The 281274-nt window shown below is 51.3% G+C and overlaps 5 protein-coding genes and 1 long non-coding RNA gene across 14 annotated transcripts; 4 read left to right on the forward strand and 2 right to left on the reverse strand.

The window, feature by feature from the left end:
* Positions 1-9080: 9080 nt before the first annotated feature.
* On the forward strand, positions 9081-119186 carry ATP8B2 (ATPase phospholipid transporting 8B2). 5 transcript variants are annotated; one of them, XM_077321725.1, is made up of 32 exons: positions 9081-9224; positions 14157-14283; positions 18270-18407; positions 27628-27746; positions 30415-30632; positions 56720-56787; positions 59001-59059; positions 61159-61272; positions 62618-62716; positions 63235-63296; positions 63855-63927; positions 66137-66207; positions 67455-67534; positions 69142-69300; positions 70960-71048; positions 76305-76501; positions 82608-82816; positions 84770-84813; positions 85773-85938; positions 87545-87733; positions 89525-89640; positions 91296-91460; positions 102800-102911; positions 104506-104611; positions 106191-106332; positions 108868-109051; positions 111360-111583; positions 113395-113478; positions 115115-115345; positions 116020-116158; positions 116803-116933; positions 117871-119186. In XM_077321725.1, the coding sequence occupies exons 1-32, from the start codon at positions 9120-9122 to the stop codon at positions 118165-118167; spliced, it is 4317 nt and encodes a 1438-aa protein (XP_077177840.1). In that variant the 5' UTR covers positions 9081-9119; the 3' UTR covers positions 118168-119186. The 5 variants fall into 5 exon arrangements, with proteins under 5 accessions (XP_077177840.1, XP_077177829.1, XP_077177819.1 ...); XM_077321704.1 differs by lacking the exons at positions 9081-9224; positions 14157-14283; positions 18270-18407; positions 27628-27746; positions 30415-30632 and adding an exon at positions 48586-48834; XM_077321697.1 differs by lacking the exons at positions 9081-9224; positions 14157-14283; positions 18270-18407; positions 27628-27746; positions 30415-30632 and adding an exon at positions 50168-50186.
* Positions 119187-124684: 5498 nt separating this feature from the next.
* IL6R (interleukin 6 receptor) lies at positions 124685-154327 on the forward strand. Its single transcript, XM_077321739.1, has 10 exons — positions 124685-124951; positions 136004-136252; positions 136912-137035; positions 138293-138474; positions 142912-143072; positions 145153-145300; positions 147223-147263; positions 148130-148211; positions 150295-150382; positions 151314-154327. Exons 1-10 carry the CDS (start codon positions 124864-124866, stop codon positions 151534-151536), a joined length of 1386 nt encoding a protein of 461 aa, XP_077177854.1. The 5' UTR covers positions 124685-124863; the 3' UTR covers positions 151537-154327.
* A 20025-nt stretch (positions 154328-174352) lies between these two features.
* Positions 174353-194756, reverse strand: SHE (Src homology 2 domain containing E). Its single transcript, XM_077321754.1, has 6 exons — positions 193240-194756; positions 190906-191032; positions 186665-186928; positions 186185-186362; positions 181984-182103; positions 174353-177595 (listed from the first exon to the last, which is right to left on the reverse strand). The coding sequence occupies exons 1-6, from the start codon at positions 193723-193725 to the stop codon at positions 177403-177405; spliced, it is 1368 nt and encodes a 455-aa protein (XP_077177869.1). The 5' UTR covers positions 193726-194756; the 3' UTR covers positions 174353-177402.
* Positions 194757-196920: 2164 nt separating this feature from the next.
* Positions 196921-232399, forward strand: TDRD10 (tudor domain containing 10). 5 transcript variants are annotated; one of them, XM_077324629.1, is made up of 13 exons: positions 196921-197015; positions 200975-201004; positions 203619-203695; positions 215784-215845; positions 216894-216967; positions 218508-218655; positions 219849-219891; positions 222212-222290; positions 223161-223308; positions 225992-226137; positions 227345-227499; positions 230585-230655; positions 232073-232399. In XM_077324629.1, coding segments are annotated over exons 2-13 (1041 nt in total). In that variant the 5' UTR covers positions 196921-197015; positions 200975-201002; the 3' UTR covers positions 232109-232399. The 5 variants fall into 5 exon arrangements, with proteins under 5 accessions (XP_077180744.1, XP_077180913.1, XP_077181003.1 ...); XM_077324798.1 differs by lacking the exon at positions 196921-197015 and adding an exon at positions 197135-197152; XM_077324888.1 differs by lacking the exon at positions 196921-197015 and adding an exon at positions 199090-199110.
* A 4146-nt stretch (positions 232400-236545) lies between these two features.
* Positions 236546-258571, reverse strand: UBE2Q1 (ubiquitin conjugating enzyme E2 Q1). The gene is made up of 13 exons (XM_077321767.1): positions 258236-258571; positions 257420-257524; positions 256556-256660; positions 250521-250571; positions 248692-248832; positions 246524-246608; positions 246267-246327; positions 244090-244180; positions 243922-243980; positions 243541-243589; positions 242463-242558; positions 239052-239118; positions 236546-237076 (listed from the first exon to the last, which is right to left on the reverse strand). Exons 1-13 carry the CDS (start codon positions 258554-258556, stop codon positions 237045-237047), a joined length of 1263 nt encoding a protein of 420 aa, XP_077177882.1. The 5' UTR covers positions 258557-258571; the 3' UTR covers positions 236546-237044.
* A 3192-nt stretch (positions 258572-261763) lies between these two features.
* Positions 261764-275226, forward strand: LOC143830011 (uncharacterized). Its single transcript, XR_013228317.1, has 3 exons — positions 261764-261900; positions 271500-271670; positions 274572-275226. It is a non-coding gene; the product is annotated as an uncharacterized LOC143830011 (long non-coding RNA).
* The last annotated feature ends 6048 nt before the right edge of the window (positions 275227-281274 follow it).

Here is a 281274-nt window from a genome sequence, read left to right on the forward strand (position 1 = left end):
TAATACAAAGTGCCAGCTAGTCAACGCCATTGTCTTCCCCATAACAACCTACGGATGCAAAAGCTGGACCCTGAAGAAAGAAGACAGGAGGAGAATAGATCCTTTCGAGTTAGGGTGTTGGAGACGAAGGCTGCAAATACCCTGGACAGCCCAAGTTACCAACAAGATAGTTTAAGACAGGAGCAAACCAACTATTAGAAGGCAAGATATTGAAGCTAAAGCTCACTTATTTTGGACACATCATGCAATCAAGCTCGTTAGAAAAGTCATTAATGCTCGGCATGGTCAGCGGCAAAAGGAAACGTGGTCGCCAAAGGATCTGCTGGCTCGACACGATCAAAGCCGATACAGGGAGGACCATGAACCAACTACAAGAAGCAGCAAGAGACAAGGACGCATGGCAGAAACTTTCCTATAGAATCCCTGAGGGTCGGACAGGACTGAACGGATAACAACAACGACAACTTTCCAGCTGGCTCAGGGCAGGTAACAAGAAGAAATATACAAGTCATTATTCACCTGGAGAAACAGTTTAAAAAAAAATGTTTTAAATTAACCCATAATAGTTAAATTATACATTTTAAATTAGGGCTGAGCATGAAGAAACGGAAGTGGTTTGAGGTTTTGTATTCCTTGATGTCATCACCAACCAAATGGAAGACCACCACCAAGCAATCAAAAGGAGATGGAGACGGGGAAGGAAAGCCAGGAAGGAACGAGGAAAGATCCTTTATTATTAGGTAAAGGTATCCCCTGTGCAAGCACCGAGTCATGTCTGACCCTTGGGGTGGCGCCCTCCAGCGTTTTCATGGCAGACTCAATACGGGGTGGTTTGCCAGTGCCTTCCCCAGTCATTACCGTTTACCCCCCAGCAAGCTGGGTACTCATTTTACCAACCTCGGAAGGATGGAAGGCTGAGTCAACCTTGAGCTGGCTGCTGGAATTGAACTCCCAGCCTCATGGGCACAGCTTTCAGACTGCATGTCTGCTGCCTTACCACTCTGCAACACAAGAGTCTCATCATCATCATCATCATCATTATTATTATTATTATTATTTATTCAATTTCTATTCTGCCCTCTCGAGAGCGTTGTCGGGATGCGTTTGCAGGTGATGAAGATTGAGTTAATTTGTGCTACGGAGTTCCCCGTTGCTATGTTGGGGTCCACAAGTTGGGCAGTGAAGAATGCTGACAGGAAGAAACTCATTTCCTTTGAAATGTGGCATTGGAGGAGAATTTTACAGATCTGTGGAGTGCTGAAAAAACAAACCAGCAGGTACTGGTCCAAGCCTGAACTCTGGAGAAACCAAAATGACTCAGCTGAGGCTATTGTACTTTGGTCACATTCTGAGAAGAGAAGAATAACTGGGAAAGACAATAATTCTAGGAAAAATAGAAGGCAACAGGAAAATAGGAAGCACGAGAGGGGTTGACTCAACCAAGGGCGACACGGCCCTCGGTTTGCGAGACCTGTTCATGAGAGGAGGTTTTGGAGGTCATTCATCCGCAGGGTCGCCCTGAACTGGAAGCACCTCGATGGCTGGAAACTCAACTTTTCCTGTAATGGGACTGATTCATCTGCTCTTTGGGGTTATTTCCCCTCCTATTAAGTCTGTGGGTTTGGCAAGCAACAACAGCACTTTATTAACAAAACTCCAACCTGAAACACCTAACAAGGATAGAATCATAGAATCATAGAGTTGGAAGGGGCCATACAGGCTATCTAGTCCAACCCCCTGCTCAACGCAGGATCATAGAATCATAGAGTTGGAAGGGGCCAAACAGGCCATCTAGTCCAACCCCCTGCTCAACGCAGGATCATAGAATCATAGAGTTGGAAGGGGCCAAACAGGCCATCTAGTCCAACCCCCTGCTCAACGCAGGATCATAGAATCATAGAGTTGGAAGGGGCCATACAGGCTATCTAGTCCAACCCCCTGCTCAACGCAGGATCATAGAATCATAGAGTTGGAAGGGGCCAAACAGGCCATCTAGTCCAACCCCCTGCTCAATGCAGGATCAGCCCTAAGCATCCTAAAGCATCCAAGAAAAGTGTGTATCCAACCTTTGCTTGAAGACTGCCAGTGAGGGGGAGCTCACCACCTCCTTAGGCAGCCTATTCCACTGCTGAACTACTCTGACTGTGAAATTTTTTTCCTGATATCTAGCCTATATCGTTGTACTTGAAGTTTAAACCCCTTACTGCGTGTCCTCTCCTCTGCAGCCAACAGAAACAGCATCCTGCCCTCCTCCAAGTGACAACCTTTCAAATACTTAAAGAGGGCTATCATGTCCCCTCTCAACCTCCTTTTCTCCAGGCTGAACATTCCCAAGTCCCTCAACCTATCTCCATAGGGCTTGGTCCCTTGGCCCCAGATCATCCTCATCGCTCTCCTCTGTATCCTTTCAAATTTATCTGCGTCCTTCTTGAACATAATTTCTTGAACATAAGAACAGGGCGCCTTATATAGCGTTCGGGTTGCCCACCAAGTAACCCGATTGGGACCCTTTGATTGGTTCATAAGCAAGTGATTGGTCGTGGCAGACAAACAACATCAGCCTTTCTCGATTTTTTTACCGTTGAGAAACCCCTGAATAATTCTTCGGGCTTTGAGAAACCCCAAAAGTGGCACGATCATGCAGAATATGGTTGGGAAGCAGAGCTGTGGACACGCCCACCTGGGGCCCCTCCCCTCCCCACGCCCTCCAGGCCCATCATTGGCCATTTGAGGGGCAGGTCGACATAACCATATATAGTCATATGACTTGATAAATGTTTAACAGATTTTAACAAATTGATTAACTCCCACTCATTCAGGAAACCCTCATAGGGCCCTCAAGAAAGCCTGGTCTACATAAACAACACCTCCTATGTTATTTCTGTTTTTTCTTTCCCCTTTTTGGTGCAAAAACATCTTATGCGGCAGCCATAGGGAAAATCTTTAAGATACGCAATGAAAAATGCAATGGAAATCCATTACGGAAGTAATCGTCCACTGGCAACATTGAAAGGACAGAGAGCCAACTTGGTGTATTGATTAGGAGCGCTGACTTTTAATCTGGCGAACCAGGTTTGATTCCGTGCTCCCCCACATGCAGCCAGCTGGGTGACCTTGGGCTCGCCACGGCACTGAGAAAACTGTTCTGACTGAGCAGGAATATCAGGGCTCTCTCAGCCTCACCCACCTCACAGGGTGTCTGTTGTGGGGAGAGGAATGGGAAGGCGAATGTAAGCCGCTTTGAGACTCCTTCGGGAAGGGAAAAGCGGCATATAAGAACCAACTATTCTTCTTTTTCTTCTTCTGCAGGAAACAAATAGATTGTACAAGACTGAGTTACAGGTTTGCCAGCCTCCGAGTGGGGCTGGGGGTTGTCCTGGAATGACAGCTAGTGACAGGATAAAACTCCTCTGGAGAAAATGGCACCTGCAGAAGGTGGAGTCTATAGCATCATTCCCTGGCACTGCTTCCAAATCTCCAGAAATGTCCCAAGCTGAAGTCGGCGACCCCAAACCAAACTCTCCCCAGCCTTGATCTAGCTCAGCATCCCATTTCAAAGAGCAGCCAGTCAGCGGCTTCTCCTCCTGGTGGAGACCCCTCTGCTCCGACAAGCAGCTTTCAGAGATAGATTGCCTTTAAATGTGGAGGTTCAATTGAGTTATGGCCACCAATAGCTCTTGCTTGGTCATTCCCCCATAGATTTGTCTCGTCCTTCCATCTGGGCAGATTTGTGTCATGTCTGCTGGTTGATTTATTAGGCTAAAAGGTTCCAGATAGACAGGGAGGTGCTTCTTGAGTTCTCTTTAAAACAAATTGTTCCTTCCCGCTTAAGCCCTTGTGGACGACAGCCCACTTTGCATCGCTCCTGTTTGAGTGAGAAGCGGGATATAAATACGTAAATGCAAATGCGTGCCTGGACGAATAAAACGTGCTCTGGGCCGGCCTGCCCTGGGTGCCCTAGGCTAGCCTGATCTCATCACGGTAGGGAAGCTAAGGTTCAATCCGGGTCTGTGTTTGGATGGGAGATTTCCCGAGAAAGCCCAGGGGTTCTAGGCAGATGAACGCAAACCACTTCTGCATGCCTCTTGCTTGGAAACTCTATGGCGGGGGTGGCCAAACTGTAGCTTTCCAGATGTCCATGGACTGCAATTCCCAAGAACCACTGCTCAATGCAGGATCAACCCGAGTCAGTACTTAGAATCATAGAAACATAGAGTTGGAAGGGACCACATGGGTCATCTAGTCCAACCCCCTGCACTATGCAGGACACTCACAACCCTCTCGCTCACGCACTGTTAGCTGCCACTCCCTTGAGCCTTCACAGAATCAGCCTCTCCGTCAGATGGCTCTCCAGCCTCTGTTTAGAAATCTCCTAAGATGGAGAACCCACCACCTCCCGAGGAAGCCTGTTCCACTGAGAAACCGCTCTGACTGTCAGGAACTTCTTCCGGAGGTTTAGATGGAATTTCTTTTGCATTAATTTCATCCCATTCATTCTGGTCTGTCCCTCAGGAGCAAGAGAGAACAACTCTGCTCCATCCTCTACCTGGCAGCCTTTTAAATACTTGTAGATGGTTATCAGATCCCCTCTCAGTCGCCTCCTCTCCAGGCTAAACAGACAAAGCTCCCCCAACCTTTCCTCCTACGTCTTGGTCTCCAAACCCCTCACCATCTTTGTTGCCCTCCTCTGGGCACCCTCCAGTTTGTCTACATCCCTCTTCAACTGGGGTGCTCAAAACTGAACACAGGACTCCAAGTGAGGCCGAACCAGAGCAGCGTAAAGAGTACTTGGATGGGAGACCCCAAGGAAATCTGGGCTTGCTATGTAGAAGCAGGCAAGGAGCAACCACCTTCTTGCCTTGAAAACCCTGTTAAGTCGGCTGTGACTTAACACCGAAACAAAACAAAACCGCACAAAAATCCTAGAATCGTAGAATTGGAAGAGGCCCTACAGGCCATCGAGTCCAACCCCCCCTGCTCAAGGCAGGATCCGCCTGAGGCTTCCAGGATAAGGATCTGTCCAGCCAGTGATAGCAGGAAAAGGTTGGTCTGACAGGGGCTCTTGGACTCATATTTGGTTGAGCAGGAAAAGGTGATTGAGGAGCTATGAGACTGTTTTTCCCGTAACGGGCTCGCCCAGGGCCTTCCCGCCCCCTTCCCACCCCTTGAATCCTTGGCTGATGTTTGATGAACGGAAGCTAATGGTTAAGAGAGGGTTTCCTGCTCGGCCTTCTCAGTTGTCCAACGGTGCTCAGAGAAGGTAAACCCTGCCCCTCGCTGGGTCACAGTGCGCCTGCAAAGACCGGTTTGAGCCTGAGAGATTCCGGCAAGATCTGTTGTATTCATGCTTCAGTAGCACAAGAAGAATATCTACAAGGGGCATCGCAGGAGAGGTGTCCTTCGCATAGTCAGATCGGGAGCTTCCTGATATTTTTTCCAAATTATCTCCTCCTGGGCCCTGATTGGCTTGATTGGAGACTTCCTCCCTTCTGGCCTCCGGAACAGGCGGAATGATTGCAGGACAGAACAGAGACAGTTAGGTATCTCTCTCTTTCCTCTCTGTTTGTTACATAGCAGTTTCTCTTCTGAATTAAACTATTCTGCAAGCAGCCAGTGCCTCAGAGCGCTGTGGGTGGCCAAAAGCAATGAACCTCCTTTCAGGGCAAGTCCCCCTCCTCCCAGGGGCAGAGTGGCCAGATTTTCCTTGAGAAATTTGTGGATATTTGGTGGTAGAGTCTAGCGAGGGCAGGATCTTGGGACAGGAGGAAAGTTGCCAGCTCTGGGTTGCTCAAGGGGGAAAAAAAGACTAAATAAACAATATAAGACCCATTTTTTAGGGATGCCACCTCTGGGTTTAGAAATACTTGGTGATTTTAGGGGTGGAGCCTGAGGGGGGGGGTTGTGGAGGGCAGGGATTCCAGGGAGGTATAATGCCACAGAGTCAGCATGGTGTAGTGGTTAAGAGCAGTGGCTTCTAATCTGGCGAACTGGGTTTGATTCCCTATGCCTCCACACTCAGGGGTGACCTTGGGCTAGTCCCAGTCCTATTGGAGCAGTTCTCGCAGAGCTCTCTCAGCCCCACTGACCTCTCCGTGGGTTTGTTGCGGGGAGAGGAAGGGAAGGCGATTGTGAGCTGCTTTGAGACTCTTTTGTGCAGTGAAAAGTGGGATATAAAAACCAACTCTTCTTCTTCCCAAGCAGCCATGTTCTCCATTAGATTCAGTATATGATCGCCTGCCAGAGAGGAAACAGTGGGGAAATGCACTGTTCAACCCGTTCACGTTCTGGTAAGATTTTTGTGTACTATTTGAACAAAGGGATAGACTTCATTTGTTTTTGGGTTTTTTTGTTTACTTATTTTCGTATTTGTATCCTGCCACTCCCACACAAGTGGCTCAGGACGGGTAACATTCGTGCCCCAAATAAAATATAATAAAACAGTTAAAACCACCCATTAAAATATGCCAGGTGACAATACAACCTCCCCTACTCAGCAGCCTCCTTACAGTGCCTTGGGGAGGGAGGGGGGACCCAGGGTCACCAGATGGACAAGCTGATTTGGGGAGGGGACTAGATCTTCCCTGCTCTGGCCTCAACCAAATACCTGGTGGAAGAGCTCTGTCTTACAGGCCCTGCATAACTGGGCTAGTTCTGTTAAGGCCCTCAGCTCACTGGGGGGCTCATTCCACCAGGTTGTGGCCAGGACCAGAAAGGCCCTGGCCATGGTTGAGGCCAGGTGAACCTCCCTCAGGCTAGGGGCCTCCAGCAGATCAGCACTCACAGACAGAAGCCCTCTGCAGCGGGGTGTAAGGAGATAGGAGGTCCTGCAGATAGGAGGGCCCAGACCATGAATGGCCTTCAAGGTTAACACCAAAACCTTGAATTGATCCGGGCTGCAACTGGCAAGCAGTGCAGCTTCCTCAGCACCGGCTGGATGGGGGCCCTCCAAGCTGTTCCTCTGAGGATCCCAGCAGCTGCATTTTGCACCAGCTGCCATTTCTGGGTCAAGGACAAGGGCAGGCCAGCATAGACTGAGCTACAAAAGCCCAGTCTGGAGGTGACTGTTGCGTGGATCACTGTGGCTAGGCAACCCAGGGACAGGTAGGGCACTCGTAGGTGGAAACAGGCCAAGCGGGCTACCCTTGTGACCTGGGCCTCCATTGAGAGGGAGGCATCCAGGATCACGCCCAAATTCCTAGCCGAGGGCGAGGCCTGGAGTTGCACCCCAGCCAGTACGGGCAGGCACGCCTCCTGATCTGCCTCCTTCCTGCCCAGCCACAGGACCTCCGTCTTGGAGGGGGCTGAGTTTCAGGCAGCTCTGCTCTAACTAGCCAGCAACAGCTCCTGAACCTCCGGCAAATGTATCCGGGGGAGAGTTCAGGTATGCTCGCAGGGTTGTTAATCGACCTGGCATTACACAACATCAGTATCGGCTCTGCCCTAGCCTTAACATTAGCTGTGTGTTCAGTTTGTGTTGTTCTCAACCTCTACGTGGGGCCTGGGGATCTCCACACAGCAGAGAGCCGTCTCCCCAGAGAAGATGGCTGCTTCGGAGGGGGGACTCGATGGCCTTCTACTCACCAGTCCCTGCTGCCCCGCTGCTCAGATCTCCAGGGATTTCCCAATCCAGAGCTGGAACCCTAAAGAAATGGGCCTCGTGTTATTTTTGTTGATACTTACTACTTTGTCTTTGACCAAAGGGACTCCATTTTGTTTTGACCAGGGCCAAGCCTGGTGGAGCCAGTTTCCGATGTCAGAAAGGGCCATGTTTTTTTGTTCCTTTGGATATGTTGTGAACACACAAAGAAGACAACATGTGTGCCCAGTACATGTTGCACAACGCACCCAACCCATTCCAAAATATGAAAGGGCACTTCTGGTGAACTTGCCACATGTTTATTCCGAAGATTGATGTCGACAGATCCCACAAGGCACACGGGGAAAGAGCATGGTTGTTCTGCTCCTGGGAAGGGGGGCATTTTTGATGGTTTCTGGAGGAATAGCAGTCGTGATAAATTTGTGTTTGTAGCCTGTCCTTTCAAACGCAAGAAGATACTTCCCTGCAGTGGCATGTGCGCATCTCCAGCAGACCCTCACCAAAGCCAGCATCATGTGAATTGTTGAACTGTGTATGTGTGAAAAGGATCTAGGAGTCTTAGTGGACCATGAGTCAGCAGTGTGACTCAGTGGTTAAAAAGGCAAATGGTATTCTGGGCTGTATCAAATGGAGTATCATGTCCAGATCACAGGAGGTGATGGTATTGCTTTGCTCTGCTCTGGTTCGGCCTCACTTGGAGTCCTGTGTTCAGTTTTGGGCACCCCAGTTGAAGAGGGATGTAGACAAACTGGGGCGTGTCCAGAGGAGGACAACAAAGATGGTGAGGGATTTGGAGACCAAGACATATGAAGAAAGGTTGGGGGAGCTTGGTCTGTTTAGCCTGGAGAGGAGGCGACTGAGAGGGGATCTGATAGCCACCTTCAAGTATGTAAAAGGCTGCCAGGTAGAGGATGGAGCAGAGTTGTTCTCTCTTGCCCCGGAGGGACAAACCAGAACCAATGAGATGAAATGAATTCAAAAGAAATTCCGCCTAAACATCCGGAAGAAGTTCCTGACAGTTAGAGCGGTTCCTCAGTGCAACAGGCTTCCTCAGGAGGTGGTGGGTTCTCCATCTTTGGAGATCTTTAAACACAGGCTGGAGAGCCATCAGACGGAGAGGCTGATTCTGTGAAGGCTCAAGGGGGTGGCAGGTTACACTGGATGAGCGAGAGGATTGTGAGTGTCCTTCACAGTGCAGGGGGTTGGACTAGATGACCCAGGAGGCCCCTTCCAACTCTATGCCTCTATGAAGCAGGGACTGCTGCTGTCTGCAGAGCTCAGCATTCCACCCCAGGAGGAGCTGGGCGTCAGGACCTTGGCCAGAGCTTCTGCCATCTGATCTCCGGGGTCCGTGTCCTTTTGCTCTCTCCTTACGCAATCTGCCTGGCCAATCAATCAGTGCGTGTCAAGGGGTATAATTAGTAATTATCACCGGCAACAATCGAGAGGCGTTGATATAAAAGACACATTCCGGGCCCTTCGCTCGACAGTGTTGTCGGCTCCCTCCCCGTACAGCCTGGCAATGATTTACGCCCGCCTCTTAGCCAAGGCCCGAGGCTGCCTTCGTCTTCACAACCTCCTCATTCGCCAGTGCCTGGCCGAAGTCCTGGGGGTCTTCGTGCTGATTGTGAGTCTCAGAAATGATCTGTTCCTTTGTTTTTTTTCTTGATCACCCACCTTTCTCCTCCGTGGGATCCCCGAACGGCTTATGGCCTTCTGCACTCCTTCGGTTTAGCCTCACAACAACCCAGTAGGGATACCGGCCTCTAGACAGGCAGCCCCTGCAAGGACAGCTTCTCTGCAGACTGCAGAGATCAAGGCCCCTGGAGGACATGGCTGCTTGGGAGGGTGGTCTTCATGTTAAGAGCAGCGACCTTTTAATGCGGAAAGACGGGTTTGATTTCCCACTCCTCCACATGCAGCCAGCTGGGTGATCTTGGGCTTTTTCAGAGTTCTGTTAGAGCTGTGAGTAGTTTTCTCAGAACTCTCTCAGCCCCACTGATCTCACAGGGTGTCTATTGTGGGGTGGGGAAGAGGGCCCTCCAAGCTGTTGTGGGGTGTGGAAGGGGAAGGTGTTTGTAAGGGACTCCTTCAGGTAGTGAAAAGTGGGGTGCAAAAATACCACCTCTTCTTCTTCGTGTCTGGAACTCCCTGCCATTGTCTCGCAGTGCCCCTTACAAGAACCATTGTGGTGTCGTGGTTAAGAGCAGCAGACTCTAATCTGGAGAACTAGGGACGATTCCCCACGCCTCTTCGGAGCCAGCTGGGTGACCTTGGGCTAGTTGCAGTCCTGTTAAGAGCTGTTCTCACAGAGCCGTTCTGTCAAAGTTCTCTCAGTCCCACCTCCCTTACAGGGTGTCAGGTGTGGGGGAGAAAAGGAAAAGTTTTTGTAAGCTCTGGGACTCCTTCGGGGAGAGAAAAGCGGGATATTAAAAACAACAGTCCTTGTGACCCCAGCACCGGTCACCAAAAAAAGTCCTGAAGGAGTAGATAGGCTGGTGGTTTGAGCTGACAGCAGGCTACTTCTGGTGTGGTTAGAGAGACCCTCGCTCAGGCTGGGTCCCTTGCAGCCTGTCCAATTGCCCAGGAAAAGTGAGACAGCAGATTTGGTGTGTGTGTGTGGGGGGGGGGGGGTTGGAGCCTGGGGAGGAGAGAGTTTAGGGAGGACAGGGACCTCATTGGGGTCCAGTGCCATGGCATTCACCCTCCAAAGCAGCCCTTTTCTCCAGGGGAAATTCTTAGTTGTTGGAAGATCAGCTGTAATACCGGAGGATCTCCAGGCACCACCTGGAGGTTGGCAACCCTAGCTGTTGCCCTGCACATGCCAACACCTTCCATGTGCCTAACAGGAACCAGAGCTTTGGCGTTCATTGCACCTGACCCAAAGTAGCAAAGTTCAGGCTCCGAAAACGTTTTCCTACTAAGGAGCCCCAGGCCCTTATTCGGAAAGTGCTCCGAAAGGGAGCCTTATTCCGGGAGGTGATTGCTGCCCCCTCTGCCGCCTTCTTGAAATGCTGCCCCGTCTTATTGCAAAACAAACCGTGCCTAGATTTCCGTAGGGCCTGTTTCCAGCCAGACAGCTTGGATGACATTCGAAACTCCTGCGCCAAGGACCTTTGAACTGGAAACCCCTTATAGATTTTTTTTGCACGCAAAGGAGAAAGAAATGAACTGATTATCTGCGGTCCTGCCGATTAAGGAGGAAAAAAGATTAGATAATAGAAAAAAAGAGCTTTTTTTCCTTCTGTGGTTGCAAAGTCAGCGCATTTGTCACAGAGAAAATCGGAAACCTTTTCTTTATAGATCAGTAGATCGTTCCTTTTTCTCTCTCCTGCATTTTCCCTTTTGCTTCTATTATAGCTTACAAAAACTTTTCCTTCTCTCCCCCGCATCTGGCACCCTGAAAGGGAGGTGGGACTGAGAGAAATCTGAAAGAACTGCTCTGTGGGAACAGCTCTAGCAGGACTGTGACAGAGGCTGGAGAGCCATCTGACGGAGAGGCTGATTCTGTGAAGGCAAAGGGATGGCAGGTTACAGTACGTGAGCTATTGGGATGTGAGTGTCCTGCATAGTGCAGGTGGTTGGACTAGATGACCCATGAGGTCCCTTCCAACTCTATGATTCTAGCCCAAGTTCACCCAGCTGGCTCCATGTGAAAGAGGACTGGGCAAACATCTTTCTTCTTTTACTTTACCTTTTATTGTCTAAAAGAGCATTCTAAAAATTATTGCAAGATAAATAAATGAAAGCTCCTCCTCATAGGAACTCAGGGAAATTCTCCCCACATCTTGTGGGGTTACCGGGGGGGGGGGGGGCGATGTCCTGTCCCTTTAATACAAGTGTCAGGTGTGTAAACAGGATTCTTTCCCCTGGCATGGAGATGAATAACATTGCCTAGCAAATAACACCCATTAAGTCTCTGTTCAAGGAACAAGGGCTTTTGTTCCAATCCTGCCTGGTCCTGTTGATTATCCCGGACTGACCTAAGACCAAGGGAGGAGAAAGAAAGCCACAATGACCCCCTGGCCTTGATGGGGCTGCCCCGTATCCAGAGCCACGGTGGACATACTGTGCCTCTCCAGATGTCCACAAACTACATTTAGCATGAGCCCTGCCAGCTGGGCATCTCATGGGAACCATACTCTGTAGACATCTGGAGAACCACAGGTGAGCCACCCCTGTGACCAGAGGAAGTTTTCAGTGACTTGAAGGTTAATAACATCACCCGGTGGGGTTCCCAGCTCTGGGTTGGGAAGTACCTGGAGACTTTGGGGATGGAGCAGGGAGTGGGCGAGATTTGGGATCAGTGGAGGCTAATGCTATGCCATCCACCCTCCAAAGCAGCCCTTTTCTCCAGGGGAACGGATCTCTGTCTCCCGGAGATGAATTCCAGTGGATTCCCAGGTCCCACCTGGATAAGGTGACCAGATTGTCCCACTTTTGGAGGGACATTTGGGGGCACCTGGCAAACTGTACTTGTTGAAATTTTAAAAATATATATTACAATACTATTTTTGCGTTCTATGAAACTTTTTGTTGCTCCATATAGACCAAATTTTTAATCAAGAACCCCCCACCCAGTCAATGGTGTCCCGCTTTACCAATGTTAAAATCTGGTCAACCTTACACCTGGAGGTTTCTGCCACACCCGCTAGATGGCATGACATTTTCCCCCTCTAAGCATAGGGTGCTTTGGAGGGTGAATATTAGGCCACTGTCGTAGGGTGGCCAGCCTGGAGGTGGTCAAACAAACTGCAAAGGGAACACGGACCACACACTAAGCAAACAAAACCCCAAAGGTCTGTGTGAACCCGGCTACCTAACGAAATAAAGTCGAACACAGAGTGTATTTTTCAACAGGAATAAATTAACAATGCAGTTAGACCAATAGGAACCGACAGCAGGGCTCTAACAAGCCAATAAAAATGTACAGAGGAGGTTTGTTGTTGTTATGTGCGAAGTCGTGTCCGACCCATCGCGACCCCATGGACAATGATCCTCCAGGCCTTCCTGTCCTCTACCATTCCCCGGAGTCCATTTAAGTTTGCACCGACTGCTTCAGTGACTCCATCCAGCCACCTCATTCTCTGTCGTCCCCTTCTTCTTTTACCCTCGATCGCTCCCAGCATTAGGCTCTTCTCCAGGGACTCCTTCCTTCTCATGAGGTGGCCAAAGTATTTGAGTCTCATCTTCAGGATCTGGCCTTCCAAGGAGCAGTCCGGGCTGATCTCCTCTAGGACTGACCGGTTTGTTCGCCTTGCAGTCCAAGGGACTCGCAAGAGTCTTCTCCAGCACCAGAGTTCAAAAGCCTCAGTTCTTTGATGCTCGGCAGAATGCTAACAGAGCTAACAGGACTGTGACTGGCCCAAGGTCACCCAGCTGGCTACATGCAGAGGAGGAGTGGGGAATTAAACCTGGGTCTCTGGATCAGAAGCTGCTGCTCTCCACCACGACACCATTTGGCTTTCATCCCGAGCGCGAGTAACGTTTTTGCTTACTGGATTTGTTCTGAGGTGAGACTGGCAGGCCTCATAATGTACAATATTCCTAATCAGAATAGTAGGAAACAAAAATAAAACAGCTACAAGTGCATGTTGCCAAGATTCCCTGTTGAACTACACTGCAGGATGCAAACTCTGCATTGCTGTCTTTCACCCCAGACATGAAATAGACCCCCCAGTGTGGTTGCCAGCCTCCAGGTGGGGCCTGGAGAGCTCCTGGAATTACAGCTGCCCTCCAGAATGACAGCGATCAGTTCCCCTGCAGAAAACGGTTGATTTGGACTCCTTACTCTACAAACTCCTTACTCCACAGGCTCCAACCCCAAATCTCCAGGAATTTCTCAACCCAGGGTTGGCAACTCAGCCCGTCCCTCCAAGCAGCAGGGGAAAATTAAGGTAGCCAGCTCTGATTTGTGAAATAGCTTCAACAGGGTATAATGCCATAGAATCTGCCTCCCGAAATAGCCAATTTATCCAGGGGAACTGATTTCCATAGATCAGGTCTTGCTCTGAGAGATTTCCAGCCACCTCCTGGAGGTTGGCAACCACAGGGGGAAAGTGACACACGCTCCTCGTTTGCTCCCCGGTCCATCTCCCCGTCTTGCACCTGCCCTGCACTAACCTGCAGGAATCCAGGTGTGCAAGTGAGCAAGGGAAGTGATCTTGAGAATACACAAGTAGGATCCTCCAAAAGAAAGCTGGTGGTGTGGTTATGATCAGCGACCACGAATCTGGAGAACCAGGTCTGCGTCTTCCCTTCTCCTCTGCATGCAGCCAGCCGGGTGACCTTGGGCTAGTTACAGTCCTCTTAGGGCAGTTCTCTCAGAGCTCTCTCAGCCCCACATTATGGTGTCTTTTGTGGGGAGAGGAAGGCTTTTAAGACGCTTTGAGACGCCTTTGCGTTGTCAAAAACTGGATTAAAAAAACAGCTCTTCTCTTCAAGCCTCACCTGCCAACTCTGCAGGCAGTCCCCCACCACAAACTAGCAATCCCAGGTGTCAGGGTGGCTACAGGTGAGATTCAGGTGGTGTTCCATGATTCCCCTTTCCCTCTCTCAGGTGATCACGTGCAGCGCTTCGGCCCAGTCCATCACCAGCGAGGGGACAAAGGGCGGCTACATGAGCTCAGCCCTGGCCAGCGGCATCGGTGTGATGATCGCTATTCACGCTTCGGGCGGCGTCTCAGGTAAGCTTGGAGCGGGAGCCCTTATCTCTTGGGGAGAGAGATCTGGATTCATTCTCTGCTATCTGCGGCCCTTAATCGCTTTGCACATTCTTATCTCCTGCAGCCTCAGCTCCTGGTGTTCCGTGGGCCGTGACTCAGCCACCTGTCATGACCTGTTGATGCCAAGCACTCAGGGGAGGGTTGCCAGCTCTGGTTTGGGATTCACCTGGAGATTTTGGAGGCAGAGCCTAAGGAGAGCTGGTTTGCGGAGGGGAGGAGCTTCAGTGGTGTGGCAGGGGTGGCCGAATGGGGGCTCTCCAGATGTCCATGGACTACAATTCCCATGAGCCCCTGCCAGCTGGGAATTGTAGTCCATGGACATCTGGAGAGCCACCGTTCGGCCACCCCTGTTGCAAGGTGGCCATTTTCCCCAGGGAAACAGATACCAGGAGATCTCCAGCCGCCACTTGGGGGTGGGTAACCCTAGGTAAGAGCCTCTTGTGGCGCAGAGTGGTAAGGCAGCAGACATGCAGTCTGAAAGCTCTGCCCATGAGGCTGGGAGTTTGATCCCAGCAGCCGGCTCAAGGTTGACTCAGCCTTCCATCCTTCCGAGGTCGGTAAAATGAGTACCCAGCTTGCTGGGGGGGTAAACGGTAATGACTGGGGAAGGCACTGGCAAACCACCCTGTGCCAGGAAAACGCTAGAGGGCGTCACCCCAAGGGTCAGACATGACCCAGTGCTTGCACAGGGGAGACCTTTACCTTTACCTTTAACCCTAGGTCTCGCCTGGAAAATTCCTGCAGAGACTGTGAGGGGGGTTTGTGTAGAGGTTTCACCTTCTGGGGAAGCCATTTTCTTAAGGGAAACTGATCTTGGGAGATCAGTTATAATTCCAGGAGAGCTGCCGACCCCACCCTGTCTTATACTCTGCAGAGGTCCTTTTCCAGCCAAAACTGCACCCTCTGGTCCCTGCCCCCAACTCCCCTGGGATTTCTCAGGAGGAGGGCAATTGAGCCTTCTGGAGACATTTGAATGGGGAAAGCAGTTCAACCATGAGTCCAGTTAGCCTAGGGTTGGGGTGACCAAACTGTCGCTCTCCGGATGTCCATGGACTACAATTCCCACGAGCCCCTGCTGGCAAAGAGTCAAGGGAATTGTAATCCATGACTGCAAATGGGATGTGTGTTTTCAGGATAGTTTGAAGAAGAGAGCTGATTCAGTGAAGGCTCAAGGGGGTGGCAGGTGACAGTGGAGGAGCGAGAGGGTTGGGAGTGTCCTGCATAGTTCAGGGGGTTGGACTAGATGACCCAGGAGGTCCCTTCCGACTCTACGATTCTAAGAAGGCACTTAGCCAAAAAGAAGCTCTAACCGGTGTCTTTTTCAATCATAATTACTTATAACTTTAATGGATGCATTCTTTAGCCATCGTGAGTTACTGTTTCTCAAACTATTTGACAACAGTGTTGTTTGGATAAGTTTGACCTTTGCTCTGTCTTACTTGAAGGAATTTTGCCATACACAGATCCTGCTGGGCTGTTTGATTCTACAGTATCTGTGCACTATGACTCTTTCTCTTCTGCACCAACATCGACAAGGGACATCGAGTAGAGTTAGCTCACTCTTAGCTTAGGCCTTTTTGAACCTCGCTCAGCGGCTGAGCGGCCAGCCTATTGCAGGGGGACCCGGAGCCTGAGAACAGCACCTATAAGTGCCATGGACAAAGAAAGGTTGAGAAGGGCTGCTCTAGATCAGGGGTAGTCAACCTGTGGTCCTCCAGATGTCCATGGACTACAATTCCCAAATGCCAGCATTTGCTGGCAGGGGCTCCTGGGAATTGTAGTCCATGGACATCTGGAGGACCACAGGTTGACTACCCCTGCTCTAGATGACAAGCAAATATTTGGGAGTAGAATTGTATGTGGTTTAAGTCGCTCCCACAGCAATTGAGGAAGGGGGGCTGGAGATGGTATGTTCAAGAACCTCGTCAAGAACCAGCCTCATCCATAGACACGAGACACAAGACACTGGTGGTCTTCAAGCAGCAGCTGGACAGGTGCTCATCCTGGATGCTTTAGGCCAGGTATTCTCAACCAGGGGTCTGTGGACCCCCGGGGTCAACAGAAACTCTGGAGGGGGTCCGCAGCACTTCTCCTCCCATCTTAATGGACTTAAACCGTGTTTCTCCCCCCTTCAATCCTCCTCAAGAATTCCTGTTAACGCAGGTGGTGAAGTCACATCCAGTGACATGTAACAAATGGGAGCATAGCAGGGGTTGTGACCAGCTGACATCACTTCTGGGGCTCTTCAAAGCCCGAAAAATTATTTCAGGCTCCGTGGTCAAAACGTTGAAAAGGCTGGTTTAGGCTGATCCTGCATCGAGCAGGGGGTTGGACTAGATGGCTTGCGGGGTCCCTTCCAACTCTACGTTTCTAACCTTTGTTTTGACGGCCTTTTCTGATTTCTGTCATTCCAGCTTTCTTCCTTTGTTTCTCAGTCTGACTGATCTTTCTTGTAACCTGCCTTGTGTCTCTGTGAGGGAGGCGGACCAGAACTAACTCACTAAATGTCTAACTAAGTAACTTCAGCCGGGCCGCCCTGTTGATCTGGAGCAGCGGAACAAAGTTCGATTGAGGGGCACCTTTAAGACCAACCTTCGACCAGTCCTCCAGCAGCTGCACTGGTTGCTGGTGAAGTTCCAGGTCAGGTTTAAGGTGCAGGTTTTGACCTTTAAGGCTGTACGCGGTCTGGGACCTGTGTATCTGAGGGACTACGTCCCCCAAGGAGCTCTCCGCTCAGCCAGTACCAGCCTGCTAGTGGTCCCCCATCCCAAAGAAGTGCGGCTGGCCTTGACCAGAGTAGAATTGGCCTTGACCAGCACTGATATAGGCCCTTTTCAGGGCTGTCAAAGTTTCTAAAGGCCTGCAAAATGTCACTCTTCCACCAGGAGCACGTACAGTTGGGGCCAATGCCAGCACTTGGTCGCATCATTAAATGCACTTCTTAGCTGCCGTACTCTGACAGAGCGGTTTCTCAGTGGAACAGGCTTCCTCAAGAGGTGGTGGGTTCTCCATCTTTGGAGATTTTTAAACAGAGGCTGGAGAGCCATCTGACGGAGAGGTTGATTCTGTGAAGGCTCAAGGGGGTGGCTGGATATAGAGGGTGAGTGATAGGGCTGTGAGTGTCCTGCATAGTGCAGGGGGTTGGACTAGATGACCCTGGAGTTCCCTTCCAACTCTATGATTCTATGATTCTACTTTGCTCTTCCCATCTGAATCTTGTGATTTATCATTTTAATTTGGACCTAATTGATGCCAGGCTGATAGGTAGTTTCTGTGATAGGGAGGCCTGCCTCACCTTTTCAAGGATTTTAAAAGTAATCCATAACTGGTTTTATGCCATTTAGGAAAACATATTTGATTTTAATGAGCCACCCCAAGACCATTATTGAAGAGGTGTGGCCTTAAAAACTAATGAATGAATGAATGAATGAATGAATGAATGAATGAATGAATGAATGAATGAATGAATGAATGAATGAATGAATGAATGTTTCATTCTGGGGATAAACATTCATGCGCACATGTTCTTCAAGCTCATGAAGGCTTATCCCCAGAATGAAACTTTCTTGGTCCTCAAGGTTCCCCTGGACTTAAATTTTGTTCCAATGCTTCGGACCAACATGGCTCCCCTTGCAAATCTAAACTAGAAGCTGTGATCCCCACTGTATTGAGAAAAGGCATGTATAGATGCTGTCTGAGTTGGGTTTTATACTCCACTTTTCACTACCCTAAGGAGTTCCAAAGCGGCTTACAATTGCCTTCCCTTCCTATCCCCCCAACAGACACCCTATGAGGTAGGTGGGGTTGAGAGAGCTCTGACCGGGCTGCTTTGTGAGGGTTGTGACTAGCCCAGGAGCTTGAGGGACAGGGTTAGGCCAGACTCCACGGCAGGCTAGCAGCTTCCTGTCTTAACGTTTTGCCTCCTCCTGTCTGTATCTCTCCTGCAGGCGGACACCTGAACCCCGCTTTCTCCCTAGCCATGTGTCTGCTAAGCAGGTTCCCGTGGTGGAAGCTTCCCATATTCTCTGCTTTTCAACTCCTGGGGGCTTTCCTGGGCTCCGCCACCGTCTACGCCTTATACTACGGTAACCAAGGCCCACCAAGAAGTTCACGAAGGTCGCCAGCTCTGATTGGGAAAGACCTGGAGATTGGGGATGGGGGTGGACCCCGAAGAGAGTGGGGCTTGGAGATGGGTGGGGTTTCAATGGGGTACAAAACCATAATACAATTGTGATGCATAAGTGTAATACCTGGCTTGTAAGCAGGACATTCCAGCGGGCAGGAAGTTGACTATGAGCCAACGGCGTGATGTGGCAGCTAAGAAGGCGAAGGCAATCTTAGGCTGCAGTGGGAGGAGCATAGAATCTGGAGCCAGGGAAGTTAGGATTCCTCTCTATTCCGCACTGGTTAGACCTCACTTGGAATCTTGTGGCCAGTTCTGGGCACCGCAGTTCAAGAAAGGGATGGACAAGTTGGCACGTGTCCAGAGAAGGACGACTAGATGGTCAAGGGTGGGTGGGAGCCACACCTTACGAAGAGGGTGTTGTGTATGTGGATCTGCCAAGGACTGAGCTTGAGGTCTGAGACAGGATCCCAGGAGACATGTAACCGATCAAGCCGTGCTAATCTAGCCAGTCAGTTTAAACCAATCAGGGCTAATCTAGCCAGTGAGTTTAGACGAATCTGTGCTAATCTAGCCAGTGAGTTTAAACCAATCAGGGCTAATCTAGCCAGTGAGTTTAAACCAATCAGGGCTAATCTAGCCAGTCAGTTTAAACCAATCAGGGCTAATCTAGCCAGTGAGTTTAAACTAATCAGGGTTAATCTAGCCAGTGAGTTTAAACGAATCTGTGCTAATCTAGCCAGTCAGTTTAAACCAATCAGGGCTAATCTAGCCAGTGAGTTTAAACGACTGCGCTAATCTAGCCAGTCAATTTAAACAAATCAGGGCTAATCTAGCCTGTGAGTTTAAATGAATCTGTGCTAATCTAGCCAGTCAGTTTAAATGAATCTGTGCTAATCTAGCCAGTGCGTTTAAACGAATCTGTGCTAATCTAGCCAGTCAGTTTAAACCAATTAGGGCTAATCTAGCCAGTGAGTTTAAACGACTGCGCTAATCTAGCCAGTCAATTTAAACAAATCAGGGCTAATCTAGCCTGTGAGTTTAAATGAATCTGTGCTAATCTAGCCAGTCAGTTTAAATGAATCTGTGCTAATCTAGCCAGTCAGTTTAAACCAATCAGGGCTAATCTAGCCAGTCAGTTTAAACCAATCAGGGCTAATCTAGCCAGTCAGTTTAAACCAATCAGGGCTAATCTAGCCAGTAAATTTAAACGAATCAGGGCTAATCTAGCCAGTGAGTTTAAACCAATCAGGGCTAATCTAGCCAGTCAGTTTAAACGAATCTGTGCTAATCTAGCCAGTCAGTTTAAACCAATCAGGGCTAATCTAGCCAGTGAGTTTAAACCAATCAGGGCTAATCTAGCCAGTGAGTTTAAACCAATCAGGGCTAATCTAGCCAGTCAGTTTAAACGAATCAGGGCTAATCTAGCCAGTCCATTTAAACCAATCCGTGCTAATCTAGCCAGTCAGTTTAAACGAATCTGTGCTGATCTAGCCAGTTGTTTAAAACCAATCAGGGCTAATCTAACCAGTCAGTTTAAACCAATCAGGGCTAATCTAGCCAATGGCACCTGGCCACACCCAAGTCCATTGTGTCAATTATCTATATAAGTGGGGTTGTTGGTTTTAGTGCGGTCTTGGTACAGCTTGTCTCATTTTCCAGCACCAGTGATGAGCTGTAATGACTCCAGAGTCTGTGAGCCCCTGACCCACACGATCCACCCCGGATCTAACATTGGCGACAAAGAATTGGGCATGCCTTGCTTGGAGAAGTGGAGGGAAAGGGGTGATAGTTTATTTGCGCTTAACTACATAAAAGGCAGACATGTTGTTTCCTGCAGCTTGAGAGACCAGAAGGACTCAGAGCCACGGGTTCAAATGACGGGAAAGTTGGTCCCACTTAAATACCAGAAAGTGTTTTCTGACAGGGAGGCCTGTCCGTCGATGGAGTATGCTACCTCAGAACATGGTGTTCACCTTCGTTGGAGGTTTTTAGGAGATGGGAGAGCCCCTGTCAGGAGTGAGGGATTTTTAGTTCTCGAGAAGATGGGGGGCTGGACTGGATGGCCCTTTGGGGTCTCTTCCAGCTCTATGGGATTCCGATTCTGAATCCTCCTTCCAAAGCATCCTTTTTCTCCAGGTAAACTGATCTCTTTTTCCTGGAGAGCCACTGTCGTCCTGGGAGGCCTCAAGCCACCCCTTGGAGGCTGGTGTCCCTAAACCCTCACCTTTAGGAGGTCTAGAGCAGGGGTAGTCAAACTGCGGCCCTCCAGATGTCCATGGACTATAATTCCCAAGAGCCTCCTGCCAGCGAATGCTGGCAGGGGCTCATGGGACTTGTAGTCCATGGACATCTGGAGGGCCGCAGTTTGACTACCCCTGGTCTAGAGGGATGAGTCTACCCCTCCCTCTGTTGTGTCATCACAACCACAAAGGCAAACGATTGATTTAGAAAACGTTATAACCCACGTTTCCGTAGCAGATGGGGGAGCCGTGTCCTGCTGTCGTGGCAAAAGGGAACAGGAGAGCCGTGGCACTTGAGAGGCGAATGACATTTATTCTAGCAGAGGGTTTGGTGACTCAGCACACACTTCAGCAGACATATTGAGCGAACGCACAGCCGCACGAAGCTGCCTCCTGCTGAGTCAGGCAACTGATCCAGCAAGGTCAGCATTGCTGGCCTAGGCCGGCAGCCGCTCTCCGGAGTCTCAGGTTCTTTCCTTCATCTGCTACTTGATCTTTTCCTTTGGAAATGTCAGGACTGAACCGGGGGCCTTCTGCATTTTAAGCAGAAGTGCTAATGCCTGAGCCCAAGCTAAGGGGGCCAACCTCCAGGTGGGGCCTGGAGATGTAGAATTCTGGCTTTCTTGAGGAGGGGGCATCATCTGGGCATGGAATTGGGGTCCCTGTGTGTGGGCAGGTAGTTGTGAGTGTTAGATCCTTGGGTTCATGGAAGAAAACCAGGGCTACTGGGCATACGAACAGCTCTTTATTGTGATCTCAGCATGAGCACAAGTTGTAGAAGGCGACATCAAGACCGAGAAACCCCCCAGAAAACCCCAACATATATACACATAGCAGACAGTCGATCTTCCCGCCAGTGCATGTGACTGGCTAGATCAGATTAGATTGATCGTTGGAGACTTCCTGCTCCCTTGAGCACACTTCCCCCCTGCTTGCCTCCAAAACAACGTAGAAGAGTTGGGCTTTTATACCCCACTTTTCACCGTCCGAAGGAGCCTCAAAGCGGCTTACAATTGCCTTCCCTTCCTCTCCCCACAACAGACACCCTGTGAGGTACGTGAGGCTGAGAGAGGGCTGCTCTGTGAGAACAGCACTGCCAGGACTGTGACTAGCCCATGGTGACCCAGCTGGCTGCACGCAGAGGAGCGGGGAATAAAACCCAGCTCACCAAGATTAGAAGCTGCTGCTCTTAACCCCTACACCATGCTGGCTCGTTCCACCATGTTTGTTTCTCTCCACAGTTTCTAAATATTTTATTCTTCTAAGCAGCCTGATGCTCAATCCTCTTTGCATATTTAAGCTCTGCCAGCCTTTTGGAGGGTGGACTCTAGGACAGGGGTCCTCCAGATGTTCACGGTCCTCCAGATGTTCATGGTCATCCATGATGTTCATGGACTACAATTCTCCAGATGTTCATGGTCCTCCAGATGTTCACGGACTACAGTTCCCATGAGCCCCTGGGGCATTTATAGCACACCAGAGTCCTTCCCCTATCCAAACTGTGCCCTCTTCTGGCTCCAACTCCCAAACCTTCAGCTATTTTCCAACTCAGAGCTGGCAACTCTAAGATGGTTCCAGTTTTCATGCTTAGCTTTTTCAGATTAAAAGATCGCAGCGGGTCAGGGGAACTGGGCAAGGCTTTCATTGGTCTGAGAGAGAAGAACGCTTCTCCGTCTGAGCCGACAAGCGCAGGGTTGGATTCAGTACGAGGCAATTTCCTATCTTAATTCTCGAGACGAGAAACCGCCGTTCAAAAGGAGCTCCCTATAAAATCCATAAAGCGAGCCCTCAGGAAGATCACGAGGGGCGGAAACGACGCCACAGCCAAGGAGCAAATTAAAAGGAAAGGGCTTCAGCGTCCTTCTCTAAACAAACAGGCCTTTATAATAGGGTTTAACGGGCCGAGATCTTGCGTCTGAGACGTTCTTATCCCCTCCGCTGCGTATGTGTGGTCTGACCTACGCAGGCAGATGGAGAAGAGGGGAGAGCAGACTGGGCTGGTTCAGGCAGCGGGTGGCAAAGGCTGCCAGCTCAGGGTCTGGAAATACCTGGAGACTTTGGGGGTGGAGTCGGGAGTGGGAGGGGTTTGGGACGGGGAGGGACCTCAGTGGAGTATAATGCTAAGGAGTCTACCCTTCCCCACCGTTCCTCCAGGGGAACTGATCTTTTCAGTCTAGAGACAAGGTGTAATTCCAGTTGGTCCCCAGGTCCCACCTGGAGGCTGGCAGTCCTAATTCCACCCTCCCAAGCAGCCCTTTTCTCCAGGGGGACTGATCTCTGTCGCCTGGAGATAAGCTGCAATTCCAGGGGATCCCTGTGTTATTGGAACTGTTGTTATTTTGGCTTTTGCCATTTGCACGAAGATTTTAGGCTTAATACCCAGGTCCCACCTGGAGGCTGGCAGTCCTAAGTCCACCCTCCCAAGCAGCCCTTTTCTCCAGGGGGACTGATCTCTGTCGCCTGGAGATAAGCTGCAATTCCAGGGGATCCCTTTGTTATTGGAACTGTTGTTATTTTGGCTTTTGCCATTTGCACGCAGATTTTAGGCTTAATACCCAGGTCCCACCTGGAGGCTGGCATCCCTAAGCCCACCCTCCCAAGCAGCCATTTCCTCCAGGGGGACTGATCTCCATTGCCTGGAGATGAGCTGTAATTCCAGGGGTCCCCAGGACCAACGTGGAGGCTGGCATCCCTAATTCCACCCTGCAACTCCAGGGGCTCCCCCGGTTATTTTCAAATGCTCCCTGCTAGTAGAGAACAAGCCCGAGCTAGTTTTCTGTTTGCAGGGATTTCCCCTGTAATATCTTAAAAAATGGCATCTATCACCCATAGTCCAAAGTGGTATAACGTAGTCTATTCTCTTGTATCATCGAATCTCGTGTGGCCCTTCCTTGCAAACTCAGGGAATTGCTGATCGTCACTGTGGGATGGGAGATAAATTTCTTCCAGCCAGGCTGGATTCTGGAGAATAAGTTGGGCATGAAATTGGGGTCACCGTGGGTGGGCAGGTAGTTGTGGGTTCCTGCACTGTGCAGGGGGTTGGACTAGATGATCCTGGAGGTCCCTTCCAACTCTATGATTCTGTGATTCCTAGAGGTGTAGAATCGTAGAGGCCATCTAATCCAGCCTCCTGCTCCATGCCCATCCACCCAAAGCACAAGTGTTCATCCAGCTGGGGGAGCTCACCACCTCCATAGTGTTGGCAGAGTTTCAATATGCAAAGAGTTGCAGAGCGCCAGGCTGCTTAAAGAATAAAATGGTTTTGTTTAAAAGAGAAACAGACTGTATACAAAGGGGAGAGAGAAAGAGAGAGGGTCCTGTCTAATCGTTTCTGTTTTCTTCACTCAGCCTGTTCGTTCTAGATCAGTGGTTCTCCACCTTCCTAATGCCGCGACCCTTTAACGTTTCTCCTGTTGTGATGACCCCCAACCATCAAATTATGCAAGTGTTCTTTCACAGAAATTAAGCCAAAACTGACCCATGGCGTGAAGATCCATTGTTCATGATTTTATATAAATTGGTTTTTCTCCGGGGTTTCTCAGTTAAGTTCTGCCTCTTGTTGCACCATGCCCATCTCGCTCTTTTCCACCACTCCAGACAGACGAACGCTCTACCTTGATCTACCCTGCAAAGCTGTTGTGTGGATGGTGCTCCCTCCCTGGCCAAGCTGCTTGCCCTGCCACAACCCCTGAGAAAGGGTCGTTCGACCCCCAAAGGGGTCCCGACCCCCAGGTTGAGAACCACTGTTCTAGAGGTGAGCAGGGCGGAATTGCACTTAAAGGAGCTGGAAGTCTCCTTATTGAGCCAATCAGGACATAGGAGAGCGTTTGCAAAATTAAAGGGAGTACATCATCTGTTGTTGTTATGTGCGAAGTCATGTCCGACCCATCGCGACCCCATGGACGATGATCCTCCAAGCCTTCCTGTCCTCTACCATTCCCCGGAGTCCATTTAAGTTTGCACCTACTGCTTCAGTGACTCCATCCAGCCACCTCATTCTCTGTCGTCCCCTTCTTCTTTTGCCCTCGATCGCTCCCATCATCTAACAATGCTAAAAACACTTCTCCTCTGATGCCCCCTGCAGGACATTCTTCTTATGCTCTTGAATCATGCACACTACAGATCTCACTTATTTCAACACCGTGGCATTGCATTCCACAACTGATTACTTAATTTTTTTCTCCCTAATATCCAGCTGGTACCTTTTTGCCTCTAGTTTAAACCCATCACTGCAGGTCCTTTCCTGGCCACAGGAACCACTCCCTGCCCTCCTCCAAGTGACCACCTTTCAGATGCTTCAAGTGAGCCACCATGTCCCCTCTCACCCTCCTCTTCTCCAGGCTGAACATTCCCAAGTCCCTCAGCCTTTCCTCCTTGGGCTTGGTCCCCAGACCCCACGTCATCCTTGTCGCTCTCCTCAGCCAGCACCTTTTCAGTTTTGTCCACATCCGGATCGCACCACCTGATTCTGTCTCTGCTTTTGGTCTGAGTTCTGGTGGGAGTGGAGCTTTGCCCTTGGTTAGAAGGACTGGAGGGGAGTCGGGAGGTTATGCATGACGACAGAGATTAAATTTGCAAAGAGGTGCCCAGGACCAGGCTACTTAAAAGAATAAAATAGTTTTATTATGTAGTGAAACAACTTGGTTGAGAAAGGAGAGGGTGGAACCTAACTGTTCTAACAGTTGTCTGCAGTCTTTCCGTCTTTTTGGGAGGCAGAATTCAGGGTTGGCCAAATGGTGGCTCTGCAGATGTTCAGGAACTACAATTCCCAGGAGCCCCTACCAGCAGATGCCAGCATGGGCTCATGGGAGCTGGAGTCCATGGACATCTGGAGAGTCACAGTTTGGCCTCCCCTCATATTCCCACTGGTCTATTGGTTTTCACAGATCAGTTTTCACAGAACAGAATTCAGTATTGTCAGTTTCATAAGAAACTTCATCAGCTGTCAACTTGCCATGGACAGTTCTCACAGCTAAAACAACCCAGAGCGTCAAATTGGTTTTACGCCAGGACTTAACTGCGGTTACAAAAGGCAAGCAGCCATCAATCATTCCAAAGTTTGTCAGCCCAACCAATTTGAGACCGTGACAGTTGTTATAGCTGTGAGAGCTCATGATGACAAGTCGTATTGTAACGATAGCTGATGAAGTTTTTAATGAAACTGACCATACCAGATGTCTGTTCTGCGAAAACTAATCTGTCAACCCATTGACCTTTCACAGTCTTTTTTATAAAGTCATCTGACATTAAAGGATCCCACATAGACCCTGGGCTTCTAAAGAACCTTGGCTTTTTGTACTATACACACCGACTGGGTTATCCCAACAAACTGGTTCTGTTCAGGAGCCAAGTAGGGAGGAAGGATGCTCAAAGGAGCCGGAAACTGAGCCAATCAGGAGATAATCTGAAACATACCTGCAAGTTCCTGATCTAACTATGCTAAATACACATCTCCTGCAATGCCCCCTGCAGGACACTCTTCATATGGAACACTCTTCTCAGTGGAACAGGCTTCCTCGGGAGGTGGTGGGTTCTCCATCGTTGGAAATTTTTTAACAGAAGCTATTATTATTATTATTAGTAGTAGTAGTACTAGTAGTAGTAGTAGTAGTAGTATTAGCATTAGCATTAGCATTTGCATTAGTATTATTAGTATTATTAGTATTATTAGTATTATTTGATTTATTTCCCGCCACTCCCTGGGTAGGCATGTGGCGGGTAACAGTTAAAAACCTCAGTTAAAACCCCATTAAAAGACATTAAATATCATAACATAACATGCCATGACATCACAGATTATTCCTACCTACCAAGGCGATAGAGAATGGAGGGAGATGATATATACTTCAGACCCCCCCCCCGGGGGAGGCAACGCTCTACTTTTCAGACCCCAGCCTCAATCATAAACCTGGCGGAAGAGCTCCAATTTACAGGACCTGCGGAAAGCTGACAATTCCCGCAGGCCCCGCAGCTCACCCCAGGTGGGGGCCAGGACCGAAGAAACCCTGGCCCAGGCTGAGGCTAGGCGTGCTTCTCTAAAGCCGGGGACGACCAATAGATTTCCCCCCGCAGAGTGTAGCGCCCTGCAGGGAACATAGGGTGATAGGCAGGCCCTCAGGTATGTGGGTCCCAAGTCGCATAAAGCCTTAAATGTTAATACCAAAACCTTGAACCGGATCCGGGCAGCAATTGGCAACCAGTGCAGCTGCCTCAGCACAGGCTGGATGTGGGCCCTCCAAGGTGTACCAGTGAGGACCCTAGCAGCTGCATTTTGCACTGGCTGAAGTTTCCGGATCAAGGACAAGGGTAGGCCGGCGTAGAGTGAGTTACAGAAATCTAGTTTGGAGGTGACCGTCACACGGATCACTGTGGCTAAGTGATCAGAGGACAGGTAGGGCGCTAGTAGCTGGGCTTGGCGAAGACGGAGAGGCTGATTCTGCGAAGGCTCAAGGGGGGTGGCAGGTGATAGTAGAGGAGCTTGGGATGTGAGTGTCCTGCATAGTGCAGGGTGTTGGACTAGATGACCCAGGAGGCCTTTCCAACTCTATGATTCTATGATTTTAAATTCCATCTAAACATCCGGAAGAAGTTCCTGACAGTCAGAGCGATTCCTCAGTGGAACAGGCTTCCTCGGGAGGTGGTGGGTTCTCCATCTTTGGAAATTTTTACACACAGGCTGGATAGTCATCTGACGGAGAGGCTGATTCTGTGAAGGTTCAAGGGGGTGGCAGGTGACAGTGGGTGAGTGATAGGGTTGTGAGTGTCCTGCATAGTGCAGGGGGTTGGACTAGATGACCCTGGAGGTCCCTTCCCACTCTATGATTCTGTGATTCTGTATTCTGTTCAGTCATGCACATTGCAGATCTTACATATTCCAACAATTTGTCCTTTGCTTTCTGCATCACTCGTCCTCACGATCACCTGGTCCTCCTCCCACAGATGCCATCCACCACTACAGCAACGGGACCTTGACTGTCAGCGGCCCACGGGAGACGGCGTCCATCTTTGCCACTTACCCATCTCCTTACCTTTCCCTGCGCAACGGCTTCTTGGACCAGGTATGGCTAGTTGTCCAGAGACATCCTGGCTCCAACAGGAGTGAATTCCGTTCCTCTATCTTGTGTTAAAGAGCCTCTTGTGGCGCAGGGTGGTAAGGCAGCAGACATGCAGTCTGAAAGCTCTGACCATGAGGCTGGGAGTTGAATCCCAGCAGCCGGCTCAAGGTCGACTCAGCCTTCCATCCTTCCGAGGTCGGTGAAATGAGTACCCAGCTTGCTGCTGGGGGGTAAACGGTGATGACTGGGGAAGGCACTGGCAAACCACCCCGTATTGAGTCGGCCATGAAAACGCTAGAGGGCGTCACCCCAAGGGTCAGACATGACCCGGTGCTTGCACAGGGGGTACCTTTACCTTTACTTTTATGTTGTGTTAAATTATGAAAGGCCTAAAACCCAACAAGACAGACCTAAAGCCATGTCCTTGGCTTCTACAGCCCGCTCCCTTTCCATCAATTTGTCCAACTCAGGAATCCACAACAAGGTGGTTAGAAGCACTGTTCCTCATGCCCACCAAGTCTTTTTAGAAAATGTGTCCTGCTTTTGCCCAAGAACGCTTCTGATTGGCCACTGGAGGTTTGATTGGCTGCGCCCAATGTTACACCGGCGGTTGTGAAAGAAGAATAGTTGGTTGCTAAATCTCGCGTTTCACTACCTGAAGGAGTCTCAAAGCGGCTCACAATCGCCTTCCCTTCCTCTCCCCACAACAAAAATAGAGTCCAGTAGCACCTTTAAGACCAACAAAGATTTATTCAAGGCGTGAGCTTTCGAGTGCAGGCCCTCTTCCTCAGACTAAATGAACAACCATCATAACTGTGGAGGTGGAAGGCAAAAGCAAACTATGGCAAATTAGTAAACTGCGTCCTTTGCATTTAGGAAGAAAGGAAATATCAGTCTGTACCTGTGCAAATTTCTTTGTAAGGTTGATGGAGGTTTCGCTCCAAGTGGCTAAATGTGGTGTCTTCCATGAGGATATATTTAGTCTGAGGAAGAGTGCCTGCACTTGAAAGCTCACGCCTTGAATAAATCTTTGTTGACCTTAAAGATGCTACTGGACTCTATTTTTGTCATGCTACTTCAGACCAAGACGGCTACCCACTTGAATCTCCTCACAACAGATACCCTTAAGGCAGGGGTAGTCAACCTGTGGTCCTCCAGATGTTCATGGACTACAATTCCCATGAGCCCCTGCCAGCAAATGCTGTAATTAGGCTGTAATTAGTTATTAGGCTGTAATTAGTTATTAAAGTGCACCAATATTAGGTTTAAAAAACAAAGTAAAAACGGTATTAAAAAACTATACAGATCTAACCGCACACAAATAGACCAAACACATTTCGACCCTACTGGGTCTTCCTCAGTGGTCAATATTATTGAATAATGCATACTTATCTAAAACCAATTATGAAGGATAGCTGGGTGGCCAAGGGAAATCTGTTAGGTGTAGCCCCAACAAACACTGGTCTAATATTTCTTTTTGGAGCACCAGCTTCTAAGATATGTGATATCTAGGAACACCACTCTCAGCTCCTGTTTTACTCTGCAAAGAGAAGCTGGCGCTCCAAAAAGAAATATTAGACCAGTGTTTGTTGGGGCTACACCTAACAGATTTCAAAAGTCTTGCCAGGCGAGAGCCCACCCACTTCGTGTTAAAAAAAAAAAAAACAGAAAAGGTTAGGGCAGGTGCTTTTGGTGCCCACAGGCACTGGGTTGGGGACCCTTTTCCAAGAGAAGGACTGTGGGTATGCGAGATGCTTTCATGCCAGGGACCATACTGCTTTCTGCAGGGCCTGCAAAACGGAGCTCTTCCGCCAGGTCTCCAGTTAAGGCCAGGGTAGTGCAGGAAGAGCACTTGGGGTCCCCCTGTTTGCCAACAACGGACACCATATGATGTGTCTCTCCTCTCTAATAGATGAATGGGGGGGGGGGTTTTGAAGGTACCGCCATCTTACCTGTGGCTGATGACAGTTGTTGTTGTTGTTATAGTCCTTTTAATGGGGTTTTGACGGGTTTTAATGGGGTTTTAATGGGGTTTCAGTAGGGCATATGTGAACCGCCACGAGCCTTTGGGAGTGGCGGTCAATAAATTGAAGTAGATAGATAGATAGATAGATAGATAGATAGATAGATAGATAGATAGATAGATAGATAGATAGATAGATAGATAGATAGATAGATAGATAGGGAGGGAGGGAGGGAGGGAGGGAGGGAGGGAGGGATGGATGGATGGATGGATGGATGGATGGATGGATGGATGGATGGAGAGAGAGAGAGATGGTTGAATGGATGGATGGATGGATGGATGGAGGGAGAGAGAGAGAGAGAGAGAGAGGGATGGATGGATGGATGGATAGATGGATAGGTAGATAGGTAGATAGATAGATAGATAGATAGATAGATAGATAGATAGATAGATAGATAGATAGATAGATAGATAGATAGATAGATAGATAGATAGATAGAGAGGGATGGGTGGGTGGGTAGGTAGGTAGGTAGATAGATAGATAGATAGATAGATAGATAGATAGATAGATAGATAGATAGATAGATAGATAGATAGATAGATAGATAGATAGATAGATAGATAGATAGATAGATAGATAGATAGATAGATAGATAGATAGATAGATAGATAGATAGATTTGACGACCCGCCTGTTTTGCCTCGACAGGTACTGGGCACCGGCATGCTGCTGCTGGGGATCCTAGCCCTCATCGACCCCCGAAACAAGAACATCCCGAAGGGTCTGGAGCCGCTGGGCGTGGCCCTGCTGGTGCTCTCCCTCAGCCTGGCCATGGGGGCCAACTGCGGCTGTGCCATCAACCCCGCCAGGGACTTGGGCCCCCGCCTCTTTACCTACGTGGCCGGGTGGGGCCCCCAGGTTTTCAGGTGGGTGCACGACTGGGGGGTGCGGGGAGAGCATTTGTGCCCGGAAGCTTTCTGTCCTCTCTACTTTTCAACCTCTTGAACATTTTAACCTCCGGGGACCCAGTAGGCCAGTGGTTCTCAACCTTCCTAATGCCACGACCCTTTAATACAGTTCCTTATGTTGGGACGACCCCCAACCATAAAATTATGCAAGGGTTCTTTCACAGAAATTGAACCAAAGCTGACCAATGGTGTGAAGATCCATTGTTCATGATTGTATATAAATTGGTTTTTTCCTGGGTTTTCTCAATTCAGTTTTGCCTCTTGTCCCACTATGCTGATCCCACTCTTTTCCGCTGCTCCAGACAGATGAACACTCTATCTCGATCTACCTCGCAAGGCTGTTGTGGGGCGCCTGCAGGAGGAGCGGCAACAAAGGTGACCCCCTGGCCAAGCTGCTCGCCCTGCCGCAACCCCTGTGACAGGGTTGTTCGACCCCCAAAGGTGTCCCGACCCCCAGGTTGAGAACCACTACCTTAGGGTGAAGAGGGACTTTGGACTTTTATCTTGCTATAATTATCTCACTATAACCAGATTTGAATCCAGGAGCATCTAGAGACCGACAGGTTTTCTGGGTAAATGAAAGGACTGGAGCAGGCTTTCATAGCTGGCTTTAACAGGCCGAGAGCTTACGTCTGAGATATTATTATCCCCGCCGCAATGTATGTGTTGTCTGATCTACGCAGGCAGCTGATGAGATGGGAGAGCAGACTGTGCCGGTTCAGGCAGCAGGAGGCAGGGTTGCCAGCTCTGGGTTGGAAAACGCCTGGAGACTTTGGCAGTTTTTATCTTGGAACTCTGCATCCTGAGTTCCTACTTTGTAACCCCGTTCCCATCTTCCGATTGAGGTATAAGGACCCAGGGATCTCCATCCTGACTTGCATCTGACGAAGGGAGCTGTGACCCTGGACATCTTGTTGATCTTTAAAGGCATTCCTGGGCTCAAATCTAGCAGTTCTACTGCAGGACAAGAAGAAGAGTTGGTTCTTATATGCTGCTTTTCTCTACCAGAAGGAGTCTCAAAGTGGCTTACATTTGCCTTCCCTTTCCTCTCCCCACAACAGACACCCCATGAGGGAGGGGAGGCTGAGAGAGCCCTGAGATTACTGAAGAAGGAGAGTAGATTCTTATATGCCACTTTTCTCTACCCTAAGGAGTCTCAAAGCAGTTTACAGTCGCCTTCCCTTTCCTCTCCCCACAACAGACACCCTGTGTGGTAGGTGGGGCTGAGAGAGCTCTGGAGAACTGCTCAGTGAGAACAGCTCTAGGAGAGAACAGTCACAATCCCAAGGTCACCTACCCGTTTGCATGTGGGGGAGCAAGGAATCAAACCCAGCTCGCCAGTTTAGAAGTCCGCACTCCTAACCACAACACCAAGCTGGCTCTCTCTCTCACAACATGGCTCCTCTCCAAAATTATTTAAGCTACTTGTTAAAAGTTACCAGGAAAGTACTTGAAACAAATTACGGGTTAGTCTGCCCTGTTTCTAGTGATGACTGCAGCGGTTCAGGTTTCCCTAGAAATCCTATCCACTGAAATCCAGTCTCCTGACACCAGAGTCTGGTCCCAGCTGGAAAATGCTTGAGAGCAGTGGACTCTGCCCATGCTCAGGGGCCCTCTCTTCACTATAATTTTTGCACTGATTATTCTCGAACTCTGTGCCAAGACCGATAGATTCCTGCAATCCCAAAGTATGCGCTTGCGCAGGAAGCTGGCCGCTGTGCCTCTGGATCAGTCCCTGCCCAGAACTCGTCCCCTTTGAATCAGCCTCCGCTGGGAACAGCTAGTTCCGAGGCATTTCTGTGTCTGCCATGATTGGAACATCCTGTCATTGCGGACAAAGAGATGCAGCAGGAGTGCCTGAATCAGCCTCCATGGGAGTTGGGTGAGTCAGTTCCATCACTCCTGATGCAGAAATGCCACAGAATCCTAGGAGGAGGCTGCCTGTTGTGCCTCAGAATGAGTCACAGCTCTTGGACGTCCACTTTTTCAATCAGGAGGCAGTACAAAGACAGAAACAGGTAATCCTTATTCTGATAAATGGTATAGAAATAGATCCAGGGGGGTTGCCATGTTGGTCTGAAGCAGCAGAACATTAGATTACTGCAACTTGCTCAACGCAGGCCTACCCTTGTTCCAGAAACTTGAGCTGGTCCAGAATGCAGCAGCTAGGCTCCTTACAGGGACCGGATGGAGAGAGCACATTTGACCAGTGCTCTCCAAGCTGCAATAGCTCCCTGGATTAGGTTCAAGGTGCCGGCTCTTACTTTTAAGGCCCCAAACCAGGAGTGGCCAGACCGCGGCTCTCCAGATGCCCATGGACTACAATTCCCAGCTGGCAGGGGCTCATGGGAATTATTCTCCATGGACATCTGGAGAGCCACGGTTTGGACACCCAATCATCTTGGACCTTGGCATCTGTGGGGCCGCCTCCTCATATCCCACAGAGATTATTATGACTGAGCATGCAACCTCTCTTACATCCCTCGGAGAGACTGACAGTCAAGCATGCAGAAGCTGCTCAAGATCCTCTGCTCCAGAGAAATTAAACGGGCCGCAACCAGAGCCAGGGCCTTCTCAGCCTGGTGGAATGATCGCCCAAGTGAAGTCAGGTCCCTGCAGGACCTAAAGCCGTTCCGCAGGGCCCGAAAGACAGAGCTATATTCCAATGGGCCTGTGGTTATGGCCTACGGAATTCCCCCCAGCACCAGCTCAGTGTAGTGGAAGGTGACCAGATTGTCCCACTTTTGGAGGGACATCTGGGGGCACCTGGCAAATTGTAATATTGAAATTAAAAATATATATATTACAATACTATTTTTGCGTTCTATGCGTTTTATGAAACTTTTTTGTTGCTCCATATAGACCAAATTTTTAATCAAGAACCCCCCCCCCAGTCAATGGTGTCCTGCTTTACCTATGTTGAAATCTGGACACCTTAGTGTAGTGGTTGGGAGTGCGGACTTCTAATCTGTCGAGCTGGGTTTGATTTCCTGCTCCTCCTCCACATGCAGCCAGCTGGGTGACCTTGGCCTCGCCACCACAATGATAAAGCTGTTCTGACCAAGCAGTGATATCAGGGCTCTCACAGGGTGCCTGTTGTGGGGAGAGGAAAGGGAAGGCGAATGTAAGCTGCTCTGAGACTCTTTTGGGTAGAGAAAAGTGGCATATAAGAACCAGCTCTTCTTGTGTTCTGATTGAGCAGTAATATCAGGGGTGTCTGTTGCATGGAGAGGAAAGGAAAGGGGATTGTAAGCTGCTTCGAGGCTCCTTCAGGTAGAGAAAAGTGGCATATAAGAACCAACTCTTCTTCTTCTTCAGTAATCTCAGGGCTCTCTCAGCCTCACCTCCCTCCCAGGGTGTCTGTTGTGGGGAGAGGAATGGGAAGGCGACTGTAAGCCGCTTTGAGACTCCTTCGGGTAGAGAAAAGCGGCATAGAAGAACCAACTCTTCTTCTTCAGTAATGTCAGGGCTCTCTCAGCCTCACCTCCCTCACAGGGTGTCTGTTGTGGGGAAAGGGAAGGCGATTGGAAGCCACTTTGAGCCTCCTTCGGGTAGAGAAAAGCAGCATAGGAGAACCAACTCCTCCTCCTCCTTCCATAGCTGGTCTTCTTACAAACGTTACGAACCATACTGAAAACACTATATCCTTATCCATGGTTCCTATATATATTTGTGAAACAGCCTGGGGAGTGGAATGTTTCTGTCTGTCCAAGCTGGAATAGGGCCAATAGGTCCTGCCCCTGCAGCTCCTGCCCTCCATTCCTGGACTCTGGCCTCTTAGCTCTCTGATACACTTCAGTGCCTGGAGCCAGCAGCAGGTGAGAGGGCCCTGGGCAAAGGGTCATGGTGGAGGGCCTGCTAATGAGGGCCTCCCAGCCTTCTGACGAAGGAGCTCTGTCCCGGGCCTGCTAACGAGCTGGCCAGCCCCCGCCCGCCCCACTTGATCCGGCTGTGAGCTGTGGCCCAAAGCCACCTTAAGCTTCCTGGCCATGGGCCAGCGGTGAGTGAGAGTTAATTAATTTTTAATATATTTTTTTAATTTGTTAAACATTTATTGGGTGATATGACCATAAATGGTTGCGTCAACCTGTTCCCCCCCTCCCCAAATGGCCAATTGATGGGCCTGGAGGGGGTGGGAAGGGGAAGGGCCCCGGGTGGGCATGGACACAGCTACGCTCCCCACCCATATTCTACATCTTTGCACCACTTCTGTGGGTTCCCAAAGCCCGAATTGTTACAGGGGTTTCTCAGGCTGAATTTAAGATGTTAAGAATGTTAAGAAAGGCTGAATTAGATATTATAAATAAAGATTGAGACCAGTGGCACCTTTGAAACCAGCAAAGTTTAATTTTGGGTATCTGCTTTAGTGTGCTTTCAGATATCCGAAGAAGGGTGCCTGCACACGAAAGTGGTTACCCAGAATTAAACTTTGCTGGTCTTGAACGTTGTTCAGATGCTCTGAAAGTCAACTTTTCAAGCTTTTAGACAAACTGTTCGTATCAGCTGTCAAGAATCTGGGAATTGCTGGCTTTGCATATTCCAGAGCTCAGTCAAATTAATTGCAACCAATCCAGCTTCTAAAGCACTTCTAAGATCCTAGAATCATAGAGTCGGAAGGGGCCTCCAGGGTCATCTAGTCCAACCCCCTGCACCTTGCTTGCCTTCATCCTAATTCCATTCTCTCTTTGCCAGTGCTGGAAACTTTTGGTGGTGGGTTCCGATCGTGGCACCGATGGTGGGTTCGGCCGCGGGCACTACCGTCTACCAGCTCTGCGTGGAGTTCCACCACCCTCCGGATGAGGAGGAGGAGGAGGCAGCGTTCCCCAGGCCTGCCGCAGAGAAGGCCCACCCGGGGACTGAAAAAGACGTGGACCTTCCGATTTATGTGGTCAACAAGTATGTGGACACGTGGATGGAAGGGAACTCCGTGGTCAACCCCGCCACGGAGGACGGCAAAAGGGAAGCGGCACCTTCACCCTAAAGCCAAAGAAATTGTGGGACTTTTCACCCTTCGGTCTCCTGTCTTGGGTCGGATCCTTTCTACCGCCCCTGTTTGCCGTGGATTTTGTACATGCAGTTCTCATGGGCTCAGTGTACTGCAGAGAAGATGCCGCTTTCCCTTTTCACCCGCTGAAAGATTGGCTGGACCTGTGATGGCAAGAAACTGCAAGGAAACGTCGACAGGAGCAGAACAGGACGCAGTCCAAATGGTCAGAGTTTGAAGGCCTCTGCATGCCAGGGAGGCATCCCCGACTGAGTATCTGCCTGGTGCAAACAGCACAAGGAGCCTGGCCTGTAAGAAAGGGGGAAAAAAAACCCAAAACCCACAGGTGTTAACCCTTGTTTCTGGGCTGGACCCATCACATTCCAGCAGGTCGGAGTAAAAAAAAAACAAACAACCCCTGAATGCAGGGCCCTTTCCCAGAGCCTGTAATTCTGCAGGCCGCATGATGTGGCCTGGATTTTTGTGGAAGCCACACCCAACCGGACTGAAACTTTAAGCATCGCCTGCGAGAGATGCCAGAAATCAAGGTGTCCTTGTTTTGTTCACTGGCCTTTGGAACCTGCCCCACAGGTGCTGTGTTGGATTTGCAATGCAGGGAACAGCAACCTTTTCATAATGAAAGAGCCAAACGCCATCGAGATGGAGAGAAAGGGGTCGGCAAAGAGCCAGTGTATAAGTTACGAAGCAGAAGAGTCGGGTTTTAGACCCCATCTGTCGCTCCCCGAAGGAATCTCAAAGCATCTTGTAATCGCCTCTTCTTCTTCTCCTCGTGACAGACACCCTGTGAAGCAGGTGGAGCTGAGAGAGCCCTGAGAGAACTGCTGTGAGAATGGCACTATCAGGACTTTGACTAGCCCAAGGTCTCACCCAGCTGGCTGCACGTGGAGGCGCGGGGAATCAAATCTCAACCACGACACCAAGTTGCCTGTTGGCCTGACTGAGACTGTACAACTGAACCAAAACAGATATGTCGATTAATATTTCACCAAGTTTCCATAGTCCAAATGCTGGTGATTGTGATGGCTTTCATTACGAAATGACACACACAGGGTCTCACGATAAGTTATATATACCGGAGCACCCTGAACAACTGCTTAATTGTGCCAGCATAGATCTGTGCCTGGCTCACCAAGGGATGGCTGGGAACCATTCAGCTGTCTTGTTTCCCTTCTGTCCCCCAAAGTCTTTGCCTGCCATTCCCTTCACTAAATGGGTATTCTGGTATCCCACATATACCAGTTTAATTTAGATTAAGATGGGCGGCCACGTTAGTCTGCCTGCAACAGCAGCAAAGAGCCGGCATCCAGGAGCCCCTTCAAGACTAATATGTGTCAAAAGGGGTCAAGCTACAAGAAATTAAAAAAATAATAAAATATGTATTATAGAATCATAGAATCATAGAGTTGGAAGGGGCCATACAGGCCATCTAGTCCAACCCCCTGCTCTACGCAGGATCATAGAATCATAGAATCATAGAGTTGGAAGGGGCCATGCAGGCCATCTAGTCCAACCCCCTGCTCTACGCAGGATCATAGAATCATAGAATCATAGAGTTGGAAGGGGCCATGCAGGCCATCTAGTCCAACCCCCTGCTCAACGCAGGATCATAGAATCATAGAATCATAGAGTTGGAAGGGGCCATGCAGGCCATCTAGTCCAACCCCCTGCTCTACGCAGGATCATAGAATCATAGAGTTGGAAGGGGCCATACAGGCCATCTAGTCCAACCCCCTGCTCTACGCAGGATCATAGAATCATAGAATCATAGAGTTGGAAGGGGCCATACAGGCCATCTAGTCCAACCCCCTGCTCTACGCAGGATCATAGAATCATAGAATCATAGAGTTGGAAGGGGCCATACAGGCCATCTAGTCCAACCCCCTGCTCTACGCAGGATCATAGAATCATAGAATCATAGAGTTGGAAGGGGCCATGCAGGCCATCTAGTCCAACCCCCTGCTCAACGCAGGATCATAGAATCATAGAATCATAGAGTTGGAAGGGGCCATACAGGCCATCTAGTCCAACCACCTGCTCAACGCAGGATCAGCCCCTCCTGGCCTGCTCAGCAAGGCCTACTAATGAGGGCTTCCTGGTCTTCTGACTAAGGAGCTCTGTCCCGGGCCTGCTAATTATAGTGCACACATATGAAATTAAAAACCTTAGGGGTCTAAATAGCAAACTGCACAGTTTATAGACAGTGGAGGAATATAGCCCCTGAACCACATAAAACTGGATGCATTTTGGCATAGGGATGGACTCAGCCAGTCAAATCAGATACCCAGGCGCTTCCTTGCTTGCTGAATTGTAATTCTCTTCTGTCTAATCTGCCTCTTTCTGATTCACTCTTGCCAAGTCTGCAGCCGCAGGGAAACCCGAGTTGGGTCCAGAGATCCCCACGCGACCGTTTTAGTGCGCCAGGATAAATCTGCACACGGTTTGTATGCAGATTCTCTTATTTCCCTGTCTCAAAAGACCGTAGACTCCATCGATGAAGCCTCTGCCCACCAGTCCCTCAGCTCTCCGGCTCTTCTAGGATTCCTTCCAGCATATCTTGGCGGAAAGAGAGCCTGTTCTTTTTTCAAAACAGCCGTATTTGCAGTTCTATCCTAAGTAGAGCCATACCCTTTGACGGCTGGGGGAGCCAGGGGACTCAGAATGGGGTGACGTTGTGAAGGGTAGAGCCAGACCTCAGGTTTGACCCACGTTCGGAAACTTATTCGTTGCCCTTTGACCTCTGCTCCCATCACCCTCTCCCTCCCTTCTTCCAACCCCTTCCTGCTTCCAACCCCTACGCTGTTGTCTTTTTTTAGACTGTCAACTGAAGCGGGTTTCTTGTTCTCGCTACAAATGCTGTGTGTCTTTTAAGGCATTTTTTTTTGGCATCGCCTCCCTCGTTGTTAAAGCAGGAATGCGAGGAATTTGGGTCTGCTCAGGATCAAACCGCTTTATCACCCAAGGAGCGCTAAGAGATTGAGGCGGACAAGGCCTTTCCCGTATTTAGTGGGCCCGGCGGTGACGTTCGGGCAGTTTTAAGAATAACCTGTCTGTCATTTTCGATTCACGTTCGAGAACAGCTGGCCAAGTTTGAGCGTTCTGTCCCAAGAAGGCCGGGCTTCTCTTGTCTTGGGCTCCGGTGTTTAAACGTAACATGGACCTTTTTTTCCCTTTGCTCTTTGCATTGTTCCTTTCGACCTGTGTCTAGTTGTAAATCAATAAATTGTTTTTTGAGAAAGTGGTGGTAAAGTTTCCTACCGATAGAAACGCAATCACGGAACAAAATCACGGAACAAGCAAAGGACTCCAATGTAAAGAGCCTCTAGCTGATAAAAAAAAATAAGACGGTGTATTCTTAAATTTAGTTTATTTCAAAACCCCATTTAGAATCAGAACCACAGTAGGAAGGGACCACAGAGGCCATCCAGTCCAACCCCCTGCTCAATGCTGGATCAGACTGAAGCATCCAGGATCAGGATCTGTCCAGCCGCTGCTTGAAGACCGCAAGTGAGGGGGAACTCATCATCTAGTTCACGTTTGTTTTACCCTTCACAACAGCCCTGTGATGAAGGTGAGGCAGAGAAAGAAAAAGAGAGAAATTAAGTGACTAGATCACCTGGTAAATTTGAGTGACTAGTTGTTATGTGCGAAGTCGTGTCCGACCCATCGCGACCCCATGGACAATGATCCTCCAGGCCTTCCTGTGCTCTACCATTCCCCAGAGTCCATTTAAGTTTGCACCGACTGCTTCACGGACTCCATCCATCCACCTCATTCTCTGTCGTCCCCTTCTTCTTTTGCCCTCGATCACTCCCAGCATTAGGCTCTTCTAGATCACCTGGTAAATTATTAGTGATTATTCTAGATCACCTGGTAAATTATAAATGATTAGTGACTAGATCACCTGGTAAATTAAGATCACCTGGTAAATTTGATGGTTGGGTAAGGATTTGAACCCAAATCCTAGTATAATCACTATCTTATTTAGAATAATTGTTTTTTATACCCCACTGTTCATGACTTGAAGGAGTCTCAAAATGGCTTACATTCTCCTTCCCTTCCTCTCCCCACGTGTGAGCAAGGTGGGGTGGAGAGCACTGAAAGAACTATTCTGAGAACAGTTCCAACAGGACTGTGACTAGCCTAAGGTCACCCAGCTGGCTGCACATGAAGGAGTGGGGAATCAAACCCGGCCTTTCCAGGACAGAGGCCACCACTCTTAATCACACCACGCTGTCTTTACTGCATGCATGCTCTGCCTTTCTTCCCAAAAGCGGTTTATATCATTCTCATATCCTTCATTTCATCCTCACAACAGCCCTGTGGGGTCGTTTCGGCAGACTGGCTATAGCCTGATGTTCTTCCCTCGCAAAGTGTTCTGTAGTCTGGAGTTCCGCTGCGATTCCGGGAGCTCTCCCTCCCTCCCCGGGGGGCTGGCAACCCTAGCCCCCAGGCGCTTCATCACAGCCGAGCATGGCCAGGTTTCACGGGATTCCCCAGCCCAGATCCGCTTGCAGCCGCCTGCCGGGCCCGGAGCAAGCCAAGCGACGCGGGGACGCCGAGAGGCGGCGCTGCCAGCCCGGGCCGGGGAGGCGAGAGGGCTGCCAGCTGTGCCCGCCTCCGACCGAGCGCAGTGCGCGTGCCTGCCGCCAGGGGGCGCCTTGAGGGCGACGGCCGGGCTTGTGGGCACATGCCAGCTGCTGCGCAGGGCAGGAATGCGGGCGGGCCAGCCGCGGGCAAGGCCCGGCTTGCCTGGGATCCGCCAAGGAGAGCCCGCCGGCTTGCCTCTCCTGCAGGGCCCGGAAGGTGCTGCTGGTCTGGGGGGGGGGGAGGCACAAAGTGCGGCTCTCCAAGTGCTCTTGGACTACAGTGACCATGCGCCCCTGCCGGCACAGCCAATTGGCAGGGGCTCCTGGGAGCTGTAGTCCACAAACATTTGGATAGCAGCAATTTGGCCGGGTAGTCAAACTGCGGCCCTCCAGATGTCCATGGACTACAATTCCCATGAGCCCCTGCCAGCGTTTGCTGGCAGGGGCTCATGGGATTTGTAGTCCATGGACATCTGGAAAGCTGCAGTTTGACTACCCGTGCTGGAGGGTGAACTATAGTCCCCTGGCTAAACCCAGGCGTCCACTTCAAATCTCCAGGGATTTTCCAGTCTGGAGTTGGCAGCCCTAAGGCAGCGGGAAGTCACTTTGCTCCTGCCCAGGGGCCGAATGTTTTAATCCTGCTGTCAGCTGCCCTGAGCCTGCTAGGGAAGGGCAGGCTGGGAAAATACGGGCCTTATTGTTAGTGTCCTTTTTCATGTCGAAGGAAGAAGCAACAGAGATCAGTTCCCCCGGAGGAAACCGCCCAGAGCCGTAGGGAAGGGCGGTATAAAAAGCTAAATAAATAAAATAAATAAAAGAAGAGATCAGTTCCCGTGGATGAAAGGGCTGCTTGGGAGGGGGGGGCTTAGGGATGCCAGCCTCCAGGTGGGGCCTGGGGATCCCCTGGAATTACAGCTCCTCTTCAGATTACAGAGATCAGTTCCCCTGGAGGAAAGGGCTGCTTGGGAGGGGGGACTCCCTAACATTTCACTCCACTGAGATCCCTTCCTGCCCCAAATCCCATCCGCTCCTGGCTCCAGATACTTCCAAACCCAGAGCTGATAACCCTGCAGTTTAGGATTGCTAATCACTTAATCAAGTGTGGTCCAAAATAAAGCTGAATCAGCTGGAGGGGGGTGTAGAGCGCCTCCCCCAAGCCTGCCACACTGCACCCACACTGCCCTGATGACTCCCCAGGAGAAATCTGTGATGACCCACGGCTTAGGACACACCTTTCGCATCCCAAACCATCACTCCCGACCCCTGCAGGCCCCCTGGGACTCCACCCCCCCAAAGGCCAGTGTGGTGTTGTGGAAGCCTCTAATCTGGAGAACTGCTCCCCACCGCTCCCTCACATGCAGCCAGGTGGGGGACGTTAAGCTAGTCGCAGTTTTCTGAGCTGTTCATGCAGAGCAGTTCTATCAGAGCTCTCTCAGCCCCACCTACCTCGCAGGGTGCCCGTTGCGGAAATACTGTTTCATGTATTGTTGATTAGTTTAATGTAAACCGCCCTGAGCCTTCGGGGAGGGCGGTATATAAATCTAAAAAATAAATAAATAATAAATAAATAAAGAGGAAGGGAAGGCAATTGTAAGCCGCTTTGAGATTCCTTCGAGTAGTGAAAAGTGGGGTATAAAAACCCAATTCTTCTTCTTGGGAAAGTGTGACGCTTGGAGCTGGTGCATGGTTGCCAGCCTCCAGGTGAGGCCTGGAGATCTGCTAGCATGCCACTAATTTCTTGACGGCGGAGATCAGTTCCCCTGGAGATGGGTTGTTTTAGCGTGTGGATTGGCGACGTTCTGTCCCTGGCAGTCTTCAAGCAAAGGTTGGATGCACACTTTTCTTGGATGCTTTAGGATGCTCTGGGCTGATCCTGAGTTGAGCAGGGGGTTGGACTAGATGCCCTTGATGGCCCCTTCCAACTCTATGATTCTATGATTCTATGTCCCACGGAGATTTCTCTTCTCCAGATTCTGTCCTCTGCAGGATCCAACCAGAAATCTCCCAGAATTTCCCACCCTAGTCAAAGCCCCCCCATCATCTTCCCTTCAGGACGGTTCTGGGAGCTTGTCAGAGCGGGCCACCCTGACCTTAACAGACCAGCCGTCTGCTTGGATAGAAGCCCACTTTGTGTGAAACCCAAGGGACGGTTATGCAACAAAAATCAATGGAATGGTTCGGCAGAAATCCCAACAGCTGGAGGAGAGGGGGAGGGTGGCCTGTGATCTTCCACCTGCATTTTATCTCTCGTTAAGGACAGATCTCTGCCCTGAGGAGCCTGCAATCTAAAACTGGAATCAAGGGGGTGGAACAGGGGAAGAATACGTGTCACCTTAATTTCAGTGGTGGGGGAGCTTGCCAGTTCGGGATTGTGAAATTGTTAGAGATGGGGGGGGAGGAGTGAAGATTGGGGAGATGAGAGATCTCAGTGGGGTACAATGCCTTAGATTCCCCCTTCCAGGGAGTCTGATCTTTTTAGCCTGGAGACCGGTTGTAATTCCAGGAGATCTCCTGTCACCGCAATGTGTGAAAGCCCTCCTGTTCCCCAAAACATCCGACCTTCCGGCCCTTTTAACTTGGCTCGATTCATGATGTGATCCGGCTGTTCGACGATCCCCTCTCAAGCACGGTCTGCAGAACCTGGCTGAAGGTCTGGCTCTGAACGGGATAAGCTCTCTGGTGCCGGGACGGCCTCTGCTCTGCCCTGGTTTTGCTGGCCCTGCAGAGAGGTCACGCTGCCCTGGAATGCCCGTCACGTGAATGGCAGAGGGCTTTAGGTAAAGAACAAGGAGCCAGAGAGCGGTTTAGGTGGGTGGCCACGTTGGTCTGAAACAACAGGATGAAGTCGGAGGCCAGGGGCACCTTTAAGACCAGCAAGGTCTGGGAATTTAGGCAGATTGTGAGTGGGTGGTCTGAAGGGGATGTATCTGAGCTTGGCTCTTGTGGCCCTTCCTTGCAGGTCCAGGGAAATGCCGATCAGCACTTCAGGGATTCTGGTTTTTTGGGAGGGCATCATGTGGGCAGGGAACTGGGGTCCCTGTGGATGGGCAGGCAGGCAGTTGTGAATTTCCTTCATTCTGCAGGGGGTTGGACTAGATGACCCTGGAGGTCCCTTCCAATTCTATGATTCTATGGAAGTTTATTTCTGGGTAGAAGGGGAAGCAGGCATGTTTACACATGGAAACTTATATCCAGAATTAAACTTGTTGGCCTTAAAAGTGCAGCTGGGCCTCGGAAACAAAACTTCAGTAACACCCACAGTAGCGGATGCGTTGTTTGAAGATGTTGGGATCTGCTGAGATGGCGAAACTCAATTATTTTATTAGCGATATAGGAATAAGATATTAGTCATTGTTACCTGGAAACTGCTTGTTTATTTTTTTGCACAAAAGGGGGGGGGGATGAACATAACCACCCTGAATCTCAGGGGAGGGTGGTATATAAATATAGTAAATATAATAGATAAATAAATAAACAAACAAATAAACAAATAAATAAACATGCAGCTTTGAGGATTAAGGGTGAAAATAAAAGTTAGATTTGGAGTAGATGATCTGATATTATTATTATTATTATTATTATTATTATTATTATTATTATTATTATTATTATTATTATCCCATCCCTCAACAGTATCTCAGGGCGGCTAATAACATAATTAAAATACGACACTGCGTTACATTAAAATGCAATATAAATATCTTAAAATAGTAAAATACATCCAATTACATATTAGACACAATATATATATTTTTTTGGGGGGGGGGTGTCACAATTTCAGAGTAAGTCGTTTTGGTATAAGATTGGATCAAATATTAATTTGGTGAATATATAGGTCTTTGTGGTCAAGAAACGTAGATGCTTTACTGTTCTGTTTCTTTTATTTTTTCTCATTTCTTTTCCTTTCCTACTTTTATTCAAAAAACCTTCAATAAAAAGATTGATGATTTTAGATGTTAGATTCTTTTGTGATGTAATAATTTTAAAGTAATTTTGTTATAAACTTGGATCAGATATTAATTTATCAAATATTAATAGGTCTTTGGAGTCAAGAAACACAGAAGTTTCTTGATCCTCACAACAGCCTTGCGAGGTAGGTTAGGTTAAGAGGGTGGTACTGGTTCAAAGAAGCCTGGAGAGTTTCCAAGGCAGAGTGGGGATTTGAACCTGGGTCTCCCAGATCTTAGTCTGGCACTCAAACCACGACTCCACACCGAATTCATGAACTCATGTTAGTGGAAGTGAGATGATGCCAGCCATGCCTTTATATTTATTCCTTGTGTCTGTTATTCTGGGGTATACTGCCTCTGGCCCTGGAAGCTTCACAAGGGATCAAGGGGATGACTCCTCGTCAAGATACCATTGCCTGCCCATGAATCAACTTCTTAAAAAACATTAATCAAAAATCTGTCTGAAAATACAAATCAAACAGGAGCTTCCATGTACGGAGGCAGTATACCGTAGCTGGCCAGCTCCTAAGCATGTAAATTAGGTCCTCCTGAGTGGGGCAGGATCAGGTGGAGCATCTGCTGCACAGCAAGGCTTCTGACTGGCCAGGGGAGAACTGATGGGCTGTGCAGCTCTTTAAAAGGATCTTCACAATGTGGTGGAAAGTAAGCTGTGGCAGCCATTTTGTGGCAGCCATTTTGTAGCCATATGGCTGTGAGAAAAGGAGAGAGTCAGTGAGGTATAGCGGTTAAGAGTGGCGGCCTCTAGTCTGGAAAACCGGGTTTGATCCCCCATTCCTCCACATGCAGCCAGCTGGGTGACCTCGGGCTAGTCACAGTCCTGATAATGCTGTTATCACAGAGCTCTCGGAGCTCTCCCAGTCCCATCTTTCTCAAAGGGTGCCTGCTGTGAGGAGAGAAAGGGAAAGCTGACGTAAGCCGCCTTGAGACCCCTTCAGGTAGTGAAAAGCGGGGTCTTGCCAGGTGGAAATATTGTTTGGCCTTTTATTGTGCGTGAAGCCCTGGGCGGAACTTGTACTACGCTTTAATGACAATTTGGCTCCGGTGGATGAAAAGGCTGTTCTGATTATCGTGGAGGATGGAGGCTCAGCTCACAGCCTTGGAAGGGAAACGGGAGGCATGGGGACTTGCATTTCCTGGCCAAGTGTCACGCCCGCCTGCCTGCCTCTTTTATTTGACTTATGCCTTTTAATTTTGTTTTCAGTGGTCGGGGGGGTGGGGTGACTTAAGCAGTGAGGCAAGGTATAAATATTGCAGGCAAATAAACGCAGCGATGGGATGCCGACTCGTCCCAGCACGTCTTTGTACAGGAAGGGGGAAGAATGGGAGATACGATGCCAACCTCCAGGCGGGCCCTGGAGCTCTCCCATCATTCCAACTGATCTCCAGCTCCCCTGGAGCAGGGGCGGCCAAACCCTGCAGGGGCTCATGGTAACGGTAGTCCACGGGCATCTGGAGAGCCACCATCCGGCCACCCCCGGCTTAGAGATTCATTCATGGATTTATCGTCTGGAGCTTGTGTAGCGTGGCCAGGTGCCCCAAGGATTGTTCAGCAGCCAGGCAAGGGCTGTTCAGAGGGGATCTGCTATGGCCTACCTCTGTGGCATGACCCCAGCATTCCTTGGGGGAGTTACACCCAAATCTTTAGAAGTCTCCCATCACAATACTTGCGAGGGTTGGCCTTGTTTACCTTCTGAGATCAGACGGGATCGAACTTGCCTGTTCACACACACACACACATTCACACACCCCATCCATTGTATCAGCAAGACTACTTTGCCCTGGAGAAAATGTCCACTTTGGAAGATATACTATGTAGGAACAGATTGTATACCCTGCTTTTCACTGCCTGAAGGAATCTTAAAGCGGCTTACAATTGCCTTCCCTTCCTCTCCCTACCGCAGACGCCCTGTGAGGTAGGTGGGGCAGAGAGAGCTCTGCCAGAACTGTTCTGTGAAAACAGCTCTATCAGGACTGGGATGAGCCCAAGGTCACCCAGCTGGCCGCAGGTGGAGAAGCAGGGAATCAAACCTAGCTCTCTGCTCTTAACCAATGTTATTAAATTTATAGACTGCCCCTCTTATTGGCAATATTATTACATTACTAGGGGCCAAGCCTGTTGCATTCAGGAATACAAAGGCCCCAAGATTGGGGGTGAGGTGGGGTGGAAGAACTGTGCAGAGGGCCTCCCCCTCCCCAGGACCTGGAAAGTCTGCAGGCTGGCAGGGGCAGCTCTCAGGCGGCAGGGATCTGCAGCCTCCGAGCCTCAGAGGGGGTGGTCAGGGGTGGGGTCTGGAAGGTGATTGGCTGGCTGCTGGACAGACAGGCAAGCCATTTGGAAGAGGAGGCTCTTGGGCGGGACATCTGCCCTGAGTGGGTGTTAAGTGCTGAGTGGCACTTAAGCCGTGAGACCAGCTCCTCCTCCAAGCCCTTACCAGAAATATTTTATGTGGAACAGACTGTATTATTATTTTATCCTCAGCTGATTTATGGTGGCCACCATAAGGTTTTCATTCAGAGATGGTTACCCCCTGCCTGAGTAGCACCTCTAGGCCTCCTTGGTGGTCTCTCTTCCAAATACCAACCAGGGCTGACCCTGCTTAGCTTCTGAGATCTGCCAAGATCAAGCTAGCCTGGCTTCTCCAGGTCGGGGCCTGTTGTGTTATACTCCCTTCCAAACTCTGGTCCCTCCAGGGTCGATCCCAAAATCTCCAGGAATTTCCCAACCCAGAGCTGGCAACCCTAGAACTTGGGGTCTGAAGGCGGTGGGTTTGGGTAGGTGACAGAGCGGGACAGCATTTTGAGAACCACAAAGGTTGTGGACCTGGCTAGAGGAGGAGACGGGTTCACCATATCTGACGTCTGAGCCAGCCATGGTGGGGCTGGACAAGGCTCTTGGAGAACTGGGTTCAGATCCCCCATCTGGCCACAAAGCTCACAGAGGAAACATGAGGCAGTTGGAAAGCCAGTGGCATCATGGTTAAGAGTGGCCGCCTGTAATCTGGAGAACTGGGTTCGATTTCCTGCTCCTCCTTCACATGCAGCCAGGTGGGTTACCTTGGGCTAGTCACTGTTCTCTCAGAACTCTCTCAGCCTCTGTGGTGGGGAGAGAAGGGGAAGACTGCAAGCCACTTTAAGAGTCCTTCGGGCAGTAAAAGACAGGATACAAAAAACCAGCTCTTCTTTTGAGAGTCACGGTTAAAACAGCTGCCTCTGGAGAACTGGGTGTAATTCCCCTCTCCTCCTCCATGCGCAGCCGGCTGGGGGCCCTTGGGCTGGTCCCAGTTCTCTCAGAGCTCTCCCAGCCTCACCCGTGAGAGCTGGCACAATGACACGGTCAACAGTGGTTTCCTCTAATTTGGAGAGCCAGGTTGGATTCCCAACTCCTTCAACACAGGCAGCCAGTGGGGGACCCTGGGCCAGTCTCAGTTCCCCTTCATAGCCCCCTCGGCCGCACCTCCCTCACAGGGTGCCTGTTGCCGGGCGACTGCAAGCCGCTTTGAGCCTCTCTACCTGAAGAGACAAGTGGCATATAAGAACCAACTCTTCTTCTTCTCTCTCAGCCCCACCTCCCTCACAGGGTGTCTGTTGTGGGGAGAGGAAAGGGAAGGCGACTGTAAGCCGCTTTGAGCCTCCTTCGGGTAGGGAAAAGCGGCCTATAAGAACCAACTCTTCTCCTTCAGTAATCTCAGGGCTCTCTCAGCCTCCCCTCCCTCACAGGGTGTCTGTTGAGGGGAGAGGAAAGGGAAGGCGACTGTAAGCCACTTTGAGCCTCCTTTGGGTAGAGAAAAGCGGCATAGAAGAACCAGCTCTTCTTCTTCTTCTTCTCCTTCTTCTTCTTCTTCAGGAATCTCAGGGCTCTCTCAGCCTGACCTCCCTCACAGGGTGCCTGTTGTGGGGAGAGGAAGGGAAGGCGACTGCAAGCCGCTTGGAGACTCCTTCGGGTAGAGAAAAGCGGCATAGAAGAACCAACTCTTCTTCTTCTTCTTCTTCTTCTCCTTCTTCTTCTTCTTCAGGAATCTCAGGGCTCTCTCAGCCTGACCTCCCTCACAGGGTGCCTGTTGTGGGGAGAGGAAAGGGAAGGCGACTGGAGACTCCTTCGGGCAGCGAAAAGCGGCGTCCCAAACGCCACCTCTCCTTTCCCTCCCTCGCAGGGGCGTTGCGCGGGGCCCTGCGCGCTCTTTCGGCTGCCGGGGAGCGCGCCCGGGGGTCTGGGCTGGGGCGGGGGGCGGGGGCTCGTGCGCTCCCCCCAGCTCGGCGGCGGCGGCGGCCCTTTTCATCACTTCCGCCCTCCGCCCCCGCCTCGCCATCCCCGCCCGGGCGCGCCAGCCCAGCAGCGCCAGCAGTCAGCAGCCAGCCAGCCGGCCAGACGCGCACAGCGGCGGCGGCGGCGAGAGCGAGCGCAGCCTAGCCCAGCCCAGCCCAGCTCAGCGCAGCCCGGCGCAGCCCTTGGGTCCGGCGGCATGGGCCGGAGCCGGGGCCGGAGCGGGGGCGCGGGGCGGGCCGGGCGCAGGGGCGGCGGCGGCATCCCGGGCGCAGCGGCCCCGGCCGGGGGATGGAGCGCGGCGGCGGCTTGGAGCGCCCGGGGGCGGCTCGTTAAGGTGAGCGCGGCCGGAGGGGGGCGAGGGGAGCGGATCGGGGCCCACCTTCCCCCTCCCCAAAAGGCTGCCGCTCTTCCCGGCAGCCTGCAGACCCCCCGGAGCCCCCTCGAGGTCTCCTTCGCAAGCCCCCCCCCCTAATGGAGGTGCCATTTCCTGGGCTGCCCCTAGCAGAGGACCCCCCCCCCCAAGTCTGGACCCCCCACTTTTGAAATCTCAGTCCCCACGTTGCAAGTCTCAGCCCCCCTTCACTTCCTGGACCCCCCCCCCCGTTTAAGGTCTCAGCCTCCCTTTTGAAATCACCACCCCCCACTTTTTAAGCCTCGACCCCCCCACTTTTGAAATCTCAATCCCCACGTTGCAAGTCTCAGCCCCCCCACTTTTCACTTCCCGGACCCCCAAGTCAAGTCCCAGCCACCAAGTTTGAAGTCTCAGCCCTCAATTTTGAAATCGCCACCCCCCACCACCTTTAAAGTCTTGACCCCCACTTTTGGAATCTCGCTTTTAAAGTCTGAATCCCCGCTTTTAAAAGTGCAACCCCCTTTTAATGTCTCGACCCCCCCACTTTAGAAGTTCAGTGTTTGGATCCTGCATCCCCTCTTCCACGGTTCTTGGGGGGGGGGGGCTGTTGATACTTGGAAGACCTTCCTCTCCCCAAAAGATCTGGGACATCCCCCCTTCCCCAAATGTTATTGACTGGGGCTGTTCTCATGGGCACAGATGTTTTAATCACTCTGTAGGTTTTTTAGGAAATTCAACCATGCATTTAACCACCCTGTGCTATTTAGGAAGTGCAGGATAGGAAAAGAAAGTTGTTCGGTTTTTATTATTATTAATAATAATTATTATTATAATAATTCTCCCCCCACCCACTCCTGAGTTCTTATTCTCTTCCTCCCTTCCGTGGCTGCCCCCAGTTGCTTTTCCCCAGGCCCGGTTGCCCCCCCCCCCCCAAAAAAAAATCCTGATGCCCGGCAGTCTTCTCCCCACTCCTTGGCCACCCTAGTAGATCTCCCACCCCCCTTCCGATCCCCTCCCCTCTCCGTGTTCTGGATCCTGCTCCGGTAATCTCTTCCCCCGGCCCTCCCCCTCGCTTTCCCCCTTGGCACGGTGCCCCCCTGCCAGATGCTGCTGGTCGGGAAGGAAACTTGCTTTCGTGTCATCTGAGGAGCGGCCCGGCCTTCCGGAGCGCGGATCCCCCTTGCCGGGCTTCTCCCCGGGCCGGACCCCAGCTGAGCCGGGTGCCTGAGCAGCCAGCTTGGCATCTCCTTGGTGGGATGGGCGTCCTGGGCTGCCCCAAAGCTCGGAAGAAAGGCCTGCTTATGCGGAGGCGAAAGGCAAACATTCCCTTTCCAGTAAGTCCCTCGCCGGGCCCCCCTTGCCTTTTGCTCCTGTTGACTTTGCCTCCCTCGGGGCTGCCCCAGGTGAGGGTCTGGCCCCCAAAGTTTGGAAGAGAGCCATGCTGGATAAACCCCTTGGTCAATCCTCTTTCTCGCTTTCTTTCTCTCCGTCTGTCCTCCTTCCCCGCTCAAAGTTTACCTTCCCATCCTCCTCTGTGACTTGGCTTCAGAATTTAGCCCCTGGAGTCTGTTTTTCACCGGCCTTCCCTGGGATCTGTGCTGGGAATGGGTTGGAAAAAGTGCTCCTGAGCCCGCGCAGAGTGTTTTTTCGACTGCACTGGCCATCCTGCTTCCCATACACGCGAAGCTGCCGTATGCTGGATGGGACCCTCAGTCCACCGAGGTCAGGATTGTCTGCTCAGACTGGCAGCGGCTCTCCAGGGTCTGGTGGAGAAGTCTCTCAATGCCTGGTCCTTTTGAACTGGCGATGGCGGGGATTGAACCTGGGGCCTTCTGCGTGCAAAGTAGGAGTTCCACTACTGAGCTGCAAGCTGTACTCTGATTGGCAGCAGCTCTCCATGGTCTTCACAATACCTCCTCGGGAGGTGGTGGGTTCTCCATCTTTGGAGATATTTAAACAGAGGCTGGATAGCCATCTGACGGAGAGGCTAATTCTGGGAAGGCTCAAGGGGGTGGCAGGTGACAGTGGGTGAGCGAGAGGGTTGTGAGTGTCCTGCATAGTGCAGGGGGTTGGACTAGATAGCCTATGAGGTCCTTCCAACTCTGTTATTCTATGATTCTATGACCTACTGCCTGCTCTTTTAAACTGGAGATGCCAGGAATTGAACCTGAGACCTGCATGCCAAGCAGAGACACCTCTCAAAAATAATCTCCCAATTAGAGGAACGGACAAAAGCTTTAGGCTGGTCCTTCACTGAGCCTGTATGGCCCCTTCCAACTCTATCTTTCTGTGATTCATCCTTTGCATTAGCGTGGGTAATGAAATGGAACCTCCATGCTCAGAGGCAGTGCACCTCAGAACACCAAGCAGCTGGGCAAGGCTACTGTCTTTACGGCCTGCTTGGGATCTTTTTAGGGTGTCTGGCCAGGCACCGTTTGAAACGGGATGTGGGGACCTTCAGCCGGATCCCGCAGGGCTGCTCTTTTGTTCCTCTGCAAGCCACCGAGAATGCTGGTGTCTGCCTCTCTGGAGACATTTTTGTGGTCCGTCAGAGAGGCAAACATCCACTGGGGAAATTCTGGCGGTGTCTGCAAAGGGGGAGGAGGATGAGGAGAGAGCACGAAACGCTAATTCGCCCGGTCTCCACCCATCCCAGAATGGTAAAAACCAGAACCTTGGCTGTTGTCGAGGTTGTAAACAGGGCCTATTTCGGTGTGTTGTTTCGATGCAACTTTATTTGCGATTGTGGTGTCAGTGGCAGTGGTAACTTCCTGCCCACGGGGCAGAGACAGATAAGGTGTCCTCATTTCCCTTCCCCTCCTGGCCGCTTTCTTTTTCTTGTGCCCGAGGACCTGGTTATTCAGCAGCGGCTCGCCTGGGGTGAGCGGAGTCCTCCCGCAGGCGACCGGCGGGAGAAGAGGTTGGAAGCTGCAGAAAGAGCTGCTGATTCTTATTTCCTTAGGGGACAAACTTTTTTGTCTTAACCTTCAGAGGAGTCTGTTGCCCGCCGCAGGATCCTTGAGCATTGCAAGTGTGGGTTTTAGGGTGTGTGCTTAATTCTTGAGGGGTGCTGGCCAAGCGGGGTCCTCTTCATCGAGACCACGCCCCAAGGAAAGCAGTGGGAAAGACTGCCAGGGGGCAGAACTAGAACTCGGGAGACCTGGGTCTAGTCTGCGCACAATAGGTAATGCACTTTCAAGGCACTTTCGTAGTAGATTTTCCTGTTCCGCACAGGAAAATCCAGCCGCCAAAGCACATTGAAAGTGCATTATCCGATGTGTGCAGACTAGGCCCTGGTTTCAAATCTCCGCTCGGGTACGATGCTGATGGGGTGGCTTCTGAACAGTTATTCTATTTGTCATGGTGCATGTGTCACGTAGTGAGGAAATCCGATGGTGGCCAGGCTGCAGCGCAAGAGATATTCGGAGGTGGTTGGCCACGAGGCCTGACCCCACATCACACCTCTGGTATTGCAGAAGTCATCGTCCTCCTCCCCCAGCCCCACCTTTCGCAATCTCTGTCCCCAAATCCCCAGGGATTTCCTAGGAGCTTTCAGATTTTCGCAGGGCCTATAAAATGGAGCTCTTCCACCAGGTGTATGGTTGAGGTCAGGACGATCTATGCCCCCCCCCCCCCAAAAAAAAGGTGAGTAAGGAAGGTAGCCAGCTATTGTCCCTGGCCCTCAGCGGGAGTAGGGTTGGTCTGTCATAGTGTTCTTGCTGGGTTTGAATTTTATTAATTGTTCTTTTTTAGAGGGGGTTTAGGGGATTTGTATTTTACTTATTTTGTCTTGTAACCTGCCATGAGCCGGCTTTGCTGAGAGTGGCAGGCAATAAATTCAAATAATAATAATAATAATAATAATAATAATAGGGGGAGGGGGAGCTGGGGGGCATTTGTGAGATTTAGTTCAACACCTGGAAAAACATCCAAATGGGGAAAGTGTTTAGGGTTTGACCAGGGGTCCAGGCATCCTAGGGGGTGGGCAGGCTCCCGTTGCTACAGCAGGAGCTTAGAAAAGGTGTGGGCAGGAGGCTACTTTGGCCGGAAAATTATCTAGGTTGCCCCCCCCCCTCCTTTATCGCATTTCGGTGTTGGCTTCTCCTCCCCCGCGGGGATGGTGGTGGCTGCAAACCCGCAGGCAGCACAGGAAACCTCCGGAGAGGAGAGGTGTCTGGATAATCACAGGGCAAAACCTCCGCCTGCTCTGGTCCGGTGGAGTGGGGCCTCGCCTCCCCCTCCTTCCTCCCCAGAGGTTTCGACTAACAGCAGTTTGGCTGTCTGGCTGGTGGGTGGCTGACGTGGACGGTGGCCTGGTGGTTGGAAGCAGCGCCTGCGACTGCTGGAGAGAGAGAGAGAGAGAGAGAGAGAGAGAGAGAATATATCTGGAAAGTTCTCTAGCATTCTAGTCCTCAGTGTGGTTTTGGGGTTGCCTTTGCTAGCCGTTTTTTTTTGGAAGAGGAAGTCATCAGCGGGTTGTAAGGTGTGGAAATGACTGAGGAGGATGGAGGTTTCAGTGGGTTTCGTTGGCTGCCGCCTAGACGTGTTTCCTGTTTGCTGCAATGACGCTGCCTCTTCTTCCTCACAGCACATGGAACTCCCTGCCATGCTCCCTCACTGCCCCCATGCCTGGAACTCCCTGGTATGCTCCCTCACTGCCCCCATGCCTGGAACTCCCTGCTATGTTCCCTCACTGCCCCCATGCCTGGAACTCCCTGCTATGCTCCCTCACTGCCCACATGCCTGGACCTCCCTGCTATCCTCCCTCACTGCCCCATGCCTGGAACTCCCTGCCATGCTCTCTCACTGCCCCCATGTCTGGGATTCCCTGCCATGCTCCCTCACTGCCCCCATGCCTGGAACTCCCTGCCATGCTCTCTCACTGCCCCCATGTCTGGGATTCCCTGCCATGCTCCTTCACTGCCCCCATGTCTGGGATTCCCTGCCATGCTCCCTCATTGCCCCCATGCCTGGAACTCCCTGCCATGCTCCCTCACTGCCCCCATGTCTGGGATTCCCTGCCATGCTCCCTCACTGCCCCCATGCCTGGACCTCCCTGCTATCCTCCCTCACAGCCCCCATACCTGGACCTCCCTGCCATGCTCTCTCACTGCCCCCATGCCTGGAACTCCCTGCTATGCTCCCTCATTGCCCCCATGCCTGGAACTCCCTGCTATCCTCCCTCGCTGCCGCCATGCCTGGAACTCCCTGCCATGCTCCCTCACTGCCCCCATGCCTGGACCTCCCTGCTATCCTCCCTCACTGCCCCCATGCCTGGAACTCCCTGCCATGCTCCCTCACTGCCCCCATGCCTGGACCTCCCTGCTATCCTCCCTCACTGCCCCCATGCCTGGACCTCCCTGCCATGCTCCCTCACTGCCCCCATGCCTGGACCTCCCTGTTATCCTCCCTCACTGCCCCTCAGGCCCCGAACTTCCTGTGGTTCTCACTCTCTGCCCCTTATGCCTGGAATTCCCTGCAGTTCTCCCTCACTGTCCATCATTCCTGGAACTTGCTGTCGGCCTCCCTCATTGTTCTTGTGTCTAGAACTCCCTGATGCTCCTTCACTGCCCTCATACCTAGAACCCCTGCCATTCACCCTCACTACCCCTCATGCCTGGAATTCCCTGTGGTTCTCCCTCACTGGCCCTCATGCCTCAAACCCTTTCCCAGGATACAAATGGCCCGGCCCTTTTGTCTCTTTTCCCTCCACAGCTCCCAGCTTTGGGTTTATCCTTTTGCTCTGCTCTCCCAGGGGAAGGAAAACCTTCCTCCACCTACAAGCAAGGGCATATATCCCTCCCCTGCCCCCCCTTCTTCCTCCTCTCCCAGCTTTGTATTCATTGATTTAAGTAGTTTTCTGACAAGAGTAAAGGGGGGAGAACCTGAAACAGCAAATCCAGAGATTAAAAAAACACAGTAAAACAATCTAACCTGCCAGTTAAATTCTTTAATTTTAAACAATTCCATCCAGGGTGCATCAGACTGTAGAGGGGCAATATAAAGGGGATAAGAAGGGGCCTGAACATCAGAGCTGTGGGTGGGGGCGGGATGACCAACCGGTAATGCTGCCGGTGCCATTTTCCAGATGTTGTTGTTGTTATGTGCGAAGTCGTGTCCGACCAATCGCGACCCCATGGACAATGATCCTCCAGGCCTTCCTGTCCTCTACCATTCCCTGGAGTCCATTTAAGTTTGCACCGACTGCTTCAGTGACTCCATCCAGCCACCTCATTCTCTGTCGTCCCCTTCTTCTTCTGCCCTCGATCGCTCCCAGCATTAGGCTCTTCTCCAGGGAGTCCTTCCTTCTCATGAGGTGGCCAAAATATTTGAGTTTCATCTTCAGGATCTGGCCTTCTAAAGAGCAGTCAGGGCTGATCTCCTCTAGGACTGACCGGTTTGTTCGCCTTGCAGTCCAAGGGACTCGCAAGAGTCTTCTCCAGCACCAGAGTTCATAAGCCTCAATTCTTTGATGCTCGGCCTTCCCTATGGTCCAACTTTCGCAGCCTACATTGCAACTGGGAAGACCATAGCCTTGACTAAACGCACTTTTGTTGGCAGGGTGATGTCTCTGCTTTCTAGGATGCTGTCTAGATTTGCCATAGCTTTCCTCCCCAGGAGCAAGCGTCTTTTAATTTCTTTGCTGCAGTCTCCATCTGCAGTGATCTTGGAGCCCAGGGAAATAAAATCTGTCACTATCTCCATTTCTTCCCCTTCTCCTTCTATTTGCCAGGAATTGAGAGGGCCGGATGCCATGATCTTTGTTTTCTTGATGTTGAGTTTCAAGCCAACTTTTGCACTCTCCTCCTTCACCCGCATCAACAGGCTCTTTAGTTCCTCTTCACTTTCTGCCATTTTCTGCTATTTTCCAGATAGAAAGGGAAAAGTTGAGCACCCCAAGAAGTCTGCGGTGGGAGCCCAAGGCCCTGAGAGTAGAAGGGTTACGGTGACCCTGTAAGTTTTTTCAGGGGAAGAGACATTCAGGCAGGGTCACTCTGGATCAATCATGCCGGTTGCAGAGGAAAAATTTAAAGCACCCAAAATTCAAAGTGGAAATAGAATTCAGTGTAGACGGCATGGATTTATTTGGACTGGGAGTGGGTAAAAAGCCCTGTGCAGACTACACCCTGGTCAGATAAACACCCTGCCTGCACATGGAAATTTAAATCTTGAGCAAAACATTGTTGGTCTTAAAGGTGTCACTGGACTCCGACTTGCTCCTGCTGCTTTGGACCGACACGGCGACCCCCTGAACCTAGCTTATACCCAAAATTAAGCTTCATTGCTCTTAAACGTGCCAATTTAGCTTATACCTGGAATTAAACTTGGTTGGTGTTCAATTTGTCTGTTGTGGGCAAAGGAAGAGAACGCGATTGTAAGCCGCTTTGAGACCAGGTAGTGAAAAGCGGGGTAGAAGAAGAAGAGTTAGTTCTTATATACCGCTTTTCACTACCCAAAGGAGTCTCAGAGTGGCTTACCAGCACTTTTCCCTTCCTCTCCCCACAACAGATTCACTGTGAAGTAGGTAGAGTTGAGAGAGCTCTGAGAGAACTGCGACTAGCCCAACGTCACCCAGCTTGACTGCACTTGGAGGAGCAAGGACTCAAAATCTGTCTTTCCAGATTAGGGATTGCTGCTCTTAACCACGGTGCCAACTCTTCTTCTCCTTCCTCTTCCTCATCTTCACCGAGCTTTGTCCTGCTGCTTCAGACCAATGTGGTTACCAACCACAGGGTCGTTGTGAAGGTGAAAGGAGCAGAGGCAGAGATCTGGGTGGTGGCTTGTGAGCTTTGAGGGATTGCAGGGGATGGGGACGTGGTTTTCTTTGTGCCCCCCCCCCTCATTTTCCTTCCCCCCTTCCATGCAGCGTCTCCCATGGGCCTGATCAACTGCCAGGACACGCCATGGAACTGTGCACCAAGAAGCACCCCCCAGGTAAGGGCCCCCAAGGGCTGGCGTGGGGTGAGGGGTCGGGGAAGAGAGGGGGATGAACGTGGTGACAGGGAGAAAGGGAAGGATCCCCCTACGAGGGGGACATCCGATCGCTCACTGTTTCACTGATTGTGTAAGGTTGCCAACTTATTTGTACCGACCCCGGCTCCTGTGCCTTTTGCATGGGTCAGTGATCAGAGTCAGGCCTCCTTCCACACCGCAAAGGGCGTTGCCTGGCCCTTTAAGCTGTAAGTTGAGGGGCGAGCCAGGCTGGGCTGTAGGGATGCCATTTTCCAGGTGAGGCCTGGGGGATCCCCTGGAATGACAGCGCATCTCCTGACGACAGAGATCAGCTCCCCTGGAGAAAAGGGGTGCACTGGAGGGGGGACTCTTTGCCATTGCAGCCTATGGAGGTCTCTGCCCTTCCCAGATCCCGAACTCTTTCAGGGGTTTTCCCAATTCTGGATCTGGCCTTCCAACCCCCCAGGGATGCCGGCCTGCTGGAGATCCCCTGGAATGACAGCTCCCTCCCAGACTCCAGAGCTCAGTTCCCCTGGAGAAAATGGACTCTTGGGAGGGTGGGCCGTGTGGCGTTTTACCCCACAGATGTTCCTGTCCTCCCCGGGCGCCAGCCCCCAAAGCTGCAGGAGTTTCCTGACCTGGAGTTGTCAACGCTACCCCCCACCCCACCCCCGCCAGGGGAGGACCTGCTAGGCGGTAAATCTGATGTTTCCCTAACAATTAGGCAGACTTGCGGTCCACCTCGCAGGGGTGTCCTGTGGACGGAATCCGCAGGAGGGCAGGGAAGCCCCATCCTTGGAGGAGGAGCGAGACCAGGAAATAAGGGATAGAAATAGGGACGCTTGGGAGGATGTCCGGGAGGGGATACTGGAGAGCAAAACACAGCAAGCGTGTATGTGGTGGGGGGGGTGCTAGACGGCGTCTCTCCCCCTCCCCTCGGCTGCCCCCCATCCCACGGTTTCCTAGGTGACGCCATCCCGGCCCCTCATTGGCCAAGGCCTGGCAGTGGGCGGTCCCAGCCGTTCAATGTCAGCCTGAAGTTTCCCCCTGCAGCCAGTGGGGAGGGGGACCCGGAGCAGGATGGGGGGCACGGACCAGGGGGCCGCTGTCTAGGCGCCCGGAGGGGGGGCTTTCCTGGACGCCCCCCCCCTCTGCCTGTCCACACCGGCCGGGCCTGCGGTAACCATGACGATCCCCAAGGAGATGCCGGAGAAATGGCCCTGGGTCGCCGTGGCGACGGCCGGCCGGGGCCAGATGCTTGGGGGGACAGGTAATTTGGGGGGGGGAGCGCTGTGGAAGTTTTTGGGGAGGGGGATCCGAGAGTGGGGGCTGGGATCGGACAGAGCCCCCCTCCCCGGCTTTGTCCCGAATTGCTCTGCTCGGAGACTGGCAGGCGATGCAGAGGTTGCTCTCCACACATTACCTCATTCTCTGCCTCCCCCCCCCCCCCCAGCCGTCCTCCCCTTTGCCTTCTGACTCGGTGGGGTTTTTTGGGGGGGAAAGGGTGGGGGGCTGTCCCCTGGACTGAAGGGACAGCCCCCTCCCCTCCATCCCTGCCAGTGACCTTCAAGTCTTGATTGGGGAGGGGGGTCCGAGAGGTAAGCAAGAAGGTCATCCTTACGGGACGGCGGGGAGAGAATCCCTAACCCGCAGGAGCGCTCCCTTTCTGGCCCCTTCCCCTATTTGGGGCCGGTAAATAAAGCTTGAGGTGTAGATGGGGAGGGGGTTAAAGTTTTTATGGGGGGGTGGTCTCACTAGACGTTGGGGAGAGAGTCCCAAACCCGCAGGAGTGTTCCCTTTCTGGCCCCTTCCCCTATTTGGGGCCGGTAAATAAAGCTTGAGGTGTAGGTAGGGAGGGGGTTAAAGTTTTTATGGGGGGGTGGTCTCACTAGACGTCGGGGAGAGGATCCCAAACCCGCAGGAGCGTTCCCTTTCTGGCCCCTTCCCCTATTTGGGGCCGGTAAATAAAGCTTGAGGTGTAGGTAGGGAGGGGGTTAAAGTTTTTATGGGAGGGGGTCTCACTAGGTTTTCAAAGCGACCGTTCCAGGGTGGGACAAGGTCAGGATGTTGAAGGGTGGGAGGTGTTGTGGGACGGGGGGGGGGGGCAGCAGACTAGGGTCCCTGTGGTTGTGATATCGTTGCTGGGGGGGGGGGATGAAATGCCCCCCACTGACTCGCCTCTCCGTCTGTTTCAGAGGAGGAAAGGAGGGTGAAAGCCAATGCACGGGAGTATAACGAAAAGTTCCAGTATGCGGTGAGTGGGGGGTCTCGGCGAGGAGGGGGGGGGTCGTCCCTGGTGGGTGTTACGGCCCACTTTTAGTGAGGTGGGGAAGGGAACGTCTTGATCCATACTGAGGTGCCTAACAGGAGCTGCTTTTAGGAACGGAATCGGGGATGTAGTCCCTGCTGCTGTGTGTGGGACTTGTTATTTGGTTGTTTAATGTGTGTTTTGCCTTCCACTGTTTTCTACTTCCGTAGTTCCCTTTGGGGGCGTTGTAGGTATTAAAGGAGGGGGGATTATAGATTCTGTGCATTCTACACACGCACCCCTCTTAGGAAACAGGAAGGGTGATACTGTGGCGGGTAGTATTTAAATCCAGACCTAGTTCGGAATGCTTTTTTGTGTGTGAAGAGTGGCAGCGTGCTGAGGAAGATCCTTCTCTGCAACAGACTCTTCCGGCAGCCGCCAGCCGGAGAAAACATTGCTGAGCTGGAGGGATCAGTGGTCCGATCCGGGTAGGGGGACGATCTTTGGGCTTGGAAATTCTGGGAGATTTCGGGGTGGCTCTTAGGGAGGATGGGGTTTGAGAAGGGGAGAGACCCCAGCAGGGGATGAGGCTGTGCTGCCAGCCTGCCAAACAGGGTTGCCAGTCTCCAGGCGAGGGCTGGAGGTCTCCTGAACTTACAACTTGAGTTCCAGCCAGCAGAGATCAGGAAACTGGCTGCTTTGGGGGGGACGGGACTCCATGGCCCTGCACCCCACAGAGGTCCTTCTGCTCCCTAAACCCTGCCCTTCCCAGGATCTACCCCCAAAATCTCCAGGTATTTCCCAACCCAGGGGTCCTAATTCTGCCTTCAACGCAGCTGTCTGAAGAGCAATCCAGGAGATCTCCACTGGGCAGCTAGCAACTCTAGACCCAGGATCAGGCATCTTTGTGTGTGAACAGTTGGGCTGGGAATAGGACGGGGTCAGGGGAGCATCACCTATCAAGTCAGGGCGAGCTTCTTTTTCAAAAGGTTTTTTATTTGTGGGGGGGTTGTCTTTAGGAGGAGCCCCTCCTCCCCCCAAGGCCCACCCTTCCTTTGGGTGAGTCCATGGATCATTTCCCCTCCAGAGATAAAAGCCAGCCTGCTGCTATAAATAGGTCTGGGGGGGTGAGGCTGCATAAACAAGGGAGGGGGACGGTTGTCAAAGGAAGGAGACCCATTTCCTTCCCAGGATGTTTCATTCTTACTGCCCCCCTTCCCCTGGGGGACTGGAGGGTCGCTCTGAAACCATGAAGTGGAAGAATGGCCTCTGAAGAAGTGTGGTGAGCACATGGAAGCTTATACCCAGATTTAACCCAGGCCCCTGGACTCCCAAGTCTGTCCTTCGACTGCAGACCGATGCAGCAACCCACCTGCATCTAGATATTTTTTAAATTTCTGTTCTTTTTTAAAATTTTAGCAGCCTGGAAAAGGAGGTCCTGGGTGGGGTAGGGGGTTAGGAAATACCTGTAGGCTTTGGGGGAGGGGGTGTTACCCAAATTGCTGGGGAGTCCTGAATATAGCAAGCAGCTGGGTAACGTAGGATCTTTACTACCAGTTTTTACGGGGTCCATTCCCTGGAAGAAACCCTTCTTAAATGAAGACAACCATGAAGGCCGGGGTTTGGAAGGGACCTCAGCAGAGCATAATGACCCCCGCTCTGTAAGGTTTTTAAGGCGGTGGCTTTAAATGGTAGAAACTTAAAATTTCTATATTAATTGTTTCATTTATGTATCATATGTCATTTTGTATATTTTATTCTGTAGTCACTCACCCTGAGCAAACTGGGAAGGGCAGGCTATAAAAATATGTTGTTGTTGTTGTTGTTGTTGTTGTTGTTGTTGTTGTTCTTCTTCTTCTTCTTCTTCTTCTTCTTCTTCTTCTTCTTCTTCTTCTTCTTCCATGGAGCTCACCCTCTAAAGTCCCGTTTTCTTTGGGGAAGTGATCTTGTTTGTCTGGGGGGGCCCGTTGTGATAGCGGGAGATTTCCTGGCGCCACCTGGAAGTTGGCCACTGTCCATGTGGTCATGGGAAGCCGGGTCATTCTCACTTGGGTCATTCTCACTACTCACTTGGCTGCCCTTCTTCTCCCCCCTTTCTCCTCCAGAGTAACTGCATCAAGACGTCCAAGTACAACATGGTCACCTTCCTTCCCATCAACCTCTTTGAGCAGTTCCAGGAAGTGGCCAACACTTACTTCCTCTTCCTCCTCATCCTCCAGGTGAGGCTTCCGCGGGGCCCCCAGCTTCGGGGTTGGGGCAGGGGAGGGCTTACCCCACGGCCAGGACTGGTTCTCTGTGGTTGCTTGGGGTGACACGTTGAGATGGGTGCTCCTTCAGCCGCATGGAAGGTGACTGGTGCCCTGTGCTGCAGGGGTAGTCAACCTGTGGTCCTCCAGATGTTCATGGACTACGATTCCCATGAGCCCCTGCCAGTGTTTGCTGGCAGGGGCTCATAGGAATCGTAGTCCATGAACATCTGGAGGACCACAGGTTGACTACCCCTGCTGTGCTGGACCCACGCCTCAGCCAGCGTGGGGTAAGGCACGGAGCACAGATGGCCAAACTGTGGCTCTCCAGATGTCCATGGACTACAATTACTAATCAGGCTTAGGGTCAAGGCCCAAACTAACAACCAGCAGTAAATGCTGGGCTCACCGCTGGGGGGAGAGGGGGAAAGACCAGCTCCTGGTGCCAAACCCCCCTCCCCGATCTGGAAATATTAGTTGGGGGCATTCAGATTAAGATCAGTAATTTTTAAAACCTATTTTGTACGATGTTTTATAATGTTGTCTGCCCTGAGCAACAATGGAGGGGTGGGGTAAAGTTGTTGTTGTTGTTGTTAATGTTATATTTTCTTAGATTTTTACACCACCCTCCCATACGGCCCAAGAGCCTCTTGTGGCACAGAGTGGTAAGGCAGCAGACATGCTATCTGAAGCTCTGCCCATGAGGCTGGGAGTTCAATCCCAGTAGCTGGCTCAAGGTTGACTCAGCCTTCCATCCTTCCGAGGTCGGTAAAATGAGTACCCAGCTTGCTGGGGGGTAAATGGTAATGACTGGGGAAGGGAATGGCAAACCACCCCGTATTGAGTCTGCCATGAAAACACTAGAGAGCGTCACCCCAAGGGTCAGACATGACCTGGTGCTTGCACAGGGGATACCTTTACCTTTACCTTTACCCATACGGCCCAGGGCAGTTTACATGGGAACATTGTGGGATACATAGAATGTTATACATTAATAACAGTAACAACAATATATCAATAACAATTCCAACAGTGAATATACGTTTAACAGGTTACCGTAATTAACTCATTGAACAATTTCAATAGAACAACTTTAACAAAACCCGTAGCGAAGTCATATTATTATTATTATTGTGACCAGCAGCAGCCGGTTTGGGGAGAAAGCTGAAGTGAAGGGAAAGAAAGAAAGAAGGGAGGGAGGGAGGCAGAAAATCAGGAAGGAAGGAAGACAAACAGGCAGACAGACAGAAAAGGAGGGAAGGGAGAGGGGGGACACTCTGCTGTTCCTGACCCCGCTTTCTCTCTTCCCTCGTCGCAGCTGATCCCGCAGATCTCCTCCCTCTCCTGGTTCACCACCATTGTGCCTTTGGTTCTCGTGCTCACCATCACGGCGGTCAAGGATGCCACCGACGACTACGTAAGCAGCGTAGGACAGGGGTAGTCAAACTGCGGCCCTCCTGATGTCCATGGACTACAATTCCCAGGAGCCCCCTGCCAGCGAATGCTGGCAGGGGGCTCCTGGGAATTGTAGTTCATGGACATCTGGAGGGCCGCAGTTTGACTACCCCTGCTGTAGGGGATGGACGGGGCTTGGGATGGGGCTGCTGTTTGGGGCCAGGACGGGTGTATCTGCCCCGCGGCAGTGATTCGGGCTGCGTATTGGCTGTGCTCCCCCCCTCAGCGCATGCACAGGATGCGATCTTCAGCGCATGTGCCTCCGAAAGCGTTCATTATACAAGCCCTTGGCGGAGTGGGGAGAAAAAGTCACGGGACGGTTTGGGGGGATGTGTTTTAGGGAGTGCCCTGATGACATCTTTCTTTGAAGAGGGTCTTGTGTCCAATTTATTGAGCTTCCCAGAAAACAGATTTTGGGGCAGGGGGGGTCAGGGTTTGCACGCACCCCGCCCCCATTCTGATCCTGTTCTGTCTCCACAGTTTCGCCACAAGAGTGACAACCAGGTGAACAACCGCCAGTCTCAAGTGTTGATCAGTGGAATGTGAGCATCACTTCAGCAGCTGTGGATCGTGGCCGGGGGAAAGGGGGGAGAAAGATGGGGGGGGGCGGTGAAATCATGGACTCACTTAGGAGGTTGTCCTCCGATTGTCAAAGGGTTGGTTAGTGGGGAGAGAAACCACCAAATTCCGACGCCAGGAGGGAAGATCAGGGGAAGGCCTCAGCCTCTCTGCCCTGTTATTGGTTGCTGTGCGGGGCAGGATGCTGAACTAGATGGGCCACTGTTCTCCACGAACCCATGTGGCCTGAGTGAGATTTGAACCCAGGACTTAAAAGCTCACGTTTTGAACTCCTGTTTTTTACACACCTGTTTTACACTTTTCTTGGATGCTTTAGGATGCTTTGGGCTGATCCTGCGTTGAGCAGGGGGTTGGACTAGATGGCCTGTATGGCCCCTTCCGACTCTATGATTCTATGATTCTGGGCTCTTGGGTTAGGCGGGAGAGAGAAAGAAGTGAGGGAGGGGCTTGGCAGCCACCAGATATCCCCACCAGCCCACTGGCTGTTTCTTACCCCTCGCCCTCTGGTTCGATTTCTGCAGCCTCCAGAAGGAGCAGTGGATGAACGTTCGTGTCGGTGACATCATCAAGTTGGAGAACAACCAATTTGTGGCGGTGAGTTTTGTGCTGCTGGGCGATGGGTGGGGTGGGCAGGACTCATAGGAGCAGTGATTATTTATTTATCGCGTGACATGTGTGTACTATAGTCCAAGGATAAAGGAAATGTGGGCTGCCCCCAGCAATCTGCCACATAACAAAAGAGGGGAAAAAACGCCAGGTGAATTAGCCTGGAGAGGAGGCGACTGAGAGGGGATCTCATAACCATCCAAGTATTTAAAAGGCTGCCATGTAGAGGATGGAGCAGAGTTGGTCCCTCTTGCCCCAGAGGGACGGACCAGAACCAATGGGATGAAATTAATTCAAAAGAAATTCCATCTAAACATCCAGAACAAGTTCCTGACAGTTTGAGCGGTTTCACAGTGGAACAGGCTTCCTCGGGAGGTGGTGGGTCCTCCATCTTTGGAAATTTTTAAGCAGAGGCTGGAGAGCCATCTGACAGAGAGGCTGATTCTGTGAAGGCTTAAGGGGGTGGCAGGTTACAGTGGATGAGAGAGAGGGTTGTGAGTGTCCTATGTTCCATCTAAGACCTTGGAGGTCTCCCATCCAAATATTAGCCAGGGTCGGCCCTGCTTGGCTTCCAAGATCGGATAACATCGGGCTTGCCCAAAGTTATCCATGTGAGTTCAGTGCATAGGTCAAAGCCAGAGGAGGAGTATGTGCTCTGCAACCCCGGCTCCCCCACACGAAACAGGCACAGATTCCGCACCAGCATCATTGAGACGAATGTGCAGAACATCTGCAGCTGCAAAAATACAGGAAACACCTGCGTGAACAGGCTGCCCACAATAGAATTCCGACCCTGAAAAGGAGAAGGGCAGAGAGCCGATACGAACAGCAAAGATTGGCAGCTACAGCCTATCAGGGTCATTTTGTTTTATAAATGCAATGACTTTGGTTTTATTATTTTACCGTTATTGAAATGTTGTAAGCCGTCCCGAGAATGCTGCACTGAGAAGGGCGGTGATAGAAATAAAAGTAATTAATTAACTGATTGATTGGTTTTGTGATCCTCAATACAGCCGTGAAAATAAATACAGTTCCGGGTCTTGTAAGGTTTCTTTTTTTCTTGAAGTCCAGATGGTTTTTATGGTGATTATACTTTATCAAGGATTGCGTACAATATATTATCCGTAGCCTTTTCACAAAGATCTTCCCCCCAGTATTTTTGCAAGAGCCTTACCTGTGTCCCTTTGCCTGTAAGGCTTTCAGAGAATCTGCCATTGTCAGGCCATTGATACATGATGACCCACTATCCTCTACGGCAGGGGTAAACAGCCTGTGGCCCTCCAGATGTCCATGGACCACAATTCCCATGAGCCCCTGCCAGCAAACGCTGGCAGGGGCTCATGGGAATTGTAGTCCATGGACATCTGGAGGACCACAGGTTGACTACCCCTGCTCTACGGTGGCTGGCAGTGGGTCTCCACGGGGTGGTGCGCAGGTGATCCACCTACCTGGAACCTTCCAACTGGAGATGCTGCCGACGTTGGCCCAAGAAGAGGCTTGGTGTGGTTACTAGAGAGCAGCCTGAATATAACAATCCAGGGTGTGTTTCTATGTGGCAGGCAGGCCATGGATGGGTTGCAGAGCAGGCGCCGTGCGTGCTCAGGATCCCGATATTTCGGAGAGCCGCTAGCAGTCTCAGGTTGACATTGTTGAACTAAGTGGGCCAGTGGAATGATTTGGCACAGGGCACATGGCGGGCTCTATGTTCTCCCACCCATGGAATTTGGGTCAGCGTAAATTTGTCTCCACTGCATTATCCTTACACCAACCCTGCAAGGTAGGAAGGCTGAGAGACGGGGACTGGTTTATGCCCAGCAATGTCAACAATGGAGGATTTGCCTGTCGGCTCTCTCCGACGACTGTGCCGCACGCCCTGGGAGCCGATCCTTCTGACCTCAGCCCCAGTCTTCCCCGAGAACCAGGACGATGCCATGGCAAAGAGCGTCTGGCTCTAATCTGGAGAACCGGGCTTGCTTCCCGACTCCTCCACATGCGGCCAGCCGGGTGACGTTGGGCTGGTCCCAGTCCCGATAGAGCTGTTCTCGCAGAGCAGTTCTCTCGGAGCTCTCTCAGCCCCACCTACCTCCCAGGGTGTCTGTGGCAGGGAGATGAAAGGGAAGGGGTTCGTCAGCTGCTTTGGGGCTCCTTTGCACAGTCAAAAGAAGGGTGTTTAAAAACCGGCTTCCTTCTTCTCTAGGCTGACCTGCTCCTTCTGTCCAGCAGCGAACCGCACGGCCTTTGCTATATCGAGACGGCGGAGCTAGACGGGTGAGTAATAGGCCTTCCCACAGGCCCAGCTTTTGGCAACTGGGGACGGCTCCACTGTGCCGCCGCGTGGCGCCTGGGGAGCAATAAGGAACCAGGATATTGAGTCAGCGTCGTGCACTGAGATAAATGTCTTAGGAGACTTCGGGCAAGGGATCAAACCACGCCTGTGTGAGAGAGAGTTCCTCGGCCGGTTGGAAGGATCTGCCTTCGGCTTGGCTACCACCCACCACCGTTCCAGCTGCGCCGTTGTGTTGCTCAGACTGAATTAACGGTTATCTCATTTCATTTTAATGGCTTGTTTTGGTCCGCTGAGAGTCGCGCTCTGGATTCCCTAGACGGCAGGCTCCCTGAGCCCGCGTGGTAAAGTGGTTAAGGGGGGGGGCTCCTCCTCCACAGGAGGGCCTTGGGCCAGTCCCTGTTCTCCCAGAGCTCTCTCAGGTCCACCTGTCTCAGAAAGTGGGGAGAGGAAGGCAAAGAGCTGCTTTTTTGTACCCTTTGGGTGTTGAAAAGCAGGATATTAAAAAAATATATATGAGTTCTTCTTTTTCCTCTTCATCGCCCACTGAGTTTCACAGCAGGGAGGGGAATCTGAACCCAGACCCAACAATCTCACCACTGCACCGGCCTGGCTGCCTTCTTGGCCATCTGTCGATAATCTCATATTTTGACGATCACATCCTCTGTTCATTGTTCCCCTTTCCCCAAGACTTACCCAGAACGTCTCCTGGCCGGGCACTGCTGAGTTTCCACAGCAAAATCTGACCAAGAATATGGAGAACATGGCCATTTGCTGTGTAGCCTCCATGTTTTGGAGCAATCTACCTCTGAGTGCAGGGGACAAACCAAAGGGGAGGACTGTTAACCTTCAGGCCTTTCCTTAGGAGTTTTCCTCAAGGGTCTAGTTGGCCAATCTTGGAAACTAGAAACCCTTTGGTCTAGCAGAGCTCGCCTTCTGTCCTGATCCTGTGCTCCAGAGCAGGGGTAGTCAACCTGTGGTCCTCCAGATGTCCATGGATTACAATTCCCATGAGCCCCTGCCAGCATTTGCTGGCAGGGGCTCATGGGAATTGTAGTCCATGAACATCTGGAGCACCACAGGTTGACTACCCCTGCTCCAGAGCATTCTTTGCAGGGGGTGGATTGATTCTAGCATGCCTCGGTGGGACTGTAGAGCCCCAGCTCACATCTTGGCACCCCATTGCTCTTGGCACCCCATTGCTTACTCCCCACCCAACTTCTATTTTCAGGGAGACCAACATGAAGGTGAGGCAGGCCATACCTGTGACATCGGAGCTGAGCGACACCAGCAAATTGGCACACTTTGATGGTGAGTGGGGGGCAGAGGGCGTGCAAATGGTCCAACCCCCCGTGCAAGCTCGAGGGTCAAGTGGGGATTCCAGCTCTGGTTTACCCACCGGTCTGGTCCACCGTGGCTGAGCCGGATATTCTGATGTTTTGTGTGCGTGAAGCCACCGACCCCGTCCATCCCCCTCTTTGTTCATGGCCACTCTTATATCACGAACACGTGAAGCTGCCTCATACACCCCACAGGGTGTCTGTTGTGGGGAGAGGAAAGGGAAGGCGACTGTAAGCCGCTTTGAGACTCCTTCGGGTAGGGAAAAGCAGCATATAAGAACCAACTCTTCCTCTTCTTCAGTAATCTCAGGGCTCTCTCAGCCTCCCCTCCCTCACAGGGTGTCTGTTGTGGGGAGAGGAAAGGGAAGGCGAATGTAAGCCGCTTTGAGACTCCTTCGGGTAGAGAAAAGCGGCATCTAAGAACCAACTCTTCTTCTTCTTCTTCAGTAATCTCAGGGCTCTCTCGGCCTCTCCCCCCTCACAGGGTGTCTGTTGTGGGGAGAGGAAAGGGAAGGCGAATGTAAGCTACTCTGAGACTCCTTTGGGTAGAGAAAAGCGGCATATAAGAACCAACTCTTCTTCTTCTTCTTCTTCTTTTTATACTCTTGGACTTTCAAGGGCAGTATCGCCTCCTAAGGCTGGCAGCAGCTGTCCAGGATCTCAGGCAAAGACCAGAATTAGATTTTGTTGGTCTTAAAGTAATTCAATATGTCATTTTGAGAAGGCTGTGGCTTCCTTCATTGGGTCCCTCCCTCTCCTCTGGGATCTTCCTCTTCCTGCCTCCATTATTATTATTATTATTATTATTATTATTATTATTATTATTATTATTATTATTATTATTGGATTTATTTCCCGCCCCTCCGGACAGACTTGAGGCGGGTCACAACAACTAACCCCATTAAAATTCCCATTAAAACATCAAACTACTAACTTGACGGCTAAAGATCCCATCCCTCCCGCATTATCAAAGAGGTGAAGAGGAAAGGATGGGGGAAGTAGCGTACACCCCGACTCCTGGGGGGGGGAGCGATGTCCCTGATTCGCTGACCCCAGCCTCAACCATAGGCCTGGCGGAAGAGCTCCGTTTTACAGGCCCTGCGGAAATCTGACAAATCCCGCAGGGCCCGCAGATCACCCGGGAGCTCATTCCACCAGGCAGGGGCCAGGACCGAAAAGGCCCTGGCCCTGGTAGAGGCTAGGCGCGCTTCCTTCGGGCCATCTTTCCCTGGCACGAATTGTGTCTCCTTATGATGCGGCCAAATAACAGTGTGGCCCTCAGCTAAATAACCCTGTTCACTCGCTGGGGGGGGGGGGGGGATATGCCCCATACCTACAGCAGGAGGAGTCAACCTGTGGTCCTCCAGATGTTCATGGACTACAATTCCCACGAGCCCCTGCCAGCAAACGCTGGCAGGGGCTCATGGGAATTGTAGTCCATGAACATCTGGAGGACCACAAGTTGACTACCCCAGACCTACAGCAATCCCTAATTCTCTTCCTGACCTGAGCCTAGCTGACCTCCCCGGCTGGGCATCTGGGTTAACGACCCTTGTCTCGGATGCTCTTTCCCCCCAGGAGAGGTGATCTGTGAGCCCCCCAACAATAAACTGGACAAGTTCAGCGGGACCCTGTCGTGGAAGGAGAACAAGCACCCGCTCAGCAACCAGAACATGCTCCTGCGCGGCTGCGTTCTTCGCAACACGGAATGGTGCTTCGGGCTGGTCATCTTTGCAGGTGCGTCTCGGGGACGTGGGGTCGTGATCTGTCGGGGTGGGCACATCTCAACATAAGGACCTCAGAGAAGCCCCACTGGATCAGGCCACTGGGTCATCCAGTCCAACTCTCGGTAAATCCCCCCTCCTTAACCTCCCATGTCCCCCCCCTCCTCCATCAGTGTCTCAGGGCCCCAGTTCTCAGGGATGCTGATAGTCTTTGGTTGCGGAGAGGCCCCTACGATCTCCTACCCACGGGCCTTAACCAAAGACCTGGCGGAAGAGCTTCGTTTTACAGGCTAGTGATGGGCCTGGAAGGGGCGGGTATGGGAGGAGCCTCGGGTGGACGTGTCCACAGCTATGCTTCCTAACCAGATTATGCATGATTGCGCCACTTCTGGGGTTTCTCGAAGCCTGAAGAACTTTTCGGGGGGGGGGGGTCTCAATGGTAAAGAAATCTGAGAAAGGCTGACATAGACAGAAACATAACCTCAGTTGAAGAGGGATGTAGACAATCTGGAGGGAGTTCAGAGGAGGGCAGCAAAGATGGTGAGGGGTTTGGAGACCAGGACGTAGGAGGAAAGGTTGGGGGAGCTTGGTCTGTTTAGCCTGGAGAGGAGGTGACTGAGAGGGGATCTGATAGCCTTCTTCAAGTATTTAAAAGGCTGCCAGATGGAGCAGAGTTGATCTCTCTTGCCCTGGAGGGACAGACCAGAATTAATTAAAAGAAATTCCATCTAAACATCCGGAAGAAGTTCCTAACAGAGTGGTTTCTCAGTTGGAACAGGCTTCCTCGGGAGGTGGTGGGTTCTCCATCTTTGGAGATTTTGTAAATAGAGGCTGGATAGCCATCTGACGGCGAGGCTGATTCTGTGAAGGCTCAAGGGGGTGGAGGGGGACAGTGGATGAGCAATAGGGTTGTGCGTGTCCTGCATAGTGCAGGGGGTTGGACTAGATGACCCAGGAGGTGCCTTCCAACTCTGTTATTCTATGAGTCTACATAAACCATGAACACCATGTGGGCTGGTAGCCACATATGTGGACCAGCAGGCCAGATAAAATAAACGGAAGCTTCTGAATTCTCAAAAACAGGCTCCCGTTGAGGCAAGCAGCTTGGTTCCGTCGTGTCTCAGCTTGCGCTTTCGGAATCCACTTCCGTGTCCTCCAATCAAGTATCCTAGAATCAGAGTCGGAAGGGACCTCCAGGGTCATCTAGTCCAACCCCCTGCAGAGTGCAGGAAATCCACAACTCCCTGCCCACCCAGAGCGCCCAGATCATGTCCTGCCCCCCAAACCAGACGTAGGGAGCCTAATACCTGGAAATCAGCCGGGGGAAATCGTTTGCTCTCCAGTTCAGCTTCTGAGCACTGTCCCCAGCTGTCCCAAACAGGGAACGGGCTCCTGCCCTTGGTGGTCCCTTGTGTCTATCTCAGGGGTAGTCAAACTGCGGCCCTCCAGATGTCCATGGACTTCAATTCCCAGAAGCCCCTGCCAGCATTTGCTGGCAGGGGCTTCTGGGAATTGTAGTCCATGGACATCTGGAGGGCTGCAGTTTGACTATCCCTGGTCTATCTGGTACAGGCAATATATTTTCTGCTGTTCCTAGATAACTGGAGGGTGGAGGGGGGGCCCTGCTGGAAACTTCTACCTCCCCACTCACATTCCCCCCCCCTTCCCCCAGGTCCAGACACCAAACTGATGCAGAACAGCGGGCGCACGAAATTCAAGAGGACGAGTATTGATCGTTTAATGAACACCTTGGTGCTTTGGGTAAGCAACCTCCCTCCCTCCCTTCCTCCGAGCCCCCGCAGTTTCTATACTTAGCAAAGCAGAACACAGCAGAGTTCAGACGCAAGACCAGGTCCTGGCAGTTTTCAAAGAGCCGCAGTTCCCCTTTCACGCCCCCCCCCCCAATCCATCAGGGCGGTAGCTTCCACTCGCAACCTGCCCAAATGTCCAGATCGGCTTCGGAGGCCCTAACCGAGCGTGCTCGAGCAGAGCGGGTGGCCTTCTCTGCGTTGGCTGTCTGTTTATTTATTTAATATATATATACTAGGCTTCAAAGCCATCTGTAAGGACAGGCTTTGAAGGGGCTGCCCCCCTCCCCACTGACTCCCCTGTGGGCTTTGGAACAGGCCTGACGCATTGTGGACGTGGCGGGCCTGCTCCGAGGGCCGCAGGGAAGCCTCCGCAGGGAAGGCGCTTCGTGCCTCCCGATTGGCCCCTTGGGGTTCTGTATCCCGGACACCGTGCCCCCCTTAACCAATTATTTATACCGCTCCCCAAGCGGTGTACAGATTTGTATGCTGCCCTCCCAGAAACCTCATGGCTGTTCACATAAAACAGAACAGAAACAATACAGATAACTTAGATTAGCAATAATGAATGAAGTGAAACAACAAGCAACATGGAACTGTAGAAAAATGTCAGAAACATTACAGTTTGGTGTAGTGGTTAAGACTGCGGCCTTCTAATTTGACGAGCCGGGTTTGATTCCCCGCTCCTTCACCACATGCAGCCAGCTGGGTGACCTTGGGCTCGCCACGGCACTGATAAAACTGTTCTGACCGAGCAGTGATATCAGGGCTCTCTCAGCCTCACCCACCCCACAGGGTGTCTGTTGTGGGGAGAGGAAAGGGAAGGCGACTAGAAGCCGCTTTGACCCTCCTTCGGGTAGAGAAAAGCGGCATCTAAGAACCAACTCTTCTTCTTCTTCTTCAGTAATCTCAGGGCTCTCTCAGCCTTTCCTCCCTCACAGGGTGTCTGTTGTGGGGAGAGGAAGGGAAGGCGACTGCAAGCCCCCTTGAGACTCCTTCGGGTAGGGAAAAGCGGCATATAAGAACCAACTCTTCTTCTTCTTCTTCTACATTAACTCCTACGGATAGCCCAGTGGGTGGGGGAAGATTTATGGTGGGTGCCGTAGGAGGGAGGCTCAGGAGAAGGGCCCTTGGGAAGTGATGGCTCAGGTCGACTTCAACCAAATTCTGCACGTCACACCTGCCAAATTTATCTGCCTGGGTTTAAAAAAATAATAATTAAATAGCTAATTCACTGTTGTGATTCTCCCTGAGAGAGGCAGGCCCGATAGGGGCAGGTTATAAATTTAATAACTACAACAACAATAATAAATTGCCATCTAGCAGTTTGTTGATGTGTTCTTTGCCTCGTCTCAGCGATTCCCCCCCCCCCCCCCCGTAACAGTTTCAGTACACTGCTGAGAAAGAGTTCTTTTCTTATAACTCTCTTTGGCTGTTTTTCACTGCATTTAACGGCTGATTTCATCGATGCCCCAGGGTTTTATTTGCTGCTGAGCCAGTGGCCTGTTTCATAACTCCCCCCTCCCTCCCCCGCCTACCCACGCCACTGCCATTTTACTGCCTCATTCTCTTAAGTAGCTTTGCTGACAGTCCTGTCGGCTTTACGGCTTTTCTGTCGATTGGAACCTTTTTTCCCCCCCCTTTAAGCAATCTGATCTCTTTTCTTCCTCTCAGAACCAGGACAGTCTAGAGGCACTGCGGGGGTCTCCTATGGGCAACTCTGCGCCTGCCAATGTTTTTTCGGAAGTGGGCCAGACAAGCAGGGCTTTTGACCGGCAAGGTTTCTGGTTAGCTACTGGAGATTAGATTGACCCTGCGGGGTTTTTTTTAAACGGCGCTTCAGCCACCGCTGCTGCTGCAGCGTGAGTGAAGCAAAATGGTGGCAGCCATTTTGTGGCTAGCTCCTGCTCCGCGACTGTCAGTCAAAACTCCAACAGTCAACTAGAAATCTTAGCGAATAGAAGCCCCTCTCCTCCAGTCCTCTCCCTAAAAGCGCTCGGCAGCCATTTTGTGGTGGCCATTTTGTGGCGGCCATTTTGTTGCTACTGTGCCGAATAGAAGCCCCTCTCCTCCAGTCCTCTCCCTAAAAGTGCTCGGCAGCCATTTTGTGGCGGCCATTTTGTTGCTACTGTGCCGTTTCAAAGCTCCAGATATGCCCTTGGGCTCCAGAATGGTTGGGGAACCCTTTGACAGACTGTGTGGCTGATACCCTTTACGTGGGGGTGCAGGTGGGGAGGTCTGCAATCTTTTCCCGTTAAAGACGCAGACTGTGTCCCAAAATCTCAGAGAAAGAGATCAAACTACACTTTATTTAGACCAGAAGAATAAACGGCGGCATATCAAAACAGGGAGGTCAATATTGAGTGCTTTAAAAAGTCAGATTCGTAAAATCGTAACTAAACCATGTAAGTTATATAAACTTGCAAACGTACGACCTTTATAAAAAACGGCCAATGATTTATTTTCCCGTGAAATTCTTGTGCGTCTTAGTGGCGACAGCACAGAATTTAGCGCTATGCAGGGTAGTTTGGGGGTTCTCATTGTACCGAGCAAGAGGTCAACGGAAGAGCCGCTCTAAGAAAGTTTTATTGTAACTGAAAATGTCCTGTATGGATCATGGACAGTTTCCGTAGGTCGCCATGTTGGTCTACAGTAGAAGAACAAGATTCGAGTCCAGTGGCACCTTGGAAGTCAGTAGGATATTGGGGGGGGGGGGGTCTGTGTGTGTGTGAGCTTTCCAGAATCAGAAGTGTCCTTCGTCAGATACAAAATCTCTGACTCTCAAAAGGCTCAGACTCCCAAACCAGCTTGGGTAGTGGTTAGGAGTGCAGACTTCTAATCTGGCAAGCTGGGTTTGATTCCCCACTCCTCTACATGCAGCCAGCTGGGCTCGCCACAGCACCGATAAAGCTGTTCTTACAGGGCAGTAATGTCAAGGCTTTCTCAGCCTCCCCTCCCTCACAGGGTGTCTGTTGTGGGGAGAGGAAAGGGAAGGTGATTATAAGCTGCTTTGAGATTCCTTCGGGTAGAGAAAAGCGGCATATAAGAACCAACTCTTCTTCAGTAATCTCAGGGCTCTCTCAGCCTCCCCTCCCTCACAGGGTGTCTGTTGTGGGGAGAGGAAAGGGAAGGAGACTGTAAGCCACTTTGAGGCTCCTTTGGGTAGAGAAAACCAGCATATAAGAACCAACTCTTCTTTTTCTTCCAAACCGTCCCGGTCTCTAAGGCGCTCTTGGACTCGAATTGCTGGCAGTTGACATGTGGATGAATAATCCATAACGTTCCTGCCACCCAACCCCTGGGTTTTCAAGAGCCTTTTATTAAGCAGTGACACAGAGGAGACCTTACAATAAGTCACAAAGATACCCCATGAGTGATGCATAATCCCATCCTCGGTTGGCCCTTGGATGACTGGCAGCCGTTACCCTCTCTCATTTCCCTGCCCGCCAAGCAGCGAGAGTCGGCATGGTGTAGTAGTGAAAAGGTGGACTTGGATCCTTGAAACCCGAGTTCGAATCCCCCCTCGTGCCACGGAAGCTCGCTGGGCGACTTGGACCAGGGCAGAGTCTGCACTTACTTTCTTTATTCCATTGTCAATCCTGTTGAATTCAGACCGCTTTGAACTCGGGTCTTCTTCTCCCCCCCCCCTCCCCATTGAAACAGGAAAGTCTTCTGCATGTGGTTAGCGTAGTTCAGAAGGGGGGGGGAGGGAGGCAAGCTTCTTTCTTTCTTTTCTTGGAGGGGAGGGGGAGAGGATCGAAAAAGGCAGAGGAGGGAGGAAAAATCCAGGACCGACAGAAGTTGAGAGAAATTAGGGGCTTCTCCTTTAAGGCAAGTGTGTCACATGACCAGGTGTAGCCTATCAGAGGTTCTCTACCACGGAGCTTTCTTTCCCAAATGGTTATTGAGGATTAAAAGCAGTCTGAGATATGGCACAATAAAGGTAGAGTCACTCCGGATCAATCCTTCTTGCTGCAGAAGGAAAATTAAAATCACCCCAAATCCAAACGGAAATCGCATTCTGTGTAGAGGGCAGGGACTGTATCGATCAGGGGTTGGAATAAAAGCTCAGGTGCGCCTGCTCTCCACCTCGCTTCCCTCACAGGGTTGTTGTAGGGTGAAACGGTGGCAGGGAGGTAGACATCAGCAGCTTTGGTGCTTCGTTGGGGTGAAAGGCAGGGTGTGAATAAAGTAAAGTGTTTATTCCTCCCGCCTTCCCCTCTGATCAACCTTAACCAAAAGGGTGGGCGTTGTTTTTTTTTAAACATAGCTATTTGAATAATAGAGTTTGAAAGGGGCCAGGGAGGCTGTCTAGTCCAACCCCCTGCTCAGTCTCAAGCATCCAAGATAAGGATCTGTCCAGCCACTGAGAGTAAGACGGCCACTGAGGGCGGAGCCCCCACCTCCTCAGGCAGCCCATCCCACTGCTGAAATATTCGGGGGCGGGGGGGAGATGCAAGAAATAAATTGGATTGTCGTGTGAGATAACATTTTTGTTTTGTTTTTATACATTTCCAGTTTGTTAAGCACCAGATTATTTTAGAATCAAATGAAAGATCTCGATGAGATGAATCTGTGGATTTTAAAAGTTTTGAAACTGTCCAAAAAATGACAGAGATATCGCAACGCAATGCTGGAGTATTATGCTTCCTACCTACCTTAGGGAGTATGGCTTGTTAATGAAGCATGCCTCTTCTGCCCGGCTCCCGGGAGGTTTACGGCTCGCGTCTCTTGTGTTCTTTCAATTCTCCCGATCAGCTATTACTTCCGTAACGGGTTTCCATTGCAGTTTTCATTGCATATCTGCCTTGCATCTCTGGCTGCTGCATGTTTTCACATCAGACATTTTTCCTGATAACTAGCCAGTACCATTCTCCACGTAGTTTAAACCCATTCCTGCCAGTCCTCTCCTCTGCTGCCAGCAGGAACCTTTCCCTGCCCTCCTCCAAGGGAGAACCTTCCAAATACTGAAAGGCAGCCATCTTGTCTCCACTCAAGACGCAACATCCTGCCTTGGAGGGTGGCAGAGTCTCCTGCATTGGAAGTTTTGAGGATGAGCCCCTGTCAGGAGGGTGTGATTTTTAAGTCCTTGAGAAAGGTGGTGGTGAGGGGGCGGGCCTGGATGCCCCTCTGGGGTCTCCTCTAGCTCTGCGTGTGATTCCGATTCTGATCTGGTCTTCTTTTTCGCTGCTCCCCTCCCTGTGCATAGATCTTCGGCTTCCTCGTGTGCATGGGCGTGATCCTGGCCATCGGCAACTCCATCTGGGAGTATGAGGTGGGGGCTCGCTTCCAGATCTACCTGCCCTGGGACGAGGCGGTCGACAGTGCCTTCTTCTCTGGCTTCCTCTCCTTCTGGTCATACATCATCATCCTCAACACGGTGGTGCCCATCTCTCTTTATGTCAGGTACGGGTTTTATTTTCAAGGGGAGGGGGGCTTTTTTTTGCCTTTCCCTTCTTGATACAAAAAGGGGGTGGCGGCATGGTGTAAGAACAGTATTTAGCCCCGGTTTAACACTTTGCAATGTTCCAAGAGCTCTTGCCCACATTACTGTCGTCATCTTCACAGCAAGCTTGCGAGGCGGGCCAGTTTGATTATTGCAGAGGCCGAGGTGCTGGTCTAAGGCCACCTCATGTGCCTGGGGCAGAGATGAGGTTGGACTTGGGAGCCATGGGGCACTCTTTGCCTCACAGTTCACTCGTTTAAGCAGTTCCGTTCCAGTAACCAGCACAGGCAAGATTTCCTTTCGGGCTTCCCGCTTCGGTAGCTGCTGCACCGTGCCAGCAACCTCCGGTTGTAAATATGGTGAGCATTTGGACCTGAAGCTCCCATTTGCTGAACTTCCTTTCCCAGGGGAACAATGGGAAGGCTGCCATGTTTGCATGAGAGGATTTCTTCGGGGTGGGACGCCCGTGGGCTTTTCCACGCCGTGTTGTCTCGGAAACCAGAGAAATCCTTTTCTAGCCTGAGAAGATGGGGGTGGCGCCAATCTAATAGCTGTCTTTACCGACAGCCTAGTGCTTTGGAGTATTCCAGGTGCTTCACAATGTCCTTGCGAGGTGGGTCAATTTTACTGTCTCCTCCAACATTGCAGATGCAGGAGCAAAACTTGAGTGGCTCGTCCACGGTATCTGTTATGTCCGGGGGAGAGCTGAGATTGGAACCAGGGGTGGGTCTCTTAGCCATTACGTTCCAGCAGGCAGTACAGGCAAGATTTGGATTGGGGCTTCCCATCCGATGAGTTTGCCAGTTCTGGCTGCCTGAGCCTTTGGTTTCAAAGCGTTTAGACATGCAATACCCACTAGACAGCTTGGGGTGGTGGTTAAGAGCAGTGGCTTCTAATCTGATGAGCTGGGCTTGATTGCCCGCTCCTCCCCCACCTGCAGCCAGCTGGGTGACCTTGAGCTAGTCACAGTCCTGATAGTGCTGTTTGGACCAAGCAGTAATATCAGGGCTCCCTCAGCCCCACCCTACCTCACGGGGTTGCCATTGTGGGGAGAGGAAGAGAAGGCAATTGTAAGCCGCTTTGAGACTCCTTTGGGCAGTGAAAAGTGGGGTATAAAATCCAACTCTTCTAGCTGAATTGCCTTCCAGGGGAGGGATTAATTGGGGGCTGTGGTCTTTCCAGGCATGGATTTCTGTTTTTTTGAGGGGGGGAGGCGGCTGTGGATACTTCTGTGTTGTGCTTTCTCTTCTTGGAAACACTAAAATCCTTGTCTAGCCAAGTCCCAAGTTGCCTCTAAAACAAAGCTCTTCTCAGCCCCATATCCTGTTCCGATTGTCCGTGGCGTCTCCCTTTGCCTTGTTCTGCCTTCCTCCTTCCTTCCTCTGTCTGCCCTTTTTTTCTTCTTTATATAATTTCTCTTTCTCTTTTGGCTTCCCCAGCATGCAATTCTCTCTCACTCTTAGCTCCCAGGTAAGAGCACGACTCCTTCTGCTTCAGACGCCCACCTCCAAGTTTGCTCCGGTATAGGGCGGGTAAGGGGCAGGACTTCCAGCCATGCTCCATCCAGTCAGTCGGTCAAGGCAAATTACATTGTTCCCGCTTAAGGAGAGATTCAAGTATTTCAAAGGCTGCCATATAGAGGATGGAGCAAAGTCGTTCTCTTTTGCCCCAAAGGGACAGACTGGAACCAATGGGATGAAGTTAATGCAAAAGAAATTCCGTCTAAACATCCGGAAGAAGTTCCTGACAGTCAGAGCGGTTCCTCAGTGGAACTGGCTTCCTCGGGAGGTGGTGGGTTCTCCATCTTTGGAGATTTTTAAACAGAGGCTGGAGAGCCATCTGACGGAGAGGCTGATTCTGTGAAGGCTCAAGGGGGTGGCAGGTCACACTGAATGAATGAGTGAGAGGGTTGTGAGTGTCCTGCATAGTGCAGGGCGTTGGACTAGATGACCCAGGAGGTCCCTTCCAACTCTATGATTCGAAAATGAGAGGATGCAGTGATGGCCACAGGCACTGAGGGCTTTAGAAGGCTGATTCATGGAGGACACATCTACCAGCGGCAACGAGATCCGTCTCCAGGGCCTTGGGCCGAAAAGGGAAACTTGTGAAGTCTGCAAAGGTGGTGCGGAAACCTTTCACATAAATAAATGGGAAGGGCTCCAGGCACTCAGGTTGGCTCCACTCTCCAGGATGCCTCCTATGGCCTACTTTTTCTCCGCTAAAATCCCCACCATCTGTCTCAGCCTGTTAAATGTACAGTGCAAAGGAGCGTATTCAAGACCTCTTGCAACCTCACGGCAAACAAGGCCAGGTCATGGGAGAGAGCCTGCTCGGCAGGTAGAAAATCTTTCCGTGTTTCTCATAGAAGGCCGACAGAATACCGTGACCCTTTGGGGAAGAAGGTGCTGAGTTTAGCAGGCAGGTCTGACTATATGAGGCAGCTTCATGGATTTCCAGCTGGGAAGCGTGAGAATCACAGACCCAGTGATGGTTCATTTGTAGAGACAGAGGAGTTGGGAGCTGATTGCCCCCCCCCCCACCTAGCATCTCCCGCTGCCTCACTTCTTTTTTGAAGTTTTTTGGGGGGGTTTTGTGGGGGGGTGGAATCAAACTACAGTATTACAACAGAGAACCAACGTGGTGTTGGGATTGAGAGCTGGGTTTCATTCCCCACTCCTCCTTCCCATGCAGCTGGCTGGGTGACCTTGGGCCAGTCACAGTCCTGAGAGTGCTGTTCTCACAGAGCAGTAGTGTCAGGACTCTCTCAGCCACACCTCCCTCACAGGGTGCCTGTTGTGGGGAGAGGAAAGGGGAGGCGACCATAAGCCGCTTTGAGACTCCTTCAGGCAGAGAAAAGCGTCATATAAGAACCAACTCTTCTTCTTCAGTAATCTTAGGGCTCTCTCAGCCTCACCTCCCTCACAGGGTGTCTGTTGTGGGGAGAGGAAAGGGAAGGCGACTGTAAGCCGCTTGGAGACTCCTTCGGGTAGAGAAAAGCGGCATATAAGAACCAACTCTTTCTTCTTCTTCTTCTTCTTCAGTAATCTCAGGGCTCTCTCAGCCTCACCCACCTCACAGGGTGTCTGTTGTGGGGAGAGGAAAGGGAAGGCGAATGTAAGCCGCTTTGAGACTCCTTCAGGCAGAGAAAAGCGGCATATAAGAACCAACTCTTCTTCTTGAGTAATCTCAGGGCTCTCTCAGCCTCCCCTCCCTCACAGGGTGTCTGTTGTGGGGAGAGGAAAGGGAAGGCGAATGTAAGCCGCTTTGAGACTCCTTCAGGCAGAGAAAAGCGGTATATAAGAACCAACTCTTCTCCTTCAGTAATCTCAGGGCTCTCTCAGCCTCCCCTCCCTCACAGGGTGTCTGTTGTGGGCAGAGGAGAGGGAAGGCGAATGTAAGCTGCTTTGAGACTCCCATCGGACAGTGAAAAGCAGCATATAAAAACCTATTCTTCTAAAAGTAAAAAGAAAAGATACATATATATATATTTTTAAAGCCTTCTAATTTTATCTGTGACAAATACAAGTAAGGTTGCAAAATTGTCACTTATTTTGCAATTTATAACAGAAAAATAGCTCTCTCTTTTTTTTTCTTGTTCTCTAAATCTCCGCACACACCCCTTAATCATCAAAATCACAGATCATCCGTTCAGTTTTTTCCCTTTTCATGCAGAAAGCCTACAAGGGGTTTCCTGTTAGCAATCTGTGTAGATATTGTCTTATCGCTAATCAAAGAAGTAAGTGTAGCTCTCTCTGGGAACTCCCTCATCATTACCAACCCACCCTCTATTGCGGTAATGGCGAATTTTCCAGTTTTGAGCCAGCGTGGTGGGTGCTTAAGAGCGGCAGACACTAAACTGGCAAACTGGTTTTGATTCCCTCCTCCTCCTCATGCAGCCAGCTGGGTGACCTTGGACAAGTCCCAGTTCTCTTAAGGCTTGTTCTCATTAAGCAGTTCTCCCAGAGCTGGGCATAAAAAGCAGATCTTCATGTCTTGGTACAGCCTTATTTCTGATATCGGAACTTACCAGAGAGAAAACGCCCGAGTGATGCAATAGACTAGATTTCTGAGCTGTTTAGTTTGCAGGGTTAAAACAAAAAGTTGAAAAATATTTTTTTTTCTGGATCAAAACTGGCTGAATATTGAGGCTGCTAGTACCCTGGCATTCTCCAGCCCACATGGAATTTGCTTCCCCCCCCCCCAAAATGTGGTTACTGAACCGTGTGTTTCTCCTTTTTTTCTAAGGCTACAGTAAGAAAGAGGATGCAGGACTGGATGGTCCTCTGGTCTGATCCAGCAGGGCTCTTCTTAGATTCTTATTAGTGGATGGTCTTGGCCTCCCTGCCCTGTTGCTGGCCCTGCAGAGGGACTGGCTGGCCCCTGGGTGAGGGAGGAGGCTGGACTGGAGGGACCCTCCCTGGTCTGACCCAGCAGGGCTCTCCTGTGTCCTTATGAGGGGAAGGCCTCGGCCTCCCTGCCCTGTTGCTGGCCCTGCAGAGGGACTGGCTGGCCCCTGGGTGAGGCAGGAGGCTGGACTGGAGGGACCCTCCCTGGTCTGACCCAGCAGGGCTCTCCTGTGTCCTTAGGAGGGGAAGGCCTCGGCCTCCCTGCCCTGTTGCTGGCCCTGCAGAGGGACTGGCTGGCCCCTGTGTGAGGCAGGAGGCTGGACTGGAGGGCCCCTCCCTGGTCTGACCCAGCAGGGCTGTTCTGATGTCTCCACTCTTGGGCAGAGAGTAAAATGAGAAGGCCTTGGGAAAAGAAGGAATTCGAAGTCCGTGTTGAAGAAGAAGGCAGGCTAGCTACCATGCCAGGCGGAACCTACTCCTCTTTTTGGACAGTGTAGTGGTGGATCCAATGAGTCACAGGTGGTTGGCTTGCGAATATGTGTCCTTGGATGCCAGTTACTGGCATGCTTTTTTCCCTTAAGGTCTCATAGCACAGATTAGGTAACTCTTTTGCCACCCCTTTTTTACCCCATTGCCGTGCATGGGGGATTTGGAGCCTAGTTCTGAGATGGATCGTAAGTTTGGGGAATACATTTGGGGAATATGCATGTGGAGGGAAAGGCAGTGATCTTGTGGAGATCTTATCCACGGTGGTGTTTTTATCAGCCACAATAAGGTGTGGTACCTCTGAGACCCCAGCCCTGAACTGGACTGCAGAAGACAGACTCTTTCATGCCTGGCTTGTGGTTGGCCGCTTTGAGAGCCAGTGTGGGGCAGTCGTTAAGAGCGGCGGTCTCTAATTTGGGGAGCCGGGTTTGATTCCCCACTCCTCCTCCACCTGCAATCAGCTGGGTGACCTTGAGCCATTTCTCTCAGACGTCCTTAGCTCTAACTCCCTCACCGGGTGTCTGTGGTGGGGAGAGGAAGGGAAGGTGAATGAAAGGTGCTTTGGGACGCATGTGACCTGCTGGGTGACCTTGGGCCTGTCCCAGTTCTCTCAGAGCTTTCTCAGCCCCACTGCTTATTGTGGGGAGAGGAAGGGAAGGTTAACGTAAGATGCTGTGAGTCACATGAGGCCTGCTCGGTGACCGTGGGTCAGTCACAGTTCTCTTAGAGCTCTCTCAGCCTCACCTGCCTCACAGGGTGTCTGTTGCAGGGAGAGGAAGGGAAGGTGAATATAAGGTGCTTTGAGACGTGTGTGACCTGCTGGGTGACCTTGGGCCAGTCCCAGTTCTCTCATAGCTTTCTCAGCCTCACTGCTTATTGTGGGGAGAGGAAGGGAAGGTTAACGTAAGATGCTGTGAGTCACAAAAGGCCTGCTGGGTGACCGTGAGTCAGTCACAGTTCTCTTAGAGCTCTCTCAGCCTCACCTCCCTCATAGGGTGCCTGTTGTGGGGAGAGGAAAGAGAAGGCTTTTATAATCCGCTTTGCGGGTAGTAGTAGTAAAACGGTAGTAAAAAGCAGGGTACAAACCACAGTTCTTTTGCTGCAAAGCCATCCTCAGCTGAGCAATCTCTATGCTCTCCCAGATGCCCCCGGTGCCTTTGGAGGGGCATCAGCGTTGGAGCTCCAATCAGCTTTGATGGCTGATCTCGTGACCTCTCCCTCCTTTTCCGCCCAGTGTGGAGGTGATCCGTCTCGGGCACAGCTATTTCATTAACTGGGACAAGAAGATGTACTGCGCGAGGCGTTGCACGCCGGCCGAGGCCCGGACCACCACCCTGAACGAGGAGCTGGGCCAGGTGGAGTACATCTTCTCGGACAAGACGGGGACCCTCACCCAGAACATCATGGTGTTCAGCAAATGTTCCGTGAACAAACGCAGCTACGGTAAGCCAGGCCGGCGGGAAAGGGAGCGTCGCAGAAGCAGTCTCTGCCAAAGTGTCTCCCAAGCCTGTTTCCCAGCGTCTGAAGGGCCCATGTAGCTCAGTATCACCTGCTCTGGCTGGCAGCTGCACCAGAAGAGAAGCGTCTTCCCCTGACCCCTGAGAGCCTTTCATGGCAGGGATTGAACTGGGGACCTTCTATATGCAAAACAGGGGCCCTGCCACTGAGCTACAGCTCCCCTCCATAGGAAGCTGCTGCGTGTTCTCCTAAAAGGCTGGTCCATCTTGCCCCGTGGTGTCTGCTGCGACTGGCAGAGGCTCTTTGGCTGTTTCCCTGCCTTGCTGCCGGAGACTCTGTTAGATGGAGTACCAAGGAATGAATACGGGGACCCTTTTGTTTTGGCCTGCAAAGCCAGTGTACTGCCCCTTCCCTAAGTTGCCACTGAAATGGTGATGCACACATTTCTCCTCCGTTTTATAATTGCAACAACTCAGCGAGGTAGGCCACAGACCAAATCTCCCTGTCAGCCATGTAATCCCCCGGGTGGTCTGGGGCAAATCACCCTCCATTTCAGGCTCTGGCCAGGAGGTCCAGGTTTGCAGAAATCCCACGGAACTGATATTCAAGCTCCAGGTTTGCTTACAAGAAGGTTTTAATCAGCAGTGATTGAGCTTGCAGAAATAGGAGGCTCCATCACATAGAGGACAGAGCAGAGTTGTTTCCTGTTGCCCCAGAGGGTTGGACCAGAGCCAGTGGGTTGAAATTAATTCAAAAGAGTTTTCAGCTAAACATCCGGAAGAAGTTCCTTACAGTTAGAGTGGTTCCTCAGCGGAACAGGCTTCCTCAGGAGGTAGTTGGTTCTCCTTCTTTGGAAGTTTTTAAGCAGAGGCTGGAGAGCCGTCTGATAGAAATGCTGATTCTGTGAACTTTGGGAGATTGCGAGTGGGTGGGCAGAAGGGGCTGTGTCGGTGCTTGGCCCTTGTGGCCCCTTCCTGCATGCCCAGGGAAATGCCGACGGCCACTTTGGGATCAGAAGGGAAATGTTTTCCAAGCCAGACTGGCCAGTGATTCTGGTTTGGGGGTGGGGAGGCATCCTCTGGGCATGGAACTGGGGTCTGTGTGCGTGGGCAGGCAATTGAACTGGATGACCCCGGAGGTCTCTTCCAACTCTATGATTCGAAGTTCCTTTCTCAAATGCACACATGCCCAGCCAAACTTAGACAGCCCTCGAGAGGAGAAGCATAGCGAGAATTGAACATCTTATACAAGTGCTCTTAAGTGCTGAAGTCAAGACATCCTTACTCCAGCTGTCCCAAACCTTAGGAGTGGCCAGGCCATCTCGCACCTGATGTCTTGCAGTGAGAGGAAACGATTCAGGCTTAGCAGATAAGAGCTGCTAACAGGTTAGAAAGAACAATAGTTTCTTGGGAACGCCCAGATGGCCGTCCCATCACAGGACTCCAGCACCAGCCTGTAACAAGGAAGGAGCTACGAAGGCTGCACACCCTCTCTTGCTGCAGCCCAAGTGCAGTCACCGTCACTCATTGTAGGCTGTTGTGATTATATAAAAGGGAAGAGAGGGGGAAGCTTGTGTTAACCACGCAGCCTCTGACCCCAAGTGCTGGAATTTGAAAATGCTCATCCTGGCCTACCCTACAGGTACCCTACATCAGGGGCAGTCAACCTGTGGTCCTCCAGATGTCCATGGACTACAATTCCCATGAGCCCCTGCCAGCTGTCGCTGGCAGGGGCTCATGGGAATTGTAGTCCATGGACATCTGGAGGACCACAGGTCGACTACCCCTGCCCTGCATGCACCTGTGTAACTCCCCTTTCAAAGTGAACGGTAACTTCTTAGTCTTTGCTCGCTCTCTGATGGGCCAACTTGATATGTGCCCCCCCACACCCACATACACTTGCCACTCACGTGTCCATCTTCATTTTCCACCTCTGCAGGTGACGGTATGGATGTCCTGGGGTACAAAGCGGAGCTTGGAGAGGTAAGACTTTTTAGAGTCTTGGTGGTTGTGTGGGTAGAAATATGGAACAGGTTTCACGGGAGAGGGCAGAAGTCCCCATCTTTGGGGGGTTCGGGAGAGGATGCCAACCTTTCACCTCCCTGCTGCCCCCCTCCAGGTGTGCTGATTGGCCGTCAAAGGGGCAGGCCTCACTAGTAGATCTTAGAAAACAGGATTGCATGTGTGACTTGGTATTTAAAATGTTTGCCTAGGAGCTCAGCTACCCATTTGTTTTGGTTTTTTTCTACTGTGCTTATTATAAATGTCTTTCTCCACCACCACCACCACCACCACCCTTGCAAATGCAGCTTTTTTAGGATTGCTTTATCAAGGAACAGGTTCCAGGACGGGGTGAATTAACCCTTTCCTTCCCTGCCGTTTTCTCACTAGAAAAAGCTACCTCTGAGATGTTTTGGCTCCTGCTGGGGGAAACATACAGGTACCCTTATTCCCTCCCCTCTCCTCCCCCCCTCCCCCGCCCTGGTGGGGTAAAAGTAAATTAGGAATGGCTTTTTTTTTTTTAAAGCAAAACCTATTTCCTTTCCTTTCTCCCGATGCAGTTCTCTTCCTCGATAGATAAATCTCAGAAGGCTGCATTTGCAAACAGAAAAGAAACATTTAAAATGAATGCAGAAGTAACATCCCATGGTTGAAAAGACCTAGATTCAAATCCATACACCCCCATTAAGAAGCACACTGGGGGGTGGGGGCTTGGGAAAAGACACAGTCTCAGCCTAACCACCGTGCCAGGTGGCCGTGGAGCTAAAATCCTCTCTCACTTTCATTTCCCCTTCTTTTTGATCAGATAAAGTTCCCGTGGGTGGGTGCGCAGCTCGGGGAAGGAAGGGACTCCTACACCGGTTACTTGTGCAGTGTGGGGAAGGCAACTGGAATAAAAGTGAATTCAACGCCCTTTCCCCCCCCCTCCAATCTCTCCCCAGAAAACGGAACCTGTGGATTTCTCTTTCAACCCCCTGGCTGACCCCAACTTCATGTTTTGGGACTCCGGTCTCCTGGAGGCGGTCAAGCTGGGAGACACCCACGTCCACGAGTTCTTCCGTCTGCTCTCCCTCTGCCACACGGTCATGTCCGAGGAGAAGAACCCAGGTTGGGATTGGGAATTGCAGGGGGGGGGGAGCTGATGGAGGGTCAGAGACAAGGGTGGGGAGGGATGACAAATCTGGTCAGCGCTACCCAGAGGGTCCAAATTGCATACCTACAGGCTCCTAAAGTTGTTCTCCTTTGCAATTTGGGGCGCCGAATCGCACAACCGGCACGTTGCATTCAGAGAACCAAGAATATGAAGAGCCACAACAATCACGTGTGGGAAAGCAAGGCCCAGGCCAATGGTGCAAGAAGACGTCATTATTTTAGAAGAAGAGCTGGTTCTTATATGCCGCTTTTCCCTACCCGAAGGAGTCTCAAAACGGCTTACAGTCGCCTTCCCTTTATTCTCCCCACAACAGACACCCTGTGAGGGAGGAGAGGCTGAGAGCGCCCTGAGATTACTGAAGAAGAAGAAGAGTTGGCTCTGATATGCCACTTTTCCCTGTCCGAAGGAGTCTCAAAGCGGCCTACAGTTGCTTTCCCTTTCCTCTCCCCACAACAGACACCCTGTGAGGTGGGTGAGGCTGAGAGAGCCCTGATATCACTGCTCGGTCAGAACAGCTTTATCAGTGCCCTGGCGAGCCCAAGGTCACCCAGCTGGCTGCATGTGGGGGAGCGGGGAATCAAACCCGGCTCACCAAATTAGAAGTCCGCACTCCTAACCACTATACCAAGATGGCTCTAAAAAGAATCCCCAGTACATTTCGCCCACAAGACTGGCAAAGTCTAATATGATAATAACATTACGAGTGTCGGCAATTATAATTAATATATATGTCTTTATTATTAGAAGTTTTTAAAAACCACCCTAAAATGCGGCTAGCAAACTGGGTGACGCTGGGGAATGTCACCATCTGAGCCTAACTTGTAAGACTCGGTCAGGGCCTAAAAGAGCATCCCAGGGGGCTTCATTGTTTTGATCTGTTCCTTTTGCGCTATCCGTCCCATGACCCCTTTTGCCTGAGGACACCCGCACTTTGCTCTGCGGGTATGAACCTACTTGTTTTGGTCCCGCAGGAAATCTATGGGCCTCAACCAGGTCCAGGGTCTTTTCAGCCTTCGCCCCAATCTGGTGGAATGAGCTCCCGGGAAAGCTAAGAGCCCCGATGAACCTGTCAAGGTTCCACAGGGCCTGCAAGATGGAGCTCTTCCGGCAGGCCTATGGTTGAGGCCGGGGAAAGGGCGCTTGGAGTTTCAATCTGGGGTCCCACCCGGTGGCTGGTTGCTGTGGAAGATCTATGGGGTTCTTTTGTGCCGTTTCCGCCATCTTGCTGTTGCTGTTGTTTTAATATTAGGCTGTTTTAACTGGGATTGGGGCTGTTTTATTGTTGATATATATTGTTTCTTGTTTTTATTGTTTTACTGTGAGCCGCATTGGGCCGGCAGTTGCTGGCTGGCTGGCTGGCTGGCTGGCTGGCTGGCTGGCTGGCTGGCTGGCTGGCTGAACGAACGAACGAACGAACGAACGAACGAACGAACGAACGAACGAACGAACGAACGAAGGAATATGGTTTCTAGGGGAAAAGTCCCCGAAACCGGCAGGGTTTTGATTTCCCCACTCACCTGACCAGCCTCCCTTTCCCATCTCTCCCCTCTACCCTGACAGGGGAATTGTATTACAAAGCCCAGTCTCCGGACGAAGGTGCCTTGGTGACGGCCGCCCGCAATTTCGGCTTCGTGTTTCGCGCCCGCACCCCCAAGACGATCACCGTGCAGGAGCTGGGGCAGCCCGTGACTTACCAGCTCCTGGCCATCCTGGACTTCAACAACGTCCGAAAGCGCATGTCTGTCATCGGTGAGAAAGGAGAAGAGTCGAGGGTGGGGGGGGGGGGGGGCTCAGCTCAGGAAGTTGCCTGTTACCGAGCCAGAATTTTGGTCCTTCTAAGCTGGCTAGTTGGGCCGGCAGCAGTTCTGAATACATCAAGCCGCCGTATAGAGAACCAGACCAATTTGCCCATCATGGTCGGTATTGTCTACTCAAACTGGCAGCCAGGGTCCCAGGCAGAGGTCTTTCCCGCCACGTTACCTGTGATCTGATCCTAGAATCATAGAATCATAGAGTTGGAAGGGGCCATACAGGCCATCTAGTCCAACCCCCTGCTCAACGCAGGATCAGCCCTAAGCATCCTAAAGCATCCAAGAAAAGGGTTTATCCGACCTTTGCTTGAAGACGGCCAGTGAGGGGGAGCTCACCACCTCCTAAGGCAGCCTATTCCACTGCTGAACTACTCTGACTGTGAAAAACTTTTTCCTGATATCTAGCCTATATCGTTGTACTTGAAGTTTAAACCCATTACTGCGTGTCCTCTCCTCTGCAGCCAACAGAAACAGCATCCTGCCCTCCTCCAAGTGACAACCTTTCAAATACTTAAAGAGGGCTATCAAGTCCCCTCTCAACCTCCTTTTCTCCAGGCTGAACATTCCCAAGTCCCTCAACCTATCTTCATAGGGCTTGGTCCCTTGGCCCCAGATCATCTTCGTCGCTCTCCTCTGTACCCTTTCAATTTTATCTACGTCCTTCTTGAAGTGAGGCCTCCAGAACTGCACACAGTACTCCAAGTGTGGTCTGACCAGTGCCGTATACAATGGGACTATGACATCTTGTGATTTTGATGTGATGCCCCTTTTGATACAGCCCAAAATGGCATTTTCCTTTTTTACCGCTGCATCACACTGCCTGCTCATGTTTAGTTTACAATCCACAAGTACCCCAAGGTCTTGTTCACACACAGTGCTACCTAGAAGCGTATCCCCCATCCTATTAACTGGAGATGCCAGGGACTGAACCAGGAACCTTCTGTATGGGACCTTCTGTCCCCAGAAAAGATTTATGCTCAGCCAACACTCTCCCTGTTGCTTGTGTGTGTGTGCATATGTGTGCAGTGCTGTCATCACAACTGACTTATGGCAATCCCAGTGAGGGGCTTCCGAGGCAAGGGAGAAGCAGAGGGGGTTGGCCGTGGCCTTCCTCTGCAGAGCCTTCCTTGGTGGTCCCTCATCCAAGTACCAACCTTGCTTAGCTTCCAACATATAAAGAACCCAGCAAGGGGCTTTCAAGGGCAATGAAAAGCAGAGGGGGTTGGCCATGGCCTTCCTCTGCAGAGCCTTCCTTGGTGGTCTCCCCTCCAAGTACTGACTCTGCCTGACTTCCAAGATATGACTCCAGTAAGGGGCTTCCGGGGCAAGTGAGAGAGTTGGTCTGCCATTGCTTTCTTCTGCAGAGCCTTCCTTGGTGGTTTCGCTTCCAAATAACAACTCTGGCCTATATTGTCCAGGATCCCGTCCCCCCTAGGGGCCAGGCTGATGCTTCTGGGAAGCCCGCAACCAGGTCCCGAATGCATCAGCTGCCCTCTGCAGATTCCTTCCAGCAGCTGGTCTGCAAGAGGTATACTGCCTCTGAATCTGGAGGTTCTGTAGCGCTATCCTGGCTAACAGCTGCTAATGGATCTCCTCCTCTTTTATCTTCATCCCCGGTTGTTCCACCCTCTCGACACAGCCTTGCCCCCGTCCCACTTGAACTCAACAACGGTTTCTCCTCTTCTCTCCTCTCCGTTTCCCTAACTCCTCCCCTTCCCCCCCCCAAAAGTTCGGAACCACGAGGGGCAGATCCGCCTCTACTGCAAGGGAGCCGACACCATTTTGCTCGAGAGGCTTCACCCCGGCAACCAGGAGCTGTACAACGCGACCACCGACCACCTGAATGTGAGTCGCGGGTGGGGATGCGAGGGGTCCGGAAGTGGGGCAGACCTACCGGCAGGGGGTGGGAAAAGGGGGGCAACATTCCCACGGTCATTTACTTTCATTTATGGATAGTGTTTGATTGAGATTTATATAAATATATAAATCTTTATATGTATGCCTAACCTCAACCAGGGAGGTATGCCTGGCCTCAGTCAGGGCCAGGGCCTTTTCGGTCCTGGACCCTACCTGGTGGAACGAGCTCCCGGATGAGCTACAGGCCCTGTCAGGACTTGTTGTGAACCATCGTGAGCCACCTTGCTGGGAGCAGTGGTCTGTAAATCCCACGACAGACAGACAGACAGACGTCCTTGCCATTGTAGTCCTTCAGATTTTGTTTGTTTATTTATTCCCCAGGGGGTTCTCCTAGGATTTTATGGGAGGAGGCCAATAGATGTTATACCATAAATTGTGTGAGGCAGGGGGCTGGACTGGAGGGACCCTCCCTGGCCTGACCCAGCAGGGCTCTCCTATGTCCTTATGAGGGGAAGGCCTCGGCCTCCCTCCCCTGTGGCTGGCCCTGCAGAGGGACTGGCTGGCCCCTGGGTGAGGCAGGAGGCTGGACTGGAGGGACCCTCCCTGGTCCGACCCAGCAGGGCTCTCCTGTGTCCTTATGAGGGGAAGGCCTCGGCCTCCCTGCCCTGTTGCTGGCCCTGCAGAGGGACTGGCTGGCCCCTGTGTGAGGCAGGAGGCTGGACTGGAGGGACCCTCCCTGGTCTGACCCAGCAGGGCTCTCCTGTGTCCTTATGAGGGGAAGGCCTCGGCCTCCCTGCCCTGTTGCTGGCCCTGCAGAGGGACTGGCTGGCCCCTGGGTGAGGCAGGAGGCTGGACTGGAGGGACCCTCCCGGGTCTGACCCAGCAGGGCTCTCCTGTGTCCTTATGAGGGGAAGGCCTCGGCCTCCCTGCCCTGTTGCTGGCCCTGCAGAGGGACTGGCTGGCCCCTGGGTGAGGCACGAGGCTGGACTGGAGGGACCCTCCCTGGTCTGACCCAGCAGGGCTCTCCTGTGTCCTTATGAGGGGAAGGCCTCGGCCTCCCTGCCCTGTTGCTGGCCCTGCAGAGGGACTGGCTGGCCCCTGGGTGAGGCAGGAGGCTGGACTGGAGGGACCCTCCCTGGTCTGACCCAGCAGGGCTCTCCTGTGTCCTTATGAGGGGAAGGCCTCGGCCTCCCTGCCCTGTTGCTGGCCCTGCAAAGGGACTGGCTGGCCCCTGTGTGAGTCCAGATGCTGGACTGGAGGGACCCTCCCTGGGCGGATCCAAATATTCTTACGACAGAGGAGGCCCTGGAGTGAGGGAAGGTGCCTCAATCACCTCTGACCTTTCCTTTTGGGCCTGGAGGACGGATGGAGCCCGGAGGCCGAGAGTGAGTGTGTACTGAGGAAGGGCGGCCATTTAGGAAGGGGACCCCCTGAGGGCATCTTGCCCACATGCTTTGGCAGAACTTGGACGAAAAGAGAGTTGGCATTTCACGCAATTATTCCCCGAGACAGTTCCGGGCGTGAGAGGCAGCAAGAGGTCACCCCCTCGGAAGGGTGTCGTTAGGAACTCCCGTGATCAGCCAGGATCGGTTTTGGGGGCCCCTCATGAGCCCCCCCCCTCTGTGTGCTGCTCTCGCTTCCAGGAATACGCCAGCGAGGGTCTGCGGACGTTGGTGCTGGCCTATCGCGACCTGGAGGACAGCTACTATGCCAATTGGGTCGAACGCCTGCAGCGTGCCAGAGCAACCTACGAGGGCCGCGAAGAGAGAGTGGCCCGGTTGTACGAAGAATTGGAGAACGACATGGTGGTAAGGCGGGCCGCCGAGAGGAGCCGCATCCTTCACCCTGATTCCCTCCACAGAGGAACGGACGCTGTTGAAGACAATTTGTGAATGTTGCGGAAGAGCCCCTTCAACCAATGCCTCCCCCAACCCTTTTGTGGATAATTTGTCCCTAGATAGCAGGCAGTGCCTTTAACAGAAAGGGTTTGTAATCTGTAAGACTCTACTCCAGGGGGAGTCAAACCGCAGCCCTCCAGATGTCCATGGACTACAATTCCCCTGAGCCCCTGCCAGCGAATGCTGGCAGGGGCTCATGGGAATTGTAGTCCATGGACATCTGGAGGGCCATAGATTTGACTACCCCTGCTCTACTCCTTCTTTCTGATAAGAACACCAGAGCCCTGCTGGATTCAGAGGTACACTGCGTCTGAGGATGGAGGTTCCATTTAGATTAGGATAGCCGCCCATGCTCTTTGGCTACTCTGGGAATGTCTCTTCTTATCAAAGCAAGGGCTAGTCTCTGTCTCGAGTGGCAGGGAGTTCTGTGCAGTTTCCCTTTTCTTCTTTTACTCCTTCTCTGTCTGGTTAAACTTCCACCTCCTCTTTTCACCAGAGATTCTGCTTCCAACTCCCACTGCCAGAATTTCTCAAAGGTTCTTCTTCCCTCCCCTCCCGCCACGACATATTTATTGTATATTTAGTGCATCTTTCTTCCTTCCTTCAAGGAATCCAGGCGGCGTAGCTTATTCCCCTGTCCTCCCTCTTAGTCTCACAGCAACAACCCTGTGAGGTAGGCCAGGCTGAGTGATTGGCCCAAGGTCACCCAGTTGGCTGCATGCGGAGGAGAGCAGGGGATCAAATCCGTCCCTCCTGGTTAGAATCTGCCAGTCCTAACCATTCACCACACTGGCTCTACAACCATGCTCACTGTCTGATGTCATAAGATTTGTTTCTTTGTTTTTGCTTCCTTTGGACTCCCCCTCTCCTCCCAAGGCTTAGGTCCCTCTCCTCCGTTTTATCTGCCCAGGGAAAGGGAAGGTGATTGGAAGCCGCTTTGAGACTCCTTCAGGTAGAGAAAAGCAGCATATAAGAACCAACTCTTCTTCTTCTTCAGTAATCTCAGGGCTCTCTCAGCCTCCCCTCCCTCACAGGACGTCTGTTGTGGGGAGAGGAAAGGGAAGGCGACTGTAAGCCGCTTTGAGACTCCTCCTGGTAGAGAAAAGCAGCATATAAGAACCAAGTCTTCTTCTTCTTCAGTAATCTCAGGGCTCTCTCAGCCTCACCTCCCTCACAGGGTGTCTGTTGTGGGGAGAGGAAAGGGAAGGCGACTGTAAGCCGCTTTGAGACTCCTCCTGGTAGAGAAAAGCAGCATATAAGAACCAAGTCTTCTTCTTCTTCAGTAATCTCAGGGCTCTCTCAGCCTCACCTCCCTCACAGGGTGTCTGTTGTGGGGAGAGGAAAGGGAAGGCGACTGTAAGCCGCTTTGGGACTCCTCCTGGTAGAGAAAAGCAGCATATAAGAACCAAGTCTTCTTCTTCTTCAGTAATCTCAGGGCTCTCTCAGCCTCACCTCCCTCACAGGGTGTCTGTTGTGGGGAGAGGAAAGGGAAGGCGACTGTAAGCCGCTTTGGGACTCCTCCTGGTAGAGAAAAGCAGCATATAAGAACCAAGTCTTCTTCTTCTTCAGTAATCTCAGGGCTCTCTCAGCCTCACCTCCCTCACAGGGTGTCTGTTGTGGGGAGAGGAAAGGGAAGGCGACTGTAAGCCGCTTTGGGACTCCTCCTGGTAGAGAAAAGCAGCATATAAGAACCAAGTCTTCTTCTTCTTCAGTAATCTCAGGGCTCTCTCAGCCTCCCCTCCCTCACAGGGTGTCTGTTGTGGGGAGAGGAAAGGGAAGGCGACTGTAAGCCGCTTTGAGACTCCTCCTGGTAGAGAAAAGCAGCATATAAGAACCAAGTCTTCTTCTTCAGTAATCTCAGGGCTCTCTCAGCCTCACCTCCCTCACAGGGTGTCTGTTGTGGGGAGAGGAAAGGGAAGGCGACTGTAAGCCGCTTTGGGACTCCTCCTGGTAGAGAAAAGCAGCATATAAGAACCAAGTCTTCTTCTTCTTCAGTAATCTCAGGGCTCTCTCAGCCTCACCTCCCTCACAGGGTGTCTGTTGTGGGGAGAGGAAAGGGAAGGCGACTGTAAGCCGCTTTGAGACTCCTCCTGGTAGAGAAAAGCAGCATATAAGAACCAAGTCTTCTTCTTCTTCAGTAATCTCAGGGCTCTCTCAGCCTCACCTCCCTCACAGGGTGTCTGTTGTGGGGAGAGGAAAGGGAAGGCGACTGTAAGCCGCTTTGGGACTCCTCCTGGTAGAGAAAAGCAGCATATAAGAACCAAGTCTTCTTCTTCTTCAGTAATCTCAGGGCTCTCTCAGCCTCACCTCCCTCACAGGGTGTCTGTTGTGGGGAGAGGAAAGGGAAGGCGACTGTAAGCCGCTTTGGGACTCCTCCTGGTAGAGAAAAGCAGCATATAAGAACCAAGTCTTCTTCTTCTTCAGTAATCTCAGGGCTCTCTCAGCCTCCCCTCCCTCACAGGGTGTCTGTTGTGGGGAGAGGAAAGGGAAGGCGACTGTAAGCCGCTTTGAGACTCCTCCTGGTAGAGAAAAGCAGCATATAAGAACCAAGTCTTCTTCTTCAGTAATCTCAGGGCTCTCTCAGCCTCACCTCCCTCACAGGGTGTCTGTTGTGGGGAGAGGAAAGGGAAGGCGACTGTAAGCCGCTTTGGGACTCCTCCTGGTAGAGAAAAGCAGCATATAAGAACCAAGTCTTCTTCTTCTTCAGTAATCTCAGGGCTCTCTCAGCCTCACCTCCCTCACAGGGTGTCTGTTGTGGGGAGAGGAAAGGGAAGGCGACTGTAAGCCGCTTTGAGACTCCTCCTGGTAGAGAAAAGCAGCATATAAGAACCAAGTCTTCTTCTTCTTCAGTAATCTCAGGGCTCTCTCAGCCTCACCTCCCTCACAGGGTGTCTGTTGTGGGGAGAGGAAAGGGAAGGCGACTGTAAGCCGCTTTGGGACTCCTCCTGGTAGAGAAAAGCAGCATATAAGAACCAAGTCTTCTTCTTCTTCAGTAATCTCAGGGCTCTCTCAGCCTCACCTCCCTCACAGGGTGTCTGTTGTGGGGAGAGGAAAGGGAAGGCGACTGTAAGCCGCTTTGAGACTCCTCCTGGTAGAGAAAAACAGCATATAAGAACCAAGTCTTCTTCTTCTTCAGTAATCTCAGGGCTCTCTCAGCCTCACCTCCCTCACAGGGTGTCTGTTGTGGGGAGAGGAAAGGGAAGGCGACTGTAAGCCGCTTTGAGACTCCTCCTGGTAGAGAAAAGCAGCATATAAGAACCAAGTCTTCTTCTTCTTCAGTAATCTCAGGGCTCCCTCAGCCTCACCCACCTCACAGGGTGTCTGTTGTGGGGAGAGGAAAGGGAAGGCGACTGTAAGCCGCTTTGGGACTCCTCCTGGTAGAGAAAAGCAGCATATAAGAACCAACTCTTCTTCTTCAGTAATCTCAGGGCTCTCTCAGCCTCACCCACCTCACAGGGTGTCTGTTGTGGGGAGAGGAAAGGGAAGGCGACTGTAAGCCGCTTTGAGACTCCTCCTGGTAGAGAAAAGCAGCATATAAGAACCAACTCTTCTTCTTCTTCAGTAATCTCAGGGCTCTCTCAGCCTCCCCTCCCTCACAGGGTGTCTGTTGTGGGGAGAGGAAAGGGAAGGCGACTGTAAGCCGCTTTGAGACTCGTCCTGGTAGAGAAAAGCAGCATATAAGAACCAACTCTTCTTCTTCTTCAGTAATCTCAGGGCTCTCTCAGCCTCATCTCCCTCACAGGGTGTCTGTTGTGGGGAGAGGAAAGGGAAGGCGACTGTAAGCCGCTTTGGGACTCCTCCTGGTAGAGAAAAGCAGCATATAAGAACCAACTCTTCTTCTTCTTCAGTAATCTCAGGGCTCTCTCAGCCTCCCCTCCCTCACAGGGTGTCTGTTGTGGGGAGAGGAAAGGGAAGGCGACTGTAAGCCGCTTTGAGACTCCTCCTGGTAGAGAAAAGCAGCATATAAGAACCAACTCTTCTTCTTCTTCTTCAGTAATCTCAGGACTCTCTCAGCCTCATCTCCCTCACAGGGTGTCTGTTGTGGGGAGAGGAAAGGGAAGGCGACTGTAAGCCGCTTTGGGACTCCTCCTGGTAGAGAAAAGCAGCATATAAGAACCAACTCTTCTTCTTCTTCAGTAATCTCAGGACTCTCTCAACCTCACCTCCCTCACAGGGTGTCTGTTGTGGGGAGAGGAAAGGGAAGGCGACTGTAAGCCGCTTTGAGACTCCTCCTGGTAGAGAAAAGCAGCATATAAGAACCAAGTCTTCTACTTCTTCAGTAATCTCAGGGCTCTCTCAGCCTCACCTCCCTCACAGGGTGTCTGTTGTGGGGAGAGGAAAGGGAAGGCGACTGTAAGCCGCTTTGAGACTCCTCCTGGTAGAGAAAAGCAGCATATAAGAACCAACTCTTCTTCTTCTTCAGTAATCTCAGGGCTCTCTCAGCCTCATCTCCCTCACAGGGTGTCTGTTGTGGGGAGAGGAAAGGGAAGGCGACTGTAAGCCGCTTTGGGACTCCTCCTGGTAGAGAAAAGCAGCATATAAGAACCAACTCTTCTTCTTCTTCAGTAATCTCAGGGCTCTCTCAGCCTCCCCTCCCTCACAGGGTGTCTGTTGTGGGGAGAGGAAAGGGAAGGCGACTGTAAGCCGCTTTGAGACTCCTCCTGGTAGAGAAAAGCAGCATATAAGAACCAAGTCTTCTTCTTCAGTAATCTCAGGGCTCTCTCAGCCTCACCTCCCTCACAGGGTGTCTGTTGTGGGGAGAGGAAAGGGAAGGCGACTGTAAGCCGCTTTGGGACTCCTCCTGGTAGAGAAAAGCAGCATATAAGAACCAAGTCTTCTTCTTCTTCAGTAATCTCAGGGCTCTCTCAGCCTCACCTCCCTCACAGGGTGTCTGTTGTGGGGAGAGGAAAGGGAAGGCGACTGTAAGCCGCTTTGAGACTCCTCCTGGTAGAGAAAAGCAGCATATAAGAACCAAGTCTTCTTCTTCTTCAGTAATCTCAGGGCTCTCTCAGCCTCACCTCCCTCACAGGGTGTCTGTTGTGGGGAGAGGAAAGGGAAGGCGACTGTAAGCCGCTTTGGGACTCCTCCTGGTAGAGAAAAGCAGCATATAAGAACCAAGTCTTCTTCTTCTTCAGTAATCTCAGGGCTCTCTCAGCCTCACCTCCCTCACAGGGTGTCTGTTGTGGGGAGAGGAAAGGGAAGGCGACTGTAAGCCGCTTTGAGACTCCTCCTGGTAGAGAAAAACAGCATATAAGAACCAAGTCTTCTTCTTCTTCAGTAATCTCAGGGCTCTCTCAGCCTCACCTCCCTCACAGGGTGTCTGTTGTGGGGAGAGGAAAGGGAAGGCGACTGTAAGCCGCTTTGAGACTCCTCCTGGTAGAGAAAAGCAGCATATAAGAACCAAGTCTTCTTCTTCTTCAGTAATCTCAGGGCTCCCTCAGCCTCACCCACCTCACAGGGTGTCTGTTGTGGGGAGAGGAAAGGGAAGGCGACTGTAAGCCGCTTTGGGACTCCTCCTGGTAGAGAAAAGCAGCATATAAGAACCAACTCTTCTTCTTCAGTAATCTCAGGGCTCTCTCAGCCTCACCCACCTCACAGGGTGTCTGTTGTGGGGAGAGGAAAGGGAAGGCGACTGTAAGCCGCTTTGAGACTCCTCCTGGTAGAGAAAAGCAGCATATAAGAACCAACTCTTCTTCTTCTTCAGTAATCTCAGGGCTCTCTCAGCCTCCCCTCCCTCACAGGGTGTCTGTTGTGGGGAGAGGAAAGGGAAGGCGACTGTAAGCCGCTTTGAGACTCGTCCTGGTAGAGAAAAGCAGCATATAAGAACCAACTCTTCTTCTTCTTCAGTAATCTCAGGGCTCTCTCAGCCTCATCTCCCTCACAGGGTGTCTGTTGTGGGGAGAGGAAAGGGAAGGCGACTGTAAGCCGCTTTGGGACTCCTCCTGGTAGAGAAAAGCAGCATATAAGAACCAACTCTTCTTCTTCTTCAGTAATCTCAGGGCTCTCTCAGCCTCCCCTCCCTCACAGGGTGTCTGTTGTGGGGAGAGGAAAGGGAAGGCGACTGTAAGCCGCTTTGAGACTCCTCCTGGTAGAGAAAAGCAGCATATAAGAACCAACTCTTCTTCTTCTTCTTCAGTAATCTCAGGACTCTCTCAGCCTCATCTCCCTCACAGGGTGTCTGTTGTGGGGAGAGGAAAGGGAAGGCGACTGTAAGCCGCTTTGGGACTCCTCCTGGTAGAGAAAAGCAGCATATAAGAACCAACTCTTCTTCTTCTTCAGTAATCTCAGGACTCTCTCAACCTCACCTCCCTCACAGGGTGTCTGTTGTGGGGAGAGGAAAGGGAAGGCGACTGTAAGCCGCTTTGAGACTCCTCCTGGTAGAGAAAAGCAGCATATAAGAACCAAGTCTTCTACTTCTTCAGTAATCTCAGGGCTCTCTCAGCCTCACCTCCCTCACAGGGTGTCTGTTGTGGGGAGAGGAAAGGGAAGGCGACTGTAAGCCGCTTTGAGACTCCTCCTGGTAGAGAAAAGCAGCATATAAGAACCAACTCTTCTTCTTCTTCAGTAATCTCAGGGCTCTCTCAGCCTCATCTCCCTCACAGGGTGTCTGTTGTGGGGAGAGGAAAGGGAAGGCGACTGTAAGCCGCTTTGGGACTCCTCCTGGTAGAGAAAAGCAGCATATAAGAACCAACTCTTCTTCTTCTTCAGTAATCTCAGGGCTCTCTCAGCCTCCCCTCCCTCACAGGGTGTCTGTTGTGGGGAGAGGAAAGGGAAGGCGACTGTAAGCCGCTTTGAGACTCCTCCTGGTAGAGAAAAGCAGCATATAAGAACCAACTCTTCTTCTTCTTCAGTAATCTCAGGACTCTCTCAGCCTCATCTCCCTCACAGGGTGTCTGTTGTGGGGAGAGGAAAGGGAAGGCGACTGTAAGCCGCTTTGGGACTCCTCCTGGTAGAGAAAAGCAGCATATAAGAACCAACTCTTCTTCTTCTTCAGTAATCTCAGGACTCTCTCAGCCTCCCCTCCCTCACAGGGTGTCTGTTGTGGGGAGAGGAAAGGGAAGGCGACTGTAAGCCGCTTTGAGACTCCTCCTGGTAGAGAAAAGCAGCATATAAGAACCAAGTCTTCTACTTCTTCAGTAATCTCAGGGCTCTCTCAGCCTCACCTCCCTCACAGGGTGTCTGTTGTGGGGAGAGGAAAGGGAAGGCGACTGTAAGCCGCTTTGAGACTCCTCCTGGTAGAGAAAAGCAGCATATAAGAACCAACTCTTTTTCTTCTTCAGTAATCTCAGGGCTCTCTCAGCCTCCCCTCCCTCACAGGGTGTCTGTTGTGGGGAGAGGAAAGGGAAGGCTACTGTAAGCCGCTTTGAGACTCCTCCTGGTAGAGAAAAGCAGCATATAAGAACCAACTCTTCATCTTCTTCAGTAATCTCAGGACTCTCTCAGCCTCATCTCCCTCACAGGGTGTCTGTTGTGGGGAGAGGAAAGGGAAGGCGACTGTAAGCCGCTTTGGGACTCCTCCTGGTAGAGAAAAGCAGCATATAAGAACCAACTCTTCTTCTTCTTCAGTAATCTCAGGGCTCTCTCAGCCTCACCTCCCTCACAGGGTGTCTGTTGTGGGGAGAGGAACGGGAAGGCGACTGTAAGCCGCTTTGAGACTCCTCCTGCTAGAGAAAAGCAGCATATAAGAAACAAGTCTTCTTCTTCTTCAGTAATCTCAGGACTCTCTCAGCCTCATCTCCCTCACAGGGTGTCTGTTATGGGGAGAGGAAAGGGAAGGCGACTGTAAGCCGCTTTGAGACTCCTCCTGGTAGAGAAAAGCAGCATATAAGAACCAACTCTTCTTCTTCTCCTTCAGTAATCTCAGGGCTCTCTCAGCCTCCCCTCCCTCACAGGGTGTCTGTTGTGGGGAGAGGAAAGGGAAGGTGACTGTAAGCCGCTTTGAGACTCCTCCTGGTAGAGAAAAGCAGCATATAAGAACCAAGTCTTCTTCTTCTTCAGTAATCTCAGGACTCTCTCAGCCTCATCTCCCTCACAGGGTGTCTGTTGTGGGGAGAGGAAAGGGAAGGCGACTGTAAGCCGCTTTGAGACTCCTCCTGCTAGAGAAAAGCAGCATATAAGAACCAAGTCTTCTTCTTCTTCAGTAATCTCAGGACTCTCTCAGCCTCATCTCCCTCACAGGGTGTCTGTTATGGGGAGAGGAAAGGGAAGGCGACTGTAAGCCGCTTTGAGACTCCTCCTGGTAGAGAAAAGCAGCATATAAGAACCAACTCTTCTTCTTCTCCTTCAGTAATCTCAGGGCTCTCTCAGCCTCCCCTCCCTCACAGGGTGTCTGTTGTGGGGAGAGGAAAGGGAAGGTGACTGGAAGCCGCTTTGAGACTCCTCCTGGTAGAGAAAAGCAGCATATAAGAACCAAGTCTTCTTCTTCTTCAGTAATCTCAGGACTCTCTCAGCCTCATCTCCCTCACAGGGTGTCTGTTATGGGGAGAGGAAAGGGAAGGCGACTGTAAGCCGCTTTGAGACTCCTCCTGGTAGAGAAAAGCAGCATATAAGAACCAACTCTTCTTCTTCTCCTTCAGTAATCTCAGGGCTCTCTCAGCCTCCCCTCCCTCACAGGGTGTCTGTTGTGGGGAGAGGAAAGGGAAGGTGACTGGAAGCCGCTTTGAGACTCCTCCTGGTAGAGAAAAGCAGCATATAAGAACCAAGTCTTCTTCTCCTTCAGTAATCTCAGGGCTCTCTCAGCCTCCCCTCCCTCACAGGGTGTCTGTTGTGGGGAGAGGAAAGGGAAGGCGACTGTAAGCCGCTTTGAGACTCCTCCTGGTAGAGAAAAGCAGCATATAAGAACCAACTCTTCTTCTTCTTCAGTAATCTCAGGACTCTCTCAGCCTCATCTCCCTCACAGGGTGTCTGTTGTGGGGAGAGGAAAGGGAAGGCGACTGTAAGCCGCTTTGGGACTCCTCCTGGTAGAGAAAAGCAGCATATAAGAACCAACTCTTCTTCTTCTTCAGTAATCTCAGGACTCTCTCAGCCTCCCCTCCCTCACAGGGTGTCTGTTGTGGGGAGAGGAAAGGGAAGGCGACTGTAAGCCGCTTTGAGACTCCTCCTGGTAGAGAAAAGCAGCATATAAGAACCAAGTCTTCTACTTCTTCAGTAATCTCAGGGCTCTCTCAGCCTCACCTCCCTCACAGGGTGTCTGTTGTGGGGAGAGGAAAGGGAAGGCGACTGTAAGCCGCTTTGAGACTCCTCCTGGTAGAGAAAAGCAGCATATAAGAACCAACTCTTCTTCTTCTTCAGTAATCTCAGGGCTCTCTCAGCCTCCCCTCCCTCACAGGGTGTCTGTTGTGGGGAGAGGAAAGGGAAGGCGACTGTAAGCCGCTTTGAGACTCCTCCTGGTAGAGAAAAGCAGCATATAAGAACCAACTCTTCATCTTCTTCAGTAATCTCAGGACTCTCTCAGCCTCATCTCCCTCACAGGGTGTCTGTTGTGGGGAGAGGAAAGGGAAGGCGACTGTAAGCCGCTTTGGGACTCCTCCTGGTAGAGAAAAGCAGCATATAAGAACCAACTCTTCTTCTTCTTCAGTAATCTCAGGGCTCTCTCAGCCTCACCTCCCTCACAGGGTGTCTGTTGTGGGGAGAGGAAAGGGAAGGCGACTGTAAGCCGCTTTGAGACTCCTCCTGCTAGAGAAAAGCAGCATATAAGAAACAAGTCTTCTTCTTCTTCAGTAATCTCAGGACTCTCTCAGCCTCATCTCCCTCACAGGGTGTCTGTTATGGGGAGAGGAAAGGGAAGGCGACTGTAAGCCGCTTTGAGACTCCTCCTGGTAGAGAAAAGCAGCATATAAGAACCAACTCTTCTTCTTCTCCTTCAGTAATCTCAGGGCTCTCTCAGCCTCCCCTCCCTCACAGGGTGTCTGTTGTGGGGAGAGGAAAGGGAAGGTGACTGGAAGCCGCTTTGAGACTCCTCCTGGTAGAGAAAAGCAGCATATAAGAACCAAGTCTTCTTCTTCTTCAGTAATCTCAGGACTCTCTCAGCCTCATCTCCCTCACAGGGTGTCTGTTATGGGGAGAGGAAAGGGAAGGCGACTGTAAGCCGCTTTGAGACTCCTCCTGGTAGAGAAAAGCAGCATATAAGAACCAAGTCTTCTTCTTCTTCAGTAATCTCAGGACTCTCTCAGCCTCATCTCCCTCACAGGGTGTCTGTTGTGGGGAGAGGAAAGGGAAGGCGACTGTAAGCCGCTTTGAGACTCCTCCTGCTAGAGAAAAGCAGCATATAAGAACCAAGTCTTCTTCTTCTTCAGTAATCTCAGGACTCTCTCAGCCTCATCTCCCTCACAGGGTGTCTGTTATGGGGAGAGGAAAGGGAAGGCGACTGTAAGCCGCTTTGAGACTCCTCCTGGTAGAGAAAAGCAGCATATAAGAACCAACTCTTCTTCTTCTCCTTCAGTAATCTCAGGGCTCTCTCAGCCTCCCCTCCCTCACAGGGTGTCTGTTGTGGGGAGAGGAAAGGGAAGGTGACTGGAAGCCGCTTTGAGACTCCTCCTGGTAGAGAAAAGCAGCATATAAGAACCAACTCTTCTTCTCCTTCAGTAATCTCAGGGCTCTCTCAGCCTCCCCTCCCTCACAGGGTGTCTGTTGTGGGGAGAGGAAAGGGAAGGTGACTGGAAGCCGCTTTGAGACTCCTTCGGGTAGAGAAAAATGGAGTATAAGAACCAACTCTTCTCTTCCTCCTTGTTCTTCTCATTGTTCTTCTCGTCCTTCTTCGCTGACTGGCCCACAGTCCCCCAGCAACCTTCCATAGCACAAGTAGGGATTCGAACCCAGATACTAGTCTGACGCTCTTAACCACTACCCCACGCTCATTTATGTCATTTCATACCCTTCCTGACTCCCCGTTAGAGGCCCCAAATGGCTTACATCGTTCCCCCTTCTCCGTTTTGTGTTCACAACAAGCCTGCAAGGCAGGTCTGGCTGAGAGTATGTCCCTGGCCTGAGCGTCATCCAGAACACTCCTGGGGCAGAGTAGGGATTTGAATCTGGCCTTCCCAAAACCTAACCTGACGTTCCAGCTATCACGCCACGCTGGCTTTGCCATATAACGGTCGAGAAGATGTCTCTTCACAAGCAGCTTCCATGAATTCCCCACTCTGTTGAGCTTGAGGCTCTCATTGTGGCACCTTTGGGTGCACTGGACTAAATGTTAAAACAGGCCCTCCCCGTCCAGAGTGACGTCATCTCCTTCTCTTGGCCTTCAGCTCCTGGGGGCCACCGCCATCGAGGACAAGCTGCAGCAGGGAGTTCCGGAGACCATCGCCCTTCTCTCGCTAGCGAACATCAAGATCTGGGTCCTGACCGGAGATAAACAGGGTGAGATAATCAGGGAGATGACGGGCGGTTTGGCGGGACTGGGGCGCTTCTGTGATCACGGAAAGTCCAAGGTGGCCAGCGGCGCAGAGGGGAGGGACTAGATGGCCTTGGAGGCACCTTCCAACTCTTATGATTCTATGAAAGGGGAATCTTGCCAGATTAGAAGCTGCTGCTCTTAACCACGTCAGCAAGCTGGTGCCATCAGGAGGTTCGGCAGTGGGGTCAGAACTCCAGAAGCCCTCCCACTGGGACCCCCCCCCCCTTCAAACACTCAAAAGACAGAGTTTCACTGCCCCAGAGAGAGTGTTCCAGCACTGCCCCTACAAACCCTTGCTGGCAGTCTTCAAGCAGCAGCTGGACAGATCCTTATCCTGGACGCTTCAGGCTAATCTTCATTGGGCAGGGGATGGGACTAGATGGACCTTAGGGTACCCTCCTACTCTAGGATTCTCCGAGTCTAGTTCAGCAGTGGAATGGGCTGCCTAAACACTCAAAAGACAGAGCTTCACTACTTCAGAGAGAGTGTTCCAGCACTGCCCCTACAAACCCTCACTGGCAGTCTTCAAGCAGCAGCTGGACAGATCCTTATCCTGGACGCTTCAGGCTAATCTTCATTGGGCAGGGGATGGGACTAGATGGACTTTAGGGTACCCTCCCACTCTAGGATTCTCCGAGTCTAGTTCAGCAGTGGAATGGGCTGCCTAAACACTCAAAAGACAGAGCTTCACTGCTTCAGAGAGAGTGTTCCAGCACTGCCCCTACAAACCCTCGCTGGCAGTCTTCAAGCAGTGGCTGGGCAGATCCTTCTCCTGGACGCTTGAGGCTGATCCTGCATTGAGCAGGGGGTTGGGCTAGATGGCCTGCAGTGCCCCTTCCCACTCTAGGATTCTATGAATGTTCAGCCTGGAGAAAAGGAGGTTGAGAGGACATGATAGCCCTCTTTAAGTATGCAAAAGGTTGTCATTTGGAAGAGGGCAGGATGCTGTTTCTGTTGGCTGCAGAGGAGAGGACGCAGTAATGGGTTTAAACTACAAGTACAACGATATAGGCTAGATATCAGGAAAAAGATTTTCACAGTCAGAGTAGTTCAGCAGTGGAATAGGCTGCCTAAGGAGGTGGTGAGCCCCCCCTCACTGGCAGTCTTCAAGCAAAGGCTGGATACACACTTTTCTTGGATGCTTTAGGATGCTTAGGGCTGATCCTGCGTTGAGCAGGGGGCTGGACTAGATGGCCTGTATGGCCCCTTCCAACTCTGATTCTATGATTCTGTGATTCCATGACTCTATGCCATGTGTCCACTGATGGGTTTCCTAGTTTCTCCATTCCCCTCTTGAAGTCGTCTGTGCTTACAGCTACCACCACTTCCTGCGGCCAGGAATGCCACAAGTTCATGACTCTTTATAGCACTTCCTTCAATCTTTTCAAATCCTCCTGCTCATTGATTTCATGGTGTGCCCACAAGTTCTTGTATGGTGAGACAGGAAGGAAAGCTCTTCTTTCTCAGCCTTCTCTGTCCCTTTTGCAAGCCTCTCGTCCTGCCTGGGCCTGCCGCTGTAGGCCCGCCCCCTGGCTCAGCTCTCGTTTGTTTCTACAGAAACGGCCGTGAACATCGGCTACTCCTGCAAGATGCTGACGGACGAGATGACCGAGGTGTTTGTCATCACGGGGCACACAGTCCTAGAGGTGCGGCAGGAGTTGCGGTGAGTCGGGGCCCGTGGCCGGGCGGGGCATGGTGCTGGACATAGGCCAGTCTAGATTTATGGTGATGCGAAGCACGCTAAGAGAACGGGGTATCTGCTTCGGACAGATGAAGCTGCTGTATTCTGAGTCAGACCCTCTGTCCTTCAAGGCCAGAATTCCCTACTCAGACTGGCAGCTGCTCTGCAGGGTCTCAGGTGGGGTGGGGGTTCTTCCCCATCACATTACCTACAACTATCTAGGAGATGCCGGGGATTGGACTGATCGGAGGCTGTGTCACTGAACCATGTCCTCTTGGGTTTTGCACCCTGCTTTTCACTACCCAGAGGAGTCTCAAAGCGGCTTACAATCACCTTCCCTTCCTCTCCCTACAACAGACACCCTGTGGGGGGGGGATGCTGAGGGAGCCCTGAGAGAACTGCTCTGTGAGAAGAACTCTTAACAGGACTGTGTGAAGTACTGTGTGCAGTTCTGGAGGCCTCACTTCAAGAAGGACGTAGATAAAATTGAAAGGATACAGAGGAGAGCGATGAGGATGATCTGGGGCCTAGGGACCAAGCCATATGAAGATAGGTTGAGGGACTTGGGAATGTTCAGCCTGGAGAAAAGGAGGTTGAGAGGGGACATGATAGTCCTCTTTAAGTATTTGAAAGGTTGTAGGAGGGCAGGATGCTGTTTCTGTTGGCTGCAGAGGAGAGGACACGCAGTAATGGGTTTAAACTTCAAGTACAACGATACAGGCTAGATATCAGGAAAAATTTTTTCACAGTCAGAGTAGTTCAGCAGTGGAATAGGCTGCCTAAGGAGGTGGTGAGCTCCCCCTCACTGGCAGTCTTCAAGCAAAGGTTGGATACACACTTTTCTTGGATGCTTTAGGATGCTTAGGGCTGATCCTGTGTTGAGCAGGGGGTTGGACTAGATGGCCTGTATGGCCCCTTCCAACTCTGTGATTCTATGAGTCTAATCCCAAAGTCACCCAGCTGGCTACATGTAAAGGAACAGGGAAACAAACCCGGCTCGCTAGTTTAGGTGCTGCTCTTAACCACTGTGCCAAGCTGGCCAAGAGGAGGCCGGCTTCCGAGATCCCCCCCCCCCCAAAAAAAAAGACTTTGCTCACTGTTTTCCAAGCGTGTTTTGTCTCCCTGAAGGTCGGAAACTCACACTGCACCAAAATGGCACATGGGCTGAGATCTGAGGCTGCCTTGGATGTAGCTGGGATGTAGCGGCAGCCTCTGATCTGGAGAACCTGGTTTGATTCCCCGCTCCTCCACGTGCAGCCGGCTGGGTGACCTTGGGGCAGTCCAGTTCTCCCAGAGCTCTCTCAGCCCTTCTTACCTTACAAGGGCATCTGAGGCGGGGAGAGGAAGCAAAGGCAATTGCAAGCCACTTTGTGACTTCTTCGGGTCATCAGAACCGGGGTACAAAAAAAAAAACCCAGCTTTTCTTCTGCCTTGGGGTGAAACCAGGACCTGGTTCGATGTCGGTTTCCCGGGTCTTTTCCTCTGACCTCAGAAGCGCTTTCCCTCCTCCATCCCTCGTCCTTATTCTTCCTTTCTCCTCCCTCCCTCCCTCTGCTGGCAGGAAGGCTCGAGAGAAGATGGTGGACTCGCGGTCCGTGGGCAACGGATTCACCTACCAGGAGAAAGAGGCTGCCTCGAAAGTGACCTCGGTGCTGGAGGCGGTGGCCGGAGAGTATGCCCTGGTCATCAATGGGCACAGCCTGGTAAGGGAGGCCCCAGGAGCGACCATACTGAGAGCAGGTTGTGAGAGAGAGGGCCGGAAGGGGTGAGGCCAGGGTTTAGCTCTCGTGGCCCTCTCTCACGTGCCGGGAGACGTGCCGATCACCAATTTGGGATCAGGAAGGAATCTCCCTCCAGGGCGGAGTCTGCACTTACTTTGTTTATTCCATTGTCAATCCTGTTGAATTCAGATCGCTTTGAATTCGGGTCTTCTTCTCCTCCCCCCCCCCTCCCCATTGAAACAGGAAAATCTTCTGCACGTGGTTAGGGAGGCTCAGAAGGTGGGGGGGGGAGCCAAGCCTCTTTCTTTCTTTTCTTGAAGGGGGTGGGGGGAGAGGAGCCAAGCAGGGAGCCTCTTTCTTTTCTTGGGGGGGGGGGGTGGAGAGGATCGAAAAAGGCAGAGGAGGGAGGAAAAATCCAGGACCGACAGAAGCTGAGAGAAATTAGGGGCTTCTCCTTTAAGGCAAGCATGTCACATGACCAGGTGTAGCCTATCAGAGGTTCTCTTTCCCAATCTGGATATTGAGGATTAACAGCACTCCAAGATATCGCACAATAAAGGTAGGGTCACTCCGGATCAATCCTCCTTGCTGCAGAAGGAAAATCTAAATCACCCCAAATCCAAACGGAAATCGCATTCTGTGTAGAGGGCAGGGACTGAATCGACCTGGGGTTGGAATAAAAGCTCCGTGCAGTTTACACCCAGGATGGATTGGAATCCTGGAAGAGTTTTTTTGCCTTCCTCTGGGCATGGGGCAGGAAGTCCCTGGAAGGAATGGGAAGGAGCTGCCTGTTGCCTGCCGGGTGCAAAAAACAAAATCAGCTTCTAATCTGGGGAGCCGGGTTCGATTCCCCACTCCTCCACATGCAGCCAGCTGGGGGACCTCTGAATGTGGAGGTTCCCCTCACCACCATGGCTAGAAGGCATCGATGGGCTTTCCCCCCACAGATCTTGGCTCTTGTGGCCCTTTCTTGCATGCCCACAAGTGTGGTGTGGACCCCTCTGTCTTTTCCCAGAACCCTACAAGTTCAGAGGAGAGCAACTCGGATGATCCGAGGCCAGGGGATCCAGCCCTGTGAGGGAAGGCTGAGGGACTTGGGCATGTCCAGCCAGGAGAAGAGGAGGCTGAGAGGGGACAGGATGGCTCTCTTGAAGGGTCTGAAAGGTGGTCCCTTAGACGAGGGTAGGGGAAGGTTCCTGTTGGCAGCAGCATGACTACAATAACTGACCTCCCAATGTTGTTGTTATTTATACTACTAATGTTCCTGTAGATTATTAAGATGATTGTTGGAAATACTGGGGTACTGAACTGTTATAATGCTTTGAAAATTGTTGAAAGTTGTTCATATGTTCCGTGTAAAATTAGACAATGTTTCCATGTAAACCGCTCAGAGCTGCAAAGAATGGGCGGTATAAAAATCCAACCAAACAAACAAACTGCAGTAATGGGTTTAAACTACATGTAGAACAATACCAGCTAGATATCGGGGTGGAGGGGATTCATAGAGTAGTTCAGCAGTGGAATGGGCTGCCTAAGGAGGTGGGGAGCTCCCCCTCACTGGCCGTCTCCAAGCAGCAGCAGGACAGATGCATACCCTGGATCATCCTGCATTGAGTAGGGGATGGGACTAGATGCCCTGTATGGCCCCTTCCCACTCTAGGATTCTAGAATTAGTCTTTGTTCAAACGTTGAAAGAATATTAATGGACTGGGATGGACTTTTAGTTTTTCTGTAGGCAGAAGGGTATCTATCTGTGGAGTCTGACTTTCTCACCTCCCCGTGGAGGGGTCGGAAAGTCACGCACCCCAGAGGGATGTCCTTCCACCTGCACAAGTGCTCTGTTAGATCCACAGCATGGCTTCGTTATCGCAAACAAAGAAGTTGTGAATGTCCTGCATTCTGCAGGGGAGTTGGACTAGAGCATAGGATCATAGAATCACAGAGTTGGAAGGGACATCCAGGGTCATCTAGTCCAACAGTCCCCAACCTTCTTGTAGTCGGGGACCGCCTCCGAGGGTGGGAAAGAGCCGGCGGCCCGGCCACAGCAGCTGCACGTAAACGCACACGCGCAGTTGCCGCACATGCGTGTTTTCGCCACTAGGTGGCACTAACGTGCATGCGCAGAACAGCCGCACGTGCGCGTTTTCGCCAGCAGGGGGCGCAAACGCGCATGCGTGGTGGCTCCGCGCGTGTGCGTTTGCGTCGCTGCCGTGCCAGCGGCCGTGCCTGCCTCTTCCCCCCCCTCGCTGCAGGGGGGGAAGGCAGGCGCGACCGCTGGCAGCCCGATACCATGGCCTTAACAGCCCAGCACCAGGCCACAGACCGGGGGTTGAAGACCCCTGATCTAGTCCAATCCCTGCACAGTTCAGATGACCCTAGAGGTCTCTTCCAACTCTGTGATTCTGACGCTGAAGATAGTTGGGTGTGCCTGGCTTCTTCCCTCCCCCTCGTATATGGCTCCTTCCCCTGTCCTCCCCACGCCTCTTTCTGCTTCACCCTGCCTTTCTGTCCCTGCAGGCGCATGCCCTGGAGGCCGACATGGAGCTGGAGTTCCTGGAGACGGCCTGTGCCTGCAAAGCCGTCATCTGCTGCCGCGTCACCCCCCTGCAGAAAGCCCAGGTGGTGGAGCTGGTCAAGAAGTACAAGAAGGCGGTCACCTTGGCCATCGGAGACGGGGCCAACGACATCAGCATGATCAAGAGTGAGTGGCGGGAACAGGGGGCCGCCCGGGGTGGGTGATGGTTCAGGATCAAGTGTTTGGAAAACCGTCCATGGCAGATCCCTCAGGAGATGTGGCCGGGCTGGGAAATGAACAGGGCAAGCAGGACGGTTATGCTTCATCAGGCACAAAGGGGGAAGGCTGGGCCCTGCTTACCTGCAAGGGGACGTGGCTCAGTGGTTGATTGGCTGCTTGGCGTGCAGAAGGTGCCTGGTTCAATCCACGGCGTTTCAAAAAGGGCCAGGCGGGAGGCAATGCGAAGGACCTCCACCCGACATCTTGTAGAGCTTTGGCTAATTTGAGTAGACAGTACTGACTTGGATAAACAATAAAGTTCTGCATCTGGGTCAGAAAAATGAAAAGCATGCCTACTGGATGGGGGATACGCTTCTAGGTAACACTGTGTGTGAACGAGACCTTGGGGTACTTGTGGACTGTAAACTAAACATGAGCAGGCAGTGTGATGCAGCGGTAAAAAAGGCAAATGCCATTTTGGGCTGTATCAACAGGGGCATCACATCAAAATCACACTCAAAAATCACATCAAAATCACATCAAAATCACATCAGACCACACCTGGAGTACTGTGTGCAGTTCTGGAGGCCTCACTTCAAGAAGGACGTAGATAAAATTGAAAGGGTACAGAGGAGAGTGACGAAGATGATCTGGGACCAATGGACCAAGCCCTATGAAAATAGGTTGAGGGACTTGGGAATGTTCAGCCTGGAGAAGAAGAAGAAGAAGAAGAAGAGTTGGTTCTTATATGCCGCTTTTCCCTACCCGAAGGAGGCTCAAAGCGGCTTACAGTCGCCTTCCCATTCCTCTCCCCACAACAGACACCCTGTGGGGTGGGTGAGGCTGAGAGAGCGCTGATATCACTGCTCGGTCAGAACAGTTTTATCAGTGCCGTGGCGAGCCCAAGGTCACCCAGCTGGCTGCATGTGGGGGAGTGCAGAATCGAACCCGGCATGCCAGATTAGAAGTCCGCACTCCTAACCACTACACCAAACTGGCTCTCTGAGCGGTTCCTCAGAAAAGGAGGTTGAGAGGGGACATGATAGCCCTCTTTAAGTATTTGAAAGGTTGTCATTTGGAGGAGGGCAGGATGCTGTTCCCGTTGGCTGCAGAGGAGAGGACATGCAGAAATGGGGTTATACTACAACGATATAGGCTAGATATCAGGGGGAAAAAATTCACAGTCAGAGTAGTTCAGCAGTGGAATAGGCTGCCTAAGGAGGTGGTGAGCTCCCCCTCACTGGCAGTCTTCAAGCAAAGGTTGGATACACACTTTTCTTGGATGCTTTAGGATGCTTAGGGCTGATCCTGCGTTGAGCAGGGGTTGGACTTGATGGCCTGTATGGCCCCTTCCAACTCTATGATTCTATGAAACGAAGGGGCTGATTCAGCATGAGGCAGCTTTGTGAGTATGCTATAAAGGGGGGAGCCGTGGCTCAGTGGAAGAGCTTCTGATTGGTGTGCAGAAGGTCCCAGGTTCAATTCCCGACCTCTTCAGTTAAAAATACCAGGCAGTATAAAAGACAAGGCCTTGTTTCCTGCTTGGTGTGGTGGTTAAGAGCTTCGAATCTGGAGAGCCGGGCTTGGTTCCCTGCTCCTCCTCCACATGCAGCCATCTGGGTGACCTTGGGCTCATCACAGTCCTGCTAGAGCTGTTCTCTTCTCACAGAGCTCTCTCAACCCCAACTACCTCACAGGGTGTCTGTGGTGAGGAGAGGCAGGGAAGACGGTTGCAAGCTGCTTTCGCACTCCTTCAGATAGTGAAAAATAGGGTATAAAAATTTAAAAATATTTCTCCTGGGATGCTGGCCCATCATGACCCACGGATAGAAGCCTGGTGATTTAGATCAGGGGTAGTCAACCTGTGGTCCTCCAGATGTTCGTGGACTACAATTCCCATGAGCCCCTGCCAGCATTCGGTAGATGGTAGATGGGAAAGGACCCATGGAGTAGATCTGAGTGGGCGGGCAGGAAGGGATGCGCCACTGTTAGTCTCTCGTGTTCCTTCCTTGCACACGCAGGGAGCTGCCTGAGCTCCAGTCCAGGCTGCATTCTGGAGATTGGGGGGGGGGGAGGCATCATCTGGTCATGAAATTGGGGTCATTGTGGTTAGGCAGATAGTTGTGAGTTACAGAGGGTTGGACTAGATGACCCTGGAGGTCCCTTCCAACTCTGTGATTTTATTATTCTTATGAGCGTTGGCAGGAGGCAGGAGAAAGGGCTCTTGCATAGCCTTGACATCCCCACTTGCTCTTTCCTCCCCTCCCCCCAACAGCTGCCCACATCGGGGTCGGCATCAGCGGCCAGGAGGGCATCCAAGCGGTCCTGGCCTCCGACTACTCCTTCTCCCAGTTCAAGTTCCTGCAGCGCCTCCTGCTGGTCCACGGGCGCTGGTCCTACCTGCGCATGTGCAAGTTCCTCTGCTACTTCTTCTACAAGAACTTTGCCTTCACCATGGTGCACTTCTGGTTCGGCTTCTTCTGCGGGTTCTCCGCCCAGGTGACGCCCCGGGGAAGGGGGCAGGGGACATGGCGAGGAGGGGAAACTCTGGGGCTGGATCTGGAAATGGCCAGTCAAACGGTGGCTCTCCAGATGTCTGTGGACTACAATTCCCATGAGCCCCTGTCAGCACTGGTGAAGAAGATCCAAGGAAGATTGACAGGTTCAGAGCCAGGAGGCAGCATCAGCAGAAGGCCTCAGAACTGGTTGGCCCCTGTGTGCGGCAGGAGGCTGGACTGGAGGGACCCTCCCTGGTCTGACCCAGCAGGGCTCTCCTGTGTCCTTAGGAGGGGAAGGCCTCGGCCTCCCAGCCCTGTGGCTGGCCCTGCAGAGGGACTGGCTGGCCCCTGGGTGAGGCAGGAGGCTGGACTGGAGGGACCCTCCCTGGCCTGACCCAGCAGGGCTCTCCTGTGTCCTTATGAGGGGAAGGCCTCGGCCTCCCAGCCCTGTGGCTGGCCCTGTAGAGGGACTGGCTGGCCCCTGGGTGAGGCAGGAGGCTGGACTGGAGGGACCCTCCCTGGCCTGACCCAGCAGGGCTCTCCTGTGTCCTTATGAGGGGAAGGCCTCGGCCTCCCTGCCCTGTTGCTGGCCCATGTGTGAGGCAGGAGGCTGGACTGGAGGGACCCTCCCTGGTCTGACCCAGCAGGGCTCTCCTGTGTCCTTATGAGGGGAAGGCCTCGGCCTCCCTGCCCTGTTGCTGGCCCTGCAGAGGGACTGGCTGGCCCCTGGGTGAGGCAGGAGGCTGGACTGGAGGGGACCCTCCCTGGTCTGACCCAGCAGGGCTCTCCTGTGTCCTTATGAGGGGAAGGCCTCGGCCTCCCTGCCCTGTTGCTGGCCCTGCAGAGGGACTGGCTGGCCCCTGGGTGAGGCAGGAGGCTGGACTGGAGGGACCCTCCCTGGTCTGACCCAGCAGGGCTCTCCTGTGTTCTTACCATGGCTCGGAGGCGAAAGGATTTTTAAGGGTGTCTGGAGGGTAGCTGTAGGATGACGTCCCAGCACAGTGTGCCCAATCAGGGTCAGCTTTGTGGGAGCCTCAAAGAGAGCAGGTGGAGTCCAGATCAAGACTTTGGTGGTGGTGGTAGTGAAGCTGGGGACATGCAAGCACAGTTTTTTGGACCTATTGCCCACAAAGGATCTCTGAAAGGGGAGTGTTCCCAAGAACATTTCCCTCCCAATTGGCTTTGCTGTGGGAAGCCAGCCTTCAGGTGGAGCCCAGAGATCTCTCGAAATGACAGCTCATCTCCAGGCCACAGAGTTCAGTTGCCCTGAATGAAAATGGATGAGTCAGATTTGGGGGGGTGGAGTCTACGGCATTGAGCCCAACTGAGCTCCCTCCCCTCCCCGGGCTCCAACCTCCCAAATCTCCCAGAGTTTCCCCACCTGGAGCTGGCATGCAGCCCTCTGCAGATCTACTTGGGTTGTGTAACTTGAGTTGTTGACATGAATGGCATCTAGGGGGCAGCAAAGACTGTGAGCCTGAAGGCTGCAGGGAGGCAGTTCTGTTTCCTCTTCAGCCAGCTTGGTGTAGTGGTTGAGAGCCACGGCTTCTAATCTGGCCAGCCGGGTTTGATTCCGTGTTCTTCCGCATGAGGCCAGCTGGGTGACCCTGGGCTAGTCCCAGTCCTGGTAGTGCTGTTCTCACAGAGCAGTTCTCTTAGAGCACCTCCCTCACAGGGTGTCTGTTGTGGGAGAGGAAGGGGAGGCCATCGTAAGCCACTTTGAGACTCCTGGTAGAGAAACGTGGGGTATAAAAACCAACTCTTTCTTCTTCTTTCTTGACCCGCCATTTTTCTCTCTCTCTCTTCCCAAAGACCGTCTACGATCAGTATTTCATCACACTGTACAACATTGTGTACACCTCGCTGCCTGTGCTCGCCATGGGTGTCTTTGACCAGGTCAGTGGAAGATTATGTTCAGCTTTTGAAAGAAACCCCCCATGGGTGGGAGGGGCGGAGCCTGGCCCACAGGGAAGGGAGGAGCAGACAAACTGGAGCGTGTCCAGAGGAGGGCAGCAAAGATGGTGAGGGGTTTGGAGACCAAGGTGTATGAGGAAAGGCTGGGGGAGCTTGGTCTGTTTAGCCTGGAGAGGAGACGACTGAGAGGGGATCTGATAACCATCTTCAAGTATTTAAAAGGGTGCCATATGGAGGATGGAGCAGAATTGTTCTCTCTTGCCCCAGAGGGACAGACCAGAACGAATGGGATGAAATTAATTCAAAAGAAATTCCATCTAAACCTCAGGAGGAAGTTCCTGACAGTGGTTTCTCAGTGGAACAGGCTTCCTCGGGAGGTGGTGGGTTCTCCATCTTTGGAGATTTTTAACCAGAGGCTGGATAGCCATCTGATGGAGAGGCTGATTCTGTGAAGGTTCAAGGGGGTGGCAGATTACAGTGGTTGAGCAATTGGGATGTGAGTGTCCTGCATAGTGCAGGGGGTTGGACTAGATGACCCATGAGATCCCTTCCAACTCCCCCTCCCAGCCTCAACGAGATGCCTGGCGGAACAGCCCCATCATGCAGGCCCAGCGGAACCTAGATAGCTCTATCATGGCCCTCAGCTCTTCCGGCAGCTCATTTCACCAGGTTTGGGCCAGGGCGGAAAAGGCCCTGGCCCTGGTCGATGGGAAAGACCTCTGCCTGTGACCCTGGAGAGCCACTGCTAGCAGAAGGTCCCCGATTCAATCCCCGTCATCTTCCGTTAAAAAGGACCAGGCAGCGGGTGATGTGGAAGACCCCCGCCTGGCATTCTGAGTAGACAATACTGCTGGTCTGATTCAGTTTGAGGCCCCTTTGTGTGCGGAATTACACCCCGCACCCAGTTTCATACAACTGAGTCCAGAGCAGTGGGATGGGGCCTTACGCTCTGTGGGTGATAATTTACTGGTTGTTCCCAGCCCCAAAGAAGCATGCCCAGCCTCGACCAGGGCCAGGGCCTTTTCGGTCCTGGCCCCGACCTGGTGGAACGAGCTCTCAGGTGAGCTGCGGGCCCTGTGGGATTTGTCAGATTTCCGCAGGGCCTGCAGAACGGGGCTCTTCCGCCAGGTCTACGGTTGAGTCTGAGGCAGTGGGGGAAGATCAATGGGGCCCCCCTGTTGTCAAGCTGCCACTTGTCTCTCCTTCCTCCCTCCTCTAAGGTAGGGGTAGGGGTTGGGGGCGATTTCTCCGCCATGCTGTTGAGTTGTTGGCCTACTGCAGAGGTAGTCAAACTGCGGCCCTCCAGATGTCCATGGACTACAATTCCCAGGAGCCCTTGCCAGCATTCGCTGGCGAATGCTGGCAAGGGCTCCTGGGAATTGTAGTCCATGGACATCTGGAGGGCCGCAGTTTGACTACCCCTGCTCTACTGTATTGGTATTTTTCTGTCCATTTTAATGGGGGGGGGGGGCGTTGAACTGGACCTCTGTAACCCGCCACGAGCCTGCTTGGGAGTGGCGGGTAACAAATTAAATAATAACAACAACCACAACAACCATAGAGGGAAGGAATGGCCAGAAGCAAAGGTCGTGTGCCACTTGGCCCTTCTGCCTTTCAGGACGTGCCTGAACATCGCAGCCTGGAGTACCCCAAGCTGTACGAACCGGGACAGCTGAACCTCCTCTTCAACAAGCGGGAGTTCTTCATCTGCATCGCGCAAGGCATCTACACCTCCGTCTTCATGTTCTTCATCCCCTACGGGGTCTTCAGCGACGACGCCCACCTTGCCGACTACCAGTCCTTCGCTGTCACCGTGGCAACGTCCCTCGTCATCGTCGTCAGCGTGCAGGTACAGCCCCCGCCCGTTGAGTCGGAGCATGAAAGGGGGGGCGGGGCTCGGCCTCACGCCGCAATGAGGAGACCCTTTTAAGGTGCTGGGCCTCGAAAGGGAGAGTTCAGGCCCGACGCCCAGCTTCATGGCGGGGCTAGAGTTGTAAGCCGCTGTGAACTGCCAGATAGAGGGGAATATAAATGTTGTCGTTGGTCCCGGTGTGATCCTGCCCCGTCTTCTCCAGCCTTCATTTATTGGCCCGCCTTGTGTCGATGAGGGTAGGGGCCTTCTTTGCAGTGACGCCCATCCTGTGGAACCGGCTACCCAAACAGGTGCAGGCCTTGCGGGACCTCCCTCGGTTCCACGGCATTCAAGGCTGCTCTTTTTCAGCCGGCCTTTGGGTGCTGGCGTTCCACCAGGCAGCCCGTATGCTTCACCTGTCTCTTCATCATCTACAGCTTGATACAGTGGTTAAGAGCGCGGGCTTCTAATCTGGCGAGCCGGGTTTGATTCCCCGCTCCTCTACCTGCAGCCATTTGGGTGACCTTTGGCTTGTCACAGTCCTGATAGAGCTGTTCTGATCAAGCAGTAATATCAGGCTCACCGGAGAGGGGAGAGGAAAGGGAAGGCTGTGTGTTCCTTCCCCCCTCCCCAGCAAAGCCCTGCTGATCTCCTTCTTTCCTCCTTGGCAGATCGGGCTGGACACAGGATTCTGGACCGCCATCAATCATTTCTTCATTTGGGGCAGCCTGGCCGTTTACTTTGCCATCCTGTTCGCCATGCACAGCGACGGGCTCTTCCAGCTCTTCCCCAACCAGTTCCGTTTCGTCGGTGAGTCCGATCCACCACGCCTCGAGGGGTAAAGCATCTGTTTCGCACGCAGGAGGTCCCCGGTTCAATCCCTGGCAGCTCCAGTTAAAAAGGACCAGGCTGTAGGAGTTGTAAAAGAACTGTGTCTGAGATCCCTGAGAGCCAGAGATCTTGACTAACCAATACTGCAGGGGTAGTCAAACTGCGGCCCCGCAGATGTCCATGGACTACAATTCCCATGAGCCCCTGCCAGCGAATGCTGGCAGGGGCTCATGGGAATTGTAGTCCATGGACATCTGCGGGACCGCCGTTTGACTATCCCTGCATCTTGATGTGGAGGCGTAGCTTAGCGATAGATCATCCGCTGAGCTTCCAGAAGGTCCCAGGTTCAATCCCTGCTATAGCCTTTTAAAGGGACCAGGCAGCAGGTAATGAGAAAACTGAGCAGACAATTCTGACCTTCATGGACTGCTTGCCTGACTCAGCAATAGAGAACTTCATCAGAATCCAAGGAGCTTTTCCACACAGAGCTGATTCTCTGCCCTCTAAGCCATAGGTCAGGGTGTGGCCAAAATGTGGCCCTCCAGATGTCTGCGAAGCCAGAAAGCATCGGCCTTTCTCGATCCTCACACCCCATTGTTTGGTTCTCTCTTTCCTCTGGCCAGGCAACGCCCAGAACACCCTCGCCCAACCTGCCGTGTGGCTGACCATCGCCCTCACAACCGTCATCTGCATCATGCCCGTGGTGGCGTTCCGTTTCCTCAAGCTGGATCTGAAACCGGAGCTGTCGGATACGGTGAGAGACTGGGGTCAGGGGTGGCCGGGGTAGAAACCTCTCCCTGCCCCCTGCTGAATTCGGGACTCGTTTTGGTAAATGGAGGGTGCCTTGTGACACTTCTGACAGGACCTCGCAGTGCTGGACCTTAGGGAATTTAAATGCTCCTCCTTACAAATTACTAAGAGGTAATCTCAGGGCTCTCTCAGCCTCACCTTCCTCACAGGGTGTCTGTTGTGGGGAGAGGAAAGGGAAGGCGATTGTAAGCCACTTTGAGCCTCCTTCGGGTAGAGAAAAGCGGCCTATAAGAACCAACTCTTCTTCTTCTTCAAAGCTACCTTGGCATCTTGCTTGCCTCCAAATCTCCTTGCTTGGGACTCCCTCAGTTGGCTGCACCGTGATGTCACATGTGTATACAATCTGGAGTTTAGAATATGTTTTCTCTTGGCCGTTCCCCTATTGTCTACTGATAGCCAGCTACCAAGATAAGCCCTCAAGCCTGGAGAGAGGAACCAGGAAGTGCACATTAAATGATCAGTGGCAGAGGTGTCAGTTGCTGCAACCTGGGCGCTCTGGAGTTGTTTTGGGAAAAGGGGGGGTCGAAAAGGAGGCTGGACTTTTTGGGGATGAAGGAGAGGAAGAGCTGGTTTTTAATACCCCTCTTTTAACTACTTGAAGGAGTCTCAGAGCGGCTTACAATCGTCTTCCCTTCCTCTCCCCACAACGGAAGCCCTGGGAGATAGGTGGGGCTGAGAGAGCTCTGAGAGAACTGTGCTGTGAGAAGGACTGTGACTAGCCCAAGGTCACCCAGCTGGCTGCATGTGGAAGAGCAGGGAATCAAACCCGGAATCAAGGCCCCCGCTCTTTACCACGACACCAGGCTGGCTGGGGAGCCCCCGGCATCCCTAGAAAGCCTCCTCGCAGCTCCTGACGTGCGTCCCTTCCTCTTCCCTCCCAGGTGCGCTACACCCAGCTGGTGCGGAAAAAGCAGAAGACCCAACACCGCTGCATGGGCCAGGTGGTCCGAGTCGGCTCGCACCGCTCCGGCTACGCCTTTTCCCACCAGGAGGGCTTCGGCGAGCTCATCATGTCCGGGAAGAACATGCGGCTCAGCTCCCTGGCCCTCTCCGGCTTCAGCGGGCGTCCGAGCACCAGCTGGATCGACACCCTGCGGAAGAAGAAGAGCACGGGCGGGGACAGCAGCATCGCCAGCAGCCCGAGCGGCGGAGGGCAGGACAAAACCCTGAAGGTGTGAGGATCCCGGGACGGTCCCAACCGGACAAGCGCAAGCAGGGGGGGACAAGCGGCCTCGGGGGCGGACGGTGGCCCTCCAGGGACAGGCCACCGCTGCCGGTTTCCGTGGAGATGTGGAACCGTCCAGAAGGATCTTTGGTTTGGACCCGAGACCTGCTGGGCCCTCGTCGTAGAACCAAAAAAACCCGTATCCGGCTGCCGGTGCCTGGCAGCACAGCTGATCGACGTGTCAAACCACCCGGCTGTCACTGTCCCCTTCCCCAGACAGCGGGCAAGCGCTCCTGACGGCTGCATAAAGAGGGGTCTTTTTTGCATCCAGTAATATCCACCCTCTCCAGGTGCGTGACTTTCCCCTCCGCAAACCACCTACGAATGTATCCGGCTAGAGGCGCAGGAAAGATGAACCCTCGGCAGCGTGAGGAGAGCTCCTCGCAGCCGGGGAGAACTCCACCCCTCCCGTTCTGCGCACCTCCCTGGCTCCTCACCACGACACCCGTGTCATTTTTTTTAAAAAAAGTATACATATATAGAGAAACTAAAGAACAATCCAAGTTTACATAAAGAAGACTCTTTATTTTGTATTCCCCCATCGGCACCAGGAGTTCCCAGCGGGTGTCCTTGGGCGACGAGCAGGGGCATTTTTCGGAACGAGAAAGAACCGTAACGGCACGCAAGACGGCGGGGCCTGCTCAGCCGGCAGCAGGCCGTCGATCCCCAGCAAGGGAAAATCCGCCGACGCGTGCAAAGATTCGAGACGTGGAGGCCTTCTTTTAGCAGGGGCTTCCTGGGTGATTGTTTGGCTGTCCCCTCTCCACCTCCTCCCCTTCCCCTCCCCATCTCAGACCCTGTAACCCCTTACCGGGGCAGGAGAAGGTTTCAGAGAACTTTATTTTTATATAATGTCGAACTTCGGCAGGCAGGGAGCCGCCTCCTCCTAGTCCTTCCTCCTTTCCCGCACGGTCCCGGCCAACGTCACGAGTCGCCGCCAGCAGCACGGGGCATAAGCCGACCTTTTGAACGCAGCAGAGCAAATGCGATTTGAGCTAACCGTTGACCTTTGAGAGTCCTGGCAAGCAGAGCCCGGGCTACGGCCACTCTGCTGTCCCTCCCTACTTTGTTTCAACAGCCGGCGGTTTCGGGGCCATACCCTACCCCTTGCAGCGTTTTCTGTCCCCCCCCCCCAAATAAAAACCCTTTCTCTGTTGCAGGGGTAGTCAAACTGCGTCCCTCCAGATGTCCATGAACTTCAATTCCCATGAGCCCCTGCCAGCATTCGCTGGCAGGGGCTCATGGGAATTGTAGTTCATGGACATCTGGAGGGATGCAGTTTGACTACCCCTGCTCTATTGTTATCTTAATGAAAGCCGGGTTGGGTTTTCCGCACAAACTCTAAATGTCTCATCGTCCTGCCATCCACCACATTGTCTCCATCCCCCATCTGGGTGGAAATCCCCGCCAGGTAGCCACGTATTGTTTGTTTACAGCGAACCTAAAGAGGATCCCTAATTGACAGGTAGCTGGGAGGGTCCAAGAGGGGTTGTGCCGTTCCGGCTCCCTGTTGCCCTGTAAGGCAGAAGAGAGTTCTGTCATTCGGCGACCCTCTCCGTTCGCCTGTGTTTGGAAGTCAGCATCGCAGCTGACTTTGGCTTCCAGGCCCAGGTTGAGCTTGGCCTAGCCACGCTACTGGCTTCCCCCTTCCTGTCGAACGGCCACATTATCCTCTCTGTCATCGGCCTTGATCTGGGCCTCATTTCTCCTCTTCGTTCTTCCCAGTACGTTCAGGGATCCTTCCAGCTTCTCCACTCAACCAGTAGCACAGAGTTGGCCAAAATGCGGCTTTCCAGATGGCCAAGGACTGCAATCCCCATGATCCCCTGCCAACATGCTGGCAGGGGCTCATGGGAATTGTAGTCCTTGGACACCTGGAGAAGGAGGAGCCTATACAAAGACTCCTCCTCCCGCCCCCCCGTGTTATCCCTCGCAGAGCCTGGGACTTGTGGGGAGGAACTACAGGAGGAAACCCCCACCTTTCCCGATCTTTTCTGGACCTTCTGATTTCACCTAGGGATGTGCTGCAGGAATTCCCCCTCCGGGTCTCTTCCATAGTCGGGCTTCAAGTTCCGGCCCAGGAAGTCTTCCCTCTCTTCCAAGGTTCCGCTCTCCTTCCTCCCGGGGGCAAGACGTCCGCGAAGTTTCATTGGGCCCGTTGGCTTCCTCATGCGCCAGAGCGCAGGACTCGAGGTCTTCCCCGCCGTCGCATACGCAGCATCCCGCATGGGATGCAAGAGCCCATTTCAACCCTCCCCCCTTAAAAAAAAGACACAGTGGTTTTGAAACAGGTTTCTTTCAGGTTTATCCTACCAGCCCACCCCGCAAGTCTCGTAACCGGAGACCTCTGGGGAGCGCACGGCAGGTGAACGCGGTGGCATCTTTGGCACCACCCCGGGCATGAAACAGGCTGGGATGAAAACTATTTCCCAGCCTGCCTCCTGGACTGCATCCTCAGGACCCACATCAACAAGATTTGGCAGCCAAACCGTCGGCAGAAACACTGGATCCCCGGAAGGGGCACAGGCGTCAGTAAAAAAATTGTTTTGAAAAAGTTCTCCCTTTGCTCTGCTGTGCGTTCTCGGGCTGCCCACCCCGCCCCTCCCCTCTCCCGCAGGAGTTTCTCAGCCTCGGGGGTTTGAGGAAGGGGCTGTCGGAAGACCCAGCTCCATACAGGCGGTGGCTGCACCCTCGTTTTGCCCGAGGCCCCTTTCGATACCAAAGAGGAAAACGTTCATGGGGGGAGGGGGGAGGATCCGGTTTGCCGCAGAGCGTCTTGTTTTCGGAGCGGGGCGGGGGGCGTAGCGCGGCAGCCGCGGCCAGGCAGGGACCGAGGAGCATTCCGTTTAATTTATTACACATTTCTATACTTGGCAGAATTGTATCGTTTTATGGGTATAAAGAGAAACTGCATTTTCTAAAAAAGAAAAAACCCACACACGACCGGTTGCTTTCCTAATGTCTTTCTGTCTCTCACCCCTAAAGAAAGGGAAGCGGGTATGGGGTGGTGGTGGTGGGGGGGGGGGGGAGAGGCAGATGCTGCAGTTCTGAAAGACATCCCAGAATTGCAGCAGGTCTGCAGGTCGGGAATTGGTTCCCCCGGAGGTTTGGAAGGTGGGTTTTATGGTGTGACACCCCATGGAATGAGCAACTTGTGGCACAGGGTGGTAAAGCAGCCGACATGCAGTCTGAAGCTCTGCCCATGAGGCTGGGAGTTCGATCCCAGCAGCCGGCTCAAGGTTGACTCAACCTTCCATCCTTCCGAGGTCGGTAAAATGAGCACCCAGCTTGCTGGGGGGTAAAACGGTAATGACTGGGGAAGGCACTGGCAAACCACCCTGTATTGAGTCTGCCATGAAAACGCTAGAGGGCGTCACCCCAAGGGTCAGACGTGACTCCTTTGGGTAACGAAAAGGAAGGGGGGGGTGTATAAAAAATGAGCGCTTCCATTCCTACACTCAGCAAAATTTCCAGGTGTTTCCCCAAGGTAAAGAAGTTCTGGCCCAAAAAGCAAAGATTCTGCAACCATCAAATCCAGAGGTGTTTCCCCAAGGGGGTCAATCACAATAACAGGAAGGATCTCCAAACCCCGCCTGGAGATCGGCAACACTCTTTCACTGACTTGCATTCTACGTTTTCTAGATCCGTCTTTCAGTTCATTAGGAAGGAAGCAATGAGGTCTAGAAACTTGGTGTGTTTTCGACGAATGACAGCCGGGAGACTCCAGGTTTTGCGCCAGATATTGGAGGAATTGTGTGTACTTGAAATGCGCACAGCATGCTCTCTTTGACTTCCAGCCGCTTCTTGAGAAAACGCAAACTCTGCCCGTTTATTTCACATCCTGTAACACCTAGATTGTGGGTTTTTTTAACCTTCAGACCAGCAGTGGCCAAACTGTGGCTCTTCGGATGGCCGTGGACTACAATTCCCATGAGCCCCTGCCCTGCTGGCAGGGGCTCATGGGAATTGCCGTCCATGGACTTCTGGAGATATTGCATATTCCAGCATAAAGAAGATAAAGAGGAGTGCCAAGAAAGAGATTTCGTGATCCATGACATTTAACATTCCACAAAACTAAATGGCCTCAGTCCCTTCAGAACACGCTGGATGAATATCTCACATTTCTCTATGTGGGCTCTCTGTGTGAGTTTCATACTTGTTTACAAGAGCCGGAGCGGTGTAGGGGCTAAAGAACGGTGGCCTCTAATCTGGAGAGCCGGGTTTGATTCCTCGCTCTTTCCACATGCAGCCAGCTGGGTGACCTTGGGCTAGTCACGGCCCTGTTAGAGCTGTTCTCTTTGCAGAGCAGTTCTCTCAGGGTTCTCTCAGCCCTACCTACCTCACAAGGGTGTCTGTTGTGAGAAGAGAAAGGGAAAGGGTGTTCGTAAGCTGCTTTGGGACTCCTTCGAGGAGTGGAAAGAGGGTATTAAAAAACCAGCTTCTGATTAGACAGGCCTCCTGCATTCGGACACACTGTTTAGCAGTGGGGAATTTCTGAGCCTGGGCAGTAAGGCGTGCCAAATATTTTCCATGGGATCCGCCCCCATCCTCCTGTATTGTGCCAGGCACACAGCGCGAAGAGCTGTTGGAGAGGTTCTCTTTGGTCACCACGGCTAGTCGCCCTCAACGGACACCTCCTCTACAAATCGGACCGACTCCTCTCAAAGCCGCCCCTGCCTGTGGCCATCACTGCATCCTCTGGCAGGGAAGCCCACGTTCTCATCTCTTGCTGCACCAAGAAGGCTGGCCTTCGGTCTCTCCTGAATCTATCGTCCATCCATTTTATTGGGTGCCCTCAAGTATTGTTGGGGTGGGTGGGAGGAAAAGTCCCTGTTGCCAAATCCCTCTGCCCAGGGCACATTTTACATCTGTCATGTCCCCTCTTGGCCACTACTCTGCCCTCCCCCCCCCCCCGCTGATGGTCCTGCCCCTTGCTTCAAGGAGATGTGACCAAACGCACATTTCCCCTCCTTTACAGCTTTGCATTTGAGAGCCAGAGTGTTATGGGGTCAGAGCAGGAGCCAGGTTCAAATTCCAACTCTGCCTTGAAGTTTGTTGGGTGACCTCAGGCCAGAGGCTCTCCCTCAGCTTAAACTAACTAGTCATCTTGTAAGGCAAGGGTAGTCAAACTGCAGCCCTCCAGATGTCCATGGACTACAATTCCCAGAAGCCCCGGCCAGCATTCGCTGGCCGGGGCTTCTGGGAATTGTGGTCCATGGACATCTGGAGGGCCGCAGTTTGACTACCCCTGCTGTAAGGACTCAGTGGGTGTGGGGGGTGTGGAGTCATACATGCCACCCTGGTAGGGTTCCCAGGCACTGCCTGTCGGGAGGTGGGGGGTAGGACGGCCAATTGGGAAGCACTGGGAAGCACTGGGAGTTTGGGGGCTGGAGCCTGGGGAGGGCAGGGACGTCAGTGGGGTACAGCGGCATACAGTCCACCCTCCAAATTGTCCATTTTCTCCAGGAGGACTGATCTCCGGAGTCTGGAGGTGAGCTGGAATTCCAGGGGATCTCCAGGTCCTACCTGGAGTCTGGCATCCCTACACCCTGGGTTCCTTGGAAAGAAGGCAGGAAGAAATTGTACAGAGAAGTGGAGTCCATGAACTGAAGAAAGGGCACAGCAAGGATTTGGTGGGGAGATGAAACCAGATTTTACAACCTACAAAAATGTGTTGGGAATGCGCTGCTGAGCATGTGCAGAGTGTCGCCCACAGATACCTCTCCCTTGCAATAAGCAAATTTTAGAAGGAAAAGTTCTCCGGGGCAGTACTTAGTGCAAGCTCTGGCCCCAAGCTGTTAACCTTCAATTCCCCAGCAAGGCAGGATAAGGGACCTTAAGTTGCCAACTCCAGGTTAGGAAATTCCTGGAGGTAAGAGACTGAGAAGGGCGGCATTTGGGGAGGACAGGCACTTCAGCCAACACCTCTGAAGTATTCAGAAATGTTTCTTCGTTCAGGAAACCTGTCTTCAGTCCAACCTAGATGGGTAACAGAGTGTGTCTCTGAGCATGTGCAGGGCTGCCGGTGTGGTGGCTAAGAGCAGCAGCTTCGAATCTGGAGAACTGGGCCTGATTCCCTGCTCCTCCGCATGCAGCCAGCTGGGTTTCCTTGGGCTAGTCACAGTCCTGTTAGAACTCTTTGCACATGGCAGTTCTCTTAGAGCTCTCTCAGCCCCCCACCTCCCTCACAGGGTGTCTGTCGTGGGGAGAGGACAGCGATCGTAAGCCGCTTTGAGACTCCCTTCAGGTAGTGAAAAATGGGGTATTAGGAAAAAAAACAACTCTTTTTTCAGGGGTGGTGTTGAATCCAGACCTTAGACATGGCCAGAGAAACACCCAGGGGGTTTCCGTTCTCTTCTCCCTTCAGAGGAGCTGGGGAGAGGAGAGTTGTGTCTGTTTGTGCGACTCTCTCTGTGTGTTTCCCCGCTGTCACTTCCCTCCTCCCAGGCCCTCTTATGTTTTTTTCCTGCTCCGCCCAGCCGCTGAACCTTTCGCAACCAGCCACGGCCTCTGCCTGCAGCCCTTTGCTCAGAACAGTTCCTCTAATGTTTCTCCGCAGCCCGGAGGGACGGAAGCCGATGCCAAGGGGCACGGGAGGGCGGCAGTGCCCAGCGAACCTGGCTGGAACCCGGGGCCTCTCTCTGGCACTATGCGGCTGGCCGGCACCTCCCTGATCACTTCTCTGATCCTCGCCACAGCCGGCGTGGTCCAGCCAGGACTCCAGTGCCAGCAGCCAGGTGGGTGCCTGTGGGACCTGGCAGGGGAGGGCCAGGGAGGGAAGAGGCAGTGCGGGGTAAGGTGAGCCGCGTGGGGACCAAAGCCCCCCAACTTTGAGTTTAGGCGAATGGGGTCTGAACTCGCTAAGACCGACGGGGGAAAGGATCTTGAGGTTGCAGTAGAGAGCTCAAAGAATACGCGAACCCAGCACGCTGCAGCAGTGAAAAAAGCCAAACTCTTGCATTACTGGTTATTAGGAAAGGGGCCGCTCTTGTCCTGCCCCTGCGCAGATCTCTGGAGTGGCCTCGCTTGGAACACCATGTACAGTTCTGGTCACCGCATCGCAAAAAGGATACTGCGGAGCCGGACAAAGTGCAGACGAAGGAAACCGGGTTGATTGAGGGGGCTGCGGCACCTTCCCTCGGAGGAAAAGCTGAAGAGCCGGAGACTTTTCAGTGGAGAAAAGAGACAGCTACGGGGAGACATGAGGGAGGTCTGGAGAATTCTGCATGGGGTGGAAGGAGTGGAGGTAATTCTGCCTCTCGCCAAAGACGGGAACTCGAGGGTGTCCGATCAGGCTGATGGGCAGTAGGTGAAAGGAAATAGCACTTCACACAGGGAGTGGCTCGAAGGTGGAATGCCCTGCCAGATGATGTAGTGATGGCCACAGGAATGAACAGCTTTCAAAGGAGAAAAGGGAGACTTGAGGAGGATAAATCTACCAGAGGCTAACAGCTGTGGTGACTGAGGGGAGCTTCCCCATTGAGAGGCACTAAGTTTGAATCCTGGAGCCAGGAAACAACATCAGGGGAAGGCCTCGGCCTCCGTGCCCTCTTGTTGGCTCTCCAGAGGGACTGGCTGGCCCATGTGTGAGGCAGGAGGCAGGAGGCTGGACTGGAGGGACCCTCCCTGGTCTGACCCAGCAGGGCTCTCCTGTGTCCTTATGAGGGGAAGGCCTCGGCCTCCCTGCCCTGTTGCTGGCCCTGCAGAGGGACTGGCTGGCCCCTGGGTGAGGCAGGAGGCTGGACTGGAGGGACCCTCCCTGGTCTGACCCAGCAGGGCTCTCCTGTGTCCTTAGGAGGGGAAGGCCTCGGCCTCCCTGCCCTGTTGCTGGCCCTGCAGAGGGACTGGCTGGCCCCTGGGTGAGGCAGGAGGCTGGACTGGAGGGACCCTCCCTGGTCTGACCCAGCAGGGCTCTCCTGTGTCCTTATGAGGGGAAGGCCTCGGCCTCCCTGCCCTGTTGCTGGCCCTGCAGAGGGACTGGCTGGCCCCTGGGTGAGGCAGGAGGCTGGACTGGAGGGACCCTCCCTGGTCTGACCCAGCAGGGCTCTCCTGTGTCCTTAGGAGGGGAAGGCCTCGGCCTCCCTGCCCTGTTGCTGGCCCTGCAGAGGGACTGGCTGGCCCCTGTGTGAAGCAGGACGCTCTCCCTAGATTTCATCCCCTGGGCTCATAACCCTCAGAGAGTTTTGGTGGGTTAGGCTGGGAGATAGAAAGAGTAGTAGTGACAGTATGGTTCTGTTGGTGGAGTGGTTAACAGCGGTGACTTCTAATCTGGAGAGCCAGGTTTGATCCCCCTCTCTTCCACACGCAGCCTGTCACAGTCCTTGCACAGCGGTTCTCTCAGAGCTCTCTCAGCTGGAGAGCCAGTTTGGTGTAGTGGTTAGGAGTGCGGACTTCTAATCCGGCTTGACAGGTTCGATTCTGCGCTCCCCAACATGCAGCCAGCTGGGTGACCTTGGGCTCGCCACGGCACCGATAAAACAGTTCTGACTGAGCAGTGATATGAGGGCTCTCTCAGCCTCACCTCCCTCACAGGGTGTCTGTTGTGGGGAGAGGAAAGGGAAGGCGACTGTAAGCCACTCTGAGACTCCTTCGGGTAGAGAATAGCAGCATATAAGAACCAACTCTTCTTCTTCTTCTTCAGTAATCTCAGGGTTCTCTCAGCCTCCCCTCCCTCACAGGGTGTCTGTTGTGGGGAGAGGAAAGGGAAGGTGACTGTAAGCCGCTTTGAGACTCCTTTGGGTAGGGAAAAGCGGCATATAAGAACCAACCCTTCTTCTTCTTCTGCTCCACCTGCCTCCCTGGGTGTCTGTTGTGGGGAGAGGAAGGGAAGGTGCTTGTAAGCTGCTTGGGGACTCCTTTGCGTAGTGAAAAGCAGGGTACAAAAAACAATTCTTCTGCTTCTGCATTTCACAGCTTGGGGTGGGGGAGACAACAACTGGTGGGTTAGAGAAGGGTAACTGGATCTCGAAGTGATGGTGTTTGCACTTGGACTGGACACCAACTCACCCACCTACCCACTTTGGGCACAGAATCTCAGTTTTATGCAGCCTTTCCGCATAGCACTTTGTCCATCTGTCCATCCATCTGTCCATCCATCTGTCTAAAGAAGAGAGGCATTCTCTAGCTATGTAGCTAAAGAAGAGGCTTTATGTCTGTCTATCGAAGAAAAGGACAAAATACAAGCCCTAAATATCAAAGCGGCTTGCTTTGGCACGCAATCACAAGAAGGAAAATTAGCAATGCCTTGTGGTTGTTGTTACCGCTGACCCAAAGCCACTGGAGTTTTGTTAATTGAGATCCGCTGATGGACTGTTGCCAAGGTGTTATTTTGTGACTGTGTTATATGTTCAGACTGTTCCATGTATTACCCCTGCAATGTTGCATATGAGCCGCCTTGAGCCGAAGGGGAGGGCTAAGAGGGCAAGGGATCTATGCTCCCTCTTCTCACTCCTCTGAGTAGATGTTTTTGGGGGGAGGAGTTGGGGGGCTGCATACCACCGTATCTCTTTAGGAGTCTGATTTTACTGTATCTTTATGTCCGGAGTTTTAACAGGGTTTAATAGGGTTTTATATGGACAAATTGCAACCCGCCATGAGCTGGTTCTGGGAATTGCGGGTAATGTCTAATAAATCAATCAAAATAAATCAAATAAATGTTTTCAAATGCCTCAACAGAGCAAGCTAAAAGACATACACATGCATTTTAACACCCCCTGGTGTTAGACAGCAGTTAGCTTGCATCATCTTGACCCCTCTTTCCGTCCCTCCAGAGGTAGGGATGGGGGATTGGGGAGTTTGGAGGTATGTACTGCCATGTTGTTCTGTTTTTATTGCGATTCTGTTGTCCATTTTAATGGGGTTTTAGCGGGGCTTTTATTGGATGTCTAACACACCACGAGCCGGTCTCAAGAGTGGCAGGAAATAAACTGGATGGATGGATGGATGGATGGATGGATGGATGAGTAGAGGGAGGGAGGGAGGGAGGGAGGGAGGGAGGGAGGGAGGGAGGGAGGGAGAGATGGATGGATGGATAGATGGATGAGTAGAGGGAGGGAGGGAGGGAAGGAGGGAGAGATGGATGGATGGATGAGTAGAGGGAGGGAGGGAGGGAGGGAGGGAGGGAGGGAGGGAGGGAGGGAGGGAGATGGATGGATGGATGGATGGATGGATGGATGGATGGATGGATGGATGGATGGATGGATGGATGGATGGATGGATAGATGGATAGATGGATAGATGGATAGATGGATAGATGGATAGATGGATAGATAGATAGATAGATAGATAGATAGATAGATAGATAGATAGATAGATAGATAGATAGATAGATAGATAGATAGATAGATAGATAGAAAATCCCAGCAGTATTCCAGAGGAAAAGTCCCACTGCATTAGACTGGCGTCAGGTCTAAATACAGGTCTTGAAAGCAGAGTATGGTAGCTTCTGTTTGCAGGCAGCTGGAAACGTCAGCTGACGCAGGGGAAATTTGCACTGATGGTTTCCTTATCAGATGGATTCTGTAAAGGGGGGGTCTGTTGTTTTTCTCCTCCGGAATATTGCTGGGATTCTCTAGAATGCACATGCACGTCTTTTAGCTTCCTCCGTTGAGGCTTTTGTCAACACTGCAAGGAAGGCATTGGACAGCGTATCTACGAAACGAGAATATGCCGGCCTCTTGTTTGCCCGCGGAGCACAACGGCATGAAAAAGGAAGAGCAACGTGACTTATATCGTGGGGAAAACCCAAGAGTTGAATTCGAAGAGAGAGTGCCTTTCGGTTTTCTTCCAAACGACTCTGCCTGATTTTCAAACTATGGGATGCACTGTGCACAGTAAAATATTTCGGGACTCAGGGCTTGAGGATATATTTAGAGAGCCCATGTGTGTGTAATGCGAGGCATTTTGTACTTTGATAAGTTTGTGTTGTTGCGACTGCGTGCCAAATAGTGCCGCTTTGATATATGAAGGTACTTGTTTGTATTTCCAGTACCAATCCACTGTATTTTGCGTTATATCTAAAAAGAGGGGCATTCTCTCTGTCTAAAGAAGCAGGGCATTCTCTTAGCTATAGCTAGCTATCTAAACAAGAGATATTCTGTCTGTCCATCATTTATCAATCGTCTATCTACTGTCTGCCAAGAAGCATTTCTCTAGAATTGAAGGGACCTCCAGGGTCATCAAGTCCAACCCCCTACACAATGCAGGAAATTCACAACGACCCGCCTATCACATTGACCAAAATTCCATTCTTTCTTTCTTTCTTTCTTTCTTTCTTTCTTTCTTTCTTTCTTTCTTTCTTTCTTTCTTTCTTTCTTTCTTTCTTTCTTTCTTTCTTTCTTTCTTTCTTTCTTTCAGTGGCCTAAAATCTGAAATCTGAGTCCAGGGGCTCCTTTAAGACCAACAAAGTTTTATTTAAGGTATCAGTGTTCGTTTGAACACGCATTTTGTCAGATGCATAGAATGCTTTGTCTTCTCATAGTCATTTTCTTCTTGTCTCTGTCTGTCTGTCTGTCTGTCTGTCTGTCAAGAGCCATTTTTCTATTGAGGCATCTTTGCTTTAGGATGCTTTGGGCTGATCCTGCGTTGAGCAGGGGGTTGGACTAGATGGCCTCTATGGGCCCTTCCAACTCTATGATTCTATGATTCTATCCTGTCCTGCATTGAGTAGGGGTGGGACTAGAATTCCTTGTATTGCCTAACTCTCCAAATCTCTCTCTCTCGCTGTTTGGTGTAGTGGTTAGGAGTGTGGACTTCTAATCTGGTGAGCCAGGTTTGATTCCCCGCTCCCCCACATGCAGCCAGCTGGGTGACCTTGGGCTTGCCAGGGCACTGATAAAGCTGTTCTGACCGAGCAGTGATATCAGGGCTCTCTCAGCCTCACCCACCTCACAGGGTGTCCGTTGTGGGGAGAGGAAAGGGAAGGCGACTGTAAGGTGCTTTGAGACTCCTTCGGGTAGAGAAAAGCGGCATATAAGAACCAACTCTTCTTCTTCTTCAGTGATCTCAGGGCTCTCTCAGCCTCACCTCCCTCACAGGGTGTCTGTTGTGGGGAGAGGAAAGGGAAGGCGACTGTAAGCCGCTTTGAGCCTCCTTCGGGTAGAGAAAAGTGGCATATAAGAACCAACTCTTCTTCTTCTTCAGTGATCTCAGGGCAATCTCAGCCTCACCTCCCTCACAGGGTGTCTGTTGTGGGGAGAGGAAAGGGAAGGCGACTGTAAGCCGCTTTGAGACTCCTTCGGGTAGAGAAAAGCGGCATATAAGAACCAGCTCTTCTTCTTCTTAAATAAGAGTTGTCCTGTCTATCAAAGAGGCGATCCCCGGTTCAGTCCCTGGCGTGTCCAGCTGAAAGGATCAAGCAACCGGTGCTGTGAAAGACCCCGTCCGAGACCCAGAGATCTGCTGCCAGCAGAGTGGGCAATCCTGGCTTGGAGAAACAAATAAAGGATTCTGACTCCATCTTAATGCAGTTAAGGCTGCCTTGAATCTTAACTCGCAGACCCAACGCCCAGGCAGGGCCTCCGGGTCGAGCAGCACACAGCGAAAGACGGTTCCTCTGGCAGATTTTTCTCTTTCTTTGGAAGTGAAACTGCTGATTCTCTGCTGGCACCAACTTTCGGCCTGCCGAGATCAACAGGAACCCTGCACCTGCTGCCCTTTTCGGAATGCCGAGGCCGGATTGAGTAAGAACAGCCAGGGTTGCCAGCCTCCAGGTGGGGCCTGGAGATCCTGAATTACCGCTGACCTCCACACCACAGAGAGATCAGCTCCCCTGGATAGAATGGCTGATTTGGAGGGTGATTTCTGTGGCCTTATACACCACCAAAGTCCCTCCCTTCCCCTAAAGAGCCAGCTTAGCATAGTGGTTAGGAGTGCGGACTTCTAATCTGGCGAGCTGGGTTTGATTCCCCGCTCCCCCACATGCAGCCAGCTGGGTGACCTTGGGCTCCCCACAGCACTGATAGAGCTGTTCTCACCGAGCAAAGGATGATGGATGCAGCCTCCCATCATGCTTTGCTCCGTCCGGAAGCAAAGCATGATGGGAGGATGCATCTGTCGGACTCACCGCGGGAAGCAGGTTGAGAATCTCAGCCCTTGATCCTACTGTTCTGGGGCCTCTATCGCTTCCCCTTCTTCCCCCCCCCCAAATGTCCTGAATGTAATAATAAAAATAAAACAACCTGGGTTATTGTGTAACAACGCTCCTCTGGAAGACTGCTTAAAAAACGAACGAAACAGCGAAACAGCGTTGTAACGTGATCGCCCCTTTTCTAAAAAAGAAAAGGCAGATTTTTAGGGAGGGGGGAGGGCGATGAGGAAAGGGACATGCCCAAACCACTCAGAATGGTGAGCGTGGGGGGGAAAACCCCAAATACATGCATTTCCGCATTGGACAGCCCTGAATGAGATTCCGCCTTGACAGATGAAATAGCTGTAACCAGGAACTTCTAAAATGCTTGGCGATTCAGGACTGCCCCTGAATTTTAAAAAAGCGGATTTTAATGCCGAAACGGATGGAAAAGTCGGCCCTTTAAAAATGCAGATCTGAACAACATTGCTAGTGCGGAAACGGTCTTTGTATAGGGCAGGGATGCTCTTTGTGTTTTGGTGGAGGGCACAGTGGGAGGGCTTCTGGAGTTCTGGCCCTGCTGGTGGACCTCCTGACGGCTCCTGGGTTTTGGCCACTGTGTGACATCTACCTCAGGGGTAGTCAACCTGTGGTCCTCCAGATGTCCATGGACTACAATTCCCATGAGCCCCTGCCAGCAGATGCTGGCAGGGGCTCATGGGAATTGTAGTCCATGGACATCTGGAGGACCACAGGTTGACTACCCCTGATCTACCTGATCCTTTTAACTGGCGATTGAGCCCAGGAACTTCTGCCTACAAAGCAGAGGCTCTACCACTGAGCCCTGGCCCCTATCCAGACTGGCAGTGGCTCTCCAAGTTTCCAGGCAGAGGTCTTTCCAGCCGGCACTCTGCCGTTGAGCCACAGCCCCTCCTCCGCTTAAACATGCATGCTGCGGAACATGTGCCATGCGCCTCTCTCCTGCGTCACCAATTAACCTGACACAGCCCCAGTAATTCAGAAGGGCTTCCATCGCACCGGGTGTGACAGCCAGGGAAGCTGACCACCTGCTAGTTCATTTTGCCCCGAAAAGAAGCCGCGTCCCGTCCGTCATTGGGATTAGCAGAGAGCTGTCATTTCTCCTCGCCCAGGGACCCGCTGTTCTTGGCAAGGCACCCAGCACAGGGCCGACGCAGGAGGGATCGGGGTCATGGAATATTTGCTCTGGGCTGTTGACATTTCACAAAACTCCAGTTTTTGGAAGCACAAACCAAGGAGGGGCGTGTTTGGGTTGCTTCAAGAGACAGTCCTTCTAGCCCGCCCCACCCCCGTGATCTTTATATGCTTCCCACTTCCGAAAAGGCAGAATATTTCGATAGAATTGCACATCAAGGAAAAGGAATCCCGGGACCCACGGCATGCAGTGTGGAAGGAGACGTTGTCCTCCCTCTTGCATATTTGGGGTTGCCAACTTGCAGGGAAGGCCTGGAGATTCCCTGGACTCCTGGGATGACGGAGCTCAGTTCCCCTGGAGAAAATGGCTCCTTTGGATGGTTTACTTTATGGACTCCGTTGAGGCCCTTTCCCTCTCCAAATCTCACCCTCTCTGAGGCTCCACCCCCAAATCCCCAGGAATTTCCTAGTTTAGAGTTGGTTACCATATATCTTGAACAAAGCAGCTGGGCAGGAGCCTGAGGAAAGGGATTGTACAGTCAGTGCAATTCAACTCTGGCATTCACTGCCACTAGATGTCGGTTGCCAGTTACCTTCATCACTGGATGTTGGCAGGGCCAGATTAAGATCTGCGGATCCCCTGTGAGCCATAGAATCCTAGAATCATAGAGTTGGAAGCGACCTCAGGGGTCATCTAGTCCAACCCCCTGCACTATGCAGGACACTCACAACCCTCTCGCTCATCCACTGTCACCTGCCAACCCCTTGAGCCTTCACAGAATCAGCCTCTCCGTCAGATGGCTCTCCAGCCTCTGTTTAAAAATCTCCAAAGATGGAGAACCCACCACCTCCTGAGGAAGCCAGTTCCACTGAGAAACCACTCTGACTGTCAGGAACTTCTTCCGGATGTTTAGACGGAATTTCTTTTGAATTCTTTTCATCCCATTGGTTCTGATCCGTCCCTCTGGGGCAATATGTGGTTCTTTAACATGCCACCTCTGGCCCTTCGACATGCCACCTCTGGTGGGGCCTGTGCTTGGCAGGGATTTCTGCACTCAAAAGGCACCTTAGGTTGTCCGCTCTATGATTTAACCATAGAGTTGTTATAAGTCCTAGAATGTCCCATGGCGTCACTTCCTGCTTTTACAGGAAGTGACACCATATGCCAGCACACTAACCCCCACTCCCTAATTACTCTTGGGTGGCTGGTTGTGGACTATATGTTGGAGGCATTTCCCTTTTGGGGGGGGATAAATTCTCCACTTTTGCTCTCTATGGAGCCCACTGGAGCCTTCTCCAACACCAGAATTCAAACAAATCGATTCTTCTCTTGTCCAATTTTTTCCATCGTCCAATTTTCACAGCCATAAGTGACCACTGGAAATATGATCAATCTAACTAATCTACATTTGGGAGTCAGGCTCATATCCTTGCTTTCCCATGTTCGGTTCAATTCTTGAACGCATTTCATCTCTTCACCTTCAACTGTTATTGTGACGTGTCTGTTTTTTTTGCAGTGGTGGTTATTTTTGTCATTTTAGTGTTTAAGAAAAGGCCAGATTTCTTGCTTACTTCATTGACCTTTATAATCAGCTCTCCTTTGCTTCTGACTGGAGGGTGGAGATTATTTTCTATTCCTTCCCCCCAATCTTAATTCCAGTGTTTGATCCTTTGAGTTCAACCTCTCTCATATGATTTTAGCACTCAAGGGGGAAGGGGGAAAGAATCCAAAGTTGGCACACTCCTTTCTCTTTTTGGAACCAGCGATTTTTAAATTTGACTCTCGAAAGCTCTCTTATGTCCTTGGCGCTTGGGGAGGGGGTAACAGTGGGATTTCTGGATTTCTGGCCCTCCTGGTAGACCTCCTGGTGGTCCTTGGGTTTGGGCCACTGTGTGGCCCAGAGTGTGGGTTGGTTGGGCCATTTCCCTGACGCAACATGGCTTCTCTTATGCTCATATGTTTGGGGGCAGGGATGCTCTGTCTTCGGGTGGTTGGGAGGGACACAGTGGAGGCCTTCTGGAGTTCTGGCCTTGCTGGTGGACCTCCTGATGGCCCCTGGGCTTTGGCCACTGTGGGACACAGAGTGTTGGGCTGGATGGTCCATTGGCCTAATCCAACATGTCTTCTCGTGATGTTCTTGGTGCTTGGAGGCCACAGTGGGAGGGCTTCTGGAGTTCTAGTCCCACAGATGGCCCCTGGAGTTTGGCCACTGTGTGACCCAGAGTGTTGGGCTGGATGAGCCATTGGCGTGATCCAAAATGGCTTCCCTTATGCTCATATGAGGATGGAACCAGCCACAAGGCGTTAGGAAGCGAGGTTATGCATCACTCTCACAGCCCCTTTTTCAACATTTCAGACAGAAGCTCTGCCTTAAGACGGTGGCTTTTGCTCTGCACAGGCCACCAGAAGCCCTGAAGGGGACTGTTCTCACCTGACCCTGCCCTTTTCCTAAATACGCTCCACAGAAGGAGCTAGCAGGTGCTACAACACTCCTGAGCAATCCATCGCGGGATCCAGAGCTAGGGAAAAGGTGGCCAGTTGGCCTTTCTACAAGAGGTGCCATCACCTCTGCTCCCCTTCACCCACCTGGCAAATATTGACTAAGTTCACCTTGGCCTTTTGAGGGAGGTATCCTAGCAACGTGGCAGGACTTGGCCGAGGGACATCTGCTGGGTGGAAAGACCTCAGGCCTCTCCAAGGGCGAAAACGTTTTCCTTGACGTTCGTGGTACCCGGGATACCACTGTGCACACATGCCAAGCGTTCCTGTTTACCAGATGCTCATCCCTGCCCGTTCATAATTTCTGCTTTGCTTATTTTTGACTTTGGGGAAATATGATTTCGAGCGTGAGCGTGGGCTGTTGCTCTTTAGGGTCAGAGGTGCCCAACTCCAGAACAGCTACAAGCAGGTGATACTACAAAGGAAGAAGATACACTTCTGTGTAGGAGGGTGTGTGAACGTGACCCTGGGATGCTTGTAGACTGTCAGATCAATATGAGCAGACAGTGTGAAGTGGTGGGAAAGAGGGCACATGCAGTCTTGGGCTGTATGTATCAACAGGGGCATCACGTCAATAATTGCCAGATGTCACAGCCCCGCATTGGTCAGACCTCACCTGGAGTCCTGTGTGCAGTTCTGGAGGATGTGGACAAAAGGACGTGGCCAAAATTTGAGAGGGGGAAGAGGAGAGTGACACGGATGACACGGCTGGGGGACCAAGCCCTGTGAGGAAAGGCTGAGGGACTTGGGAAACGTTCAGCCTTGGAGAAGAAGAGATTGAGAGGGGACAGGATGGCTCTCTTGAAGGATCTGAAAGGTTGTCACTTGGAGGATGGCAGGGAAAGATTCCACCCCCCCCCCCAAGGCAGCCATTTTCTCCAGGGGAACTGATCTCTTTAGTCTGGAGATGAGCTGTAATTCCAGGGGATCCCCAGGTCCCGCCTGGAGCCTGGCATCCCTCACTGGACGTGTGTTGACATGCTAACTCCCCCCAGGTTTCAATGATCCAAATACTGACTTCGATTCTCTCTTTTTTCTCATTGGCAGCAGCTGTCCCACCTGACACAGTGATCTGCCCGCCAGGGACAAACATTACCCTGCCCTGCCTGGAGGGGGAGCTAGAGAACACCACGACGGTGCACTGGGGGTTAAAAGGACAGAATATAATTTCGCCTTCGGGGAGGCTAGTGGTGGATGGCTCCCATCTTCTCCTGCGATCCGTCTACTACAACGATTCCGGCTTGTATAGTTGCCAAGCGGGTGGCCGCGTCCTCCGTTCCGTGCGCCTGCAGGTCGAAGGTGAGAGGGCGTGGGGGTGGCCGGTTTCGTCCAGCCAAATCTCTGCTGGGACCTCTTCCCTTCCTCCTTCGTCATGTCTTCGGCCACGGCTCTCCCCCCCCCCCCCCCCAATCCCTGAAAATGTGGGCAGAGTTTAAGATCCGAAGCACAAAACAGTTTTACTCTGAAGAGGAATAGCTTTGGATAGAAAGGAATGAGAGAGAGAGAAAGATATTCCTAACTGTCTAACTGTGGTCCGCAGCCATTCAGTCTGTTAGTTCTGGAGGCAAGCAGGGAGGAACTGTGCCCAAAGGGTCAGGAAGTCTCCCGTGGAACCAATTAAGGCACTGGAGGACAGTGTTGGAAAATGTCCAGGGAGTTCCTATTCTGTGATGTGATGTTATCCGTTCATTCGTGTCCGACCCTCGGCGATTCTATAGGAAAGTTTTCTCCATTCTAACTATGCTAAATTCAGATCTCCTCCGATGCCCCCTGCAGGACATTCTTTTTACACCGTTGAATCATGTACATTGCAGATCTGGCAGATTCCAACAGAATAAAGTCTACCTTTCGGGATGTGAGATGCATTTATATATAAATGTGAATGAATGAATGAATGAATGAATGAATGAATGAATGAACTTGTCTTTCCCACACGTGACGGTTTCTCCCATTTCCAGAGCCTCCCGAGACACCACATTTCACCTGTTTCCGCCGGAGCTTCACCAAGGATATCCTCTGCGAGTGGAAACCGTCCCGCCAGCTGTCTTCTTGCACCAAAGCCAAGCTCTGGGTGGGAAAGGGGTAAGTGTATCATGGTGAGGAGAAGGGGCACCTTGAAGACCGACAGTTTTATTCAAGGGATAATAAGCTTTTGTGTGAACATACACTGCCATTGTGTCAGAGGTAGCAAGTCTACAAACCAAAGAGACTCCTTTGTCGGGATTCCACTTTCCAGTTGGGATCTCCTGTTTCTACAACTCGTCTCCAGACTGAAGAGACCAGTTCCCCTGGAGAAAAGGGCCGCTTGGGAGGGGGGACTGAGGGATGCCAGCCTCCAGGTGGGGCCTGGGGATCTCCTGGAATTCCAGCTCATCTCCAGACTACAGAGGCTCAGTTCCCCTGGAGGAAAGGGCTGCTTGGGAGGGGGGACTGAGGGATGCCATCCTCCAGGTGGGACCTGGGGATCTCCTGGAATTATAGTTCATCTCCAAATGACAGAGATCAGTTCCCCTGGAGAAAAGGGCTGCTTGGGAGGGGGGACTCCATAACATGAGACTCCACCCCAAATCCCACCCACTCCTGGCTCCACCCCCAAAATCTCCAGCTGTTTCCCAACCCAACCGCCGGCAACCCTAATTATGGCCACTGATGTCCCCCACCTCCCCAACCGCCCCAAAGCCCTGGCCTCGATAGATCTAGGAATTTCCCAACCCAAAACTAGCCACTGTCTTCCTTGAGGACCTTTTTTTGTCACCATGCTCAAACACCCAGAATTATCCAAGAACAGAGAGATGGTGGGGAAGGAGAATTTCATTGATTGATTGATTGATTGATTGATTGATTGATTGATTGATTGATTGATTGATTGATTGATTGATTGATTGATTGATTGATTGCCACTCCTGGACCGAGCTGACTTGTAGTGGTTTACAATAAAAGCCCCCAATAAAACAGTAGATAAAATTACAGAACACAACCCCTTGGCAGCTATAAGCTGCACACTCATAAGGGACTTGCATTTCTGGCCCTGCGGTCAACCAAATACCTGGCAGAAAATCTCCATCTTGCCAACCCTGCAGAGCTGTGACAGCTGCAAAAGGGCCCTTGGCTCTTCCAGGAGCTCGATCCACCATGTCGGGGCCAGAACCAAAAAGGTCCTCGCCCTGGATGAGGCCAGGCACACCTCCCATGAGCTGAGGACCACCAACAGATTTGAACCTACAGAGCGAAGAGTCCTGGGGGGGGGGGGCATAAGGAGAGAGGTGGTCCCTCGGATCTTCCTCCTATAACTCTGGCCTGGGCTAACCGGGCGTCTCCTTCTCCTCCTTCTGCTCTTAGGCTCATGGGAGGGAACCAAACGGAGCAGCAGTGCCGCTATTACAGTAAATCCCAGAAATTCTCTTGTCGCATCGCCCAGAGTCACTTCAACGAAGACACCTCCCTCCGGGTGACTATGTGTGTCGCCAACGCAGCAGGCACTGCTACAAGTGACCCAAAATACTACAGTCCCAGCAGCCTGGGTGCGTGCTTCTATTAATTCGGATGGGAGAGGGAGGGGGGAGGGGGAGGAGGGAGAGGGAGGGAGGGGCAGGGGCAGGGGGAGGGGCAAGGGCAGGGGGGAGGGCGGGAGGGGAGGGGGAGGGGAGGGGAGGGGGAGAGAGGGAGGGAGAGGGAGAGGGAGGAGGGAGGGAGGAGGGAGGAGGGGAGGGGGAGGGCGGGAAGGGGAGAGGGAGAGGGAGAGGGAGAGGGAGAGGGAGAGGGAGAGGGAGAGGGAGAGGGACCGGACGGCCTCCTTCCCTGGGATTATTCTCTGCATCTTTTCATGTTTCATATTCTCAGCTACAATCTGACTGCAACAGGGGCTGATTCAGCACTTGCTTTGTTTTTTCCGTTGTGGATCCTGCTGAATTCAGATTAATTTGAACTCGGTTCTTCCTCTACCCCCCCCCTCCATTGAAACAGAAAGTGTTCCACATTTGATTGGGAAATCTCAGAGTGGGGAGGGGAGCCAAGCACCTCAGGAGCCTCTTTCTTTCTTTTCTTGAAGGGGGTGGGGGATTGGAGACAGCAGAGAAGGGGGGAATAAATCCAAGAGGCAAATCTCTGCCGAGAGAAGTTCAGGCTTCTGAAGTGCAGTCACTTTAAGGGAAGCCTTGTAAACAGGAACCAGGAAGTCTTTGAACTGACACCCTGGCCAATCAGGGAAGTCTGATTTGCTACCAGGCATAAAGAAGGGAGTCAATTCACAAAAAGCAAAAATCTGCACACTTACTGATGGCGATTTTTCAAATATCGAGGGTTATAGCCACTTCTGGATATTGCGGGGGAAAGGTAGGGTCACTCCGGATCAATCACGCATGCTGCTGAGGGAAAATTTTAAGTGCCCAAAATCAAAGTGCAAATCGAATTCGGTACAGATGGCAGGGATTTGTTAGAGCTGGCAGTGGGTAAAAAGCCCTGTGCAGACTATACACAGGAAGCACCCAGAATGCAACCAGGAAGGCTGTAACCAGGAAGCTCCCAGAATGCAGTCCGGACACAAGCAGCCAAAGTAGTAATAGAGATCATAATAACGACATCTATAAAAACAATCAATAACCAGAATCGTCATATCCAAATATTCATTTTAAAATATTCTAAAATCAGATTAAGTTTAAACGGCCTTTAATTTTCCAGTGGTGCCAAGTGCAGTGAAAGCTTGGCTGACGTTTTGGGCAGAATTTCGGTGTCCTTCTTGGCCACAACCGGACGCCTGGCGGAACAGCTGTATTTTACAGGCCCTGCGGAACTGTTCCAAGTCCTGCAGGCCCAGATCTCTCCAAGCGAGAATGTTCCACCAAGCTGGGGCCAGGGCAGAAAAGGCCCTGAACCCAATCAAGCCACTTTGACATCCTTGGGGCCGGGGATAATGAACAGGTGGCCCTGCTGGTATGAAGGTCCCAGCCTGTTTAGGCCTTTCTAGATTATAACCAAAACCCGGTCTGGTCTTCAGCCTGGAACTAGTGAGAGCAAAGGTCAAAAGTGGCCGCTGCATTCTAGAGCAGTCGAAGTTTCCAGAGCAGTTTCAAGGGCAGCCCCACATAGCATGAGTTGCAGTAGTCCAGTAACAGCTGATTGGCTTAAAACGTGGCATCAAATACCTTAGGTGTTTCAAAGCAGCTTACAGTCGCCTTCTCTTCCTCTCCCCGCAACAGACGCCCTGTGAGGGAGGGGAGGCTGAGAGAGCCCTGACATTGCTGCTCAGTGAGAACAGCTCTGTGAGGACTGTGACTGGCCCAAGGTCATCCAGCTGGTTCTAGGAGGAGGAGTAGGGCATCAAACCCAGTTCTCCAGAACAAGATTTGACTCCAGGGGCACCTTTAAGACCAGCAAAGATTAATTCTGCATATACTAGTTATTTATTTATTACATTTGTATACCGCTCTCTCCTGAGGCTCAGGGCGGTTTACATAAAGCAGGCAAACAACACAGATAACTCACTGGTTGAACAACGAAAGCTTCTAGCCAGAATTCAACTTTGATGGTCTTAAAGGTGCCCCAGGACTCTAACTTCGTTCTGTTGCATCAGGCCAACACAGTAACCCACCAGAACCAATTCCCCAGATTAGAGTAAACCAGCATGCCACGCCCGATCCCCGAAACTACCCCTCTACCAACCCCCACCCCCCGCCTGCAGAGGCCCACAACACTGTAGAGATGGTAAGAGCTACACAGGGTGGAATTTCCTCTTCTGTGCAATTTCCTCTTCTGTGCAATTCTTAAAGAAACAGGAACCTCCTCGAGGTCCTCCGGCACGTTCCCCTCGCCAAGCCTTTCTCCCACACCTGTCTCTTTCAGCGTCCCCGTCATCGTCTCTGCTGCTTCCGATGCACGTTTTCCCCAAAGGGCCAACTGCAGTTCTCTTAGAGCTTTTCTCACAACAGTTCTGTCAGGGCTCCCTCAAAGAGTTATAAAGCTGGAAGGGACCTCCAGGGTCATCTAGTCCAACCCCCCTGCACAATGCAGGAAGCCCCACCTACCTCACAGGGTGTCTGCTGTGGGGAGAGGAAAGGAAAGGTGCTTTGGGGCTCCTTCAGGTCATGAAAAGTGGGGTACCCAGAACCACTACCACCACCACCACCTCCTCCTCCTGCTGTTAAAATCTGGGGTAGGTCTAGGCAGGTTCTTTATCCCCACGGGAGTTCTTCTGAGAGGAGGGGTTTGCGGTCTCCCAGTCGCCTTTGGGCCTCTAGCCAGCGGCAACCATCTACCTGTGATTCCCTTTATTTCCGCTGTATCAGGGCCATTCCGTTTCCCCCTGTAGGTTCCTTCTGCTCCTAGGGGACTTCCATCTCTAGCCTGTCCCCTGCATTTCCTCCTGTTTGTGCAGTTTGTGCAGGGTTGTAATCCCTGCAACGACGGATTCCTCCATCTCTCGCAGAAGCTAAATCTTGTCAGCATTCTGCTGCAGACAGCTCCGACCCTTGAGCAGTTGGAATGTTTGTTGGCATTCCTTGGCCCTGTGTCGGCTGAGGCCAGGCAGGGAACAGTGCTGGAAGCGGAATGCAGTGCCTTTAGTCCGATGAGTCACGGTGTCTTCTTAACGTTCGATTACTGAAAATGCTGGAGATTTCCTGGTTGAGATTTTGGCCCTCGTTGAGCAAGCACCACCGAAACACACTCAGGCCTATTTAGAGTTGCCAACCTCCAGGTTTGGCCTGGACATCTTCAGGGATTACAACTAATCTCCCGACTAGACAGATCAGCTTGGCAGGAGGGTGAACTCTATGGCAGTGGGGACCAAACTGTGGCTCTCCAGATGTCCATGGACTACAATTCCCGTGAAAAACGGGTTATAAAACCCAAATCTTCTTCTTGTTGTGGGGAGAGGACGGGTATGTGATTGTAAGCCGTTCTGACACTCCTTCGGGTAGTAAAAAGCATTTCTTCCAGCTCTTAAAATTCCCATTTTCTCTGTATTTGGGAGATGAGCTGTAATTCCAGGGGATCCCAAGGTTCCACCTGGAGGCTGACAAAACTATGCAGAAACTGCACCGGGAGGAGTTATTTCTCTGTTCCTCAGGCACAGAATAGTCCACATCAGGGGTAGTCAAACTGCGGCCCTCCAGATGTCCATGGACTACAATTCCCAGGAGCCCCTGCCAGCGAATGCTGGCAGGGGCTCCTGGGAATTGTAGTCCATGGACATCTGGAGGGCCGCAGTTTGACTACCCCTGGTCCACATGAAGTAGGGAACACGGGGAAATAACTCCCCTTCCAGTGCTGTTTCTGTGGGGCTCTTTGCTAAATACAGCAGTTTGCAAAGTCATAGAAGCATACCGAGTGCCATAAATAAATCTCCCAAGCAGTATATTGCACCAAAAAGAAGAAGTAAATTTGCATTTATTCAAGTATTTCCAGTTCAGAAGAAGAGAGAAATAGCCTAATCCAAAGGGTACGTTCTGCATCACAAGTAACCAGCCTGTCCGGCGACACCTGTGTGGGAGTCTGAGGGCATTCTCTCTATAGAAGAGACCTGCAGAGAGGAAGGCCATGTGGAGGGAGGGAGAGGACAAAGGGAGAAAGGAGGAGGTCAGCAGTCAGCTCCCTGGTCAAGACAACGAGAGGCAGAGGAGAGAGCACCTATGACACACTTGGAGTGGCATAGCGCCCCCCGATGTCCAGGCATGCTGAGTAGTTTTTTTGGGGGGTGGGAGGCTTGAGGAGGGAAGCAGGAATTTTCCTCCCCCCACAGCAGCATTCCTAGTGCATTGGGCCCCCTCTTTTGAAAAAATGAAGTCCTTCTGCCCAGCCGCTAAGAGGCAGAATGGAATCCAGATTGGGTCCCACGAACCAGGATCCAGCTCTTTAAAAACCCAAATTTCCCCCTTGGCCCGAACTAAGCAGCAGTGGTTTCTAACAGCTGATTTCTTTCTACAACTTCCAACGTTTCGTCCTGCTGTTGTCTCCCCTTACAGTGAAGCCGGATCCACCGGAGAATGTCCTGGTGACGCCCGTGGAGAAGGCCCCCCGCAAGCTTCTTGTGACCTGGTGTTACCCCTCCTCGTGGGGCTCCAAGATCTACCACCTCCGGTTCCAGCTCCGCTACCGGGCAGAAGTTTTACAGTCCTACTCGGAGGTCTGAGGCTGTTTTTTCTATCGTGAGGCTGTGGTTCAGAGCTCAAAGTGAGATCAGGTGGGGTGGGACACTCTTTTGGGAAGACCTAACACATAGAATCATAGAATCATAGAATCATAGAATCATAGAGTTGGAAGGGACCATACAGGCCATCTAGTCCAACCCCCTGCTCAACGCAGGATCAGCCCTAAGCATCCTAAAGCATCCAAGAAAAGTGTGTATCCAACCTTTGCTTGAAGACTGCCAGTGAACACCCTCCAAGGTAACTTGAACACCCTCCAAGGTAAGGGTGTTAAAACCATCCAAAGATGTTTTTGGAGAGCCGCCGTGCTGGTCTGCATTAAAACTGTTAGATTTATATCCAAGAGCACCTTGAGAGACTAACAAGATGTCCAGGCTTTTGAGCAGGCAAGCTCCCTTCATCAGACACAAGTAGAAATGGAGATCTGAGTCCCTATCTCAGTTTCAAGGTGGGAGGGAGGGTGTTGTGCAAAGAATGCTTGCAAAGATGCAAATGTACAAAGCATACTTGATTAGAGCAGAGCAGAAGGGCTTGGGAGTATCCCAAGGATTATATAAGAAAACGTTCTGGCTTCTGTCTGTCTAGTTAGGAAGCTAAAGGTTGAGCTGCAAAATTATTTTTGTTTAAAATGCAAATATTTATTTTAATTACGTGTATATATACTGTGTAACACAATCAACAATAACGCATGGGATTGCTGATGAACAGAGACTAGACAGGTTTCAACCCCTAAGGGTCTTCCTCAATGGTCAAGTCAGTTAAAATGCACATACAGTATAAAACAGGGATTACTAACCAGCGGTCCATGGACCCCTGGGATTCTGCAGGAGCTCTGAAGGGGGTCCATAGGAGCTCTGAAATGGTGTGGTATGTGGGTGTCTGGGCTATCTTCTCAGCTCCTCCTCTTGAGGCAGAGCTGCCATAGTAGTAGTAAAGGCAGGGGGCAGGAACAAAAGGAGGGCTAAGGTGATGTCACTTCTGGGGGTGTGGTAGGGGGTGTGGCCAGCTGTCATCACTTTCAGGGACTCCTGCACAGTCAAAAGGTTGAAAAAGGCTGGTATAAAAATGTAACATTAGGGCTTGCTAGGTGGATAAAAAATCTATAAAGAGATGCTCCAATATGTTGTATACATGAATGTGTATACATGAATGTTGTATACATGGAGCCCACATTTTGAACTATTGTTCAAAGACCACCCCTCTTAGTGATTGAACCATAGAGTTGTTGTAAATCCTAGAGCGTCCCATGACATCACTTCCAGTTTTCACCAGAAGTGATATTACCTTGCCAGGGTGATACCAGTGATGGGGAGACAACTCCCTCCCTCTCCTGAAAGTCGTTCAAGTATTATTTGCACAATGAGGATGAGAACAATTTCTTTCTTTAAAAAAGCAGAAGGAAGAAAACTGGTGTTCCTTGGAGACTGTATTCTGCTGGCTTGTTCCTTTACAATTAGGGTTGCTAACATCAAATCTAAGGATTTGGAGCCTGGAGCCTGGAGTGGACAAGATTTGGGGAAGAGTACAATGCCATAGACATAGAGCATGGGTGGCCAGACTGTGGCTTTCCCAATGTCCACAGACTACAATTCCCATGAGACCCTGTCAGCATTCTGGGAGTTGTAGTCCATAGACATCAAAAGACCCACATTGTGGCCACCCCTGCCATTGGGGCCACCCTCCTAAGCTGCCATTTTGGCCAGGAGAACTGTTCTCTGTAGTCTGGATAGTGGGGCAACTGCTATTCAATCCCCAAAGGAAAAATGCTTCTAGTTAAGAGAAGTAATCCCTGCCCAGTGAAAAGAGAGACCGCTCTTAAAAGAGGTATGATACCTGGTCTGTTTATACAAAAGGATTTTGGGGACTTGGTTATATATTCCTGCCTTCTTGCTGTTGCTGTCAGAAAGCTGCAGGTCCCACCTGGAGGTTGGCAACACTACCCAGATCAACTCCTTCTGCCTATATTTGGGGAGGGGGAGGCACACGGGTGTATGAACTGCAGTGTGATGAACGGGAAACGATGGAGAGTTATCCTCAACAGGATTCTTTTGTTTCCAGGTTGATCTTCCATCAGAGGTCACTTCCTACGAGATCTATGATGCCTTGCAAAAAATCCCCCACCGGGTTCAGGTGCGAGCCAGCGAAGAATTCGACTATGGGACCTGGAGTGAGTGGAGCCGCGAAATTACTGGGACACCCTGGACAGGTGCGGAAAGCCCTCTGAATGGCCACGACCTCGCCAGCATTGGCCCTTGAGTTATTTGGTTCAGCAGAAAGGACACACAGACCGGAGGTCTTGGTGTCACGAACCGTAGGCCGGTCCGTTTGACCGGAAGAGGCCCCTTCGTAGAGAACTGCTACAAACACATGTGGTGCTAAGAAGTCAGTCTTTATTGAAGGGTTCCATAAGGTGAAACAGGACAAAGCAGAGCAGGCACAGGAAACATTGACAGAGAGAAGTATAGGTAGCCTCCTTGGGGGTATATACAGGGGGGGGGCAGTTTAGGCGGGACGATGGGTTCACATAGGAAAGACTTTTGATCCAAAAGGCACAAATCTTAGGAGACACTCAGTCTGCCCTGCCTGTTGTTTTCGGCAGTAAATTTCCAACACCTACTAGACAGACCAAGGACATGGGTAGATAAGAGAGAGTTCTCACAGTGGGGGAGAGAGGGTCTCTGCGAGCCATAAGCCTTTGTGAAGGAGGCGAGGAGAAAGGCCCAGAAAGGATGTTAGGAACGTCGCATCCAGGAGGGAGGGGAGGTAGGCAATTCTCAGCTAAACCTCTAACTCAACGCTCCCGAGAAGAACAGGAGGGCGGATATGACACTTGGGTTGCCAACTGACCAGGAACAGAAGCTTGGTTCACGCCTGACCCTTTAGCAGAAGGGTGAGATGTAGAAATATCCAAGGAAAACTGTTTCTGGGCAAGAAGGTAAACAGGAAGTCTAAACAGTCCAAGTAGTTCAGCAGTGGGAATGGGCTGCCTAAGGAGGTGGGGAGCTCCCCCTCACTGGCAATCTTTACGTAGCAGCTGGACAGAGTCTTAGCCTGGATGCTTGAGGCTGATCCTGCACTGAGCTAGATGGCCTGGATGACCCCTTCCAACTCTAGGATTCTAGGATTCATTGTAGCAGGTGATATTCAAATGAGTAGCTGTGTTGGTCTGAAGTACCACAATAAAATCAGAGTCCAGTAGCACCTTTAAGACCAACAAAGATTTATTCAAGGCGTGAGCTTTCGAGTGCAGGCACCCTTAGCAAATATATACACAGATGTAATAGAACTGATTTTTGTTATTTATTCCCTGTCATGTAAGACGATCATAGTCTGACGAAGGGTGCTTGCACTCGAAAGCTCATGCCTTAAATAAATCTTCGTTGGTCTTAAAGGTGCTACTGGACTCTCATTTTATTGTAGCAGGTGAAGCAGGACTTAGAACCATTCAGAAGTTACCAATCCTGAGGGGTGTAGTAGCTGGAGCATCAGACTAGGATTTGGAAACCCCAGGTTCAAATCCCCACTCTGCCATGGAAGCTGGATGGGTGGCCTCGGGCAAAGCACACCCTTTCGGCCTAACCCACCTTACAGGGTTGTTGTGAGAGGGAGGGGAGGGGCCATGGCTCAGTGGCTCTGCTTGGCGAGCAGAAGGTCCCAGGTTCAATCCCTGGCATCTCCAGTTTAAAATACCAGGCAGTGGGTGATGGGAAAAACCTCTAACCTGAGACTGTGGGGAGCTGCTGTCAGTCAGACCTTGATGGACCAAGAGTCTGGCTCTCTATAAGGCAGCTACACGCTGATTAGGGAGGGGCCATGACTCAGTGGAAGAGCCTCTGCTCAGCATGCAGAAGGTCCCCGGTTCGATCCCCGGCATCTCCAGTTAAAAGGACCAGGCAGGAGGTGATGGGAAAGACCTCCACCTGGGAGCAGATAAGACTTGATGGACGGAGGGTCTGATTCAGGATAACGGCACCTTCCTGTGTGGGAGAGGGGGAGATCATGCTAACATACCAGGGGTCACCACTGGGGAGAAAAGAGCACTATGAACCAAGTAAATAAGTTTGCCACCTCTCTTAGGATACTGACAGCTTCCGTTCAACCCTTCCTTTTTTCTGATTGGCCTTTCAGAACCCCCAGAGCCTGACTTGGAGACGATGGGCAGCCCAGAGGTAAGAAGCCATGGGGCAGGTGTGGGCTTCCTTCCAATATCTTCCTGCGAGTGCGGTCTCCCCTCTCTGCTTCCTTTCCCCGGGGAAGTCGACCTACCTCTTTCTGCCCTGGGGTGGGCAGGGGCTTGAACCTGAGGAGGGTGAGCAGCTCTCCTTGTTTCTCTCTGGGGATCTGATCAGCGTCCTCTCTGATTCCCCCTCCCCCTGCTGAGGGGAGCAATTCACATCCTGAACTGCTGGGATCTTTAAGATCTTTAGGATGCTTAGGGCTGATCCTGCGTTGAGCAGGGGGTTGGACTAGATGGCCTGTATGGCCCCTTCCAACTCTATGGTTCTATGATCCTGCGTTGAGCAGGGGGTTGGACTAGATGGCCTGTATGGCCCCTTCCAACTCTATGATTATATGATTCTATGATCTTAAGAAGGGCAACTACAACAGACTCCCCAATAGTCAAAAGATTTCCAGGGAAGAAACCCCACTTGGCCCTGATCTCTTCCTAAAGACATGGGATACCGGGGAGCTTATGGGAGGCTGCAGAGATCAGTTCCCCTGGAGGAAAGGGCTGCTTTGGAGGGTGGACTTAGGGATGCCAGCCTCCAGGAGGGACCTGGGGATCCCTTGGAATTACAGCTCATCCCCAGACAACAGAGATCAGCTCCCCTGGAGGAAAGGGCTGCTTGGGAGGGTGGATTCCCTTTGTAGGGTCCCTGCTCGCTCTGAATCCTGCTCACTCCCAGCTCTGCCCCCAAAGTCTCCTGGTATCCCCAAACCCACTAGTTGGGGGATAACATGTGGATTTTGTACTGCACATGACATGAGAGTGTTTTGCCTCCCAGAGTGTCAACTCAGCCTTTTTGCCTTGAAGGTCCTGGACGATTATAACGTCGTGGTCACCTGGAATTGGTCCACAATTCTTGTATTCCCCACCGACTCAGGGAAGCCGGCTGGTAAGCATCACTCCCGCCCGGGCTTTCCTCGCTTGAAGAGGCAGGGATCCGGCCCCCACTTGACCTATTAAATTTGTGAGGTGACCGTAGGCTGCTCTTTCAGCCTAGCCTACCTGACGGGGTTGTTGTGAAAACGGACAATAAAACGAAGGAGAGGGGAACGACACCTTCAACCCTGAGGTGGGGTCGAAATGGGATAAACGATATTTCTTATTTGTATAGAGTTTTCTCCACGCTTCCCGCACATGACTTTATGGTAAATCTAGCAACATCCCTGTGAGGGAAGCTATTCTTCATATCGCAGATGAGAACCTGAGGGGGACACGGGGATGCTGACAAAGTAATTAACCCAGCATGGTGTCGTGGCGAACAATCAGGGCTTCTAATCCGGCGATCCAGGTTTGATCCCCCAATCCTCCGCGTACCTGTGGAGGAGTTGGGAATCAAACCCACCTTGCCAGATTAGAAGCTGTTGCTCTTTACCGCTGCTCCAAGATTAAAGGTAAAGGTAAAGGTATCCCCTGTGCAAGCACCGGGTCATGTCTGACCCTTGGGGTGACACCCTCTAGCATTTTCCTGGCAGACTCAATACGGGGTGGTTTGCCAGTGCCTTCCCCAGTCATTACCGTTTACCCCCCCCAGCAGCAAGCTGGGTACTCATTTTACCGACCCCGGAAGGATGGAAGGCTGAGTCGACCTTGAGCCGGCTGCTAGGATCGAACTCCCAGCCTCATGGGCAAAGCTTTCAGACGGCTGCCTTACCACTCTGCGCCACAAGAGGCTCTTGCTCCAAGATTAAGATGGAAATTATATCATTGCCCTTAGAATTTTTTTTGGGGGGGGGGCATAGCCCTCACTGAGGGGGTGGGTATAGCCTGGGGGGGGTAAAGGCAGAGAGGTCAGCAGATTCAGGCGCTCGATGTCAGGCCTCAACCTTTGAACTTTATCTTTCTTTACACATTCAGAGAGGGGCTGGTACTCAATATGTACCGTTTGAATTTAGAGACACTCCCTTACTTTGGGCATTATTATTATTATTATTATTATTATTATTATTATTATTATTATTATTATTATTATTATTATTATTATTATTATTACTGGGGTTTGAATTATACACCACTACTCTCCATTCTCTAAAGTCCTTGATTGGGTAGGGGGAGAGTCGTATTTTCCGCCATGTTGGGAATTTTTAAAAGTCTTTTAGTGGGAGTTTTAATGGGGGATTTTAAGACTGCTGCTACCCGTCACGAGCCTATGTAGGGAGTGGCGGGAAATAGATTATTATTATTATTATTATTATAATTATTATTATTATTATTATTATTATTATTATTATAGATTTATTGCCCTCCACTCCCGGACAGGCAGGCTCGTGGTGGGTTACATACAAAGTTCAGAACAATAATACAATCCCCAATTAAATCCCCCATTAAAACCCGCTAAAATTGCAGAAAAATACATTGAAGATAAATTCAAGTGGGTAGCTGTGTTGATCTGAAGTACCAAAACAAAAATTGGGACCAACAGGGCCTTTAATACCAATAAAGATTTATTCAAGGCTCAGTTTTACATTGAAGATAAGAGAAAGAAAAAGAGGGGGAGAGAGAGAGAGAGAGAGAGAGAGAGAGAGAGAGAGCACACTGGGGCTCATCTCTGACTTGCTGCTCAATATCTGGAGTTTCTCTATACAAACCTTGATCAACTTTCTTACCCTTGAGAAACCCCTGAACTTCGAGAAACCCCAGAAGTGGCGCCATCGTGCAGAATAGGGTTCGTAAGCAGAGCTGTGGACACGCCCACACGTGGCCCCTCCCCTTCCCACCCCCTCCAGGCCCATCATTGGCCATTTTGGGACGGCGGGTGCGACATGTCCGTATAGGGTCATCTCACCCAATAAATGTTTAACACATTCTTAAAATATATTAAAAATCGATTAACCCCCACCCGTTTGGGCAACCCTGCCAGGGCCATCAAGAAACCCCAGGGTGGGTTCAGCCCAAGAGGAGGTCCAAGGATTGGCAAAGTTACTTCCCGGAGTTTGATGACCCCTTTGCTAACCGCGCTCCCTCCTTCTTTTCAGTGGACGTGGCTGTGGCTCTTTCTAGGATCCTCCCGGCAGCCATAGTGGCCCTCCTGGTCCTCGCCCTGGTGGTGGGCCTGGTCATCAGGTGAGGAAGGACTCTCGGGCAAGGGAGGGGGAGCACTGGGAACAGCCAGCACCCCTGGTCAGCAAACAAGAGATTCGTGGGGGAGAGGCCTCTCGGGCCAGCTAACCATGGTGCCTCCATGTTCAGAGGCAGTCAACCTCTAAGACCCAGAGCCAGGAGGCAACGTGAAAGCCTCGGCCTCCCTGCCCTGTTGCTGGCCCTGCAGAGGGACTGGCTGGCCCCTGGGTGAGGCAGGAGGCTGGACTGGAGGGACCCTCCCTGGTCTGACCCAGCAGGGCTCTCCTGTGTCCTTATGAGGGGAAGGCCTCGGCCTCCCTACCCTGTGGCTGGCCCTGCAGAGGGACTGGCTGGCCCCTGGGTGAGGCAGGAGGCTGGACTGGAGGGACCCTCCCTGGTCTGACCCAGCAGGGCTCTCCTGTGTCCTTATGAGGGGAAGGCCTCGGCCTCCCTGCCCTGTTGCTGGCCCTGCAGAGGGACTGGCTGGCCCCTGGGTGAGGCAGGAGGCTGGACTGGAGGGACCCTCCCTGGTCTGACCCAGCAGGGCTCTCCTGTGTCCTTATGAGGGGAAGGCCTCGGCTTCCCTGTCCTGTTGCTGGCCCTGCAGAGGGACTGGCTGGCCCCTGTGCGAGGCAGGAGGCTGGACTGGAGGGGCCCTCCCTGGCCTGACCCAGCAGGGCTCTCCTGTGTCCTTATGAGGGGAAGGCCTCGGCCTCCCTGCCCTGTTCTTATTGTGAGTTTCATATATTCTGCATGGGGTTGGACTAGATGACCCTGGAGGTCCCTCCCAACTCTATAATTCTAAGAATCAAGTGCTAAGCCAGATGGAATTATGGATGTTGAATGGCTCAGTCAAAGGGGCATTATCCGGTTGAATTTGAAGGACTGTAATATTATCGTATCAAAACTTCATCTTGCCATCGCTGTTTTCCAGGCAGCGGAAGAAATGGCAGACGACGCCTTCCAGAGAGGCGAAGCCGAAGACCATCCCGCCGTACTCCCTGGTCTCCCTGGGTTCGGGGCTCCCCCTGAGCTCCTCCCCTCTCCTGACCCCCCCTGCCTCGCCCTTCAGCGAGAGCTCCGCGGACAGCCCCGGGATTTTGGAAAGCGGCCCGTACGACGTTTCCAACGCGGACTATTTCTTCCGGCCCAGGTAGCCGTCCGGCATCGGATTAGGGGACATCGGACCCTGCCGTGACTTTGGGCACGAGAGTGTCGCACTGGAGGACAGAGCATGACGCCAGACCGCCCGTCTGGAAAGCATTGGTGCTAAAACCCCGCTTGGGGTTGGCCGTTTTGGGTCCTGCCTCATGGCACTCCTCCGTCCAAAACCCTCGCTCCTGTTCACTACGCCTTTGTCAAAAGCTTGGGCTTTTGGCTCGCAGAAGAAACTTTGGACCAATCGCTGTTGCTTCCCGGGATGGGGAAGGGGGACAAGTCAAAGGTTCCCCCCCGGGAGGGTGTTTTGTCGCTCGCTGGAGAAGCAGATTGGGGACCCTGCAGAATTGTTCCTCGTTGGGAGGCTCGTAGGAATTTCCCAGCCACAGAGTCCCCCAAAATTTGAGATGGGGCCTTGGGAAACGTTATCGACCCTGGTTTCGTGTTAGGGAGGCAGGCAGCTGCCTCGAAACTGCGTCTGGTGGCCTTCATAAGCCAGCGTTGGGGGTTGCCACAAGCGAAGGGATGCTGGAGGCTGACCCTGCATTGAGCAGGGGGATGGACTAGATGGCCTGTATGGTCCCTCCCACCTCTATGGTTCTATAATGGAGGACAGCCAGGGAAAGAGAGAGAGAGAGAGAGAGAGAGAGAGAGAGAGAGAGAGACTCTGACCCATAATGCACTGGGAACGGTAGCACCCACAATGCTCCACGCTTGCATAAGTCAGAAAACCAAACCAAAACAACCTTTTGTCAGCAGCCAGGGAGGAACACTGAAGAAGAAGCAGAAGAAGAAGAGTTGGCTCTTATATGCCGCTTTTCTCTACTCAAAGGAGTCTCAAAGTGGTTTACAACTGCTCGAGTGACGCAACACACGCTCAGATCCCGTGAAGCTAAGAGACAGGACTTTGCAGGAAACTCTCCCTCTGAAGCAGCACCTTGGTTTACCCACCATGCTTTGCTTCAAGAGAGCTGGGGGGTGGAGCCTTGCTCACCATGTGCTTGCCAAAAAGCAGAACTGTGGGGAACTTTGTAGTAGTTATGAAACCCTGGGGTGACGCCGGCTGTGAGCCGCTGAGGTGGCTGTTTCCACACGTCAGAGCCTGAGGCCATTTCCATCTTGCCCACTCACACACAAACACACGAGAGTTTTTTCTTTTGGGTAGTAAACTGATACCATTGGGCTGGATTTCCTGCTCGGCCGGAACGTGACGGTCGCCCCCGCAGGGGTGTTGCCTGCGTAGGAGATCGTGATGAGGTCAGCAGTAAGAGACGTCAAGGGACGCCGTGCTTGCTAGGGAAGGCCGGCCAGTTTGAGACAGGCGATGCTCCTGGATGCACGGCTGTGGAATGTTCCGTGGAGCATTTGCCTTCTCCCCACGCACACATGTGCCTTTGTGCCCTGCTCCTTTAGGGGAAGGAGGAACGTTACACAGATGAACATACGGGAAGATTTCACAAACTGAAAGAGCTTTCTTTCCTTTCTGTTCTATTCTGCCTCAGTTTCCACTTGGGCTTCCTTCCTTTTTTTTCATGTCACTACTCTCTCTCTCTCTCTCTCTCTCTCTCTCTCTCTCTCTCTCTCTCTCTCAATACCGTCCTATGCGTTTCCTCCCCAGTGGCATATCAAGATTGCTCTGGATTGAGTTTTGGAGTAGGAACTGGAAGATCTGAGTATGAGTTCTGACCCGTGCCATAGAAACTGGGAGACCTTGGGGCCAGTCACACTTTCTCCGCCAAACCTACCTCATAGGGATGTTGTGATATCAAAATGGAGGAGAGGAGAAGGAAGGAAGCTGCTTTGGGAGAAAAACCAGGCAGAAATGAGGTAAAAATAAAGAAATAGCCGTGCAGGCTCACGGTGACCTTAGGCTGGTCACTTTCTGTCGCTCTTTGTTTTATCGGAACCTACCTCGCAAGGGGGTTGCAAAGACCAAGTGGAAGATAAGAGAAGCAGATATGCCTACCCAAGATGCTTGGAGAGCCAGCATGTCAGAGCTAGAGGGTCAGATGAGGACTGGAGAACCCAGGTTTGAATTAGCTGTGCAGCTCTCTTAGCTTAACCTACCTCACAGGGTTGTTGTGAGGGCCAAATAGAAGATATAACAAAACAAAATTTCATTACAGTTTTGATTCATTATCAGTGAAGAAGTGTGCTTGCACCTAAAAACATGGTGTAGTGGTTAGAAGTGTGGGCTTCTAATCTGGTGAGCTGGGTTCGATTCCCCGCTCCTCCACATGCAACCAGCTGGGTGACCTTGGGCCAGTCACAGTCTGGATAGTGCTGTTCTGAGCGAGCAATCGGTCAGAGCTCTCTCAGCCTCACTTTCCTCACAGGGTGTCTGTTTTGGGGAGAGGAAGAGGAGGCTATCGGAAGCCACTTTGAGACTCCTTGGGGCAGTGAAAAGCAGGCTATGAAAACCAACTCTTCTCCATCATCATCATTTGTTCCACTTAATATTTCCTGTAAGGCCTTGGAGGAGGAGCTGGTCTCATGGTTTAAGTGCCACTCAGTGCTTAACACTCACTCGGGGTGGCAGTCCCGCCCCTGAGTGCCTCCTCCTCCAACCGGCTTGCTTGTCTGTCCAGCAGCCAGCCAATTGCCTTCCGTCCCCCACCCCTGAACACCCCCTCCTCCTTCCACTTCCCTCCGAGGCTCGGAGGCTGCAGATCCCTGCCGCGTGAAAGCTGCCCCTGCCGGGGAGTTCCCTAACAGCTGCCTGCAGCCTTTCCAAGTCCTGGGGGGAGGGGGAGGCCGTCCACAGAGTTCTTCCACCCCATACCCCCCCCCCCAATCTAGTGCCTGTTGTATTCCTGAATGCAACGGGCTTGGCCCCTAGTCTTGAATAAAACTTTGTTGGGTCTTAAAGGTGCTCCTGGACTCAGACTTGGTTCTTATTTTTCTCAGTGAGAAAGCCCAGAGGGCTTCCCAAAGAGCCCTAATTCCCCTTTCATGCACGGCTGTGATTTGGTTATGCACTCAGCTTTTGCAGGACAATGGCAGAGCCTGAGAGCTTTGGGCCTATGTGCCAGGAAGTGCCCCAGAATCCTTTGCTATGCTCAGAGGATCCAGTGCCTCATGCCAGAGGTCCATGTCGCCTTGCTGTGCATTGGCCACCGAAAGCACTGTGCAGGCTAGTGAACTGTGGCACACCCCTGCAAGGATCTCAGTCTTGCTGCGGCCCACGGCTGCCACACTAACAATGGACAAGCAGCCATCTACGCCTCACTGCTCTGTTCATAATCCCATGCGCATGCAGCTCTTCTTGTTGGTTGCGCTCCTAAACACGGGTGGTGCTCCCCTTTTCCTTCCCAGTCTGAGAGGTCTGTGCTCCCTTTGCACAGAAGAAGGGGGTGCAATCACACTCCAGACTGCAGGGGGAGCATCCCTGTTTTGAATGCCGTCCTGCAGAAAAGCATTTCCCTCCATGTAATCTTCTAGCGGAGGGCTTGGTGAATACGCCTCCCAAGGCCAGTCTCATCTCCTTTGGGCTGGGGATCCTAATCAGGTTTGGGCCTGATGGCTTTTATGCTCTTTGAGGGGCGTAGTGGGAGAGGTGGTTCTGTAGATACACTGGTCCCAGATTCTTTAAGGCAGCCTTGTTCAACCTTTTGATCATGGTCTGAAACATCCTTCAGGCATCAAGAAACCCTGGAAGTGATGCCAGCTGGCCATGCCTCCCTGCCACGCCCCCAGAAGTCTTTGGTTTACTTCCCTGATGCTTGTTAAATAAGAAGTTGTTTTTATTTTTGTGTATGTGGTACCTTGCCTGTGCAAAACCAGGAAACATTCATTCCATTGTCATAAAGCCCACCATGCAAAGCAGCAGTTCTACCTCTGGGGAAATGAACTGTGCAATCTGGAGATCAGTTATAACTCTGGGAGATCTCCAGGCACCACCAGGAGGTTGGCAATCCCAGCAAGATTTGAGAATATATTTCCCCAGAGCTCCTTTTCCCAGAATATATTTTCCCTCTCCCTCTCCCCAGGGCAAGGGGAAACCTGGGAAAAAAGGAATCATTGTGCAGGCTGCACAGTTACTGCACAGCCCTTGCACTGGATCCAGGTGTAACAAAACAAAATCCAGTGGCACCCTTAAGAGCAACAAAGATTTATTCAGGGTGTCAGCTTTCGAGTGCAAGCACTCTTTCTCAGACTCTAAAGCTCACGCCTTGAATAAATCTTTGTTGCTCTTAAAGGTGCCCCTGGACTCTGATTTTGTTTCTTTGTGCTGCTTCAGGCCAACACGGCTACCCACTTGATTAGATCCAGGTGTAGTGGCTCTTGGGTAGGGATACCAACTTCTCTCTCTCTCCATCTCTGTCTCTATCCTCTCCCCTCTCCCTGTCTGTCTGTCTGTCTCTCCATCTCTCTCTATCCTCTCCCTCTCCCTATCTATCCATCTATCCATTTATCCCCCCCTCTCTCTCCCCATCTCTCTCTCTATCCTCTCTTTCCCTCCCTCCATCCTATTATTCTTGTAGCCCTCCCTTGCCATAAGGCTCCAATTTGGAGCCAGCTCAGCTGGGCAAGCACTCGTGTCAGACACGCTCTCCGCCAGGTCCCCGGGAGGACTCAAGCCACCGCACTCTGAACCCATCGGAAGACGGAAAAGACGGGCAGAACGACAGACCGGCCTGAAAGACGAGCGCCAGGGCTTGCAAGGGGAGGGGATGATATATTTATTATCCACCATCGCGATTGTTGTTGTTAGGCGCGAAGTCGTGTCCGACCCATCGCGACCCCTTGGACAATGATCCTCCAGGCCTTCCTGTCCTCTACCATTCCCCGGAGTCCATTTAAGTTTGCACCGACTGCTTCAGTGACTCCATCCAGCCACCTCATTCTCTGTCGTCCCCTTCTTCTTTTGCCCTCGATCGCTCCCAGCATTAGGCTCTTCTCCAGGGAGTCCTTCCTTCTCATGAGGTGGCCAAAGTTTTTGAGTTTCATCTTCAGGATCTGGCCTTCTAAGGAGCAGTCAGGGCTGATCTCCTCTAGGACTGACCGGTTTGTTCGCCTTGCAGTCCAAGGGACTCGCAAGAGTCTTCTCCAGCACCAGAGTTCAAAAGCCTCAATTCTTTGACGCTCGGCCTTCCTTATGGTCCAACTTATGCAGCCATACATTGCAACGGGGAAGACCATAGCCTTGACTAAACACACTTTTGTTGGCCATCGCAATGTTGTGTTTTAATTACGTTTTAATGAGGTTTTATGGGATTTTATTGTTCTTATGGATCTCTGTACACCGCCACGAGACTTTTAAGAGCGGTGGCATATAAATATAAAGATAAATAAATAAGAATCAGAGCAGCCGGGTGTTGTGAGGCCTTGCTTTGGAGGCCGCCTCTCTTTCCCTGTGTGGGCGAAGGGTGTTTGGGCGTGCAAAGAACTGGACTGCTGAGCACAAGCAGGGCCTGGGGAGAGGGGTGGGGGGAAACCACTGGCCCCAACAGCTGCTTCCAGTTCTTCTTTTCGGTCGCTCCTTGAGCGATCAACAACTGCAAGAGGAGGAAGCTAACCGTCTCTTGGTGGCATGGGAGAAGGCCCCGAGGTCCCCAGGGTGTGTGTGTGTGTGTGTTCTTCCCCCAACGGCAAAAGTTCAAATCTGCCTGATTGTTTCCTTAGAAATAAAATGCCTCCGGGGAATTAAAAACAAAGAAACACACAACCCTTCCAGTTCCTTCCTTGAAAGTAGGTGGGCTAGCAACTCTGGCGCTCTCCCGAGATGGCCCCTGTTCCGCAGATGACGGAGATCAGTTCCTCTGGAGAAAAGCGTTTTATGGAGGATGGGCCCTGTGGCATTATACCTCGCTGAGGTTCTTCCCTGCTCCTAAACTCTCCCCCCCCAGCATAGGCCTAGGGAAGTGAACATCCCAGCAGAAGCGTTCTGTATAACTTGAAAACTTGCTTGCTGCCTTCGGTTCGTTTCTGATAAAAAGGGTTTTAAACGGCCAAAGCCTCAGGATTTTTCTCTCCTCGGGGATCAACACGATGACCTGCAGCTTTTCAACATACCTGTCCTGGATATATTTGGCCCGGGCTAGTCAGATTTTGTCAGACCTCACAAGCTGACTAATGTCAGCCCTGGTTTTTACTTTGGGGGTATGCAAGATCCACAGTGCATAAGATTGAGCAGTATACAGAGAGTGTCCTGCAGGGGGCACCAGAAGAGATGCAAGGTTAGCATAGTTAGGACAGGAACTTCCTGATGGTTTCAAATTGTCTCCTCCAGCGTCTTGATTGGTTCAACAGGGGGACTTCCTGCTTGTTTGAACACACTTCCTCCCTGCTTGCCTCCAGAACAGCAGTTGTGGAACACCAGAATGACTGCAGACAATCACCAGCTAGTTCGTTAGGTCTCTTCTCTCGACGTTCTGTACACAGCTGTTTCTCTCCTGAATAAAAACTGTTTTATTCTTTAAGCAGCCTGGGGCTCCGCTCTCCCTGCATTCTGAAACTCTGCCAATAATGTGGTAAGCTCCCCTGAGCCCTCAGGGAGAGCAGCATAGAAATGCAGTGAGTAAATAAATAAAATAATACTGAGATGGGAGACCACCAGGGTTGCTACACAGAGGCAGGCCATGCAAAGCCACCTCTGAACAACTCTCGCCATGAAAACAGTATGGGGTTGCCATAAGTTGGCTTTTTTTGCAGTATCTTGAGGGGCCATCTTAAAAATATGTGCCAATTTTCTTTTAAACTCTTTTTGAACAGGATTTTATGTCGTTAACCACCCCGAGCGTGTCCTAGAGAGAAGTGGTAGACAAGCTGGAGCGTGTTCAGAGGAGCTCAACAAAGATGGTGAGGGGTTTGGAGACCAAGACATATCAGGAAAGGTTGGGGGAGCTTGGTCTGTTTAGCCTGGAGAGGAGACGACTGAGAGGGGATCTGATAACCAAGTATTTAAAAGGGTGCCATATGGAGGATGGAGCAGAGTTGTTCTCTCTTGCCCTGGAGGGACAGACCAGAAACAATGGGATTAAATTAATTGAAAATAAATTTCGTCTAAACATCAGGAAGAAGTTCCTGACAGTCCGAGCGATTTCTCAGTGGAACAGGCTTCCTCGGGAGGTGGTGGGTTCTCCATCTTTGGAGATTTTTAAACAGAGGCTGGATAGCCATCTGACGGAGAGGCTGATTCTGTGAAGGTCCAAGGGGGTGGCAGGTGACCGTGGATGAGCGAGAGGGTTGGGAGTGTCCTGCATAGTGCAGGGGGTTGGACTAGATGACCCAGGAGGTCCCTTCCAACTCTATGATTCTATGAAATCAAACAAATAAAGTCCTTTGCTTTTCTCTGCCCTACACTTTTAGATAATGCCATTTCAGCGATCACCAGTCCCCCATTTTTCCCTCCAGTAGCTCTCGTTCTTCCGGCAACAGGATTTAATTTTCCCCTTGTGTGACGGTGCGACTATCGCAATGGGTAAAACAAGTTCTGAGCTAGCCATCTCCCACTGATGGAGGAACAGGTGTTTGTACCTATTAATAGGTACTGCTGACGGAGTGAACCGGGTGCAGAAACATGGGCACGAATACAGAGAGGAACCCAAAAAATCCCTTCTGCCTCCGAGATGGTCTGAAATTGAGTCAGAGGGCCCAAAACGGGCGCCAGGTGCTGTCCCTGCCGAGAGCACTTGTCACAGGAAAACCACAGGCACGTGAGGCCCTCTTAGCCTTGGGAGGGGCTGGGGGGGAGGGTTCCTGTTTGGAGGACTTGGGGGGGATAGCGTGTTCCCTACACAGGTCTTAGGGACTGTCCCTCTTTGCGAGTCTCTGTCCTGGTTGTAAACTGCACGGAGCTTTTATTCCAATCCCAGGTCGATTCAGTCCCTGCCATTTCCACTGAATGCAATTTGCATTTTGATTTTGTCCGATTTAAATTTCCCCTCTGCAATAAGCATGCTTGACTCGGAGTGACCCTACCTTTATCCTGCAATATCCTAGAGTGGATATAACCCTCGATATTTGAAGTATCGGATTGAGAAAACATGGGAAAGCATGCAAAGCTCTGCCTGTTTCGAATTTGTTCCTGAACTCCGTGCTAGAAAAGCCCTGATTGGTCAGTTCCTAGTTTCCAGGCTTAAAGGGGAGGCCCTAACTTGCCTTATAGGACCTGCGGGACCTCGCTGTCTTCCGCAGGGCCTCCAAAGTGGAGCTCTTCCGCAAGCTCTTCCGCCAGGGCTATGGTTGAGGCCAGCTAGCCAGGTTAGCGCGGGAAGAGCAATTGGGGTCCCCCTGTTGCCAACAATGGTCACCATCTGATTTGTCTCTCCCCTCTCCTCCCTCTAGTAGATGAATAGGGGGGGTTGAGGGTTTCACCATCTTTACTTGCTGTTGAGTGTTGCTGTTATAGGCCTTTTAATGGGGTTTTAATGGGTTTTAGTTGGACATATGTAAACTGCCATGAGCTCCTGGGAGTGGCGGTCAATAAATTGAATACATACACACATACATACACACATAAAATTAAAGGGGGAGCCCTAACTTTTCTCAACAGAAACTCCAGAAGCCTAAACTTCTCTCAGCAGAGATTTGCCTCTTGGATCTGTTCCCTCCTCCTCTGCTGTCCCCAATCCTCTCCCCCCCCCCCCTTCAGGACAAGAAAGAGCTCCTGCTGTGCTTGGCTCCCCCCTCCCCTTCTGAGCTTCCCCAATCAAGTGCAGAACACTTTTCTGTTTCAATGGGGAGGAGGGGGGGGGGAAGAAGAGGACTCGAGTTCAAATTGATCCGGATTCAGGAAGATCCACAAAGGAATAAACAAAGTAAGTGCAGATTCAGCCCTGGACTGAGCCTGTCGCCGTCAAAAGGGAAAAGAACCAGACGGCACCTCAGAGAGGAATAGATTTGTTATGACACCAATTTGCCAGATTAGAGATGCCAGCCCCCCCCCCGCCCCAAGGGGGGGAGGCGGCCCAGGCGATCCACTGGAATTACATCTCAACTCCAGATTACAGATATTAGTTCCCCTGGCTGGAGGCAATAGATGCCTTAGAGGGCAAACTTGGTGTAGGGTCACCAAGTTCCCCCCTCTCCAGCCGCCAGTGGAGGACAGAATCATAAAATCATAGAGTTGGAAGGGACCTCTAGGGTCATCTAGTCCAACCCCTCTGCAGAATGCAGGAAATTCACAACTATCTGGGATGCGGGAGGTAGAGTTGCTTGATCCAGACTGGGAAACTCCTAGGAATCTGGGGTGGGAGCCAGGGGATGACAGGGACCTCAAAAGGGTCCAGTGTCACAGGCCACACCTTGAAAAAGCTACCATTTCCTCCAGGGGAACTGATTTCTGTCGTTTGGAGATGAGCTGTAATTCCGGGGGGTCCCCAGGTCCCTCCTGGAGGCTGGCATCCCTAACAGTGTGGCATAAAAGTTGTGCACCGATGGCCATTCAGAATTCCCCCCCCAAAAAAGGGAAATAAAGAGCAACTTGATAGACAGAGGGTCTGACTCAGTTTAAGACAGTTTCACATGTTCCCCAGGAGATAACTCTGAGACACGGAGCCCCTTTTTAAACTAGCAGGCCTCTGCCCAGGCTACTTTCATTCTGTACTCTCAAGAGGTTTGCTTTCTGTCTTAAACACATTCCCCTTGGGTTTTGTTCAAGGTCTAATGCTTTTGGGAGGGGGGGAAGCGAAGAGTCCGTAAGTGTTGGTGGTAAATCATCTGTTTTGCATGCCAAAGGCCCTCAGTTTTGTCCCAAGGATTACATACTGAGTGACCCGAGAGACCTAGACAATACGGGATAGACCAAGGGGGTCTGACTCCATTTGAGGCAGCTTTGTGCGTTCTCTGGGGGATAACGCTGAGACTTGTACAGAAAGAGCCTCTTGTGGTGCAGAGTGGTAAGGCAGCCGTCTGAAAGCTTTGCCCATGAGGCTGGGAGTTCGATCCCAGCAGCCGGCTCAAGGTCGACTCAGCCTTCCATCCTTCCGAGGTCGGTCAAATGAGTACCCAGCTTGCTGGGGGGTAAACGGTAATGACTGGGGAAGGCACTGGCAAACCATCCCGTATTGAGTCTGCCATGAAAACGCTGGAGGGCGTCACCCCAAGGGTCAGACATGACTCGGTGCTTGCACAGGGGATACCTTTACCTTTACCTTTTTTGTACAGAAAAATAGGCTGAGCTCAGCAGCACGTGAAGCAAATCTGTACCCACACGTGAACCTGTGTTATCTGGAATTGGACCGTCACTGCTGCAGGAAGCGGTCGAAGCTACAAGTCTAGAAAGCTTCAGGAAGGAGCTGGATCAACATCTGGAGCAGAGGTCCTGATCCGGGGCTCTGAGCCACAAGATCTAGATGGGACACTCACTCTGGGGCAGGGATGCTCTGTACTCTTGGGTCTTGGGGGGCAACAACAGGAGGGGCTCTGGAGATCTGGTCCCCCCTGGAGGACCTCCTGATGGCACCAGCATTTGGGTCACTGTGTGAGAAGGAGTGTTAGAGTGGATGTGCCACTGTGTGGCTTTTCTTATGTGTTTATGTCTGGGGCAGGGCTCCTCTGTCTCCTGCTAACTTGGGGGAGCAACAATGGAAGGGCTTCTGGGTTAAGGTGACCAGATCTTAACATTGGTAAAGCGGGACACCACTGACTGGGGGGGGGGGGGCGATCTTGATTAAAAATTTGATCTATATGGAGCAACAAAAGTTTTCATAGAACGCATAGAATGCAAAAATAGTATTGTAATATATATATTTTTTAATTTCAACATAAGTACAATTTGCCAGGTGCCCCCAGATGTCCCTCCAAAAGTGGGACAATCTGGTCACCTTATTCTGGAGTTCTGACCCCCTGGTGGACCGCCTGATGGCCCTTGGATCTTGGCAACTGGGGGACACAGAGTGTTGGACTGATCCAGCATGGCTTCTCTTAGGTTCTTATGACTGGGACAGGGATTCTCTGTCTTCTTGGTGCTTGGGGGAGAGTAGGAGAACCTTAGTAGGAGAACCTCTGGAGTTCAGAAGAGCTACAAGGGGTATGTAATAAAGCCATACATTCCTGAGCTGCTGAACATCAGAGAAGCCATGTTGGATCAGCTTGGTGTAGTGGTTAGGAGAGCGGACTTCTAATCTGGTGAGCTGGGTTTGATTCCATGTTCCTCCAACATGGATGATCTTGGGCTGGCCACAGCACTGATAAAGCTGTTCTGATCGAGCAGTAATATATATTTTTTTATATCAGGGCTCTCTCAGCCTCACCTCCCTCACAGGGGGTCTGCTGTGGGGAGAGGGAAGGCAAATGAAAGCCGCTTTGAGACTCCTTTGGGTAAAGAAAAGCAGCATATAAGAACCAACTCTTCTTCTTCGCTAACATCAGGGCTCACTCAGCCTCACCTCCCTCACAGGGGGTCTGTTGTGGGGAGAGGAAAGGGAAGGCGACTAGAAGCCACTTTGAGCTTCCTTCAGGTAGAGAAATTGGTATATAAGTACCAACTCTTCTTCTTCTTCTTATAAGAACCTAAGAACAGTCCTGCTGGGTCAGACCAGTGAGGGTCCCTCTAGAGGCCATCTAGTCCAACCCCCTGCTCAGTGCAGGATCAGCAGGATCAGCCTCAAGCATCCAGGATCAGCCTCAAGCATCAGCCTCATCCAGGATCAGCCTCAAGCATCTTGCTCAGTGCAGGATCAGCCTCAAGCATCCAGGATAAGTCTCTGCCCAGCTGCTGCTTGAAGACGGCCAGTGATCATGTGGTGGGGTTGTAAAAAGGCAAAAAAATATTGGAATTAAAAAAAATCGGAATTAAAAAAAATTATGAATTGTAACTTGGAGAAAAAAACCTAGAGATAGACACCGGCAGTGTAGACACACACTTTTCTTGGATGCTTTAGGATGCTTAGGGCTGATCCTGCGTTGAGCAGGGGGTTGGACTAGATGGCCTGTGTGGCCCCTTCCAACTCTATGATTCTATGATTCTATGATCCTGCGTTGAGCAGGGGGTTGGACTAGATGGCCTGTGTGGCCCCTTCCAACTCTATGGTTCTATGATTCTATGATCCTGCGCTGAGCAGGGGGTTGGACTAGATGGCCTGTGTGGCCCCTTCCAACTCTATGGTTCTATGATTCTATGATCCTGCACTGAGCAGGGGGTTGGACTAGATGGCCTGTGTGGCCCCTTCCAACTCTATGGTTCTATGATTCTATGATCCTGCGCTGAGCAGGGGGTTGGACTAGATGGCCTGTGTGGCCCCTTCCAACTCTATGATTCTATGATTCTATGATCCTGCGTTGAGCAGGGGGTTGAACTAGATGGCCTGTGTGGCCCCTTCCAACTCTATGGTTCTATGATTCTATGATCCTGCGTTGAGCAGGGGGTTGAACTAGATGGCCTGTGTGGCCCCTTCCAACTCTATGGTTCTATGATTCTATGATCCTGCGTTGAGCAGGGGGTTGGACTAGATGGCCTGTGTGGCCACTTCCAACTCTATGATTCTATGATTCTATGATCCTGCGTTGAGCAGGGGGTTGAACTAGATGGCCTGTGTGGCCCCTTCCAACTCTACGGTTCTATGATTCTATGATCCTGCGTTGAGCAGGGGGTTGGACTAGATGGCCTGTGTGGCCACTTCCAACTCTATGATTCTATGATTCTATGATCCTGCGTTGAGCAGGGGGTTGAACTAGATGGCCTGTGTGGCCCCTTCCAACTCTATGGTTCTATGATTCTATGATCCTGCGTTGAGCAGGGGGTTGGACTAGATGGCCTGTGTGGCCACTTCCAACTCTATGATTCTATGATCCTGCGTTGAGCAGGGGGTTGAACTAGAAGGCCTGTGTGGCCCCTTCCAACTCTATGGTTCTATGATTCTATGTGTATCCAACCTTTGCTTGAAGACTGCCAGTGAGAGGGAGTTCACAACCTCCTTAGATTATCAATGATAATCGAACTGTCATTGATTATTTGGTTGCCAATCTGTAGGTTGCCAATCAAGGTTGCCAATCTGTAGCAAATATGTGTTGCTTCAATCTTTCTGATAATTCAAAAGTTGTGCAGAAACAAATTGATTCTCTCCACACTTTGGCTGCCACTATTTGCAAAGATGTTCTTCCTACATGGTGGGCTTCACTTTGGAGCTGGTTGCCCACTGGCTTATTTGGAACCATAGTTAAATTCATTTGTCTTGGCTTTTTTGCCATTCTAGGGACATGTTGTTTGTTCCAATGCTTACCCATTCTGTTGGCACAGAAATCTTGGGTTGCTCCACCTCACCGTATGCAGGGAGCGGTGTTGTGGGGGCAGAACAGGAGGTACAGTGACTCCGATGCGGAAGAGGTGCAGACAATACTCCCCTAGATCTAAAAGTTCATAGATTGCTACCCCTCACAAATTAAAAATAAAAAAGGGTGGAATGTGGTGCAGGCCTTGTGTGTGTGTGTGTGTGTGTGTTGTTAAAGTGAACTGCTGAACACGCTGTTATCGCAATGCAAGTAGAAAGCACAAAGAACAATAGCTGCTTGTACGCTTACATGCAAGAAGTTTCTGGGTTTGAGTACCGGCCTGAAGGCCAAAAGAGATACATGGATACATGTTATGTGCAAGGGACGTTAATAAAAGATGCTGTTCTTCGGGGGGAGCTGGGCGGAAAGTCGGCAGACTTCCCTTACACTCGGATACCTGCGTGTGTGTCTGGATCTCTCTCATCCCAACATGTATATAAGCATAATAAAATGTAATGATGATGATGATGATGATGATGATGATGATAATAATAATAATAATAATAACAATAATAATAATAATAATACTGAATGCCAGTGAGCAGGAGCTCACCATCTCTGTAGGCAGCCCATTCCGCCACTGTACTACTCTGATGGTGCCGCCCGCCAAACCATTTTCCACCCGTCACCAGGACGTGAGCATCGTGCTTTCCACGGAGATGTGACCGAGCTCTTTGCACTCTCCCCAGCTGCGACTAACTGGATTGAAAACTTAGCATTTAGTATTTCAAGGAATCGCCCAATCGGTCGCTATAACCGTTGTGCCGGCTTGGCTACACGTCTTACATTATTCTAAGCTTCCTGTCGGTACCTTTGCCGTCTGATCAACAAAAAAATAAGAGCCGTGGTGTAAGTTGGCTTCCCACACCCTCTCTGACCCAACTGTCCCAGCAATTAAAAAAAAAGGCTTTGCTGTTTGCTTCCTAAAAGCGCCGTGAGAACGTGGCCAGATCGGCCTTCCTCTGAAGCCATGCAGCCTTGCTGACTTCTCCAAACCCGGCCGTGTCGCAACAGTTCAGTTCCCTAAAATCGGCTCCAATTAGACAGCACCGTCTTTGTTTTCGACTTGGAGGGAAACATCCGGAGCCGTCCTCGGTTCCTTATGCGAAGGAGGAGACGGAAAAGAAGAACAAAACCCACACCCCCTCCCACGTTCAAACCGATGGAGGGAAACCCGCATAAATCGCGGAAGGCAGGCTGAAGAGAAAACGAGAAATGTGTTGTCTGTAAAACGTGGAGACAGGAAGTCTGCTCTGCAGAAGGGGAAGTGATGCAACACAGATGGCCTTTGGGTCTCTGGGGGATGGGGTGGAAGGGGCGGGATTTCACATATGTCCTTCTGGAGAACCAGAGGTCCATCCGTGGCTCTGAGCCGCAAGGTCTAGATCAGTGGCTCTCAACCTACTTGATGGAGAGTCCCCCTTTGGGTTGCCAAGGCAACCCTCCTGAAAGGTCAATTGACCCCCCAAGGGGTCGAGACCCCCATGTTGAGAACCATTGGTCTGGACTATTTAGTGTGGGGCAGTGATGCTCCGCCTTCTAGGTGCCTGGGGGGGCAACAGTGGAAGGGCTTCTGGAGTTCTGGCCCCGCTGGTGGACCTCCTGATGGCCCCTGGGTTTTGGCCACTGAGAGTGCTGGACTGGATGATCCAACATGGCTTCTCCTGTGTTCTTATGTCTGGAGCAGTGATGCTCTGTCTTCGTGGTGCTTGGAGGACAACAGTGGGAGAGCTTCTGAAGTTCTGTCCTCTCTGGTGGACTTCCTGAGGGCACCTGGGTTTTGGCCACTGTGGGACACAGAGTGTTGGACTGGATGGGCTCTTGGCATGATCCAACATGGTTCCTCTTAAGTTCTTGGTGCTTGAGGGGACACAGTGGGAGGGCTTCTGAAGTTCTGGCCCCACGGGTGGACCTCCTGATGGCCCCTGGGTTTTGGCCACTGCGTGGCACAGGACAGATGGGCTTCTCTGATGTTCTTTTGAGACCGAGTTTATAATCCAGAGAAGGAACAAAAAGGGGGCCAGGTTTTAACCTATTAACAGATAACCTAGAATAGAATCACAGAATCATAGAGTTGGAAGGGGCCATGCAGGCCATCTAGTCCAACCCCCTGCTCAACGCAGGATCAGCCCAAAGCATCCTAAAGCATCCAAGAAAAGTGTGTCTCCAACCTTTGCTTGAAGACTGCCAGTGACCTGGAGCTTTACGCATCCTTCTGACTAATTGGTGGCATTTTGACTTCTGTCCAGGACACCAGAACCAGCCTTTTTGCTACGGGGACCCAAAAGTCAAAACTACTTGGTAGAAGGACCCGTTTAGGGGTGGCCCGAGGGTTTTTTTATCATCCGAGAGAAAGTATGACCTTGCTGCTTATTGAAATTCCATTTTCAACAATGGCTAAGCAGATGTTTTGCAATGGCTAACCACTGCATTGAGGAAGCATCAGTCCCCAACTGAGGAGCAGTCCAAAGTACACTGCCTTTGCATAGGGAGGTTCCATGCCAGCCTTTAACCACCCTCTCCTTCTCCGTTACTTACTCTGTTCAACAGCAGGGAACGCATCTGCCATTCATCGCTAGTCTTGACATTTTTATTTCCTCCACTATGTTTTTCGAACTGGAGTTGAACCCCATGGACTGGTAATCTTATAAACTCAGTTTCCTATTCTAGAGAGGCTCTTGAATCTGACAGACGTCTTAATTATACTGCATATTTGTTGGATATTTTCATGATGCTGTTTGTTAATTTATTGCTAATCCACTTTCTCCTTATATTTGCAGCCTGGGGATTTCCATTTCATTGTCTGAGGCAGCGAGCGTGAACACGGACGCACAAACCTTGAATAAACCTTTGTTGGTCTTAAACAGGGGTAGTCAAACTGCGGTCCTCCAGATGTCCATGGACTACAATTCCCAGGAGCCCCTGCCAGCGAATGCTGGCAGGGGCTTCTAGGAATTGTAGTCCATGGACATCTGGAGGGCCGCAGTTTGACTACCCCTGGTCTTAAAGGTTCCTTTGGTCTCAATCTTTGTTCCCTGTAATCCCCCTCCCAAGAATCTAAGAAACTCTTTACAGTAACCTACTGGACATGCTGTGCTTGATCAAAATGTCTATGCAGGGAAGAAAAAATACCAAGATCCAGGGTTTCCAGGGTCAAGTCATGGTCCCCAAAATACAGAAGAGAGCTAATGTCCAGATATGCCAGATCTGCAGTGTGCATGACTGAACAGAATACAAAGAATATCCTGCAGGGGGCATCAGAGGAGACGTGTATTTAGCATCGTTAGAATAGGAACTACCTGGTGTATTTCAAAAAAATCCCCTCCAGCAGGGTGGGAGAAAGGGCCCAGATCTTCCTTTGTGTAAATTAAGTGCATCACTCTTGTGACAGCCAGAAATTCTCTTGGATGAGATTGACTTCACACAGAGCTGGCGTTAGCCTATTTCTGAAATGCAAGGTTTTCTGGGTAGGCTGCTTGGCCTAGCCGTACCTGCTTAGAGTGAACTGGAGAGGAAGACTGAGGTTTGCAGGCTCATTCCTCCTTGCAAAGTGAAGGGTATCTCTTGAGATTCAACAGCAGTCTTCATATATCTGTTTCGTTTTGAGACTACTGCGGATGGAGGTAACATATCTCCCACCACCTTTTCCCCTCCCTTTATTCCCCTTAACGTCCGGCATAGAGAAGAGTTCTGTCAAGTTCGAAAGCTTGATTATTGATTCCTGAATGCCCAGGGCAGAGTCTTCTGCACAGGACTTTCTCCTGTTCTGAGGGCCCAACAAAATGAGTGTTGTTTTTTTTTTTAAGAGGCCTTAGCTGGTACTTGGATGGGAGACCTCCAAGGAATGGTTACAGACCTCCCAGGAGATGGTATTATTTCACAGTACACTGTTCCACATGGTTTATTAGCAGAACTAGGAAATAATAAAGACCTAAAAGAAAACAACAAAAGTGCGTCTAGTCAAGGCTATGGTCTTCCCAGTTGCAATGTATGGCTGCGAAAGTTGGACCATAAGGAAGGCCGAGCGTCAAAGAATTGAGGCTTTTGAACTCTGGTGCTGGAGAAGACTCTTGCGAGTCCCTTGGACTGCAAGGCGAACAAACCGGTCAGTCCTAGAGGAGATCAGCCCTGACTGCTCTTTAGAAGGCCAGATCCTGAAGATGAAACTCAAATCCTTTGGCCACCTCATGAGAAGGAAGGACTCCCTGGAGAAGAGCCTAATGCTGGGAGCGATCGAGGGCAAAAGAAGAAGGGGACGACAGAGAATGAGGTGGCTGGATGGAGTCACTGAAGCAGTCGGTGCAAACTTAAATAGACTCCGGGGAATGGTAGAGGACAGAAAGGCCTGGAGGATCATTGTCCATGGGGTCGCGATGGGTCGGACACGACTTCGCACCTAACAGCAACAACAACAAGAACAAGACTGGGATGCAGAAATTCTCCAGGATGCAGAAATTGACAGATCTTTAATTGTGCAGTCCAATTGTGCAGTCTTTAATTGACAGATCTTTAATTGTGCTCTGTGGTTTAAGACCCTTAAAAAATGTGTAAGCCACTTTGAGACTCCTTCAAGAAGGGAACAGCAGGTATAGAAACCAACTCCTCTTCTTCTTCCTCACCAACCGCCTAGGTGATTTTTAACTGGGGATGCCTGGGACTGAACCAAGACCTTCTGCATGCCCAGCAGATGCCATCCCACTGAGCCTCAGCCTCTGCTCAAGGCAAAAAGACTCTGTGTTGGTGGGTCAATAATATTGCTTAACAGCCAGTTGATGCCCAGTGCAGAAAATTCAAATTGCACCCCCGATGCTTAAAAAAAAACACTGCCCTAAAACTAACAAATTTGTCCCATCCCGTCTGCTTCAAACCTGCCAGGTGTGGAAAATTCAAATTGCACTTAGGGTGTTAAAAATACACTTAGCTGAAATCTGGGCCAGTGTTTTTTCTCTGCAAACCTGGGTTTCCCACCATACTGATGGCTCTTGAACTTGTTTATCTCGAGCTCTGCTGTATGGTTGCAACACAAGGATGTTGTCATACGATGGGATGAGAAAGGAAAACATGTTTTTAAAAAAACGTGCCCTTTCCTCTTCACGGTGAGTAACACTCTTTGTTTCTTAAATGGTACTGCCACATTTAGGGTCGCCCCATCCAGACGGTGTCACCGGGGTGGTTTTGCAACACCATAGCTTCCTTGCAGCTGTTTATTCCGGCACTGCCGGGACGATCCAGTTTTCACAAAAAATTGCTGACATTGTTTCTGACAACCTGGTGCATGCTGGTCTTTTTTCTTTTTAAGACAGAATTTATAATTCTTTTTATGCCTTGTAAAATACTGGCTTTTCTTTGCCTGCGAGCCCAACCCACTGCCCATTTTTCTTTCAAAATATTGTTTTTTGGTGCATTTTTCGCCATTATACTCAAAAACAATAGCAATTTAAAACACGAGGAGCGACTTGAGCCAGGTGCAAAGTTTTGTTTTGTTTTTAAAGCGGTTAAGCCCACCTCTAACACAGTTTTAGCCACAGAAAACAGGAGTTAGGGATCACCTTAAACAAAATTTCATTTTGACTCCCAAATGTTCATACCCCCCCATAGTCTGGTTAGTCCCTTCCATGCTACTGGGCTGCGTCCACTGTTGTCATGAACCCCTAGTTCCTGACCCATAGTTCTTACGTCCTTTTGAGATTTGCTTTATTGCCTTACGCTCCTGGATCTCCTGCTGAGTTGTGACACCTTCCCTAGCTCACTCAAGAGCGGCCCTTCCATCTCCCATCTCCCTCAAGGCTGTTCTCACCTGGAACTTAGTCGAAATACCAGATGGCTGACTTGGCTACCCTGGCACCTTGTAGATCACAAGAAAACGGTATTGCTCTTTCTGTATTGCAGATCTCTTAAGCAAAATGCTTATTTTATCCCTTAATGCTCTGATCAGAAATTGGAGAAATTAGCTAGGCACAAAAAGGGATAAATAGCAAAATCTAGTTTGCAGTGTTTTACGAGGTAAATTAATCCTTCTGGGGAGAGGAAAGGGAAGGCGACTGTAAGCCGCTTTGAGACTCTTTCGGGTAGAGAAAAGCGGCATATAAGAACCAACTCCTCTTCTTCTTCAGTAATCTCAGGGCTCTCTCATCCTCCCCTCCCTCACAGGGTGTCTGTTGTGGGGAGAGGAAAGGGAAGGCAATTATAAGCTGCTTTGAGACTCCTTCGGGGAGAGAAAAACAGCATATAAGAACCAACTCTTCTTCTTCTACTACTATTGGTTGTAAGAGCCAGTTTGGTGTAGTGGTTAGGAGTGCGGACTTCTAATCTGGCATGCCAGGTTCGATTCTGCACTCCCCCGCATGCAGCCAGCTGGGTGACCTTGGGCTCGCCACGGCACTGATAAAACTGTTCTGACCGAGCAGGAATACCAGGGCTCTCTCAGCCTCACCCACCTCACAGGGTGTCTGTTGTGGGGAGAGGAAAGGGAAGGCGACTGTAAGCCGCTCTGAGCCTCCTTCGGGTAGGGAAAAGCGGCATATAAGAACCAACTCTTCTTCTTCTTCTTCTTCTAACAAATTAGTTCATATTTGGAGAATTTTTCTGACTCATGATTCCCTTGAGCCATTTGATAATACTTGTTGAATTATTGTACACAAATTTATAATATTGAATGGTTATTACTTATGTTGTCTTAACAATGCTTTTAAGTATGAAGTTGAAGAAGCAGAGTTGGGTTTTATACCCTGCTTTTCACTGCCCAAAGAAGTCTCAAAGCACCTTACAATCTCCTTCCTTTCCTCTCTCCACAACAGACTCCCTGCGAGGTAGGTGAGGCTGAGAGAGCCCTGAAAGAACTGCTTTGACAGGACTGTGACTAGCCCAAGGTCACTCAGCTGGCTGCACAACATCATGCTGGCTAAGAGCAGCAATTACACAACTTCTTTCTTTTGAGTGTTTCCCAGTTCCTGTGTACCCAGTATTTGTTTGTCGTAACCCCCTGGAAGCTGGCAACCTTCCCCTAAATTCAGTCTCTGGCATCCCTGCTGAAGGATTTCTGGTGTTAGAAAAATCAGTTCTCAGCCGGAAATCTTAAACTCCGGCCCATGAGAGAAGTAGGAAGCAGGGAGGGCCACTGGGGGTATTCAGAAAAGCATTTTTGTAGACCCTCATTACGATCAACTTGTAATGACAAACCGTTTCCAAAATGCTTCTTGGTATTCCTGCAAGCCCGTCTGTTTGTGCCTTTCACCTTCCTCTTTCCCCCTGCAGTCCACAAGGTGGCAGTATTGACCCAGCCGTCGCTCCGTATTGGTTGTGCTGCCTTAAGACTCCCAGGGAGTCAAGTTGTGGATGTTTAGCTCACAGATGGTTTATCGATAACCCATGTCCCCCGCAATGGGGCCTGAACGCAGCTTTTACAACAGTGTTCTCCCGTCCTCCCTTTTATCCTCGCAAGTACAACCCTGCGAGGGAGGCAAGGCCGAGAGAGAAAGTCAGACCAGAACCTTCTGAGAAAGCCTCAGAGGGTCGGACCAGAACCAATGAGCTGAAGTTAATTCAAAAGAATATTCGGCTAAACATCCGGAAGAAGGTCCTGACAGTCAGAGCGATTCCTCAGTGGAACAGGCTTCCTTGAGAGGTGGTGGGTTCTCCATCTGTGGAGATTTTTAAACAGGGGCTGGATAGCCTTCTGGCAGAGAGGCTGATTCTGTGACGGTTCAAGGGGGTGGCAGGTGACAGTAGGTGAGCGATAGGGATGTGGGTGTCCTGCATAGTGCAGGGGGTTGGACTAGATGACCCAGGAGGTCCCTTCCAACTCTGTTATTCTATGATTCTATGGTCAGAGAAACAGGCAACTGCAACCAGAACAGGGTTGCAGACCTCCAGATCGCACCTGGAGACAGAGTTGCCAGCTCTAAATTGGGAAATGCCTGGACACTTTTGGGGTGGAGTCAAGAGTGGGTGGGACTTGGGGCAGGGCGGGACCTCAGTGGAGACATACTAGGGAGTCCGCCCTCCTGAGCCGCCATGTTCTCCACAGGAGAACTGATCTCTATCCCTAGGAGCGATGAGTTCTAATTATGGGAAAGGGGGTGCCACTTAAATAATAGGAAGCATTTTTTGAGGGAGAGGGCTGTTCATAAACAGAATAGGCTGTCTTGGAAGGTGGTGGAGTCTCCTTCCTTGGAAGTTTTGAGGAGGAGATAGGATCAGCCCCTATCAGGAGGGTGTGGTTTTTAAGTCCCCAAGAAGGTGGGAGGGCTGGTCTGGATGGCCCTTTGGGGTCTCTTCCAGCTCTGTGTGATTTTGATTCTGCTCTGGCAACCTTCCCCTCCTCCCCACCCCACAAGGGACCTAGCTACCCTATTGAGGCTTGACCTCTGAGAAAGGGGAGAGGTTTTTCTTATTTTTTTTAAGGAAGCTAAAACAATTCCAGGGTTGTGTGTGTGTGTGTCGTTCTCACAAGCTTTTCCTGCCCAAGTCACCATACTTGCTCCAATCAACTTGAGCACCAGCTGAGCTTTGGTGGGCGACCCAGGGCATGAATTTTAGCACGTTGGATGCTAGCCCTAGCTCATGAGAGCGGCCCTCTCCCTGGCAGCCACTTTTGTTCTCTTGAAAAAATGCGAGGGGAAATCCTCATCTCGGCCTATAGGCCTAGCACCTTCCGCCACACCAGAAAACAGCCAGCACAGTGACACAAAATGGGAAGGAGGTTTGTGGGAGCCACGGTGTGACATTGCTGCACGGCCACAAAACATTTTATCCAAGCGGTTTCAGAAAGGGACTGAGAGCACACAGGCAAGCCTCATTTCCACCAGCCCCAGTCCAAACCTCACTGTCCCCCTGCACAGGATGGCTGCTGCTCCGTATCCACAGAGGACTTGAATTCTGGCCTGGAATGATCAGAGCAAGGCTGAGATTCAATACGATCTGAAGACGCACACCTGTAGACGGAAGCAGGTGCCCAGAATCAAGCTTGTGGGTCTCAAAGGTGCTGCTGAACTCAAACTTTGTTGTGTTGCTTCAGATCTAAACAGTGACCCACCTGAATTCATCTCGATTTGTGCCTGTGCTGGTTTGACCACAGGGCGACTCAGCAAGGAGCTCTCAGGCAAATTTCCTGCCAGTCCATCAAGGTCGATTCTGTTTGCAGATCTCCAGGGTCCTAGGTCTTTCCCATCACCCACTTCCTGGTCCTTTTTAACTGGAGACGCTGGGGATTGAACCTGGGACCTCCTACACATAAACCAGAGTCTCTTCCACTGAGCCTTGGCCCGCACTGAGCCCAGTTGCAGTTCTCCAAGGTCTCAGATGGAGATGCTGGGGGTGAACTGGGGACCTTCTGCATGCCAGTTACAGGCATTGCCACCGAGCCTGTAGCCCCTCCCCAAATCACTGAGAACTTTGCTAGACTTTCAGAGAGGTCCGCACCCTAAAGCAGGCAACTGGCCCAGAGCAAACCCAAGTTCTCCTTTCTTGCCTAAAACTGGAGAGCTCGAGGAAAGTTCTCTTCTCTGCATTGTTTCCCCGTGTGGGCAGAATTACAGGAGGCGCGCACACATACCCAGTTTCTGCCTCCCTCTCCATTAAAGCTCCGATGGCCGCTGATGGTTAAAGATAAAATTTTATTGTAACTCTCGTCCGCTCCAATCCACTTGAGCACGTAAAGCTGCCCACTGAGTCAGGCCAGTATTCCAGAGGCTGGTATTGCCTACTCTGACCGGCAGCAGCTCCTGAGGCGGGTGTTTGACATCACCTCCTGCCTTGCCTTTTAAGCTGGGGGCACCAGAATCTGAACCCGAGACCCTTGTTGTGCCAATAGGCCTCTACTTCCACATAAAAAGCCTACAGAGACAATGTGCTCTTCTGAAACTGCCTTTGTATTCCAGTTTAATAACTGGACTTTTTCCTGTTATTTCAGGCTGGTTTAGTAACTGGGTGCTGGTGGAATTTATTTACCTGTTCATCCGAACCTGCATGCATCAGGTTAGCAAAGCAAGGCTGGTCTGCTTCTGAGGGAAGCTTTCTTCTGTTTAATACCACTTTTTTTGTGCTTCTGAATCGCTATGGTGTGCTGTTTAAAATGTCCATGGTGCTTCTGATGATGCCACTTCTTTCCCCCACCCATTTTCACCATGAAATCTTCCTTGGGATTTCCTTTAATATTCTAAGTTAAGCGCCACAGCGCTGAATGAGCATTGCACTCCAGGGATGCAGTGGCACTGTTGAGATGGTTTGACTCCGCTGTAATACTGAAGCGCTATACTGGTCCGCTGTAATACTGAAGCGCTATACTGGTCTAACGCCATAGTGCTATAGCACTATAGTGTTCAACTTAGAATGTAAAAAACCTCTCAGAGGCAGATTGCACAATGAAAAAGGATAGGGGGAAAAAGCGGTGCTCTTCAAAATGACCATAGCGCTTCATAGATGACATATTAATGAGTGGAAATTTGCTGCACTGCTTTACTTGAAATCGGGCCAATGATAACATCCAGTTTGGAATGGTAATGCAAAAATTTTGTATCGTCTAGGACAGGGGTGGTCAACCTGTGGTCCTCCAGATGTCCATGGACTACAATTCCCATGAGCCCCTGCCAGCATTTGCTGGCAGGGGCTCATGGGAATTGTAGTCCATGGACATCTGGAGGACCACAGGTTGACTGCCCCTGGTCTAGGAGGCTCTATACTTCACCCTTAAATAGAGCTGCCAAGCCAGTGGATTTACCATAGAATGTCTGGCAATTCCTAGAGCTACCACTGGTCACTTCTGGGTTGCCAGGATCTTTTATCATAGGAACTTCCTGTAAATTGATTAGGCCGTGTTTCTCATTTTCCTTCTGGGACACCAACCCTTTCCACAGCCCTCCTCCCAATTGTCAGACACTGCTTTGCAACCTTATGGCAATTCAGGAACTGGACAGGGCCTTCCAACAAAGACCCAGGGAGATTGTTCTATGAAGGCAGACAGGAGATTCTCAAAGGAGTCCGCAGCTGGTTCCACCACCGGGACTAGCACCCAGTTTGGGGTCGCATTTAAGAGCAGCAGTGGCCTCTAATCTGGAGAACCAGAGCCTGGTGTAGGACAGCAACCCCCCTATCAACTGTTCTCCCTTCTGTCCTAACTCTCCTGTCCTCTCCCCAATTCTGTCTATCCTTCCTGTTTACCTTTGGTGACCATGCTGGCCAAATTTGGAAATATACAGATTAGGATTCCCCTACCAAACAATTCTCAAACCCTGGAACTTTTAAAACTTTATGACAGGGAAATCTCACCTTGGTGGGACAAAGGAGAACTTTTGTATCTGCCAAGAAAAGAAGGAAGGAAGGAAAATAATATATTGTTGGACATTGTGGCTGCATGCAAGGGATCTGGGGAGGAAAGGGTTAAAAGGATTCTGTCCTTGGGGTACACCTGGCAGTGGCCCCACCTTCTCATGGATTACAGGTCGAGTCTCTTTGGCCCTTGCTTGCCTTTCGGTATTTCATCTTATTCGGGTCCTCTCTTCTGCTCTCTCTTACCTGAGCCTGGAGTTGCAGCAAGTTCTGAAGTTGATTTACTCACAATAATTTAAATTTACCAACATGAATATGCCACGTAATATGTGCTTCTAATTTGGAAAGTAAAATTTCTTTCTCAATTTACCGCTGGAGTCAGACCATCTTTGTAATTTGTAATTTGAACAGCATTTCCCCCTTGACTGGGAAACCGTGGAAGATCGAGGATACTACATAAAGCTTTTGAGCTTCCAAGACAACTGATGTGTTTTTCTTTTTTACATTTAACCCAAAATATACTGGACAATCAAGCAACTGGGAATGTGAAAAACTGCTTGTCGCAGGGCAGGCTACCGAAAATAAGTCCCCCCCTCTTAATTCTCACATTGAAAAGGATATCCACAAATTCCTGCCTCTAACTCCTACTTAAAAATAAAATCTATTGGAAAACTCCAGGGATGGAATCTGTCCTCATGGTACCCCAATGACCAAGTACATGTTTGTTTTTTTGTTTTTTTGTGGGGTTGGGGTTGTCATCAAGTTACAGCTCTTAGTCTGTGGGATTTTCAAGACAAGAGGCATTCAGAGGTGGGTTTGTCATGATCCTAGACTTCCTTAGTGGCCTCCAGGGCCAGGGCTGACCCTGCTAGCCAGCGTTAACATGCATTTACATTAAAAATTAAGCAGATCACTCAGTGACAACACTGGGGCGGGGTGAAATAATCCCCAATGTTCTGTAGATTTCAAGATCCGGGGCAGGAAGGAGGATTTTCCCAGGATGGTTCTCTACTCTTGAAACCCACTGACCATAAGCACCTGAGCTTTGCTCCACCCCTTTCCTTGCCCCACCCCTTACCCCTGATTGGTCAAAGCCCAGGGTGACAAAGCTGTCAGGAAGTGGAGGGCAAAGAAGGGGCAAGGGACGCTGCCCCACTTCCTACAGACGGCTGCGGAGCAAAACCAGAAGAGAAATGCTTGCAATGGGGATAGGGCAGAGGTTCCCCAGCTCTTGGGCAAGGCAGGGCAGCGGGCGGTAACCAATTAGTGTTTCAGGTGATGCGAAGAGAGCCGGATGGCCATGATCCCTAGCTGCTTGGTGGGTTGAATGACGCTGCAAAGGTGCACCCCCCTCCCGCTTCTCCGCCCGCTTCCGATGGGCGGGGCTAGTGGACCTTGCTGGGGGTGGCCACCGGGTGCCGGAGGGTCATGTGCTCGGCTCCTTTGAAGGGCAGTTTCTCGGTGGAGTAGTAGCGCACCACTTCAGGGACGCTGTCGAAGAGCCCGCCCGTCTGGTCAAGGGTGTACTTGTGGTCCTTCGTCTGGGCGACGATGATGTGAACACAGCCCTGGCTGGTCCTGAGGAAGAGGAAACGGACAAAGATGCCTTACAATGAGGGCCTTTTCGCACAGGGATCTTTGTTGCAAATTGTTTGCGGAATGAAAAATCGCCATTTAAAATAGTGGAATTCGTCGTTATGCATACCTGCCTTTGTAGTGGAATCAGTTGCGTTTTTTAGCGTTTCCCACAGGCTTCCGGTCTCGGCAGAAATCGCTAGAAAGGAAGCGCTATTGCCAAGCTCGTCCCGCCCCTGGCCGTCAAGCAGCCAATGGGCAGCCGTTAGCATGCTCCCAAACAGACCTTTTCCCTTTAAGAAAGGTTTTTTTAAAAAAAAACCGACCCATAGCAACGAATCTAGGTAGATTCGTTGCTACGGAGAGACCCATCCAGCTGCCTAATGTGAGCTGTCGTTTGATTGTATGATCGTTGGCACGCTGCCTCGAGTGATAAAAAAAAAATCCCCCCCCCCTCTCACGGGCCCGATTTTCGGCTGAATTTATTTGTAAAAAATAAAGGGATTTTATTTCAGCAAACGGGCTTTTCAGTGGTTTGTGCTTAGTGACTAAAGGTGAAGGACTGAAGCCAGGGAAGCCTCTAAACAGAAAGAGGCTCGCCGGTGCGTTTATCCCCGCTCGCTCGGAGAAAAAAAAATGGCGATCGCTTCGCCGGAAGTTTGGAGGAGAGAGCCAGGGGGAGGGACTTTGAAGAACCAGCAACAATGGTAACGCACAGGTCTTTAGCGCTACTGTTGCAGATTGGTTGCAGGAGTGTATCGCTATCCGGAGGGTGAATCCACTTTTCTGTATTCCCCTGAAAGCGCCACAACGAAGCGCTTTTTGCTGATTGGTTTCAGGATTGTTGCAGATTGTCTACGACGTCGTGGGTTATGGCAAATTAGTAGCGTTTCCAAATAGCAACCATTCTGCTACTTTGAAGCCGTGCGAAATGGCCCTGAGTCTCTGGACTCTGGTTTTGCTTCCCTTGGCGTCCTCGGCTCCAGGTTTGGGTGGGGCTTGGGCGGGGATCCATCGCCATGCAAAACACCCGGCGACTTCTAATTTTGTTTCGCTTGGGAGACCAGGAATCGGCTTGCTTAGAGTGCCCAGGAGCACCTTAGAGGGCCAGAGGATTTTGGAGGTATAAGCTTTCAAGAGTCCAAGCTCCCTTCCTCAGATATGAGAGAGTTGACTCTCAAAAGCTTAAACCTCAAAAGTCCTGTTAATCTATATAACATTAAAGGTAAAGGTATCCCCTGTGCAAGCACTGAGTCATGTCTGACCCTTGGGGTGACGCCCTCTAGCATTTTCATGGCAGACTCAATACGGGGTGGTTTGCTAGTGCCTTCCCCAGTCATTACCGTTTACCCCCCAGCAAGCAAGCTGGGTACTCATTTTACCGACCTTGGAAGGATGGAAGGCTGAGTCAACCTTGAGCCGGCTGCTGGGATTGAACTCCCAGCCTCATGGACAAAGCTTTCAGGCGGCTGCCTTACCACTCTGCGCCACAAGAGGCTCTTGGTTTGAGGCTTGGGCGGGGATATATTGCCATGCAAAACACCCGGCGACTTTTAATTATGTTTAGCTTGGGAGACCAGGAATCGGCTTGCTTAGAGTGCCCAGGAGCACCTTAGAGGGCCAGAGGATTTTGGAGGTATAAGCTTTCAAGAGTCCGAGCTTCCTTCCTCAGATATGAGAGAGTTGACTCTCAAAAGCTTAAACCTCAAAAGTCCTGTTAATCTATATAACATTAAAGGTAAAGGTATCCCCTGTGCAAGCACCGGGTCATGTCTGTCCCTTAGGTGACGCCCTCTAGCGTTTTCATGGCAGACTCAATACGGGGTGGTTTGCTAGTGATGGGGCGGGGTGGGGGAGAATCACAACACTTTTATGCTGAAATACAGAGACGCAACCTAAGGTTGAACGAGGGAGAAAAAATATATACATAACCCGATGCATTTAAGAATTTTTAGGTTAAAAACCTTGAACCAATAAAACAGGACCAATAATTCAATCTATCTGAATGAACGCAAACTGCATTTAAGCCTCCAAAATTTTTAACCTAGAAATCTCAGGAAATTTAGCAGGTTACATAGTTTGTTCAAATATTTGCTATTTTAAGGGCAGAATGCGCCAGTGTAATAAATACATATATTCTGTTTAGTTGATTTCTCAAAAGGAAAATTCCCTGTCTCACCAAAACTTTGGGGACCCAATTTTGTTGCTTCTTAAGGCTGGGTTTTCTCCCCCTTCTGTTTTGGTTTGAGAAGCAGAGCAGTATAATTGCTCTGTTCCTTATTCCAGAGCAAAAGTCAGCGTGCTGCATGGCCAAGAGTGGCAGCCTCTACCTCTAAGCTGACACGGTTTGATTCCCCACTCCTCCCTCACACGCAGCCAGCCGGGTGACTTTGGCCTTGTCAGTTCTCTGCAGGCCGTTCTCACAGAGCAGTTCTGCCAGAGCTCTCCCAGCCCTACCTACGTCACAAGGTGTCTGTTGTGAGGACAGGAAGGGAAAGCGCTTTGTAAGCTGTCCGGGGACTCCTTCAGGGAGTGAAAAGCAGGGTATAAAAAAAACCACACATTTCTTCTTCGGCGCCTCTTATCCAAACGAGGGCCTGCGATTGGCCGCCTGGCTGGGCGTGGCGTCATCGTCCCGTTCATACTGCGCACGATCTCTTAGCTATCCCTTTCGCACTACCAACTCAATGGCTCTCTCTATTATTTTTAAATCCCTTCCTTTCTCCACTCGGATTGTTTCAACAGAAGGGGCTCAGCATCCTGAGGAAGGAAGCGTGGGCCGCACCCCAGCCACCGATCCTCCACTTGTGAGCCAGCGCCACCGGGAAGCAGGAATAGAAAGGCCAAAAGGGGTGGGGGGGGGGAACTGGGGGAGGGGGGCGTCTCCACTTCCTCTTCCAAGAGGCCTTGCCTCTGCTCCTAGATTCAATCCCCAGTTAAAGAGGGCCAGGCAGGAGGTGGATGGGAAAGTCCTCTGCCTGGGACCCCGGAGAGATGCTGCTGGTCAGAGCAGACGATACTGATCTTGATGGACTTTGATTAGTCTGATTTATGAGGCAGTTTCTTGGGTCTAGGGGGAGTTTAAGGGGAGGGGCTGTGGCTCACTGGCAGAGCGTCGGCTTGGTATGCAGAAGGTCCCAGGTTCAATCCCCGGTGTTTCTAATAAAAAGTACTAGGAGGAAGGTGATGAGAAAGGCCTGAGACCCTGGAGAGCGTCTGTCAGCCCGAGTAGACAATACTGACCCTGATGGATCAAGAGTCTGATTCAGGTGCAAGGCAGATTCAAGCATGTCATGTGGTCCATCTTGTAAGGTTGGAGCAGAGGTAAAGGTGAAGGTATCCCCTGTGCAAGCACCGAGTCATGTCTGACCCTTGGGGTGACGCCCTCTAGCGTTTTCCTGGCAGACTCAATACGGGGTGGTTTGCCAGTGCCTTCCCCAGTCATTACTGTTTACCCCCCCCCAGCAAGCAAGCTGGGTACTCATTTTACCGACCTCGGAAGGATGGAAGGCTGAGTCAACCTTGAGCCGGCTGCTGGGATCGAACTCCCAGCCTCATGGGCAAAGCTTTCAGACGGCTGCCTTACCACTCTGCGCCACAAGAGGCTCTTGGAGCAGAGAGGGGGAGCTAAAGCCAAGGCTGCTGACAGAGGAGGGTTAAGATTCAGGGAGCACCAAGGCGCCAAATCGGAGCAGGGTGGAGGGAGCTCTCTCACCAGTCCCGGGAAAGAAGCCCCAAATTCTTAGTTTACAGAGATAAGGGTACCTTGATCAGAGAGGGAAAAGAACAGCGCTCTGTACACGTTCTGTACATGCTCAGAGGCACAGCAACTAGCACTGACTGGGCCCCACGACAAAACATGCACAAGGCCTGCAATCCAATGATGTGTTTGCACAGAGTTTGCCATTGGTTCTCCCAAGATTGTCTTTAGAGAAATGCAGCCGCAGGAGGCAAAGGGAAGGGACCTGTCAATTTAATGACAGCACGGCAACCACTTTGTGGATTCAAATTACCCCTTCCCCAGCCACGATCTCTGGATAAACATCACCTCTCCCCTAGCCCCATTTCCTGGATCCAGATTTCCCCTTCGTTATCCCTGATCAATGCTTCCTCCTCTGACTCCTATCTGCTCCACTGGGGGGCGGGGGGAAACAATTCAACAGTGGGGAGGGGGTTAGCCTGATCTGGAAATCAGGACAAGGGGAAAGAGCCAAGCCTCTCTACCGCAGCACCGCTGCCCTAATCTAAGTGACGACACCCGTGGCCGTATTAAACAAGGAAAACAGTAGACCCAGATCTCCTGAGCATTGTGCAAACTGGCCCCTGGTCATCCCTGGCCAACCCTGCTTCAGCCCCCTCCCATCCTTGCCCGCTCGCTCCCAAATACTCACTTCAGCGCAATGGAGTACTTGCTGGTGCCCGTCTCGCTGGTCCGCACCAAGTATCCGGCTTCCTTGCACGGCTGCAACCGGCTCTCGGCCTCGGCCCGCGTGATGGCCCCGTGAAACCAACTGCACAAGGAGACCGAACAAGACGGGCAGCCCTGTGAGTCTGTCTGCGGCAGCAGACAAGAGCCAGAGTCCAGCAGCGCCTTCAAGACTAATAACATCTGTGGCAGGGGAGGAGCTAACTTTTTATATATGTTAAAGTTTGTTAAACATTTAGAAGAAGGAGAGTTGGTTCTTATATGCCGCTTTTCTCTACCTGAAGGAGTCTAAGAGCGGCTTACAGTCGCCTTCCCTTTCCTCTCCTCACAACAGACACCCTGTGAGGTGGGTGAGGCTGAGAGAGCCCTGAGATTACTGAAGAAGGAGAGTTGGTTCTTATATGCTGCTTTTCTCTACCCGAAGGAGTCTCAAAGCGGCTTACAGTCGCCTTCCCTTTCCTCTCCCCACAACAGACATCCTGTGAGGGAGGGGAGGCTGAGAGAGCCCTGATATTACTGAAGAAGAAGAAGAGTTGGTTCTTATCTGCCACTTTTCTCCACCCAAGGGAGTCTCAAAGCGGCTTACAATCGCCTTCCCTTTCCTCTCCCCACAACAGACACCCTGTGAGGGAGGTGAGGCTGAGAGAGCCCTGATATTACTGAAGAAGAAGAGTTGGTTCTTATATGCCGCTTTTCTCTACCCGAAGGAGGCTCAAAGCGGCTTACAGTCACCTTCCCTTTCCTCTCCCCACAACAGACACCCTGTGAGGTGGGTGAGGCTGAGAGAGCCCTGATATCGCTGCTCATTCAGAACAGTTTTATCAGTGTTGTGGTGAGCCCAAGGTCACCCAGCTGGCTGCATGTGGGGGAGCGTGAAATCAAACTTGGCTCGCCAGATTAGAAATGAGGTTTGCAGAAGGACCATGAGGGGGCCTCCCTAGGCTGTCCTCTCAGTCTGAAACACTCCCTCCCAAAATGGGGGGCAGCCAAACGACCCAGGGATTCTTGCCAGGAGAGCCCAAAGGGAATCTGCTCACGCCTGAGATCTGCTCCCAGCACATCTGGTTATCTTCTGGGGAGGGGTATTGTGCCTTTGAATATGGAGGTTTTATTTTTAGTTCACAGCCCCGAAAATGAGCCGATAGAAGCCTTCGCCCCGGAATCCGTCTAATCCCTTTAATTCCCTCCTGCCCCTTTTCCTTTCTCAAAAGCTACTTAATCAGAATGGCCATAGCAACGTCCCCTGGCAGCTAATTCCATCCTTTCATTCAGAGCCTCCCTTTGTGTGCCCTTGAACTTCCTGCCGCTGGGTTCATTTACCAGAAGGGCCCTGCCTTCCAGGGCTTGGAAAGGCAGGAAGTATTCTCTGTCTCTCCACATTCGGAACTTTCTGCCCCTTTTGCGGCTACTTCTTGGGGACTTTTCAGCCCATCAAAAAATAAAAGAGGGAGAGTTCGAGAATGCAATCGGGGTTTATAAAATGATTCATGGGATGGAGAAAAGAGAAGGTTTCATCGCTTGGTCGTAAGGCTGGGATTTGGGGGCGCCCGAGAACCCAGTTCTCGAATGGCTTTGACACAGATAAAGGGGAAGATTGGTTTACTTTGCTGGGGGCTGATTTGTGCGTTTGTGCTGTCAGGCGGATGGCGAGATTTGAGTTTGGGACCACTTCAGGCACCAACAAGATTTGGGGGTGATGAGTTTTCAGGACTCAAACCTCCCTTTGTTTTGACCACTGTGTGACACAAAGCGTTGGGCTCGATGGGCCAGTGGCCTGATCCAACTTGGCTTCTCTTCTGTTTATATGTCTGGGGCAGGGGTGCTCTGTCTTCTTGGTGCTTGGAGGGGCCAAGGTGGGAGGGTTTCTGGAGTTCTGGACCTGCCGGTGGACCTCCTGATGGCCCCTGGGTTTTGGCCACTGTGTGACACAGAGTGTTGGGCGGGATGGCCCATTGGCTTGATCCAATGTGGTTTCCTGTATGTTCTTGTGTCTGGGGCACTGCTGCTCTGTATTTTGGCTGCTTGGGGGGAAATAGTGGGAGGGTCTTCAGAGGTCTGGCCCTGCCAGTGGAGCACCTAATGGCACCTGGATTTGAATTAGAATCATAGAATCATAGAGTTGGAAGGGGCCATACAGGCCATCTAGTCCAACCCCCTGCTCAACGCAGGATCAGCCCTAAGCATCCTAAAGCATCCATTGATCCATTATGTCCTTAAGGTTGCTGGGTGACCTTGGGCCAGTCGCACACTTCAGCCTAACCTACCCCTAATTTTTGCTGAGAGTCGCAACAGGCACCCTCCTCTGAGGACCAGCCATTCAGGACTCATAACCCAGCTTCTGGATCTTAGGACAGATTCCAAAGATGCGTGGCTCTTCTCCTGGTTTGTTTCATAATAAATCAGGAACCCCATCATTTATTATTATTGTTATTGTTGTTATTATTTGACTTTTAGCCCGCCACTCCCGGAAGGCTCGTGGCGGGTTACATTCAATAAAAAAATCCCACTAAAATACTCCTAAAAATACAACAATATCCTGACAAAAAACCAGCATCCAAGACATGTGCGGCGACATCACAACTAAAATATCCCTCTAAAAAACAACTCCGGGGTTGGCATGGGGAGGCCCATTTATTAGGCCAAAGGGGGAGAAGGACGATCTAGTGAGTGAACGGGTAGGCCTGGAGAGATTCCCAGCCCATGAGGACTTGCAACCTGCCTTCAGGAATGGAAACAGGCCCCAAGATGGGTGTGGAATCCACTGGATCATTCTGAGGTTCCCCTTGGCTGCTGCAGGAGTCCCTTTAAGACAGCCATGACCCATGAGGTCCCTTCCAACTCTATTATTCTGTGATTCTAACCTTTCTCAACTTTTTTACCTCTGAGGAACCCCGGAAGTGGTGCAATTGTGCAGAATATGGTTGAGAAGCAGAGCTCTGTGCCCGCCCACCCAGAGCCCCTCCCCTTCACGCCCCCTCCAGGCCAATCGCTGGACATTGGGGGTGGGTTTGGAGGCCGACATGACCATGTCTGGTCACATCACCCGATCAACATATCAAGAAATTAAAAAAAGACACATAAACATCAATTAACTCCAACCCATTCCAAAAACCCTTCCAGGGCCATCAAGAAACCCCAGGGCTTCACGAGAACCTGCATGTTGAGAAAGCCAGCCCTGGAGAGCAGCTGCCGGCCTGAGTGGACGATACTGAACATGGTGGACCAACAGGCTGACCGAGTAGAAGGCTGCTTCGTGGACTCACATCCGTAAAACTCAACTCATCTATCTCTGTTCAGATGCTTCGGGGGGGGGGGGGGGTTCACGGTAGTGGTGGTGGACGGTGCCATGCAGTCACAGTTGACTTACGGTAACCCCACTGGCTTTCCCCTGCAAAAGTTGTCAGGAGGTTTGCCGCTGCCTGCCCCTGGGTAGCCCCCCGTGGCCTTCCTCAATGGTCTCCCAGACTTATTTGAATAGCTGCCCTTAACGGATGGCTCCTGGGAGTTAATACAAAATTAATCAAACATTAATTAATTAAACATTTAATTAACCCACACCCATTTGGGAAACCCTCGAGAATCCCCAGGGGTTCATGAAACGGGAAGCTGTGTCGGTCTAAAAAGGTAAAGGTATCCCCTGTGCAAGCGCCGGGTCATGTCTGACCCTTGGGGTGACGCCCTCCAGCGTTTTCATGGCAGGCTCAATACGGGGTGGTTTGCCAGTGCCTTCCCCAGTCATTACCGTTTACCCCCCAGCAAGCAAGCTGGGTACTCATTTTACCGACCTCGGAACGATGGAAGGCTGAGTCGACCTTGAGCCGGCTGCTGGGATCGAACTCCCAGCCTCATGAGCAGAGCTTTCAGACGGCTGCCTTACCACTCTGCGCCACAAGAGGCTCTGAAGCATCTCTGAAGTGTCAGTCTGAAGCAGCACAATAAAATCAGAGTCCAGTAGCACCTTTAAGACCAGCAAAGATTTATTCAGGGCGTGAGCTTTCGAGTGCAAGCACTCTTTGTGCTTGCACTCGAAAGCTCACGCCTGGAATAAATCTTTGCTGGTCTTAAAGGTGCTACTGGACTCAGAATTTTATTTGTTGAAAAAGCCTGCTTTAAGAGGATGAGCAGCCAGCACTTTCCCCGCCCCAGGACAACGGTAGGTGTCTTACGGCTGTTTCTCCAGAGCAAGGGCGTGATCCACCAGCTCCCCATCGGCGCCAGGGTCTGCCGCCACCACGGGCTTCACCATCTTGGAGGGCCAGCTCCTCTGGCGGCGGTGCTGCTGCCGTGGCAGTACCTGTGTCTCTTCCTTGGGTGCCGTGGGCAGTTCTGCGCTCTCAAACTGGACTGGAAGAAAGAAAAGCAGGGTGTGAGGAGACAGGGGGAGGGCATCCCGACCTCTGGGGAAGTAGCAGGCAGGTTTTCAGGAATTTCACGTTCTGAGCTGCTTTGCGGCAATCAGATTACAACAGAAAACAATCAAAGAACTGGTGGCAATTGTTTCACGAAACCCTGGTTGAGAAAGCCTGGTCCAACGAATGAATTAGCATAAAAAAAACCACACCCTCAAGTTGTCGTAAAGCTCTTTAGTCGCCTGCAGGCGATCCTTAACTCGCCATAGGTGACTAGAGCATTCACTGTTTGTATACCGGAAAGGGCTTTCACAATCTGGTCCTTCTTCCACTCCCACGGTTGTTCGTACTCAGCTGGGGGCCGTTCATCATTCTCTGGCAACCGGGCTTCGGGCTTGGGACCCCCAGCCTCTGAGGGCTCATAGGGGGTGTCGTAAAGCTGTGGGGCTTTGACCGCTTGGCGCTTGAGGCTGGGCTCTCCCTTAGGCCCCGGATCTGCCGGCTCGTCCAGGAGTAAGATGGCTTTGACCAGAGGGTCCTTAGAGCCCCGCCTCCGAATCTCTGGAAGGGAAAAGAAAAAGGAAGCCAAACACATGGCGCAGTTCAAAGAGAGAGTCGGTGTCGTTCGGAATGCTGACAAAGGGTGCTGGAGCCAATCCCAAGATGGCTGCCGCAGGAGGTGGAGCCAATCATAAAATGGCTGCCACGGGAGGTGGAGCCAATGACAAAATGGCTGCCCACTTTCTAAAAGCCCTTGGTGGGCACCAGAAAAACTACAGGTGGGTGCCATGGCTCCCACCAGGCACGTCTTGGAGACCCCAGAGCTGGATTATACAATGAAAATGTCAGGTTGCTGGATCCTACCCCCTCCCCAACTACATTTGGCAGAAAGCCGCGGCAGAAACATGGACTCCTCAGAGAGCTTGGCTTGCATTCCCAAGCCCTTCTCCCTATTCAGGATGGCACAAATCAAGAGCTGGGTGTGAGCGAATGGTATGGGGAATTCTTCCAGACTGTGCTGAGTACCACAATCAATCCTATGTCCACCAACACCCCCCTACACACCGCTTTGGTTTCTGCTTCCAGCAAGGCCATTTCCTGTTATTCCATCCGGTCGTGACAACTTTGGGTGGGGACGCCAGAGGCCCACAAGCTCATGACAAATGTCCAGTTGGTTGCTAGGTAGCTCAGCTGGGTGCCGGGTTGTGTGTGCGCGTGCAGCTGAGGCAAGGAAGGCACTGCGCACTATTCCATCCTCCCACAACAATTACAAATCTCACTGCACGATGAGCCAGCAGGAGTGTCGGAATACAAGGTGGAATTGGCTGCCAGAGGTTGGAGTGATGGCCATAGGCACTGATAGTCATAGGGGCCGAAGGGAACCTCCACTAGGCCTCTGAATCCCTGTATCAGGAGGAAGCCTCAGGGGAAGGCTTTGGTCTCTCTGCCCTGTGGTCCATCTTGTCCAGCATCCTGCCTCACACAGTAGCCAGCTTCCTGAGTGCTCCCCAGCCTTTCCCCTGTATCCTAGAATCACAGAGTTGGAAGGGACCACCAGGGTCATCTAGTCCAACCCCCTGCAGAATGCAGAAAATTCACAACTAACTTTCCACCCAGTGACTCTAGTTCTTTGCCCAGATGATGCTCCCCCCCTCCCCCCAAGCCGGAATGTCTGGCCTGGAAGAAATTTGCTTCTCCACCCTGTCTTTAATAGACTTGGCTACAAGTTATTCATAGAATCACAGAGTTGGAAGGCACCTCCAGGGTCATCTAGCCCAACCCCCTGCAGAATGCAGGAAATTGCCAGCTACAATTCCCAGCATTGTGGTGAAAGCAGGGAGAAAGGCCGCTTGCGTTGATCTGAGGGTGACACCTGGGAAAAGGGGCAGAGCCCAGACACCTAGTCCTGCCTCAGACTGACTCCTTTCTCCCCCCCTCCCTGCCCCGCCCCGCCCTGCTGACTTCACTTCCAGCCCAGTTCCTGGGTACCTGAAGCCTGAGAAATATTTCAGGGACTCCTCCACAGTCAGAAGATTGAGAACAGCCTGTTGTAATGTAGCCTTAGGATATTCTGAAGGGACTGTACCCAATTTTTCACAGTCAGAGTAGTTCAAGCAGTGGAATGGGCTGCCTAAGGAGGTGGTGAGCTCCCCCTCACTGGCAGTCTTCAAGCAAAGGTTGGATACACACTTTTCTTGGATGCTTTAGGACAGGGGTAGTCAACCTGTGGTCCTCCAGATGTTCATGGACTACAATTCCCATGAGCCCCTGCCAGCGTTTGCTGGCAGGGGCTCATGGGAATTGTAGTCCATGAACATCTGGAGGACCACAGGTTGACTACCCCTGCTTTAGGATGCTTAGGGCTGATCCTGCGTTGAGCAGGGGGTTGGACTAGATGGCCTGTATGGCCCCTTCCAACTCTACGATTCTGTGATTCTAATAGACATCACTCTACGAACAGGATTCCACCCCACCTCTAGGGATGCCACCTTCCAGGTAGGAAGAAACAAATAACCAACCAGCTTGTTCAGTATAGAAAGATGATTCTTGTCTTTTTCTTATTTCCGATTTGCCCAAGCGCTGTCTGGATAACAACCGCTTTCAAACATCTTTTCAGCAGTAGCCTCCTGCTGGCTCATTGTACAGTGAGATTTGTAATTGTCGTGGGAGGATGGAATAACACCGTTGCAGTGACACCCTGACCTAGGTAGCCCAGGCTAGCCCAATCTCATCTCAGAAAATAACGAGGGTCGGTCCTGCTCAGTATTTGGATGGGAGGCCTCCAAGGAAAAAACTGGGGTCAGGATGTGGAGGCAGGGAATGGCAAACCTCCTCTGGACGTTTCTTGCCTTGAAAACCCTACCGAGTCACTGCAATTGGTGCTTTCCAACACCACCACAGTACCAGGAGGTAGGGAGGTGTTTTACAAAGCCCCCCAGAAGCCTTCCAGAGGAAAGAAGAAGAAGAAGAAGAATTGCTTCTTATATGCCGCTTTTCCCTACCCGAAGGAGGCTCAAAGTGGCTTACAGTTGCCTTCCCTTTCCTCTCCCCACAACAGACACCCTGTGAGGTGGGTGAGGCTGAGAGAGCCCTGAGATTACTGAAGAAAGAGTTGGTTCTTGTATACAGTTTTTCCCTACCCGAAGGAGTCTCAAAGCAGCTTACAGTCACCTTCCCTTTCCTCTCCCCACAACAGACAACCTGTGGGGTGGGTGAGGCTGAGAGAGCCCTGATATTACTGAAGAAGAGGAGTTGGTTCTTATATGCCGCTTTTCCCTACCCGAAGGAGGCTCAAAGCGGCTTACAGTCGCCTTCCCATTCCTCTCCCGCCACGAAGAACCAACAGAGCAAAAATGGCTCCAAAACCAATGGGTAAAACGCGCGTTCTCACCCAGATGGCGCCATCATGCGCTGGCAATGCTCCCTTCCCCCCAAAAATATTGCGGTGCGAGTTTGTGAAAGGGTTTTCATTTTGCTGGATGCCCTTTAAGGCCCATTGTTTTGGCCCCTGTGTGTTTGCATTTTGCTTCAACGAGGAGTGAAACAAGGAAGCAGCAAAGATTACTCTTCCCGACTAACAATGAGGACCAGCTTTTGTTTACGAAATGCCAAGCCTTCTCCCGCACTTCCTCTCCTATCTTGGGAAGGCCTACGTGTCGAAATTCGGGTACTGTGCACACTTTCTCTGGTTGACCTCTGCCCGAGGGTGTGCACACCTGGCTGGGGAGCGGCCGAGCAGGATTTGAACCCAGCTCTCTGAACCCACTGTTGAGTAAGCACGGTCTACCTTCCACTGAATACAAGCATGTCTGCGTGGACTGCAGCGCTCCCATTTTTAAACCTCACGCTGGGTTCATTTGTTGGCAAGAGTGAGGGTCCCTCCCCCCAAATCTTGTTGCGGACTGGGACAACTGCCCTTGGTGAATCCAACCGTGCAGCCCTACTCCTCCACAAGCTCATTGGCTATTGCAGGAAACATTTCCAAACTGGAAGGTCATTCACATTTATAGTAAAAAACATCAGGTTCTATTCCACAGACCTGTTCCGCTAATAAAGGTGCCTTCCGTCGGCACAAGGGGCATTCCTCCGTAAAATTTGTTAGCTGTTATTGCCGGAAGTTCAGCTTGGATGCTGCAGACCTGTCCTCTAACAGGGCCACCTCCCAACGGCACAAGGAGCCTTGGCCATCAAGGACCTGTTCTGCTCAGGGTGGCACCTCCCACCGGCACAGGGAGGACCTGTCAAGGACCTCAATAAAATCAGAGTCCAGTAGCACCTTTAAGACCCACAAAGATTTATTCAAGGCGTGAGCTTTCGAGTGCAAGCACTCGAAAGCTCACGCCTTGAATAAATCTTTGTGGGTCTTAAAGGTGCTCCTGGACTCTGATTTTATTGTGCTACTTCAGACCAACACGGCTGCTCATTTGAATCTGTTCTGCTAATGGTGGTCAACCTTCTGTTTCAGTAGCTTTGCCCTCCCAGTCCGGTTGTGGCCTCTCTCTCGTTCCCCCAATCCAAAAAACATGGCGAACACCTACCTGTGATCATCTGCTGGGCATCGTACGGCTCCATGTAGCCATCGTTTTCTCCCAATCTCTCGGCCTCTCGCTGCCCTTTGGTGCGTTTGGCATCGTAAGGGTCGGCGTAGTCTTCTAGGATGATAACCTTGGTTGGGGGCAGAAGGAGGGAAGAAAGGCAGCGATTACAAACCTGTGGAGAATTGGGGGCGGGGATCCTCTGAGGGTCCCAACAAAGCAACCTTATGTCCCCACCATTTTGACAGTCGGGGCATCCTTAATTTTGAAATTAGAACTGGAGCCAAGGCAAGCTTGTTCCTGAAATGATTTGTGCTTACAGGGTGGGAGTACTTGCTTTCAAAGTCACCTTGCATGAGGCTCTTATCTGCGTGTATCTCCTGAGTGAAACTCCGGAGAAGAGCCTAATGCTGGGAGCGATTGTGGGCAAAAGAAGAAGGGGACAACGACAGAGAATGAGGTGACTGGATGGAGTCACAGAAGAAGAAGAAGAAGAAGAAGGAGGAGGAGGAGGAGGAGGAGGAGGAGGAGGAGGAAGAGGAGGAGGAAGAGGAAGAAGAAGAAGAAGAAAAAACTCAAATACTTTGGCCCCCTCATGAGAAGGAAGGACTCCCTGGAGAAGAGCCTAATGCTGGGAGCGATCGAGGGCAAAAGAAGAAGGGGACAACGACAGAGAATGAGGTGGCTGGATGGAGTCACTGGAGCAATCGGTGCAAATTTAAATGGACTTTGAGGAATGGTGGAGGACAGGAAGGCCTGGAGGATCATTGTCCATGGGGCCGCGATGGGTCGGACACAACTTCGCACCTAACAACAACAATAAACTCACACAAAGATGCAAGAGGCAGGCTCCTTGAAGAACGGAAATTCTACTACAGAATTGGGAGGGATTATTAAACTACAGTCACGGCAAAAGTGACATCAAATTACCCCCTCTCCTGTGCCGACAGAGACGGCTGGAAAAAGCAACACAGCCAATCATACAGAGATACAACAGGCATTCAGTTCTGCTATGGATTTGGAAGCAGCGAATGCTCCAGCTGCAGGTACCAAAGAGACTGCAACCCTCCTCAAGAAAGAAAAATAAATAAATGTTATTATCTAGGGGAGAGGAAAGGGAAGGCGAATGTAAGCTGTTTTGAGACTCATTCAGGTAGAGAAAAGCGGCATATAAGAACCAACTCTTCTTCTTCAGCAATATCAGGGCTCTCTCAGCCTCACCCACCTCACAGGGTGTCTGTTGTGGGGAGAGGAAAGGGAAGGCGAATGGAAGCCACTTTGAGACTCCTTCGGGTAGAGAAAAGCGGCATATAAGAACCAACTCTTCTTCTTCTATTTCTTCTTTCCCGCCCCCCGGTGACCCCCATATCCTCCCCTCTTTCTCTACCTCATTCTCTCCTCTCCTTCTCAGCCATCACCCATGTTCCTTTTAACTGCCTCCCATCTTCGGCTATATTGTTTATTTACTTCATTTATATCCCTTTTAACGCCCCACAGTGGAGGCCAAAGCAGCTAACTTTTTTTTCTTGGCCTCCTCTGTATTCCCACAACAACCCCGCAAGGTTGTCCGGTGTAGGTAGCCAGAGCGGTGTAGCGGCCAAAGAATGGCAGATTCTAATCTGGAGAACTAGGTTTGATTCCCTATGTCTCCTCCACCTCAGGCCAGTCCCAGTTCTCTCAGGGCTGTTCTTGCACAACAATTCTCTCAGAGCTCTCTCAGCCCCACCACCCTCACAAGATGTCTGTTGTGGGGAGAGGAAGGGAAAGGTGTTTGTAAGCCGCTTTGAGACTCCTTTGGGAAGTTAAAAGCGAGGTATAACCCCCTTCCCCAGCTCGTCTGGTATTTCCAAACATTTGTGTCTGAAGCCAGTCCCTCCGGCCTCTCCCCAATTCAAGGACACGTTCCTTTCCCATTTTCCTCTGGCTCAAAGCAGAGTCCTATTCTGTCTCCTCCTAGTTCTGGGTAATCAGAAACTTGTGATGTCGCTTCCAACCCTCAGCCAGCCAACTTAGGATCAAGGGGATCGCAGAAAGAGCAATTTGCCAAAGATTAGCCTTCCTTTCTTGAGCAGGGTCTGTAGGAATTAGCGGAGGAGACGGCGATCAAGCGCATGAACGTCACCCGGCAGAGAGTGTCGCCGGGAGGTTAATTGGGGACCAACAGCCACAGCGGAACGGACGCCAGACGGCCGTCAGTAAAGAGTTATCACAAAGTCAAGACATTTTAAGACTTTGTGACGGAGTGGGGGGGTGAAGGGAGAGCGTGGCCTGCTCGGAATGGCCCCCCCAGTACACACAGGCGCCCTCAAAAGGATGTGGCTGGAGAGGGGCTCTTACCGCTTCCTGTTTGGCCTTCTCAGGCTCAGGGGGAGCTGCCGGAGCGGGGCTCGGAGCAGTGGCCGGGTAGCTTTTCCCGTTCTTGTCACTGGTGTCCACTTTAATGAGCCGGTTGATGTAGGTCCCAGAGGCGGCGTTGCCCTTGGCGGTTCCTCCCCGTGCCGGCTCCTCCGCGGGGGGCCCGTCCACCCGGGAATTCTTGCGCATCTTCCCCGCAGCAGCTTGCAGGAGGCCTTGGAGGTTGTCCCGGGATAACCTGCCGCCTCCGCCATCTTTCCCCGGCGCCAGCAGAGTCCGGGCACTGCCCAGTTCGGTGGCGGAGTTTTTGCGGTTCTTCCCAGGCAGGGAAGCCGAGCCGGGTTCAGCCGGAGCCAGGCTCTTGCGAGAGGTGCTGCCCAGCTTGCCCGCGCTAGTGCCGGCGGGTTTGGCACGGTCCGAAACGGTCTTCAGGTTGGAAGGGAACTCTTTGAACCACTTGGCCGCCATGGTGGCAAAGGGCAGCCGACAGGAGCAGGGTCACGGCCCGAGAGCGAGGCGGTTCGGGGGCCGACCCTGAGGCTGGCACAGGCTGGTGCCGGAGGCCGCGACGCGAGCCCGTGCCAACCTAGGAGAGAGGCGGCGCGTCCCCCGAGCCAGCCACGCAACTCAAAGCCGGGCAGAGAAAGGGCAGGCAGAAGCCAACGAAGGCAGAGTAGGAAAGGCATTCCCTGGGCAAGGAGGTCAGGAACAGGCCGGGATTGGGGCCGAACTGGACACCCGCACCCCGTCCCACTGGTCTTTTTCACCAGAAACAGGAATTTTCAGGAAGATGGACTTTTAAAGGGCAGGAACAGAAATCTGCTAGTGCCAAGGGGGTCCCAGGGTGTCAATGAAGGGAAAGGCACATTATGGAAATTAAGTTAGGACAGTTGGAGGGTGAGGAGAGATCCTGGGAAAGGGTGGGGTGGGGATCAAGGGGGCAGCCCTGGCTTTGTGCGCCCCCCCCCTTCTTCCAGTTGGGATCTCTCTAATAACCCCACAGTCTGAGTTTAGACTGAGCCCAGAGGATCAAGGAAGGTCCCTTAAAGGGGGACGAACTAGGGAGATCTTTTAAATATTTCCGCCAACCCTACCCCAAAGAAGTGGGGATCCTAGAGGAAGAGGATAGAAGAGGCCTCCCTAAATTTCTAAAATAAAATTTCTCTGGGGGTGGGTGTTCTTCCCAAGGCCCAAAGTGTGGGGGTTCTTCCCAAAGTGGGACGGGAGAAGAATTGGAGTCACCCCAGGAAGTGCAGAAATTGTGGCCCAAAGTTTTGGGGCGATGAAAAGAAGGGGGGGTGGGCTTCCCAGTCGCCTTCCTAATGGGGCGGGGGTCAGTTTAGACGGGAGGGGGTCTTAGATGGGGGGGGCGTCCTTACTTGGTCACCCCCGTATTGGGGGGAGGCGCGCAAACGAGGCTCCAGATGTCCCGGGAAGGGCGTCCGCCTCTCCAAAGCGCCCGGCACCGCCGCGGGCTTCCCCTCCCGCCCCGAGGTGCCTCTCCGTCTGCCGGACGAGGCAAGCTCCGCTCCAGCCTCCCCGCCCAGATCCGGAGGGGACGGCCCGCCGCGGAGGGGCGCCGAAGTGCGGAAGGGTTTGCGCGGAAACGCCTCCGCGGCGCGCAATCGGCGGCCGCTGCGCGGAGTTTGCGCCCCTGCGCCGCTTCAATCCTTCGCCCGCTTGGATCTTGCATTTCAAGGGGGGCATTTCTTAAAGCACGAACAGGGAGGCGTCGCCATCCCCGACCCACTTTTCCCTTCCCTGTTTCCAAGCTGGGTCGTTCATAAATCTATAAATCTAATAATAATAATAATATTTTTTTTAAAGGGAGCCAACGGGAGCGGTCGATTCCTGCAATAGCCCCCCGGGGTTGAAAGTTGGGTCATTTATGAAAGCGTTAGGCATATTTATATATATTTTTTAATTGATCGCCCCGGGAAAAAAAGCGTTTTGCACGGGAAATGCCAGCGGTCAATGGCCCAGAAGCCACAACCGGCTCTTTTGCGAAGAATCCTTCACTGGGATGAATGAACCACCTCGGGCGATCCTGCTGGGCTGCGATCTCAGGAACCAGCGCTGCGAGGGAGGGGTTGGGGGAGGAGAGACACCGGGGTCGGCCTGTGCCGCTTCCCTTCCCTTAAACTGGCGCCGGCAGGCAGAAATCCAACTGGTGGCGCCCAGAAACCGCACCCGCCGAGTTCCTGCCTGCCGCTTTCCGCCCAAAATCTTTGCAACTCATCATCCGCTTGTCCTTCAACCCACGGAAGGGCAAAAAAGGAAATTAACCCGTGCAGTATGCAATGGCTTTCCGGGGAGTAAACGCCATCGGGCACAGCTCTCACGCCACATTGCTTATCTGCCCTTCGAGGCAACGCGATCTATACGGCGTGAGGAGTGAAGTCCCGAAAGGAGCGTGCCTGGGATCGAACCCGCAACTACACGCTTCGGAACTCTGCAGAGAAGCATGCCATGCAATTGACTTCGGTGCAAAGTCATGCTCGCGTGCAGGGGTCAAGTCTCCATCGCGTGGGGATGTGTCCTTTGGGGGTGGTCCAAAGATCGTGTTGGGGTCCCACCTGGCCCCAGCGTCCAGCTGTGCGATTGTCCTGGGACTAAACCCCGCTTTGGAACAGCTGGAACAAGAATCGGGCTTTGACCAAGAAACGGTGCATGTCTTCTGGAAGGGGGGGGGGTACATGACATGTGGTGGTCCAAACTTTTGTTTTGGGGTGCAGTGGGCATGGAGCCTTTCCGGTTCTGTATTCAAATCCTTCCTTGAAATACAGGCCTCTTGGGGGGACTCCAAAAAGGACCGCGTGGCCCCCAACCTCTGGAGTGTGGGGATGTGTCCTTTGGGGGGGGGTCCAAAGACTGTGTTGGGGTCCAGCCTGGCCCAGTGTCCGGCTGTGGGATTGTCCTGGGGGCACCCCACTTTGGAGCAGCTGGCGCAAGAACCGGGCTTTGGACCCCGCAAAAACAGTGCATGAAGATGAAGATTGGGGGGGGGGGGCGGCGATGGGACGGGGTGGTCCAAACCTTATTTCGGGGTTCAGAGCTGGACAAAATGAAATGGTTTTATACCGCTCTCTTCGCCAACAGAATTCAACGTCATGCCTCCGAAAGGATTGCAACCCTGGGAGTCCTATTCAATGGGCTGGGCTTTCTCCCGCGTAAAAAGCGCACTCAGAATTAGACCTCCCTACACATTAACTCAGAGGCACCTTCAGCTGCGATTTAACAAATACGCGGCCAGGTTTGCAACGGTGCAGTCAGGAGATCCTATGCAAGCTCGGGGCAATTCAAAAGGGACGTGCCGATCCTATGCAAGCCCTGAGCAATTCAAACTGGATTTACCGATCCTATGCAAGCCCTACCGGTCCTATGCAAACTCTGGGCAATTCAAACGGGATTTACTGATCCTATTCAAACCCTGGGCAATCCAAACGGGACTTACCGATCCTATGCAAGCCCTGGGCAAGGGCGCGTGTTGGATTACCTCTATGCAGCCCTGGCTGGGGGGGCATCATTTGCTCAGAAGCCACCGGAGCTGCGCTTCCGCAGCCTGACCATCGAGTGCATTTGCATAGGATAAGGACCGTCCACGCGCGGTCTTTTGCGCGGATCTCTTTTAACACTGGCAGCGCTCAAAAAGAGCCGGGGAGGCGGGGGTTAAAAGGGGATCGGCGCGCATGCGCAAGGAATCGCACGTGGCGTCCTGCGGGAAAGTCTGACCCACAGCTCTGCCGCGAGGCTTAAGGGTGAGAAATGCAAAGCCCCTCCCCGCCCCCCACGTGTATTGAGGGAGGGGGGCACAGTTGTCCCCTCCGAGGAAGCGATCTGGAATTGCAGCTTGTTTTTCTCCTCTCCTGGCTGCACGGAAAATCCCCTTTAATTTGTAAGGGTTAGTTAGGGATTGCACTTGGGGGGCAGGACGGCCTTTTATTCTCCTCATAGCCGCCCCATGCTGAGTTTCCTTTCTGCCATTGGATCCCGTTGCTCGCCCTTGCTGTCTCACGGGGAGTGCCGCGGCTTGGTTGCCAACTGGTCGGGAACGGTCTGGAGGCATGAGGGTGGAGCCTGGGGTTTGGGGAGGGACTTCAGTGGGGCCTAATACCACACCGTCCACCCTCCAAGCGGCTATTTTCTTCGGTGGAGCTGTTGCGTGCCATTCCAGGGAATCCCCAGGTCCCACCTGGAGGTTGGCATCCCTATAGTGTAATTTGGAAATCGGTACTAATTCCAGGGACCTCACAGGCCCCATTTGGAGGCTAAGAGCTTTATAGGACAGGGGGCCTGTTTAAGCTGGCTTTTCAGAGAGGCAAACAGCCCTATCCAACCTGTACGCAGGGCCTGTGGTCCCTTTTGGTGGGGTCAGCTGGGTGACCTGTTAAAAACAGGTGAATTTAAAGAATGCATAAGGTTGGAGCAGTAGCAAGAGTACAAATTCAGGTATGGTAATTGGTGGTACAATATATTATCCGGAACATGAAGTCTGAAATAATTGGTGTACAGTTCCCATTAAAGGTCCCCTATAAGGAATCAGTGTAAACCAGGGGTAGTCAAACTGTGGCCCTCCACATGTCCATGGACTACAATTCCCATGACCCCTGCCAGAGTTCGCTCCTGGGAATTGTAGTCCATGGACATCTGGAGGGCCGCAGTTTGACTACCCCTGGTGTAAACTAATGCCCTGAAGCATTTTGGAAATATGCTGTTTCCATTACAAGCCATGCCTGGCTCCTTGTTTAAAGGGTGGCATGGAAGTGCCACATTAAATCCACGTTTGGCTCTGTGGCTTGAGGCTGGACGGACTCCCTGGGTAATTCAATCTGTTGGGAATCTCTCGTTCAATTTGTCACAGGCAAGCCATATGGACATGGTGTTAACGCACAAGAGCATGCACACAATGTCTTACTCTGCTCTCCTGTGGCTAATTGAAAGATTTTCAAGAGGGCCCCAATTACAACAAATGTGCCAGTATGGATTTTATTTGAGAGTTGAATGTACCGAAATCCTTACCTTAGGTAGTCGTTACATTCTGGCTGCTCCGCATGACATTGCCAACATCCAGCGTCCGGGCAGCAAACTGATCGCTACATCCTCCATTTTATAGTTGGGGAATCACATAAAGTGGATTCCCCCGCATAAAAAGCGCCAGCTAGAGGAGAGCAACCAGCAGGCCACCAACAAAAAGAATGTGTGGAGGCGAAGAAGCGCGTTCTCCGCCTCCAGTGTCCCACCTTCGCCTCCCTTCTGGCAATGGAATTTTTTTTTAAGCGAATGGCCTGGAGCAACGAATAGGTGTACAAGTGTGCAGCCAAAGGCTAAAAGAAATTTCCCCTCAAAGTTTTCAAACGAAGCATACCTCTCTAAAGTCTCCCTCCCAAAAAAATCAGAAACAATTTTTTTTAAGTATCAAAAGACTCATGATTCCATAAGGGGTGGCAGTAAAAAAGCACTATGATTAGATGCAAAGGCATTTCTATGGAGAAGTATTGAATTAAAAAAGAAAAATTAGTGGGCATCATGGGCCTTTTAAAATATTGAGAAAGGGGATTGGCTGCCTGGACTGCCCGCTTTGAGCCTCCTTGGGTAGGGAAAAGCGGCATATAAGAACCAACTCTTCTTCTTCTGGAATGATTGAGAATCGCATGTAAAGTGCGTTGCTCTCTTCTGCCATTCCCAGCAATGCTTGTGAAGGATAAGAAGCGCAAAATGGCAGCAGACTAGAGCGAGACAGCAAGAAGATGAGTGGCTGTGAGGCATGATAATATTTAGCACTGCATCATTCAGCTGGCGTGACACTGTTCTTCTCGATGTGCGGAAATGCCCTTAATATAGCTGGATAATCAGGTTTTTTTAATTTTTAACGATATGATAAGTATATTTCTTCTAATGCAATGCAATAGATGAACAAGACAGGGCCCCAAATTTGCTGAAAAATGTGAAGTCTTACGTGTGTGTGTGTGTGGGGGGGGCACTTAAACAGTTCTGTAGGGCCTGCAAAAGGGAGCTCTTCCACCAGCCTTTTGGTTGATGTCGACCTGAATTCAATCACTTCCCATTGGCCCTTGCCATGAGAACCACCACCGACATGTCCATGCTACGGGGCGTCAGTATGTTACATTTAAAACTGGATGTTCTCACCAAGTTTGTTCCATTATGTTACTGTTCTCCTGTTATGACTGTTTCACTATTGTTCAATTTATCATGGATTCCAGCGGGTAGCCGTGTTGGTCTGAAGCAGCACAACAGAACAAAACCAGAGTCCAGTGGCACCTTTAAGCCCAACAAAGATTTAGTCAAGGCTCACGCCTTGACTAAATCTTTGTTGGGCTTAAAGGTGCCACTGGACTCTGGTTTTGCTTTGTTGTGTCAATTTATCATGTTATCCAGTTCCATGTAAACCACCCTGAGCCTCAGGGGGGGCGGTATATAAATTTGCAATAAAATAAATACATAAATAAAAATGTGAAAATGATAAAAGGAAGACCTGTAGCCTTAAGCTGGCCTTTTGTGAGTAAAAACTCAAGAGCTGGGTGTTTTCCCCCGGCCTATTTTAGCCTTTGAGGGAGAACCCGCTTGGACTGGGGCTGAGGGAACACTTCAGACAAAAGGGGCAGATAAAAGGAGAGCTGATGGAAGGTTGGTTTGCCATCTCCAGTTCAGAAAATTTTAGAGGTTTAGGGGCTGGAGAGTAGGCTTTGAGGAATGGAGGGAATTCAGATGTAATGCCATAAATTCCACCCTCCAAAGCAGCCAATTTGTCCTGGAGAACTAGGGTTGCTAACCTCCAGGTGGGGGCTGGAGATCGCCCCAAATGACAGCCATTTTACAGATGACAGAGAACATTCTGCTGGAGAAAATGTCAAGATGGTTCCTAGCTGTAACCCTGGTCCCGCCTCTCAGGGGCATCGCTCTGCCTTTATAGCTTTGTAGTAGACAAGCTGGTTTTTATACCCTGCGTTTCACTACTCGAAGCAGTCTCAAAGTGGCATACTATCACCTTCCCCTGCCTATAACAGTTACCCTGTGAGGGAGGTGAAGCTGAGAGAGCTCTGAGAGAACTGTCCTGTGAGCTCTGACAGGACTGTGACTAGCCCAAGGTCACCCAGCTGGCTGCATGTGGATGAGTGGGGAATCAAACCTGTCTCACCATATTAGAAGCCACCGCGCTTTGCTACCACACCAAGCTGGCTCTCTTAGTGGGCTCATGTGAAGCTTTGCCTCCTGAATAAAGGGAAAGGTGCAGACCCACTATGTGTTTGCTTCCCTCCGTTTCATTCTTTGCCACATTCAGAGGTGCACTGCCTCTGTATGTGGAGGATCGCCCATGCTCCATTGCTCTTCACTCCTCTGAACTCATTCCAGTCCACAATCATAATGTCGTAGAATAGCAGCTGACAAACTACCCCATTGAAGGTAGTGTGATAGGGATGTGAGTGTCCTGCATAGTGCAGGGGGTTGGTCTAGATGACCCAGGGGGTCCCTTCCAACTCTGATTCTATTATTCTATATAGTCATCTGACGGAGAGGCTGATTCTGTGAAGGTTCGAGGGGGTGGCAGGTGACAGTGGATGAGCGATAGGGTTGTGAGTGTCCTGCCTAGTGCAGGGGGTTGGACTAGATGACCCAGGAGATCCCTTCCAACTCTGTGATTCTATGTGGGCTTAGCTACCGCTCTTGTTAAAATTAATTTTCTTGGTTTAATTTCCAGGTTTCGTGTTCCTGGAATCCCTTGAGACATGTGAGTATTGGGGAGCAGAGGGCGTCAACGGAAGTGTGGGGAAAAGCACATTTTTAACAGCACCAGAATGGTTTGAAGTTCACCAGACGCTGGGGACGCAGAGCCAAGTTACCTCTGCTTTGAGGGGCGTCCTGAGGTCTTTTCCTAGCTTGGGCTTATCCAGTCCTGGTTGCAAGGAGCTCGGAGTTTCTTTTGTCCTCCATCCGGTCATGATCCTTGTCATGATATCTGTCTTGGGCCTAGTTAAGGTATTTAGCCACTGTTTCGTAGAGATCCTCTTCCAGTTGGCCAATGCAGAATGCTGGAGAGAAGGTGGAGATGCAGGAGATGCAGGAGGGAGAGCAAGGTGATTGAGAGATAGAGGTGGGAAGTGCAGATTCCCCTGCAATGCTGGAGAGGCAGAGCACGGGTCCCCAACATGGTGCCCGTGGGCCGTATTGTATCTGCTGATGATTTCCTGGCATTCAGAAAGTGGGCCGGATGGAATATTGCCCAGCATGGCTTCTGATTGGATCACTGTGTGACTGAAGGTAAGCTGTTCATAGGCAAGACAATATTTTAAAACAGGATGTTCCTTCGAAAGTAAACTCAGTCCTTGACATATGGTGGCGGCCATTTTGCGGCTGGCTCTGCCTCTTCTGGTGGCCATCTTGTGGCTGGCTCTGCCTCTTCTGGTGGCCATCTTGTGGCTGGCTCTGTCTCTTGTGGTGGCCATTTTGCGGCTGGCTCTGCCTCTTGTGCTGGCCATTTTGTGGCTGGCTCTGCCTCTTGTGGTGGCCATATTGCGGCTGGCTCTGTCTCTTGTGCTGGCCATTTTGTGGCTGGCTCTGCCTCTTCTGGTGGCCATTTTGTGGCTGGCTCTGTCTCTTGTGGCCATTTTGCGGCTGGCTCTGCCTCTTGTGGTGGCCATTTTGTGGCTGGCTCTGACTATTCTGGCGGCCATTTTGTTCTTGAGCTTATCATGCTGTACTAGAATTCCAAAGGTGCCCAGTGGCTCAAAAACTGAATTAAATAGGCTGGATGTAAAGAGACCAGAGTGCTGTGGGGCTGGCTGTCACTCTCTTGACCTGGCCTACCTTATAGGGTTATTGTGAAGCCCTTGTGAGGGAGATGAGAATATGTCCTGTTTGGTGGAAGGAGAGGATGGAAATTTGAGAGATCAGTCTGTTGAATATGAACAGTTGCAGTTTTATTCCATTGTCTTTGTTTTAGTGCAGAATTGATGATGCTTCTACTCCCCCAATCAACACCTAATAATATAATAGTAGTTATTACAATAATATAAATTTTTATGTAAAACCCTCCATTCCCTGAAGGCTTAGGGTGGGTAGCAACACACATGAAACACATAAAATAATAATTATCACATTAAACTATATATTAACATATCCAAACAAACTAAATTATTTCAAGGACATAATTGATGGTTGCACCAATTTGGCCGTTGTCCGATTATTCCAGCAACCACTTGTTTGGGGAATCTGACCTGTTTGTTGGCACATCAGTTGTGTACTGTCTTTAAAAAGGAAAATCTGACCAGTTCATGATGGTTTAGTCTGTCACTGGATTTTAGCCGTGACGTCTAGCACTAGAACCTCCATGTTCCTAGGCAGCCTACCACTGAAGGCCGGTTGGTACGCATTACTTGTCTGATTACTCTGCTTACCTTGGAGTATTTCTGGCATTAAGAAATTAACAGGGATGGTTCCATGCTTTGGGGAGCCCCGTGCAAGATCCCGTTTAGGAGAGGATCCTCACATGGTTTCTGTCTCCATTCCTTCCCAGTCAAAGGGCAGAGGAAGAAGCAGTGTTGGTTTTCATACCTGGCTTTTCACTATCCAAAGGAGTCCCAAAGCGACTTACGATCACTTTCCTTTGCTCTCGCCACAACAAACACCCTGCAAAGTCCGGCCTACCTCACAGGGTGTCTGTTGTGGGGAGAGGAAAGGGAAGGCGAATGTAAGCTGCTTTGAGGCTCCTTCTAGTAAAGAAAAGTGTCATAAGAACCAACTCTTCTTCTTCTTTAGTAATCTCAGGACTCTCTCAGCCTCCCCTCCCTCACAGGGTGTCTGTTGTGGGGAGAGGAAGGGAAGGTGAATGTAAGCTGCTTTGAGACTCCTTCAGGTAGACAAAAGCAGCATATAAGAACCAACTCTTCTTCTTCAGTATTCTCACAACTCTTTCAGCCTTACCTCCCTCACAGGGTGTCTGTTGTGGGGAGAGGAAAGGGAAGGCCGCTTTGAGACTCCTTTGTGGAGAGAAAAGCAGCATGTAAGAACAAACTGCTTATTCTATAAAGATAACAGCATTAGTGGGTCTTTAGATTTGAAATTCTCCAATCTTTTGTTTCTTAATTCACCTTTTTGGGATAGGTTTTTTTCTCTCTTTGTTTTTTGTTACTCTAACCACTCCGCCATGCAGACTCTCAAGCCTCCTTGCAAAGTGGTCTGAAAGCAGTGTTATATTAAAAATATTGTTGCCATGCCCATGTCATCAACAAATCCAATTACAGGCGATACAGTTATGTGAGGAGGGTTTCCTCAGTCCATTCACACTGTAATAAAAATGAATTCACCACAATCACTGTGTGTCTCCCTGTCCTGGTAATTCACAGGTCTACCCACAGCAATGAGAAGAACGCTTTCAAACTGAGCAAGAAGATTTTTAGATCTGATCCGGTCAGACCTCCTGGTAAGTTAATGCTGCATTTAAAACGATATTTTAATAGGTAAAAGGTAAAGGTATCCCCTGTGCAAGCACCAAGTCATGTCTGACCCTTGGGGTGATGCTCTCTAGCGTTTTCATGGCAGACTCAATATGGGGTGGTTTGCCAGTGCCTTCCCCAGTCATTACCGTTTACCCCCCAGCAATTTTACCGACCTCGGAAGGATGGAAGGCTGAGTCAACCTTGAGCCGGTTGCTGGGATTGAACTCCCGGCCTCATGGTCAGAGCTTTCAGACAGCATGTCTGCTGCCTTACCACCCTGCACCACAAGAGGCTCTATAATGATATTTTAATATCTGTGTTATAATTTGTTGGCCAACTTGGTGGCCCTCTGCGGGCAGAAAAGCAGAGTAAATATTGTATTAAGAAATGAATTAAGTAGAAGAGTTGGTTTTTATCCCCTCCATTTCACCACCTGAAGGAGTCTCAAAGCAGCTTATAATAGTCTTCCCTTCCTCTACTTGCCCTGTGGCAACCCCTGTGAAAGGGTCGTTAGACCTCCAAAGGGGTCCCGACCCCCAGGTTTTTTAAAGTAGGGTTTTTAAAAAGTCAGTTATGGAGTCTGTTCTCTCCAGTTACTCTCTCTCTTACCTTAGAGCAAACGAAAGGATTGGGTGTCCACCAGCCAGGGGTTTGGCTAGAGAGTTTCTTTGAAATGGAAATGAGGGACATGAGTGTTTATGCGTGGACGTTTCATGCCGGGCTGCAGACTGGAGTTTTAGTCGTGGCAGGTTGCCCCACCTAAATTGTCACCATGCCACCACAACCTCCCACACAACACACACATTCAACCCCATGCCCTTACAGACTGGACAACTCCTCCCCTTACTCTTCCCAATGCCAAGCTCTCTCTATCTTAATCACTCTCTTCCTTTCTACCTCCCTCTCTCTTTGCTATTTTACCTCTCCCTCCCCCAACGCCCGTTGTATCAGCTACAACAGGCTTTAATTCTAGCAATGAAAATAATACAGTGGAGCTGGGACTGAGGAACTGTTGTCTGAAACAGCACAGTGGTATAGGAAAAGCCATATGGCAGCCTCCGCCTGAGGAAAGTGGCCAGGGTCCCCTCCTGATGAGATGTTTCCCTCAGGGAAATGGCAAAAGTCACCTTCTGATGTGGCAATTCCCTCAGGGAAGCCACCAAAATCCCTTCCTGATGAGGCATTTCCCTCAGGGAAGCCACTAAAGTCCCTTCCTGATGAGGCATTTCCCTCGGGGAAGCCACTAAAGTCCCTTCTGATGAGGCATTTCCCTCAGGGAAGCCACTAAAGTCCCTTCCTGATGAGGCATTTCCCTCAGGGAAGCCACCAAAGTCCATTCCTGATGAGGCATTTCCTTCAGGGAAGCCACCAAAGTCCCTTCCTGATGAGGCATTTCCCTCAGGGAAGCCACTAAAGTCCCTTCCTGATGAGGCATTTCCCTCAGTGAAGCCAACAAAGTCCCTTCCTGATGAGGCATTTCCCTCAGAGAAGCCACCAAAGTCCATTCCTGATGAGGCATTTCCCTCAGAGAAGCCACTAAAGTCCCTTCCTGATGAGGCATTTCCCTCGGGGTAGCCACCAAAGTCCCTTCCTGATGAGGCATTTCCCTCGGGGAAGCCACCAAAGTCCCTTCCTGATGAGGCATTTCCCTCAGGGAAGCCACTAAAGTCCATTCCTGATGAGGCATTTCCCTCAGAGAAGCCACTAAAGTCCCTTCCTGATGAGGCATTTCCCTCGGGGTAGCCACCAAAGTCCCTTCCTGATGAGGCATTTCCCTCGGGGAAGCCACCAAAGTCCCTTCCTGATGAGGCATTTCCCTCAGGGAAGCCACTAAAGTCCCTTCCTGATGAGGCATTTCCCTCAGGGAAGCCACTAAAGTCCCTTCCTGATGAGGCATTTCCCTCAGGGAAGCCACCAAAGTCCCTTACTGATGAGGCATTTCCCTCAGAGAAGCCACCAAAGTCCATTCCTGATGAGGCATTTCCCTCAGGGAAGCCACTAAAGTCCCTTCCTGATGAGGCATTTCCCTCGGGGAAGACACCAAAGTCCATTCCTGATGAGGCATTTCCGTCAGGAAAATGGCGGAAGCCACCTCCTGATGTGGCAGTTCCCTCAGGGAAGTCGTCTAAACCCCCTCCTGATGAGATGATTCCCTCAGGGAAGCCACCAAATCCATTCCTGATGAGGCATTTCCGTCAGGAAAATGGCGGAAGTCCTCTCCTGATGTGGCAGTTCCCTCTGGGAAGTCATGTAAACCCCCTCCTGATGAGACGATTCCCTCAGGGAAGCCACCAAAGGCCAATCCTGATGAGGCATTTCCCTCAGGGAAGCCACTAAAGTCCCTTCCTGATGAGGCATTTCCCTCGGGGAAGCCACTAAAGTCCCTTCTGATGAGGCATTGCCCTCAGGGAAGCCACTAAAGTCCCTTCCTGATGAGGCATTTCCCTCAGGGAAGCCACCAAAGTCCATTCCTGATGAGGCATTTCCTTCAGGGAAGCCACCAAAGTCCCTTCCTGATGAGGCATTTCCCTCAGGGAAGCCACTAAAGTTCCTTCCTGATGAGGCATTTCCCTCGGGGAAGCCACCAAAGTCCCTTACTGATGAGGCATTTCCCTCAGAGAAGCCACCAAAGTCCATTCCTGATGAGGCATTTCCCTCAGGGAAGCCACTAAAGTCCCTTCCTGATGAGGCATTTCCCTCGGGGAAGCCTCCAAAGTCCATTCCTGATGAGGCATTTCCATCAGGAAAATGGCGGAAGCCACCTCCTGATGTGGCAGTTCCCTCCGGGAAGCCACCAAAGGCCACTCCTGATGAGATGATTCCCTCAGGGAAGCCACCAAAGGCCACTCCTGATGAGGCATTTCCCTCAGGGAAGCCACTAAAGTCCTTTCCTGATGAGGCATTTCCCTCAGTGAAGCCACCAAAGTCCCTTACTGATGAGGCATTTCCCTCAGAGAAGCCACCAAAGTCCATTCCTGATGACGAATTTCCCTCAGGGAAGCCACTAAAGTCCCTTCCTGATGAGGCATTTCCCTCAGTGAAGCCACCAAAGTCCCTTCCTGATGAGGCATTTCCCTCAGTGAAGCCACCAAAGTCCCTTCCTGATGAGGCATTTTCCTCGGGGAAGCCACCAAAGTCCATTCCTGATGAGGCATTTCCCTCAGGGAAGCCACTAAAGTCCCTTCCTGATGAGGCATTTCCCTCGGGGAAGCCACCAAAGTCCCTTCCTGATGAGGCATTTCCCTCAGGGAAACCACTAAAGTCCCTTCCTGATGAGGCATTTCCCTCAGGGAAGCCACTAAAGTCCCTTCCTGATGAGGCATTTCCTTCAGAGAAGCCACCGAAGTCCATTCCTGATGAGGCATTTCCCTCAGGGAAGCCACTAAAATCCCTTCCTGATGAGGCATTTCCCTCGGGGAAGCCTCCAAAGTCCATTCCTGATGAGGCATTTCCGTCAGGAAAATGGCGGAAGCCACCTCCTGATGTGGCAGTTCCCTCAGGGAAGTCGTGTAAACCCCCTCCTGATGAGACGATTCCCTCAGGGAAGCCACCAAAGGCCACTCCTGATGAGGCATTTCCCTCAGGGAAGCCACTAAAGTCCCTTCCTGATGAGGCATTTCCCTCAGTGAAGCCACCAAAGTCCCTTACTGATGAGGCATTTCCCTCAGAGAAGCCACCAAAGTCCATTCCTGATGACGCATTTCCCTCAGGGAAGCCACTAAAGTCCCTTCCTGATGAGGCATTTCCCTCAGTGAAGCCACCAAAGTCCCTTCCTGATGAGGCATTTTCCTCGGGGAAGCCACCAAAGTCCATTCCTGATGAGGCATTTCCCTCAGGGAAGCCACTAAAGTCCCTTCCTGATGAGGCATTTCCCTCGGGGAAGCCACCAAAGTCCCTTCCTGATGAGGCATTTCCCTCAGGGAAACCACTAAAGTCCCTTCCTGATGAGGCATTTCCCTCAGGGAAGCCACTAATGTCCCTTCCTGATGAGGCATTTCCCTCAGAGAAGCCACCGAAGTCCATTCCTGATGAGGCATTTCCCTCAGGGAAGCCACTAAAGTCCCTTCCTGATGAGGCATTTCCCTCGGGGAAGCCACCAAAGTCCATTCCTGATGAGGCATTTCCGTCAGGAAAATGGCGGAAGCCACCTCCTGATGTGGCAGTTCCCTCATGGAAGTCGTCTAAACCCCCTCCTGATGAGACGATTCCCTCAGGGAAGCCACCAAAGTCCATTCCTGATGCGGCATTTCCCTTCAGGGAAATGGCGGAAGTCACCTCCTGATGTGGCAGTTCCCTCAGGGAAGTCGTCTAAACCACCTCCTGATGAGATGATTCCCTCAGGGAAGCCACCATTCCTGATGAGGCATTTCCGTCAGGGAAATGGCGGAAGTCCCCTCCTGATGTGGCAGTTCCCTCAGGGAAGCCACCAAAGCCCGCTCCTGATGAGGCATTTCCCTCAGGAAAATGGCAGAAACCGCCTCCTGATGTGGCGATACCCTCAGGGAAGCCGTCGAAACCCCCTCCTGATGAGACAATTCCCTCAGGGCACCCGCTTCCTGAGCTGATCTCAGGGAAATGGTGGAAGCCAACCCCTTCTGCTGCTTTTCTATGAATACCCTCCTGAACAGTTCTGTTTTGGTAGCGGTTTTCTTGGAGTCGTATAGCTTCCCCAGCCGAGGAGGACTTTTCCAGCATTACTAGGCCTGTATTGTGATAGCTGAAGGTGGATTTTTGGAGATCCAGCGGAAGTGCTCTGATGGCAGCGGACATGGTTGCCCCGGGGTCAGCAAGTCGGTGCCCTCTTGTTCCCTGTACATTTGCGTGTCTTCTGTTTTTTTAAAATATCCCCTCCTTTCCTTTTCCAAGCACACTGCTGTCTGATTTTTGATCAGCCAGGACTGAGTTTTAAAAATGAAATCTAGAATATGCACTGCTTCCTTTTGCCACGGAGGCATCAACCCCCAAGCTGCAGAAGAGCCTTCATGGTATGGTGATTAAGAGTGTCAGGCTAGAACCTGGGAGTCTTGGGTTCGAAACGGCAGCTGTTACCTGGGTTTGCAAAATTATACTTTCCCCTTTACTTTTTACATTTGGCCTGGGAGTTTCTTGGCTTCCTTCAAGGCAGCCCCCTTGTCTCTCCGCCTCACCTCCTGTATCATGAGTTTTATTGTTTCATCCCCGTGGCTGCATCTAAGGCAGGGGTAGTCAACCTGTGGTCCTCCCGATGTCCATGGACTACAATTCCCATGAGCCCCTGCCAGCAAACGCTGGCAGGGGCTCATGGGAATTGTAGTCCATGGACATCAGGAGGACCACAAGTTGACTACCTCTGGAAGGGTCACCGAGGTTCCCATTTTTTATCATCATGGCTAACAGCCGTTGACCAAACTCTTTGGGAGGTCGAGTTATTTTAAGGAAATAAAGTGGAGGAGGGAGGGAATATTATAAGCTCCTTTGGTCTCCTCTCCTCGCGGTTGCAGACAGAGAAACATAGGATATAAGTGTCCAAATAAAGAGCGGCTGGTGTGAGAAGGAAGGATCAGGGCCAAATCCTTAAGGCCCCAAGGTGACTATTAGCCTTGGCTGTATGGTTTTCATGCCTAGAGGAGAGCACTTGATAGAGATACCATTCTCTGCCAGGTATCCTGTGGAACTAGTTCTCTTCCCATATTCCCCTGCTGCGGTTCATGTTTGGTCAAAGTCCTCTGTGCTCTTAGTTGTGAGTCCCCAACCTTCTGCCCTTGTTGTTGTTAGGTGCGAAGTCGTGTCCGACCCATCGCGACCCCATGGACAATGATCCTCCAGGCCTTCCTGCCCTCTACCATTCCCCGGAGTCCATTTAAGGCTGCACCGACTGCTTCAGTGACTCCATCCAGCCACCTCGTTCTCTGTCGTCCCCTTCTTCTTTTGCCCTCGATCGCTCCCAGCATTAGGCTCTTCTCCAGGGAGTCCTTCCTTCTCCCTTTAACCTTCTGCCCACCCGCCCTCAAATTCTGAAAAGTTGACAGAGAGCTCTACCCCCTCTTGACATTTGAACTCAGAGCACCTCTTGGACATTAAATTCAAGGAAGGTTAAAGGGGAGGCTGCATGTGCTCACAGGACAGAGATGACCACTTGCTTAGGACGCTTTGGATGGGGAATGGAGGGTAGGCTGACCTGTAGGTATTTGGAACCTCCATGTTCAGGGGCAGTATACCTCTGAATGCCGGTTGCTGGGTAGGCAATAGCAGGGGTGGGCGATTTTGGCTTCCGTGGCCTGCTGTGTGTGCATGGGTGGGGGGATTTTGGGTTGGCCGCTGCGAAAAAAAGGAAAATTCGGCGTTCGATGCCTCAACGGCCGGCCTTATTTTTGTCCGCAGGCATTGTACAGCGCAGCATGGGTGGTTGCGCTTGGCACCCGCGACAGGAAAATCGGAATTTATAACAATCTCCTCTTTCCCCCCCACCCCGTTGTCGAGAATTTCACACAATGTGACTGCAAAGGCCACAATCCTTCGTGGCCAGCGCGTTTTCCTCTCTTTGGGGTCAGAAGTCAGCCAGCCATTGTCTGATTATTTATAGCCGTGTCCTGTCTGGGAATGGCCTTTTCCTCATTCGGGCAGCCAGAGACCCAGGTTGGAAAACAAGCTTGCGGATGGGGGGGTGTTGGATTTCTTTTCTTCCTTTCTTTTTAAAATATCATCTTTTTGAAAGACGAGAGAGACGGTTTCGGCTTTAAAATATATTTTTGCTTCGCAGGTGGAGGGAATTAATGTTGTCCTTAGTAGAAAAAAAAATGTTTGGGTTCTGAAGAAGGGGGAATTGCGAGGAAAAGAAGTTGAGGAGTTTGGAGACCGAGACATATGGAGAAAGGTTTGGGGAGCTTGGTCTGTTTAGCCTGGAGAGGAGACGACTGAGAGGGGATCTGATAACCATCGTCAAGTATTTAAAAGGGTGCCATGTAGAGCAGGGGTAGTCAACCTGTGGTCCTCCAGACGTCCATGGACTGCATTTGCTGGCGGGCTCATGGGAATTGTAGTCCATGGACGTCTGGAGGACCACAGGTTGACTACCCCTGATGTAGAGGATGGAGCAGAGTTGTTCTCTCTTGCCCCGGAGGGATAGACCAGAACCAATGGGATGAAATTAATTCAAAAGAAATTCCGTCTCAACATCCGGTAGAAGTTCCTGACCGTTAGAGTGGTTCCTCAGTGGAGCAGGCTTCCTTGGGAGGTGGTGGGTTCTCCATTATTGGAGATTTTTCAGCATAGGCTGGATAGCCATCTGTTAGAGAGGCTGATTCTGTGAAGGCTCAAGGGGGTGGCAGGTGACAGTGGATGAGCAATAGGGCTGTGAGTGTTGTGCATAGTGCAGGGGGTTGGACTAGATGACCCAAGAGGTCCCTTCCAACTGTATGATTCTAAGTATTTTTGTGGAGCAGATCTCTTCTGCATGCACCTCCTCTACATAATCTCCCTTGCCAGGTTGTTTATGGGCGAAAGGCAGGTTTTGTCCTCTCCACAACTGTGTCTTTCGAACTTAAACAATACCAGATGAGACAGTGCAGGAGTGTGCCAATCTTCTCTTCTCCCATAATGCATAGCTGGGAAAAATACACGTTTTCACGTTTCTCTGCCCCTTTCCAATGAAGGCCAAAGTTGAGGGCAGGCCTAGTACCAGGGAGAGACCTGGGTTCGAATCCCCACTGCCATGAAGCTAGCTGGGTGACCTTGAGCCAGCCATTCTCGTTCACTGCTTGCAGAATTATTGCCTACCTCACAGGGTCGTTGTGAGGGTCAAATGGGAAGGCTGTCTCCTTGGCTGTAAGCTAAGAGGGAGAGTGGACGTCTGCTGATTCAATGAGTAGAAAAGCAAGATAAAGATATTTTAAATAAATTCCATATTTAATCTGGCAGCATCCCCTCAGGGGCTAACTAGATGGTTCTTGAAACTCCCAGGGAGGACATGAAGGAGAAAGCCCTCCCTTTATTAATTGTTATTCACAGATATACTGCTTCTCCATATGGAGAATCCATTTATTCTAGCATATATCCAGCAGTTCATTTTTAGGGCTTCTGTACATTGCAGGCACAGGACTGCGTCTTCACAGGCTAGCCTCGGAGAGGAGCTAACAAGCTTTAAAAAATGGTTTTATAGCTCCCAAGCATGCTACCCTCACCCCTCACAGAGAGGCTGACTTCCCCACCCAAAGGTCATGTGATTTGAGAGCAGCTAGCACTCTTCCTTAGCCTGTGAAATGGTGCTCTTCTACTGGCAAAAGGTTGAGGCCGGTGCCAGCATTTGGGAAAATCAGTGAATCCCCCCTGCCCACCCCCGCCTGTACCTTACCCCTCCATCTGAACCTGGGGATTATAATTTAATCTGTGTCTATTGACCCCAGGTTCAGGATGAGTTTTTGTGACGGAGCGGTTTGCCTTGTCAGGATTTTCAAGCAATTTGTAACGCGTTTTTATATTTTTTTAAGGAATATTTGTATCTGATTTAAATGAATTGATGTTAGCTGCCACGAGACCATAGTTGGAGAGGCGTGACCTAAAAATCTCTAAATAAATATAGGTCGGAGTGTTTTGTGTGTTGGACTACAGGCCAAGGTTTAGACCCTGTGCCTTGCAGGGTACAAGACGTCCGTCTTCCGCTACCTTCTGTCTCTAAAAGATGGGGATCTAAAGAATCCACCAATTGTTTGTTTTTTCCTCCCATGAGGCTAGACTCTTCATGAAGCGTTTAATGCAGCAGTCTGCAACCTTTCGGCTGCCGCGGACTGCTGCTCCGGAGTGGGGGGAAGAGGCTGGTTCGGGGGACCGCGCATGCGCGGCAGCCCCAGCGCAAACGCGCATGCGCGGACTGCTGCGCACGCATGTTTGCACCGCCGGCGGCCGCGGCTCCCCCTCCCAGCCCCTCCAGGCCGCCAGCAAATCGGCTGCCAAAGTGGCCGATTAGCTTGCGGCTCGGCAAGCTTCTCTTCCCTCCCCTCCCGAAACAAGAAGCTTGCCGGGCCGCGAGCTAATCGGCCGCTTTGCCTGCAGCCTGGCGAGCTTCTCGCTTCGGTGGGGAGGGAAGAAGGAGCAGCGGCCGGGCGCCAAGGCCTTCGTGGCCCGGCACTGGGCCGCAGCCCGCGGGTTGGGGACCACTGGTTTAATGAACCTGTACCCTCCAATCCAACTACCACAGTGGAGTTTGTCTCTAGTTTTATCGTTCTTGACACATAAGCCCTTCTTGACACATAAGCCCTTCAAATCAATGGCTTTGGGTGCTTTATCTTTATTGTCTTACAAGACTGTCTTCTTGGTGGCCATTACTCCTTCCTGCAGCGTAGTGGATATAGCTGCTCTTTAGCAGGTTCACTGTGATACTGAGACTGAATTTGGATTATCTAGTCTCAAAATTTCACTTAGCTCAGAAGGTTCCCAACCTTTTTTCCAAACCCCACTATTAAAACAGAGAGAACAACGCACCTTTTAGATGTTTGAAGAGTGTTATTATTTCATTTAGATAGAATTAAAGACTTTAGGCAAGACAAAAATCTTTTAATCTGCTTTGGGGGCCACAGGAAGGGTAAGGGCATGCTTCACCACAAACTTCACAACATTGGATAGTGACTGCTATTAAACAGACCTATACTTTGGCTGAGGTAGAGTGCCCAGTACGCATTTCCACACATTCCACAAGGGCCCAGGCATCTTCAACAGCTTTTTTATCTGGTGTGCTATTGAGAGACATCTGCCCCGCTACAAACCTGGTCAACTCCATCGACTTTCATCCAGCACTGCTCAGTGGACGTCAACTCCCCAGCGGAAGCTGCAGTAGGGAGAGCAGTACCTCCAATTTGCCTCTAAGTTAGCTCACGTCCTCTGTGTTGTGTGATCTTGCTATTTTCCCTTGTGGGACTGTACAGTAGCCACAAAAAGAAAAACAGGGTGCATCTTGCCTTTAACTGTTGTTCATACAGTGGTCTTCTGTGCAGACACACGTCCCTCCCTCCTTCCCTGTGATGGGCCTTTGTCAAATGATTGTTGTCAGTACTTACATATTGCATAGTGGCAGATGGAGAACTGAGAGAAGAGTGCGAGCCCCTTCCACATCACATGACTTTTGGGTGGGGAACTCAGCCTCTCTGAAGGGAGGGGGGTTAGCACTCTTGAGCTATAAAACAGTTCACAAAAGCTTGCTATCTCCTCTCTGTGGTTGGCCTGCTAAGGCACAGTCCTGTGTGCACAGAAGACCACTCGATGAACAGCAGTTACAGTACAATGGAACTCTGTTTTGTTTGTGTATTCCCCCCCCCCCCAACATACCTGTACATAAAGACCTCAGGAGCACTGAACATAGATTCATTGTGTGTTATATTATCCTGAATGTATGTTCACCCTTTCTTTGCTAATTTAAAAGAGACTAGAGTATTATAAACGGCCTGAATAACCCAGGCTTGCCTCATCTTATCAGGGCTTGGAAGCTGAGTAGGGTCATCCCTGGTTACTAGTTGAGTGAGAGACCAGCAAGGGAGTCTGAGGCACGCAATGGCAAGCCACCTCTGCATTGGTTAAGCCTAATCTGAAATATATAAATATATGAAATATATAAGAGCCTCTTGTGGCGCAGAGTGGTAAGGCAGCTGTCTGAAAGCTTTGCCCATGAGGCTGGGAGTTCAATCCCAGCAGCCGGCTCAAGGTTGACTCAGCCTTCCCTCCTTCCGAGGTTGGTAAAATGAGTACCCAGCTTGCTGGGGGGTAAACGGTAATGACTGGGGAAGGCACTGGCAAACCACCCCGTATTGAGTCTGCCATGAAAACGCTGGAGGGCATCACCCCAAGGGTCAGACATGACTCGGTGCTTGCACAGGGGATACCTTTACCTTTAATCTGAAATATTCTGTCCAGTTCTGGGTGCTGCAGTTTATTATTTATTTATTATTTATTATTTATTTATTTATTGTTTGTTTATTTATTTATTTATTTATTTATTTATTTAGACTTGCGTGCCTCCACTCCCAGAGTGACCAGCTCGTAGCAGCTCCCAACATCCGTACAAATACAATGAAATATAAATGCAATCCAGTTAAAACTTTGTAAAATACAGAATTTATTTATTTATGTATTTATTATATATTTATATACCGCCCTACCCGAAGGCTCAGGGTGGTTTACAGGGAACAGGAAAAGATACAGATAACATATGGTGACAAGGTAATAACAGTAATAGCATTATAACAACAATAACTTAACATGATCATAACAATAACATTAGAAAATGGAACTGCAAGAGCCTCAGCTCAACTCTTACTGGGACCCAGTGGGTTAGGCAGACCGGTGTCAGTCGCAGCAGGAAGGGAGGGGGGGCAATTGGAAGCAATGGTTTGGGTCGACCTCAACCAAATGCCTGGCGGAAGAGCTCCCTTTTGCAGGCCCTGTGGAACTGTTCAAGTTCCGTCAGGGCCCTGATCTCCTCTGGGAGCTCGTTCCACCAAGTGGGGGCCAGGATGGAGAAAGCTCTGGCCCTGGTTGAGGTCAAGCGGGCTTCCTTGGGGCCAAGGACCACCAGGAGGTTGGCAGTAGCAGAGTGCAAGGCTCTTTGAGGAGTGTAGGTGGAGAGGCGGTCCCTCAGGTATACTGGGCCTGTTAAAACCTGTTAATAATCAGCAGCAAGCCATGTACCACTATAGCTCGGATGGTGCAGTTTGCAATGGGTGTGCTCTGGATGGGCCAGGGTAGCCCTATCTCATCAGCTCTAGGTCAACCCTAGTTAGTACTTCAGTGGAAGATCACCAAGGAAGGCCAGGGTCACCAAACAGATGGCAGGCCACTTCGCCTCACCTTGAAAACTCCATAGGTATTTTCCATGCATAAGTTGTGACTCGCCGGCACTAAATTAATTATTTTTAAACCGTAGGGGATTTTTCTGAAGGCCAAAATTGCAAATGGCAATTTGCAGGGCCTGGTGTCGTCATGCCCTTGTTTTATAAGACTGTGGGTAGAGCAAATGCATATGTTTTATGTCAAAGAGCCGTTATAAAACTTTATCGTGACAAAAGTCAGACTGAATTTTCGGGCCCGTCTTTTTCTCGCCATCTCCAGGGTCCTTAAAGAAGAAGGGATCGGAAGTCTTTGTCGGAAATCTCCCCCCGGATATCACGGAGGTGGTGTCTTCTCTTTTTGCATTTGGCTGGCTTTGCTTTTTTGTCTGTGGAGAGCAGCTCGATAACAGGAACATCAGCCCTTTTGAGGGGTGGAGGGGAATGAAACACGGCCAGGTTGTGAGCAAGACGGAGGGGGAGGGTTATGAAGGAAGAATGGACCCTGGTTCGGGGCTGAGAAAAACAGGGACTCCCAAAGAGAGCTGAGATGGATTGAAAATGTTAAATTCTTTAAAAGGGTGCCATACAGAGGATGGAGCAGAGTTGTTCTCTCTTGCCCCGGAGGGACGGACCAGAACCAATGGGATGAAATTAATTCAAAAGAAATTCCGTCTAAACATCCAGAAGAAGTTCCTGACAGAGCGGTTTCTCAGTGGGACAGGCTTCCTCGGGAGGTGGTGGGTTCTCCATGTTTGGAGATTTTTAAACAGAGGCTGGAGAGCCATCTGATGGACGGGCTGATTCTGTGAAGGTTCAAGGGGGTGGCAGATGACAGTGGATGAGCAATAGGGTGGTGAGTGTGAGTGCAGGGGGTTGGACTAGCTGACACAGGAGGTCCCTTCCAACTCTGTGATTCTATGAATGAAGCATTGAAGAAGAAGCATCAAAGAGCCAGGAGTCGGATTGGTGGCTCTGGGCTCGGAAAGGGGCGCCTAAGGGGTGGGGAGAGGGGGGGACTTCAGTGGGGTTTATCGGCTGCCTAAGGAGGATGTGAGCTCTCCCTCCTTGGTGGTCTTCAGGCATTGGCTGAACGGTTACTAGTCTTGGATGCTTGAGGCTGATCCTTAACAGGTGGTTGGACTAGATGGCCTGTTTGGCCCCTTCCAGTTCTTTAGTTCTACGATGTTGCCATAGAGTTCCCTTTTCTCCAGGTGGGCTGGTCAGCTGGAGACCAGTAGTCATCCCAGCAGATCTCCAGCCCACCACCTGGAGGCTGGCAACCCTAGCCAGGAGTGACAGCTGGTCGGGTGGGGGAGGGGATACTACCTGTGTTATTTGATCCTCCCTGTTTGCTGTTTGAGGCGAGTCTTCTCTCGGGTTCCTGTTGCAGATGGAGATTGCTTGCCTGTTCAAGGACTTTGGCATAAAGACAGTCAGGAAACGGCAGAGCAGTTCTGCAAGAAGGTACTGTCCAGCGTTCCCTCGTCATCTGGCAAATCCCACTACTGACTCCCCTTCTATCTGGAAATGAGTTTGGGAGGGAACTGAGCATCACAAAGCCAGCCGGCTCTCGATGAGCCGTTAAGCATAATGCAGTTCGATGTTTAGGGAAATTCCGGGAAGCAGAGGCCATGGTCTTTCCCCCACCTACCCACTTAATTAAAATCACTGTCCCTTTTTGCTTATACATCCCCAAGAGCTGATTTTGTTTGCAATGGAAAGCAGGTGAGGGGGACATTAAGCCGATTGGGGCAGCCCCAATGGAGTGGGCAGTTCTTTGGGAGCTGCTCAGCTCGGGCCTGGCTGCCAAAGGGGTGGGCTCAACGGCTGTTGTTACTGCTGGCGGGAGGGGAGGAGGGAACCAAGCAGAGGTTTGGCTTAGAACCTCCTGGCTTTCTACCGGTGCACCACCCTGGGAACTTTCACTTTATGTGCAAAGAGCAGGCTGGTGTGAAAGTATTTATTAAAAATTTGTACCCTGCCATTGCTTGCAAATCAAAAGAGCTTACAACTGTATCATTCATTCATTCATTCATTCATTCATTCATTCATTCATTCATTCATTCATTCGATTTATCACCCACCACTCCCTCACAGCTCGTGGCGGGTTACATACGGATACATAAAACCCCCATAAAAACCCCAGTTAAAAACTAGACAATCACAATAATAATCCAGTCAAAAACAAGTTATCGCGGAAAAAAATAATCTTAGTAGCCCAATTTAAACAGAGTGAGGAGGAGGAGGGTACAGGCGTCAGATTGCAAAATCAGGGCATCATGATCAGTGAATGGTATAGTAGGTAATCAGGGCATCAAAATCAGGATATAATCAGTGACTCCTACAGTATATAATCAGGGCATCATGATCATGAATGGTATAGTAGGTAATCAGGGCATCAAAATCAGGATATAATCAGTGACTCCTACAGTATGTAATCAGGGCATCAAAATCAGGATATAATCAGTGACTCCTACAGCATGTAATCAGGGCATCATGATCATGAATGGTATAGTAGGTAATCAGGGCATCAAAATCAGGATATAATCAGTGACTCCTACAGTATGTAATCAGGGCATCATGATCATGAATGGTATAGTAGGTAATCAGGGCATCAAAATCAGGATATAATCAGTGACTCCTACAGTATGTAATCAGGGCATCATGATCATGAATGGTATAGTAGGTAATCAGGGCATCAAAATCAGGATATAATCAGTGACTCCTACAGCATGTAATCAGGGCATCATGATCAGTCCATTGTGCAGTATGTAAACATCATGCATCATAATCAGGGCATCTTAATCAAGATAGAAACAGTGAATTGTACAGTTTGTAATCATCAGTATATCATAATCTGAGAATATAGTATGTGATCAGGGCATCTTAATCGGTGCAACTTAATCAGTGCATCATGCATAATCAGCCTGTAAACATGCTATGGAAAGGGCAGGACACAAAGGTTTGCGGAGGTTAACTGTGTCGTCTTCTGCTCCCGCTTCAGTTTTGCATTTCTCGAAGTGGCGTCCCCCGAGGCAGTACAGCTCGCCATACAGAATCGGAATGGGACCATCGTGAAAGGGCAGCGTATGATTGTGGCCATTTCCGAGGAGAGGAAAAGCCCTGAATCCAGAAAGGACATGGAGATGCCGGTAAACTCAAGGGCAGCCCTACCAGCAGATCTGACCAAAGATCCCCCCATTCCAACATCATTTGCTGTTTTCTCTGGTGGCCAACCAGATATCCCCGGAAGGCATACAAACAAGATGCAAGAAGCCAAAGTCTGTTTCTGTCTCCTTCCCCCAACCTGGGCAGAGTCTGCACTTACTTTCTTTATTCCATTGTCAATCCTGTTGAATTCAGAACGCTTTGAACTTGGGTCTTCTTCCCCCCCTCCATTGAAACAGGAAAGTCTTCTGCATGTGGTTAGGGTAGTTCAGAAGGTGGTGGGGGGGGGAGCCAAGCCTCTTTCTTTCTTTTCTTGAAGGGGGTGGGGGGAAAGGAGCCAGGCAGGGAGCCTCTTTCTTTTCTTGGAGGAGTGGGGGAGAGAATCAAAAAAGGCAGAAGAGGGAGGAAAAATCCAGGACTGACAGAAGTTGAGAGAAATTAGTGGCTTCTCCTTTAAGGCAAGCATGTCACATGACCAGGTGTAGCCTATCAGAGGTTCTCTACCAAGGAGCGTTCTTTCCCAATGTATATTGAGCATTAAAAGCAGTCTGAGATATCGCACAATAAAGGTAGGGTCACTCTGGATCAATCCTTCTTGCTGCAGAAGGAAAATTTAAATCGCCCCAAATCCAAACGGAAATCGCATTCTGTGTAGAGGGCAGGGACTGAATCGATCTGGGGTTGGAATAAAAGCTCCGTGCAGTTTACACCCTGGTATTCAGAGGTACACTGCGTCTGGATATGGAGGTTTCAGTTTTCCATCACTGCTGACTTCCTCCATTAATTTGTATAATTTTTTATTCAAAGCTGCCTATGGCTGCATCCTGTGGCAGGGAGTTCCGCAAATCTGCTTTCACACTCGCTGGATAATGCATTTTCAGTAGATTTCAGCAATCATTGCAACGAGATTTATTTTTGGTTTTTTGCATGGGGACATCTGGTTGTCAAAGAGAGCTAGAGCGGACGATTCAGTGTGTGTGAAAACAGCCTGAGTCAATTGTGTCCTGTGAGAATTGCTGTCAGCGCAATTTACTTTTCAAAAAGTTTGCATCCATTACTGTAAGGTTACATGCTGGTTTCATAAATGTGAAAAAATACCCAGTCTGGGGGGTTTTTTTTTGTCTATATTTTTGTATTTGGGCTGATGAAAAAACTTTGGTGTTTCTCCCCTTTGCAGGAGTTGGAGCCAGTCCCTAATGGATTGCCCATAGGCAATGGTGGTATGTTACATATATGTGTGTGTATGTTACATTTAAGTGGGTGGCTGTGTTGGTCTGAAGCAGCACAACAAAACAAAATTAGAATCCAGTAGCACCTTTAAGACAACAAAGATTTATTCACGGCGTGAGTTTTCGAGTACAAGCAGTCTTTGTCAGACTATGATCTCCTTACATGACAGGGAATATATATCAAAAATCAATTATGTTACATCAGTAGACTGTGTCACAACCAAATACAGCCAATAATTATCCTTTGTCAAAACAGCCAAACAATCCCCTAGAATTCAGTAGATTCAAATGAGTAGCCGTGTTGGTCTGAAGTAGCACAATAAAATCAGAGTCCAGTAGCACCTTTAAGACCAACAAAGATTTAATCAAGGCGTGAGCTTTTGAGTGCAAGCACTCTTCGTCAGACTATGATCTCCTTACATGACAGGGAAAAATCAGTTCTGTTACATCTGTGGCACAACCAGATACAGCCAATGATAATCCTAGAATTCAGTGTACTTTACAAAAACACAGGGAGAGACCAAACTGCCTTTTATTAGTGATCAAAGGTTTTCACCTCCCCATATGTTGCTTGTTCCATCCGTCTCTATACAACTGTGACACATTCCTCTCAGGGAATTGCTGGTAACTATCCCAACTCAAAATTCCATTACATTTCCATATCTTACAGTCACATTATTATCACAAATAAAATAAATAGCGAGGAATATGGATACACATAGTCTGAGGAAGAGTGCTTGCACTCGAAAGCTCACGCCTTGAATAAATCTTTGTTGGTCTTAAAGGTGCCACTGGACTCTGATTTTGTTTTGTTGTGTGTGTGTGTTACAGTTTCTCAAAGTTTCTTCTTGCTGGAGATATATCTCCATTTGATGGTGTGTGAAATCTCAGGTTCTTTAGAAAAACAATCTGATATTGCTGTGCTTTCATCCTTTCTCGGGGGATACCTGGGGGTCTGCAAGGATACCCTGAGGCAGGCCCCTCCCCACAAGCCTACCTGTATCATGTGAAAATGGAGCCCTCTCGGCTTTTTCAGGGGCGGGAGGAGGGACTCTGTTCTTGACATGGAGGGGATGGCATCAGCATCCCATTCTTTGTAAGAGAGGGAGCTCCATAGAAGTTGCTATCGCCTTCGGTCAGTTTGCTTTCAGGTCACTGCAGGGCACTAGCCAAAAAATGCCCTAATAGGTACTTCAGTTTTAATATCAGATTTATTAATGCAGTAAAAAAACAGCAAGGGCACTGATTAGATAGGGATGAGCACAAACCACCTTTTTGTGGTTTGGTTAGTTGCTGAACCACAAATTAATTCATTGGTTTGCAAAATGAACCAATTTGTGTCCATTGGAGAACCCTGCTTTCTGCTCTCTGTCACTTTTGTGGGGAGCAGAAAGCAGGGGAGTTAAATGTCTTGGAGCCTTTTAACCCCCTGCTTTCTTATCCTGTGGCTCAGCTGTTTTTAATGAAGGACAGAATGCAGGAATTTAGATGGGTCCACAAGCTGCCTTAAAATACAATACGTGGAAGGTCATGGCAGCTCTTTAGCTCATGACAAGAAACACCATTAAGGGTATGCTGCATTTGTAGGATTCAACCCTCAGTAGAAATTCAGATTCCCTGAGTTGGAGGAATGTCCTGGCTGTCTGACCAAGGTAGGGAACACGAGATACCTCAGTGGAACTCCTGAGGTGAGCAAGTCAGGGGACAGCTGCCCCTGACGTCTGCTGCATCCAAACATGGAGGTTCTGGCTTTAACATCTGCTTGGTATAGTGGTTAATGAGCAGCAGCCTTTAATCTGGAGAGCCAGGTTTGATTGCCTGCTCTTCGTCCCCATGCAGTCAGCTGAGTGACCTTGAGCTAGTCAGTGCTCTTAGATCTGTCTTTGCAGATCAGTTCTCTTAGAGCTCTCTGCCTTTTCTTCCTCATAGGGCATCTGCTGTGGGGAGAGGAAGGGATAAGTGTGCGTAAGCCACTTTGGAACTCATTTGGGTAATGAAAAGCGGGGTATAAAACAACCAGCTCTTCTCTCTAACTACGATGCCCAGCAGCCACTGCATCTTGGGGACTCCTAAATGAGCGTTTAGAACGCTGGGTCTTCCTGGGTCAGAGCCAAGGACTGTCTGATCCGGGGTTCTCAGTTAGATGCCCTGGGGAAGCTTGCAGGCAGGGTCCAATGGAGAGAGGCATTCCATCTCTTTGCCTGCACAGCGAGGTTACGTTTGGGCTCTCGCAGCTAGCAGCGGCCGATTGATCCGTCAGCTTTATCAAACGAGTTCCAGAAGATGTTATAGCCCTTCCGTCTTCCTGCAGACCTCGTTCCAACACCCAGTGTCCAGACTGCACCACCCCCAACAAAGAAGAACCTGTATGCGGTTCCTGTGGAGATGAGGTGAGCAGAAGAAATAGTGCAGGCCGTCATGCTTGTTGTTGATGTTTTTAGGTGCGAAGTCGTGTCCGACCCATCGCGACCCCATGGACAAGGATCCTCCAGGCCTTCCTGTCCTCTACCATTCCCCGGAGTCCATTTAAGTTTGCACCGACTGCTTCAGTGACTCCATCCAGCCACCTCGTTCTCTGTCGTCCCCTTCTTCTTTTGCCCTCGATCGCTCCCAGCATTAGGCTCTTCTCCAGGGAGTCCTTCCTTCTCATGAGGTGGCCAAAGTATTTGAGTTTCATCTTCAGGATCTGGCCTTCTAAAGAGCAGTCGGGGCTGATCTCCTCTAGGACTGACCGGTTTGTTCGCCTTGCAGTCCAAGGGACTTGCAAGAGTCTTCTCCAGCACCAGAGTTCAAAAGCCTTAATTCTTTGACGCTCGGCCTTCCTTATGGTTCAACTTTCGCAGCCATACATTGCAACTGGGAATACCATGGACAGGTTCCGGTCATGCTGGCATGCTGGCAGTGTTCAAATGTCACAAAGACAGGCTATTAGGGGAGCATCCAAATGTCATGAAAAGAATAGGTGAGCAGGAAGGGTTGTGCCAGTGTTTGTCTCTTGGGGCCCTTCCTTGCATGCCCAGGGAACTGCTGATTGCCGCTCTGGAACGGTAGGTGAATTTCCTCCAGGCCAGGCTGGATTCTGGAGATTTTTGGTGGTGGGAGGATCACTTGGGCATGAAATTGGGGGTCACTGTGGGTGGGCAGGTAGTTGTGGGTGTCCTGCATAGTGCAGGGGGTAGGACTAGATGACCTGGAGGTCCCTGCCAACTCTATGATTCTTTGACATGATTGTCCTTTGCTCTGTTTCTGCTGCTGTCCAGGTGTTCCTTCTTGGTACTGATGTTGCGGGACTGCTTTAAGGACCTGGGCTGGCTGATACCCATTTCCAGGATCTCTGGAGAAGCAGCACTCCTGGTGACCGACACGATGCCCCAGACTCCGTTCTTCTGGGCGATTCACCTCACAGAGGTGGGCTGGGGATGTGATTGAAGTCCACCTGTTCCTTTTCTCCCCACCCCCTTATGTCCCTGTTTATGCTGCTGTTGTTGTTGTTATATTTATTTTCTACCTTATCTTGTGAGACTCAGGGTGGATTACAATCGAGCCAAAAGCAGGCAAAATTGTAGTACAGAAACAGAGATTTAAATTTAGGTGGGTCTTAGTGATCTTAGAGAGAACTGCTCTGTGAGAGCAGCACTATCAGGGCTGTGACTAGGCCAAGTTCGCCCAGCTGGCTGCATGTGGAGGAGGAGCGGGGAATCAAACCCGGCTTGCCAGATTGGAAGCTGCAGCTCTTGACCACAACACCAAGCTGGCTTGCTGTTCTTATTGCACAGAGAACACTTTGGGGTTCCTTTATTTCTCTTGTCCAGTCATCACGTGGGGCCTGGAGATTACCCAGAGATCAGTTCCCCCTGGAGAAACTGGCAGCTTTGGAGGGATGCCTCTGTGGCATTGTAGCCCTCTGAGGTCCAGCCCCTCCCCCAAACCCTGACTCTCCATGCTCTAACCCTAAATCTCCGGGAGTTTCCCAAACCGGGGTTGGCCACTAACTAACCGATTAAAGGCCTGTCTAACCACAGTTTGGTTCACGGACCACGGTTAGCTTTAACTATGGTTTCCCTTGCTGTGTGAACACGAAAGAGAGCCAGTCACCAGGAAAACGGCAGGCAAAAAGCCGGCATTGGAATTCAAGAGGACAGATTTATTGAGTTAATAATCTCAATGTCTTTGTGTTCGCCTCGTCTGGGGACCTAGCAAAATTAGGGATTATGACTTCCATAAACATCTCCTCTTTTATTGCACCATTGGAGTGAAAGCGAGCGCCTGCAAACAAAACGCTGCTTTCCGTAAGCGTATAGCTGAAAATAAGCCCAGGATCTGCCTTTTAACCTGAACCGAGCCTCATACTCCAGTCAAGCGAAACGGATTTCATTTCCTCCCTAATTCCTCAATAGTCTCTTAAATGTAGTCAGTAATCATTCCTCCCAAAAGACTTAGAATTCTGGCACTCAGATCAGTTCTGTCTGTTCTATTCAGCTTCCGAAGGACAAGATACGTTGGTTATAGAATCATAGAATCATAGAATCATAGAGTTGGAAGGGGCCATACAGGCCATCTAGTCCAACCCCCTGCTCAACGCAGGATTAGCCCTAAGCATCCAAGAAAAAGGCTTCTAAAATTCCGTTGCCTTTATATTCAAGCACCAAGGTGGTTAGTCTAGTACAGGGGTAGTCAAACTGCGGCCCTCCAGTTGTCCATGGACTACAGTTCCCAGGAGCCCTTGCCAGTTCGCTGGCAGGGGCTCCTGGGAATTGTAGTCCATGGACATCTGGAGGGCCGCAGTTTGACTACCCCTGGTCTAGTATATTGAAGGTTGGGTGAATGGGCACAGGGCGGAGTAGTGCGTGAAGGAGCTGAAGGTGCCATTGAGGGGTTTCTGTGGAAAATCCAGGCAAGCCCGATCCCATCAGATCCTGGAAGCTAAGCAGCACGAACCCCAGATAGTATTTGGATGAGAGACCCAGATTTGGGTGGTAGAAGTCTAGGGGCCATGGCGTGGAGGCAGACAATGACAGAGCACCGCCAGAGCCAATGTGGTGGTGTGGGTAAGAGCAGCGGCTTCTAATCTGGCGAGCCGGGTTTGGTTCCCCACTCCTCCACATGCAGCCAACTGGGTGACCTTGGGCTCGTCACAGCCCTGTTAGAAGCTGTTCTTACAGAGTAGTTCTTTCAGAGCTCTCCGCCTCCCCTCCAGGGTGTCTGTTGTGGGGAGAGGAAGGGAAGGAGACTGTAAGCCGCTTTGAGACTCCTTCGGGTAGAGAAAAGTGGCCTATAAGAACCAACTCTTCTTCTTCTTCAGTAATCTCAGGGCTCTCTCAGCCTCACCTCCCTCACAGGGGGTCTGTTGTGGGGAGAGGAAGGGAAGGCAACTGTAAGCCGCTTTGAGACTCCTTCAGGTAGAGAAAAGCGGCATATAAGAACCAACTCTTGTTCTTCAATAATCTCAGGGCTCTCTCAGCCTCACATCCCTCACAGGGTGTCTGTTGTGGGGAGAGGAAGGGAAGGCGAATGTAATCCGCTTTGAGACTCCTTTGGGTAGTGAACAGCAGCATATAAGAACCAACTCGTCTTTTTCTTCAGTAATCTCAGGGCTCTCTCAGCCTCACCCACCTCACAGGGTGTCTGTTGTGGGGAGAGGAAGGGAAGGCGAATGTAATCCGCTTTGAGACTCCTTCGGGTAGGGAAAAGCGGCATATAAGAACCAACTCTTCTTCTTCAGTAATCTCAGGGCTCTCTCAGCCTCTCCTCCCTCACAGGAGGTCTGTTGGGGGAGAGGAAAGGAAGGAGGTTGTAAGCTGCTTTGAGATTCCTTTAGGCAGTGAAAAGTGGGGTATAGTCTTCAACTGTCCCTTGCCTGATCTTTTGGCTGCACGACACACATGCTATCAATAATTAATAAGCATGGGTATAAGCGTTTTTAGTGAAAACTGAAATTCAAAGAGCCACCTCCTTTTAGTGTAGTTTTGTGAATGAGTTTTGTGAGGGACGGGAACTTGACTTCTGTCTGCTTTTGTGTCCGAGTGCGTGTCGATTTTCAGTTGGAAATCGCTCTTGCTCCTTTTGTGTTTGTTTTAACTTGAAAATGTAGGAAAACCATCGGAATATGCAGAAGCTGTTCGGCGCTTTAGCAGAAGTGGAATCCCAGATGCCCTTCCTGTCCAAACAGGAAGTCCAGCAAGGGACACGGTGTATGGCAGAGTGCATTCTGGGGGAAGAAGGTGGAGCCTGGAACAGGTGACAGAGATACAAGGAAAGGTTTTCAGTTGGGGTGGGGATTGACCAAGAATGGCTGAGATGGTAGCATGTTCCATCTGGCCCAGCATGCTGTCAACTGCGGTGGACAAGCAGATGTGCTGGGGAGCCCAGAGCAGGGGCAGAGAGCCAAAGCCTTCTCTTGGTGTTTCCTCTTCCACCCCAAACAGCAGCTGTCAAGAAGTACATATCTCTTCTGAATGTTGTGCTTGCCTTTGGGCCTTGACGGAAAGTAAGTCATGAAAGGTTCTGTCTTCCGTGAATTTGCCATCTTGGGAAAGGGAATTAATCTAAGTTCATCGCAGTTGCTGCATCTTATCACAGCAAGTCCCATAAGTTAATTAAGTTTTAAGAACATAAGAAGGTCCCTGCTGGGTCAGACCAGGGAGGGTCCCTCCAGTCCAGCCTCCTGCCTCACACAGGGGCCAGCCAGTCCCTCTGCAGGGCCAGCAACAGGGCAGGGAGGCCGAGGCCTTCCCCTCATAAGGCCACAGGAGAGCCCTGCTGGGTCAGACCAGGGAGGGTCCCTCCAGTCCAGCCTCCTGCCTCACCCAGGGGCCAGCCAGTCCCTCTGCAGGGCCAGCAACAGGGCAGGGAGGCCGAGGCCTTCCCCTCATAAGGCCACAGGAGAGCCCTGCTGGGTCAGACCAGGGAGGGTCCCTCCAGTCCAGCCTCCTGCCTCACCCAGGGGCCAGCCAGTCCCTCTGCAGGGCCAGCAACAGGGCAGGGAGGCCGAGGCCTTCCCCTCATAAGGACACAGGAGAGCCCTGCTGGGTCAGACCAGGGAGGGTCCCTCCAGTCCAGCCTCCTGCCTCACACAGGGGCCAGCCAGTCCCTCTGCAGGGCCAGCAACAGGGCAGGGAGGCCGAGGCCTTCCCCTCCTAAGGACACAGGAGAGCCCTGCTGGCTTTGTCAGAAATGTTTTCTAACAAAATTCTGCCCTCTTTCCAAAGGGTCCTGGGTAGTATACATGTCTCTCCTCTCCTCCTTTGCCATGATACCTAAACAAAACCTCCATGTTCTCAAGCCCTCTACCTTTTGAATTCTGGCCGCTGTGAATGAGCACTGGCCAAGGCTGCTTCCGTCAGGACCTCATTGTGTATCTCCCCAAAGGACCTGTCTGATCCCTCTTGGGGGGCAGGATCCCAAGATAACAGGCAGCTTTTTAGGCTGGTCGGTTCTCTTCCAGGTGCTGGGTTTTGGACAGGGTGGGGGATCTGGCCGTGGTGTTCTTCATGGATTTCGGCCGCTCTGCCACCGTCCCGCTGAATGCTCTGCGGAGGCTGGACAAGGATGACTTCTGGACCATCCAGCCCTTGGCACAGCCGTTCATGCTCCACGAAGGTAGGCAGCTGGGGCAAGGTAAGCTGGTCTCTGCTGGTCCCAATGCAGATAGCAAAACCCACACAATGGGACCTGCCACAAAAGAGAGCCCACATCCAGCCTGCCATGCGTTGGTTGCCAGTTCCGGATCCAGTTTAAGGTGTTGACCTTCAGGGCCATATGTGGTCTGGGCCCAGCATTCCAGAGGGACCGTCGGGACTCCCTGTGCCCCCTCACAGAACATGTGGGTTGAAATAGGTTGGAGGTTCCTGGCTCACAAAAAGAATGCCTGGCATAGACCAGGGCCAGGCTCTTTTCATGCCTTTCCCTGACCTGTGGGAATGAGCTCCCGGAAGAGCTGAGGGCCGTGTTAGAGCTTTCGAAGTTCCATAGGGTTAGTAAAACAGAGGTCTTCCACCAGGTGTTTGGTTGAGACCGGGTGATGGAACTTCAGCTGGGTCCCTCCTCCAAACCCCACGCCACCATGAGCTGTGAGGTGCTGGGAGCTGCCCAATGAGCTACAGGAGGGGGGAAGGTGAAGGTGGGGCGGCTGGGGATTGCATTTGCTTATTTTATGTTACTGTATTTTATTTTGATGTAAACCTCCTTGAGCCAACTGGCCGGGAGTGGCAGTGAACAAATACATACAATTATAAATATAAATAAATAAATGCGTGGGGGTGGGTCTGCCTATATACACAACCCTCGCCTGGTAATTAGGAAAATTTGGAGATTTTTAAACAGAGGCTGGATCTGACGGAGAGGCTGATTCTGGGAAGGTTCAAGGGGGTGGCAGGTGACAGTGGATGAGCGATAGGGTTGTGAGTGTCCTGCACAGTGTGCTTGTTTTAGTGGCCAAAACCTCTCCGGTCCCCGAAAAATCAGCGTAAAATTGTGCTGGAGGATGTTAATGGTGACGGATGGGGGAGGGGAGGATGAGGCAGGGGATAGTGATACTATGAGGAAAAGGTGGGGTGGGGGCTAAGTTGGGGGGGCACACTGTTAGTGGGAGGAGGGGAACAGGGGGGGGCTTGGAGATAAGGCAAGCGATTGGGGTAAGGCAGTGAGGAGGGATTATGGAAGAATGAGGTTAATCTAGAATGGGGGAGGAAAGAAAGGCTGCTAGGAGAATTATACTCCTCTCCATTTATGCCCCCCCCCTTAATGAAAACTCCGCTTGAGGGAAGAGCCTTGAGAAGCCAAAAAGATAACTTGCTTTTCTGTGGCTTTGAGGAGTTGACATTTTGTTGTCACCGTGGAAACCTGATGACTCTTCAGTGCCACCTGCAGGCGAGGCAGGGCAGCACACTTTGAAATTGCTCTCAGCCAAATGTTCGCTCAAATAGTATGGGAAGAAAAGGTCATGAGCCAGTAAGGGGTTGTTCAGAAGGATAATATTCTCCCCCCCCCCCACCCTTTACCCTCTCCTCTCTATATGCTAGCATGGATTCACGGCCTTGGGTGCAATCTTTCCTCCCACTTTTAAAATCCTCTTTCCCTCCAATCCACGGATGCTTTGAAGCTGACCCTGCGTTGAGGGGTTGGACTAGATGGCCTGTATGGCCCCTTCCAACTCTATGATTCTATGATCCTGCGTTGAGCAGGGGGTTGGACTAGATGGCCTGTATGGCCCCTTCCAACTCTATGGTTCTATGGATTCTATGAACTGTGCAGCTCAACATGTAGCCAGTAAGGCTTGGCTTGTGCTGATGTCATTGAGGGCAAGTGATGTCAAGACTGAATATTCCCTTTGTTTGCCCTCACTGACCCTGGAGTCCAGAAGGGAGCGACTCTTAAAAAATAAACCCCAGCAGCCAGTGCTCTCTCAGCTGTTCACAGCCATGCGGCCTGCTCCTGATTCTTATTCTCCTCCCTTCCCCTCTCGAACAAAACAGTGTTAGGGAACTGATGACAGGCTCCCTGCCAAAATAATGAATTCGGGACCCTCAATAAACGGTCTATCAGCCAATGTGCTTCCAGTATCCCCGCCCCCCTCTCCCTAGCAGATTTCTGATAAAACCTTGGCCAGCTGCTGTATACAGATCAATTACTACTAGTCTTCTACCTACTCTGCATTTTTCACATTTATGTTACTGTGTCAAGCATGCAGGAGCACAGATGGTCTTCAGTTCTCTGTCCTGCAACCAGCCTAGGAATAGATTACAACATTCTGGGACTGGCTTATATCTAGAGCTCTTCAAAGAGAACAGCACTCAGAGCTGGACGCAGACAAGGAGCAATTCAGTGCATGAAGAACAGTTCGTTGGCACCTTAAAGACTAGTCTCAACTATGATTCTCAAAACCTTGTACTGAAACTGGAAGAAGTTGGGGGCTCACAAAACTGGGGAGGGGATCCCATCTGCCCCCTTTTACTGAGCCTGGTGCACCTCCATGCCCCACCCTCTTTGAGCCCAGGCAGGCAGCAGCTACTGGGTTTTGGCTATCAGCAGACCCTCACAGGATATTTTTAATAAGGTTTTCAGATTTTTCTGCAATCCTGGAGGCTCCCCAAAGATTGCAGGTAAATACAGCCCCAGTGCATGGATTTAGATATCTGCTGTTAGATATATAGAGGTGGGTATTAGCAGATTCCTTTTTGCCCGGTTTATCCACTATTGTGGACCTCATGGAATAGGCCACGGTTTGAAAACAGTTTGGATTAAGAGTTTAGCTCGGCAGCCCATCAGGTGATACTTGGCCCTGTGAGTCCCTCCAACTTGAAATCAGATTAGTTAACACAGTTAGCTTTTGGCCAGTTGGGGACAGGACCTTTTTGGTGGTTTCATCTTGCTTGCATAAATTCTTCTGCAAGGGCAGGTGGACTGGAGCCACGTAGCCTGTCAGCACCAGATTACGGCTTTTCCTAGAATGTGACGCTGGCTTTAAATTTGATGATTTGTCCGTTTTTGTTGCTTAGTTTGCTGTGTTTTCGCTGCCATGTGGATAAGCAGAAGCTAGGGTTGATGGGCAGAGTAGAAATATTTTAAAAAAAACCCCACTGTGCTTTCTGTTCTGAGCCAAGCCAAGCAGTTTAGCCAAACCAGAATCCTTTCTACCACCACCTTTCCACCACTACCCCCTCGTTTTTTTTCCTGTCTCTTGCAGATTTTTTTCCTCCTCAGAACATGGCCCGTCAAATCTTGGAAGGAAGGGTGGTACAACAGTCACAGATGGAGGTAGGTTGTCACGTAAAGAGCGTCACAGTATTCTGCAGGATGTTTGGTGTTGGATGAGGGGGACAGACAGATGCTACGTAGAAGAAGAAGAAGAAGAGGAGGAGGAGGAGGAGGGAGGAGTTGATTCTTATATGCCGATTTTCCCTACCCGAAGGAGGCTCAAAGTGGCTTACAGTCGCCTTCCCCTTCCTCTCCCCACAACAGACACCCTGTGAGGGAGGGGAGGCTGAGGGAGCTCTGATATCACTGCTCGGTCAGAACAGCTTTATCAGTGCCGTGGTGAGCCCAAGGTCACCCAGCTGGCTGCATGTGGGGGAGTGCAGAATCGAACCTGGCATGCCAGATTAGAAGTCCGCACTCCTAGCCACTACACCAAACGTAGAAGTTGGCTTATCCCCCTTTGCATTTGAGCAACGACATCATGTTCCTGAATTAAAATAGAAGTACCTTGGAGCCAGTATTAGACCGGGCTCTTGTTGGGGGGGGGGGGAGAAAATGTGGCTCAGTGGCAGAGCCCGCGATCCACACGCAGAAGGCCCCGGGCACCAACCTGCACCGTCCAGTTCAGAACAGCAGCTGGCAGAGTTGGGAGGGCCCCTGCCCCAAAACCTGAAATCTGTTGTGAATTGGAGGCACTTCCTCTGCATGATGTGGACCAGTGACTGAGGCAATTCGTGCTTGTAGAGATGCTGTACCTTTGAAACATTTGAATCCTTCGCTTATGTCCGCCTGTGCCGTGGGACCGCATAACCCTTTCACGCACTCAGCGCCATTTAACGGCTTCCTCTGCTGGTTGGCAAGTTGTAAGTTGAGGTCCTGCAAGCTCTCACGCTCCTTGGCCAGTGTCTGAGACATGAGGAAGCATTGCCACATGTAAAGATCAGTACCTTTTTCATTTTAAGAAGAGTTGGCTTTTATACCCTGCTTTTCCCTGCCCGAAGGGATCTCAAGGCAGCTTACAAGCACCTCCCCTTCCTCTACCCACAACAGACCACCTGTGAGGTAGGTGGGGCTGAGAGAACCTTGATATTACTGCCAGGACAATCAGGGCTGTGATGAACCGCAGTTTGCCCAGCTGGCTGCATGTGGAGGAGCGGGGAATCAAACCTGGCTCTTAACCCCTACACCAGGGGTAGTCAACCTGGGGTCCTCCAGATGTCCATGGACTACAATTCCCATGAGCCCCTGCCAGCAAATGCTGGTAGGGGCTCATGGGAATTGTAGTCCATGGACATCTGGAGGACCACAGGTTGACTACCCCTGCCCTACACCACAATTATCATCTTGCTCAACTGTTGAACATTCACAAGTCTGGTCCACGAATATTACCTGTTTGTCCAAAGAAATTTCAGGCAAAAGCTTATTGAGAAGGAGAACACACCTACAAATATTCTTTTCCTCTCAATTTCCTTCACAGAGCCACATCTTGAAGTTCATTACCAAGACTAACTAGGAGAAAGGTCTCCGAAGGATTTCAACTTGGGATCGTGACAAGGGATACTCAATTGCTTGTCATGATGTTTAGTTGTTGTTTTTTTACGTTGAAGGTTCTAGTGGACAGGGTCTCGCACCCAGCTCCCGTATTGAAAGTTTTGATTTGTTTTTCTCCACAATTGTTGAGTGTGTGTGTGTGTGGGGGGGAGTTCTCTGTTGTATTTTATTCACGAACTTACTTCTGTAGAGGTTTAGAACTTAGCCCCAAGTATCCTTTTCTTTAATAAAATTCTTGAAAGTTGCTCAAGGGGGACACGCTCTGCTTTGGACATCTTTTTCTCCCCCCAGAGCCATGAGTTGTCAAACATCTAGAGCAGGGGTGGCCAAACAGTGGCTCTTCAATGTCCATGGACTACAATAACCATGAGCCCTGTCCATGCTGGCAGGGGCTCATGGTCATTGCAGTCCGTGGATATCTGGAGAGCCACCCCTGACCAATGGGGTGGTAGGTTACAGTGGGTGAGTGATTGGGATGTGAGTGTCCTGCATAGTGCAGGGGGTTGGACTAGATGACCCAGGAGGTCCCTTCCCACTCTATGATTCTAGAAGAGATATTTGGATGGAAGACTACCAGGGAAGTTCTATACAAGAGGCAGGCAACGGCAAGACCATCTCTGCTCCGCTCTTGCCTTGAAAAACCTACAGAAGTCCATTGGGACTTGACAGTACATTTCTCCAAGGGGATCTTGAAACCCAGACGGGTTCACTGGGTGGATGTTTCCCAGATGGGTCAAGTGGGTGTCGTTTTCAGCCGGCCTCAGGTTTACATATGATGGCCGAAATCCTAAAGACCTCTCGTATCAGTGTGTGGTGACTGGTTTACTCTCTACATTTGGAGAAGATCCCGGAAGGCAACGGTATTAGAACAGTCAAAAACGAAAGTCGCAAGCAACCCATGCAAGCAGCAGGAACATGGATCATCAAGGCGGACAAGGGAACACAAAGTCGCTTCTTCAGAACCAGAAGTGTAACTTGTACCGGTTACATGGGAAGGCAAGACTTTTCTAATCTTTTTACTGGTGAGAACCCCCCGAAACGTGCTTGAAGCTCTGAGAAACCCCGGAAGTGATGTCAGCAGGCCACACCTCTCTGTCTCGCCCCCAGGAGTGATGTCAGCAAGGCCCTCCCACCGGATGTGACATCACTGTCCAGGGAACAGGGCTGGGGCAGGCATCCGTCACCCGGTTGCCCTCTGCCTCCCCCCCGCCCCCCAATGCATTAAGTTTAAATGCAAGTACTTCCCTCTCTGGACACCAGTCTCTTCTTCAAGCCACAAGCCTGGCCCAGCAAGGGCTTGTATGACCGGGGGCCCTCCCCTTTTCACCCCCTCCAGGCCCATCATTGGCCATTTGGGGAGGAGGGGTGGGTCCATAAAACCATACTGGTCTTTTCACAAATAATTGTTTTATCAGTGAAACCCTTATGGGGCCTGTTGGGAACCCCCTGTTAAGATAGCCTGGGCTGCTTGGTAAATCTTTCGATTCCCATGAGCCCCTGGACTTCTGGAGAGTCACAGTTTGGCTTCCCTAAACACATTTAACCTTCTGCTGTTCAGGAAGCCAATGATTAAAGCGAGGTCCCTGCTGCCTACACGGCTTCCCTGATTTACCATGTTCTTTCCTTTTTGGTGACACTGGAACAGCATCTGCCTCAACAATAAGATGGCTTTTATGCCCTGCTTTTAAATGCCCAAAGGAGTCTCAGAGCAGCTTACAATCACCTATCTCCCCACAACAGACACCCTGTGAGGCAGAGAGCTCTGAGAGAACTGCTCTGAGCAGCTCTAACAGGACTGGGACTGGCCCAAGGTCACTCAGCTGGTTTCCTGTGGAAGAGCGGGGCATCAAGCCTTGCTCAGCAGATTACAAGCTGCTGCTCTTAACCACGACACCGAGCTGGCAGAACCAGCGTGGGCTTTAGACATCGTCGCCTCTGACAGCGGTGTGAACCGTCTTTGCTTTTCCTTAAACTTCAAGGTCCCCAGCACTAAGCAGAGGCAGCCCTGGTTCAGACTTGGATGGGAGACCACCAAAGAAAGGAAGTGTCCCTGTATGGGGACAGGCAACGGCAGAGCCCTTCCGAGCATCTCAGGCCTTGAAACCCAGCAGTGGAGCTGCAGAATGAATGTAACTTCATGGCAACCTGCTTACGTCCACACCAGTAAGGGGCTTTCAAGGGAAGAAGAACAGCAGCTGTTTTTTATACCCCGCTTTTCACTACCCAGAGTTTCAAAGCAGCTTATAATCACTGTCCCTCTCTCGACAACACCCTGTGAGGTGAGGCTCAGAGAGAACTGGGTCTGGCCCCAGGCCACCCAACTGTCTGCCCATGTAGGAATGAGGAATCAAACTTGTTTTTCCAGATTAGAGGTAGCTGCTCTTAACCACTAGATTAAGCTAAGCTCTCCACTGAGAAGCAGAAGTGGCTTGCTATGGCCTTCCCAGCAGCATCTTCCTTTGTGGTCTCCCATCCAAGTGCAAATCCTGCTTGGCTCCTGAGAGCGGGCTACACTGCGTCACCTTCTCCCTCGTAGCACTTGGCAGAAACGCGATTTGGCTGTTCTCAGGCTGAGTCATTTGGGGCCGGAGGTGAAGAACAGAAGGCTGGATCAGGCCAGTGCCCCATCTGAGTCACACAGTGGCTCAAACCTGGTGCCATCAAGAGGTCCTCCAGCAGGGCCAGAACTGGACCAAAAATAGAGCATTACTGCCTCAAATCTAAGAACATTAGAGCAGGGGTCGTCAACCTGTGGTCCTCCAGATGTGCATGGACTACAATTCCCACGAGCCCCTGCCAGCATTCCATGCACATCTGGAGGACCACAGGTTGACTACCCCTGCATTAGAGAATGCATGTTGGTTCAGGCAAGTGACCAGTACAGTCCTATACTCTGTGCCACACAATGGGCAAACCCCTGGTGCTTTCAGGAAGTCCAACAGGGTCAGAACAACCAGAAGCCCTTCCATTCTTGCCCCCCCAAGCACCAAGAAGACAGAGCACCCCTGCCCCAGACAGTATTGCATAAAGACCTTGTGGCTAAGACCCACAAATGGACCTCTGCGCCATATATTCCTCCAGTCCCATCTTGAAGCTGTCGATGCATGTAGCTGCCACCACTCTGAGGCAGTGAATTCCCCGTTAACAGCTCTGAAAGGACAACTTCCTTCACATTGCTCAAAACCTCCTGATCATTAATTCCATGCAGTGCTCACGTTTCCTATTGTAGCAAAGAGCAAAAAGGACTTCTTTCTCCTACCTTCTCTATCCCATGCGTAATTTTGTAAACCTTTTGTCATGTCATTCCTCAGACGCCACACCATGGGTCGGAACGGAGGGAGCACAAGAGCTTTCGTCTAAATCTGCTCAGCTGAGCATTACCAGGCCTCTACCAGGTTTTTTCCCCATAGATCAGTCTTTCTCAACCTGTTTACTGTCGAGAACCCCCCCCCCCCAACGTTCTTCGGGCTTTGAGAAACACCAGAACTGGCACTATCATGCAGAATAGGTTTAGGAAGTACAGCTGTGGACACGCCCACCTGGGGCCCCTTCCCTTCTCACCCATTACAAGCCCATCATTGGCTATTGGGGGAGGTCAACACGAACATATATGATCAGAGTCCAGTAGCACCTTTAAGACCAGTGAAGATTTAGTCTTAAAGGTGCTACTGGACTCTGATTTTATTGTGCTACTTTGGACCAACACGGCTACCTATTTGAATCTATGGACATATACGGTTATATCGCCTGATAAATATTTGACAAATTTAAACAAATGTATAAAAATAATTAACTCCCAGTCATTCTAGGGCTATCACCAACCCCTGCCCTACATGATATGAGCTGTCTCCTGGCCATGATTCCCTTCGCTTTTTCAGCCTTTTGACCAGGGGTAGTCAAACTGCGGCCCTCCAGATGTCCATGGACTACAATTCCCAGGAGCCCCTGCCAGCATTCGCTGGCAGGGGCTTCTGAGAATTGTAGTCCATGGACATCTGGAGGGCCGCAGTTTGACTACCCCTGCTTTTGACTATGTAGGAACCCTTGAAATGATTTTTCAGGCTACCAACAGCCCCGGAAGTGATGTCAGCTGGCCACACCTCCCTGCCACACCCCTTGGCAGTGACTTGCCCCTGGAAGTGACATCACCCGTAGGAACAGGCAGGTTCAAGGACTGAGGGGAGGTGACCGGAGGTGGTTTAAGCCGGGCGTAGGCATGCCAGCTCTACTCCCACCCAGGCACGGAAACCACAAAATCGTTCGTTCATGCTTGGGAGAGGAGAGGAGCAACACAGAAAGGAGAGAGTTCCCCATTTTGCAAAGAAGTCCATTAAGGCAGCTCCCCCAGACCCCTGGCCAGGAACCCTCGTTCCGGACGGTTAGGCGACTCTAGTCCCCCTTCAAATTAACAAATGTAATTGTTTTCCAAAGATACATTTTCCCATACACATCCATCATACACTGTAACCAAAAAAAAAAAAAAGCAGTGTACATGAAAATAAGAAAATAAATTAAATCCGTAGCAGAGGGAGAGAGGCGTAGGTGCCCCGGCTGCAGCAGAGCTGGAAGCTGCCCGCGATAACAAGAAAATTGAGTCTTTTTTTTTTTCGTGTGTCGTGGGGGTTGGGGTGTGGTTTCTTTTTAATCAGAGTGACGGCCGGTTGCCTGCTTAGCGCGGGTCCGGCATGAGCCCCGCGGAGCCCCGCGGCCCGGCTGCTCGCGACAGTTTCGGTTTGTTTGTTTTCCCGTAAAAAGTTTTGTGAAGAGCCGCTCAACATTTTTGTCTCGCTAAACGGGCGGTGCGGTCCTGTCCTGGGAGGGAGAGGAGGCATCTGGGACGAGCCGAGCACAGCATTCAGCGGGGATGTCGGATTGGTCCAGGCGGCCCCCGCCCCGCGCTATCCGTCTTCCTTGGGGGGCGTGTACCAGCCTGCAAACGGAGGGCAGCAGATGGGGTTAGGGGGTAGGGGAGAGGAGCGTCGTTCATGCACAAACCACACAGGGAGTCACTACCAGAAGTCTTAAAAGGCTACCCTTCCTCTCCCTACGACAGACTTGATGTGAGGTTGGTGGGGCTGAAAGAGCTCTTAAGAGAACTGCTGCATCAGAACAGCTCTAACAGGACTGTGACTAGCCCGAAGTCACCCAGCTGGCTGCTGTGCAAGAGTGGGGGATCAAACTCAACTCTCCAGGTTAGAAGCTGCCACTCTTAACCGCTACACTAAGATTAAGGGGTATCCATGTGACAGAGCGGAGGTCCTCAAACCTTTTGAGCCTGTTGTCCCCTCTAGAATTTTGGCACTGCTTGGGGGATACAGGTACAAAACGACTGAGGTTGGAACAATGCAAGTATAAGTTCATAATGAACAAAAAAAAAATCGAGCCTGAAGCCGGCTGCTGGGACAAAATTGAAAAAAGAAAGCAGTGGTAGAAGCACCAGCAAATCAATACAGGCATTATGAAGCACACAGTCTGGATGCCAGCCTCCAGGTGGGACCTTGGGATGCCCTGGAATTACAACTCATCCCTAGACCTCAGAGGTCAGTTCCCCTGGATGAAAGGTCTTCTCATAAGAACATCAGGAGAACCCAACTGGGTCAGACCAGGGAGGGTCCCTCCAGTCCAGCCTCCAGCCTCACCCAGGGGCCAGCCAGTCCCTCTGCAGGGCCAGCCACAGGGCAGGGAGGCCGAGGCCTTCCCCTCACAAGGACACAGGAGAGCCCTGCTGGGTCAGACCAGGGAGGGTCCCTCCAGTCCAGCCTCCAGCCTCACCCAGGGGCCAGCCAGTCCCTCTGCAGGGCCAGCCACAGGGCAGGGAGGCCGAGGCCTTCCCCTCATAAGGACACAGGAGAGCCCTGCTGGGTGAGACCAGGGAGGGTCCCTCCAGTCCAGCCTCCTGCCTCACCCAGGGGCCAGCCAGTCCCTCTGCAGGGCCAGCCACAGGGCAGGGAGGCCGAGGCCTTCCCCTCATAAGGACACAGGAGAGCCCTGCTGGGTCAGACCAGGGAGGGTCCCTCCAGTCCAGCCTCCTGCCTCACACAGGGGCCAGCCAGTCTCTCTGCAGGGCCAGCAACAGGGCAGGGAGGCCGAGGCCTTCCCCTCCTAAGGACACAGGAGAGCCCTGCTGGGTGAGACCAGGGAGGGTCCCTCCAGTCCAGCCTCCTGCCTCACACAGGGGCCAACCAGTCCCTCTGCAGGGCCAGCAACAGGGCAGGGAGGCCGAGGCCTTCCCCTCATAAGGACACAGGAGAGCCCTGCTGGGTCAGACCAGGGAGGGTCCCTCCAGGCCAGCCTCCTGCCTCACCCAGGGGCCAGCCAGTCCCTCTGCAGGGCCAGCAACAGGGCAGGGAGGCCGTGGCCTTCCCCTCATAAGAACATCAGGAGAGCCCTGCTGGGTCAGACCAGGGAGGGCCCATCCAGTCCAGCCTCCTGCCTCACACCGTGGCCTTAACCAGTTCCTCTGGAGGACCAGACACAAGACATCCATCCCCTGATGTTGCCTCCTGGCTCTGGGATTCATGAACTTATTGCTTCTGCTTGTGGAGGTTGCCCTCCACCCCCACGGCTACTAGCCATTGACAGACCCATCCTCCATGATTCTATCTAATCCTGTGGCCATCATGGGAGCGAGTACCACTCTCTGTAGTCTGTCCTTTGTCCGTCCTGAACATACTGCCCATCAGTTTTTTGGGGGGAGGGATAAAAAGTCCTCTTTGGTCCATTCTCTCTCCCCCATGAATGCATTTATATACCCCTTTCATGTCCCCTCCCCCCTGTCCTTTCTAAACTGAAAAGTCTTCCAACTTCTGCAGAAGGGGAGAGTGAAATCTAACTGGGAAACTCCTTCCGCTGCCCTTTCGGAGGGCTTCCTTTCCTGCTCCCACCCTCCCGTTCCTGGTCCTTACCGTTCTTCTCGTGGATCTGGACCAGGGACTTGTACGACTGCTGCGCTCTCGTCAGGCTGTACTGGTTCTGCGGGGAAGATCGGGTCAGCTTTTGACTCACAGGAAGGACTGGTTCAGCACCCCTACTCCGGCCCCTGGAAACGGCACTTTAGGCCACCTGTTCAATGCTAGGGCTCCCACCTGTCCATCTAAAGAGCCTTGATGGAAGAAACCTATCCCCACCCAAAAGCAGTCCTACAAACAGGTCACCCCCAGAAGCCCCCCCTCCCAACAATGAAGTTACTCTATTGTTATTATTGTTATAATTTAATTTGTATACTGCCGTTCTCAGTCTCGCCAAACAAAGAAGTAGAGTTGGTTCTTATATGCCCCTTTTGTCTACCAGGAGGCTCAAAGCAGCTTACATTCACCTTCCCTTTCCTCTCCCCACAACAGACACCCTGTGGGGTGGGTGAGGCTGAGAGAGCCCTGATATCACTGCCGGGTCAGAATAACTTTATCAGTGTCATGGGGAGCCCAAGGTCACCCAGCTGGCTGCATGTGGGGGAGCGCAGAATCGAACCTGGCATGCCAGATTAGAAGTCCGCACTCCTAACCACTACACCAAACTGGCTCTCACTACACCAAAGAGTTAGTTCTTATATGCCACTTTCTCTACCCGAACGAATCTCAAAGCGGCATCTGCAGAGGTAGGTCTCAGCAAGATGGGGATCTCTCCTTGCCAAAGTGTGGCATGTGTACGCAGTTGCTGGGCATTTTATTTACTTCTCCATGTGTGTGTGTAACACATCACATCCCTGTCTTCTTTGGGAGACTCCCAGGGGATGGACTGGAAGTCTTCAAGCAAAGGTTGGAGACACACTTTTCTTGGATGCTTTAGGATGCTTTGGGCTGATCCTGCGTTGAGCAGGGGGTTGGACTAGATGGCCTGTATGGCCCCTTCCAACTCTATGATTCTGTGATTCTATGATTCTATTGAGCAGGGGGTTGGACTAGATGGCCTGTGTGGCCCCTTCCAACTCTATGATTCTATGACTAGAACCAGGAAGCGCTTTCACGGACTGCTTTTCGTGACTTTTCATCTTGCCGTGCCCTACCCCTGAAGATGCTTGCCAGTTACTGGCGAAACGTCAGCTGACTCCAGCCCTGAAAGCCTCTGACACTTCATAGGGCAGTTGTGGGGTGTGTGTTTGTGTGTTTTTAAGAATCTGGCATGGGTGCCGAGCATTGTGGCAGTGGGTGTTTAAGGAAAAGACAGAGGTTGGAAATGCCTAACTTGTCCTGGCCAGGCTGGATTCCGGGGATTTTTGGTTGGTGGAGAGGGATCATTCTATGATTCTATACGTCTTAACCGTCCCAAGGCCGAGCAAAACGTAAGTCAACAAAAATACTGTCCCATCCGACCAGAAGTCAGTGACTGCTGGTGACATCAGAAAAGAAAAAGGACTCCAGGACCTTCACCCAACCAAAAGAGGCTGCCACTGGAAATCTTAGGACCAGCGTCCCCTCTAAGCAGCTGCTCATTTATTATTATTATTATTATTATTATTATTATTATTATTATTATTATTTGATTTGTCTACCAGCCTTTAAAGCAGGCTCAGGGTGGTAAACCACAGGATTAATCGCAGAATACAATTAAAAAAAAAACCAGCATTGTAACCTTGATAAAAACCACCTTCCTCAAACGAGCAGCAACATCATCAATTAATATATTTCTAGCCCGATCTCTGCTCAGTGATGTTTCTGTTGGGGAGGGGAGGCTCCAAGGTTAACTCAGGAAGGGGTCTTGCGCTGCTGTTGCCCATTTTAAGATCAGAGCCCTTATATTCTGCCCAGGGTGTGAACTGCTCCGCTCAGGCAGGGGTGAAAAATTCAAAGGAACACTGACGGCTGATTCCAAAGCGAGAAGAGGCAGCGCCCTGGACGGTCCCGGCTATCTGCTGTGCCAGTGAGATTGGGAGGTGTTCAGTTGTGGGGCAAACAGCTCAGTGGGTTGCTCAGATAAGGAAACAGGGGCCCATGAGAATAAGCGTGTTTGGAGGGGGAAGAAGCCCACTTTCCCCTGCACTTGGCCCCTGAGCTGAGATGCATCTCCTTACCCCAATCTCTGGGGCTTCTGGCCTCCATGAATCGCCAGCTGCTGACACAGGCAGTAGGTGCACTCCAGGGAGGGGGGGTTGGTTGTGTTATGTGTGGGGGAATTTCAACTCCTAGTGTAATGTTGGCCAGTTTTTTCTGCAAGCCTCGGGGAGGTGATCGAACTACTTTGTTTTCTGCTAGCGTGGCCCTGATCTGCAGTTTTAAGTATCCACAGATGGGCCCACGCTTGACTATTAGAATACAGAAAAAGAAGTGCTATTTTTATATGCTGCTTTTCTCTACCAGGAGGAGTCTCAAAACATCTTACAATCGCCTTTCCTTCATCTCCCCACGATAGACAGCCTGTGGGGCAGGTGGGGCTGAGAGAGCTCTGGAAGAACTGCTCTGTGAGAACAAATCTATCAGTACTGTGACTTGCCCGAGGTCAACCAGCTGGCTGCACGTGGGGGAGCGGGGAATCAAACCTGGCTTGACAGATTAGAAGCCACCACTTCGAACCACTACACCAAGCTGGCTCTTGACAGGACTTTTCAGATATAAGAGAGGACTATTGGGCGTTTTTTGTATGCATCACTTCATTTCTACTACAATGTTTTTTTTCTCCATGAGCCCCACATTTCGTGCTTACGACAGCTTTTGGTTGCTGCTGGTGGCCTGCTTTGTTTCCCTTCTATGATTCTAGTCTTACTACGCTGCTCACTAGAAGTGTTGGCCTGAACAGATTTTTGTGTTTTTACTAGCAGAAATATCCATTGTAAGAAAAACACAGCGGACGTTAGCCTCCCCTCCCCTCTCCAGGCAGCCACAATGAGGCCTGGTAAGGCTGTGGCGGTGCTGCTTGGGGTGGGGGTAGCGCTGGCAGGGGGCTCTCCCCCTTTCTCCCAGCCCATGCAGCCCTGACAAGGCCTGGGGAGGCCACAGTGGGGCTGACTGGGGCGGGGGCAGCACACAGCCTCCCTCCCTCCCCACCCGGCCTGCAGTTCATCCCAGCTCCTGCCTGCCCCCCCCCCTCCACCACAGTCCGAGGCCCCCCCCACCCCTCCCTCTCACCTCGCTCGCTGGCTGGCTGGCTCACCTGTGATACTTCTTCCACATGGAAGAAGTTGGAGCGGGGTGCAGCCAGCGGCAGGACAGCCTACCTGATTGGCCATTCGTTGGACGGACAGCCAATCAAATAGGCGACGAGACCCAACTCCTCCCACCACCCAAGCCCCATTTTATTTAAGTTACAGAAGAACATTTTGCCCTGCACCTCAGTGGGCAAGGCAGATGAATCATGGATTATATATCTAGATTTAAAAATCTTACTTTGTTGGCGCCAAACTGGACCCTGGCTTTGCCTTTCACCAGCGTTGCGCTGATCTGCATGATCACAGATTCCACGGAATAGGCGCTGCTCCAGCCCTAGAAAGACACAGAGGCAGTCAGCTCTGAGGGAGGAAAGCGGGAGGCCCCAAATCCAGCCCCCCTGGTCCCTTCTCCAAAGCAAGGGGAACTTGTGGCATTCGATTTCCCATTCCCTGCCTTTCGACTGAACGCTGAGAACATTAGTGCCCATGCAGAAAATGGCAAAAACCCATCCAAGTTTATTGGAATGGGCTGGCAAAACAGACAGAACAGAGGCCACGGTTCAGTGGCAGAGCATCTGCTTGGCATGCAGAAGGTCCCAGGTTCAATCCCCTGCATTGCCAGTTAAAAATTCTGGCAGCAGGTGATGTGGAAGACTTCAACCTGAGACCCTGGAGAGTGCCTGCTAGTTTGTGTTGGGTCATGGCTCAGGGACAGAGCCTCTGCTTGGCATGCTGAAGGTCCCTGGTTCAATCCACAGCAGCTCCATTTAAAGGACCAGGCAGTAGTGGATGTGAAAGTCCTACACCTGAGACCTGGGAGAATACCTGCCCGTTTGAGTAGAAGCCATGGCTCAGGGACAGAGCGTCTGCTTTGCATGCCGAAGGTCCCAGGTTCAATCCTTGGCATCTTGAATTCAAGAACCAGGCAGGTGGTATGAAAGACCTACTCTCGGGACCATGGAGAGCCGCTGCCTGTCTGAGGGTGTGGCCCAGAGGGAGAGCACCTGCTTGGCCTGCATAAGGTCCCAAGTTCAGTCCCCAGCATCTCCAGTTACAGGACCAGGAAGTAGGTGATGGAACAAGACCTCAGTCTGAGACCCTGGAGAGCTGCTGTCTGTCTGGGTGGGCAATACTGACTTTAATTGGCCGAGGGTCAGATTCAACGTAGGACATCTTCAGATTATCCAGGAACCACGCAAGATTCAGCAAAAGTTATAAGAGCACGACTTTGATCGGGTGGTCCGAAGGTTGTGATGACGGAAGGGCAGAGGAGCAGCCGTTAGGAGGAGATGGGGCACAAACCCAGAGCCACTCACCTGCTTCGTCAGGAGCTCCATGCAGATGGCTCCTCCACCCAGGACATACCTTCGAGGCAATGCAAAAGAAAGAAAGAAAGAAAGAAAGAAAAGAAGCCTGAGATGACTGCAAGGAGGCAGCAGCAGAGGTGCAAGATCAATCTTCACCTCCTTAAGATTCACCAGCCAACTCTTCCTTTGGTTGAAGGCTTCCAGGGTAAAGAGGTGACGGGAGCCTTTGAGCATGTGCAGAGTCCCTTTGCCTCGCTACTAAGCTAGCCCAGCAAGCCTCTGGGCAACTACTTGCACCTGGACGCCCTCTCCTTTTAGGAAGTTAAATGCTGCACCCTAGCCGGGTGGAGCCGTAGTCGCGGAACTCCGTGACGGAGAGCAGGCACTTACCCACCCGAGAGTACGGGAGACACGACTCTTACGAAGGGTGGGTCGAAGGGGAAATTGTCCTGGAGGGAAAAGAAGAGACGGTGGGCGTCTGGCTCAGCTCGGCCGCCCCCCCTTCCTGTCCCCCCTCCCCCATCGCCCCCTTCCCTCCCTCCCTCCCCCCCAGCTAACCTTAAAAGTGAAGTTCAGGAGAATGAAGTCCGCCCCCTCTTTCTCTTTGAGGATCTGCAGGTCGCTATGCAAAGCGCTGTCCTCGTCCACCCTGTGCAGAGATGGGGGGAGACGGAGGGAGCCTCCGTGAGTATTTAAAAGGCTGCCATGTGGAGGACGGAGCAGAGTTGCTCTCTCTTGCCCCGGAGAGACAGACCAGAACCAATGGGATGAAATTAATCCAAAATAAATTCTGTCTAAACATCCGGAAGAAGTTCCTGACAGTCAGAGCAGTTCCTCAGTGGGACAGGTTTCTTCAGGAGGTGGTGGGTTCTCCATCTTTGGAGATTTTTAAACAGGGGCTGGAGAGCCATCTGACGGAGAGGCTGATTCTGTGAAGGTTCAAGGGGGTGGCAGGTGACAGTGGATGAGCGAGAGGGTTGTGGGTGTCCTGCATAGTGCAGGGGGTTGGACTAGATGGCCCAGGAGGTCCCTTCCAACTCTAGGATTCTGATTCTATGTGAGCACAGAACTAGTTGGAGGCACTGCAGAACTCGGAGCGAGCCACAGCTGCTGCTTAGCTTGGCCACGACTCAGCCATGGGGATGGGAAAGGGCTGCTCTGCCGATCTAGTAGACCCCACTATGAGCGATACAGGGACAAAAGGGGTATTTCCACCCAGCAGGGCCCTAAGACAGACCCCCAGTCCTCAGGACTCTCCTCTGCACCTGGCAGGAAACACGAGCCCCAACTGGGGCTCTACACCTTTGGGTCGGCAACACCTTTCTGGACTGGAAGTGTATTCTCAAGTAGTGGCTGTAACCACAAATATCCCCCACGCGGGCAGCGGCAGCAGGTGGGGGCCAGGACAGAAAAAGCTCTGGTCCTTGTGCTTGTTTGGGGCCAGGGATCACCAGCCGGTTCGCGGTGGTGAAACATAACGCTCTTTGGGGGGTATGGGCAGAGAGACGGTCTCTCAGGTACACTGGGCCCAAGCCGCACCAAAACCTTAAGCCTGATCTAGAATTCAATTGGGAGCCAGCTGAGTTGTTGAAGTATATGTTAGTTGCCTTTCTGCCTTGGGGAACTCAAGGTGGCTTACCACATAAAGAAAACAATTCTAAATGCACCTAAAAGAGTGCCATTTAAAGACCCCAGTCAGGACTGCCAATAAACGAACACTAAAACACGGTCCTAAATTGAAAAAAAAACCACCCGTTTTGAGCTGCCTCCTGGGGGGGGGGACTTTATGGCAGGGTCTGAGCTTTCGTGAGCCACTGCTCACTTCTTCATATATAACTGGAGTGTGAGGAAGAGAAAGCCACGGCGAAGCCTCTCGGGAAGGAGGGAGCCTGTCGCCCTCCTCTCAGTCTGGGAGAAAGTGGCAGGTCCAGCCGAGAAGTGAGCGGTGACTCATGAAAGCTCCTCCCCGACCACAAATCTTTAGCAGGGGTAATCAAACTGCGGCCCTCCAGATGTCCATGGACTACAATTCCCAGGAGCCCTTGCCAGCATTCGCCAGCGAATGCTGGCAAGGGCTCCTGGGAATTGTAGTCCATGGACATCTGGAGCGCCGCAGTTTGACTACCCCTGGTCTTTAGGGTGCTGCTGGACTCCTACTGGATGTATCTGAAGGAGGGCACAGTGACTCACAAAACCACCTCCCTTCCCCACCCACCAGTTTTCTATTCTTGACAGTGCTGCCGGATTCTTGCTCTTTTCTGTAGCTGCAGGCAGCCTAATGTGGCTCCCCCACCTTGATCTATCTGAAGTGCGCAGGGACTCCGAAAAGCTCCTCCCTTGCCTGAAATTCTCTTAGTCCTGAAGGTGTTGCTGGACTCTGGCTCTTTTCTGCAGCTGCAGGCAGACTAACACAGGTTGGATCTCTTCTGCCTCCTGAAGTTTGAGTGAGGGGGCCAGGCGTACCCCCCCCTCCCGGGGAAGATGCTCCATAATTACGAGGCTGCCGCCAAAAAGGCTCTGTCTCATCGGCCCACCAGACGGGCTTCTTTGATTGGTGGGACAGTCAGGAAAACCCCTCCCCCGGATCCAAAGGAACGTACGGGAGGTCTGATCCTTCCGCTCAAGCACCTGACCATTTGTCCCCAGCTTAAATGCCTCATCACTCTCCCCCCACAACTGTCCTGCTTTGCAGTTCACAGAGTTTCACCCGTGTGGAGATGCAGCCGAAGACTCACTTCAGGAGTTTGACGTTCCAGTCGTACAAGCTGTCGTTCACTAGTTCAACTGCATAGTTTCCTGCGGATGATCAAGGGAGGAGTTTGGCATCGTACGGGAGAACAAAGACGTGCTGAGACGGACTGCGAAAAGACCCCGCACCCCTCCGCTTTCGCCCGCCCTGAGCGTCTTGCCGGACGAATCACGGCTTGGCTTCCGCCCGCCCTCCGTCCTGCCGATCCGGAGCTTTCCGCCTGGGTCCCCGCCCGATACTCACCCCCTTTGAAACTTGCTGATCGGTAAATATCCCTGAGCTCCTTCATTAGCCGGTCGGTGGCCTGCACGGACCCAGACACTGCCCCCTGCGAGGGATTGGAGAGGAATCTCGCTGTTACGTCCGTCGTGCCAGCCAAGCCACTTGGCGAGCGGAAGTCCCGCGGAACACACCGGCCCTCCCACCCGACAAGCCATTTCCGGAGGGCAGGCAAGTGTGTATTCCGGGCCCCCTCCCCGCAGTACTGTGCTGATTGTGGGGAAATTGCAGCTCGGGAATGTTATGAGGCCTCTTCAGTTTGACATTTTCAGTGGGACTCACGCACGGAGAGCCGCGTCCCTGATGAGCGGTAGGGGAAAGTGCCCTAACGTCGCAGCCGGATTCTGGAAACCCTGCAGGGCAGGCTTTCTCAACCAGGGTTTCTCCAACGGGTGGGAGTTAATTAATTTTTTATATTTTTAAAAAATGTGTTAAAGCGTTTATAGCAGGGGTAGTCAAACTGCGGCCCTCCAGATGTCCATGGACTACAATTCCCATGAGCCCCGGTCAGCAAACACTGGCAGAGGCTCATGGGAATTGTAGTCCATGGACATCTGGAGGGCCACAGTTTGACTACCCCTGGTTTATAGGGTGATATGATCATTTTATTATTTCAATTTATTGCCTGCCTTCCCCCAAAGGCTTGAGGCGGGCTACAAGGTGTATTATATATATATGTAAGTCGAGCCACCCAAAATGGTCAATGAGGGGGGGGAAGGGGAGGGGCCCCAGGTGGGCATGTCCACAGCTCTGTTTCCCAACCCTGTTCTGCACCATCGAGCCACTTCTGCGGTTTCTTGAAGCCTGAAGAATATTTGAGGGGTTTCTCAGTGGTAAAAGAGCTGAGAAAGGCTGCTGCAGGGTTTACAATGCAAGGGATGAGCGGATGTGGTCGCCTGCCTCTGCCCAGCAATCCCAGGTCTTCCTTGGTGGTCTCCCATGCAAGGACTAACCAGGACCGGCCCAGCTTAGTTTCCGAGATATGACAGGATCGGGCTAGCTTGGGCCATCCAGATCATAGACCTGTGCTGCCTTGGAAGAGAGGGAAATGCCTCAATGGAGAACAACATAATTTCCCTGCCTGCAGAAACCTAGGAAATCGTCGAAGAGGCTTCATTTTTTTCACGTGCCTGTCAATTTGGAAGTCTGGGCCTTTCCAAACAAGCACCCCCCATGCCCCCAATGGCCTACAGAGGCAGCATTGTCTAGCACAAGGGCTGCAGTGTGTCAGAACAGCCTCTAACCAGCTTTCAAAAGTTCTGTGAGAGATTTTACTTTTTTTTGTTACAATATTTGTGATCCCTCCTTTCCTTTTCGCTCAAGGCAGTATTGAAATGTCACGGTTTGAAAGCCAAAGTAAAAAATACAGGCCTCCAATCCCTCCCACACCCCCTCCTCAAACTCAGTAAAAGTTGTCTTGCTATACACAGCCAATCAAAACAGACTCATGGATGCTTTCGGGGTTGGACTAGATGGCCTGGATGGCCCCTTCCCACTCTAGGATTCTAGGACTCTAGTTCAGCAGTGGAATGGGCTGCCTAAAGAGGTGGGGAGCCTCCCCCTGTCCTGGTGAACTTCAAGCAGAGGCTGGACAGATCCTTATCCTGGATGCTTGAGTCTGATCCTGCACTGAGCAGGGGGTGGGACTAGATGGCCTTCCAACTCTATGATTCTATGAACAAAATGTTCTATGAAAGTTTCTACTGAGAGCAACTGACAGCATGACTGAACAGAGGGACTCATGCATTTGTGGCAGAGTCTACAAACAAGTGTGAGATGGATTTATTTTTTTTAAATGCTCGGCAGCTGCTCAGACCCTAGCGTTTTGTACCCCGCAGGTCACAAATGGGGGCTCCTGGGGCCTGAACCAATATCATCAGTACCAGTTAAGTGAAGAAGCGCTTTCTCCGGTCCATCCAGCCCAACAAGTGATAGTGAGGGTTTAGAATTACATTTCAGGGGGCAAAATTTCCGCCTGCTTTCCCCAGCCCCTGCCCAGATTTCTACAAACTTCCTTCACGTCCCTTTCGGCAGAGGGGAAAGCTCGGGTGCTTTGGACGCAGCCCCCCTCCCTGTTTCCATCCCCCCGATCCCCCTTTCCCCGCCTGACCCTCCCGCCGGGCGACACGTACATTTAAGTAATCTTGCCTCTGGTTCTTTTTGATTTTCTCGAGGATGGCCAGGTTCTCCTTGCCGATGCCGTCGTCCTCCGCCTTCTTCCCTTCCGCCGGCTCCTCCTCCTTCATCTCGTAGTGATCCAGCTCCTCCGTGTCCTGGCGAAAGAAGACAGAGGGAAAGAGCCGCCTTGTGAGGGCCTCAGGGCAGAGACAGCCTCTCCCCCAACGCTTCGCCCTGGGAAAGCTCCCACTCTCTGGGCTTTCTATGCAACTACGGCAGAGGAATATACTGCTTGAAAAGGGGATTAGATGGATTCATGGAGGACAAGTCTATCAGTAGCCATGGTTATTAAAGAGAAGCTTTTACATTCAGAGATACTAAAACTCTGAATCCCAGAGCCAGGATGCAACAGCGGGGAAGGCCTTGACCTCTCTGCACTGCTGTTGGCCTTCCAGAGACACTAGCCGACCACTGTGTGAGGCACAAAGCTGGACTAGGATTACTGGTTTAACCCAGCAGGGCTCTTCTGATGTTTTTATGAGGGGAAGGCCTCGGCCTCCCTGCCCTGTTGCTGGCCCTTCAGAAGAGCTGGCTGGCCACTGTGGGAGATGGGAGGCTAGACAGGAGGGACCCTCCCTGGTCTGACCCAGCAGGGCTCTCCTGTGTCCTTATGAGGGGAAGGCCTCGGCCTCCCTGCCCTGTTGCTGGCCCTGCAGAGGGACTGGCTGGCCCCTGTGTGAGGCAGGAGGCTGGACTGGAGGGACCCTCCCTGGTCTGACCCAGCAGGGCTCTCCTGTGTCCTTATGAGGGGAAGGCCTCGGCCTCCCTGCCCTGTTGCTGGCCCTGCAGAGGGACTGGCTGGCTCCTGGGTGAGGCAGGAGGCTGGACTGGAGGGACCCTCCCTGGTCTGACCCAGCAGGGCTCTCCTGTGTCCTTATGAGGGGAAGGCCTCGGCCTCCCTGCCCTGTTGCTGGCCCTGCAGAGGGACTGGCTGGCCCCTGGGTGAGGCAGGAGGCTGGACTGGAGGGACCCTCCCTGGTCTGACCCAGCAGGGCTCTCCTGTGTCCTTATGAGGGGAAGGCCTCGGCCTCCCTGCCCTGTTGCTGGCCCTGCAGAGGGACTGGCTGGCTCCTGGGTGAGGCAGGAGGCTGGACTGGAGGGACCACTGTCAGATCCTCTTATCAGGGAAAAGCCTCAGCCTATATGCCATGTCACAGCCCCTGCAGAAGAACTGGATGGCTGCTGTGTGAGAAAGGATGCTAGATTAGATCTAGCAGGATTCTTATGTTCTTACACTTCAAGAGGGTTGCACCACATCAAAGGATTTGCAAAATCACTTGGATAAAACCATCAGAGACTGTGGTCTACACCAGGGGTAGTCAACCTGTGGTCCTCCATATGTCCATGGACTACAAATTCCCATGAGCCCCTGCCAGCAAACGCTGGCAGGGGCTCATGGGAATTGTAGTCCATGGACATCTGGAGGACCACAGGTTGACTACCCCTGGTCTACACTACCGAGTTTAGCTTGTTGAAACTAGGATCCCACCATGTGATTTCTGTATCCTTCATTGTGTCATTCTACTACTTCAGTACTGTTTTGAGATTTCTGGTTGGTTCTGCAACCCTCAGTCTAATTGCATTGTTCACTGAATGTCCAATCTGGTCAGTGGTGCTCTGTGTCATCTGCCCCGAGTCCGTCTGAGGAAGTGGGATTATAAATAATGTAAATAAAATTAAAATTCTGAGTAAGGGATTTCTGAAAAGAGGGAAGATCAGTGTGGACCAGCAGCCTTCCGCTGGGAGATTTCTGTGTCTTGAAACACCCCAAGGGGACCCATACCTCTGGCATCTCCTCATCTTCTTCTTCAGAGGATACTTCTTCCTGGGTGCTCTGAACAAAGACAGAAGACAGACAGAAGTCAGACTCAGGGCTCCCCACAACGCTGTTTCTGCTGCCCTTCGTGCAAGGTTGCCAGGTGCTTACCCAGCAATGGTGCCTGCCTCTTCAAGAGCATAAATCCAGCAAGAGAGTCACGTGCAGGGAATGGCTTCTCCTGTTCTGCTATTTCCTTTTCTCATCCTTTCCCAAGATCCTTCAGTGCCCACCTCGGCAGTGTATGTTAATCCTTGACAACTGGAGTTGCTGGCACCCAGAGAAAAACTGACGGGGCCAGGGGGTTGGAGAGCTGCGCTGCCATGTCACCAGCAGGATCTTGTCCCTGTATCCAACTGGCAAGTGAGGGCATGTCGCTCTAGGATTCAGTGGAGACTCTATGATTTCACCACCGATTCCCTCCCAAATCCTAGAGCGGTGTGATGTCACTTCTGGGTTTCAACCAGAAATGACATCAGGCTGTTGATTTGACAGCAATTTTCCTCTTACTTCCCCAGACACGTTTCTGCCGGCAGAACGTCATCCACTTCCCAATTCTACAGCCTACACCAGGGGTAGTCAAACTGCGGCCCTCCAGATGTCCATGAACTACAATTCCCAGAAGCCCCTGCCAGCATTCGCTGGCAGGGGCTCCTGGGAATTGTAGTCCATGGACATCTGGAGGGCCGCAGTTTGACTACCCCTGGCCTACACAAATGCAGTGTGAAAAGTCTTGCCCGGCCCTATTCATGTGAGATTGTTTGGGGCTCGGTGGCAGAGCCTCTGCTTGGCATGAAGAAGGTCCCAGGTTCAACTCCTGGCATCTCCAGTTAAAAAGGACCAGGTAGGAGGTGATGGGAAAGACCTACACCTGGGACCCTGGACAGCAGTTGCCAGGCTGAGCAGGCAACGCTGACCTTGATGAACTAAGGGTCAGATTCAGTATCAAGCAGCTTCGTGTGTGTTCACGTCTAACTAGAAACTGCAAACACCAAGCCTGAGAACTCATGCAGAGGATCTTAAGAGTGTCATAAGAATCATAGAGTGGGAAGGGGCCAGACAGGCCGTCTAGTCCAACCCCCTGCTCAATACAGGATCATAGAATCAGAGTGGGAAGGGGCCAGACAGGCCGTCTAGTCCAACCCCCTGCTCAATACAGGATCATAGAATCATAGAGTGGGAAGGGGCCAGACAGGCCGTCTAGTCCAACCCCCTGCTCAATACAGGATCATAGAATCATAGAGTGGGAAGGGGCCAGACAGGCCGTCTAGTCCAACCCCCTGCTCAATACAGGATCAGCCCAAAGCATCCAGGATAAGCATCTGTCCAGCTGCTGCATAAAGACCGCCAGTGAAGGGGAGCTCAGCACCTCCTTAGGCAGCCCGTTCCACTGCTGGACAAGATTAATAGAATCCTAGAATGAGAAGAGACCCTAAAGGCCATCTAGTCCCATCCTCTGCTCAATGCACTGCTGAACTACTTGTTTCTGGATATCTAGCCGGTACTGTTCTACATGTAGTTTAAAGCCAATGCTGCAGGTCCTCTCCTCCGCTGCCAACAGGAACCGCTCCCTGCCCTCCTCCCATTGGCCCTGCTTTGCATTTGGATGGGAGGCCACAGACAAAACCCAGGGTTGCTACGCAGAGGCCAACAAGGGCAGGCCACCTGTCGGTCTCTTGCCCTGAATGCCCTGCAGGGTCACAGTAAGTCAGCTGTAACTTGACAGCACCTTATGAGTCTACCAAGAGAATATGAAAAATACAGGCCTGACGCAGGCCTCGGATGTCCAGGTGCTTCCAACAGAAGATAATAGTGTGCATACTGGACAGCGCTATCCTAAGAACACCTTTCATGGAAGGAAGTCTCCCTGGATAGCATGGGGCTTGCTCCCTGCACCTCTCAGCTATTAACCGAACGGTCTGTTTAGCCTACAGAGGAGACGACTGAGAGGGGATCTGATAACCATCTTCAAGTATTTAAAAGGCATTTAAAATGGAGGATGGAGCAGAGTTGTTCTCTCTTGCCTCAGAGGGACAGACCAGAACCAATGGGATGAAATTAATTAAAAAAAAATTCCATCTGAACATCTAGAAGAAGTTCCTAACAGTTAAAGCGGTTTCTCAGTGGAACAGGCTTCCTCAGGAGGTGATGGGTTCTCCATCTTTGGAGATTTTTAAACAGAGGCTGGAGAGCCATCTGACGGAGAGGCTGATTCTGTGAAGGTTCAAGGGGGTGGCAAGTGACAGTGGAGGAGCGAGAGGGTTGTGAGCGTCCTGCTTAGTGCAGGAGGTTGGACTAGAATCAGGGGTAGTCAACCTGTGGTCCTCCAGATGTTCATGGACTACAATTCCCATGAGTCCCTGCCAGCAAATGCTGGCAGGGGCTCATGAGAATTGTAGTCCATGAACATCTGGAGGACCACAGGTTGACTACTCCTGGACTAAATGACCCAAGAGGTCCCTTCCAACTCTATTATTCTATGAATTTTTTAAGTGTTCACTGCTTCACAGATCACATCCTAAGTTACCTAACTCTTGGTACCAAAAGGAGCAATCAAATTCTAGCCTGTTACAATCACTGCTTGCTTGCTTGCTTATTTATTTAATGTTTGGATTGATTCCCTGCCGCTCCAAGCTGACTGGCTGGCAGCGGGTCAGTCAGTGTCAAAAAAATACAGTGCACTTCAGAGTCAAAAGCCACAAAAACAGCAAAACCCCTTAATTAATTTCAATCCCCACCAAGATAGCGGATATAATCGCAGGGCTGCCCTCTGCCTCCAGAGTCTTCCTTAGAGCTCAACACGAGACAATATTCCAGATCGCTTGGCTTTGTGCCCAGAACTCCAAGCCTAGCCCCCGAAAGCTATAAAGCTGACCTAAAATAAAACAGGCAACAGCAGCTCTGAACTACCCCAGCTCTAAACTACCCCACCTATTGTTGACACGGGGAGTGAGTAACTCTCCAATCTGCCTTTACAATCGCCCACAGTGCAGTTAAGAAAGCAAACTTCCACGGAAAATACTGTCCTTATCTCGGGCAATGTTTGAGAGCTAATACGCTAAGGAGGCAGACTTTGGACGACGCCTGATGCGGTTCTGGCGGACCGCCTGGTGGGTGCAGAGTCAAAAGCAAGCTTAGGGTCCCTGGCCCCAAAGAGAGAAAAAAGGCCTCAACCAGGGCCTTTTCGGCCTTGGCACCAGCCTGCTGGAATGCTCTGCCTGAAGAGATCCAGGCCCTCTGGGATCTTAAAACAATTCTCAAGGTCCTGCAAGATGGAGCTCTTCTGCCAGGCCTTGTGTTTAAGGCCAGGAAAGAACATCACAAGAAGCCAGCCTCCCTGCCTGAGAGCCCATCCACCAACAGAAACCCCTCCAAGTTCTGTCCAATCCTCAAAAAGGTTCAAAACATTAGGTGACGGTTTTTTTTTAGAAGGGAGAATTAGTTGTTATACCCCGCTTTTTGCTGCCCAAAGGAGTCTCAAAGCGTCTGACAATCGCCTTCCCTTTCCTCTCCCCACAACAGGCACCCTGTGAGGGAGGTGGGGCCGAGAGAGCCCTGACATTAATGCTCTGCGAGAACAGCTCTTAACGGGACTGTGACTAGCCCAAGGTCATTCAGCTGGCTGCACGTGGAGGAGCAGAGAATCAAACCCACCTCACCCATATTGGACATTGCTGCTCTTATCCGCTACACCACACTGGTGTTAAAACTGTTTTAATGTTTAATTTATATGAGCTTGTTGTCAGCCGCCCTGAACCGACCAGGGAAGGGAAGGATACAAATACAATTTTTTAATTATTACACTGGAGGTTTGGTTAGATCCTGCAAGGCCCTTCTGAACATTATTCGGCTGTAGTGGCACACTCAGGACTGGTCCACCCAATTGGAACTCTGGATGGGATTCTCCATTCCTTGGCCAGACAACCTTGGCGGGTTAGGCCAAGAAACCAACTGGCTCGACGTTATCCAATTGGCTCCACAGGCAAGGGGGTGGGGGGAGATTTGGACCTGGATTTCCTGACTTCTAACCTCACGCACTCACTGCCACATCAGGCTCCCAGGTTTTTCAAAGGGGTGAAATCTTAAATGTACACTCTTCCTCGGCAATTCATCGAGATGGGCAGTCACGTTAGTCTGTCTGTGGTAGAAAAGAGCAATGGCCCAGCAGCACCCTTAAAGCCTAACGCGGTCTGGGCCCAGTGTATCTGAGAGACCGCCTCCCTGCCTATACCCCCAGAAGAGCTCTATGCTCTGCCACTTCCAACAGGCTGTGGATCCCTGGTCCTAAAGAGGCATGTCAGACCTCAACAAGGACCAGGGCCTTTTCAGTCCTGGCCCCCACCTGGTGGAACGAGCTCCCCGAAGAGATCAGGACCCTGCCGGAACTTCCACAATTCCGCAGGGCCTGCAAAAGGGAGCTCGACTGACCCATAGCATCTACAGGTGCCCCCCCCCCCCGACTGAGGGACCGAACCTACTGAGCGAGTGTCAAAGTTATTGTAAAAATACGGTTCTGGTTGGCATGTTGTTGTTATATTGTTATATTGATTTTGAGAGTGTTCTATGTAAATGTTTCAAAATGTTTTACGTAAACCGCCCAGAGCCGTGGGGAAGGGCGGCATAAAAATCTAAATAAATAAATAAATAGCCAAAGGTGTGCCAAGGAAGCAGCTTTCAAAAGAAGTGAACAGTGACTCACAAATGCTCATGCTCTGCCACAAATTTTGTTTGTTAAGGAGTTACTGGACTCTTGCTCACCATTTATGGCCTTTCTGAGAGTCCCTTTAGCTGCAGATCATAAAGTGGCAGGGAAGGGCCATGACCCAGCAGCAGAACGTCTGCCGGGCAGGAAGGTCACAGGCATCTCCCTGGCATCTCCAGCTAGAAGGATCATCTGGGAATGCTGTGAAAGACCTCCGCCTGAGGAGCCCCAACCAGTCTGTGGAGACAACACTGACCTCGATAGACCAGCAGCCTGGTTCAATGTAAGGCAGTGTATTTTTCACTTATGTTCATATTAAACGTCTGATGCAGAGGTCTATGTATGGCTCTTAACCACGAGGTATAGATAGAACACTGGGGCAGGGATGCTCTGTCTTCCTGGTGCTTGTGGGGGAGGGCTTCTGGAGTTCTGGCCCTGCTGCTGGACCTCCTGATGGCCCCCTGTGTTTTGGCCACTGTGGGACACAGACGATTGGACTGGATGGGCCATTAGACTGATCCAGCATGGCTTATCTTATGTTCTCGGTGTTTGGGGGCCCCAGTGGGAAGGCTTCTGGAGTTCTGGCCCCACTGGTGAACCTCCTGATGGCTCCTGGGTTTTGACCATTGTGGGACACAGGGGGATAGACTTGGATGAGCTGTTGGCCTGATCCAGCATGACTTCTCTTCATGCAACAGCCACCTGCCAAGGGCAAGTAAGGATGGCCACCAAGTGAGCAAGCACGGAAGCCGTTGTCAACTGGTTAATGTAGTGGTAGTGGTTGCTGTTTTAAATGATCCAAGTCCTAAAGGATTCAGGTGGGCACAGCACGAGCTGGCAGACTAATACCCATGTTCTCAGAGCAGTTCTCGCATAGCTCTCTTAGCTTCACCCATCTCACATTGTCTGTCGTGGGGAAAGGCAGGAAAGACGCTCGTAAGCCGCTTTGAGACATCTTCGGGTAGTCCCAATTGACTCTTCTTCTTGTGAGGATGAAGCAGGGAAGAGGGAAAGCACACACGCCACTCCCTAGCGCAAGACAAGCAGATTCTGTGCCCCTCCTAGTTAAAGAAGGTCCTCTTTCGTATGAAAACCACACTGGGATCATCATCCTTCTTGATAAGGACTTTGGGCACAACATTCTCCCTGGGTTGAAGCTAGCTCCTTTATTATTAGAATGCCCTGGAAAGTAGCCTGCTTCCTGGAAAAGTAACAAGCTCAAATGCTGCAGTACAGACACCAACTCAAGCAGTGTCCGCGGCAGCAGAACGGGCCGTGAGGATCCCTTGGGGAAGCTTACCTGCTCAGCGGGCAGAGGCTGGTCCAGCATCTCCACGTCCGGATGCTGCGGGAGGTTGTAGAGCTTGCAGAGGTCAGAAATGATCCGCTTCAGGTGTTGCAAAAGCTTTGGCAAAGAGGAGAAAGAGACAAGAAGAAAAAAAAGTCAGGCTTCCCCAACCGAAACAATGCACTCTGCAGCTGGGTATCGAAAATGAGTAGCATGCATACAGGAGGGGGGAGTGCATTTCTAACGAGTAGTGGACAAGACCTTAGGGTACTTGTGGACTGTAAACTAAATTTGAGGAGTCACTGTGATGCAGCATCAAAAAAGGCTAATGCAGTAGAGGAGCAACAAAAGAGACATAACATCCCAATTGCATGATGTCACAGTCTTGACAAACTGTAGCTGGCGTGGGCACAGAAGAGAGCAACAAGGATGATCTGGGGCCTGGAGGCCAAGCCCTACAAGGAAGGTCTGAGGGACATGGGCATGTTCAGCCTGGAGGAGCCTGAGAGGGGACAGGATGACTCTCTTGAAGTATCTGAAAAGTTGTCACTTACAGGAGGGCAGCGAGAGGGTCCTGTTGCCAGCAGAGGACAGAACCCACAGTAATGGGTGTAAACTATGGGTGGAAAGTTACCAGCTGGATATCAGGAGGAATTTTTTTACAGTAAGAATAGTTCAACAGGGGAATAGGCTGCCTAGGGAAGTGAGCAGCTCCCCAATTCTGGCTGTTTTCAAGTTGTGGCTGAATGAATCCTTATCATTGATGCTTTAGACTGAGCCTGCCTTGAGCAGGGGGTTGAACTAGATGACCTCTATGGCCCCTTCCAACTCTATGATTTACTCCTTCGGCATCTAGATCTTTTCTCCAGGTCTCACCAACGTGTTTCCTTTCTTCACGTCGGCTAGCCTCTCTAGGATCGCCGCTAAGTTGGGATCGTCCGATTCCACAGACCATATCGGAGGGACAGCCGGATAAGACTCCTGGAAAAACAGAAGGTCAAGAGGTCACGTCTCAAGTTGGGATGGGTCAGAAGGATCATTCCCTCTCTCCCCGCAGACATAAGAAGCATGACATCTGGATATGAAGCAGTGCCCCCCAAACATCTAGCTGCTCCCTCACTGGAGGCTCCTGCATCCCTGTGGGCAGAACAAGAGATGTGCATGTTCTCCAGGCGGAGCTGGCTAGGCACACGGGGAAAGCTGCTGCTAGGAATGATGGGCCGCTGGTCTGGTTCGGCAGGGCTCTCCTCACATTATTAATGCCTCAACTAGGAGCAGCAGGCAGAACCTGAACCCTGACCTCTCCCTTGTCCTAATTTGCATTTTGTGAGATGGGACAGACGGCGCCCGTTCCTTCCTCTTCCCAAAAAGAGTTGGAGCTAAGTGACTGGATCACAGCCCCCCAGCGAAGTGCACAGATTTGAACTCAGGTCTCTCCCTCCTGATCGGAGAGCCCAGGATTTGAACCTGCGCCCTCCCAAAGATCCTTCGACCACTATCCTCCCCCCCTACCAAAGATGAGAAGGTTTTGTCAAAAAGGGGGCGGTCCCAGCCCTTCCCCGAGGCCCCGCCCCCGGCCCAGCCTCGCCAAGCGCCTCCCCTCCGGCCCGAAGAGGCCCCGCCCCCCCGGCTCAGGCCCCGCCCCGCCCCCGCGCCCCGGCCTCCGGAGGGCCCCCCGCCCCCGCCGCTCACCGTGATGTTGCCATGGATACGGACGGGCCCGCCGCCGGCCGGGCCAGGCAGGAACTCGCAGCCCAGCTCGTCCGGGCAGGCGCGGGCGATGCGGAAGCGCTCGTGCCCGCGGTGGAAGATGGACTCGAGCAGCCGCAGCTCCCGCCTCAGCAGCGCGCGCCCCGGCCCCGCCCCCAGCCCGGCGCCAGGCCCCGCCCCGCCCGGCCCCGCGCGCTGCATCTTCCCATCGAGCGGCCCCGCGGCCCACGGGCCCCCCGCTTCCCCCCACACCGCACCAAGATGGCGGCCGGGAAGGGCCCGCAGCCGGAAGTGACGACGCATCGGGTCCCCGCCCGCCGCCTCGGCTGAAAGCGTCGCGCCAGGGACCGCCTCCCCGCCCCAGGAAGTGACGTTTCCTCTATCCCGTCAACGGAGGCGGCGAGAGGGCGGCGATGACGAGAAAGGGGGAGGGAGGCGATGACGGGGAAGGGGGCGCACGCGCGCCGAGGCAGGAAGTGACGTGCCGGGGTGGGAACTCGGGGTTGGCGCCGAGTCCCGCCCTGAAGCGGGCGGAGGCGACCGCAGAGCTCAGCCCGGCTCTATTGGTTGTTGCGCTGTGTGACGTCCAAAGGAGAACAGCCAATGGCATGGTCAGGGTGTCGCCCCGCCTCCGTCTCTTCCTGGCCAATCGCCGTCCTCGGTGCATGCCTTTACGCCAATGAGTTTCCACCGGGGGTGGTATTAGAACGTTGGGACGGCCCAGACATATGCAGCCCCGCCCTCGCGTTGGTAACGTCATGCCAAGGAGGGAATACCCCGGGAGCGCCGGAGAAGCCTTTTTGCTTCGTCATGTTGAAGGGCGGCGGGTGGGGAGGGGGAGGAGCAGGTAGACTGCCTCTGGAGAAGGGAGCTCCATCAGGGGGTCAATGTGGTCCCACACCAAAAAGCCCAGCAGTACCCTGGATTCAGAGCCGCAAGGGTATATATAAATACAAGGCTGTATATAAATACAATCAATTAGTAAAGGACTGCCTGGTATCGCATTCTCGCCTGTGCCGTCTGGCTGGTGCCTCACAGGGTGAATGAGCTTGGCTGGGGAGCCCTCTGGCATGACCTGGGAGAGGGGCTGGCTGGGGTCTGCACCCTCCTAGGAGAGTTCTTGTTTATATTGTACTTCACTGAGAAATAGAGCCAATTTGGTGTAGTGGTTCTAATCTGGCGAGCCGAATTCGAGTCTCCACCCCCCCACATGCAGCCAGCCGCTTTGAGACTCCTTCGGGTAGAAAAGCGGCATATAAGAACCAACTCTTCTTCTCCCCGAAGGAGTCTTAAAGCAGCTGACAGTCACCTTCCCTTCCTCGCCCCACAACAGGACGCCCTGTGAAGGAGGTGGGACTTGGAGAGCTCTGTCAGAACTGCTCTAATAGGACTGTGACTAGGTCCAGGTCACCCAGGTGGTGACATGCTGGAAAGATCCCATGGGAAAGGAGAAGAAGTGCTGGGGTTTTGTACCTCACTTTTTACCACTTGCGGGCTTCTCAAAGCGGCTTACAATAGCCTTCCCTTCCTTTCACCCCAATAGGTGAGATAGGTGAGGCTGAGAGTTCTCTGAGAGTTAAAAAAAAAAGGCCCAAAATCACCCAGAGGGCTGCATGCAGAGGAGGGGGGAATCAAACTTGATTCTCCAGGTTAGAGGCCACCGCTGCTGCCAGTACACCATGCTGTCTCTTTAGACTACAATTTAAATAGGCTTTCCAAGGCAAAAACACTGAACAAGCCAGCGCTTTGGGGCTCCTACATGAATGTGTAAACTGCCTTGTACTAAATCAAACCTTAATTCTTGAAGTCAGCCGGCAACAGTTCTGTAGGGTCTCAGTCACCTGTTGCCTGGTCCTTTTAACTGGAGATGCTTGGGATTGAACCTGGGACCTTCCACATTCCTACCAGAGGCTGTGCCCTTATAATACTGCCCTGCTTCTCAAGACTTACAGGTCAGGGGCATAGATTTCATAGAATCATAGAGTTAGGAGGGGCCACACAGGCCATCTAGTCCAACCCCCTGCTCAACGCAGGATCAGCTCAAAGCATCCTAAAGCATCCAAGAGAAGTGTGTATCCAACCTTTGCTTGAAGACTGCCAATTTCTCATTTTCCCAGGGAGAGGGGGGGAATGGGGCTGAACTTGTTCCAGGCCCACACTTTGTAATCTGTATTAAAATGAAAGAACAACATTTGAGTCCAGGTGCACCTTTAAGACCAACAAAGGCTTATTCAAGGTATGAGCTTTTGTGTGAATGCAGACTTTGTCAGATACAGTACAATAGAATATCCTCAACCATTCCATATAGGTAGAGGGAGGGATGTTAATTGCCGTGAAGGGCTAGCTAGAGTGAAGGTGATTAAGAGAGAATAGCTGAGACTGGATTAAAGCAGTAATCAAGATCTGTGAATCGCCATAAATAAGCATACAAATGCAAGAGTTAACAGACATGAGAATAAATTTTGAGTTCAATGTCAACCCTAGATCAACAAAATACAGCTCACTAGCAGGAATGGGGAGGCTTAGGGATATATTAAATAAAATCAGAGTGCAGTAGCACCTTTAAGACCCACAAAGATTTATTCAAGGCGTGAGCTGCAAGCACTCTTTGTATTCTTAGTCTGAATAAATATTTGTGGGTCTTAAAGGTGCTACTGCACTCTGATTTTATAGTGCTACTTCAGACCAACACGGCTACTCATTTGAATCTAGGAATATGTTAAATTCTCTAATTATGAAAGAATATTTCCAAAAAGCATGGACAATTAATCATGTGATTTTAAAAATACTTTTTTCACTTGTAATAGTCTGGATCTCTGTCAAAGCATGAGAACTCTAGAAGAGGCAAGAGGCCAGGAACTCCTTCATTGAGACAATTGGAGTAAATATTTCATTTTTGTACGAAAGTGTGCTGCTTGGCTAATTGGGGATTTGAACTCTGGGCTTCTCAATCATAGTGAGCCAGTTTGGTGTAATGGTTAGGAGCGCAGACTTCTAATCTGGCATGCCGGGTTCGATTCTGCGCTCCCCCACATGCAGCCAGCTGGGTGACCTTGGGCTCCCCATGGCACTGATAAAACTGTTCTGACTGAGCAGGAATATCAGGGCTCTCTCAGCCTCACCCACCCCACAGGGTGTCTGTTGTGGGGAGAGGAATGGGAAGGCGACTGTAAGCCGCTTTGAGCCTCCTTCGGGTAGGGAAAAGCGGCATATAAGAACCAACTCTTCTTCTTCTTCTAGTCCAATGCTCTAACAACTACGCTGTTTGAAAAAGTTGTTTTTTATACCCCACTTTTCACTACCAGGAGGATCAAAGTGGCTACACTCACCTCCCCTTTCCTGTCCCCACCACAGACCCCCTATGGAGTAGGTGGGGCTGAGAAAGCACTGACAGAACCACTGTGTAAGAACAGCTCTAACAGAACTGTGATTGGCCCAAGGTCACCCACCTGGCTGCATGTGGAAGAGGAGTGGGGAATCAAACACGGCTTGCCCTATTAGAAGCCACTGCTCTGAACCTCTCCACCAAGCTAGATACTCAAAATGGATCTCCAACTGCATCTCAAAATCCACAGCAAACCTCTGCCCTGAAATTATGGGTCACAAGGAACCCGTTTAGGCAGCAGGAACGTAAATCTTCAAAGCAGGTGAGTGAACATGAAGCAGCTTTAATCTGGCAGCCTCCTCCCTACAGACTTCAAACTTGCATGTATTACAGGCTGAAGTTTCCTGAATTCTTCATCATACACCGTCGGGCGTATAAGAGTCCAACAGCTGGATAATGGTCCTGACACTCATAGCCTTTCATGAACTTGTTAACCTTTTTACTGTTGAAAAGCCCTGAAACATTCTTTGAGAAACCCCAGAAGTGGCACAATTGTGCAGGACATGGTAGGGAAGCATCGCTGTGTATATGCCCACCTGGGACCCCTCCCCTTCTCACCCCCTCCAGGCCCATCATTGGCCATTTGGGGAGGAGGGGGTCAGGTATATGGTCATATCACCCCTATAAATGCTTAAGTGATTTAAAAATATATATTAAAAATTCATTCTCCCACCCACTTGGTAAACCCTTTGAGGGCCATCCAGAAACACCCGGGGTTTCACCAAACATTTGGTTGAGAAAACCTGCTCTAGACGTACAAAAATACCCAAAAATGGCTGTTCCGAAATCTCCCATTTCTTTTTCTCTAAAGATGCAAGTCTCAAGATGCCGGAAACACCATAACATCCGGTATTTAAGCCACAGGCCTCCTCTACCCTGCCCTCCCCCCAGATTCATGGCTATATATGTAATGTTTCCTGCATTTTTCTGCTGTTCCATGTTGCTTGTTGTTTCACTTCATTTGTTATTGTTAATCTAAATTAATCTAAATTAAACTAAATTATTGTTAATCTAAGGTTTCTGTTCTATGTGAACCGTCCTGAGCCTTCGGGGAGGGCAGTATATAAATATATAAGACAGACAGACAGACAGACTGAAAGACAGAAAGAAAATATTCCCATTTCTTCCTTTCTAAACTCAGAAGTTCCAGAATACCAAAAGCACCTTCTCTCCCAGCATCTGAGTCCTGGCCCGTGTTCCTCTCTGCAGCGCACCTAGCTAAAGAAAGAAATGTTTTCCCCCTCTGTTTCTTTTTCTCTAAAGCTGCAACTCCCAAGATACCAAAGTCACCTTCACTTCCAGTAGACTGTCTGTTTCGATGATCTGCAGATTGCAAGTAGGGGCTTCTGGGAGAATTTCTGGGAGAGCCGGCTTGGTGCAGCGGTTAGGAGTGGCGGCCTGTAATCTGGAGAGCCAGGTGTGATTCCCTGCCCATCCTTATGCAGCCCGCTGGGTGACCTTGATCTAGACTCGGTCCTCTTAGAGCTGTTCTCAGAGCAGTTCTCTCAGAGCTCTCACAGTCCCACCTGCCTCACAAGGTGCCTGTTATGGGGAGAGGAAGGGGAGGTGATTGTAAGCTGCTTCGAGACTCCTTAGGGCAAAGAACCACCAACTCTCCTTATTCTTCCACAGTGGTTCAATCCGAGTTCAGTCCCAGTTATAAGGACCAGCAGTAGGTGATAGGAAAGATCTCCGCCTGAGACCTTGAAGAGCTGCTGCCAGTCTGAATAGACAAGACTAACCTTGATGGACCGAGGGACTGATTCTGTATAAGGCAGCTACATGTGATTCTTCCATTCAGGGGAAGGGGCTGGCCAGCTTGGTGTTGTGGTTAAGAGTGGTGGCTTCTAATCTGGAGAGCCCAGTTTGATTCCCTGCTCCTCCCCCACATGCAGCCAGTTGGGTGACCTTGGGCCAGTCACAGTCCTGTTAGCTGTTCTCAAGCAGTTCTCTCCGAGCTCTCTCAGCTCCACCTACCTCACAGGGTGTCTGTTATGGGGAGGGGAAGGGGAGGCGATAGTAAGCTGCTTTGAGACTCCTTCGGGTAGTGAAAAGCGGGGTACATAAACCAACGCTTCTTTAAAGATTCCCAGGAACAAAACAAGCTTAGGCTGTGGATGAGTGGTTCTGTGTGACAAAGAAAAGTCCCAGAGAAAGAATGTGGAGTTGGCAGCCTCGTTATGTGTGGAGAGGATAAGGCTGCCTAGTTTTCATGATGCTACCTGGAAGCCAGGGGGGTGGGGGAGCACTGCCCCCTCCAGGAAATTCAGCACTTCATCCCCACTGCTACCAGATGGTTTACACCAGGGGTAGTCAAACTGCGGCCCTCCAGATGTCCATGGACTACAATTCCCAGGAGCCCCTGCCAGCATTTGCTGGCAGGGGCTTCTGGGAATTGTAGTCCATGGACATCTGGAGGGCCACAGTTTGACTATCCCTGGTTTACACCCTGCTGCAGGTGGCCTTTCTAGGCCACCACCCATTTGAACTTCTCTGGCCACCGGCTGCAACTCCTACTGGTCTTTTGCGAAACAGGAGGAGTTAACCCAGTTTGGTATATTTTGAACTTGCAGCCCTGGGCTCCATATATTTTCCAACCGGTCCCTGTCAGTTACTCAGGAGCCCCTTAGGGAAACTGATCCTGTAGCTTCCCTCCCAAGGGTGCTTCCCCTTGCTGAATATTGGTTAGAGCAGGAGGGGCGGAGGGAAAGATCACTCCAGAATGACCGGAGAGCCAGCATGGTGTAGTGGTTACGAGTGGTGGCTATTAATCTGGTGAGGCAGGTTTGATTCCCCGCTCTTCCACCTATAGCCAGCTGGGCGACCTTGGGCTAGTCACAGTCAGAGCTCTTCTCAGAGCAGTTCTCTCAGAGCTCTCTCAGCCTCACCTACCTCGCAGGGTGTTTGTCATGGGGAAAGGAAAGGAAGGCTCCTTCGGGAGTGGGTGATAAACGGGATATGAAAACCAACTTCTTTATGCAATTAAAAGTAGCTTTCCGTCCCCCTTGGGGAGGGATCGCTTTCTTGTCGGTTGTTTTAAAGCTCCTGTCCTCTTTCTCTTTTGCTTGGCGGAGGAAGAGGAAACTGCATACGCAGACCCTTGATCTGTATGGGAAAGAAGTGGGCAGCCTAGAACAGTGCTCCCTTTCTCCATTCCTCACAAGAATAAGAGGAGTTGGGTTTTATACCCCACTTTTCACTACTTAAAGGCGCCTTCCCTTCTTCCCACAACATGCCATGGAAGCTTATGGGATGACCTAGGGCCAGCCAGTTACTCTCAGCCTAACCTACTTCACAGGGTTGTTGTGAGGATGAAATGGAAGAGAAGAAAAGAGGAGAGAATGGAGGAGAGAATGATGTAAAACACTTTAGATCCCCATTGAGGAGAAACGTGGCATATGAATCAAGTGTATCAATAATTTTTTCTTTGGGTGCTTTCTGACATGCTATATAAAGGAGGAGAGCTGGATTTTTTTATATTATCTTTTTTACATAAAGGAGTCTCAAAGCAGCTTGCAAACACCTTCTCTTCCGCTCCCCACAACAGGCAACTTGCGGGGGAGGTGGGGCTCTGCCAGAACAGCTCTAAGAGACCTGGGGCTGGTTCAAGGTCACTCAGCCGCCTGAATGTGGGGGAGGAGAGGGGAATCTAAACTGGATTCTCCAGATTAGAGGCCGCTGCTCTTCACCACTATACTACACTGGCTCTCAAAGAGGTGAGGCTGAGAGAGCTCTGAGAGAACTGTGATTTGCCCAAGGTCACCCAGCTGGCTGTAGGTGGAGGGCTGAGGAATCAAACCGGATTCTCCAGATTAGAAGCCACTGCTCTTCACCACTATCCCATGCTGGCTCTCAAATAGGTGAGGCTGAGAGAGCTCTGCAAGAACTGTGACTTGCCCATGGTCACCCAGCTGGCTGCAGGTGGAAGAGTGAGGAATCAAACCAGATTCTCCAGATTAGAGGCCCCTGCTTTTTACCACTATTCCACACAGGCTCTCAAAGAGGTGAGGCTGAGAGAACTCTGTGAGAAATGTGACTGGTCCAAGGTCCCCCAGCTGCCTGCAGGCGGAGGAGTTAGGAATCAAACCAGATTCTCCAGATTAGAAGCCGCTGCTCTTCACCACTATTCCATGCTGGCTCTCCAAGAAGTGTGGATGAGAGAGCTCTGAGAGAACTGTGATTTGCCCAAGGTCACCCAGCTGGTTGCAGGTGGAGGAGTGAAGAACCAAGCCTTGTTCTCCAGATTAGGGGCCGCTGCTCTTCACCACAACCCCACACTGGCTCTCACTGGCCATTCACGGTGGGCCTCTGTGGGCCCACCCCCAGCCCTTTGATTTTTCCTTTGTAGCTCTCCCCAAACTCTGACCAAACAGAGGTGGTCATACTGGCTTCACACAATGAGACTCTCCTGGCAATCACGCCAGGAGAAGAGAAGGACCCGACACGAGGCAGACGCTTTCCGTCACGGAAGCCCTGGCCCTGAGCCCGCAAGACCTGAGCGTGTCCGCTAAGGACTTTTGGAGGTCGTTCCCTCATAGGGGTTGCAGTGAGCCAGAAGCAAATCGGCAGCTCTTTGTGCGCATGCAGGCGCCTGCCGTTTGCCCGGGAACCCTCTGCGGAGTTGGCTGTTTTCTGCCTTTCAGCCGACGCTTGGCTCCCCAAGCAGTTGAGAGCGATTGCAATCTAGACAGCCAGAAGCAACCGCTATGTCAGCTAAGGTTGCCAACTCTGGGCTGGGAACTGCCTGGAGATTGGGAGGGGGGGATCGGGGGAGGGACCCCAGTGAGAGAGAACGGCATGGAGTCAATTCTCCAAAATCAGCGGTCTCCTCCAAGAAAACTGATCTCTATAGGCAGGAGGTGATTTGCAGTTCCAGGAAGGGTCGCTGGGTCCGTTGGCTGGGGATGTGGGGTTAGGTTTGACGGAGGTTGGGAAAGTCCTGAAGGTTTGGGGACAAGAAACAGCAGCAGAATAAGAGTTGGTTCTTATATGCCGCTTTTCTCAACCCGAAGGTGTCAAAATAGCTTACATTCGCCTTCCCTTCCCTCTCCCCACAACAACCCTGTGAGGTGGGTGAAGCTGAGAGAGCCCTGAGATTACTGAAGGACCTCAGCGGGGTACACCAGGGGTAGTCAAACTGCGGCCCTCCAGATTTCCATGGACTACAATTCCCAGAATCCCCTGCCAGCATTCGCTGGCAGGGGCTTCTGGGAATTGTAGTCCATGGACATCTGGAGGGCCGCAGTTTGACTACCCCTGGCCACTCTCCCAAGCAGCCATTTCCACCAGCGGAACTGATCCCTGTAGTCTGAAGATGAGCTGTAATTTGGGGGGAAACCCAGGTCCCACCTGGAAGCTGGCATCCCTTATTCCAGGCCCTAGTCTGCACACAAGAGATAATGCACTTTCAATGCACTTTAGAAGTAGATTTTCCCGTTCCGCACAGGAAAATCCAGCCGCGAAAGCACATTGAAAGTGCATTATCTTTTGTATATGCAGACTAGGCCCAGGAGAGGATCGGCTGTAATTCCAGGAAGCCCAGGCCTGCTGGATTCATTTCTGGTTTTGGCAGTGGTGCCTGTCGCGTGACCTTCAGAGCCAGCTCCTCAAGAGTAAAGAATGCTTGTTCTAGAGCCGTCAACCGCAAAGGTTGGCTGTTGGCTTTCATTTCTGTCTTATCTTAGAAATTGGAGCCTCCAGAATGCCCTCCCAGAACGCCATGATAAGCACGCGAAGGAAGGGCAGCTCTCAACCGCATCTCGCCTTGCTCATTGAGCAGTCCGCACTGCGACACCAGCTCACCTTCCACGGAGGGGGCGACTCCATAGCTATAGGAGCCCACCAGAATAGCTGGTGGTAAAAATGGAAGCCCTGTTTGTCCAATGACTGCTTAGACATCTATTTGGTATCTTTTAAAACTCCTTCTTCTGCAGAGCACAGGGTGGTGTATAGGGTGCTGTCTCCATTTTTATCTTCACAACAACCCTGTAAGGTAGGTAGGCTGCCCCATGGCACCGAGTGACCTTTCATGGCAGAGTGGGGATTTGAACCTGGGTCTCCGAGATCCTAATTCCGTATTCTAGCCCAGTGGAGAAGAGATTTTATGTTTTTTTCAAGACCCTTGGAGGAGGCTTCTGGTCGCAAAATGGTGGTTTGGTGGGTGGGGTTGGTCACAAAATGGCAGCTTAGTGGCTGGAGTTGGTCACAAAATGAGTTTTGGTGGGTGACATTAAGAACGTAGCAGATTAGGTGGAGTCAGTCAAAATGGAAGCTTGGTGGGTGGAGCCAGCCCAAAATGGCAGCTTGGTGGGTGGAGACAGTCACAAAATGGCAGCTTGGTGGGTGGAGCCTGTACCATGAATGCCCACTTCTATAAATATCACAGTTTTTCAGAGGAAGACCACAGTGCTCCGGTGGGGAAGCAAACCACACTGCCCTGAACTGTAACTCGCTCTGCAGAGAAAAATATTCAGATAGTTCCGTGTTTTCCTTGCAAGAGGCAAATAGAAGCTCAACTCGCAAAGGAAAATGTCAATAGTGGTTATAGCATTAGACTTGAATCCTGCGAGATGCGAGTTCAAATCCCTACTTCTACAATGGAAGCTGGCTTGGTCATCTTGGGGTTAGGGTTAGGGCTGGACCAGATGGCCCTGTGGGGTCCCTTTCCAGATTGGTGTCATTAGAAGCAGCAGCTTCTAATCCGATGAGCTGGGTCTCATTCTTCACTCCTCCCCACGCAGCCAGCTGGGTGACCTTGGGCTTGTCACAGTCCTGATAGTACTGTTCTCCCAGAGCACTCCTGTCAGCTCTCTCGGCCCCACCTACGTCACAGGACGTCTGTGGTGGAAGGCGATCGTCAGCCGCTTTGAGGCTCCATCGGGTAGTGAAAAGCGGGGTATAAAACCAACTTTTCTTCTGTCGATTCTGATTCAAGCCTTAGAACCTTAGAAGCCGTAATGCCTAACAATTTGTCTGAGTAACTTTGTGAGCCATCCTGTGCAGAGCCACCCCGTTGTCCCCGTAGAATCACTCAGTTTTGCAGTCTGCAGGAAGCCCGGAGAACAGGAGCCATTGTGACCAATTCAGGCTGGTTGTTCCACAAGATGGGGGCCACCACAAAGGAGGCATCGGTATGGGCAGTACCCAAGTCGGCCCGTTTGCTAGTTGGCATCTCAGAGGAGAGACAGTGTCGTGGTGGAGCTCAGGGGAAGAGGCAGCATCAGAGATAAGCAAGCCAAAGTTGCTGAAAGGCTTTGACTGTGATAGCCGGCCTGTGGAGAGAAGGCAGAATTGCTTAGGATTGCAGTCATAAACGTTGGGAGTTCACCAGGCAGGTGTGAAAAAGTATCGACATTCAAATATCCGCCCAGATTCCCTTTTATTCCTCCCGGCTTGAGTTGCAGGGTGCGGAAGTTCTAGGTGAGAGGGATGAGCTCATGAAACTGCAGCCCACTCAGCAGGTCCAATCAAATGCCTAAAAAGCAGGCCTTGCAGGACCTGAGTTGGATTGAGGTAAATGTTGCTGAACCTGCTCTGTTGAGCAACCCGCCCTCGCCTCCCTATTCCTCTCTATCAGAAAGCAAGCATGGTGTAGTGGTTAAGAGCAGCTGCTAATCTGGCAAGCCGGATTTGATTCCCCGCTTCTCCACGTGCAGCCAGCTGGGTGACCTTGGCACAGCCCTGATAGTGCTGTTCTCACAGGGCAGTAATATCAGGGCTCTCTGAGCTCCCCCTACCTCACAGGGTTGTCTGTTGTGGGGAGAGGAAAGGGAAGGCGATTTGAGACTCCTTCTTGCAGTGAAAAGCAGGGTATGTCAAACAACTGTGCCCTGTTGCTGGCCCTGCAGAGGGACTGGCTGGCCCCTGGGTGAGGGAGGAGGCTGGACTGGAGGGACCCTCCCTGGTCTGACCCAGCAGGGCTCTCCTGTGTCCTTATGAGGGGAAGGCCTCGGCCTCCCTGCCCTGTTGCTGGCCCTGCAGAGGGACTGGCTGGCCCCTGGGTGAGGCAGGAGGCTGGCCTGGAGGGACCCTCCCTGGTCTGACCCAGCAGGGCTCTCCTGTGTCCTTATGAGGGGAAGGCCTCGGCCTCCCTGCCCTGTGGCTGGCCCTGCAGAGGGGATGGCTGGCCCCTGGGTGAGGCAGGAGGCTGGACTGGAGGGACCCTCCCTGGTCTGACCCAGCAGGGCTCTCCTGTGTCCTTATGAGGGGAAGGCCTCGGCCTCCCTGCCCTGTTGCTGGCCCTGCAGAGGGACTGGCTGGCCCCTGGGTGAGGCAGGAGGCTGGACTGGAGGGACCCTCCCTGGTCTGACCCAGCAGGGCTCTCCTGTGTCCTTATGAGGGGAAGGCCTCGGCCTCCCTGCCCTGTGGCTGGCCCTGCAGAGGGACTGGCTGGCCCCTGGGTGAGGCAGGAGGGTGGACTGGAGAGACCCTCCCTGGTCTGACCCAGCAGGGCTCTCCTGTGTCCTCATGAGGGGAAGGCCTCGGCCTCCCTGCCCTGTTGCTGGCCCTGCAGAGGGACTGGCTGGCCCCTGGGTGAGGCAGGAGGCTGGACTGGAGGGACCCTCCCTGGTCTGACCCAGCAGGGCTCTCCTGTGTCCTTATGAGGGGAAGGCCTCGGCCTCCCTGCCCTGTTGCTGGCCCTGCAGAGGGACTGGCTGGCCCCTGGGTGAGGCAGGAGGCTGGACTGGAGGGACCCTCCCTGGTCTGACCCAGCAGGGCTCTCCTGTGTCCTTATGAGGGGAAGGCCTCGGCCTCCCTGCCCTGTTGCTGGCCCTGCAGAGGGACTGGCTGGCCCCTGGGTGAGGCAGGAGGCTGGACTGGAGGGACCCTCCCTGGTCTGACCCAGCAGGGCTCTCCTGTGTCCTCATGAGGGGAAGGCCTCGGCCTCCCTGCCCTGTTGCTGGCCCTGCAGAGGGACTGGCTGGCCCCTGGGTGAGGCAGGAGGCTGGACTGGAGGGACCCTCCCTGGTCTGACCCAGCAGGGCTCTCCTGTGTCCTTATGAGGGGAAGGCCTCGGCCTCCCTGCCCTGTTGCTGGCCCTGCAGAGGGACTGGCTGGCCCCTGGGTGAGGCAGGAGGCTGGACTGGAGGGACCCTCCCTGGTCTGACCCAGCAGGGCTCTCCTGTGTCCTTATGAGGGGAAGGCCTCGGCCTCCCTGCCCTGTTGCTGGCCCTGCAGAGGGACTGGCTGGCCCCTGGGTGAGGCAGGAGGCTGGACTGGAGGGACCCTCCCTGGTCTGACCCAGCAGGGCTCTCCTGTGTCCTCATGAGGGGAAGGCCTCGGCCTCCCTGCCCTGTTGCTGGCCCTGCAGAGGGACTGGCTGGCCCCTGGGTGAGGCAGGAGGCTGGACTGGAGGGACCCTCCCTGGTCTGACCCAGCAGGGCTCTCCTGTGTCCTTATGAGGGGAAGGCCTCGGCCTCCCTGCCCTGTTGCTGGCCCTGCAGAGGGACTGGCTGGCCCCTGGGTGAGGCAGGAGGCTGGACTGGAGAGACCCTCCCTGGTCTGACCCAGCAGGGCTCTCCTGTGTCCTCATGAGGGGAAGGCCTCGGCCTCCCTGCCCTGTTGCTGGCCCTGCGGAGGGACTGGCTGGCCCCTGTGTGAGGCAGGAGCCTGGACAAGATGAATCATGGTTCTGACCCAGCAGTGCTCTTCTTCCAAATCTCCAAAAACTTACCAACACACCATTGGCAACCCAAGTGTGACATGTTGCCTATGTCCCTCTAGGGCCCCTAGCTGCCTCCCCTCCCCTCCCCTCCCCTCCCCTCTGCTGGAAGGAGTGGTTGGTCTTCTGGGCCTGCCTGGGCTGCCCGAGGCAAGAGGTGGGCAGAGGTGTCTGTTCCAGCTGTTTTTCTCTGCTTGCAGATGGGCCTGCGTGCCGCATCTGTTGAAATATTCATGCCACGGTCAGCTGGGAACCTCCCTGGACCCGTTGCCATGGAGACCCTCCTGGTGGAGATTCCCCGAGTGCTCAGCCCTCGCCGTGATTGGCAACCGGAACCTGCGTCCGATTGGTTGTGCGCATGGAATCGCCAGGTAGGCCGTTGCTAGGAACATTAAATTAGACAGGAAACGAATCTGCCAGGGACCAAGCTCTTCTTGGCACCCTAGTTTTCTACCTGCGGGGATTCCGCCCTGCCACCCCCCTGGATGAAGTATTCAGTTTTGTGAGCAGACCTTTTTGCCTGAAGTTGAATACTCATTCTTACAGTTGGAACCTAGGCCAGAAAGGCGGGGGGAGAGGGACCAAGGAAGGGGGTGGGGGTAAAGTTTGCCAGCCTCCAGGTAGGGCCTGAAGATCTCTCTTGTCTGGTTTTATTTCTAAGTCCCACCCTTTCCTAGTTGGCCGAGGGAGGGTAGCATCCAAGCGAAATAATCAGTGCAAAAATAGTTAATACATACATAATTAAGCATTAATCGGTTTTTAAATTATTTTTTTTAACCACCTCTTCTTCCTGATTTAGATGTTACTGAGGGGAGCAGTGCATGTTGGAAGGATTACGATGGCCACTTGGGTACTCAGGCAAGGAGGCTCACATCTTCCAAAAAGATGTGGACAAAAGGGTCTGGGGACTAAGCCCTGTGAGGAAAGGCTAAGGGACCAGAGAAGAGGTGGCTGAGAGGGGACAGGATGGCTCTCTTGAAGGATCTGAAAGGTAGTCACTTAGAGGAGGGCAGGGAAAGGTTCCTGTTGGCAGCAGAAGACAGTCATGGGTATGAACTACATGTAGGATTCACTGGCAGTCTTCAAGCAAAGGTTGGATACACACTTTTCTTGGATGCTTTAGGATGCTTAGGGCTGATCCTGCGTTGGACTAGATGGCCTGGATGGCCCCTTCCAACTCTATGATTCTATGATTCTACCGGCTAGATATCAGGGGGATAATTCAGTCAGTTCAGCAGTAGCTAAAGAGGTGATCTCCCCCTCCCTGGCAGTCTTTAAGCAGCGGTTGAACAGATAATTTTCCTAGATGCTTGAAGCTGATCCTGGATGGCCTTTATGGCCCCTTCCAACTCTATGATTCTGTCTACCTGATGTTAGTTTCCTGGCCTCAACCATGGTCCTGGCCGAACAGCTCTCTCTAGCAGGCCCCCCGGAACTAAGGTTCACAGCAGCTCAACAGAATGTGCCCATGGTCAAAAAGAGCTACCCGTTGCCTCTCTGCACGAGTCTCCACTCCTGCTCCCTTCCATCCCAATCTAGAGGCACAGCTGGATCAGTCTCCCATGCCTTAAGCACAGGGGGCTGAGCTCTTTTGGAGAGTGGGTCAGCATGATGCCCCCCCCCACCAGTGAACCTTTTCAGGAACAAATCTGTCTCTAATTTCAGCTGCCAGATTGGGGAGGGGGGGACTAGGCATTCCTGAACGGAGCTGAAGGAAGTTCATCATCCTGTCTGCGGCAGAGGAAATGTGACAGGGTGGAAGAAAAGAGAGCCGGGTTGCCATGTCGTGTCGCAGGCCAAGTCCCTGGGCCCACAGCTCTCTTTTACCACCAGACCATGCCTCTCGGCCAGCTCCAGCCTCCCCTTTCTAAACAGTCATTATGGGCAGCTGTAAATTATTTAAGTTGGAAAAGCTGACTTGTCAAGGCACGACAAAGCCAATATGTGCCGTCTTGGGCTGTATCAACAGAGGCATCACATTGCAATGGGAAGACGTCACAGTCCGCTGTAGACCGCATTGGTCAGACCCCACCTGAAGTCCTGTGTGCAGTTCTGGAGGCCTCCCTTCAAGAAGGACGTGGACAAAATGGAGGGGGGGGGCAGAGGAGAGTGATGAGGAGGATCTGGGGCCAGGGGACCAAGCCCTGTGAGGAAAGGCTGAGGGACTTGGGAATGTTCAGCCTGGAGAAGAGGAGGCTGAGAGGGGACAGGATGGCTCTCCTGAAGGATCTGAAAGGTTGTCCCTTGACGGAAGGCAAGGAAAGGTTCCTCTTGGTAGCAGAGGACAGGACTTGCAGTCATGGGTTTAAACTACATGTTGGATGGTACTGATATAGGGAATTTTTTTTCACCGTCCAAGTGGTTCAGCAGCGGAATGGGCTGCCCAAGGAGGTGGGGTGCTCCCCCTCACTGGCAGTCTTCAAGCAGCGGCTGGAAAGATCTTTATCCTGGATGCTTGAGGCTGATCCTGCATTGAGCAGGGGGCGGGACTAGGTGGCCTGTACGACACGCCCAACTTGATAGATAGATGGAGAATTGGAGAGAGAGAGAGAGAGAGAGAGAGAGAGAGAGAGAGAGAGAGGATGGATGGGTGGGTGGATGGATGGATGGATGGATGGATGGATGGATGGATGGGTGGATGGATGGATGGATGGATGGATGGATGGATGGATAGGCAGGCAGGCAGGCAGGCAGGCAGGCAGGCAGGCAGATATGAAAACCACAACTGAATTCCCCGAAATCCTGTCTTAGACAAGCCTGACCTTGATAGACCAAAGATCCAATTCGATATTAGACAGCCTCTTACAGATTTTTAAGGGGAGGGGCTGTGTGGCTCAGTGGTGTGCAGAAGGTCCCTGGTTCAATTTATTTCTTAATTGTTTTTTTTCCAGGCATACTAACAAAGTCTTCAACACACTACCTTATATTTTACACCTTATATATTTTATATTTTAAGCCATATAACTTGGGTCTATTAATATCAAAGGTCCATGAAGGTAACTATCTTATAAATGGGACATTTATAAGATAGTTACCTTCATGGACCTTTGATATTAATAGACCCAAGTTATACGGTTTAAAATATAAGGTATAAAATATAAGGTAGTGTGTTGAAGACATTGTTAGTATCCCTGAAAAAGAAACCAATTAAGAAAAGTTCTCTGATGAAGTAAAATACGAAAACGAGGTTTTATACCTAGGAACTCGTTCTGTTGTTCGAATAAAGTTTTTGCCATCGCCAGCTTGAAAATTTCTTTCTTGTCTACTTACAGTTGTTCTCAGCAGCAGATTTCCAGCATCCCCCAAACAAACCAAGGACAGCGGGGCGATAAGAGAGAGTTCTCAAGAGTTCTCACAGGTGGGGGGGGGAGAGCCTCCTGGAGCAATAAAACCTGGCCAAGAAGCAAGAGAAGGTTCAAAGAAAGGCCTGGAATCTCACCTGGGGAGTCTGGGGGTAGAGCTCAATAAACTTCTAACTCAACTCTCCTGGCTCAGGCAGAAGAGCAGAGATGACAATGCATAATCACAAACAATAAGACAGGCATCGAAACCAAAGATACCAAAGAAGGAGTGAAAAAGGTTGGGAGTTGTGCTGCCTCACAGCATTTCGGAGAACCTGACAACATGCATAGAGATCCGGCTTTGGAACACCGGCAGTCAAGTCCAATTAAGTCAAACTCTTTATCACGCAGGAAAAGAAGAAATCGTTTTATGCTGCACAGGAGAGATCTGTGCTGATGCTCACAATGACAGCCCGTTTTTTTAATGCATTAAAATACCTACAGCCTTCGATCCAATTGGGTCATCTCCTCAATACATCAACTCATCACTCACCAAGGGGTAGTGAATTTCATGGATGCGCTCTCTGCAAATTATCCACGGCTTTTCTTTTTACTTGAATTTCCCCCACCCCCCTTGGGAACGTACTTGGCTCGCTCCTCTTCCACATTGCTTTCACAACAAGCCTGCGAGGTAGGCTCAGGCGAGAGAATGACTGGCCCAAAAGTCATTTAGGACTACAGGTGATGTGGAGGTTTGCGGGTGTGTTGTTTGAGGAGGATGGCACGTGGGGAGAGAAAAAAGCTCCTTGAAGTCAAGCACAGAGCCATAGAGCTGGAAGGGACACCTACGTTTTGTCTAGTCCAACCCCGTGGAACACACTGGATTTTCACCTTGCACCTACCTCCCGTCCTCACTAGGACCCCTGCTCTGTGCCCAAAGGAAGGCAAAAAATTGTTTAAACATGGAAAGAAGGGCAAAGCACCAACTGTGTAAAGAATAAAATAGCTCTATTAAGGAGAGAAAGGAGAGAGGGAAATCTAACTGTCTAACTGTTGTTCTGCATTCATGCCATCTGTCTGTTGTGGAGGCAAGCAGGGAGGAAGTGTGTGATCAAAGGAGAAGGAAGTCTCCAAAGAGCCAATTAGGACTCTGGGAGATGATTTGAAAAAAAAAACATCAGGGAGCTCCTATCTAATATGCAAATTGCACCTCTCCTCTGTTGTCCCCTGTAGGAATTTTTCATATGTTGTTGAATCATGCACACTACAGATCTTCCATATTCTAATTTAAAAAACCGTCCAGGATCTGTGGGCCAATCTGGCCTGAAGGGAAATTCCTTTCTGACCCCAAACTGGTGATTTGCATGACCCTGGGTACTTCAGAGAGAGCCGGGAGAGCCAACCACTGGCTTGGCCCTTCCTGTCATAAAACCCACTCTTCAGAAGTGAGCTCTTGAAGGACCTGAAAGGGTGTCCCTTGGAGGAGGCAGCAGAAGAAGACCCACAGTAATGGGCTTAAACTACGTGTAGAACAATATTGCCTAGATATCAGGAAATAAGTTTCACGGTCAGAGTAGTTCAGCAGTGGAATAGGCTGCTTAAGGAGGTGGTGAGCTCCCCATCACTGGCAGCCTTCAAGCATCATCCGGACAGAGATCGATCATGGATGCTTGAGTCTGATCCTGCCTTGATCAGGGGTTAGGACTCGATGGCCTGCCTGGCCCCCTCCAAGTCTAGGACTTCCATGTTTTTATAAGACCCTTTTAGATCAACAAAGTTTCATTCAAGGTAGAGGCTTCCGTGAGCGAGCACACGTCTCCCGATGCAGTGGCTTGGAACGGAAGGAGCGTTATTACTTCTGAGCCGAGTAAATGAACATGCAGCCAAAGGAAAATGTGTACCGGTTTCCAGAGACAACCGGGCATAACGAGTTGTTGTTTTTTTTGGATTCCCTATTGTATTTCTTTGCAAACTTAAATGGACTCCGGGGAATGGTAGAGGACAGGAAGGCCTGGAGGATCATTGTCCAGGGGGTCGCGACGGGTCGGACACGACTTCGCACATAACAACAACAACAATTGTATTTGTTTATGTTATATATTAATTCATCCCATGTATCCCCCCCCCCTCCCCACGTTGTATGTAAACCGCCCTGAGCCATATGGAAAGGCGGCACAGACATCAAATGAATAAATAAATCAATAAATACTTGGGAGGCCAGTCCCGAAAGAAATAAAGAGACCCAGTAGGTTGCAAACTCTGTTTTGCTGCCGATGTCTGCCTTCGTGGACTCATGCATAATTTGTGAGCCGCGATTGCTTCTTTCCAAACTCGAGTGTACCAGTCATATATTGGACGGGGTCCTTTCCCCCAATAAAGTGCTGCATTCCTGCCAGCAAACAGCGGACTATAAATACCCACAGAATCAACAAGGCCTGTTGAGAAAGCCCTTCCTGGTGAGAGTCGCTGAGATGTCACAAGCCTGATACACGGCTTTAATAACTAGCAAAAATCTCCTCTTATTAAGTTTGAATCACGTCACAGCTTTGCCAAATCCGAGATAGCAGACCCAGAGGGAGGTCTACCAGCACTGGGGGAAATTCCTGAAGCTTTGGGGGTGGAGGGCGAGAATTATAGGGCATTAGATCTCATACTCTATCTGCGAGCGATAATGCCTTTACCAGATTTTTGACCGTGGAGGAGCCCCTTAAATAAATGTCCAGGCTACGAGGACCCCCAGAAGTGATGTCATCTGGCCACACCTCCCATTCACTCCACCAAAAAATGACATAAACACTGACACTCTTCACGCTTGCCCAGGCAAGTCACCACACACACAAAAATGAAACTCACTTCTTATTTAACAAGTGTTTTCTTTCATATTGTGTTGCCGTGCACACTGTGAACAGGTGAACTCCGGGGGCGTGGCCGGCATCACTTCCGGGGTTCCTCAAAGCCTGAAGGATATTTCAGGGGCTACTCCACAATCAACATTTTGAGAATGGCCAAATTAGGCAGACGGAGATGCAACACATTGATGGAGGGTGACAACCTCAAGGGCTACCAACCTCAACCACCCTGCAGAGCCTCCAGCTTCCTGTGCAGCTTACCTCTTCATGCCAGATGCAGGGGGATGGACGAAGAAGGGGAGCTCCTGGAAGCACCTACACAGGGACTAGATGGCCGCTAGATGGCCATCCACTTGGCCTTTGTTCTGTCCTCGACAGGGAGTCCTGCTTCCTCTGCACCCACCTCTGCCAAAGGGAGAGGGCCAAGTCCCTTTCCTTCAAGGTGCCTCCTCTCTCCTCCCTTCCTCCTTCCTCCCTCTTAAAAGTCACGAGGTCGGCAAGGAGAGAGGTTGGCGTGAGGGCAGCTGTGTGCAGACGTCTGGCATCCGCTCCATCGCTCCATCCAAGCGTGATGCTCCCGGCCAGCAGGCCTAGTGAAGCGTGAACAGAATGCTCCTGGAGTCGTGGCGAGAAGGAGCTGGGAAGGGGAGGGAAAACGGCTTTGCAAGGAGATTTGGGGGTTTGCTGGGACCCTGAGCATTGCCCACATCCAGGCAAGGAGGTGAAGCGTCGGCGCCAGAGAGCTCAAAAGCCAGAAGAATCAACAGTGCCTGGGTTCAGGTCACTCCAGCGTGTGGGATCTTGCGAGGATTCAAAGAAAATGGCGTGTTTTTAGTTTCCGCTTATCACGTAACGGAAACACAGAACTTGGTGTCGCAGCTGAAGAGGGATCTTTTAAAACCCTTTAAAAATTTTTTTTAAAGGGATCTTTTGGATGCTTTGGGCTGATCCTGCGTTGAGCAGGGGGTTGGACTAGATGGCTTGTATGGCCCCTTCCAACTCTATGATTCTATGAAAACCCAAAATGGTTAACTTCTTTTGCTGCAGCCAGCTTCAGTGGCAGAGCCTCTGTTCAGCATGCAGAAGGTCCTATGTCCAATCCCCGACATCTCCAGTTTAAAAGACCAAACAGTAGGTGAGGTTCTGTGGCAGGGCCCCTGCTTGGCATGCAGAAGGTCCCAGGTTCAATCCCCAGCATCTCAGTTTGGGAGAGGCCATGGCTCTGTGGCAGGGCCTCTGCTTGGCATGCAGAAGGTCCCAGGTTCAATCCCCAGCATCTCAGTTTGGGAGAGGCCATGGCTCTGTGGCAGGGCCTCTGCTTGGCATGCAGGAGGTCCCAGGTTCAAACCCCAGCATCTCAGTTTGGGAGAGGCCATGGCTCTGTGGCAGGGCTTCTGCTTGGCATGCAGGAGGTCCCAGGTTCAATCCCCAGCATCTCAGTTTGGGAGAGGCCATGGCTCTGTGGCAGGGCCTCTGCTTGGCATGCAGAAGGTCCCAGGTTCAGTTCCCAGTGTCTCCCCTGAAGAGCTACTGCCCATCTGATTCAGTATAAGTCAGCTTCACATATGTTCATTTATGACAACATCGGACTGGCCCAGGGTCAACCAACGAGCCTCCATGGCAGAGCAGGGGTCTTCCAAACCCCTGTGGGTCTTCCAAATCCTGAACCCCAGGGTCCATGCACTGCACCATGCTGGCTGGAGAAGGGAGGGGTAAGTGGGGGTAGCACATTTCTTTTTTAGAATTATAGAATCATAGAGTTGATAAGGGACCTCCTGGCTCATCTAGTTTAACCCCCTGCACTATGCACAACACTCACAACCCTCTCGCTCATCCACTGTAACCTGCCACCCCTTTAAGCTTTAAGCCTTCACAGAATCAGCCTCTCAATCATAGAATCATAGAGTTGGAAGGGACCTCCTGGATCATCTAGTCCACCCCCCTGAACTATGCAGGACACTCACAACCCAATCGTTCACCCACTGTCACCTGCCACCCCCTTGAGCCTTCACAGAATCAGCCTCTCCGTCAGATGGCTCTCCAGCCTCTGTTTATTTTTTCAGAATAATTTTTTTGCATGTGTTTAGAGAAAAGAAGAGAGAAATAAAACACAAAGTGATAAATAAAATGTGCATTTTTGATGTTAGTATGTTTTCCTTCTACACCCGTAAAAAATAATTGAAGTAAAAAAAGAGAAAATTAACAACTCTTTATATTCTGAGTTCTATTTCTATCATGCAAACTATTGTTTAATAGAGTGGTTTTCTTGCCCAGTATCAAATTCACGTGGTGAAACATTCCTAATTTTTAAGAAATGGGTTAGAAATCAATATCTGAAACATTTCCCATCTAATAAATGCATTTAATTCCTTCCCAAATTTCACCATTTTAATCATTTAAGCCATTTCCAAGACTTAATAATATTAATTTAGTATATTTGTCAATGCCATTTGTTTAAGTTTCCGTATCTTTCTTTTACCAATTAATTGGGGTCCCTGTGGGTGGGCAGGTCGTTGTGAATTTGCCACATTCTGCAGGGGGGTGGACTAGATGACCCCAGGGTTCCCTTCAACTCTATGAGAGCCAGTTTGGTGTAGTGGTTAGGAGCGTGGACTTCTAATCTGGCATGCCGGGTTCGATTCTGCACTCCCCCACATGCAACCAGCTGGGTGACCTTGGGCTCGTCACGGCACTGATAAAACTGTTCTGACCGAGCAGTGATATCAGGGCTCTCTCAGCCTCACCCACCCCACAGGGTGTCTGTTGTGGGGAGAGGAATGGGAAGGCAACTGTAAGCCGCTTTGAGCCTCCTTCGGGTAGGGAAAAGCGGCATATAAGAACCAACTCTTCTTCTTCTTCTTCTTCTTCTATGATTCTATGATTCTACTCCTGTCTCTGCTGATGGGCTCCCATTATACAAGTATGCATGGATGTTCCCGGCAGTCTCATACGAACTAAATGCAGGGCTTCCCAGGTGCACATCAACCAGCCTGTGTGGTGGAAAGTTCATTTCACCCACAGCGTACTCTTGATGGAGGTTGGATCCCAATTATGGGGAAATTCTAGACCCTGAAGGGGCTTGCCTTGACCAGGGCCCGCTTTTGAAAGATTAGAGCAGGGGTGAGCAAACGGTGGCCCTGCAGATGTCCATGGACTACAATTCCCATGAGCCCCTGCCAGCGAATGGCAGGGGCTCATGGGAATTGTAGTCCATGGACATCTGCAGGGCCACCATTTACCCACCCCTGGATTAGAGGCCCCCAATAGTTTCATCTGGCCTTCTGGTCCACAGGACTGACTATAGATCCACAGTGTCCTGAATACATCTTTTTATGTAAAGGAGCCAACTGCCTATACAAATTATTGTAATCATTGTCTATATTTGACATATGCTGGTTTTATTGAATGCCTGACCATCAATAAATGCAGCAACACTGAGAATACATCCAGTCAACGGAGGCATTAATACGTCTACATGCATTGATTTTATTGAGGCTATGCTACAAAACCTGGGTTTTAAACTTGATTAACAAATGCTGGTATTATATTTTTATGATTGTGTTCGGCCCTGTAGAGCAGCGGTTCTCAGCCTGGGGGTTGGCACCCCTTTGGGGGTCGAACGACTCTTTCAGGGCAAGCAGCTTGGCTGGGGTGGGGGGGAGCACCATCCACCCAACAGCCTTGCGGGGTAGATCAAGGTAGAGCGTTCGTCTGTCTGGAGAAGTGGGAAAAGAGCGAGATCAGCATGGTAGGACAGGAGGCAGAGCTGAACTGAGAAAACCTGGGGGGAAAATTTATAGACAGTAATGAACAATGGATCTTCTCACCATTGTTCAGTTAACTTC

Source organism: Paroedura picta, chromosome 1 (assembly GCF_049243985.1).
Source record: "Paroedura picta isolate Pp20150507F chromosome 1, Ppicta_v3.0, whole genome shotgun sequence".
Taxonomy (NCBI): domain Eukaryota; kingdom Metazoa; phylum Chordata; class Lepidosauria; order Squamata; family Gekkonidae; genus Paroedura; species Paroedura picta.

Bases quoted from the DNA above. Each gene is read 5' to 3' on its own strand.
- TDRD10 (XM_077324629.1), top strand. The intron at 216,968-218,507 runs GTACTGTCCAGC...CTCCCGCTTCAG, and splicing joins CAGAGCAGTTCTGCAAGAAG to TTTTGCATTTCTCGAAGTGG. The intron at 222,291-223,160 runs GTGAGCAGAAGA...GCTGCTGTCCAG, and splicing joins GCGGTTCCTGTGGAGATGAG to GTGTTCCTTCTTGGTACTGA.
- UBE2Q1 (XM_077321767.1), bottom strand. From the start codon at position 258,556: ATGCGTCGTCACTTCCGGCTGCGGGCCCTTCCCGGCCGCCATCTTGGT. The intron at 257,525-258,235 runs GTGAGCGGCGGG...CTGTTTTTCCAG, and splicing joins GTATCCATGGCAACATCACG to GAGTCTTATCCGGCTGTCCC. The intron at 248,833-250,520 runs GTATGGGTCCCC...TTCTTTCGCCAG, and splicing joins AAGATGAGGAGATGCCAGAG to GACACGGAGGAGCTGGATCA.
- ATP8B2 (XM_077321725.1), top strand. From the start codon at position 9,120: ATGATTTACGCCCGCCTCTTAGCCAAGGCCCGAGGCTGCCTTCGTCTT. The intron at 9,225-14,156 runs GTGAGTCTCAGA...TCCCTCTCTCAG, and splicing joins TGGGGGTCTTCGTGCTGATT to GTGATCACGTGCAGCGCTTC. The intron at 85,939-87,544 runs GTTGGGATTGGG...CTACCCTGACAG, and splicing joins GTCCGAGGAGAAGAACCCAG to GGGAATTGTATTACAAAGCC.
- SHE (XM_077321754.1), bottom strand. From the start codon at position 193,725: ATGGCGGCCAAGTGGTTCAAAGAGTTCCCTTCCAACCTGAAGACCGTT. The intron at 182,104-186,184 runs GTAAGACACCTA...CTCCTTGTGCAG, and splicing joins CTTGCTCTGGAGAAACAGCC to TTGGTTTCACGGGGCCATCA. The intron at 177,596-181,983 runs GTGAGTATTTGG...CCTCTTCCTCAG, and splicing joins AAGTACTCCATTGCGCTGAA to GACCAGCCAGGGCTGTGTTC.
- IL6R (XM_077321739.1), top strand. From the start codon at position 124,864: ATGCGGCTGGCCGGCACCTCCCTGATCACTTCTCTGATCCTCGCCACA. The intron at 137,036-138,292 runs GTAAGTGTATCA...TTCTGCTCTTAG, and splicing joins AAGCTCTGGGTGGGAAAGGG to GCTCATGGGAGGGAACCAAA. The intron at 138,475-142,911 runs GTGCGTGCTTCT...CTCCCCTTACAG, and splicing joins CTACAGTCCCAGCAGCCTGG to TGAAGCCGGATCCACCGGAG.